The sequence below is a fragment of the Lissotriton helveticus genome, chromosome 3_1, assembly GCF_964261635.1.
Source record: "Lissotriton helveticus chromosome 3_1, aLisHel1.1, whole genome shotgun sequence".
Lineage (NCBI taxonomy): Eukaryota > Metazoa > Chordata > Amphibia > Caudata > Salamandridae > Lissotriton > Lissotriton helveticus.
The window spans coordinates 520963177-521251534 of NC_136061.1; positions in this window are offsets into that span (position 1 = coordinate 520963177).

Below are 288358 nucleotides of genomic sequence, written 5' to 3' on the forward strand. Positions count from 1 at the left end.
ACTTTAAGTCTGGGGATATATGCGAATGTTTTCTTGAGCCAGTAATGAGTCTCGCGGCAGCGTTCAAGGAGGCTCTTAGGGGTGCTGTTGTGGATAGCGGGAGTCCGCTGAGGGCCACAATTCCGTAGTCTATTCGAGGGATGACTAAAGCTTGTACAGCAGTTTGGAAGTCTTTGGCAGGGAGGAAGGGTTTAAGTTTCCTCAGTGTATTGATTTGGAAATTAGCTCCTTTTGTGGCTTTGCTGACGTGCTGCTGCATGTTGAGCTTGGCGTCGAGTGTGATGCCAAGGGATTTCGCCGAATCCACGATGGTAGGTTGGACATTGAGTGCTGTTAGGTTATTGAGCCAGGTTTGGGTGGTGGAAATTTTTGACGGGGGTGAGATGAGTAGGAACTCAGTTTTCAGAGCATTTAGTTTGAGGTGATTGTCGGCCAGCCAAGATTGAGTGTTAATAAGTGTGGAATTCAGATGTTTGATATCTTCCGGGGATTGTAGCTTTAGGTAAAGTTGTGTGTCATCGGCGTACATATGGAATTGAACATTGGATGCTTGGAGCAAGGTGGCGAGCGGTTCCATGACGAGGTTGAACAGTGTGGGGGAGAGGGAGGATCCTTGTGGAACACCTAGATCTGCAGGCACAGGTGTAGATAGCACATTGTCGATCTTGAACTTCTGAGACCGGTTATGAAGGAAGGACGAAAACCATTTGAGAACAGTTCCCGATAGACCCATTCTAGTGCTTAGCAGCTCCAGCAAGTTCTCATGTTTGAAGAGAGGTCAAGAAGGATGAGGAGGCAAGACTCATTGCGATCAAGGATTTGGAGGGCGTCATCAATTATGTGTGTCACAGCTGTTTCCGTGCTATGTTTCGCTCGGAAGCCTGATTGATGAGGGTTGAGGAGGTCAAATTGGTCAATGTGTTTTGTTAGTTGGAGTTGGACACATTTCTCCAGCAGTTTGGCCAGGGTGGGGATATTGGTGATGGGACGGTAATTGTTTAGGTCAGACGGATCAGCTGTAGGTTTCTTGAGTATAGGCGTGACTTGCCCCACCTTGAGGGAGTCTGGAATGAGACCTTGTTGAAGGGAGCTGTTTATGATTTTGGTCCAAAGAGGGAGGAGCAAGGGGATGAAGTCTTTTACAGCATTAGCAGGTAGGGGGTCTATGAGGTGATTAGAGGGCTTCAAGGTGCAGAGCAGTTTTTGTATTGCTTCTTCCGAGTAGGTATCGAAGTGCAGCCATGATGCCTTGTTTTTAGGTTGAGTGTTAGACATTCTGGTGTGGATGGGGAATTGGCTTACATCCATGATGAGGTCATTTCTTATGTTGTCAGTCTTTAGCTTAAAGAAAGCAGAGAAGGCTTCACAGTGTGGGGTGTCGCTTGTTGTGCTGTTTGATTGTAAGGGTTGTGTCTTTGTTCGAGTCTTTATTAGTTCGAACAGCTTTCTTGGCCTGTTTTTTGCTTGGTCCAACTGGCGGCTAAAGAAGTCCGACTTTGTGCGCTTTATTTTCCTGAAGTACGCATTTCTCTTGTTCTTAAGCCTTTTGAGATGCAGTGATGAAGGGTCAGATCTCCAGGTGCGCTCTGCCATTCGCATAGAACGCCTGTCATCATTGAGTCTATCGTCATACCAGGGGTTCGAAATTTTGGTGGAGACTCTCTTCAGTTGCAATGGGGCGACTTCATTGACTATTGTATTCATAGAGTCAAGGTAGTGGTCGCTCAGTGATTGAACATCCGAGGCACCTGAAGGGGGAAGGAGGAGATTGCCGATGTGGGGAGGCAGGGTAGAGGGGTTGAGATTCTTCATGTCCCTTTTCCATGTTTTGGATTTGGTTGGTTGAGCCGGGTTAGGTTTAACTGTTTCGTTGACAAAGAAGGTGATAATGTGGTGATCTGACCAGTCGCAGGGTTGGATCGCCTCCAGTTGGGTAGAGTTCTCTTTGGCGATGATGAGGTCGAGTATCGAGCCTTTGTCGTGTGTTGGTCTATCGCATATTTGGGTGAGGTCAAACGCATTAAGGAAAGTTTTGAGACTATTCACCACTGTGTCTTTCTGATCGTTCCAGTGGAGATTGAAGTCACCCAGATAGACTTGGGTGGTCTGCCGACCGGCATTGGATGTGATCATGTCCATGAGTTGTTGGGTGAATATGAGGTTGTCACCAGGCGGGTGATAGATGAGATGTAAAGCACAAACTTGTTTGCCCTCGCTGATGATGTCGAGGCAGAGGAGTTCACAGGAGGTAGGGGAGGGGGAGGTGGCTTTAGTAACGGAGAGGTTGCTCCTAAAAATGCATGCAATTCCCCCGCCTGTCTTGCCAGGCCTGTCCAGTCTAATGATGTGATAGTTGGGGGGGACTAGTATGTCCATAATCGGGGTAGAGGCTTCAGTAAGCCACGTTTCAGTCAGAATGGCTAGGTCCAGATCCATTGCTGAGACGAGATCAGCGATGTCGGAGGAGTGTCTCTGGGCCGATCTGCAATTGAGTAGGATGCATTTGAGTTTGGGAGTGAGAAGGGTGGTCGAGCCTTCTAGTGTGAGGGGGACTTTTCTGAGGTTGTTAGGGACGGAACCTCTGTTGTTAATGGTTGGGAGCCTCAGAGGATTTGTAAGAATTGTGGGTATGGGGATGTGTGTGTTGGATATGTGTTTTACCGGACCTGGGCCATAAGAGCGTAGGAGAGAGCATAGGTCGCGGTCCGACAGTGGATTGAGGATACGATGGGGGCAGTGGGAGTTATTGCGAACGGGATAGTCGGCCAGCGCGGGGGTCGTTGGAGGCGAGGGTATGTAGGGAGGGTGCGTCGTTTGTAGGGTAAGGGGATGGTGGGAGGTAGAGTGGGCTGTGAGAAGAGAAGGTCTTTCATTGCGTGGAGATCTTTTTTGACTTGTAGGAGATCCTCTTTGACTTGTTGGAGGGTGGATAAAGTCAGGTCATGAGGTGGATTGGAGATGGGGTTGGTGGTGAGAGCCATTGGTGAATGGTTGAGTAGTGAGCTGGAAAGCGGGCAGGGTATCGAGGGGGGGGATATGCTAGCGTTGTTGGAAGGTTCTGCGGTGGCAATGAGTGGGATGGCATTCAACGTGTGGGCGGGTTTGTGGGCGAGGGGTGTGGGTGAAGTAGGGGGAGGGTGGGAGGCATAGGTAGTGACGTTAGTGGGAGACGGTGCCGGTGAGTTGAAGAGTGAGTGAAGGCTGAAGACAGTGGGGGAGACAGGGAGGTAGTGGGGGCTGAGAATAGGAGGGGGAGAGAGGGGGATGCTAAGGTAGGGGAGGCGGTATGTTCTGTAGGACTGGTTGGGAGGGTGAGAGTGTCGTAGGTGAGAGTGGGGAGGGAGCTGGGGAGGGAGAGGGATCTGCCGTGAGGGGGATGGGGGGGGTGGATAAACTCCGAACGGTGGTGTGTTTAGATGGTGGCGTGTTGTGGGTGGGAGTTGTTATGTCAGGGGGGAGAGGGATGGGGGAGGTACGAGTGGGGGTCAAATGGGTAGTGTTAGAGGGGCGGCTAGTATATGAGGAGGAGAGATTCATGACTGCGCTTGGGGAGTGTGGGGCGTTAACAGCAGGTGGGTGATTGACTAGGGTGCTGGGGGTAGAGGTGAGGTGCGTGTGGATCCGACGCTGAGCTATGTTAGAAGTGTTGTGGGTGGGGGCTGCGACGTCAGGGGTGATAGTGCTGGTGGGGTTCTGGGTGGGGGTCCGCAGCTTGGAAAGGTGCTCTTTGAACTTGGGGAACAGGTTGTCTAGTAGTTCCAGGTTCTTGTCCGTGGATTGAATTAGGACAATCCCGTTATTGTAGATAGTAATGGTAGTCCTGCCAGGGAAGAGTTGGGAAGGTATGATAGAGAGAGTTAGGCCATGAGTTGTTTTCCTGGTGGTGGAGATGGTGAGTAGGGTTAGTAACGCTTTTCTCCATTGGGCTCTGCATGAGGTGTGGAAGATGATATCAATGTTCAGGGCTCCATTGCCCGGTGAGAAGTAGGTGTCGGCAAAGGGTGTTTCAGGGTGCGACCTCAAGAAGTTATGTTTAAAGCGTTTAGCGGCTTTTTTGGTGAGAGTGGAAGGGTAGTTGATTCTAAAAGTGTGCTTACCGATGAGCTCCATGTTAGGATGGCTGTAATGTTGGGTGTAGGAGAAGGACGACAATAAAAAACTGTCAGCCGTTGGTTACAGGGCAAAGGAGTGACACTAGTGAGTGAGCGGCCAAAAATAGCCACAAAAAAAATAAAAAAATATAAGAGGTAGGAGTCGGTGCAATCCAGGAACAAATAGTGTATAGGTGCAGCTTACAAAGTGTATACTATATGCGAGGTAGCAATCAGCTTACACCATGTACAAAATATGAGAGGTAGAACCGGTTAGGTTTAATCAAATTTACACATCATAAAGTAAGAGGTAGCAGCGGTGTAATCTAGGTGTAGAAAGTGGTTGGGTGCAGCTTACATGACTAAACGAAGTAAATGAGGTAGTATTAATCAGTGCAACATAGTGGTAGAGTGAGATGGAAGTAGCTTACATCAATGAACCAAATAAATGATGTAGCGAACAGTGAATGATAGGAATAAAGGTGAGGTAGGTGCAGCTTACAACATATATAGTATACAAATAGGGCTAAACTACTAATGAATTAGTGATGAACCAGCGTCCTTTGTAGTAGTCCTTTGTCTGTTGTTGAAGTCTTTTAGAGAGTGTTTTTTTTTTTTTGTTTTATAATGCTCCAGTATCATGTGGACTTTTTGCTGATGATTGCGCTGTTTGGCTAGGAATGGGGTACGCTGTCATAAATGCTGTGTCCCTGGTTGGATCTTCGAGGTTTGAGCTTAGCTTTGGACCAGTAATTCTTTTTGTGTCTCCTTCATGGGGGTTTGAGATGGATAGTTGCTTAGTTCCTGCTATTGTTAGTGCCTCTCGGTTTGCAGTATCACCAGGTGCTTGCCCTAGGGAGGCAGTCTCCTTGTTTGGGGGTGCTGGTTCTCTCGCCTGTCTTTGAGTATCATACTCTTGTCTGATTTTTATAGGCAGTTAGATTATCGTTGCCTCTTTTTTTGTGCACATTTTGTTTTATTTGGTTTCCTATTGGAGAATGTTGGGACCGTTTGCCATCCAGATCCGGCGAGTCACTGTTTAAGTTTTTGCTGTTGGTTTACGCTGTTTGCGATTTGGTTTGTCCAGTCTGTTGGGATTTGACAGCCTATGTAAATTTATATTAAAGCTGATTGTGCCTCATTCTTGAGTCCAACATGTATGTGGTGGTGGTGGAAGGCTGTTTTGTGTTAGAAGGCATACTGGTGTTGTCCTTTATCCTGGGGATGAGGGTGTGTGCACGATGCAGGTATAATTTTGCTGTAACACATTTGCAGGCCCATTTGCATGAGCATTGTGTAGATTTAGGACTTGTGACCCACTTCACATGACAGGCAGTAGGTCTTATGTGCAAATAAATGCATGATCAGGAACCAGATGCCGCTGTGAGGACAGACATGTTGCAAGTTGACTCACATTGAATATTGTACCCAGGCACTCACAAAATCTAGTCATTATTGTGTTTGGGTTTTAAATGTGTACATATGATGATTTGTTTACGTGGCACCTATGTGCTTGCACGAGATTTGTCTAACAAGGTAGTGCACACAAAGCAACTTTGGCAAATTTTGTCTTACAAGCTGCTACCTTATAAATGTGCCCAGTGTAAGTGATTGAGGTTGTATGTTGTTCTCCAGATACATGCCCACACAGTTCTTCTGGGCTCTTGCAACTACTTTGAACACAATTGTACAGAGTAATGTGTGTCATGCCATCAAGACCTCCATTGGCCCATGTATAATGGTAAAACTGCAACACCATTTATTCCTACCAGTCTTTCATCAGACCAGGTGCCAGCTGTTTTTGGAATCAGTCCAGGTTTATTGGGTGTAGTTCTTTGTGAGTGTCCTTTCGTGCAGGCACAAACGTGTTCTCTTCACAAGTGTGAAAATGTACACATTCCTAACATTTTGAATGTGTGAAGTACTGTGAGTCACAGGATGTACAATATTTTTCACCTTTTGGATCACCCAAATGTAGTTACAGTGCTCTGAGTGTGGTGTCACCTTGTGGAGCGAGGTGTTCTTTTGTGCCCTGACGGCCCCCCACAAAAGCTTTTATGATACAGAACTTTATGTGCCATCACTTCAGTGTATGGGTCTGCTATCAAGTTAAACAACAGATCCTTCTGAGCGTAACTCTGATAGGAGTTGGGGGCTGATGTGTTCATGGTATCCTTTGTCCAAATTGAATTGTGTCAATACCAACTGGTCAGTACTAGTCTCAAATATGTGCAGAGCTATTGGGCTGTTACTTATGATGCATGGCATCATTCGCTATGTGACCAACTGTTTTTGGACACATGTGTCATATGTGTACAGGTGACTGATGCATTTTTGTTTCTTCTCCTTGCTCACAGCATCATTAACCGAGACAGAAGGAGGATACATGAGCACAGACCAGGAGGGAGGACCCAGCTGCAGTGCCACCAGTGCTGAAGATTTGGAGGGTGCTAGCGGCATGGAGGGTGAGGGGAGTCGACTGTCCATACCTTTGGAAGGCGACACCTCATACCATGCGGACGGTTTGTCATCTGACTATCAGGAGGAGGGGGAATATGCGACGGCTTCGTCCATCTCTGTCTCTGTCCCTGCCTCCTCCAGACCCATCTCCACCCTCCCAGTTGCTAGTGTCCCTTCGGTCGGTGCTGCCCCCATGTCTCCTTCGTCCCCGACACCGCAGCCCCTGCCCCTGTGTCCCCTGCTGCCCTCGGTGCCGAAGCTGTGGACCTACTCCGGCAGATACTTGTTGGTCAGACATCCATGCTGACTGTCCTCCATGGCCAAACTGCACTCTTGACGCAGTTGTTGTCATTCATGGAGGGCATGTCAGCTACCATGTCTGACCAACGTCGGAGTATTTCGGCCATAGAGTCAGCACTGACGGCAGCAGTTGCCCTCCAGCAGCGGCCCATCCCCTCCACTCCTTCTGAACCATCCACATCCCCCTCATCCATACCTATCCAAAGCACACGCAAACACACATGGACACGCACACCAACAGGGACACCCAGCACACCACCACGGAAGTGTTGGCGCAGTACTCCAGGCACATACTCTCACAGGGATGTAGACATACCCACAGGGACTGGGGACATTCGGCAGACACGCAGCCAGAGACACGCTACGCATCACCCACCACCCTCTACCTCCACTCCCAATTTTTCCCCGGGGTCAGGTGGTAGCCTGTCTGAGCTGGCAGCAGTGTGCAGTGCAGAATATGTGGCAACCTTTGGAGATGCACCAACCTGTGGAGGTATCCTCCCCACCTGTACCCACTACACCTACCCTTCAGTCTCCTGTCCCTGCGGTGCCGGTCAGTGACAATGATGATGCCCCCCATGGGTCCACAGACCTGTGAGTCCATCCATGTACAGGCAAGTTTATGGGTGACAACCTCCACGTCACCACTGTGATGGACAGTTTATTGGACTGGCCAATGGCCTTTTTTGAGCCTGGACTCTTTTATTTCCTACATTTGAATTTTTAAGCTGAATAAAGCATTTTATTTTTCAATCAGAACTATTGCATTTCAAGTACTTGCTTTAGGTGCTGTGTGCCCAGGAGTTGGTGTCATGTTGATGTTTTCAGATTGTGAAAGGTGTCCACCTTTAGATGGTAATGATGTTCAACATGGTCTCTAAGCGCCATCCCAATGTTGCTGCACAGTATCTGGATTTGTGTGTGTGCAGTTTGTATACAGACATTGTCCGTAAGAGTGTCCCTTTCTCAGTGACCCATGAGATCTACACTACAGACAGGTGCACTTATGTTGTAGTGAAATTAGTACAGGCCTTCCATATTTGAGGACATTACCTTCTGCAATGACCATGCCTGCTCACTGATGAGTTGTGCTCATTGGTCTGTGCCATCCATGCTACTCACTATGTTTGTGTTCATAGTATGTATGTATGCCAGCATGGACAACATCAGCCTTCTTCACACTATACAGATATATGTGGTCACAGCCTTACCCTTATGTTCGGATTTATAATGCAAGCAATTGCAGCCCATTACTCAAATGTCTCGATTTTTATCTAAGGTGTTTCTAACCTGTTCCGTCCATGACACAGCACTTGTTTATCCACCTGTACATTCATATCAGGGCCATGAGATACATGACAGTGGGTTTACCCTTTATGCTCTATTTGTTTTGAGGCCTGTTACATGACTTCAGTCCACTGAGTGATGATGGTAGGGTATGTAGATTTACTGCAACCTCCATGGGTGGATCAGCATTTGTGATCTGAACTCACACCCACATGTGGTGTGTCACACAGTGGTTTACAGGTATGAGTCCTCCATGGAGTGGGACACTGCTGTGCGTGATGTTTTGCTATGGCATCACCAGGACTGTCAGAGGTTATGGCTGTACACAAACAGATGTAGGATTTATGTGATGCTGATGCCCCCAAACCTTCACTGAGCACTGCTGGCAGTCACATCCACCCACCCCTCCTATGTCTGGGCACTGCTGGGAGTCAGATCCACCCACCCCTCCTATGTCTGGGCACTGCTGGGAGTCAGATCCACCCACCCCTCCTATGTCTGGGCACTGCTGGGAGTCACATCCACCCACCCCTCCCATGTCTGGGCACTGCTGGGAGTCACATCCACCCACCTGTGTCATGTCTGGGCACTGCTGGGAGTTACATCCACCCACCCCTCCTATGTCTGGGCACCGCTGGGAGTCCCATCCACCCACCCGTGTCATGTCTGGGCACTGCTGGGAGTCACATCCACCCCCCCCCTATGTCTGGGCACTACTGGGAGTCACATCCACCCACCCGTGTCCTGTCTGGGAACTGCTGGGAGACACATCCACCCACCCCTCCTATGTCTGGGCACCGGTGGGAGTCACATCCACCCACCCGTGTCATGTTTGGGCACCGCTGGGAGTCACATCCACCCACCCATGTCATGTCTGGGCACCGCTGGGAGTCACATCCACCCACCCATGTCATGTCTGGGCCCTGCTGGGAGTCACATCCACCCACCCCTCCTATGTCTGGGCACTGGTGGGAGTCACATCCACCCACCCCTCCTATGTCTGGGTACTGCTGGGAGCCACATCCACAACCCACTCAAATGTGTGCACCATACCCCAACATAAATAGCGTGTGTGCGTCTCGAACCACTATAGCAATTGTGAAGTTGGCGAGCGTGGGACGCACCGTACCCCAACATTGATGGTGTGTGTGAGACTTGTATTGATATGGTGCTATAGGCAAACTTGTTACGCACCGTACCCCGACATTCATGGCATGTGTGCGGGTCGTGTCACCATTGCAATGGTGCCACACGTGATTGGCCCGTACCCCGACAGTGTGTTCGTGTGTGCGGGACGTTTCACCTTTGCAATGATGCCTTACGCAAACGGCCCGTACACCGACAGTGCGTTCGTGTGTCCAACTCCAAATCAAACGAAACTCAGGGAAAGTGCTGGAAAGTAAACCATAATAGTTTAGTATTCCAACTCCAAATCCAACTAAACTTAGGGAAAGAGCTGGATAATAAATTAAAATAATTCACCATTCCAACTCGAAATCCAAGTTAACCAACAGACAGTGCAGGATATTAAACCATAATAGTTTACTATTCCAACTCCAAAACCAAGTAAACTCAGATAGTGCTGGATAATAAATTAAAATAATTCACTATTCCAACTTAAAATACAAATGAAATCAAGGAAAGGACTGAATAACCCCACCCCACCCCACCCCCACTATTTTGGTCTTTAAAACTACCAAACATATATTCTTAACAAACAATTAGTTGTTACATTTTTTATTAGTTTAAAAAAATACAATATATTTATATATATATATATATATATATATATATATATATATATATATATATATATATATATATATATATATATATATATATATATATATATATATATATATTACCTACTGGCAGACGCCAGTAGGTAGTTATAGTTAGGACCAAGCTACCATAGGAAATCCGCAACATTCTATTGGGAATAACTTTGGTGACGGTGGAGGAATTTGCGTATAATTTTCCAATATTTTGGCCAGCTCCGCTGCGCTCCTTCCCTGAAAGTTTTGGGGGGATTTGTGAAGTGGGGGCTGAGAAAAAAGGGGGGTCCCAAAATGTGTTTTCCCCATGTTAATTTCCATAGGACGTTCTGACACGGCTACAGCCCGAACCGCTGAATGGATTTACGCCAAACTTTGCAAAATTGTAGGTACTGGTACGCAGATGTGCCTTTGCTATATTTGGTGAAAATTGCTCCAGTGGTTTTTTTGCAAATTAACTTCAAAAACACATATATATCTATAGGCACGCTCTGAATGCTTACCTGTACGCGTACCGGGGAGCGCACCTGGCGCGCTATGGGAGTGCGCGAGCGGAAAGCTGATTGGCGGTCGACATTCTAAACAGTCCGGAGAGTCCGCCATCTTGTGTCTCGGTAGAATCGAGACACAAGAGGTGACACAAAAAAGGGGGAAATGATTAAAAGGGGCAGGGTACAGACCCCCTAGGTTTTCTGAGGGGGGCCTAGAAGGACCCGGAAGGGCAAAAAAATGATTTATTTATTTTAAAAAATTTCACGGGGTGAGCGCTGGGTGCGTTCCCGTGTACGCTCTCCGGTATGCGCACCCTGAGTACGCGCACCCTGAGCACACCACAGGGAAAAACAGTGTAAAAAATGTGAGTAAAAAAATAATTTAGAGTGCTTAGAGGTAGAGTAGCTCTGAAAAGAGATGTTGTGTTATGTGGGTGTTTTTTGTACCTACAACTGTGTACCAATGCAGAGCCTCAAATTCAAGAGGAAGACTCTATTCCCCTCATCTGTAAAATGTACACCATCTCGCCTATAGATGCCTTGCATGTTGTAACGCAAGTTGTTGTGGTAAATGGAACCCATACCGTATTCTCTGAGGAAAGCAGAAACAGATTTATTCACGTTTCCTTTCTTTCTCAATCTGTGGACAAAATTGGTTGGGCCAGTTCCATTTTTGCCTTTGGCATATATTAGAAAATACCAAGGCAGTTTTTGGAAAAAGTGACATCAATTGCCCAAAGATGTCCTTTAAAAGCATTTCCAGACCTACCCCAGTCAAAGTGCCCAGGTCATTGCCACCACAGTGCACACTTATGAGGTCAGGATGTGGTAGATGCATGAAGTATTTTATCAATGGTATCAATTGGTGACTTCTCAATCCTCTCTGTCCAATCCACACAATGTCCACATTTGGTAAATCAAGGTTGTAAATACCTCTGTTACTTGCAAATGTTTCACTCCAGTAGACAAAGCTATGACCCACAAACCAGACTTTGGCATCTTGAAGGTAGATGTGCTTCTAGTCAGATGAGTTGTGGAAATGAAATGGCAGTTTGAATGTAGGAATTATGAAAAAAAGTGTTTGAGATTCAGTGCACTTGAAAACCAAAAAATGATTGGTGCTTTCTTAAAATTCACCACTGAAAATTAGGGTGTATGCTTTTTTTTTAAAGAAGTCATTTTAATGGTGAAGAAAAAGTCATTGAAAGAAACATTGCACATGATTAGCTAGTACATTGAGAGGTCAAACACCCTTGCTGGATTCTTTTGCAACATACTATGATGAACTTTTGAACTGTGTGCTGGGTTAGGTGGGAGTTACCATGGTAACAGGCTGAATGAGCACTGGGGGGATGGGTGAATATTATGTGAGTTTCAACGTGTTGAAATGTACAACCAATTAAAATGTGCAGTTTGGTTTTGAATTTGTGTGGGAAGAATTTTGATTGGTTATGTACAAGAATATGGGTCTGAAATGAGAGGGAATCTGCGCCATTATTGAAAGGCTCCAGTGACAGAAGCATTATTCAGAGATTCTGCTTAAGAAAATCTGGTGTGTGTGACTGACACTGTTCTACATCTTCCAAAGCATTTTTAAAGGTGAGTAATGATTCTTTTAATAAAGATAGACTGCTGTATGTACTATGGGGAAGATTAAGATGCATATTGTGCTTTTTAATTCTAGAATTGTGTGTCATGGTTTTTTTTGTAATGCTGTTTAAAAATTGAATGGTGTATATTGGAAATGTATTTTGGAAATGAGTTAGGTTTCTGCTTTGTTTTTGTAGTGGTCATTTAAATGAGCTGTGCTTTGTGTAAAAAACGATTTACTATTGAAAATGTTTTCTGGTAAAATGTCTGGCTTTCAAATTTTGGTCAAGGTTCACATTGAATGTCTGTTTGAAATAAGGGATTACATTTTCACATTTTTCAATAATGTCACCTGTGCCTTCTAACAGTTTGCCTCTCTTAGCTTAAAGGGTACTCTGTGTCTGTGTCTCATGTCACTTGCACATGCATAATCTCTCTTTTTCTGTGTGTCATTTCTCTCTTTGTGTGTGTGTCATGACATGTGTTTCATGTGCTTAAGATCACACTGTGAGTCTAGCTTGATTTTAAATGGATCTGGTTTAATAATACGCTTAGTTGATGTCTTTAAAAATATGGAAGTACATGTTTTTTTAAAGTCAGTTGGGCTTTAGTAAATGTTTTAGTGGGGAATCTTAGGCAGCGTGTGTGTTAGGCCTCTTACTTCAGAAATAGGTTCTAAAATGTGCAATCAAGATGCAGGGTGTGCCTTTGAAATGGGAGAGTAATGTTATGTGTTGCTTATATATATGTGGTCTGTTTTTTGCCAGTAGAGACAGTGAAATAGTATGAGCAGACACACATATATTGCATGCAGAGACAGACAAGGTAGATTACATGTAACATCCTGGTCATGTGCCTAAGATCACACTGTGAGTCAAGCTTGATTTTAAATGGATCTGGGTGAATAATATGCTTAGTGGATGTCTTTAAAAATATGGAAGTACATGTTTCTCCAAAGGCAGTTGGCCTTTAGTATATGAATCTTAGGCAGCGTGTGTGTTAGGCCTCTTACTTCAGAAATAGGCTCTAAGCTGTGCAATCAAGATTCAGGTTGTGCCTTTGAAATGAGAGAGGAATGTTTTGTGTTGCTTATATATATGTGGTCTGTTTTTTGCCAGTAGAGACAGTGAAATAGTATGAGCAGACACACACATATTGCATGCAGAGACAGACATGATAGATTACATGTAACATCCTGGTCATGTGCCTAAGATCACACTGTGAGTCAAGCTTGATTTTAAATGGATCTGGGTGAATAATATGCTTAGCTGATATTTTTAAAAATATGGAAGTACATGTTTTTTTTAAAGATAGTTGGGCTTTAGTATATGTTATCGTAGAGAATCTTAGGCAGCGTGTGTGTTAGGCCTCTTACTTCAGAAATCGGCTCTAAGCTGTGCAAACAAGATGCAGGGTATGCCTTTGAAATGAGAGAGGAATGTTATGTGTTGCTTATTTATATGTGGTCTGTTTTTTGCCAGTAGAGACAGTGAAATAGTATGAGCAGACACACACATATTGCATGCAGAGACAGACATGGTAGATTACATGTAACATCCTGATCATGTGCCTAAGATCACACTGTGAGTCAAGCTTGATTTTAAATGGATCTGGGTGAATTATATGCTTAGTTGATGTCTTTAAAAATATGGAAGTACATGTTTTTTAAAGTCAGTTGGGCTTTATTATATGTTATAGTAGAGAATCTTAGGCAGCGTGTGTGTTAGGCCTCTTACTTCAGAAATAGGCTCTAAGCTGTGCTATCAAGATGCAGGGAGTGCCTTTGAAATGAGAGAGGAATGTTATGTGTTGCTTATAAATATGTGGTCTGATTTTTGCCAGTAGAGACAGTGAAATAGTATGAGCAGACGCACACATATTGCATGCAGAGACAGACATGGTAGATTAAATGTAACATCCTGATCATGTGCCGAAGATCACACTGTGAGTCAAGCTTGATTTTAAATGGATCTGAGTGAATAATATGCTTAGTTGATGTCTTTAAAAATATGGAAGTACATGTTTTTTTAAAGTCAGTTGGGCTTTAGTATATGTTCTAGTAGGGAATCTTAGGAAGCGTGTGTGTTAGGCCTCTTACTTCAGAAATAGGCTCTAAGCTGTGCAATCAAGATCTAAGATATATAAGCAAGACATAACATGCCTTTTTCAATTCAAAGGCACACCCTGGATCTTGATTGCATAGCTTAGAGCCTATTTCTGAAGTAAGAGGCCTAACTCACACGCTGCCTAAGATTCCGTACTAGAACATGTACTAAAGCCCAACTGACTTTAAAAAAACATGTACTTCCATATTTTTAAAGACATCAACTAAGCATATTATTCACCCAGATCCATTTAAAATCAAGCTTGACTCACAGTGTGATCCTAGGCACATGAGACACATGTCATGACACACACACAAAGAGAGAAATGACACACATAAAAAGAGAGATTATGCACCTGCAAAGTGACATGAGACACAGACACAGAGTACCCTTTAAGCTAAGAGAGGCAAACTGTTAGAAGGCACAGGTGACATTAATGAAAAATGTGAAAAGGTAATTCCTTATTTCAAACAGACACTCAGTGTGAACCTTGTCTAAAATTTAAAAGCCAGACATTTTACCAGAAAACATTTTCCATAGTAAATCATTTTTGACACAAAGCACAGCGCATGTAATGTAAATCAGGCTTATGTTGTAAACTAGTGTTTATATTGTTTACTTATTGTAATTGCTATGTAATATGTTTGTAGTGGTCTATAATATGTAATTTTTTCTTTACCACAGATTATAATCATCTTTAGAAAAAAAAAGAATATGCCATCAAAAGAAAGACGTCAAAAAAATTGCAAAAAAGAATTAAGGTCCAAGAAAAAAGAAATACAAGACTCATCCAAAACAAATTCTTCAGTGAAAAAAAATAAGGCTCCTTGTAAGCAAACAAAGAATTTTCTCAGGAAGTTAGTGAAATGTCAAAAAAAAGACATGTTATTTCAAAGAAGAATAAAACACCTTTAATTATAAAGAAGAAATTGTGTCCCTCAAAAAATGATAGACCTGTAGAAGGAGATGATATTTTCTATAGGAATAAAAGGAGAAATCAATTTATTGAAATTCGTAGACAAATGTTTTGTAACAGAATAGTATACAATTTATTAAAAAATGTAAAGAGGTATCAAAAAAAGACCGCTTTTTACAAGAAAAAAAAGTCATAATTAAGATTGTGGATGAAGCATTTAAAGTGAAACATGAGTTATATGGATTAGTAATGAATAGAATTCGTACACTAGATAAAATAATCAATGTTTTCAAATCAAAATGTAAGTGGAGAAGAGTAATTAATCAGACTAATTTTTGTGATGTTTTTTCTGGAGGATGGAAGCATAGTTCAAGTTGTGAGCCATTTTTTAATTAAGAAAGTTACTTTCAGGATAATGATTTGGTGCATGCAGTTGATACCAGTGGTCGAGCATATGAGGTGAAGGACGGTTGTCTGGGTTGAAAAAGAAAAGATTGTGCCTAGAAATACAGAAGAGGTGTTAGCTGGTGAAGTTTTAGGACGATGTCCCAAGGCTCCAGTGTATATTTGGAATTGTAGTAGTATTTGTAGTGTGCGACAGGATTCAATTGATTTGTTTCGCAGTTTCTTACGGACATACACTAAGAAAAGTCTAAAACAAAAAATGAAAATTTTGCAAGAGGTGGATCTTTGTAGAGTGAGAGAAAAAAACAGGTTTGCAAGGGCATTCACTGGCTTGTCTTTCAAGAAAAGTATGTCAGAGTGTTTTTCACCATTTTAGGATGTTAGCAGTGCATCATAATAAAGTGAGGAAATTAGTGAGAAGGCTGTATTACGCAAAAAGTCCAGCACTTAAACTAAAACAGTTAAACAGTGCTCTTTTGCATGGAACTGAATTAGATGTGAAAAACATATGTGAATAAATTGAGTTTTGTTACTTTGGTGAAAAAGGGTACAGTGCAGAAATAGATACAGTAATAGAAGGTAATATAGAAGAGAATGTAGAGATTTCAAGTACAGAAAAATGTGAGCATGAAATTACCAAGTTTAAGGTCAATTCAAGTGAAAGGCCTAATTTTACTTGTGTGTGTTGTCGACGAACTCATTATAAGCATCAGAATAGATTAGTTAATTTATATGTAAAAAGCGAAAAGGTAAATATTAATGAGTGGAAGGATTTTGAACCTTATTTGTTGGTAGAAAATTGTTTTGATTTGGGTTCTGATCAACGTATTTGTAAATATTGTTATAAACTCCCATCTATCCCTCACGAATCAAAACCCACAACCCACTGCAATAATGTAGCGGAATTTTTTCACCAAAAAGTCAACAAAATATATTCATCCTTTCCTTCCATCATTACCACTCCCTTAGCGCGTACCAATATAGTCACGACCACCCCCCCTCTTCAGCCTCAACCGATTCTGGATCACTTCCCTCTCCTTGATCTTGCATCCCTGGAATCTATGGCTCGGAAAGTCAAATCCGGCTCCCCGATGACCCAGCCCCACCTGATATCTTATTATCAGCACCCCAGATCACACTGCCAACCATCAAGGATGTCCTGAACGCTTCCATTACCACCAGTACTGTCCCTCCTGTCTGGAAACGGGCCATGGTCCGAGCATTACTAAAAAAAAACAATCTGGACCCTTCAGATTTTAGTAACTACCGGCCCATCTCCCTGCTCCCGTGGGCAAGTAAAATTTTGGAAAGATATATTAATTTACAACTGGTAAACTTCCTAGAAAACCATCAACTGCTAGACCCCACCCAGACGGGTTTTAGACCCAAACACGGAACTAAATCCGCCCTCCTCATGGTTACTGAGGAATCCAGAAAAATCCTAGATCAGGGAGGATCAGTGGCAGTGATCCTCCTTGACCTCAGCGCGGCATTTGATACGGTCAGCCATGACACCCTGCTGCACCGTTTGGCAAGCGTCGGAATCAAGGACAAAGCCTGGCTCTGTCTTAAATCCTTCCTGAAGGACAGATCTTTCCCAGTTTTCGATGCTGAATCTGTGTCCACCAGTAGACCACTAAAGTGCGGAGTCCCTCAGGGCTCCTCTATTAGGCCTGCCCTTTTCAACGTCTATATGAGGCCACTGGCTGAGGTTGTCCGTCCGTTCGGGGTTAAGATCATTTCCTACGCGGACGACACCCAGCTGGTGGTCTCACTGGCACAGGAGGCCAATACGCCAATGAATGGCGGACTCAGAGAGTGCCTACAGGAAGTAAAGAGCTGGATGTCTTCTTCATCCCTTAAGTTAAATGGAGACAAAACGGAGCTGATGCTCCTGGGCCCCTCCGATCCCAGTCTCTTCAACTCTCTGTGGCCCCCTTGCCTAGGCCCCCTCCGGCACCGAAGGACAACATCAAGAGTCTAGGAGTGTGGCTGGACAGATCCTTCTCATTTAATACCCAGGCCACAAAACTCTCGGTTACCTGTTTTGGCCTCCTTAGGATGTTAAAGGAAATCCTCCCCCTTCTACCCACGGAAGCTAAGCAGGTAGCCATCCAGGGCTTAATACAGTCCCGCCTAGATTTTAACAACGTGCTCTACCTTGGCACCCCTGACTATACTTTACGCAGACTACAGACAGTGCAGAACTGTGCGGCCCGCACCCTGCTTGAGCTTCCTCGCAGGCAATCAGTAAGAGCTGGTCTGTTCAGCCTCCACTGGTTACCAGTGCGCCAGAGAATTCTCTTCATAGCCATGTGCTTTGCCCATCAGGCCTTCTGGGACACAGGTCCTATGATTACCCGGGACTTAGTCACCCACTACCAACCTAACAGAAACCTTCGCTCAGGCCAGACCTACTTGGCCACGGTTCCAAGAATAAAGAAGTCTAGATCTGGAGGCAGGACGTTTGCCTACAATGCCTCCAAGATTTGGAACACTCTCTCCCTTCAGCTTAGAACCAATCCTAACCTCTCCGTATTCCGCAAGCAGCTAAAGACACTTCTTTTTAATTCCCCCTCATTAATTCCCCGCTAGCCACTTTACGAGGTCTCCTCTGTTATTACCAGCGCTTGGACGCCCCTGGGCAGTAATTCGCGCTCTATAAATTCACATCCATTTCCATTTCCATTTCCATAATAAATTAAATGAAAACAGAATGCCTGCTCGAGCTGTTCATAATAATCTGGAGTTGGTAGACATTCCTTCTGAATTGATGGATTTAAATACCTAGGAGTCTATTCTGATTCAATGTGTGCATCCTTTTCAGACTATTGTGCGCATGGAGCCTAAGACAGGGAAATTGCCTCCTTCAGATTTACAGAGAGGATTAAAGGGAAGAGTTCTTTATTTGCCTCTAGATTTTAAGAAAAATATTGATACAATTGGTGTAGAAAAAGTAGAGGAGGAACCTCTGTTTTTTCTAGTTAATGGTGTTCCGACAAAAAGTAAGAAAATCTGGCAAGAATTAGTGGATGTTAGGAAAGTCAAAAAGGTAACGTTGTATCTGGTAAAAAATAAGCAGTACTATAAAAATGTGTATGTGGAAGAAGAGGAAACAACTGTAGAAGAGGACAGTGATTTCTCCGCTGGGCAAATAGAAAAAGTTGATGTCTCTAGAAGTGAAGAAATTTATGAACATTATAGTGTTCATCCATTGCATTCCAAAGAAGTAATGAGGAATGCTATTGACTTGTTTCAAATGAAAGAAGCACAAGGAAGTCCCATTAGTGTATGGGAAGAAATTTTGGAAGCTTGTTGATTTCCACAGTTATTTCCATCAGGTGAAGGTGGACGATATGACGACCGACCTGTTCAAATTCCTGCATCTGAATACCGGACTTCAAGATTATATGCAGAAGATCCAAGGTTTCGTCAATGCATTCCATATTTGTTCCATTTACTGTTTGAGAGTGACTTGTCTGGACTTTCTCATGCAGTGAACCATATACTGAAAAGTGGAGCACATCTACAAAATGTTTCGGCAAAGGACTTTATGGATAAAGTGAAACTGCAAGACAGTGTTTTGGAATCTCAGCTAATTAATCTCATGGCATGTCAGCGTGGTACTAACGAGTATTGGTACTGTCATCATGAGGAATTGAAATGTATGCTAAGAAACTTAGGAACTCCTACATGGTTCCTCACTCTTAGTTGTGCTGAGTATGCTTGGGAAGACTTACTTGAATTTCTACGAGAGGCAAATAAAAACATTGAAAATATTGAATACAAGACACCTGGATAACTGTGCTCTTTGGATCCAGTAAATGTATGCAGGTATTTTAATCATAGGTTTGAAGCTATGATGTCTTTTATTACAAACAAAAAAAATCCTCTGCTTGGAGAGGTGTTGGATTTCTTTTGGAGAAAGGAGTATCAAGCAAGAGGTGCTCCACACATACATATGCTGCTATGGATCAAAGATGCACCAAAATTTGGAACAGATTCAGATGAGAAAGTGATGAGTTTCATTGAGCAGTATTCTACATGTGCTGTTCCAAAAAGTACAGAAGAAAACAATTTAAGACATCAAGTTTTACGCTTTCAAACCCATCGTTGTGAAAAATACTGTTGTCGTCAATACAAATCCAAGGACAAGTTCTACACGAAATGTCGTTTTGCATTTCCACGTCCAGTAACATCGAAAGGAAGAGTGAACAATTTTATGTCTTCTCTGCGACATACTGTGAAAAGAAAATCACCTAAAAATCCATACAACCTGAGAAGAAATGAGGAGTCCAAATACATAAATGACTACAACCCAGTCATTTTGTCCATGTAGAATGCTAACATGGATATTCAATATGTGGCTGACAACTCTATTGCTGTGGCTTGATATGTGATGTCTTACATCACAAAATCTGAAAAGACGGAACTGAAGGAAATGTGGGAGGAAATTTCACATGAAAAGAGTCTAAGCAAGAAATTATACAGTTATAGTCTGAAGATGAACCATCATTTGTGTGAGTCTAGGTCTTGCTGCAACACGAAACCGAGTTTTGAAATCTGTACAAGAAATAGAGTATTTGGCGGAGAAAGAACAAGACAGTACAGATATTTTGAAGACAAACATGTTGGATACATACTATTCAAATAGAAGTACTCATCTTGAGAACGTTTGTCTCTATGAAGTTCTGCAAACCTATACTTTTAAAAAGAACGGCACAGAAGACATCAATAAAGGTGTATATTAAGGTGTATATGCTGTAATTGGATGTGAAGGCTGTCTGGTGAAACAAAGAAAAGGCCATTTGATTAATCATCGAAAATTGAGTTGTGAATCTCCAGACAAAAGGGAATTTTATTACTTAGCTCTTTTGCAACTCTTTAAGCCTTGGCGTACAGAAGAGGAACTACTTGGAGATTTTCTTACTTATGAAGATTCGTTCACTGCAACCAAGGATACCATAGAATGACCTGTTTTTTCAAATTATCTGCAAATGTTGAATGAGGAAATACAGCAAGAAGCTACAATTGCAGCAGAGATTGCTAGAGACAGTTCTCAAGATAGTCAGAGTTCTGCTTCATTGAGTCAGGATCCACTAGAAGGATCAATTATACAAAATGAAGCTGCCACTGCCATGGATGAAGTTGAAAGAACCATGGAACAAGCTCAGGAGGATGGAGTTAACTTAGAAGATTTGGAAAAAGAACTAAACGTTGAGCAGAGACAAATATATGACGAAGTCACGGAACACATTGAGCATGGTTTATCTCATGAGGAATAAGAGTACTCATGTACATCATTTATACCTGTCCGACTGTACGTGAGTGGAGAAGCAGGAACAGGAAAAAGTTTCCTGATTAAAGCAATTGCAAAATATCTGCAGAAATGAACGGAGTCATCGCTCTCTTGTGTTGTTACTGCTCCAACTGGGTTGGCAGCACACAACATTAAAGGGATTACTTTACATCGCTTATTGATGCTGCCAGTAGAGCATGATAATAAATTACAATACCACCAGCTATCTGGAGAAGCTTGTTGTGAAGTTTCAAGAGTCCTAAAGAAAATGAAACTTCTTATCATTGATGAAGTAAGCATGGTATCAAATGTAATGCGTGCTTTTGTGCATTTAAGAATGCAAGAAATTTTTAAAACAGACTATGATGTGTTATTTGGAGGCAAACACATAATTGTTTTTGGAGATCTACTGCAACTAACTCCAGTGAAAGGACAGCCAGTGTTTAAAATGCTTACGCATGAAGATACCAGGAAGTGCTTAGGAAGCATTGGAAATGTTAACATATGGTTAAATTTCAAATATGCAGAACTGCTTCAAAATATGCGACAGGCAAAGGATGAAGATTATAAAAATATTCAACAAGATGTAAGAATTGGAAAACTAACTGAGCATGGCAAAGAAGCTTTACATGGACGATTAATTTCAAATTTGTTTCCAAATGAAAATATTCTCCCAGAGAATATTTTTATGAAAATTCCTGAAAACAAATCTGTCATATGCTTGATGCCAACTCTGCAAGAATGTTCAATCTTCAACAACAAAATGTTAAAGTTGGAAAATCAAGAGATTGTGAAACTGGAAGCTATTGATAAAATAGAACATGAAGGAGCAACTATTATTTTGTCAAATAAATTGAAATAAAAATTGGATTCTTTAGAGAAGACAATATCTAAAACTGCTGGTTTGGAAAAGACTCTGTATGCATCTTTAAATTGTCGTATAATTTTACGATGTAATTTACATGTGGAAAGAGGTTTAGTAAATGGAGCAATGGGTCATGTTGTGGATTTTGTGAATTACCAAAATAGAGATGGAATTGAATTTATAAAAATTAAATTTGATGGTATTGAAGAAGTACAACAAATCAGTCATTGTTCTGCCCGATTTTTGTTTGTGAAAGATTTATATGTCCGCAGAAAACAGTTTCCTGTTTCTTTGGCATATGCAGTGACTATTCATAAATCTCAAGGTTTAAGTGTAGATAGTGCTTTGGTGAATATTGGAAGTTCTGTGTTCAAGGAGGGTATGGCATATGTTTCTTTATCTCGAGTTAGAACTTTATCTGGATTGTACTTGATTGATTTTGATGACACAAAGATTAGTGCAGATCTAAATTGTGTAAAAGAATATAATAGGTTAAGAAGAGAGTATTCTCCAAATTTACCTCAATATCCTCTATTTGAAAAGCGTGTAGTAGGCCGAAAAAGAAGAAATGAGAAAAATTGTAGTGAAGTTGTAGCAAAAAGAAAAAAAGCAGATGAACCAGTAATTGTAAGCAGAAAGGAAAAGTATTCAGTTAAAGATGTTGTTGGATTTCAGTTTGAAAACAGTTCTGGTGTCAACTGCTATGCTAATGTAGTGGTTAATGTTGTTTTTTTTCTCCAAAATGTACAGGAGCAGATTGCTGAAAATCGAGATTAAAGAATTTCGTTTTTTGTTGAATTCTGTGTTTGAGAAATATAGCAGTGATAGAACAAAAATACAAAGGGTTTCTGAAATTCGAAATGTTTTAGACATATGTTCTGGTCTAAATCAATTTTCACAGAATATTCAGCAAGATTGTCAGGAATTTCTAATGTATATGCTTATTGTATTGCAAGATGAAGGTGTAGATTTAGAAAATCTTTTTGGCCTTTCCTATAAATGGCAACATGACTGCGACAATTGCTCCTTTTCAAGTAGTACTACAATAGACACTGAAAGATTTATATATTTGACTTTACCAGACTGCAAATCAGTGTCTTTTAATAATCTAGTTAGAGAAGCAAATCAAAACATGGTCTGTACTCGATGTAAATCTGCAATGCTATCAACATTATTTATACAAAGTTATGGACAGTATGTAATTTTAATGTTCCAACGATGTAGACCTGATGGAACTAAATTGACAACTCTAATTAAAAATGTTGTGGCTTCTCAATTGTCAATTTCAGGAAGAACCTTTGCAACTGCAGCAATTATTGACCATGATGGTCCTTCTACAACACCAGGACATTACACATCTTATTTAAAATGTCAAAAAGGCTGGAGTAGCTGTGATGATACTCAATTGACTTTCAAACAACGTTTGCCTTCTGACTTACAAAATTCTTACCATGTTGTTCTTACAACCGAAATTTTAGGGAAGGTAATTGGCCTATGAAGATTGGAGCAGTTAATAAAATTTAGTTTGATGTTCAAAATTACTTTCCGAGTGAGAGTGCTGAAGATAATAAAAAACATGTAGTTGTCATAGAGGTAGTATAAGTGTATCTCATAGTGTGTGATGTGTGTATTGTAGGAAATATTAATGAAAAGTAAGCGAGGAGTTGGAAATAAAACTATTGTTTCATAATGTAAAAGATGTTGGAGCTTTTCTTTCAGAAACTCGGGTAAATGGGAGATTATGAACACTCTTGAGTAATTTCCAAAGAAAAGGACTTTCCGTATACTATTTGGCCACGTGGAAAAGTAGGTGGATCAAATGTGACTTAAGATAAGTTTTTCTAAATGTTACATTATTTATTGAAACGTTGTATCGGTTTTTTAAACACAATCATTTTGATTGTGTTTTTTTTTGCCCGCTGTCATATGATGAGTAGTATTGAAGTCACTGTTTTAAGTGAAATTCAATATATTCTGAGAACAGCAAAAATAAACCATATAACATGTTGTACAAATTATTTTGTATTTTGTATTATCAAATATATATTATGCTTTCCTTGTCTTATGCTCACTCACCTTTTTCCATTCTTTATCAGTCATCTTAACTCACCCTCACTAGCCTTCTCTCACTCTCCCTGACCTCCCTTTCCTTATTCCACTTCTCTCACTTATCCTCATTCTCCATTTCTTCACTGCCCTTTCCCTCTCTCCCATTCACCACTCTCCAGCTCCTAGGCCCAGATGTAGGTAAAACTTATTTACCGATTCTTAATTACCGAATTTTACCGATTCGGTAATTAAGAATCGGTAAATAAGAAGTGGGGGTATGTAGGAACATCCAGATGTTCCATTTACCGAATCGTTAAGAATCGGTATTTACCGAATCGGTAAATATCGACCGGTAATGCTCCATTCATTCCTATGGGCTTTGAAGCCCATAGGAATGAATGGGGCATTACCGGTCGGTATTTACCGAATCGGTAAATACCGATTTTGACAATTGTGCAGGGGGTGTCACTTTGACACCCTCTAGCACCCCCAAAAAAGGGTCGGGGGCCATATGGCAGGCAGACCTGCCCTAAGGGCAGGTCTGCCTGCCATATGGCACAGGTGTGCATGCACACATGTGCATGCACACCTGAATCGGTATTTCACCATCAAATTGAATTTGATGGTAAAATACCGATTTCTTAGGCCTTGTGGGACTCATAAGAGTCCCACCTACATATCAATTATACCGAATCTGTAAAAATACTGGTCGGTAAATTTACCGACCGGTATATTTACAGATTCAGTAAAATTACCGATCGGTAAATTTACCGAACGGTAAATTTACCGATTCTGCCCCCTACATCTCAAAATCCTTTTACCGGTCGGTAACGGCCGAATTCGGCCGTTACCGACCGGTAAAACCCTACCTACATCTGGCCCTATGTCACTCTACTTCACTCCCCCTCCCCTTCATTTCTTTCTTTGCTTCCTGAATAATTCCCGTTGTCTCACTAACCTTACTCCACTTCACTCACTCCTTCTTTCACTCCCTCTGTCCTCTCACATCCTCACTCCCTTTCTCTTAGCCTCACTCTCTCGGTCCCCTCACTCTCTCACTCCTCTTCCATGACGGTCACTCCCTATACCTCACCCACACTCCCTCACTTACCTTTCTTTGCTCCCTTACTCAGTTGTTTTCTCTCACTCTTTCCTTCACTACCTCTATGTCCTCACTCCCTCAGTCTCCTTGTCTTATAATCACTCGCCTTTATCCACTCTCTATCACTCCTCTTTCCTCAACATCACTACCCTTCTTTCAGTCTACATCACCTCCGTTCCCTTACTCCACTTCCCTCAGTTATTTTCATTCCTCATGTTTACTGCCCTTTCCCTAACTCCCCTCCCACGCTCAACTTGTTTCAGTCTCCCTTCTTCACTTCCCTTCCCCTCTCTTTCTTTCATTTGCTCCCTCACTCTTTCTTCTTCCTTTACTTACCTTACTCAAATTCTCTCACTCCTTACGTCACTCTCTCTGTCCTCTCACTTCCTCAGTCCCCTTCCCTCAGTCCCTCTCTTTTAATCTTACTTTCTCCGTCCCTTGAGTCTCTCACTTCTCTTTTGTCTCGCTCACTCCCTATACCTCACTCACACTCTCTCACTTACCTTTCTTTGCTCTCTCACTCAGTCTCTTTCTGTCTCTCTTTCTTTCACTACCTCTATGTCCTCACTCCTTCACTCCCCTTGTCTCATGCTCACTTGCCTTTATCCTCCCTCTACCTTCCCTCTTTCCTCAACCTCACTGCTCTTCACTCACCCTCCCTCACCCTTCTTCCCTTACTCCGGTTGCTTCAGTTATCCTCATTCATCATCCTTAACTCCACTTCCTCTTTCTCTCCTCAAGCACTCATCTTTTCCCAGTCCCTTTGCTTCACTTCTCTTGCCCTTCTTTCCTTCCTTTGCTCCCTCAGTCATTGCCCTTCCCTCACTCACCTAACTCCCCTTTATTCAATCTTTTTCTCACTCCCTCTATTCTCTCATATTCTCACTTGTCTTCCCTGACTCCCTCTCTGTTGCCCTCATTTTCATTGTCCCCTCACTGTCTTACGACCCTACATTCCCCCTCACTCATATTCCATCCCTCAATGTCATGAATCCACCATCAATCACTCCTGCTTCCATGTCACTCTCTCCCCTTTCTTTACTCTCCTTTCTTTCTTTAGTTTTCCTAATGCACATTCCTTTACAAACTTACACACTTTCACTTCATGTCTCTCTCTTTCTCTTGTTCTCTGTCACTGAATGTATCCATGACATTTTCCTCTTAGTAATTTGCTTTCCCTTTATTTCTTTTTCACTCTCTCTAACTTTCACCATTCCTTTGTTTTCCTTTCTGAGTCCTTCACTCCTACTTTATCTCTTACTACCCTTTTATGACTTTTAATCTCCTGCTTTCTCTCTTGTATTGTAAAATATATATTATAAATATTATAACTTACTTGTTTTTCTCTTCCACAGATATTAAATTTATTGAAAATATGTAAGTAAGTTTACATTACTTATAAGGTAAGTTTGACATAAAAAAATGTAGTTTCTCAACATTCTTTTCCTTAACCTCACTACTGTTCTCTGACCCACCCACACACCCGTTCCCTTACTGCGCTTCCCTCACTTATTCTCAATCCCCATGTTTACTCCCCTTTTCCTCACTCCCCTCCCACACTCACCTTCTTTCAGACCGTCTCCTTCATTTCTCTTCCTTTCTCTTCCTTTCCTTCGCTCCTTCACTCTTTTCCCTTCCCTTATTCTCCTTACTCCACTTCACTAACTCCTTCTCTTACTCCCTCTGTCCTTTTACTTCTACACTCGCCTTCCCTCATTCTCTCTCTGTTAGCGTCATTCTCTCCGTCCTCTTAGTTTCTCACTCCTCTTCTGTCACGCTCATTCCCTATAACTCAGCCACACTCCCACACTCACTTTCTTTCAGCTCTCCTGTTTTACTTCCCTTCCTCTCTCTTCCCTTCCTTTGCTCCTTCACTCTTTTCCCTTCCGTTACTCTCCTTACTCCACTTCACTAACTCCTTCTCTCACTCCCTCTGTCGTCTTACTTCCTCACTTCCCTTCCCTCGCTCCCTGTCTCTTACCCCCATTCTCTCTGTCCTCTTAGTCTCTCACTCCTCTTCTGTCACGCTCACTCCCTATAACTCAGCCACACTCCCTCACTTATCTTTCTTTGCTCCCTCACTCAGTCCTTCACTGTCACTGTTTCCTTCAGTACCCCTATCCCCTCACTTCCTCACTCCTTTTGTCTTACCCTCACTCACTGGACAGTAAACCATAATAATTTACTATTCCAACTCCTAATCCACATAAATTCAGGGGAAGTCCTGCATTGTAAACCATAATAATTTACTATTCCAACTCCAAATCCAAGTACACTCACAGATAGTGCTGGATAATAAATTAAACAATTCACTATTTGAACTCCAAATAAAATAAAATCAGGGAAAGGACTGAATAACCACACCCCCCTATTTTGGTCTTTCCAACTACCAAAAATATACTCTTAACAAAAATTGTGTTATTACATTTTTATTAGTTTTAAAAAATTCAATAACATTTTTGATAAAAAATATACTTTTTTAAATAACCAATTCTCAACAACAATTTTTCATTTATAAATATTTTAAAATATGTTTTAACTGTTTTACTACATTTTATAAAACAAATACTTACAAATACAAATTTATGACAATAATTTTTTTAATTTACTATTCCAACTCCAAATCCAACTAAACTCATCGAAAGTGATGGATAGTAAACCATAATATTGTACTAAACCAACTCCAAATCGTTGTTAACTCAAGGGGAGATCTATCTTCAAATTTACTATTGAAGTTTATCACCACACAGTCGCCTTTCATAGTGGACAGGCCCAGCCACCCTACCATTCTGGCCACAATCATTTGCTTAGACCTCTCCCTCTCCGCCAATATAAATTAAGTAATAAGACAGGCAGTGAAGGTATTTATCCATTAGTTGGTTTGTCATTTCTGATTGCTCCTCTCTCAAAATTGGTACATTTACCAAGACCAGTACTAGTGGGATGGGCAGGCCGGAGATGCAGGGACTGGTGCGTGTTAACAGACTTTCCCACCTTAGGTCTTTCTTGTTTACGAGGGTCAGCTGTCCCCAAGCCCCCCGGTAGGATTGCCCATGATCTATTTGCAATACTGTTTTGGATACTACTAGCATGTGGGTTAACGGAGTGCTTATTTAATTGTGAAAGGAGCGTTTGGGAGAGAAGGGGAGGGTAAATTCAGAATAAGGTGTTCATTATGATGTTTTGACATTTTCCTCCGCCGATCCGGCAGTGACGACCGCCACGACAATGTAACAAGTGAAACCCCCGCATATTACAAAGGTGGTGGGTTTTACAGCGGACACACAGTGCATCTGCCGCTTTTCCGCGGGTCGGCAATGGTTCCGATTGCTGGCCGGGCGGAATTGGCCCCTAATATGGTGGCGATGCCTATCAGGCACCGCCATCCATATTGTGATGGTGTGTTATGAGACCTTTCAGAAAGGCTAGTGGGATGTTCTTTGGGGGCTCTACGTGGGCCTCGGGAGGTGGGGGAGGGTGGGGGTGCACTTGGGGGGTACATATTGTACCCACTCCATTTGCATGCACTGTGCGTTGCCTGCCATGTTGCGCCTGCAAATGCACAACATGCCATTATGGCATTGCAACGCGTGCTGCTCTACGCAGCACCCACCACAACGTCAGATATATAGGATATGACCGCCAGGGTGGCAGTCACATCCTAATCAGGGCTGTGGACTGCCACATGTCTGGCATCTGATCTCGTTTCCACTGGGATGGCAGGCAAACTAAAGTCCGTCCACCACCCTAATCACTCCCTAAGTGAGTGATGTGACTGATGCCTCTCAGTTTCAGCTTCCATTTGCTGGGATCCCACCCACGAATGTAATACAGGACCAGGACCTGTTCCAGAGTATGGGCATTCAGGTTGGCTTATGTTATAAATGCCCAAACCCACAATAAATGATAGTCTTTCTTAAATCTGAGTTAATTTGGATAAAATGGAATTCAAAAGCAAGGTAACTAGTATATCTAGTTTCTTCCACATGTCCTCATCATTCTCCCGTAGGGGCAGTGTATTGGGGTCGATAGTGCCCAAGGTGATGCTCAGGCAAGATTTACTTTCTCTGTTTCCTCTCAATTTACCCACTCCAGAAACATTCAGAGGCTTTTGCTTCTGTAGTCCATCCACCCCTTCTTCTTTTCACTGGCAGCTCAATGTTATTGTCTAGCTGTGTTTTCAAACCTTGACCCCTGGTAACTATTTTAGGACTAGTTGTTAACCCAGGATTGGAAGGAGGGGGAGGATCATGCAAAATAGTCTATTGGTGCCATTTGAGGAGGCTGTGTGGGTATATTTTCTGCAGTTTGACCCCCCAAGGAAGAAAGCTTCTGGGAGATCAAAGATTCCAATGAGAGGCGCCGCTCAGTTAGTTAAATTTCGTGGGTGAGAACAGACTTAGCTCTCATTAAAAAAGCATCAAGAGTTCCCTCTACTCCTTTCCCCGGCTGCTCATTATGGCCCTTTTGTTTAACAATTTCTTTGGGGTATAAGTTAAGAGAAAATTATTTCATCATAGTACTTCAAGAACAGTTCTCCAGGTTCTCAGGTTCCAGATATTTGGGGTGGGCCCTGCCCAGCCTCTGACGAGCATGGAGTGGACGGGCCCACCCTTGGCCCGGGCTCTCCCTGGGCACGTCGCCACATGCATCCATGCCGCAGGGCTGCAAGCGCGTTTATTGTGCACAGCCACAATGTTTCCTGGTCTGTGGAAGATCATGGGAATGCGAGTCCCCCTTCAATGCAGGTGGTAAGTAGAGACAAGAAGCAGGCGAAGGGTGCAGTCATTGGCCCCTGGTCTCAGGTGCTTGGATGCGTACTCTGGAAGTTTTCTACTCATAGGCTCCAGTGCCATTACGTAGTGGTCTCTTACGGCTCCAGCAGGCTTCCTCTCACTGCAGCCCAACTCCCCGTGGGTATAATGCGGTGGGACACAGGATAACCAGCAAACATTTTATCTCTGTCCAGCAGAGAAGCACTAAAGTGCAGCTATCTTGCCACTGCTAGCCCTCCCCACTATTCAGTGACATTAAATACCACTTTTCAAGCGGGCTAAAGTTGAACACTGAACACATACTGATTTGGTTGTAAACCAGTGTTTGTACCCAAATCTGTTTTTAACCTGTTGTCTAAGGGGCTCATTACGATGACGGACGGAAGCCCATCCGTGTTGATGATGGAAAACGTTCAGTTTCCCGCTCCAGGTGCGGTGATTGTGACCACCAAATTACAATGGTCCAATAGAGGCCATTTTCCATCCGCTGCGGTCTTTAAGGATCTGCACGTTTTTTTGGTGCACGCAAGGGTGGCATACGGAGCCAATAGACTTGCGTACGGAAACATGTTTAGTCTGTCAACCAAAGTACGATGTTGCATTCAGCCCTTCCCACTGCCACGTAAAAACCACCAAGTCGCAGATGGCGGAAACACAACAGAGAGGAAAAGCCGATACAGAACCCATCTAAACTGCTGGAGCCGCCATGGATTCTGCACTACAGGCCTTCCCGCTGCTCTACCTGATGCACCTGCGGCAGAGAAGATGCTGCCACACTCAACAGCAGAGGTACATACCAATCATCTCCACGCATGCAACCCCTGAACAACTACAACTCCCAGCAAGCGTGGTGTGACCACAATGAATGTGGCAACCTGCCAAATGCAAAGTGGGAGGCCCACCCAATTCTCATCAGTGACCCTCGGTGCCCCTAAGGCAATTGGCGCCAATGCCGATCCCCGCAGTTGCAGAGCACGCACACCGCAATATCAAAAAATGTACGCCGCTGAAGTCTCACATTGTCTGATGGCCCATTTACATAGTGTGTGCCACACCGCAGCTACCAGGAAGCTGCGACCGCAATCCTGCAACATTCAATTGGGGCCAATGTGTTTCATTGCTGTGGATGCCAGCTAACATGCATGCAAACACATTCTGCATTAGCATTGTCGCCATGCGAAATGCATCACACATCACAACTCATTCACCTATGGTGATTGGTGCACCCCATGTGTAATGTTGTGGGGCACGAGTCCCGCAGGCATATAAAGTACCCACACAGACACTGTACTTGTATGGAAGAACCGTCCCAGGGCACATGCGTCCGGCCCCTTTTGTTGGCAGGGTCACATGTCCAGTGACAGCTATGCTGGGTGGTTGTGGGGTGGAAGTGGCTGGTATATCAGAACAACTAGAACAGTGACCAGCTGGTCACTACACTGTGAAGGTATGAGAGAGTGTGACATTTGAGTCAAGTCTTCACACACATGGTATGTCCAAGAGAGTGAAAATGCATAGATTTTCATGCCTTGTGGCCAGCATGAACTGAAATGTGGGAAGGATTAAAAAAGGACGAAGGTCTCTCGCACTGTACCAATGTTGTGTAATGATACCTCCAACCTGTGAACATCACTTGTATATACCTTGACATCTGACTGGCGTCTCTTCCTGAGGGTCATCTTGTGATGGGTCAGTGATGTAGGCAGACAATTAGAGGTGCCCATTATTTGGAAATCAGACATACTTGTAATCCCTAGCACTTCCAACACACGTATTGGTGTGGCGTGCAGTGTGCCTAGCTGCCATTGCTTGTAAAATTTCTCACACATGTCGTAGGAGTGCACATGTGGAATAAACAAACATAGCTCTGACCGACATCATCGGTCATTGGCAGCCATGTGGGCATGTATGCACAATCCATGTGCATTTGTGCCTCATTCAGGTGAACATTGCAATGTCTGTTATGCAAAATCTCCACACACTCACGCACCCCATAATGTCCACATGTGTCTGTCCTCCATGTTGTGTATCCATGTTGCGTTGTCCAGATGACACTCATTGCCCTCACTCTGTAATTTTGTTGTGAATAGGGGGACTAAAGCTTGCACAAGTGCTGTTCCATCTAACCACAGGGCAGCTCCTCCTTGATGTAGCAGTGTACTATATTCCATACACATCGACTTCTTTGGATGTTGTAGTGTCAGTATGTTGAGTGAGTGAAGAAAAATAACGTCTGAATGCAGGTCACTTGTGCATTTCACATGGCCATGAGTCCTGTCAATGTTGTGGTTGTGTGAGTCCTCTGTTAAGCTATCCACCACATCTCAACTATAACTGATCCCATGCTTATGTACCCTTACATACGTAGGAGGAGACCACCCATCTTTCGACCTGGCCCGACCAGGCAACGATGGAGGACATCAAAATCATCGGAAATTCTGTTTGGATCGCCGCACACTATGAAACCTATGTGTCCTATTGGAGCCCCATTTGAAGCCTAAAAGAATATATCCAGCTGCATTGTCTGCCACAGTTGGCTGCTCTGCATTTCTTCGCCACTGGGTCTTTCAAGTACACTGTGGCTAGCGCCACTGGGATGACACAGCCTATGTTCGGTATGGTGTTGCGTGACGTTGTCAGCATTGATGCTTTACAAGGACCCGCACGTCCACTTCCAGAGGAGGGATGAATTGGCAGCTGTGAAGGGTAGTTCTACGACCTGAGAGGTATTCCAAATGTCTTGGGAGCTATTGATGGTTATCCTCATTCATCATCCTTAACTCCACTTCCTCTTTCTCTCCTCAAGCACTCATCTTTTCCCAGTCCCTTTGCTTCACTTCTCTTGCCCTTCTTTCCTTCCTTTGCTCCCTCAGTCATTGCCCTTCCCTCACTCACCTAACTCCCCTTTATTCAATCTTTTTCTCACTCCCTCTATTCTCTCATATTCTCACTTGTCTTCCCTGACTCCCTCTCTGTTGCCCTCATTTTCATTGTCCCCTCACTGTCTTACGACCCTACATTCCCCCTCACTCATATTCCATCCCTTAATGTCATGAATCCACCATCAATCACTCCTGCTTCCATGTCACTCTCTCCCCTTTCTTTACTCTCCTTTCTTTCTTTAGTTTTCCTAATGCACATTCCTTTACAAACTTACACACTTTCACTTCATGTCTCTCTCTTTCTCTTGTTCTCTGTCACTGAATGTATCCATGACATTTTCCTCTTAGTAATTTGCTTTCCCTTTATTTCTTTTTCACTCTCTCTAACTTTCACCATTCCTTTGTTTTCCTTTCTGAGTCCTTCACTCCTACTTTATCTCTTACTACCCTTTTATGACTTTTAATCTCCTGCTTTCTCTCTTGTATTGTAAAATATATATTATAAATATTATAACTTACTTGTTTTTCTCTTCCACAGATATTAAATTTATTGAAAATATGTAAGTAAGTTTACATTACTTATAAGGTAAGTTTGACATAAAAAAATGTAGTTTCTCAACATTCTTTTCCTTAACCTCACTACTGTTCTCTCACCCACCCACACCTCCGTTCCCTTACTGCGCTTCCCTCACTTATTCTCAATCCCCATGTTTACTCCCCTTTTCCTCACTCCCCTCCCACACTCACCTTCTTTCAGACCGTCTCCTTCATTTCTCTTCCTTTCTCTTCCTTTCCTTCGCTCCTTCACTCTTTTCCCTTCCCTTATTCTCCTTACTCCACTTCACTAACTCCTTCTCTTACTCCCTCTGTCCTTTTACTTCTACACTCGCCTTCCCTCATTCTCTCTCTGTTAGCGTCATTCTCTCCGTCCTCTTAGTTTCTCACTCCTCTTCTGTCACGCTCATTCCCTATAACTCAGCCACACTCCCACACTCACTTTCTTTCAGCTCTCCTGTTTTACTTCCCTTCCTCTCTCTTCCCTTCCTTTGCTCCTTCACTCTTTTCCCTTCCGTTACTCTCCTTACTCCACTTCACTAACTCCTTCTCTCACTCCCTCTGTCGTCTTACTTCCTCACTTCCCTTCCCTCGCTCCCTGTCTCTTACCCCCATTCTCTCTGTCCTCTTAGTCTCTCACTCCTCTTCTGTCACGCTCACTCCCTATAACTCAGCCACACTCCCTCACTTATCTTTCTTTGCTCCCTCACTCAGTCCTTCACTGTCACTGTTTCCTTCAGTACCCCTATCCCCTCACTTCCTCACTCCTTTTGTCTTACCCTCACTCACTGGACAGTAAACCATAATAATTTACTATTCCAACTCCTAATCCACATAAATTCAGGGGAAGTCCTGCATTGTAAACCATAATAATTTACTATTCCAACTCCAAATCCAAGTACACTCACAGATAGTGCTGGATAATAAATTAAACAATTCACTATTTGAACTCCAAATAAAATAAAATCAGGGAAAGGACTGAATAACCACACCCCCCTATTTTGGTCTTTCCAACTACCAAAAATATACTCTTAACAAAAATTGTGTTATTACATTTTTATTAGTTTTAAAAAATTCAATAACATTTTTGATAAAAAATATACTTTTTTAAATAACCAATTCTCAACAACAATTTTTCATTTATAAATATTTTAAAATATGTTTTAACTGTTTTACTACATTTTATAAAACAAATACTTACAAATACAAATTTATGACAATAATTTTTTTAATTTACTATTCCAACTCCAAATCCAACTAAACTCATCGAAAGTGATGGATAGTAAACCATAATATTGTACTAAACCAACTCCAAATCGTTGTTAACTCAAGGGGAGATCTATCTTCAGATTTACTATTGAAGTTTATCACCACACAGTCGCCTTTCATAGTGGACAGGCCCAGCCACCCTACCATTCTGGCCACAATCATTTGCTTAGACCTCTCCCTCTCCGCCAATATAAATTAAGTAATAAGACAGGCAGTGAAGGTATTTATCCATTAGTTGGTTTGTCATTTCTGATTGCTCCTCTCTCAAAATTGGTACATTTACCAAGACCAGTACTAGTGGGATGGGCAGGCCGGAGATGCAGGGACTGGTGCGTGTTAACAGACTTTCCCACCTTAGGTCTTTCTTGTTTACGAGGGTCAGCTGTCCCCAAGCCCCCCGGTAGGATTGCCCATGATCTATTTGCAATACTGTTTTGGATACTACTAGCATGTGGGTTAACGGAGTGCTTATTTAATTGTGAAAGGAGCGTTTGGGAGAGAAGGGGAGGGTAAATTCAGAATAAGGTGTTCATTATGATGTTTTGCGTAATCAAGAGAGAGAGGTAGGACCAGAAAGCTAGTCCATGTCCCCGGTTAATATATGATTAAATCAAAAAGAGACTAGCTCAAGTTACTTTAGGGGAGGGGGAAGACTCTGGTATGTTTTGTCACGGAGTGTGAACACCCAGCAGGTGTGTTCAAAAAGCCCTCACCCACCAACCTAGTTGGTGGCATGCTTCATCATCGGGCCCACCCAGTGGCACCTAGCGTGCCCCGGGTGTGCTTCAACGCCTGACTACAGCGGAGCTGGTATATTACTGAGTGTGCGGTGAAGATAGTTAAGGGAGTGATGTTAAAACGGCTGGACGGTGGTCCCAGTACCCGAAGGTAAAATTAGACTTTAATACCTGGGCCTCCGTCAGCGGTTAAAAATAAGGCAAGGGGATGTAAGGGGCGAGTTACGACCTCTCACATCCAATGGGTCAACATGTTTCAGCCAGTGCCTTATGACTAGACTGGCTTTCTTCAGGACCTAAAATAAGTGAGTGCAAATTACCTAATGGGGGTGTAGGGGAGACTATGTGTCTACACGCCCTAAAGTGTATCTACGTGTGAGAGGGGGATTCCCTTCTCAAGACCACGCAAGTTTTTGCTCAGTCTGACCTCAAGGTTGGGAGGTGGCAAAGGCTTGACCAGTAATTCTGGGTTGAGCCTGCTCTGGACCTGTAGTGCCTCCTTCGCATACCGGTATTCCAGAGGAGGGATGAATTGGCAGCTGTGAAGGGTAGTTCTACGACCTGAGAGGTATTCCAAATGTCTTGGGAGCCATTGATGGTATCCACATTGCCCCCGAGCCACCACAGGCAAATGAACACATCTATAGGACTAGCAAACACTACCACTCCATCAACGTGCAAGTGGTATGCCAGGCAGATCAGATCATCTTGCACGTGTGTGCCAAGTATCCTGGGTCGGCACATGACTCCTACATCTTGGGGCACAGCACCATACCCCAATTGATGGCCAATCTGCACCCCGAGCTGGCCTGGCTTGTTGGTGAGTGGGCTGTGTCAATGAGTATGATGTATGTGTGCCATGCTGCTCTCCTCACATATTCAGATTACACTGTTTGCCTTTTTGGTTCACAACTAGGTGACTCTGGGTATCCCAATCGTCCGTGGTTGCTGATCCCACTGCGGAATCCAACAATGCCGGGGGACGTCCAATACAATGATGCACATGGTAGGACATGTCGTGTGGTGGAGCTCACATTTGGATTGCTGAAGTCAAGATTCAGGTGCCTGTACAAGACTGGTGGTGCACTTAAATACTCACCACAGAAGGTATGCCAGATGTTAGTCACCTGCTGCATGCTACACAACCTGGTCATGCGCAAAAGGATCACCTTGATTCTGGACGACGATGAACAGCAACATCCTCCCGCTCCCAACCCACACATTCCTAGTGACGATGACAGTGGTGATGAAGAAGGCCTTGACTAGCCTCAACAACTCATCGTCAACTACTTAGGTTGAGCGTAAGTTAACAGTAAATGACTATGACTGTGTCTGTGTGCCTTGCTATTGTCTCACAAACTTTGAAGAATTGTTGCAGAGATTTTGTACACATACAGGACTATACATGGATTAGCGAACTTGGGCATGCAGGGACTGAGCACCTTAAAGCACCCCGAAGCAGAGGACACAATTGCTATACTGCCTCACTAGCTTCCCTACTCACTCAGAGGTATTCAAGTGCCTGTACACAAGTAGATAAGTTGAAGTTGAAGATGAGAAACGGTTTGAAATGTGCAGTTTTTACTACAGTGTCAAACCATGCAACTTACGTGCCACAACAAGTTGAGAATGCATGAGTACCAAACCAGTTATGATAGTGACATATCCATTTAACATGAAGCAAGATGTCACTTCAATAAACCCTCTGGACAAAGACCCACAAGCATATCCTCTTACCCCTTGCAGGAAGGAGTTGTATGGGATGTCCCTGGTCTATGGGCTTTGTCAGCAGTCACCATTCCTCAGCCTATACATGGTGAAACATACATCACATGTGCTGTGTCGCTCTCATCACTGGATGTATCACTCTCCAAATGTGGGGCATCTAGCCCGCCTTCCCCTAAAATCTAAAAGGCATCTGTGTCTCCAGCAGCTGTGAGACTTTGTTGAGTAGGGGTGCTAGGGCCAGACCAGAACAGAATGACAAGGGGAAATGTTCTCCAACCACGAACAGAATGTTCAGACAGTACTCCTGGACCGCGCAGAGAACAAGCTCTGCGGACACTTCTCATGTGACAAACATATACTAAGGTACTTGCAAAACAACTACACCATGTAATTTTCGTGCGCTACTGCTGCATAATAGAAGCCGGGCTAATGTCAGTCGAAAATATCCACGACGGTCAAATGAGAGCCTCCCCTTGCTCCGGTCTGTAGTACTAAGCGAAACAGACAGCAGAGGTCAGCTTAGTCAAAACCAATGCAGACAGGGATAAAGTCAGAGAGCAGAATGACAATTCATGTCAGGAGGTGTGAAAAAAGCAACGGTATATTGATGTAGTCACCAGCAGTTACTGTTAATGTTAAGTAGTTACTAATCCAAGAAGGCAAAGGCAGCTTTGAAGGCAATCAGTTCCAAAAGACCATCCAAATCCTCTTCAGCAAAAAGGACTGCCATCCAATCCAGCAGTATGAAGGAACAGATGTGCTCCTTGCATCACGAGGTTGAAAGGAGCAACCCATTGCAACATGAGAGAGGTTCAATGTAGGCATGGCACAGGAGCCATTACGCAAATGTACAGGCGCAGCTGGCAGCCTGTCTGATACATTGAAAGGCATCCCATAAGCGCGTATCACCGAAGATGTCCTGGTCGTGGATGAACAAAGGACTCACCCACAGCTCATGATCCAGGGCAGCAAGGGATGTGTTGGAAAGGCAGACATCCATGGCCCAGTGAAAGGGGCATCAGCGACAGTAGCACACAGGTTGCACGCAAGTGAAATAGGCATAGCGGAAGTTTGGCCTATAACTGATGCATAGCACCGCTAATGGGACACAGCCAAAGAAAAGCAGCAGGCGGTCAGGCGGTCACGGTACAGTTGCAACTGACCGGGGTCGGCCTGGATCACAGGATGGTCACACATGGCGTGAGAGCATTCTCTGTACCAGCGCACAGCTGTACAGCCAAAGTAATGATCTGAAACTGATAAATGCTGTTTGAAAATGAAAAGAAATGAGTGATAGCTGGTAGTACTCCAGAAATAGCATGAAACGAAGGGACAAGGCCAGAGCCCACGAGTTTGAAAACAGCCTTCAGTATCAGACGCTATCAATAATTTGTGTGTCAGTTCCCCAAACAAAATGTGGGAGTGCCGCGTTCAGCAGTGACTGAAACAAGCAGGATGGTCAAGGAACCTGGAATTCGAAGGTCTACAAGCTAATGTGAGAGTGACTACTTGTATAAACAGAAGCCCATTGTGACTGCACACTTATTGAAGTATGCTTTCACTGTGGGAATGTGAGGCCACAAATGACTATCCACAATCACATATGGGGGAGTAAGGAGAAAATTGCTACAGCAAGGAACACGTTGTGCAACAATTCCTATATACGTGATGCCTGCCCTGTGACCGCAGCAGTTGTGCTAATTCAGGAGAAGTTAACTTCGGTTGTAAAATAGATTTAGCATGGCTATGTTATCAGGGATTGGTGTTCATGTGGGTAAATGTGCATAAATCGCACATGTCACATGAAAAGCCCTGTGTAACAGTACTTAAGTGTATGAATGTGACAATGTCAACATCGTCCACATGACAGGATGTGTTGTGATGCTGGCTCTTATGGGCACACTGCTAAGGATTTCATTGGTCTGCGCTTTGTGATCTGTGACAACTTCCGTCATGTCCATGTTGATGTGATAAGGGGGATGGGAGCACACTGCTTCACCTCCCAGCACAGTTCATCCTTTAGCATTCTGGTAAATGCATTTCAGTCATAATGCTTACTTGTCATGGGACTGAAGTGTTTTACCTGAGTTGGGCAGGGAGAGGTACAGAGACCCGAGTGCAGACACTGATCACAATGTATCTTACCTCTACTGATGTAGAATGATAACTCGACACACTTGTCTAGAGAATCACAGCACTGACCTGCACTAAGCTTGCTACACACGACAACGGTGACACAAGTAAGCATTTCAGCTGAACTGCATTTACCAGGATGCTAAGGAGTGAACTGTGTTTGGAAAGGTGTAGTCGTGTGCTCCAGTCTCCCTACTGTCCATGTTGATGGTGTTGGCCAGTGTTATCTGGAAGGCGTATTGTACAGTGTTGCCTGGTGGTGTGCTTTTGCGGTTATTCCATAATATGTCAACACATCTTATTTCCTTGTGTCTTTCAAAGTTCCTCCACTCTCTCAATGGATTTTCACTTTTACATATTCGAATGCATTGCAATGTGAGTCAACATGCTACTTACTGTAATAAATATGCTCTTGACACAAAGGCATACTGTTGTGAGATGTGTTTATTTAACGAGTGACAGATGAGAGGTGAATTTGATAGGGATGGTACACGGATAGTTAGGATAGTACACACAATAGTAGAGTTCCAAAGTCCAACAGAACACTCCCATCATTGTGTCAATGTGGGTTCAGATTTTTAACAAAGTCAATGCTCGGTGTTACTGTGGTGACATCAGCGGTTGCTCCGTGAACTGGTATGGCATGTTGCTGTGCCACGTGATCCTCCCTGGGACTTTTTGGGATGCTCCCTATGCCATTTGGCCTGGGCGGAACCTGCTGCAGGCTCAGAGGAGTCTCAGGATTCGCTGTGATGTGACTAACCCTGCCCTATGGCCGCTTCTGAGGTGGTGTGGCTATCATTCTGCTCGCTACGGGGGTGGCCAGCTATTTGTACTGCATGCATGTCCCTCAAGACACCCATAAGCTGGCCCATGTACTCAGCAATTTGTCCCAAACGGGTGTCCAAGGCCCTCTGCAGTAGGCGGAGTTCCTGCAGTTCATCAAGGACCTGGCCCATCTGTTCCTGGTTCTGCTGGTATGCCCTAAGGACAGTTTGTACAGTGGCCTGGGCCTCTGTCTCATTGTCCTCCTGTGACTGTCCCCAACTTGTCCTCCCACATGCCCTGCTGCCACTGCCGCTGCACACTGTCCCCATCACCCCTGCCTGGTGGTATTGATGACAACTGACACAGGGACAGTGTTTGAGGCAGAAATCGTGAAGGTGGAGGTGGCTGCCACACGGGTCAGCGCTGCAGGGGTCAGCATTGTTGTTGCAGCTGTTGTGGGAGTGGTGGTGGTGGTGGGGACAGTGAGGGCCGGAGACTGTGCTTGCCTGGGGAAGCAGGAGGGGCCAGGTCGGTACTCCTCATCTGTAAAAACCAAGGAGTCTGCATCTGAGGGTTCAGCTTCTTGGTTGGGAGACTGGCTGGGATCGTCCATGGAATGGATGCCTGCTGTTGCTGGCTAGTCACATTTTGAACAGAGGTTGGATTGTCAGCATGTTCAGTACATGGTACAACTTTGATGTTCATATTTGGCACATTTCGATTGAGATGACATGACTTCTCATCTTGGCATGACTTGTCATTCATGACAGTTTGTCAGTAGTGGGACAAGATGTGGAGGTAAATCCATTGCTCATCATTGATGTGACATGGCTGTACCAACAATTTCATATGTACAGATATTGTATTTCAAAGTACATCTGCTCTGGTACCAGCTTGTTGATCATCCACTTCTGTTCATGCTAGGATATTTGTGACTTTGCTGTGACTGTTTGTCTACTATACCGCAACTTCCTGATTTCTGTTGTGCTTTTTGTGCTGTCCCTGTGTGGTTTGAGATGTTTGACTGAGTCTACATGCATGTGTTGTGTTGATTTGAGCATTTATGCTTTGGGATAATGGTGCTTGCACATTGGGTTTTAGCCACTGCGTTCTTGGGTTTTTCTGTGAAGTGACTTCATCAATTAAACTGTGATTCATGTGAACTCTCAATGGTATTTTCTGTGTGTGCACTGGCTGCAACTTATGCAGATTTGCAGAGTAGGCTCCCAAGTGCAGGATGTGGTGGTCAGATAGCTCCCTTCTGTTTGGGAGGGAAGACAGAGGGCCTTGTGGGAGTTGTGGTCTTGCTGTCAGGTGCCGACAACCCCCTCCTGAGTAAGATGGCTACCTACCTGTTAAGTGAAGCAGAGGAAGGAAATGCTAGCCTTATGAGACATTCATGTTGACAGCGTGCATTGTACATGAGTTTGATTTTGTCTGGCAATTGAGGATCACTTGTTGTGCATAACAGTACATTACAGTGGGATGAGGTCATTTTGCTTTGTACCAGCCTCCAATCCCCCCTCAATTCATATGAGACTCTTGGGATGCAGTATGGCAAGTACCTTCTCTTCAAATTTAGTGAAGTTTAGTGGTGGTACAGGAGGGTTGCCACGAGTTTTTTGGACTGCCTCATGGTGCCTATGGACCCAATGCTTAACCCGGGCCTTGAGGTCGAACTACCGCATTTTGATGTCACGCAGTGTCCGTAGGGTGTTCCCTACAGCATTGAATGTGTTGTAGATCCTTGGGTTTTCCGCACCAGTGGGGTGTGTTAGACCAGGCTTCCATACAAATGTGATTCTACCCTCATTATCTTGTCTACCATCACTTTCAACTCAGTGTCGGTGAATTTGGGCTTTTTCCATTTGGCTATGGTGCAAAGGTGAGAAACGTGCAAGGTGTAGGGGGTGGTGGAGTTATGTGAACTGTGTCAGGTGTGTGGGTGGGAAGTGGTGTTTCTGGTGCACAAGGGATGCTGGTCCACGAAGGGGTTGGTTTTATGCTGTGGTATGTGGGTGTGTCCATATGTGTGATGTCCTCTTGGTGTTTCTTCCATGCTGGGCATGGCTTACATTGCCAATGAACATTTGGGGTGTATCATTGTGGCATGTGTGATGTGATTGAGGGCAGCGTCGGGTGTTCATTTTGTTACTACCGCCATTCATTTAGTCTATGCATGAGCAAGGGAATCGGAATGCAATGCTCCCTCCTCCAGCTCTGCGGTTTCACCGTAATTGGCTATACAGCCTTTTTAGTCCCTTGAACTGCTTTCCCCGTCCACCTCAGTCGGCTTGGCATCTTTTCTGAGCATGGCGGATGGTCGTTTGTGAGTTCAGTCCGCTGTGGCAGGATTTCCTGTGCATTGCATTATGATTTGACCGACTGAGATGCCGGGGGTCATGCGGGTGGATTTTTGTCGTGGGCACGCGGACAGAAGCCTTTTCCGTCCGGCATTGTAATGAGCCCCTAAGTACATAACTGAGGCTATTTCTTGCAAAATGCTGTGCAATTCACACTGGGAAATGTTTCATTTTTGTTTTTGTGTAACATAGAAGGGAAAACAATACATTTTACTCCTATTCTGATTCCAAAACCTAAAAAGTTGTGATAACTGCACAGACAGTTAATACTGCAGCCTGCCGTCTCACAAATTGATGGTGTGGCTACTTAGATTATTTTTTTAAATAGTATCCACTAATGCTGCATATCTTCGTAGAATGTTTATTATTAACTTCTGGAATGGCGCAGAGAATAGATTGTGTTAAGAAGAATGTAAGTGAAATACTATTGAAAATAGTTATTTAAGCACACACTAGCATTGAATTAGCCAGTCTCATAAGACGTGGATTATTGCATTTCAAAAATGGCTTTATTGATTTCTAAAGTCACCCATATAGTTAAAACTGATGAAATGCTGCTGATTATAAGACAGTAAAAACTTAGCGGCACACAAGTTGGATTAGAGCAAAGAGAAACTATTTTAAACAAATTTGCTTAAAACCAATAATCTCAAAATCCATGTTTGAATATATTGCATTATCTGCAATGCAGTTAAAAAATGCCCTCATAACTGTGTGAGAAAAGGCCCCTTTTGTCCAGTTATTCCAATGTTTTGCTGAATTCCATTGTTTGCTTTTAGACTGTGTACTCTGGAGTACTTTTGTCCTGTTTCTAGTAAATGTGTTTTGACTCCAAAAACACAGAAATTGGCTAACCCCAAATTGGCTTATTTAACTCTCTGATAAGGTCCTAGAATACAGTGTAGAAACTGCACCCACGGCATTGAAAGTAAAAAGTCACACAAGATCAGAAAAAAGGGAGGAGGAAGGCAACATGTTTGTGTGTTACCCTGTAGAAAGGGCAAGGTCCAACAGTTATGAATTCCTCATTTCTTTTTTCTGTATGTTTATTTTTCCAAGGGTTTCACGTGGACAATACTTTGTAGAAACAAGGATTCTGCAACACTGTAGCTCTAGGAGCTGCATGTTTATCTTATGTGCTTAGTTCAACAAGCCTCAAAATCTTTTCATGCATTATCTTTGTTCTAGATTCCTACCGGATGGTGGATTCTGTGTAGAAATATATATATATATATATATATATATATTCACTGAAAAAACCATAGGTTATACACCATATATAGTTAGGAATTAGCATTTAAAAAACCTTATTTTACTCACACAAAACCATTGAAATTCCTTATATAGTTAGTTGTACTAACTATATATCGCGCACCCGCAATCCACTGCTGATCATGTCACATATTACATCATTCATGACATGGTCAGTGACATCACTGATGACATCACTGATGACATCTCAAATGACATCACTGATGACATCACTAATGACATCTCAAATGACATCACTGATGACATCACTGATGACAACATCCAGTGACTGTATTTTTCTGTAAAGTTAAAATATGTCTTACATATTTAAGAATGAGTGGATGTATACGTGTCTGGTTGAAGGATTTAGTAGGTGCATGACTGACTGTATGAGTGAGTGATTAAATGTGTCTCACTGAGTGCATGGGTTAGTGACTAAACTGTCTTAATTTGTGCATCATTATGTCTGTTGTTCTGAAAACTGCTGCATGTGTTGTTCAGTAGCTATATGAGTAACTATATGGGTTATTGATTGGTTGCCCAAGTATTTGTATGGGAGACTGAGTGTCGGTGTGGGTGGCTGGGAGGTGTATGACTCTGTGCATAGATGTGTGAGCAGTTGATTCACTAGATGTATGGGTTCAAAAGTGCATGTGGAAACAGCTGTATGGGCGGTTGACTGTGTGCATCAGTGTATTGGTGAGTGAATGGATATCTCAGTGCCACATGTCAAAGTAAGTACATATGTAAAACACAGTACATGTGAGAGTTGACATATATAAATAACTGTGCAAAAGAGCCAGTGAATGTGTGAGTGGCTGTATGGATCATTGTGAACTTGTATCAGGGATTGTATAAGAGAGTAAATATGTGTGTGAGTAACTCCATGGATGAGTGACAGTCGTGAGTGTCTGTTTACACTGAGTGTATCTAAGGTTATATTAGAGTCTGAAGAGCTTCATCGTATTATCACATGAATGATGTCATCAGTGATGTGATCAGTAATGTCAAATGAGATGTCATCAGTGATGTCATCAGTGATGTCATTTGAGATGTCATCAGTGATGTCATCAGTGATGTCATTTGAGATGTCATCAGTGATGTCATCAGTGATGTCACTGACCATGTCATGAATGATGTAATATGTGACATGATCAGCAGTGGATTGCGGGTGCGCGATATATAGTTAGTACAACTAACTATATATGGAATTTCAATGGTTTTGTGTGAGTAAAATAAGGTTTTTTAAATGCTAATTCCTAACTATATATGGTGTATAACCTATGGTTTTTTCAGTGAATTTTCAAGGTTTTGTAAATGCTAATTCCTAACTATATATGGTCTATAACCTATGGTTTTTTCAGTGAATTTCATTGGCTTTTTAAAAGCTAATATCTATAGCTGTAAAATGTATTCTTCTTTAAATCCAAAAATATATTTTATATGTTTATTAATAATTTTTTTTTAAATATTTTTTTTGTTTTGCTCCCGGTCCGCGAACCGGAAAGCTTTCCGTTAGCTCAAATTGATGCCGCGACCCGGTCCGCGAACCGGTAAACATTCCGTTTGCGCAACTGCCGCTTTAGAAATCAACATCGTGACGCGTCGCGAAAGCGCGACGTATCGCGTTGCCGCGTAATGCGTCTTATGACGTACCGCGTTAGCGCACCCGGAAGTGCCCCTGGCGCGGACCGAGGCGCGAAACGCAGCTCCCCGGAAGCGATCCGCGGCGCGTCGCGAAAACACGACATATCGCGTTGCCGCGTAATGCGTCTTATGACGTACCGCGTTAGCGCACCCGGAAGTGCCCCGGGGCGCGGACCGAGGCGCGAAGCGCAGCGACCCGGAAGCTATCCGGGGCGCGGCGCGGAGCGCGTAACGTAAGCATAACAGGTCATGTGACTTGTTAATAACACTTTTCATTGGTTCATTTCACTTTTGGTTTCATAATCATGTAAGGCTAGGTCAGGTGACCTAAATATAACACTTTTCATTGGTTGAGAACTATTGTTTTTCCCAAATGATGAAAACCCCTCCTTCTTTCCTCACTCTGACTTTCATCATTGTGAGAGGAAGACCTTTATTAATACTTGAGAAATGGCTTCAGTAGTTGCTTCAGCTGGTGCACCCCCACCACCACCTCCACCTCCTCATGGAAAGAGAGGACCACCTCCCCAGGTCATGACCAACACAGAGGAGGAAGAAGAAGAAATAGAGGAAGAGGAGAGAGAAGAACCACAGTTCTTGGAAGAGGTGCCCCGGGTTTCCCATAGGAAAGCCAGTTTCATCTGGCAGTTTTATTCAATCCCTTCAGGGCAAAAGAAAGTGAATGCGAGGTATGTCACCTGCCTCATCTGCAAAGATAAATTATCAAGAGGGACTGATAAAAAGTATAGCTATGGGAACTATACCATGCATAGGCACATGACCAGGTGGCATCCACTGAATTACAGCCGGGCGGAAATACGGGATATGGAACAAAATCCAACATCAACTCCTGTGGCCAGGTCAAGATCGTCAATATCATTGACACCAGCAGAGGCACGGGAAACTGTGCCAAACATCCAAGAGAATTTTGGCCACATGAAACATACTTGTATGCACTGTGGTGCGTTGATAGCATGTGGTAACATGAGTATAAATGCCATCAACCTGGCTTATGACAATCATAATTGCCCTAACCGCCCCCAGTAATTTTTTTTTTGCTCCTGTTGAGCCCTTTTCAATGCCTGTTTTTTGTTGTTTCCCCCCTCCAAAAAAACCAAAAAAAATATAAAATCGTTCAAAAAATACAAAAAAAACAAAAAATGTTCAAAAAAAATATATATATATAAAACAACAAAAACATTAAAAAAAAGTTCTTTTCAGAACTACCTCCCCTTTCAAAAAAAATTGCTAGAATGTTTAGCACTCTGGCAAGCTCTATTTCTTTTGGTTCGCTTCCCGGTTAGCTTCCCGGTACGCGGACCGGGAGCTAACCAAAAAAAAAAAGAGTAAGTATAAGGAAAGTAAACAGAGAGTGATGTTAAAAGAAAGACAGCTATAGGGAGTAAAGAAGAGATACTGTTTAATAGATCTATTTACCGAAGAAAAGACGGAAGAGGGTATAATTGTGAAAAACAAAATAGATAAGGAAGTGAAAGAAAAAAAAAGAGAGTAGAACAATAACAAAGAAGAGTTTCTTGGAGAATGTGAGTGAATGTTCAAAATAAGATTAAAACATGGTGAATAACAGAGAGAAAAAATAGAAAACAGAAAACAAAAAATAACAGAAAAAGATTAATTGAAACAGCAAAGAAATGTAAGTAACATAGAGCCATATCATCAACATAGGCAATAAAAGTTTTGCAGCTTTTATCGGCAGAAATGTGTCGCTAAAGCCGCTTTTGCGGCAGAAAACTGCCGCTAAAACCACTTTTGCACCAGTTTTCTGCCAATAAAAACAGCAATAATTTTATTGGCTGTGTTCATAATATGCCCCTTAGTGTGCTTCAACTACACAGAGAAAGCATTATGAACAAGTAGTGATAGAGTGATCAGTCAAAGACACTAAGAGTAATAGAGACGGAGTGAGTGAACAAGAGTGAGGAACTATGAGAAGAGAGGGACTGAGAAAAAGAGTGGAAGGAGTTGAGTAAGTAGGTAATAGAGAAAGGAATGAGGGAAGTAGCAAAGGCAGGAAACTGAGGGTTAAAGAAATGAAGCAGTGGAACTAATAGAAGTTAAATGTGATAGAAATGTAACGAAAAGAGTACAAAACATTTACCTTATAATTGTCGTTAAATTACTCACTTTTTGTTTTTATACTTTCAATCTGTGAAAGAGAGAACAAACATTTGAAAAATATTAAAACAAGTATTTAAAAATTACAAAAGACAAGGGAAAAGATTGAAGGACAAACAGTTTTTCAACAACTTTGACACTTACAGAAGCTTCTGCTTCTCCAGGCCCCCTACACAGTCCTAAAGATATACATTTTAAACTAACAGTATCTTGATGCAGATGAAGTGAGGCCTATCTTAAAACATGGTGCATCTTTTGCATTGCTGTTGTCTCAGAAAAGTGTCGCAAGACACTAAAATTTTAAATGATTGCTTCAGGATGCCAATAAGATGTATCTTATCCAGAGGTTTGTTTGAGGTGAGGCCTACTCAGGGTTGCAGATGAAATTTAGAGTTGTTGAAGAGTACAGAGAAGATAATACATTTACAGGCCTACCAATGAAGTGAGTCATGTCCACTGCACTCTTGAACAAAGGCCAAACCTCCTCTGTTTCCCTGGACAGACCTAAACTTGATCTGCACAATGTGATTCGTAATGATAGGAAACACAGGTGATGTAATTGAAATACGTGCAATTTCTTTTGCTCATTTCACAATCACATCACTTGTGTTTCCTTTGCTTAGGTATCTCATTGTGCAGATGTAGTCCAGCATATGAAAGAGTACGCAGAAGTGCAGCACTGCATGCAACAACTTTGACACTTACAGAAGCCTCACCTTCTCCATGCCTCCTACACAGTTCTACATATACATCATAAATGCAAACAGTACAGAATTAATTATACATGTTAAATGGTTTATTTTTGCTGTTCTCAGAATGTATCAAAATTCACTAAAAACAGTGACTTGAAGGTATTCATCATATAACAGCGGGGAAAAAAAACACAATCAAAATGATTGTGTTTAAAAAACCCATACAACATAACAAATCAGAATTCAGAACTCCTTAAAGTTAACTTACTTTCCCTGACGTCAAAGGATGTCCTATGAACAGCTTACACTCTGTTGTGCTGTTATTACTTTCAGCCCGCCACTTTCTGAAAGAAAACCATCATCGTTTTTAAAAACATGTTACATACAATAAATGACTTCTTGCTCTCTACCACAAGTTTCCACAAGGCCAAATCTTGTCAGAGCCATTTATAACTCTTGGATTTCTTGTAAGCCAATCCCGTCATTTGGCATTTCTGCAACTTTCAGAATTAAAATGTTGAAGATCATTTTCACAATCCTGGAATAGTAATATCTTCCCCTTCTTGCTCAGTCATGTTCTACATTTCCTATGACACTGATACTGCTTACTATGAAGCAGACTTACACTACCTCTATGACTACTACAATTATTTAATTCTCTACATCACTTTTAATCACAAAGCAATGTAAAACAATAGACAGCATTGCAGACTTATATTCCCTCTACTCTATGTTTTGATTGGCTGCTTCAATTAGCTTATAAAAAGAAATAGTTTTTCTGAACTCATTAAAAGTGCACTTATTTCTCCATGACGTCCAGTCTTATGGTTAGAAGTTATGTCTCTGAACTACACTTATCCTCAAGGCCAAATCGTGTAGGAGCCATTAGAACTTCTTGAAATTCCACAGAGCACATGCCGAGATTCTTTCCCTAAAATATTGGTTTTAAAAACACCAGGTAAGAGTTTTTAAGGTCATACGGCAATTTTTTGTTGAAAATTAAAACAGAATCATTGCAAAATGACCAGCCATTTCTAGACTTTAAATAAGCTGTGTAATGTCCTGATGTTATTGAAGGACCATCATGATATATAATTGCTGCAGTTACAAAAGTCCTTCCTGATATTGACAACTGCGAAGCCACAACATTTTTAATTAAAGTTGTCAATTTTGTTCCATCAGGCCTACATCGTTGGAACATTAAAATGACATACTGGCCATATGTTCGTATAAATAATGTGGACATCATTTCAGATTTACATTGGCACTTCATGTTGTGATCAGCTGCTTTTACTAGCTTATTAAAGGAGACTGATTTACTGTCTGGCAAAGTTAAATATATAAATCTTTCTGAGTCTACACTAGTAGTACTTGATACCATACAGTTCTCGCAGTCATGCTGCCATTGATAAGAAAGCCCAAACAGCTGATCTACATCTACACCTTCAGCATGCAATACATCAAGCATATACATTAAAAACTCCTGACAATCTTGCTGAATATTTTGAGAGAATTGTGTTTGGCCTGAACATCTGTCTAACAGATTTCGAATTTCAGACACACTTTCTATGTTTGTTCTATCAGTGCTACATTTCTCTAACACAGAATTTAACAAACTGCAAAATCTTTGATCAGAATTGACCACAATCTCTTCTTTTACATTTTCTAGAGAAAACAAACATTAACCACTACATTAGCATAGCAGTTGACACCAGAACTGTTTTCAAATTGAAAACCAACAACATCTTCAACAGAATCCTTTTTGTTTCTGCTTATAATTTCAGGTTCATCGACTTTTCGTCTTTTTGCTACAACCTCCCCAGTATTGGTCACATTTCTTCGTTTCCGGCCTACCACACGTTTCTCAAACAAAGGATATTGAGGCAAATGTGGCGCATACTCTCTTCTTAACCTATTGTATTCCTTAACACAATCTAGATCCGCACAAATGCTTGTGACATCACACTCAATCAAGTACAATCCCGATAAAGTTCTAACTCGTGACAATGCCACATATGCCATACCCTCCTTGAACACAGAACTGCCAATATTCACCAATGCACTGTCTACACTTAAACCTTGCGATTTATGGATTGTCACCGCATATGCCAAGCAAACAGGAAACTGCTTACGGCGAACATATAAGTCTTTTACAAGCAAAAATCTAGCAGAACAACGACCAATTAGCTGTACTTCCTCAATGCCATCAAATTTAATTTTAAAAAATTCAATTCCATCTCTATTTCTGTATTTTACAAAATCAACAACATTACCCATTGATCCATTTACCAGACCTCTTTCAACATGTAAATTCCTTCTTAAAATTATACGGCAGTTCAAGCACACATTCAGAGTCTTTTCAAAACCTGCAGTTTTAGATATACTCTTCTCTAATGAATCCAATTTTGTTTTCAGATTCTCAGACAAAATAATTGTTGATCCCATATGCTCTACTCTGTCAATAGCTTCCAGTTTCACAATCTCTTGCTTTTCTAAATGCAACATTTTGTTGTTGAATTTGGCACATTCTGCAAGAGTTGGCATCAAACATATTCCAGATTTCTTCTCAGTAATTTTCTGAAAAATATTCTCAGGCACAACATCTTGTTCTGGATATAAATTTGACAGTAATCGTGCATGTAAAGCTTCTTTCCCATGCTCGGTCACTTTTCCAATTCTAACATCTTGTAGAATAGTCTTGTAAACTTCATCCTTCGCCTGACGCATATTTTCATGCAGTTCAGCATAATTGAAGTTTAACCATATATTGACGTTGCCAATGCTGCCTAGGCACTTCCTGGTATCTTCATGCGTGAGCATTTTGAACACAGGTTGGCCTTTCACTGGTGTCAGCTGCAGAAGATCTCCGAAAACAATGATGTGTTTGCCACCAAATAACACATCATACTCTGTTTTGAGAACTTCTTGCATTCTCAAATGCACAAAGGCAAGCATGACATTGGAAACCATGCTTACTTCGTCAATGATAAGAAGTTTCATTTTCCTCAAGATTCTTGAAACTTCAAAACAAGCATCTCCAGATAGCTTGTGATATTGTAATTTGTTGTCATGCTCCACTGGCAGCATCAGTAAACGATGTAAAGTAATCCCTTTAATGTTATGTGCTGCCAGTCCAGTTGGAGCGGTGACAACACAAGACAGCGATGACTCAGTCCTTTCCTGCAAATAGCATGAAATTGCTTTAATGAGGAAACTTTTTCCAGTTCCCGCTTCTCCACTCACGTACAGTCGGACAGGCTTCAACGACGTACATGAGCACTCTTTCTTGTCATGACTTAATCCATGATCAATTTGCATGGTAACTTCGTCATATATTTTCCTCTGCTCAACGTTGAGTTGTCTTTCCAACTCTTCTAAGTTAACCGCATCCTCCTGAGCATGTGCCATGGCTCTTTCCACTTCATTCATAGCAGTGGCAGCTTCATTTTCGATAACAGGTCCTCCTAGTGGATCCTGACTCAATGAAGCAGAACTCTGACTGTCCTGAGAACTGTCTCTGGCAATCTCGGCTGCAATCATTGCTTCCTGCTCAATTTCCGCATTCAACATTTGTACATATTTGGGAAAAGCAGGACATTCTATGGTCTCCTTGGCGGCATTGAAAGAGTCTTCGTAACAGAGAAAATCTCCAAGCAGTTCCTCTTCTGCACGCCAAGGCTTGAAAAGTTGCAAAAGTGCTAAATAGAAAAACTCCTTTTTTTCAGGAGATTCGCCACTCAATTTTCGATGGTTTACCAAGTGGCATTTTCTTTGCTTGACCAGACATCCCTCACTTCCTATTACAGCATACACTCCTTTCTCAGTATCTTCTTTGATGTTCCTCTTGAATATGTAATTTTGAAGAACCTCATACAGACAAACATTCTCGAGGTGAATGCTTCGATTTGGATAATATGTATCCAACATGTTGGTCTTCAAAATGTCGGTACTGTTTGGCTCCTTTTCCGCCAAATACTCAATTTCCCGCACAGGTTTGAGAACTCGATTACGCGTTGCAGCAAGACCAAGACTCGCCCAAATGATACTCCTGGACTTGGCATAGAGACTTGCTGAAGACAACCGATCAGAACATTCGTACGCTCCGATTTCTCGATGCGACAACATCTTCAGACTGAAACTGTACAACTTCTTGCTGAGGCTCTTTTCATGGGAAATGTCCTCCCACATATCCTTCAATTCTGTCTTCTCTTTTTTGGTGATGTAAGACGTCACATACCGAGCCACAGCCATACAGTTATCAGCCACAAACTGTATATCCATGTTAGCATTCCACATGGACAAAATCACCGGGTTGTAGTCGTTGATGTACTTGGACTCTTCGTTCCTCTTCAAATTGTATGTGTTTTTAGGTGATTTCTTCATCACATTATGTCGCAGCGAAGACATCAAACTGTTTACTCTTCCTTTAGAAATCACCGGTCGTGGAAAGCCGAAACGACATTTGGTGTAGAACTTGTCCTTGTTTCGGAATTTACGACGACAGTACTTTCCACATCGATGGCTTTGGAAACGCAGAACTTTTTCTCTTAGGCTTTTCTTCTCCTTTGCGTTTGGAACAGCACACGTAGAATACTGTTGTATAAAACTCATCACTGAGTCTTCTGGATCCGTTCCAAATTTAGGTGCATCCTTGATCCACAGCAACATATGTATATGAGGAGCACCTCTTGCTTGGTACTCCTTTCTCCAGAAGAAATCCAACACCTCTCCAAGAGGTGGATTCTTCTTATTCATGATGAAAGACATCATAGCTTCAAATCTATGATTGAAGTACCTACATATATTGACTGGATCCAAAGAGCACAGTTCTCCGGGTGTCTTGAATTCGATGTTTTCTACGTTAGCATTTGCCTCTCGTAGAAATTCAAGTAAGTCTTCCCAGCCATACTCGGCACAGCACAGAGTGAGGAACCATGTGGGAGTACCTAAGTTCCTCAGCATACATTTTAAATCACCATGACGACGGTACCAGTACTCATTAGTACCACGCTGACACGCCATGAGATTAATCAGGTGAGAATCCAAAATACTGTCTTGGACATTGACTTTATCCATAAAGTCACTTGCTGAGATGTTTTGCATGTGTATGCCACTTTTCAAGATGTGGTTCACTGAATATGACAGTCCAGACAGATCGCTTTCAAACAGGAGATGAAACAAATAAGGAATGCATTGTCGAAACCTAGCATCTCCTGCATACAATCGTAAAGTCCGGTATTCAGAAGCAGGAATTTGATGAGGTCGCTCATCATATCTTCCTCCCTGACCTGTTGGAAAAAGCTGTGGGAAACACCGAGCTTCCAAACTTTCCTCCCAAACACTAATGGGACTCCCTTTGGCTTGTTTCATTTGAAACAACTCAATAGCATTCCCCATGACTTCCTTGGAATGCAAAGGATGAACACTATAATGTTCATATATTTCTTCACTAGTAGAAGTTTCTACTTTCTCAATTTGACCAGCACACAAATCGCTATCCTCTTCCTCACTTACTTCCTCTTCTGCAACATATACATTCTTATAGTATTTATTATTTTTTTTCAAATACAATGTTGCCTTTTTAACTTTCCTAACATCTACTAAATCTTGCCATATTTTCTTATTCTTTGTCGGAACCCCATTAACTAAGATAACCAGAGGTTCCTCTTCCACTGTTTCTACTCCAATTGTGTTAATGTTTTTCTTCAAATCTAGAGGCAAATAAACAACTCTTCCCTTTAATCCTCTCTGTAAATCTGATGGAGGCAATTTCCCTGTCTTTGGCTCCATTCTTACAATAGCCTGAAAGGGATGGATACTTTGAATCAAAATAGATTCATAAGTATTTAAATCCTTCAATTCAGAAGGAATCTCAACCAATTCCAGATTATTATGAACTGCTCTAGCAGGCATCTGGTTTTGATTTAATTTGCAACAACAATAACTACACACACGTTGATCCAATCCCAAATCAAAACAATTTTCTACCATCAAGTATGTTGCGAAATCCTTCCATTCACTATTATTTTCCCTTTCACTTTTTGCATATAAATCCACTAAGTTAGTCTGATTCTTATAATAAGTGCGTCGACAACACACACAAGTGAAATTAGGCCTCTCACTTGATTTCACCTCAAACGTCGCAATTTCCCTCTGGAAATTATCTGTACTGGAAACCTGTACACTATCTTCCACATGACCCTCTTCTTCTTGCTCAATTTCAACATTCTCCTCTTTACTTCCAAAGTATATACACTCAATTTCTTCACATATATTCTTCACATCTATTTCAGAACCATGCAAAAGAGCAGCGCATAATTGTTTAAGCATAATTGCTGGACTCTTAGCATAATACAACATTCTAACTAATTTCCTCACTTTATTATGATGCACTGCTAGCATCCTGAAATGATGAAAAACACTCTGGCATACTCTCCTGGAAAGACAAGCCAGTGAATGACCATGCAAACCTGTCACTTCTCTTACTCTGCAAGGATCTAATTCTTGCAACAACCTTATTTTCTGCTTCAAACTTTTCTTATTAAATGACCGTACAAAATCACAAAGCAAATTGATGGAATCCTGTCGCACACTGCAAATACTACTACACTTCCAGGTGTACACAGGACCCTTAGCACGTCTTCCTAAAACCTCATTACCTAACACCTCTTCTGCCTCTGTTGTCACAAGTTTTTCTTTTTCAACTGGACAACCATCTTTCACTTCATAAGCACGACCACTGGTGTCAACTGCATGCACCAAATCATTATCCTGGAAATAACTCTCCTCATTAAAAAATGCCTCACAGCTTGAACTATGCATCCATTCTCCAGAAAAAACTTCACAAAAATTACTACGATTAAGTATTCTCTTCCATCTACTATTTCTTTTGAAATCATAAATTGCCTTGTTTAGATTCCTAATTCTATTGATTATCAAAATAAATAACTTACGTTTAATTTCAAATGCCTGATCAATAACTTTCTCAATTTTTTTTTTTCTCTTATAAAAAAACAGTTTCTGTTGACCTTTCTCAATATTTTTTAACAAATTGCCAATTATCCTGTTGCGGAACATTCGTTTACGAATCTCCCTAAACTGTTGTTTCCTTCTACTATCATGCACAGAGTTATCTCTTGCTCTAGCAGTAACATTTTTCATTGGCCTTTCCTTTCCATTTGAATTCCTTCTCGTTTTATGGACTGAAACATTTTCTGTAGTAATATTTTTTTTACTACACATATTTCTTATGAAATATTTTGTGGTCTTACCCGGTGCTTTCTTCGTGACTTGACAAATCTTTTTGTTAGAGGACTGCTGCTCATTTTTTTTCACCTGCTGTCTTTGACGTTTTGCAGCCTTTCTCTGTCTTTCTATTGTAGGCATGGTGAAATCTTGAAATGATCTGCAGTTGAATCTGTGGTAAAATATAATAAAAAATGTTATTAACCAGTATTACCAAACAGTAAAACAATAACAGTGATCAAAAACTTAACACACTACTTGACATTTTAAATAGAAGATTTTTTAGTCCTTGCAAATTTACAATACAGAAATACCAGAAAAGAAATGACATTTATATTTATGTTACCTATGCTATTTTATATGTTAATCTGATCTAATTTTATGAGTATATTTTAATATTTTATTGAAGACACTACACATAACCTGCTTTTGAAGGTGTCTTTATTTTTAAATTAAACGGTTTACCTTTTTACTTTTTATTAATTATAAATTTTAAAAATAAATGTTTATATTTCCATAGGCTCAAGCAGGTCAGCTTCCCATCCTATGTCATATAATTCAGACAAATCTGCATCCTCATCACGCTCTTCTTCATCCTCAGGATTTAAATCATCCAAGGGATCAACATCCACTGATGTTTCAATTACAAGTTCAATGATGAGGTCAAAATCAACTGATTGCAGATTGTCGCTCATGTTGAGGTTGTCTTTATCTTTAAAGAAAGATAACAACAATGAGATGTTGCAGAGTAAGAGACAAATCTCAGAGATTATAATAGTAAAATTGTTTAACAAGAGTAACATTTTGCAGCTATTATTTAGCCATATCCAGCGATGCTGAGCAGGTGAAGCCTATGTCTAATTTTTCACTGAACAGGACTCATCTCTTCTTAACCTTGGAAAAGCCTCACCGACTCTGTGTCCCCTGCACATACTTAAATGTAAAGGGGCAGATTTATGTTAAATGGCACATCCCCAGGCATGCACCAGTTAACGTGCACCGCTGCTCTGCCACCCATGGTGTGCCGCATTTACAATCAGATAGGAGAAACCTCCGTCAAAACCCTGCGCCTGCTTGAAGCAGGCATAGGTCTTGACGCAACATTGTGGAGATGGTGCACCCCTGAGCGTTGCTGGAGCTGCATCGCACTTGCGATACAACTCCAGCAATGCGCCACCTTAACGGCACAGATGCGTCACGTATCTGTGCTATTTTTGCCCCATGCTGCGCCGCATTGTAAATGCAGCACACCATGGGTGGCGGAACAGCGGCGCAGGATGACTGGCACATCCCTAGTGATGCGCCAGTCATCATAAATCTATCCCTAAGCTTCTTATCTTGTTAGAGATGAACTGCCATATGTATCATCAAAATATTTTGCATTTCCTAAATAGCGAATTTTAAGGAATAAATAGCGATTCTTTACCATTCCTAATTTGCGATGAGCAAATTGCTAATTGCAAGTTACCCATTCATTTCCATGGGCTAGGAGGCTCATAGGAATGAAGGTTTAATTTGCGATTAGCAATTTGCTCATCACATATTAGGAATTTTTCCAAGGGTGCAGGGGTGTCTCAAGAACACCCTGCTGCACCCCTGAAAAAGAAATTTGGGGGCATATGGCACACATACATGCCCTAAGGGCATGTGTTGGCGTCATATGGGACCTTTTGTTTTTTTAAAAAAAAGCTTTTTGAAAAGAATTCACAAATTACCACCAATTTACCACAATAGTTTCCAAATCCTTAATGTCATTTTTACATATTTTTTGTTTGATACATTGCATTTAAGTAGTCACAAAATTTGCAAATCCTTCAGTGCAATTGCAAAATAAGGAATAGCAAATTTTGCTACTCCTTATTTTGCATCAAACTTGTTTGATACATACCATTTGTCTAATTTACATTTGCAAAGGCCGAAATTCGTAGAATTTTGATCTTTGCGAATGCTAATTAGCTTGATACATATGGCCCCAAGTGAGGCCTGTCTTGCGACATGGTGCATCTTTTGCATCACTGCTGCATTGGTTTCATGTGGTACGTTTTTTTTACACCATGACACATCTGCCTAAATGCATCAATTTGTAATTTTGTCGCCTCATAGCAAATCTTTTGCACCGCCGCTGCATCATAAAAGTGACGCACAGTGGCACAAAAGAGGCATACATCTATCATAAATCTGTCCCTAGCATTTTAAATGATTAATCCAGGATGACGATAAGGTGTGGCCTATCCAGAGGTTTGTTTAAGGTGAGGCCTACTCAGGATTGCAGATTAAAGTTACGCTTGATGAAGAATACAGAGGAGATAATACATGTAAAGGCCTACCAATGAAGTAAGTAATGTCCACTTTATTGCGCCAGTCATCATAAATGTATCCCTAAGCTTCTTATCTTGTTACAGATGAACCACCATATGTACCATCAAACTATTTTGCATTTCCTAAATAGCTAATTTTAAGGAATAAATAGCAATTCTTTACCATTCCTAATTTGCAATGAGCAAATTGCTAATTGCAAATTACCCATTCATTTCCATGGCCTAGGAGGCTCATAGGAATGAAGGTTGCAATTTGCGATTAGCAATTAGCTCATCACAAAATAAGAATTTTTTCAAGCGTGCAGGGGTATCTCAAGAACACCCTACTGCACCCCTGAAAAAGAAATTTGGGGGCATATGGCACACATACATGCCCTAAGGGCATGTATGGGCGTCATATGTGACCTTTTGTTTTTTAGAAAAAAATGCTTTTTGAAAAGAATTCGCAAATTACCACAAACTAGAAGTTGGTGGTAGTTTCCAAATCCTTAATATCATTTTTTACATATTTTTTGTTTGATACATTGCATTTAAGGAATCACAAAATTTGCAAATCCTTCAGTGCAATTGCAAAATAAGGAATAGCAAATTTTGAATTAAGGACATTTTAAGTCATTTCCACATGTGCAGTGTTTTCAAATTATGATTTGAAAATCGTTTTTGGGGAAAAGTAATGGTTTGCAAATTTATGACAAGGACATAATGGTGTATGCTTCTCTATAAGGCATTTCAGTGTCTCTGATGTCATTTTTCCCATATTACATTATAAGACCTTTCCCCATGGAGTACATTCCTTGTAAATATGCTCCCACCTGTGCATGGCGAATTTAGATTTTGACTGTTTGAGTCACATAGCCATGTTAAAAGTGACCCAAAAAAATTGCAAACGTTTTAAAAAAACACATTCATGTGTCTTAAGGACATTTTAAGTCATTTCCCCATGGACAGTGTTTTCTAAGTGGCGCAAAAGAGGCATACACCTATCATAAATCTGTCCCTAGCATTTTAAATGATTAATTCAGGATGACAATAAGATGTGGCCTATCCAGAGGTTTGTTTAAGGTGAGGCCTACTCAGGATTGCAGATTAAAGTTACGCTTGATGAAGAATACAGAGGAGATAATACATGTAAAGCTCTACCAATGAAGTAAGTGATGTCCACTTCATTGCGCCAGTCATCATAAATGTATCCCTAAGCTTCTTATCTTGTTAGACATCAACCGCCATATGTATCATATAACTATTTTGCATTTCCAAAATAGCGAATTTTAAGGAATAAATAGCGATTCTTTACCATTCCAAATTTGCGATGAGCAAATTGCTAATTGCAAATTACCCATTCATTTCCATGGGCTAGGACGCTCATAGGAATGAAGGTTGCAATTTGCGATTAGCAATTAGCTCATCACAAAATAGGAATTTTTCCAAAGGTGCAGGGGTGTCTCAATAACACCCTGCTGCACCGCTGAAAAAGAAATTTGGGGGCATATGGCGCACATAAATTTTAACAACATTCCTTTACCTCAAAAACGATTTTCAAATCATAATTTCAAAACACTGCACATGGGAAAATTACTTAAAATGTCCTTAAGACACATAAAAGCGTTTTTTGATTGCCTTTGCAGCATGTTTGTATCACTTTTAACATGGCTATGTAACACAAACATTCAAAATCTAAATTTGCCATGCACAGATGGGAGCATATTTACAAGCAATTTGCGCCACAGAGAAAGGTCTTACATTAAAATGGGAATAATACCATCAGGGACAGTCAATTGCCTTATAAAGAAGCATACACCATTATGTCCTTCTCATAAATTTAAAAACAATTCATTTTCCCCAAAAACGATTTTCAAATCATAATTTCAAAACACTGCACATGGGAAAATGACTTAAAATGTCCTTAAGACACATGAAAGCGTTTTTTGATTACCTTTCCAGCATGGTTGGGTCACTTTTAACATGGCTATGTAACACAAACATTTAAAATCTAAATTTACCATGCACAGGTGGGAGCATATTTACAAGCAATTTGCGCCACAGAGAAAGGTCTTACATTAAAATGGGAAAAATAACATCAGGGACAGTCAATTGCCTTATAAAGAAGCATACACCATTATGTCCTTGTCATAAATTTAAAAACAATTCCTTTTCCCCAAAAACGATTTTCAAATCATAATTTCAAAACACTGCACATGGGAAAATGACTTAAAATGTCCTTAAGACACATGAAAGCGTTTTTTGATTGCCTTTGCAGCATGTTTGTATCACTTTTAACATGGCTATGTAACACAAACATTCAAAATCTAAATTTTCCATGCACAGGTGGGAGCATATTTACAAGCAATTTGCGCCACATAATTCATAATTTTCTCCTTAAAGCACACTATTCTCTATCTAAATTAAAGAAATATTTTCTCACCTTAGCAAATACTTTGAGTTTGAAAACAGTCTCAGAAACACACCAATTTGTCTTCAGCAGAGCAAAAGGTATGCACTCCAGAGTCTGCAGCTATCAAAAGCACAGAAATGCTGTAATTCTTCACACATATCTCTCATGTCACCCAATCAAAAGTCTTCCCTCACTTTTTTTCAAATGAAAACCCATCCCCCCTCTGCCATTTCTGCCTTATCTGCATGGCAACCACCTCTTGGAAGACCTCTGTTGTTTGCAAGTTCACACAACAATGTTGCAATTGAACTCTGAACTCTCAGTGCACCTGCATATCCAGTGCATTCTTTCATTTAATGATTTTTTATTGACCACTCAAAATACATCTTTCAAAGAACACATCTGTGCACCCTAACTTTCTGTTTTCAGCAATCAAAATCCACCAATCACTGTTACTGCTTCATGAACACAGAAACTCCACAGTTTTTTTTCATTTTACACTCTCATTTTTTCAACTGCCATTTCATTGCCACACTTCATCTGACTGCAGGAGAACCTTCTCTCACCATGTTTTCTGTCTGGATTGTTGGACATAGTTATATTCACTGGGCTCAAAGGTACGTTGAAAACAGGAATTTACCTAACCTCAATTTACAAGATGTGGAAATTAACCCCTTAATTGCTGCCGTCGGCCAACGGTCGTCACGGCCACTACCTCCCCAGTGCTGCGCACGACCGTTGGACATCCAGTTCAGCACTGGATAATGGACAGCGCAGCACTGGGGAGGTTTGTTTACAAGCTCTAAAGGGGTTAACCACTTGGATGCTAAGCCTATTTGTTTTTGTCCATGTAAATTCCATTGAAATCAATGGAAACTCCATGACGAGTTACCCTTGTCATTAGCACTGAAGGGGTTAAGTGGTTTGGCCACAGAGGATTAAAATGTCACCAATTGATACCATTGGTGAAAACCTTTATGCATTTGCCCAAACCTGACCTGTTAATTGTGCACTGTGGAGGTAATGACTTGGGCACTTTGACTGGTGTAGGTCTGGAAATGCTTTTAAAGGACACCTTTGAGCAATTAATGGCACTTTTTCCTCAGACTGCCTTGGTATATTCAAATATATGCCAAAGACAGAAATGGAGGTGGTCCAAGCAATTTTGTCCACAAATTGAGAAGTCGAGGAAGCATGTAAACAAATCTGTTTCAGCTTACATGAGAGACCATGGAATGGGCTCCCTGTACAACAATAACTTGCGTTACTACATGCAAGATATCTACAGAGGAGATGGAGTTCACTTCTCAGATGAGGGCAACAGAATTTTCACTCTGAATTTAAGAATGTGCATTGGTACCTACTTATAAGTACCTAAATGTACCATAAACCCAAAAGCTCTTCTCAGAGCTACCCTACATGTAATCACTCACAATTATTATTTTACTCTAACATTTTTCACTAATTTTCAACAAAGTACGCTCCCTGGGGCGCTACCCGGTACGCGAACCGGGAGCTAACCTCGCGAAATTTTTTAAAAAAATGTTTTTTTTCCGCACATATAAGCCTCCTCAGCCACCCTCACAAAACCTAGGGGGTCAAGATAACTCTACCGTGCCCCCTTCTACCAATTCTGAACATTATTTACCCTCCATCTTGTATCTTAATTCGACCAAAACACAAAATGGTGGACTCCCGGAACGCTTAAGGTCCGCGAACCGAGGCGCTCAACGGTTCGCGTACCGGGTCGCTCCCTGGGAAGCGCACCATCAAAAAAAGTGGGAAAGTAGTTCACAGAAAAGCCACTGGAGACAATTTCACCAAATATAGATTAGCTCATACTACATACCAATCCCTACCATTTTCACAAATTTGATTGGAATTCCATTTAGTCATTTAGCCTGTAGACCTCTCTAAATACCCTGAGGTAAATTACTTCACAAAACACATCTGAAGTGTTGGAATTGACAACCAATGAAAATGTTACTTTCATTTTCTACTTTTTTTACCTGACATTTCATTGGTTATGTACCTGAATATATATAAAGGAAGAGAGAGAAACACAGCCATTTTGACTACTACTTCCTGAACTACATTGCAAGATCATTTTCACTCACAACTTAAACTTGTTTTTAGAAGGTGAGATATTATTTTATAAATTTGAAAACATTTTCAGATAGTTATATACTATCCCTCTGTAAGAGTTAGACATTGAGAAAGGCTTCTTTATTTTAATTATGGATTGATTTAGGTTTCTGTGGTATAATTATGAATTTACTTAGGCTTCTTCACAGGCACTTTTTAATAGTACTACTTCACGCCTGAAACCATACAGTGCCCATAGATTACTTTTCTGTTATAAACTCACAAGTACCTGTCTGAACTTAAACCCAACAGTGCCCTATCTCTACTGATATATTTATTTTTTATGCAAATTACAGCAATAAAATGGAAGGTGAGCAGAATGTTTCCTTCGAAATTGTTCTGGAGAACAACACAGAAAAAGATATTGAGGACAATGATGACTCAGATTTCATGGATGAATCACGGGACCATGAATTAGTTCAATGTGTAGAATCTGTGGATCATTTACTTCATTATGATGACGGTCAAATGTGGGAACTTATGTTCACTCAACAAGAGGACATACCGGACAGTCAAATGCTAGACGTTCTATTAAATTTTGAAAAACAATCCGAAAAATAAAATTGTATGTAATATTAAAAAATTGTTTGAGTCTTTAATCATTTTTATATGTAATTCATAAACTAGTTAAATGTTATAAATGTTATTACATTTTCAAACACAATCACAATAATAAATAATTGCTTAAAAAATAAAAATAATAAAAAATAATCAACAAAACCAACAATCAATTAACATACTGCATTTGAAAAGTCTCTCATTCATTTTTCATTGCAGTACGCTGCCCAGAACGCTTCCTGGTTCGCGGACCGGGCGCTACCCACGAAAAAAAACAAAAAAAAAATATTTTTTTTTTTGCCCCGCGGTGCCCTTTTAAAGCCTCCATATTAAACCTAGGGGATCAGGGAGGATCTACTATGCCCCCTTATGGTTATTTCCACCTTTGTTTTGGCCTCCTCTTGTCTCTCAATCCTACCGAGAGACAAGATGGCGGCCGCTCCGGACTGTTTAGAATGTTGACAGACACCGGAGAGCCAATCAGCTTCGCTACGCGAAGTTCCGTTACGCGTAAAGTCCGCGAACCGGAGCGCTGCCCGGTCCGCTGTTACAGATATATATCTTTTTTTAAACGTTAATTTCTCAAAATCCACTGTAGCACATATATTGAGACCTACAAAAGGCACATCGGGCTACCAGTCCCTACAATTTTGCCAAGTTTCGTGCAAATCCATTCAGCCGTTCGGGCTAAAAGTGAGGCCAACCGCCCTATGGAAAACTCAATGTTAAAAGCACGTTTTGGGACCCCCCTTTTTTCTCGGCCCCCCCTTGACGAACCCCCCCCAAATTTTCAGGGCCTGCTCAGAAACAAAATGTGCCATTTTCCTGAAAATTTCAGCCAATTCCGTCCACAAACGCCAAAGTTATTAGACATAGAATTTTCAAAAATCCCATAGGGAAAAAATCCTAACTATATATACCTACTGGCGACCGCCAGTAGGTAATATATATATATATATATATATATATATATATATATATATATATATTCATAAAAAACCCATAGGTTTCACACGTTATAGTTAGCTGAACATTTCTCTCATACAAAACCTTTGAAATTCCTCCGTTATAGTTAGCTCATCTAACTATAACTGGCGCGCCCGCAATGCACTGCTGATGACGTCACATATTACATCACTCATGACATGGTCAGTGACATCACTCATGACATCACTGATGACATCTCAAATGACATCCCTGATGACATCACTGATGACATTATCCAGTGAATGTGTGTCTTTCTGAAAAATAAATATTTTTTATATATGTATATCTAAAGGTTGATGGTAGAATAAATGGGTAAATAAGGGTCTAAATGGATGATTTTTTTTGTAAAATTGATTGTATAACTGACTCATTAAGTATATTTAAGTGAATAGGGGCCATATGTATCATTCGCATTCGCAAAGGCCGAAATTCGCAGAATTTCAGCCTTTGCGAATGCGAATTCCCAGTATGGTATGTATTAAGCACAATTTGCGATTCCTTAAGTTGCGATTGCATTTAAGGAATTGCAAAATTTGCGATTCCTTAAATGCAATGTATGATACAAAAAAATATTGCTAATTGTCCCTAAGGAATCGCAAATTACCCCGAACTTCAAGTTGGTGGTAAGTTGCAACGTCCTTTAAAAAAGCATTTGTTTTAAAACAAAAGGTGCCATGTGACGCTCATACATGCCCTTAGGGCATGTATGTGCGCCATATGCGTACACATGTCATTTTCAGGGTTGCAGCAGGGTGTCCTTTGGACACCCCTGCACCCTTGAAAATATATTCTCATTTTGCGATTAGCTAATTGCTAATCGCACATTTCCCCTTCATTCCTATAGGCCCATAGAAATGAATGGGAAATTATTCCTTAATTGCGATTAGCAATTTGCTAATCGCAATTAAGGAATATTAAGAAATGGCTAAAAAGAAGCTGGTTTCTACATACATACCATTTTGCGATTTCTAAATAGCGATTTCTTAAAATCGCTATTTAGGAATCGCAAAACGGAATGTTGATACATATGTAAGTAAGTAAGTAATTAAAGAATTTGTATAGCGCATTACTCACCCGGAGGATCTCAAGGCGCTTGAGGGGGGGGTGGGGGTGGTTATTTATTAAATAGCCAGGTTTTTAGTTGTTTTCTGAAGGAGAGGTGGTTCTGTGTAAGGCGGAGGTGGGTGGGGAGAGAGTTCCAGGTTTTGGCCGCTAAGTAGGAGAAAGATCTTCCTCCCATGGTGGTTTTCGGGATGCGTGGAATCGTGGCGAGGGCTTGATTGGACGATCGTAGTTGGCGGGTGGGAGTGTAAAAGGTTAGGCTCGTGTTGAGGAATTTGGGTCCTAGGTCATAGAGGGCTCTGTGCGCGTGGGTGAGGAGACGGAACGTTATTCTCTTGTTGATGGGGAGCCAATGAATGGGCAAAGAAACTGCCGATAAAGCGGCGATAATATGCTTGATAATAGGCCCTTGTAACTTCCCATAGCAGTCCAGGTTCTGGTGTTAACCTGGGCTGCTATGGTTATTCACAAGGGCATATTATCAAGCCCATTATCACCGCTTTATCGGCAGTTTCCTGCTGATAAAAGCGACGCTAATGTATCGCCTTTTCTTGATAATATGGCCCATTGCTCTTTTTTTGACCAATAAACTTAGGTGCATATCATCAAGGACCGGTGTTAAAATTATCCCCATTTTATTGCCAGGAAACTGCCGATACAACGACGATAATGAGCTTGATAATACGGCCTTCTTACTTCCCATAGAAGCCCATGTTAACACCAGAACATAGCCTTCTATGGAAATTTACAAGGACGTATTATCAAGCCCACCCTCCAAACATTAACAAAAAAACATAGCCCTTGTAAATTCCCATAGCAGTCCAGATTCTGATCCTAACCTAGGCTGCTATGGCTATTCACAAGTACATATTATCAAGCCTATTATCTCCGCTTTATCGGCAGTTTCCTGCCAATAAAAGCGACAATAATGTATCGCCTTTTGTTGATAACATGGCCCATTGCTCTTTTTTTTTACCAGTAAACTTAGGTGCATATTATCAAGGACCGGTGTTAAAATTATCGCCGTTTTATTGGCAAGAAACTGCCGATAAAACTGCGATAATGAGCTTGATAATACAGCCTTGTTTTTTCCCATAGAACCCCATGTTAGCACCAGAACATAGGCATCTATGGGAATTTACAAGGACGTATTATCAAGCCCACCCTCCCAAAATTAATAAAAAACTCCAGACAATGCAGATATCCAGAGCTGGAAGGTAATTTTACATATCACTGCCCCAGAAAGGTGGCGTTCCCCGCGACGTGTACGGGGAGAGAGAGAGAGAGCTCAAAACATATTTTTTTAGGACTGTAACCCGCCCCCGCATACTTCAAAATAAAACCATTGGAGTGCTGTTCCCCAGTGCTAGGGGCACCTTACAAGCCCCCGGACCTACACCGGAGTCGTGCCTGAGTCCTGCCCGTCTGCACCAAGGAAGCGCCTGGGCCCAGGGAGGCTGAACCTCGTTTCCTACTCCCTCCCGACTGTCAGCCCTCCCCATTACCATGCCATCACACCAGATCTCCGGAAGATACTGTCTGTGGTTGTAATATACCTACTGGTATACGACAGTCCAGGAAACTGGGGCATCAGTAGTTAGGGTGCCAGACAGTTCGGTAATGGAGGCCGGATTACTCATTAATGCCAGGTCGCTGATTAAGAATAACGTAGCCCTAAAAGATTTTGTAGCACAGAGGAGTCCCCCCTGGGTCTTTATTATGAAGACTTGGGGATCAGAGGCCGCCGGCCCTGACTAGGTCGATGCTGTTCGCGAGGGCTATGTCCTGGTTAGAATGGACCGAATTGGGCGCAGAGGTGGGGGGCTAGGAATTCTGTGCAGAGACGGCTTTTCGTGTCGCACTGACCGCCTTTCTTCATCTCTGGATAAATTTGAGGCACTTTACTTCTCTATACAGCTCGCCCCCACCTGTTCCTTTTCGGGCATTCTCTGTTATAGACCTCCTGGCCCAGAGCCTCCTTTTCCCATGACTTACTCGAAATTCTGGAGCCTTTTATTAATAAGCCTAATTTAACCCTCCTTGGCGACTTTAACTTTCATCTGGAAGCGATAGATGATAGAGACACGATGGCGCTGGCTGATGGTCTGACTGCCTATGGATTTAGCCAATTGGTTGTAGGCCCTACACACCTAGCCGGGCATACGCTAGATGCCATCTTTTCCAACGACACCAGGTTGGTTTTGTTGCTCCACATTGTTGATGACGCTCTTCAAGCCCTCGACCAAGACAAAACCTGTCTCCTGATCCTCCTTGATCTATCATTGGCCTTCGACACGGTCAACCATGCGATGCTACTCGAACGCCTTAAACTCAGGATGGGATTAGAAGGCACAGTCCTCGACTGGTTCAGATCCTACCTCCAGAACCGAGAGATTTCTAGTCAATGGCGAACTGTTTGCTCCCTCCGCGGTCACGGTGGGAGTCCCCCAGGGATCAACACTGTCCCCTACCCTCTTCAATCTCTATCTGGAACCCCTTGCCGAAGTCCTGCGTAATGCAAATATCTCCTTTCATATGTACGCTGATGATACTCAGATCTACATAAAAATCTCATCTCTGGCAAAGATGCTCACCCTGAATGAAGCCCTAAAGCTGACCGCCAGTTGGCTCTCCGCCAATCAACTAAAACTTAATGCCAAGAAAACTGAGTTCCTTCTAATCTCCCCACCCAAGAACAACCCCGACATCCAGATATGGATTAAAGCCATCACAGCCTTAAACTGTTCCCCGACCGTTGTGAACTCAGCCAAATCTCTGGGAATCACCTTGGACTATAACCTAAATATGCGAGACCACATCAACACAATGGCAAAAGCAGCCAGATTCCACCTGAGCTACCTATGGAAACTGAAACCCTTTCTAGACGTTTCGGACCTCAAACTCGCTGTCCAGTCATTAGTCATCTCTCGACTGGAATACGGCTGCTCCACCCTCTCCGGCTTACCTAAGATCTCGCTGGCACCCTTAAAAGCCTGCCTCAACGCAGCCGCCAGACTACTTACAGGCTCAAAAAAATTTGATCACATCACTCCTCACTTGAAAGCGTTAAACTGGCTCCCCCTCGAGGCGAGGATTCACTTCAAGCGGTCATGCATCACGCACAAGGCCCTTCACTCCAACTCCTCTGCCTATCTTGCTCAGAAGCTTGTGTTATCTGGAGGAAACAGAAACTCCAGATCAACCAAGGCCCTCCTACTCCGACCTGCACGCTTCAGGAAAAGAACAACCAACAATCGGGCTTTCACTGGAGCTGCACCAAGAATATGGAACTCCCTCCCCCGCGACATTAGTAAAATCCCTTCCTTTGCTCACTTCAAAAAAGAGGCCAAGGCCTTTCTCATGGTTAAATTCCGTGGATAATCTCGTTCCCTTAGCGACCTGAGAGACTGTGGTTCTATCCTGCATCCTTGTACATCACCTTTCTTGCTCATTGTACTATATTTATCCTGCTGAGTAAGCTCTCCTATGTATTACCCTATTGTACCTGTAAAGCGCTCTGATACCCTCACGGGTCATGTTCGCGCTCTATAAAACTTTAAAATAAATAAAATAAATAAATAACAGGAACCCCGATTCCTCTATCCTGGTCAGACCATCGGGTAGTTCCTTTCCACTTAAACATCACCTCCCCAGCCCCTAACCAAGCTAATAGATACGTATGGGAAACTAGAAGAAACTATAGAGCGGTTTGTAAAAGCTCTCTAGCCCCATTTCTAGCGGAGGTCAATCTCCCCCTACCGTCAGAGCCTAATGCCGCTGCATGTAGTCTGTCCAAAGCTCTCGATAACACTATGGACATTCTTGCACCACCTAACCGCACCGTGGTATTCTGACCGTTTGAGACTCCTACGACTGAAGTGTAGACAAAAAGAGAGATTGTGGACTGCCAAACCCGACGCCTTCGGGAAAATCCAACACAAACAGGCAATAAAAGAATACAAAAAGGCGATAGCAGAGGAAAAGATGGGCTACTTCAGCAATATCACCGCCTCGCTTAAATCATCCAGAGAGCTTTTTAAAATTATTAACACCCTGTCAACTCCCAAAACGGCTAACTCTTATGTTGAGACACAAGCGCTATGTGACAATATTGCGATTTTTTCCATACTGAAATCGCTGACGTACACAGCTCCCTTGAATCTTTAAATCTGGAGTTGGACACCATTCAGGCATCCTTGCCCCAATCTTCAGCGCCTGCCCTGACTGAGGTTTCGAATTAGGCTCCAGCCCCTGCTTGGCAAGTTTCCCTCGGCTGTCATTAGAAGATATTAATCGTTTGTTTGACGCTACTAAGTCCTGTTTGCCCCTGGACCCCTGCCCGTTAAAAACGCTCAAGGCAAGTAGCGAGGTTGTTCTCCCCCCTCTGTTGAAGGTCATGAATATGGCCATCACAGAAGGGATTTTTCCCGGATCCTGGAAAACTGCAGGGGTGAAACCTCTTCTAAAAAAGTCCTCTCTGAACCCGGAAGTCTTAAAAAATGTCCAGCCTATCTCTTTGCTTCCATCCCCTGCTAAAATACTTGAGGCCCACCTAAATTGCCATCTGGCCGCTCATCTGGAGAGTGCGAATTTGCTGGACTGCTCCCAACATGTATTTCGTGCTGCTCACAGCACCGAGTCTGCCCTCACAGTCATGATCAATAATATCAGATCAGAGGTCGACAGAGGACAGACCACGTTGTTGGTGCTGTTGGATCTAACAGCAGCTTTCGACACCCTGTCCCCTTCAATCTTGGTTGACCGGCTAAAGGGGATAGGGGTGGGGGCAGTGCCTTAAATTTGCTTTCCTCCTTCCTCCATAAGAGAGGACAGAGAGTAAAATTGGGCACATTTTTGTCACCATCTCAGACTGTGCAATGTGGGGTCCCGCAGGGCTCTGCTTTGAGCCCGCTCGTTTATCAGCTACGTGACCCCACTTGCCGAAATTGTACGATCTTTTGGTTACCATGTTTTGTCGTATGCCGACGATACCCAGATCATCGTCTCCACCACCGGGTCACTAAAACACTCCGCCCTCAAATTTCAAACCTGCATGGAGGCAGTTGCGCAGTGGATGATTCGCAACTACCTCAAGTTGAACGGAGAAAAGACGGAAGTCTTGGTCTTTGGAGGGAGCCATGGCCTGTGGTCTGGGGACTGGTGGCCTGCTTCCTTAGGGGACTGCCCATAGCCGACCTTTTCAGCCAGGAATATGGGAGTACTTATAGACCCAGCCCTCTCATTTGACCTTCAGGTACACAGAACAGTGTCCACATGTTGTGCAATCATTAGGACGTTAAAAAAGATTGCCCCTTATCTGTCACCTGATGCCCGTAGACAATCAACTGTTGCCCTGGTCATCTCCAGGCTTGATTATTGTAACGCATTATACGCGGGCATAAACAAGAAATCACTTCAGCGCCTCCAGGTAGTTCAGAATGCTGCAGCCAGGATGGTCTTAAACCTCCCTAGGCGCTCATCGGCAACAAAGGCCAGGAAAGATCTCCACTGGCTGCCGATTCAGGCCAGGATTTCTTTTAAACTTCTCTGTCTGGCTCACAGGGCAGTCTTTGGATCTGGCTCTGAAGGGATTAGGTCCCTAATTAGCCTCTCTACCCCCAACAGAACACTTAGCTCATCCTCCCGAAATTTGCTTATTGTCCCTAGATTCAGAAGGGCGAGATGGGGAGGAAAAGCCTTCTCCACCCTGGCACCTAAATTATGGAACTCTCTCCCCCTTAACTTTCCAGCCAACCATCTCTTGCGATCTTCCGTAAACTTCTGAAGACCTAGCTCTTCTCCCAAGTTTACTAAATTCTGAGGTATAAGCTGCCTGTTAATATATGTCTGTATGTTGCCTGCGCCTTGATGCCCTTGGGTTAAGTCTGTGCATTACAAGTCATCCTTCATTCATTCATTCATTAATTATGCAGAAAAATTGCCCCCGTAATTTATCCCCCCGGGACCTAATGAATAAAACGGACTTCTACTTTTTTTTCACATTTTCCACCGCGTACAAGTACTGCAGGTTTACCCCGCCAGTTTTTTATTGTTTAAAAAATAAAAATTGAGCCTAAAGATCCATGTACCACCCCCTGATAAAGCCTATAGGCTCAGAATGTTTCTACCCTGCCCCCTTTCCTTATTTATCAACTTTGTTTTACTGTTTTCTTGTGACTCTGCTCTCCTGACAAACAACATGGCTGCCAACACTTCCTGGTTTGGAGTATTGACAGCCAATCAGCATGAAGCTCCTGCTCATAATTGTAGGTTTTTACATACGCGTACGCCGCAATTTTTCTTTAAAAAAAATAAAATAAAAAATAGAGCCTAAACATCCATGTAGGACCCCCTGAGCAAGCCTAGAGGGTCAGAATATCTCTACCCTACCCCCTTCCCTTATTTCTCAACTTTGTTTTACTGTTTTCTTGTGACTCGGTTCTAGTGAGGCACAAGATGGCCGCCAACACTTCTTGGTTTCGAGTGTTGACAGAGAGTTCACAGCCAATCAGCATGCATCTCGCGCTCGTAATTAAACCGTTTTCAGTACGCGTACTGAACTCCGACTCTAGATATCGCTATGATTTTACTTGCAATTTTCTCAGAAACTACTGATCGGATTTACACCATTTAACAAAAAGCATAATCTGCGAACAGAACTCTACCTCTCTGCCAAATTTCGTGTAATTCCGTGGCATCTGTGTGCATTCAAACTTCTACGTGACAGCCTTTATTAGGTAAGGACTTCAGGGGCTGCGCGCTATCTTGCACAAAAGAACATCGTGCTCTGGAAAGGAATACTGCCTTCCCCTACTAAAGGCTGTCACGTAGAAGTTTGAATGCACACAGATGCCTGGAACCTACAAAGAATGAATACTAGAACTTACCTGAATAACTGCAAGTACCAGCATGCAAAGGGAGACACTTACTATAAGCCACACCTACTATGGGCAGTCTCTTGTAATAAATTAAGAGCAAACCAAAAAGGCAAGTTTTCTGGGCATCTGTGAACTCATGATGAGGAGGCGTTGGCCTTAAAACGCGTTGAGTATCAGAATTAAATTTTGGACTGTGGGGAAGCGAGCTGCATCGAGGCTAATACTGGCCAAGTGGTCTGAGCATCGTTGAGTGCATATATATATATATATATATATATATATATATATATATATATATATATATATATATATATATATATATATATATATATATATATATATATTACCTACTGGCGGTCCCTAGTAGGTAGTTATAGTTAGGATCTAGTTACCATAAAAAAATTGCAACTTTCTATTCCCAATAACATTGGCGCCGATTGACGAATTTCCGCAACATTTTCAAAACTAATTCTTTGTGGATATCAGCTCCTATGTTGAAAGGTTTGGGGTGATTTGTCAAGGGGGGACCGCGAAAAAAGGGGGGTCCCAAAACGTGTTTTCTATATGTTAATTTCCATTGGAAAGTTTAGACAAGGCTACAGGTCGAACAGGGGAATGGAACTACCCTAAATCTTGCAGGGAGAAGGGTCTTGGTCTAGAAAGCACACTTTTATTTGGTGTAAATCCGTTCAGTAGTTTTTGAAAAATATCGATATTTACAGATATAGATATTTAGGAATTTTGCCGTCTGATTGGCTTAGGTGTTACGAGCAGGAACTTGCTGCTTATTGACTGCGAGCGGTTGCAACTAGGAAGTGTTGGCCACCATTTAGTGATATGTGTTGAAGCGAGTAAGGGGAAAAAGGGAAAGTATTAAAGGAGGGTAGGAGCACTCTAAGCTTTGTGGGGGATGAAACCGAGAGCCAAAACATGAGGTCATTGCTGTAAAGTGATGTGGTCTGGTGTTTGTAGCATACGTGTGCAAGTACTGTTAGTAGGCGTTTATACCATACAGAGAGTGGAAAGCAAACTACTGACCGCTAATGTGTGTTTATAGTATACCAGAAGCGGGAAGTGAAGTAATCACGTCTACCGGTGTGAAGACTTGGGAATGAAACCGAGGTGATTGCTGTAAAGGGATGAGCTATGGGCGCTGTAGTATATGCGTGCAAGTAGTGTTGGTAGGTGTGTATACCATACAGGGAGTGGGAAGCGCACTACTGACCGGTACCATGCGTTTATACTATACCGGGAGTGGGAAGCAAAGTACTCACGCCTAACGGTGGGAAGAGTCGGGGATAAAACCGAGCTGATTGGTGTAAATTTATGGGCTCTGGGCGCTGTAGGATACTAGCTGCTGTAGCATAAGTGAGTAAGTAGAGTTAGTATGTGTTTATAGCATGTAGGGAGTGGGAAGCAAACTTCTTACCCCTACCGGTCTCAAGACCCGTGGATGCAACTATGTGCTCTGTGTAGTATTCCAATGTAAGTCATAGTAGAATGATAGTATGTAATGCTACTAGAATCTAAGTATGTAATGTTAGAATGTCGGGCTGTCATGAGAGGAACCTTGCAGAGTTTGTACATGGTGCTACAGAAGATGGTTGCCTTGCTGTCTGCTCCTGTTGGTGGCTGTTTCAACACATCAGAACACACATCAAAGTTAATTTGCATACAGTCAGCTGGACACACACATTGCAACACATGCCACTCAATGCTACAAGCTTGCACACTCATTCCCAGTGACTCACAATTATGAGAAGAAGTTGCGTATGAGCTGAGTCCGGATATCATCCTCCTCCTCCTCATCACTTGCATCGTGACCAAGCCCTTCATCCTCAACGGGTGGATGTTCCTGCTCCTCAGGATCCAGGATGAGTGGCACTGCCTTCTCAACTGCCATGTTGTGCGGCATGCAGCACACGAAGATATTACAGACTTTGTCCGGGGCATATGAAAGGGATCCGCCGGTCTTATCGAGGCACCGGTATCGTCTCTTCAGGAGTCCAAGCGTCCTCTCAATAATTAGCCTGGTCTGCCCGTGTGCATTATTGTACCGCTGATCTGCAGCTGTTCTTGGGTTGCGGAGAGGTGTCATTAGCCATGGCATGTTGGGATATCCTGAGTCACCTAGAAATATACATCATGTAAATAAGTGGGTCAGGAGATACCGTCAGAGCAAAAGATACTGAAACACACCGGACAAACAGAGTTTACCCACCAAGATATGCCCGATTGTGGCGCAGCTGCAGCATCATTCATGGGACCCTGCTATGCCTCATGATGAATGCATTGTGTGCCGATCCTGGAAAACGTGCACAAATATGGGAAATCAGCATGTTAGCAAGACACACCACCAGGGAATTTATTGAATGATAATGTTTCCTGTTGCGGTAAGCCTGCTCCTGAGCCTGTGGTGGCACCAAAGCCACATGTGTCCCATCAATGGACCCAATGACATATGGCATCCCTCCCAGGGCATAGAATTCACCCTTGCCATCTCTCAACTCTTCAGGAGTTGGTAATTTGATGAATTCATCAATGTGCTCCAACATGGCTGCTAAAAATCATGCAGGACACGGCTGAACATCATTTGTGACATTCCATCGACATCAGCTATGGTTAATTGAATCGTACCAGTAGCAAATAAATGGAAGGCTGCCATCACCTTTAGCTTGGGGGTCAGCGCAGTAGGATACCTGTGTTGCAGTTGGAGATGTGGTTCCAGCCTGTTCGTCAAGTCCTGAATCAACTGTCGAGTGAATCTGTAACGTTGGATGCAGGCACGTTCCCTCATGGTAGCCAAGTCTGGAAATGGCCTTGGTAGAGGCGGTGCCCTGCAGGACATATTTGGGAAGATTGGAGAATTACTGTCAGCCAACATCGATGGCAATGTACGTATCACATGCAAAACTGCTACTACACATCAGGTCACTATGGAGTGTGGCGTGTGCAATACATCCAGGACACATATGGCAGCTTGCTGGCACTCCTACGAAAACCCATATACACCTGTTGATTGACAAATAAACATGACATGCCCTCAAATGAGCTGCTGGGCTGGTCTGAGTGAACAGCCTGAGATATCACTGGAGTGACACACATCACAAAACCTGAAGTTGAAGGTTGTCATCCCATCCAGACAGCTGACTGCAAGGCACATGCACAGGTCACATGGAATGTCTAATGTACCTATCAAACACATAGCGATTAAGGTGTGCATGTGACAACAAAACCACACAGCCATTGTCAAGATGCAGACATGTATGCCTGGGGAAAAATGATGTCTGATGCCATCAGACCCAAAATCCGTGGGAATGCACATGTGGCATGTTGTGCGTAGAAGTGAAACCATTCCCATCTCAACACAGACCCATGTTAGATGCACCAACAGCAGCTGCAGTTTACGGAACACAAACAGCAAGCTCAATGTTTAAGATGACACACACCGGACATAGTCATGTAGGGTCATGCTGAGGGTGAAATGTCAAGTGACAAAGTGCCCCGGTCCCTGGCATCATGAGACAGGTGCCCGTAGTGATGACTGTGCCATCCCAGTGTTGCTGTGCATGACAACATCTGCACAATGATACATATGGGACAAGTGTGAAGGTGATGTGTACCACATAGTGCCCCATCACACATGACATGTGTCAACAGGTCATCACACATCGATTGTGCAACAAGATCAGATGCCCTGTGCTATATCACTGCCTGCCACACCTAGGACCTGCACATGTAAGTATGCAATGACAAGAACTTGATAGACATCCTTGTTTGAACCGTACCCCTACATCCCTGCCATGTGTGCGCCTCGTATCATTATTGTAATGGGGCCATACGTGAGTGTGTGAAACGCACGGTCACCCTGCATTCACATCAGCGTGTGAAATGCACCATACACCTGCACTCACATCTGCATGTGAAACGCACCATATCCCTGCATTGGCATCAGCGTGCAAAACGCACCGTCCCCCTGCATTTGCATCAGCGTGTGAGACGCACCGTACCCTTGCATTCACATCTCCGTGTGAAATGCACCGTACCCCTGCATTGCCATCAGCGTGTGAAATGCACTGTACCCTTGCATTCACATCTGCTTGTGAAACACACCGTACCCCTGCATTGGCATCAGCATGTGAAATGCACCGTACCCCTGCATTCGCATCAGCGTGTGAAACGCACCGTACCCCTGCATTCACATCTGCGTGTGAAACACACCGTACCCCTGCATTGGCATCAGCGTGTGAAACACAACATACCCCTGCATTCACAACAGAGTGTGAAACGCAGCGTACTCCTGTATTGGCATCAGCGTGTGAAATGCACCACACCCATGCATTCGCATCAGCATATGAAACGCACCCTACCCCTGCATTCACAACAGCGTGTGAAATGCAGCATACCCCTGCATTGGCATCAGCGTGTGAAACGCACCATACCCCTGCATTTACATCTGCGTGTGAAACACACCGTGTGAAACGCACTGTACCCTGCATTCACAACAGTGTGTGAAATGCACCGTACCCCTGTATTCACATCTGCTTGTGAATCGCACCATGTGAAACGCAACGTACCCCTGCATTAACATCTGCATGTGAAACGCACCATGTGAAATGCACCATACCCCTGCATTCACAACAGAGTGTGAAACGCACCGTACCCCTGCATTCACATCTGCGTGTGAAACGCACCGTGTGAAACGCACTGTACCCCTGCATTCACAACAGCATGTGAAACGCAGCATACCCCTGCATTGGCGTCAGCATGTGAAACGCACCGTATCCCTACATTCTGGGCATGTGTGCGCATCGTCTCACTATTGTAATCGTGCCATACGCGAGCGCACCGTACCCCTACATTCCGGGCATGTGTGCGCATCGTCTCACTATTGTAATCATGCCATACTCGAGCACACTGTACCCCTACATTCCGGGCGTGTGTGCGCATCGTCTCACTATTATAATCATGCCATACACGAGCGCACCGTACCCCTACATTCCAAGCCTGTGTGTGCATTGTCTCACTATTGTAATCATGCAATACGCAAGTGCACCGTACCCCTACATTCCGGGCGTGCATGTGCATCGTCTCACTATTGTAATCGTGCCATACGCGAGCGCATGGTACCCCTACTTTCCAGGCGTGTGTGCGCATCGTATCACTATTGCAATGGTGCCATACGCGAGCGCGTGAAACGCACCGTGCACGAGTGCGTGAAACGCACCGTGCACATGTGTGGATCTAAAAAAATACTTAGGGGACACCTAGGGGACAAGTAGTAGGCCCTGAATGCATTCTGGTTGTCATGGATACTGAGATTTGAGTGTGTGCTACAGCTGCCCTGCAAAAGTCAGTTGGGCAAAATATACAATGTTGCAAAATGATTGTGGAGCTGAAGCTCAAATTTTGAATGATGCAAATGCTGTCTGAGCCGTATGTTTAAAGGGATTGGAGGAAACGTACAATGTGAACGAATCTGACCTATCACTCTGTACTCCTTGAACCGAAAGCCCCTCATCAGCACTGATTTAAGGCATCAAGAACCCCTGAGAGGGCACTTGCCTGCACAACATTGAAGTGGACCACACTGCTGCTGTCTCTGCATCCTCTGGCATTTCATGGCTTGTACTATGGAGAGGGCCCCAGCCTTCACTGAGGAGGAAAACCAGGCACTGCTGGATGGCCTCCTACCACAGTACAGCAAGCTGTATGGGAGACCAGAGGAGCAGGTGAGTTCTGACTGCACTACCTCTGACTGTGCACCTGTTGTGTGAGTGTCACAACAGGCATAGTGTATTGGTGGGACACACATGCAATGTGGTTGTGAGTGATTCCCGGGGGTGTACATGGTGGTGTCTCTCATGCAGAGCATGAAGTACTTCATGTGTGTTCATTCCTCACTTGCATTGTGCTTACTGTGACATTCACTGCATAGTGAAGGACACATTCAGCCATGCCGGACCTTGGTGGCTTTATTCCCAAATGTCCTGAGGTGGAACAGTGTTCCCCCCGGAGTGACAGGTGACTGTTCTCACAGATGTTTATGACTTGAGGGGACCTGTGGTGAGATTGTCCAAATTATGTGTTTAACCTCATGGACATTGAAGTGTGTGAATGTTCCTTGTCATCTGGGTGAGTGTGTATGTGATGTGTTGCACCACTGCTGCATGGCGTATGCAGCAGCTCCAGCCATCTGATGTGACAAGTAAGCAGTGCTGTGTGCCTGACTTGCAAAGCTAACACGACACCTGTGACACCCCATTGCCAAGTGGCACATGTGCAAAGTGAGGGTTGTATCCGCTGTTGTCAGTGACAGGCGAGTGATCTGTGCCAGGGTGTGTCTGTCTGGTCTGCTGAGGGCTCTTAAGTGGAGTGGGATATGTGACTGCTTGGCACGTGCTGTCCCAAACCCTGCCGTCGCATGTGTTGCCCAGTGTGTGCCATGATCACTGAGTGTGTTGAACCCGTTACGCCAACCGTTGCCTTTAAATGCCATGTAGTGCATTGGGGCTTGCCCACAGGCCTAACTCAAATGGACAATGATGCAAGTCCTGTTACCATCCTATGCCCTGTTCACATTATCAATGTTGTGCATGTGTGTGTCTCTGGGACATGGAGCAGGTGTAGTGATGTTGTTTCACTTTGACTTCCTGACAGGTAACTGCCTACGAGAAGGGGGACATCTGGATGGACATTGTCAGGGACGTCAGGTCTGCGGGGGGCCATCGCTGGCGGCTGCGCAACGTCCAGAAGAGGTGGCAAGACATCTGGTGCTGGACCCGGCTTATCGCCCGGGTTCAGCTGAAGATGGAGCCTCAATGCCGGCATGGCAGAAGCCGTCACCTCACCCCCCACATGCTCTGGGTCCTGGCAGTGGTGTTTCCAGACCTTGATAGGCAGTTGCGGGAGAGACAGCAGCAAGGAGGGGGTAGGTACATGGCTGTTTTTTGTGTTGTGTGTCACCTGCTTCTTGAGGTGCTCTGAAGCCTGGCTACACTTCCATAGTTGGGGTGTCTTGTCAGACAGGTTATATGTGCAGTGTCTTTTCGGTTCCCCATAGTCACCAGGTGCTCATTTTTCATCCCTTTCCCTCCTTCACATATGTCCCCTGGTCTGTGTGTAATCACATTTTCACATGTTAATCTAGGGTGCAAGAAAATTAGACTGCACATTGATTTGCGCATCATGTGGGAGGGTGGTCTGTGACATGTGTTGGGACCTTGCCTGTGCCATGACCTGTGCACTGTGTTTGGGCTTCATATTTGTACTGATGATGAGTCTCAACATAGGAGTGTGAGGTTTCAACCGCTCAGCCCTCCACAGGGCTTGGTCGCCCCACTCACTGCTGCCGCTCCTGACTGCCTTTGCCGCCTCCTGCCTGCAGATTCCTTCGCTCGCTGCCCGCTGCTCCTGGGAATTTCCCGCTGCTTCTGGGAATTTCCCGCTGTGCGCTGCTTCTTGGAATTTCCCGCTTCTGCCTCCCTGTGGCCCCGCCCCCTGTGATTCCATTCGCTGCCCCGCTCCCGCCACCCAGCTGCTCCTCCCTCCCGGCTCCTTACTTATGACGCCACCAGAGCGACCCCTGGCCCTTCCCGCCGATGCAAGGCGACCCGACTGACCTACGACGCCGCCACTCTCAACGCACTCAATGCCGACCGGACCCACGCCTGCTGCCGAGCCACCCCGAGACGCACGCACGGACCCTTCACCTGCTGCACCTGCAAGTTCACCTGCCTCCGAACCTGCCCCGCACCCGCCAAGACAAACACCAGCAGCAACCACCTCAAGTGCATCTTGATCAACACCCGCTCCGTCCACAGACACGCCGTGGAACTCTGGAACCTCCTCGACGCTACATCACCGGACGTCGCCTTCCTCACGGAAACCTGGATGAACGCCTCCTCTGCACCCGACATCGCCATCCCGGACGGGTACAAGATCATCAGGAGGGACCGCATCAACCAGACCGGAGGTGGCATCGCCATCGCCCACAGGAACACCATCCGCATCACGACCGACGCCAACGACTCCTACGCCGCAGCCGAACATCTCCACTTCCAGATTCACACCGACCCTAAGACAACCCTCAGAGGCACCCTCGTCTACAGACCCCCGGGACCATGCACACAATTCAGCGAAGACATCACAGACTTCATCAGCCCGCACGCCCTCCCCTCCACTGACTACATCCTCCTCGGGGACCTCAACTTCCACCTGGAGAACAACAAGGACCGCAACACCACCGCCCTGCTGAAAAACCTCGCCAACCTCGGACTCAAGCAACTGGTCAACACCCCCACCCACTACGCCGGCCACACGCTTGATCCCGTCTTCTCTTCCAGCAAGTACATCACCTTCAGCCACGCCACCGAACTCCACTGGACCGACCACAGCTGCGTTCACTTCAGCTTCAAAAGATCCATGACCCACCACCACCCGCAACAGGTACCTCACAGGAATTGGAGCAAGATCACCGCAGACCAGCTCACCACCTCCCTCAGCCAGAGCCCACCCGCCAACACAACGGAGCCCAACGAAGCAGCCCGCAACTTCACACAGTGGCTGACTGCCTGCGCCGACGACCTCGCGCCACTAAAGAACCCTCCCAGCAGACCCAGAAGCAAGAAGGCATCCTGGTTCACCGACGACCTCAAGGACTCCAAGAAGACCTGCCGCACCCTCCAGAAAGCCTGGCTCCTCGACCGGACCACCGACAACATGACCCCCCTCAAACACTCTACCCGCAAGCACCACCAGCTCATCCGCACCACCAAGAAGAAATCCCTGAAGGAACGACTGAACAACAACGCCCACGACAGCAAAGAGCTCTTCACTATCGTCAAGGAGTTCTCCAACCCCAGCACCGGCACCAACGACATCACTCCGTCACAAGAACTCTGCGACTCCCTCGCCTCGTTCTTCCACCGCAAGATCGCCGACATCCACAACAGCTTCGGCGCCCCCCCACGCACCCAACCGTCGAACCAATGCCCCCCACCGCCACCCTTCGCACCTGGAACACGGTGACCACCGAAGACACAGCCCGCACGAGGAACACCATCCACTCCCGATCACCGACCGACCCCTGCCCACACCACGTCTTCAACAAGGCCGACTCCACCATCGCACCCCAACTCCGGAACATCATCAACGCCTCCTTCAACACCGCCACCTTCCCGGAGAGCTGGAAGCATGCCGAGATCAGCGCCCTCCTGAAGAAACCTACAGCGGACCCCACCGATCTCAAAAACTTCCACCCCATCTCGCTCCTCCCTTTTCCTGCTAAAGTCATCGAGAAGATCGTCAACAGACAGCTGACCGCCTTCCTCGAGACGAACGGATCCCTCAACTCTCGCAGTCCGGCTTCAGAGCCAACCACAGCACCGAGATCTCCCTCATCGCAGCCACCGACGACATCCGGACCCTGCTCGACAAGGGGGAAACAGTGGCCCTCATCCTCCTGGACCTCTCCGCTGCGTTCGACACGGTCTGCCACCGCACCCTAGTCCAGCGCCTCAGCAACATCGGTATCCAAGAGAAGGCACTGGAGTGGATCATCTCGTTCCTCGCCTCCCCCCGTTTCGCTCCGAGGCCACCGAAGTCATCTGCGGCGTCCCGCAAGGATCTTCACTCAGCCCCACCCTCTTCAACATCTACATGAAACCTCTCGCAGCCATCGCACGCCAGCACAACCTCAACATCATTTCTTACGCCGACGACACCCAGCTGATCCTCTCCCTCACCAGAGACACCGACACCGCCAGAACCTGCCTACACAGAGGGATGAAAGACGTCGCCGAGTGGATGAAGGACAGCCGCCTGAAACTGAACTCGGACAAGACGGAAGTCCTCATCCTGGGATCTTCGCCCTCCGCCTGGGACGACTCCTGGTGGCCCCCAGCCCTGGGCACCGCACCCAAGCCAACCGACCACGCACGCAACCTGGGCTTCATCCTGGACCCCTCCCTCTCGATGACCAGACAAGTCAACGCCGTCTCCTCATCGTGCTTCAACACCCTGCGTATGCTTCGCAAGATCTTCCGCTGGATCCCGACCGAGACCAGGAAGACTGTCACCCAGGCACTCGTCACCAGCCGACTGGACTACGGAAACGCCCTCTACGCTGGAACCACAGCCAAGCTACAGAAAAGTATCCAGCGCATCCAGAACGCCTCCGCCCGACTCATCCTGGATGTCCCCCGATGCAGCCACATCTCCAGCCACCTGAGGAACCTGCACTGGCTCCCCGTCGACAAGAGGATCACGTTCCGGCTCCTCACCCACGCACACAAGTCTCTCCAAGACCTGGGCCACAAGTACCTCAACGACCGCCTGACCTTCTACATGCCCACCCGCCAGCTACAGTCCACCAGCCTTGCCCTCGCAGCCGTACCACGCATCCGAAGAGCCACCGCCGGAGGAAGATCCTTCTCTTACCTGGCTGCCAAGACTTGGAACTCCCTCCCCATCCACCTTCGGCTGAAACAGGACCATCTCGCCTTCAGGAAACAACTCAAGACCTGGCTGTTCGAGCAGTAGCATACCCCTCCCCCCAAGCGCCTTGAGACCCTCCCGGGTGAGTAGTGCGCTATACAAATGGCATGATTGATTGATTGAACTGCACACCCTTGCAGCATGCATGACCCATGTTGTGTTCTCAGACATGATGTACATCAGTTGGGAGATATGCATAGTGCCATGACGGAACCTCAAGGTACAGTCAGCTCATTCCAGACCCACGGATCAGTGTCCCCACTACAGTCCCCTGAGAAACCTGGCCTCCTAATCATGTGTGTCATCCAACACTGTGCCCATTCTATGTGGGTTCAGCATGTGTCTGCCTCTGTGGCATTGGTCCCTGGCATAGTTTGTATTTTTCCTGTGTCTGCTACATGTGTCCACTGGACATGGATACAAAATTTGGCTTGTGCATACTCACACTGGGCAGTGCCTGTGTGCCTATTCACAACGATCTGTTGTTGGTTGTTTGTGACTAATATGTATTGCCAGCCCCACAAGGTGAGCTTCGGTTACTTTTGGAGTTGTTGCTGCACAGTTTTTGTTACCCTGATTCTGAGGTCTCACTTCTTGAGCTGTATCAATCACATTGACTGAGGGATGGGGGTGTTGTGCAGGAGAGGTCTACATGGGCCTGCCTCATTTCGCCTTGTCAGGTCTGTCTTGCGGGTGAGAATTGGCTGATCAATATTTCACCATACACAGCCCCTGTGATGGTAGCTAGTCATTTCTGTTGGGGCTTGGCAACCTATGTCATTTGGTTCCAGACCTGATTCTGCCTCATACATTTTTGCCACATGTATGTAGTTCTGATGCAACGTTGTTTTGTCTTAGTGTGCACACTTCTGTGTTGACATTTTACCTGGGGATAACGGTGTGTCCACAATGCAGCAATGATTTTGTTCATCACAATTGCAGGCCCATTAGCTTAAGCATTGTCCAGAGTTGGGACATGTGTGCCACTTCACATGACAGCCAGTAGGTCTTATGTGTAAGAAACTGTGTCATCAGGAAATGGATGGCCAAGTGAGGTCTGACATATTTCAAGTTGTCTCACATTAATGATTGTACCTTGGCACTCACAACACTTGTTAAAAGTTCTTCATGGTTTGAATGTGTTAATATGACAAATTGTGTAAAGGACACTTATGTGCCTGCATGATAGTGGTCTCACAAGGTAGTGCACACAAAACAACATTTCCAATTTTTTGAAAGAAGCAGGCAGCTTTTCAAAGAGGCCAGTGTTAGTGATTAGTGGTGTGCCTTGATCTCTATATACATGTCCCCACAGAGGTCTCGAGGTCTTGAAACTCCTTTGTTGTCAATTGTACAAACTAATGAGTGTCAAGCCATCAAGACCTCCGTTGGACCATGTATATGGCAAATCTGCAATGCCATTTGTTTCTAACAGTGTTTTATCTTAAAGGGTGCCAGCTGTTTCAAAGAATGTGTAAATCTTTTTTTTCTGTGCATTTCATTGTGAGACATCTGTCATGCAGGCACATACGTGTTGTCTTCATGATGGCAAATTACCACATTCAATACATGTCGATTGTGTAAAGTGTGGTGAGTCCCAAAATGGCAACATTTATTTACATTGATTTTTTCCCCAATGTACTTACAGGGCTCTGAGTGCGGTGACACCTTGGGGAGTAATTCTCATTCAAGTTGTGGCCTGGTGTGTTCTTTGGGTCATTGTGTCCAAGTAGCATTGTGTCTATACCAACTGAGCAGTACAAGTCTCAAATATGTGCAGAGCTATCAGACTATTACTCATGATGCATGCCATGATTTGCAGTGTGACCTACTGATTTTAGGCTCTTGTGTCAGATGTGTACAGGTGACTGATGCATTTCTGTTTCTTCTCCTTGCCCACAGCATCATCAACAGAGACAGAAGGAGACAGCTGCACGGACCAAGAGGAGGGATCCAGCCACAGTGCTACCATGGCTGAGGAGTCGGAGGGAGCCAGTGGCACGGAGGGTGAGGGGAGTCAGGCTGCGTACCTCTTGGAAGGTGACACATCCTACCACGCAGATGGATCCGCTTCTGACTCCCAGGAGGAGGGGGAATTCGCCGCAACACCTGGCAGCATCACTGTGTCTGTCCCCGCCTCCTCCAGAACCATCTCCAACCTCCCAATTGCTCTGGTCCCTTCTGTCCATGCAGCCCCCATGTCTCCTTTGGCCCTGGCACCTCAGCCCCTGCCCTTGTCTCCCCTGCTGCCCTCATTGCAGAGTCTGTGGACCTACTCCGCCAGATTCAGGTTGGTAAGACATCGATGCTGAATGTCCTCCATGGCCACACTCGAATCCTAACACATTTGTTGTCGTTCATGGAGGGCATGTCTGCAACGATGTCTGCAACGATGTCTGACCAACGTCGGATTATGCAGTCGATGGACTCCTCACTGACAGCAGCAGTATCCCCCCTACAGCGGTCCATCCCCCCCTCCTTCAGACCCATCTCACTCCCCTCTCCCATACTTGCCCAAAGCACACGCAGGAAGGCACGATCATGCACACCAACGGACTCAAGCAGCACACCCCTAATTACTATTGCAAATCCAGGGGGTTGCATCTGTGGGGTATTTCCTGGATAGTGTATGAGTAACAATTACTATGAAAAAGAAAGCAGTTAAAGGAGAAGGAGACACACACTTTCACGGTGAACTTGAAAGAGGAGAAAGTGTCAAGAGATGATTTCCGACATGTTTAGGCTTGAGAGCCTGGTTAATCATTAAATGGGGTCTGGCAGATAAGTGCGTACTTATTCTGCAACAAGCCTTTCGGGGTCTTTCGAAACCAAGCCATCTTTATTAATTGCCTCTCGCGGCGTGTACTTGCAAGTTCATCTGATTTGCTTGTATGTTAAAAACAGAAACTTTCTACACCTCTTTTTCATTGGTTGTGAAGCATTGTAAGAAGACGTATTACCGACCAATCCCTTTCCTTGCGCGGATTCTGAAAAACATTTGATTGGCTGTTGAGTGATTAACTCTAACTTCCTGATCCTAATGTTGATTGGCTTGTTTTTTCTATGTGACATTACGATACCCTCACCATGTATGTAGCCCATTTTGAGACGCACCTAATTTTACAATGCATTTCAAACCCTTCTTGATAATATGCCCCCAGTTGTGGTAGGGTGTTTTTAATTTAAACTCTCTACTGTGCTTACGAGTCTGTTGACTGTGAAGGTATTTAAAAATATTATTCTATTTTCTATTCTATCGTAATTGTGCTGAATTTTCTCCTTTAGCGTGGAGTACTTTGTGCTTTCATTAAATGTATAATTCTTCAAACCATCCTTGAAAGAAAAATGCACAAGTTTTTTAAATATTTTTATTGAGTTTTTTTTTATTCATCACATGGGTGAAATGCAAAATCTTTTTTTCCTTCATTGGTATCACGCGTTGGACCACATTGATTTTATTTTAACATAAGCACTCATTCCTTATGTTTACATTATATAAGTGTTGCCCATCATTTTTATTTAAATGTTTGGACTTTTTTTACTTTCAGATACAGTAGAATAGAAGTGCTACGACAAACACTCCCTCACTACTTCATCTTTCTTTTTTATGCATATTTTATTTCAATATTACATTTAACAATCATTTTTAAAAATGGAAAAAATTATTAACATTTGAAGCCACAATTATATTATTGTTTTCCAAAAAAGTGCTTGTGAAGATAATACTCCTGTTCTTCACAAGTGAAAATTGGTTAAAGCACTACTCAATATAAATATTTTTAGCCCATTTTCACTCTAGAAGATCCAGAGTATTCTTTTTTATTCCAAAGTATTTTGTTTTTTCTTCGATAGTTCATTTATACTACATTTTTCAATCATTAAGAAATATTTGCATACAAAAAAAATATGATTTATTATGTTTTGAAACCCTCTGTTGAAAGTCATCCAACTCCAGTTGAAGAATCATAAAGTTATATATAATTAAAATATACATTAACATTATGATCCCTCTGTGGAAATGAAAGATAAATTCAAGATGATGGCATTGCTCCTAATTATTACTTTGCACGTAGTAATACCTTATTTAACTTATATTTCTTGTAATGGTTCTTTCGTCAACTTGTTATTATATTCCATTTTAATGTAATTATACCACATTCTATAATCATTTAAATTATTTTGCTTTCTTTTTTAAAAATATCAAACATATACCCATTCAGATAATTTACCTCTCTTCGATATTCTTTTCTTCCTCCGTCGAAATGTATCCAACTCCTCTGGAAGGAAGATAATGTTTAATGTATTTTTAAACATACATTACCAATAAGTTCCCTCTGAAGAAATGAAAGATATTCTCAAGATGCTTCCGCATCCCCGAATCATTACCTTGCTCGTAGTTTCTTTGCCTGTATTGATTCTCTGAAACAAAACTAATTATCCCACGGGTGTGGTTTATATACTTTTTGGTTACTAACACTCTATGGGATCAATTTATTGCTCCTCCCATTTTTCAGTCACGTATTTCAGTTGACAGGTGTTCTCATTTCCACTGTTTTAGTACGTCACGTGTTTATGTAAACGTGCCTCTTTCGATACTTTTTACTTTTGTATAATTTCTAAAATGCTTTATTTAAATTCTTTTTTCTTATTAAGGCATTTCTATAGATTACTTTTTTTAATACAAGTATTAACATTCATCCCCTTTTTTTCAACTTATTCTAGTACCTTCCCTTTTTAAAAAAAACGTTTTTTATTATTCTTCATTACCCTAAACGCCTATTTTCTCCGCATCCCTTGCCAGAAATACTCTCTATTAAACTTTGAACATTCTAATTTTTATCTGACTATTCATTTTTTTAATTACATTACTACGAGTTTTAATACATTTATTTATCCAATATTTTTAATCTTTGTTTATACACTGCAAGGGATACTGTTATTTGTCTAGAATCACACTATAAATCAGTGTTCATTTGGCTAAATTGAGAGAGAATGATTTGGTTGGTTGATGTGTTTGCTGTTACATAAGTACATATACTCTTGCAGTAAGTCAGGCTTTAGGGTATGCAGTGCTTCAAACTACTATGCTTTTTGCATGCAGTGGTGTTACCACTTTCACACTTGTGCTTCAGGCCTACAATTCCCCAGTCACTATCTTTGTACTCCAGCAAACACAGTGTGACTGCTGTTGCAATTTCAAAATGAGTCTTTCAGTACCATGTAGTAATTCATTCCCTAAAGTAAAAGTCAACCAATTAAGAATTCAACCAGTGTCTTTATTTATAATAATTTAATCATTCAGTCAGTAAGCATGTACTCATGCTCTGAGCCAGGTTTTAGGGAATGGAGTGATTCAAGGTGCTATGTATTATGCTTGTAGTGGTGTAATCACCTTCACATTTGTGCTTCAGGACTACAATTCCCCACCCACTATACATACCAGGGGTCTCCAACTAGTAGCTTGGGAGCTACTGGTAGCTCACAAGCACCCTGAAAGTTGCTCTCAGAGGTGAAGCCAAACCAAGCCAATCTCGAGATTCTGTGTATATTAAAGAAGGTAGTACTGCTAATTTCACTACCCTTAAGAATTACAGACAGCCAAACCAATGGCAGGGGCTGTTGATAACACTTAAACACACACTGTGGTGGCTCATCAAATAATCAATTAGGGATGTATAGACCGCAGTACTCGCCTGTGAGGGTTTCCAGGCGCTGGGGGAGTATGTGGGGGGATTTGTGGAGCTTTGGTGATTCGAAAAGCCAGGTCTTATGGCTGTTCCAGAGAGCTTTTAGTGTGGGGGTTCATCTGATGCTGAGGGGGAGTTCATTACTGGTCTTGGCCATGATGTAGGAGAAGGGTGTGCCTCCTGTCTGGTTCTGTGGCTAGAGAGGATCTCGGCCAAGGCCTGGTCAGCGGAGTGGAGGTTTCTTTTGGGGGTGTAGAAGCAGATTGAGGTATTGAAGTGTGGTATTGTGAGGGCTTTATAGGTGTGTGTGAGCAGCTTGAAGGTCACTCTTTTTTGACAGGGAGCAACTGGAGTACTCGTTTATGCTAGGTAATGTGGTCTTGTAGTTGGATGCTGAGGATGAATCTGGCTGGGTGTTCTGGACAGTCTGAAGTTTATGGAGTAGAGATTTGTTGATTCCGGCATTGAGGGCATTCCCGTAGTCCAGCATGCTGGTGATGAGTGCTTGAGTGATGGTCTTCCTTGATTTGGGGGGTGGGTCTATTTAAAGGTCTTGCTGAGTATGTGGCGGGTGTTGAAGTATGTGGAAGTTGCAGTGTTGGCCTATGGGTCTGTCACATGAAACAGGTTTATCCACTTTAAATCTAAGTAGGGGAGACATACTGCTGTGGTAATATCATTTGTGGCACACTGCATGTGATGATTTGAATTTTACTTGATTAGAAGCATTTAATATTGATAAACCTTTTCCTAGCATTCTGCTGATAACTTCACCTGAAATTTTTTGGTGGTTACTACTGATAATTGTGCTTAGTGTGGTCCTAGTGTAATGTTAATACATACCCCCAGTAGAACCCCTACACTTCACAAACACCACTGCACTACCCTAAACCCTAAAACACTACCCCCAGCATGAACTTATATACTACATAAACCCCAATGCACTATATTAAACGCTAAAGCACTACCTCCTACAGTAGACGAACACCACTGCACTATCCTTAACCTTACAACACTACCCTCAGCACGACCCCCTACACTACACAAACACCAGTGTACTACCCTAAATGCTAAATCTACCAACAACACGACCCCCTACTCTACACAAAGATCAATGCACTACCTAGGATAATTGTTTTCACTTCTGCTCATTTTTTCTCTTTCAATATATGCTACAATGCACAGCATAAATTGTAGGAAAAAAATGCCTTCACTGATTGTTTTTAGGCAGGAAGGTGTGTCCTCCTGCACAAAAACAAACTCCACACGACACAGATATTCTTACACCATGGTGCAAGGGTGCCTGTATCACCACATGCCTGAAACTGCAGGCACAGCAGTGCAGAGGGAAGGACAGACTTCCAACATATTTATGTACATATGTTGCATCTCTGTGCTTCTGAAGTAGCTCAGCACGCTGTAGCTAAAGATCTTACTGTCTCATGCTACAGCACTTCCTTATAGTTCTGCAGTTATACATTCACCATATATGAAAAATGCATTCTTTAGTCAATTATACAGTATGTATAATTTAGCTCATTCTTTAACCAGAGTAGTTAGTTCAGAAAGGAACTTTAATTGTTTTTTGTACTTTTATATTTTTTTTATTTTTAGAACGCTTTTTTTTTGTTTTTTTTAAAGTCAACAGAACGAACAAAACCATGAACTTTGAGGGAATAAAAAAAACTAGCATTGAAGGTTATCAATTGCTCTGCAAACTAGGTCTACTGATTGCTCCCCATAACAAATTAAACAATTGCACTTCACGCAGTGCATTCTAACTTTCCCAAACTGGGGACACATTTCTGGTGGCGATATTGAAGGTGGTTGCCCAGAGGTACTTGGTATTGCCGGTGGTGGAGGTACATTTTGGCGCAGTCTTCTACATTCTTCATGAGCATAGTTGACAGGATGCATGAATTGGAGGTGCTTGCACATACTAGCAGTGCCACAGGAGTATTTCTTGTTTTGATCTCCTCTGGACAGTACTGCCTGGCAAATGTTGCATGTTACTTTGGTGGCATTACATTTCTTTTACCCCTCTGGAAAATTCCATACGATGGATGTGTATCTTTTGGGAGGATGAGGTTCTGGTAGAAATTGTTCAGTAACAAAATCATCAAAATCAGATGATTGTTGCAGTGGTGTAGCCATTTTTGATTCCAAAAAAGAAGTTCAGGTTTCTAATAAACAAAAATTGACGTTCTTTTCAGGATAGGTCTTCTTGTAAGGAAGGTCTAAGAAGAGTAATTGAAATGGGTGCGGTTCTTCAATAGTTAGAACAGTAAGTCTTATAAACAAATGAAATCTCTTTTTTTTGGTCACATGGGATCCGCATTGGGTGCGTACACGCAGAATGCATCTAGCGCCACTTCCCAGAAGTGCATTTAAAAGTAATATAAGTTTATTAAAACCAAAAGAATATAATTTTTTTCCCTTAATATCTATCTTAAATACATTTATATATATATATCTTTTTTTATATCTAAAAAGTTTGTGGAAGTCATGGGCCCACCGCGTTGAACACATACATGACGTCATGCGGAAACGCGCGCGCGCGGGGTGTGGCGTGATACGCATATGTTGCGTATAAACTTAAAGTAACGTACGGGTCGCATAGCAATCACGCATGAAAATACGCACCCATCGCACACACTACGCACATCCTACAGAACAATTGTAAAATGGCACCTACGTTCTGCGCATCATTCATATTAAAAAAATATATACATATATTAAATTTAAAAAATATATATCAAAAATGTGTAATGTAATCTAAAAGATAAGATATCTCCAAATAAATATATTTAAATTAAATTTGTAAATCAGTATCAAAGAAAAAATATTACAATTAATAGATTAAAAAATTGTTATTACATAAATGTTTCAAAATCACTGAAAAAAACAAGGGTTTCAGGCAGGTTATACTTTGGAATGATCTTTTACAAAAAATTGAAATTCACTGCAAAAACCATAGATTTCAAGCAGGTTGTGGATAGGATTTATGATTTAAAAAATCCTTAGAAATTCACTGAAAAAGCCATAGGTTTTAGGGGTGTTATAGTTAGCTGGACATTTCACTCATTCAAAACCATTGAAATTCCTCCGTTATAGTTAGTTGTACTAACTGTGATCCTCGCGCCCGCAATCCACTGGTGATGATGTCACATATTACATCATTCATGACATGGTCAGTGACATCACTGATGACATCACTGATGACATCTCAAATGACATCACTGTTGACATCACTGATGACATCATCCATGTGACAATCAGATGCACGTATTTATGTGCTTCTAATGGAACATTAGTTGCATCCCCTTATGCACACCTATGTCTCCTTGGTGCGGTCTCAGAGATTCCTTTGAAAAAAGTAAATCACTCCTTTGTGTATTTTTAACTTTCCATTCTTTATTTGGTTCCTTTTTTCATCATTTAATATTCATGAAATTATTTCCATTTCATTATCAGTAAATGGTATCATTCGCTTCATTTCCTTTGCATTTTGGGCATGTAGCCCTTCATCAGGGAGCATCGCTATGAAATCAGATAAAAATATATATATCCTTAAACACTATATTACAAACATAATGTCATTGCTGTTCATGATAAGTTTGATCATGCATTGTGATTGTGACCCCAGTGAATGTATGTGAAAAAAACGAATGTGCCGTGTGCTTAGTGTTGCGAGCTTGAATCGCAGGTGCAACCAAAAAAGAAGAACTAATTCGTTCCACTTACATGCCAATGTGGAGAGTCCTCCAATCTCTTGGAAAAATTTGTGCGGAGCATATCCAGAGTTAATGAAAATACGGGCTGTTGCAAAAGAGAGAACAATATCTCAATCGTATACCTCTCACGAATACTTTTCGACTTGAAAATAAGCAGCTGGTCGAATCACTTACATGTCAGATGCGTGGCGTCTCTTCTACTTTCGTCTCTCTCACCTCTGGAGTAAGTGTGTAATGGCGTCTCTTCTACTTTTGTCTCTCTCACCACATAGTGTGTAGTGTGCTATCTAAATCTAGCGGTTCATAACTTCCGGGTATTGGCGTATGCAACGTTCCGATCGTGTGGAGCTAAAGGAAAGACTATGTTGTGTGTTTCTGTTGTTGCCACGAAAAAATACTGCAGTAAACAAATGGGTAAAAAAAGTCTGAAATGACAGAAATACCGAAAAATGTGTAGAACAGACAGTGGTGTTAAATGTACATGAACACTGAATAACATTGAATAACATAGTTATGTGAACAACATAAAAAAGCATCAAACATCGAAACAGGGCCAAGTCATTCATCATTGTCATGGATACGATATGAGATCATAATATGGCACATTATAAGTAACACGCAAATTGAATTCGATCATTCAGACCATATGCTCTGCTGGAGTTCAATATATAAATCCAACTGTTTTCTCTCTGGAGCAAATATTTGTTATTATCAACTCCTTCTTTTTTGCTGACAGTCTCCAAGATTAGGAATTGTAATTGGGAGACATTGTGATGTTCCTCTGAAAAATGTGACACCACTGACGGTTTTTGGTTGTGAGTCCTGATATTGGACTTTGTTCATTGATTCATAACTTAATTTTTCTCTCTGTCTTGCCGACATATACTTTGCGCATGGGCACTTTAACAAATATATAACATTAGGTGTGTCACATGTTGCATTGACTCGCAATTTGATATTGTATCCCTTCATGGGATGGGTGATTGTCGTACCTTTTATAATGTTATTACAATTTCCGCAATGTAGACATGGTCGGGTCCCTTTATTTGTCGTCAATGTCTCAGCTTCAATTTTCAAGAGTTCTCCTAGGTTCTTGCCCCTGGTGAACGAAAAGATCGGTGGATTATCAAAAATAGAATTGAAATCAGGTTCTGCTTGAGGATAGACCAATGTCTCTTGATGATTTTTTTGAAATTCAAACTAGATGTCGAGTATTTAGATACAATTGCTGTTCTGGCCTCATCTGTTTTTTTTATATTCCTAGAGTAGTTCTGTTCTTTTCATCTGGCTAACCCGTTTCTTAGCTGTGGTGATGGTTTCATTAGGGTATCCTCTTGCGATGAACATTTCTCCTATTTCTTCAATCCTTTGTGTGGCTTTCATGGGATCTGATGTGATACACTTAACTCTCATCATTTGAGAAGTGGGGTGGTGTTCTTTTAGGGCGGTCTGATGAAAGCTGCTGTAATGTAATGTGATTTTTTTGTCTGTACTTTTGCGATAAATATCGGTTTCCAAACCGTTAGTGGATAGAGTGACTTCTACATCTAAGAATGTGATTTTCTTCTCAGAGATCTCCCATTGAATCCTTTCATCAATCGTGTTTAGTTTTGTCAGTGCATTTTCCAGTGATTCTTTTGAGTTTTTCCAAATGATGAAGATATCATCAATATATCTCACAATCATTTTTAGGTTGGATGTCCAATTAGGGTCATTCAGAATCTTGTCTTCTTCGTATGTCTTCATAAAGATGTGCGCTTAAACAGGTGCTGCGCAATTCCCCATGGACGTGCCCGCGAGTTGCTGATACCAGTTGTTTTTATATTTGAAGTAACTTTGGTATAGAGTAAACACCATCAGTTCCATCAAGAAGGTTTGCATGGGTGGTTTATGGTTAGTCGCTAATATTGCTTGTTCTATTGCTTCTAGCCCCGATCCATGCGGGATTGAAGTGTATAGCGACTTCATGTCTGCTGGACATAATAGTAATTGCTCATCTTGATCAATTTCAATAGTTTAAAGTCTTAACAGAAAGTCTGTCGTGTCTTTGATATAGGTGGTCATCTGTTTAACTGTGGGTTGCATGTACTTATCTAAAAACTGTCCAATAGGTTCATGTAGGCTCCCTCTCGTGGACACTATGGGTCTTAACGGAGGATCTTCCAAGTTCTTATGAACCTTAGGCGTCATATAGAAGATTGGGCTCTTTGGATTCTGTTTAATCAGGAATTTATTTGTTCTCTCTTTGATTTCACTATTTTCTTTGGCCCGCACAATAAGCTCTTCCAGTATCTTCATGTATTCATTGGTAGGATTTCTTTCCAATTGTGAGTAAGTAGTTGAATCGGATATGTGTTCCTGTACTTTACTTTCGTACATGCTGGTGTTCATTATGACCAAACCTCCCCTTTATCTGCTTTCACACAGGTGATCAGTTTGTTGTTGGCCAATTTTTGGAGAGTTCATATGTCTTTATTCGCGATGTTTTTCTTGGATTTTTTGTTGCATTTCAATTTTGTTAGATCCTGTTTGACCACGTTTTCCAATAGGTCGAGTGTTTTGTGACTTCTGGGTGCTTGAAAAGTACTTTTAGATCTTAAGCCCACGAGCTGATCATGCTCTTGAACTTCTGGTTTTGGTGTTATGTTGTCAAAGAAATGTCGCAACCTCACTTTTCTCATCAGTTTAAATAGGCTGATTTCCAGTTCTAATGTATTGGTATGTGTAGTAGGGACAAAAGATGTCCCTTTCTGTAGTAGTGTGAGTTCATTATTGGATAGTTTGTAGTCTGAGATGTTAATAACTAGTTGTTTTTCACTGTTTTCTTTTTCTTTTTCTTCTCCTTCAATTTCCCTGCTACGCTCCTTGTGTTGGGTGGTTCTTTGTCTTTTTCCCCTCCTGGGTCGTCTGTTTGTTCGGGGCCTTGCTCTAAAAAAGGCACGTTGGTTGGTATAGTTTTAACAGAGGTTGTTGGTATCTCATCTCTCGGTGTTGTTGGTGGTCTTCTTTGTGATTGTTGACTTGCAGTTTGAGGCCTGTTAGAAGTGTCACTACCTGACAATGAGGTGTCGGTGTGTTGCAAGTAAGGGTGGTTTCTTCTTCTCTGGGCATACACGTCTGCCCACGTGTAAACCTCTCCTAATTTATAGTCGGAGGGTCTCGCTTAAATTTTCATATTTTTCTGTCATTTATTTCTTGTGTATGCTTTAGAATTTGGACGTTGATCTCTTCCAATGTCTTTGTCAGTTCCTCAACAGACATCATGCCAAATAATTCTTCAGAAATGTCCTCTATTTCTTTAGCAAGTTCACCTAAAATGCTTGAAAGTTCCTCTATTATGAGTAATATTAGATCTAATGAACACTTGTTCAAGATTGCGTACCACCGCCCTTGAAATTGTTTTGAATTTTTGCATAAGGAAGGTTTAAGGGCAATCCGTAGCCCCCTGGGGATGCGTTGCACTCTGTGGTATTTAATAAGTGTGCTAGCATGAAGTTTCTGATTCACTTGTCTCGTTGATAGATACAGTAGTTGTTTTATATTTTGCTCCTTGGTTCTGTTGGTCGATGTTTGTGCTATTTCCTCATGTATTAGAGAATATATTCTGGATGCTTAATCATCCCCAAATGCAAAGGTATCAGCTCTAGCTTCTGTGCTTTTTGAGATCTCATCATATTGCATTTTGTTGCCGTAAAGCTTAATCTGCGTTTCTGTAGGCGTGCTACTTGTTTTCCTGACAAGAAATATCAAACTGAAAGAAAAATTTGAAGACAGGTGCACATCCTGGATATCATTTAAACAAAATTGTACTGTTCGTCTTGTAAATTCTGGGTGCTGTAAGAGTAACGTCTCTTGCCTTGGACGTTAGTCAAACATGTGTTTATGTGCTTTTAATGGAAAATTAGTTGCATCCCCTTATGGACACCTATGTCTCCTTGTTGCGGTCCAAGGGATTCCTTTGAAAAAAGTAAATCACGCCTTTGTGTATTTTTAACTTTCCATTCTTTATTTGGTTCCTTTTTTCATCATTTAATATTCATGAAATTATTTCCATTTCATTATCAGTATATGGCATCATTGCTTCTTTTCCTATGCATTTCGGGCATGTAGCCCTTCAGCAGGGAGCATCGCTATGAAATCAGAAAAAAATATAGATCCTTAAACACTATATTATAAGCATAATGTCATTGCTGTTCACGATAAGTTTGATCATGCATTTGGATTGTGACCCCAGTGAACGTATGTGAAAAAAACAAATGTGCTGTGTGCTTAGTGTTGCGAGCTTGAATCGCAGGTGCAACCAAAAAAGAAGAAGAACTAATCTGTTCCACTTACATGCCAATGTGGAGAGTCCTCCACTCTATTGGAAAAATTTGTGCAGAGCGTATTCAGAGTTAATGAAAATACGGGCTGTTGGAAAAGAGAGAACAATATCTCAATCGTATTCCTCTCACGAATACTTTTCGACTTGAAAACAAGCCGCTGGTCGAATCACTTACATGTCAGACGCGTGGCGTCTCTTCTACTTTCGTCTCTCTCACCTCTGGAGTAAGTGTGTAATGTGCTATCTCAATCTAGCGGTTCATAACTTCCTGGTATTGGCTTATGCGACGTTCCGATTGGACGTCGTCGCCGATCACGTGAACGTGTGGAGATAAAGGAAAGACTATGTCGTGTGTTTCTGTTGTTGCCTCGAAAAAAATACTGAAGTAAACAAATGGGTAAAAAAAGTCTGAAATGACGGAAATACCGAAAAATGTGTAGAACAGACAGTGGTGTTAAATGTACATGAACACTGAATAACATTGAATAACATAGTTATGTGAACAACATAAAAAAGCATCAAACATCGAAACAGGGCCAAGTCATTCATCATTGTCATGGATACGATATGAGATCATAATATGGCACATTATAAGTAACACGCAAATTCAATTTGATCATTAAGACCATACGGTCTGCTGGAGTTCTATCTATAAATCCAACTGTTTTCTCTATGGAGCAAATATTTGTTATTATCAACTCCTTCTCTTTTGCTGACAGTCTCCATGATTAGAAATTGTAATTTGGAGACATTGTGATGTTCCTCTGAAAAATGTGACGCCACTGACGATTTTTGGTTGTGAGTCCTGATATTGGACTTGTGTTCATTGATTCGTATCTTCATTTTTCTCTCTGTCTTGCCAACATATACTTTGGCACTTCAACAAATATATAACATTAGGTGTGTCACATGTTGCATTGACTCACGATTTGATATTGTATCCCTTCAAGGGATGGGTGATTGTCGTACCTTTTATAATGCTATTACAATTTCCGCTATGTACACATGGTATGGTCCCTTTATATGTCGCCAATGTCATATATATATATATATGATTCCACAAATTGCCCTCAGCATTGAAGAAGCACTCAACAGTGCTCTGCCCTCTGGCTCTAACTTTCAGGCATGCATTCCCGCTTCACCTTTCAATTGTATGCCAACGCGTTTCAGGGTCATCAACCCCTTCTTCCTGAGCTGCACAAAAAACACTTGATATTCGCATTATTACTTCTGTCTCTTTTTATTTTGATTACAAATCCCCCGGTGGGTGTATGCTAAGTGCACAATCAAACCGGTGTATTCTGGGACTTGAGTTCCGTAATGTGGTAAAAAATGCTTCCTTATTGTAAGTTTAAATGTTCAATGTCCATAATGCTTGTCTTATTAATGTCTATAGTAGGCTGTGTTACGTTGGGCATGCTTAAATGATGATTAACACTGTACTGTTCCAGTCCCAAACTGTTTGGAACTTCAGCCTCGCTCAGCTGGTGATTTTCATCCTCATTCAGCAGGTGATGGTGCCTCTCCCACGGCCAGGCCGCCATGCGCAAGAAATGATTCCACAAATAGCCCTCAGCATTGAATAAGCACTCGACAGTGCTCTGCCCTCCTTCTCTAACTTTTCAGGCATGCCTTCCCGCTCCACCTTTCAATTGTATGCCGACACGTTTCAGGGTCATCAACCCCTTCTTCCTGGGCTGCACAAAAAACACTTGATATCCGCAATATTGTTTCCGGCTCTATTTATTTTGATTACAAGTCCCCCGATGGGCGTATGCTAAGTGTACAGTCACTCCGGTGTATGCTGGGACTTGAGCAGGGCCGGACAATCTACCAGGCGTTATGGAATTCTGCTGAGCTGGGGACTGATTTTGTTGATGGGGACCTGCGTGTACTGAATGAAATTAGTTTTGCTTTAATTATTTCAAAGTACACACAGGTCTCCATGAACTAAATCAGCCACCACCGCAGTGAACTCAGTCCCCAGCTCGGCAGAATTCCAAAAACACCCGGTAGTCAGCCCGGCCCTTGACTTGAGGTCCGTAATGCGGTAAAAAATGCTTCTTATAGTAAGTTCAAGTGTTCAATGTTCATAATTCTTGTCTTTTCAATGCCTGTAATAGGCTGTGTAACATTGGGCATGCTTAATTGATGAAGAACACTGTGCAGTTCCAGTCCCAAACTGTTTGGAACTTCAGCCTCGCTCCGCTGGTGATTTTCATCCTCATTCAGCATGCAATGGGGCCTCTCCCACGGACGGGCCACCGTGCGCAAAAAATTATTCCACAAATTGCCCACAGCATTGAAGAAGCACTCAACAGTGCTCTGCCCTCCGGCTCTAGCTTTCAGGAATGCCTTCCCACTTCACCTTTCAAGTGTATGCCGACGCGTTTCAGGGTCATCAACCCCTTCTTCCTGGGCTGCACAAAAAACACTTGACATCCGCATTATTGTTTCCGACTCTTTATCCAAAAGGTACCTTGTCCCAAATAATTCCATCAGGAACTGAAACAGCTTAAATGTTTACAGGGGAACAGTCTATTCTCACTTTGAGTGATTAAGAATGAGGTTTCAAAATCTTGTTTACCAGTTCAACAGCAGAAGGGTCTGAGAGATAGTGTTCATTCAGAAGCAAGAAAAAGACATCACAAAACCAATCCAAAGGAAGAGGAAAAGTAACAAAATTGAAATCCAAATGTATATCCATGGTGGGATAAAATATGTATTGATGAACCAAACAAAAGGTTAACGCAGTCCCCTCTGTGGGGGTGGGTCTGACGAATCCAAAGTCATCAATGTCAACAACATAGTTTGTATAAATGTGGGAGGCTCATGGAACTGTGCATAACTGTCTGATCACTTTAATGGTGGGATATTGTAAACACCATCATTGTCTGCTTGTGGAGTTTAACTCTGTGTGGTCATACATGACGATTGTATGGTATGTGTAGGTGTAACTGAAAGTAGTGACATTTCAGTGTTAGCAGTCCCCAGCTGGGGAGAATAAACTTCCTTGTTGGTTAAAGCGTGTAATGGGAATTCGCTATAAGGGAGTGAGAGGAGGAAGGTTACTATCCAGGAGTCCTAAAGGTCTACAATGTAGAACTAGCCAAATGATGTGGTTTGATGAGATCAATATACACAAATAGCTTGTGTTTGCTACCAGCAAGAGGCGGTAAAACAGAGGCAAGAGGCGGTTCCTTCAACAGTTATGAAAAACACAGGTACTCTGTAAGATGGTCCAAACTCCTTCTTGTCAAATAGTTTCTCCCAGACTAGATCCCAGATCTTTGGAATCCAACCAAGAGTTGCGGGTGCTTCGTTCACTTCAACAATAATGAAATTGAAGCCACTGGTGCAAGAGCAGATGCTAGACCATCATGTGCAGCTGGGATCAGTCCTAACCTGCAATCTGAATTGGATATTACTCTATCCACCACTCCAGAAATATGAGCAAATGGAATGGTTTGTGAACTTAACTGGTAGGAGTAACTTTGTGGAAAGCGCTTTGATGTCTCCATCTATTCTTGTACTAGAACGAGTTATTGTTGTGACCACAGCAGTTTGCTCTGCTGCTTTTGCAGCTTAGTCAGCCATCGATTCCCTGCAACATGTATTCCTAGAAGTTGGTGGCTCAGTGTATGTATGACATGAGCCCATGGAAAACTTACTTTAAGTTTAGCTACTTGTCCCCAAAACATCTTATGCGTGATCATTTACCCTTTTGAGTCTCTGAATCTATTCTGGCTCCAGCAGTGTAAATAACCATTGTAAGACTGCACACAATAATGTGAATCACACACTATAAATGTGGGTGTTAGACACTGGGTCTGTAGTTGGCAGTGATTTGCACCCTGTCCACGTAGGGACCCTCTCTCTAGTCAGGGTAAGGGGATCACACACTAAAATAACCTGCTCACCTCCTTGGTAGCTTGGCAAGAGCAGTCAATGAGGCAATGTGTAAATCATTTGTACATACACACACACACACAGTAATACAGCGAAAACACTACAAGCGGACAGCAAACCAGTTTAGAAAGCAAATAACCAATATTTATCTGAATGAAACAAGACCAAAACAACAAAAATCCAGCAAACACACCTCAAGATATCGCTTTTTAAAAAGGTTCAGAATAGTTCAGTTGGTAGAAAACTATGGGTGTGTCCCTTTTAAAACAAAGTAACTGGGATACATCAAAATCAAAGATGAAAACAGGCACAGGTGAAGTGAGGTGTCGATTCCTTAATATCAGGTGAGGTGATGTGTCGGTTCCTTACTGCAGCACATGGGAGGGGATGCACCCGTTCCTTACTGTCAGAAGTGGTGATGCGTTGGTTCCTTACTGTGAGGAGAGGTGATGCATTGATCTCCGGACACGCAGCCTGGATTCCTTACTGCTGGGCTATGTTGATGAAGAACTTGGCACCCAGGGACGATAGGTCAAAAATTCAGATGTGCTGTGTTGATGTGCGCTTAGATAACCCTGGGTGATAATGCGCTCTAGAAGTTCATAATAACATAACATAACATGTGGAGGTGGTGGTTGCAGGGCAGGTGCTGCTTCAATTTCACAACTGCGAAGCAGGTGATGCGTTAATTTCTTCAGCTGCATAGCAGGACCTGTGCAAGGGCATGTGCCACAGACATCAGTGATACAGTGCTAGAGACTCAGGTTGCTGTGATCTTTCAGCCAAACGGCCTGCAATGCATTAAATCGTCAGCTACACAGCAGCTATGTATTGATTTTACAACCCCACAGGTGGTGCTGCATTGTAAAAATGGGCACTGTGAGTCAATGCATGGATTTACTTCTCAGGTTTACCAGATTCCACTTTCAAGGGCAGAGGAACTGAATTTGGCACAACTTGGCAGAAGAGTTCTGGCCTCCTTAGAGAACCTTGGTAAGCAGGATGTAGAAATCAACAGAAGCAGCAAGCAGCATCCAGCACAACCAGTGTCAGTTCCTCCTACAGCATCCAGCTCTTCTTTCTGACAAAACTCCTTTAGTGTGACTGTCTATAGATAATGCAGAACCAGCACAACTGTCACCATCCCTCAAATGTGGATTCCACAGGCAGGCAGGAAGAATGGTAAAGCAAGAAAATGCCCACTTCCTAAAAGTGCCATTTTCAAACATGTAATTTAAAAACCAACTCCACTAAAAGATGTATTTTCAAATTGTGAGTTCAGGGACACCACACAAGGTTACAAGGCAGCTCCAATTGTAACCTATGGGAGAGATAGTCTTTGAATAGTGAAAAATAAGGTTAGCAGTATTTCATCCTCAGAATATGTCAAACACACCAGCACATGTCCTACCTTCTAAATACACTCCACCCTGCCGATTGGGATACCTTGGTCATACCTTTGGGGTACCTTACATGTAGTAAAAGTGTAGGTTTGGGCATGGCATGTAGGTGCGCTTGACAAGTCGATATGGCAGTTTTAAAACACACTCACAAACAGTGCAGTGGCAGGTCTGAGACATTGTTGCAGGGGTGGCACAATCAGTGGTGCAGGCCCTCTAGTAGTATTTGATTTACAGGCCCTTGGCACACACAGTACACTTTACTAGTGAATCACCAGTAAATCAAATATGCCGATCATGGATGACAAATTACAGATACTATTTGCACTGGAAGCACTTGCACTTTAGCACTGGTCAGCAGTGGTAAAGGGCCCAGAGCCCTAAAATCAGCAAAATTTAAATGCATAACACAGTAAAAAACAGGAGGTCGGAAGCAGGAAAAACAGGATAAAAGCACACCAAAGATGCCAGGTCTAACAGTGTGGAACTCAGGGTCTGTATTTTCAAGTGCCAGGATTAGAGTTTCCAGCTCAGCCAGCTGTGCAGTTCAATCACCAAGTCCCTGTGTGTATGTATTATGAGATTTGAATTTGTCACCCTTTTTCATTTTACCCTTTACCGCTGCACAAACAGAAGAGTATTTGGTGTTTTCTCCCTACTGCATGCTGGGCAGAACCAGCAGTGTAGATCATACTGCTCTAGAGGCATCATTTCATTGGGTGGGGATATTATTGTTCATATTGAAGGTATGCTTGTGTTTGTGGTGTTGAGTTATAGACATAACCTACATCTGTTGCTGTGAGTGAGATGGGCAATTGAGTTGGCCCATTGTTTCTCTCTTGGATGTAAAGTTTTCGTGGTGGGAACACTGGACTTTGTGACAGCCAATAAGGCTGGATTGGGAGTCACAACAAATACTCACTTTCACTTCTGCTGTTGGTACTTCAATCAGGTTCTTTTCTGTCGGTGCAAAGCACATTTCAGCATTTATATATAAATGCGATTATAAGTAATTGGTACAGTATCTCCTTCATTGAGTGCGATATATTTGTAAACTGTTGTTTCCGCAAATACGCGGATCATCAAATTTGTGTTGTTGAAATATGTGTGTAAGTGTTTTGAACATGTCAGCTTGTACTAAACGTAAAATCTGTGTGTTTCAAATGCCCAATGGGTACTTGAAAAGTCTTGATGTACTAATTCATAAAATGGTTTCGCCCGTTGTGCATTATCTGGTATGTAAATTCTGCTGAAATTTAGAAAACCCAGTAGTGATTGAAGTTTTCTCAATGTTTTTGGTGATTATAAAAGCGCACACTTCTCTAAGAAACGTGTTGTAAGACTTTTGACTTTTGACAACTTGTATCCAAAGAACAGGACACTGAGCTAGGCAATGTTTGATTTTTTTAAGGTAAATTTGTAGCCCATGTGAGCAAATCCTAAACATTTTGTGACCTACTCTGGCTACGTGTTGTTAAGTCATCATCCTTTACGTATATGTCATCGACATAGGACAACGATTGGTCATCAAATTGTTTTAACAGTTCTGTTACATGGGCAGCAAACAGCCTGGGGCTTTTCCTATACCCTTGGGGCAATAGATAGAATTGCTTTTGAGAGGCGACAGTGCTAAATGTGTTCAAGCACCTGCTTTCAGGTACTATGTTTTGGCAGAAAAACCCATTTGAAATGTTGAATGTGGTTTCACATTTCTTGTGCACTATATTCCTTATTAATGCTGTGCTACTCTCGTTTAGTACAGAACATGTGCATGTAGCAGTGTTCAAATGTCTGTAATCTGAGACTAAATGATATGAATGGTCCGGTTTCTTTACGGAAATCAAGGTATTATTCATTTGTGAGGTGCAAATTTCTGTTACACCTTGATATTCAAGTATTATGAGTATCTCTCAAACATGCTTTTTGGCCTCATGTTTAATAGGCTATTGCCTTTGTGGTTGTGGGCTGGAAATCACAGGTACTATGTGGTAAGGGGATCCTTCATCCCAACTCACGTGGTTAAGGTATAATGCCGGAGCATGTGCTAAGGCCCACTCCATGGCATGTGTGTGCTTTACTGATTCTAAAAGGAGGTAGGCAAAAGCTGGTAATACTACTATTTCTCATAGGGGGCAATCCCTTACAAACTCAGGTGCCAAATCTTTCTCAGCAAAGAGAGTGTCGTAGCCCAAAATAGAACACTGATATCCTCCTCCATCTGGAGTAGCACTTCCTATAATCGATTTGGGACACTCAGTTTCTGGTCCTGTGTTTCCACCTGGACGTAGTCACTCATTGGCACTGACGCCAGACACTCCTTGAGATTCTGGTGAACTATTGTGACTTCTGCCGTGATGTCCAGCATAGTCAGAGCCCATCCCCTGTTCAGAAGCAGAATCTATAACAATTGTGGCTTGTTTTGCTTTAATCTCAGCTAGTTTCTGCTTTTTAATTTGAGGCTTTGATCTTGTACGTTTGTATTCTTTTTTTATAATGAAGTCAGAAGAGCCTTGTGAGTTCCTCTTCAGTTTCACATACTTCTCTGATCTATACTCTGATTTCCCTCCTCTCTCCAAAAGTTTCTCGGATGATTCCTGAAAGGAACGAGAAGGATGTGTATAGTATCCTGACAACTATAAGGCTGTTTAATTGTATCACGGTTACCCAAGTTATTGCATTTTTCAGAGAACTTTTGTTGAGGAGACCTGCCCTGTGTCTTAACCTTCTCTTTTTTTTTCTGACTCTCCCACCATTTTTTAGAAGACGCATGTGCCTGCTTCTAATTATCCCTTTCAGAATTACCCTTAAGCTGTGGTTAATTAGGCCTGTTTCCCAAATTATCTCTACCTATGGATGTATAGGTTTCTTCAAACATTTTAGGTAGTTGGCCCTCCTGGTTTACCGGAGTAAGTCACTGGCATATAGCCAATGCTGTTGCTTCCCCTTTTATGCTACTTAGTATGATTGAGATTAATGCAGCGAAATTGCCCATTAATATCATTCCCAAATCCAGGACTGGGGCTGCCCCATACTTATTTTGAAGCTGTTAAAGCAAATCTGGCAAAACAGTTAATGACAGTGTACCATGCATTCTGGTATAAACTGCAGCAAAGACTGTGCTTCAAGTGGTGCAACCCTCCACCGGGGAAGCCATCCCAGTTGGCAGGCATATTGTGAGAATATTTATGTTTTTCTTGGGGTCCTCTACGGGGAACTCCTGCTACAAGCTGAGTCATTTTATGTGCAACCCATAATGGAATCGCATCCCATCTGCTGGGAATATATATTATATGCATTAATGGTTACTGGACTAATTCCAGTCATAGCCAATTGTGGTTGTGCAGCTAGAGCAGCCTTTTGTGAGATAGTCATTATGTTGCACATAAATTGAACTAGACATATATAGAGTGTAACTGAATCTGTGTATAGTTCTCCTAAATTATTCACATCTGTATTAATCTTTGTATATGAATATGGTGAATAACCAACTAAGACTGGCCATGTTTCTCCCTCATTATTGAGGGGACCCAGTTTGACATTTTCCAATGTATGTGGTTGGGTGCCTAGAAACCAAGTTCATGTGTTCCTGGTAAGTGACTGGGATTTGTGAATCCTCACTATCTCTGTATTGGTTGGGTACTACTATTTCAGTGAATGTGTGAACATTTCCTGAGTTGGCATTTACTGCCAGGAATGGCAACCATGAATACAACACCTATGTTTCGTATACTTCGTGGGCCTCTAACATGAAGGTAACATCCCCTATCTTTCATGGGAGCCCATGTTGTAGTAACATTTGTATTAGTGCGTGCCTGCAATTAAGTGGTAGAACCACCTCTCCTGGATTAGCCATTGAAGTATTTGGATTATGTGGAATTCAGAGTGGGTAACTTTATGGGGTAATCCTTTTAAAGGTTCAAGCTTGAACAACCTACAGCCAGAAATAGAGATTCCATACTTTACTAAGAATAATTTTTCCCAAGTACCCCAGACATCTCCAGTTAGTTGATGAGTAGGGACTTTGGGCACACAAAAGAAAAACTGCTTGGGAGACCCATTAAATAAGTACCTACACTATAACATTAGGCAACATGTCATACAGTTCATACTTTCTCAGTTAAACTGCTTTTTTGGACAACATAAACATCAAAACTGTGCAAGACCACGTTCATTATCAGGTTATGTTGGCCTTAGTCCTAGCTACCTCATGGTGCAACATCAGTACCACTAACCTAGCAAAGTAACAGGTGGTATGTGCAGCCTCAGAACATCACAACTGACTCCCCACGGAAATCATGGAAACACATCTGAAGCCCCTTGGTTTGATAACTCATGCATGCCCAAAGGGAAACACAAGAAAAACTTGCATTGGCATTTCAAACATTTATTTAAGAAATACAATTATTTTGTAAAATACGTGTGCTGCAATTATCAATAGAAGGAAATAAAAAAAATAAAAGTAATCTAGGGTAGGTGGATGTGCCAGAATCCCTGAGAGTGATCTAACTCCCCAATTACCTGTGGGCATATTTAATCTGGGAGCCTGGCTTGGTGAAGAGCTGGACACCATCCTTCTCAGGAGGTGGACAGGATTCAGCTTGGCTGGAATTCCGGAATGGGGCAACCTCAACAGTGTCAGCAAAATGCTCCTCTCCCTAAGCATGGGAGTGATGTTGTTTATATATTAAACTTCAACCATGTCGCCATACTGAATCCCCAGTCAGGCCACCATTATTGATTCTTTCTTTACAGAGCTGTCATCAAGCAAACAATTACAAAAAACAACATTTTGCGCAGTAAACTTAGCCCTCATGCAGAATGAATAACCATGTCAATACCCATGAATGCAATGTCAATGTACGCCCTAATATATGCCTGCCCAACAGTGTCGATACTGGCCTTAACAATATCAGTGTATGCCATAACCCATGCATGAATGACAATGTTGTTACCTGTAGAAACAGTGTTGATGTACGCTATGACCTAGTGAAGCATGACTGTGTCAATATCAGTAAAGACAATGCCAATGTACGCTATGACAACTGTACGCACAAGGCTGAGAATGTCAATGAAAATGATACCAGAGACTGCCATATTTTTTCCCAGAGTTCTAATGAACTTGTGTCATAGCTGTCGGATTTACCCAGGGTGAGCTCTGCATCAACATCAAATAAGTGGAATGTGGTCAGGCAGGCTGTTCGACCCACACCTATAGAGTGACAGGTCACAGGTGGGGGTCTCTCTTAACCCAAAGACAAATAGACACCCAGGGAAAACCCTGATCAATATCTCAGATAAATAGTTGCACCACAAACGTTTCGAGGAATTTAGCCCCAATAAAACACGTTTGGACTAAAGGCTTACGTTCCCCAAAAATAGCACCAAGCTAGATACCCCATGTGGATAGGAACACTCAGCCAATCGACATGTAGTAATCATACGCTCCTCCTGCCAAAAATCTTGACACATATGATGTTGAGTTGCTTCTGTGCCCTTTTCTGCGGCCTGAGCTTGTTAACATATGACTGAGATGCTTTTCAGGAATGCAGAAATTTCTTTATTGTACCTCATAAGATGTATATTATGTCAGGCAATACTTTGTACACCGAGAGACTTTCCTCAGATGCAGTCTGTCTAGACTCTCTCAGCCGCTGCGTTTAATTAAACTAATTTGTTTCCTGTTTTGCCAAATGCCTCTTTTTTTTCTTTATGATAAATTCATATGCACACAACATACCTATGAAGAAATCTAAATGTAAGCAGTCATTTCAGAGAAAGGTATCCCATACAGGCATGCAAGCAAAGCAATGTATCAATTGTCAAAGTTCAAGAAAAGATGTCAACTCAAAATGTGATCATCTAAAATTGAGATGTCCTTGCCCGGGCCTAATGTGCAATGAGATTCCCCTGGTACAGGTGTGGCCGTGCAAATGAGGGAATCTCTTTGGCTCTGTACCCTTGCCGTGATGTAGATGCATGCTCAAACATAAACAGGGCCTTAGGAGGTGCACTCTCAATGTCTTCTCTCAAGGTGCAGTCTTCTCAAGGTGTGAAAGGGGGTCCCATAGACCCCACAGACATCCCTTTGTGAGAGGATGCAGTCACTCATTGAACCTACCTTTAGACAGACTCATTAAACCCTTCCCTGCATCGCAAATTCCGCCGTGGCGCAGGGGGGCGTGGGCGCTCTGGTGCTTATGACGGCTTCACGCCATCATGAGTCACGGGCGATGTGTGCTCATGCCAGCGCGGAGCCGTCATGACCTCGCCCACTGATTAATTCGACCCGCACAGGTGAGGAATTAGTGCCGCGTGGGCAGAGCGGCATGACCTCTCCACGCCGTCATGAGAAGACACCGCCCATGACTCATGACGGCGTTGAGCCATCATGAGCACCCAAAGGGTTAACCCCTCTGTTAAGTGCAGGCATGTTGCCCCCTTCACGGACAAATATGGAGCAGCATTGATACAGCCACTCCATATTTCACTAAATATGCTGCCATAGTTCGAAGTGGCCCTTGTGGCAGCACATTCATTGCACTAGGACGCACTATCTCTGTTTGTGCCCAGTTAACATTTTCAAAGGTGTACCATGGTACAAAATAGGAAAAGTGCTCCATATGATATCTGCTATATGTTTTTTGTCCAAAATCTTAGTTACTTCCAGCGTGTGAAAATTAGTTTTTATGTGAACAAAAATACAGTTGAACAAATCTTGTTGCAGCGTGTGTTTTCATGAGGAATGCAGCTTCTAAAGTCGTATCTGTGTGGGAGGGACCTGAGGGTGTCACTGCGTACTTATCTTTTTCTTCGACGTTCAGCAATACACTCTGGAATAGCAATACAGTTTTCCTTTCCCTCTTGTAACAGTGAACATATTAAACAGAGCAAGACATACATGAGACAGGATGCCACACAGTCAGTGCTGGATAAGTTGTTTAAGTCCTCCTTAGGCATTCTGTAACTTACCTCATTATTAATATCCTGACAGGAAATCACTGACCTACTCATTCTGTGAAACTCAAACATAAGTCACTCTAAATTCTTTTGTGAGGTCACTTGACTGATCCCGTGATATTGGTCTCATTACACAGCTAGATGCTTTCCGGCTGAAGTATGTTCAAGACAACTAATCTTTTCATACAAAATGTGTAATTAATTGAGTATAAAATTTGTGGCTCATTGGCGAATTCATCTTTTCAGGCATTTGTTCACCCACTGCCATCAATCATTAATATTTTCTTACTGGTAGGTTTATATATTTTCACTTTTGATGCAATTGAGTTCCAACTGTGTTGCAAAATGAATACAAAGCACTCTCTGGTGGCCAACTGCGAGGAAAAAGCAGAAATGCTTTATCTGGTACAGTAAAATGTTGGATCATTAATCATCTTCCTCATCACTTGTCTTGCCATTTCTGGGAGAAATTCGATTTGTATTCGGAGCATGCAGGGATATTCTGGCAGCGCACAACTAAATGGGAACTGACATACTGGGACTTACATGTTAATTACTAGAATGCTAAAACGAGTGAAAAATGAGCTAAAGTCTGGCTCTATGAATCAGACGCCCTTTATGTGCATTGAAGGTAATAGCGAGGAAAGACACAAGTGTTATGGATTTTTTCATGCAAGGCAGCTGACAAAATGATGGTACATGTTTAATGAATACTCGTGTCCATCACTAAATGCCACCTCGCACTTAAACAAGCTTCTAAGAATTCAAGACACTGAGTGCAGGATTTAAGGAACATATACAAACTGAAATTCGCACGTGCCGCCTGAGACTCCCGAAAACTCTATGGTGCATATTATCAAGGAATGGCTTTAAAATTATCGGCGCTTTATCGCCAGGAAACTGCAGCTAAAACGGCGATAATGGGCTTGATAATATGGCAAAGAGAATTCCAATAGTAGCCCATGTTAACACCAGAACATGTGCTTCTATTGGAATTCTCTACGGCATATTATCAAGCCCATTCTCGCCGTTTTAGCGGCATTTCCCTGCCGCTAAAGGGGCGATAATTTTAAAGCCATTCCTTGATAATATGCCCCATACTGTCTCCTCCTCGAACCCCCCACCTTTAAGCACGAGTGATACTTGAGTCAATACTTTCTACCTCGGAGCCCTTACTTTCCCCTGACCAAATCATGTCACCTTCAAAAAACAACTTGAAGATCTTCTCTTTGAAGGACACCTGCCCTAACCTCCTACTACTCCCTAACCTGGTGTTCTCTACAACTTTATTGTTACATGTATATTGTTTGTCTGTTATTGTTACATTATACTTTATTTTAAAGCACTCTGATACCTGAGGGCCCTGTCCACGTTATTTAAAATCACAAATATAAATAAATAAATATTAAGGGATCTCTGCGAGGACAAATGTCTCATCAAATTAACCCATCAATACAATATCCCCCTCTTCCTAGGTTTGCTCACTTTATTGGAGGTATGTAAATTCCCACAGACAGGCATTCCTCTGCCCTTTTCTTCAGCCCCTCTTTCCTTCTGTGCCCATTGAGAACCCTCTCAGGCAGCTCCTATCTATAAAGATTGTAATACAGGAGGCCGAAAAGAGATTTCAATTAGTGTATTATTAACACTTCATATGTTGTGGTAATAAACCAAGAATTTCCGCTCACATATCTAGGTGCTAAAAATAGGTGCTAAAAATAAAGGGCCCATAAGATTAGAACTATAGGTAGGTATGTAGGAAATTGGGGGTGAAAATGCTTCTCATGCAACAACCACAATCCTTGTCACTAAATTAACTTGTACTTAACCTTCTTGTAGCTCGGCACAAAAGCGGTCAAGCTTAACTTAGAGGCACTGTGTTAAATATTTATGAAGCACACAAACTGTAATAAAGTGAAAGCACAACACAATAGAAAATCCAAACCAATTTAGAAGAATAGAATAGTCAACAAACAACAAACATATAATCAGAACAACTGCAGAAATGCAGTTTAAAATGCTTAAATAAAAATAGCACAAAGAAGGGGAAAACATTAACTGTGGGTATCTGGTCATGTTAGACCGGGACAAAGTAACAAGTTCAGGCCACCTGGGATGGGGTGCGTGCCGGATACATGGACCAGCATCCATTCCTGCTGAAAATGATAATTTCTCAAAATCAGTGTTCAAAACTTCAGGACTTCACAAGAAGAGCTCAACTGGTGTCAGCCAAGGGTCCAATACCTGGGGAGGCACCTCCTGGGAATCAGGAACTTACTTCAGCAGAGTCAAACAGGGCTCAGGCAAGTCCAGATGCACATCCTTGCAGTTCCAGTTGCAGATTCAGGCAGTGTCAGTCCCAGCAGGTCAGCTGGGCAGTTGCAAGGAGGCCTCTGGAGGGTGTTAAGGTCTCTGTAGCTCAGAATAGGAGGTCAGCCAACAGTCAAGGCAGGCTTCAAGCAGCAGGGCAGTCTAGTGATAGCAGAAGGGTAGTCCTCTGAAAAACAAGGCAGGCCTCACTAAGTAGGACATTCCTCTAGGGAATAAGGAAGGCCTAAAGCAGCAGGGCAGTCCACTAGGCAACAAGGCAATCCTTTAACTGCAATGTCCAAAGTTCCAGAAGTGTACAGTAGAGTTGGCTTGAGGCTCCAATATTTATACCCTGTGCAAGCCTTTGAAGTGAGAGAAACCTCTAGACTTCCCTCTACTGGTTCTTGAATGTTCCTTCCTCCCCTTCCCAGGCTCCAAGAGGTCTGGGGTGACAAAGGACTGGTGTTACGTTGAGTGTGAGTGTGCTGGAGTCAGCTATTTGAAAAACAATTGGGTCAGGGAACAGTTCTGCCTTATCCATCCTGGCAGGATGGCATCCTGCCAACAACTAGTCCCCCTTAGTCTCACTGTTCGGGAGGAATACACAAAGACCAACTGCTAACTATTAACAGTCATGTGACCCAGGACACAAGCTGCAGACACCAAAGGGTTAGGAAAAGAAAATACCAACTTTCTAGAAGTGGCATTTTCATAATTGTGATTTAAAATCTGACTTTACCAGAGGATTTTAAATTACAATTCTTAGATACCAAACGTTACTTTTCTACCTGTTCACAATCAAACGTTATCCCTTATGAAATGTAATAGGGTAACCTAGTGTTATCCTATAGGAAATGTAGGCCTTGCAGTAGTGGAAAATGAATATAAACGTTTTTCAATACCAGGACACATGCAAGTTAAAAGTAAATGGTCAACCTTTTAAATACACGGCACGCTGCCCTAGGGGCTGTCCAGGGCCTACCTGAGGGGGTGACTTATATGTATTAAAAGGGAAGGTGTAGGCTTAGCAAATAGTTTATTTTGCCAAGCCAAATTGGCAATTAACCTGCACCCAGGCTACGATGGCAGGCCCAGTAAATGCAGGCCCACTAGTAGCATTTCATTTACAAGTCATGGGGACATGTAGTACCTCTCTACTGGGGACTTATAAGTAAATTAAATGTGCCAATTGGGTTAAAGCCTATTTTTCCATGTTTAAAGGAGTCTTCACATGCACTGGATCACAGTGATAAAGTGCACAGAGTTCTAAGTTCACCAAAACGAAATTCAGCAAGCAGCTGTGAGAGCAGAATGCATTAAAAGATGCTTTAGAATGGTGAGTTCACAGTTACACCCAGGCGAATAAAGCATGTAATACTAAGCTCCCTGTGTGACGCAGTCATTGGCGGGTACCCAGACGTTATTAGGATGCTACAACTGGTGACAAGTTAGGGGATAAGTAACCCAAGGACTGAAAGTGCTCTCTCAGAGTGTTTGCTATGGTCCAAGTTAACTGCACTATGGCGTTTTCATAAGGTGAATTGCGGACTATCGCTATCTGTTCCAAGCCCCGTTGAAGAACTTATTACTAAAGACTAAGAGACAGCCGTTAGGTACATCCAGGCGATATTTTACCAACATGACTATCAACATATAAGTAATCTCACTTGAAAAACCGTTTTCTTCAGTTTCTTAATGTTAGTATCGATATGGACGTTCATCTGTGTGATCTTTGCCCAGATATATATTAATAGTGATGCCCTACGATATTCTACAATCTTATTTTAACGAAATTATTGCTACCTTCAACTGGCACAGTATCGCTTTATAGCTGGGGTCAGCTCGTTGAGCCCCCGACAGGACGCAATTTTTGAGAACTTTAAGAACTATTCACACCATTCTTTGTATTCATCATCTGGAAACCTGTTATGGCTTTTTGCGCTGAGCAAGTTGTCATATACTAAATTTCAGTGCAATAGACGGCCTCCTGATGAAGGTAGTAATGCTGAAACACTCGTAGCTTACATCTACCGCATTGCCTCCATCAACTTTACATCTACCGTACAGTCAATGTCATTTTTGTTCCAAGTCTGGAAATTGTGTTGCTAAATATAATGAATTATTCTATTTAAATTCTATTTTTGAACACTGATTTGTTAATGTTGCTATAAATTAATTGATATGAACGAAACCAAAAAAAGATAAAATGAGGTCTGTAAAATAAACAAAAATTTATATTTCTGTAATAATAACCGTGTATTATTGATTTGTTCATAGATTGTAATAAGTGGTTACATTTATGAATTATCCAGAATATTTTGTGTCATATGTCAATTTAACTTGCTATACTCCTTTTACCCAAGTTAACTGCTCATACATGCCACGTGTTTTACAATGGAAGTACAGAACCGACGCATAACGCATGTGGAGTCAAATCACAGCTCCAGCCATGGTAAAGAAGTCAAAAACATTAGCATTGCAAAGGGATCTACATGTTGTTAGCCAAGAACCTGCTGGCCAGACCGTACATGCAGGTACAGCGCTGTTAAGCAATTTAAGCCAGATGTAATATAGAGTGTTACCGCTGAAGGAAGATACAACCATGTTTTCAAAGAGTAGCTATTCATAATCACAAGTTGCACAATTACATTACAATTGGAAAGTGGTGAAGACAAAGAGCGCACAAAAAGCTGCCAAAGGATAAAACAGTTATTTAAATCACAGAACCTGAGTAAAGTGAGCAGATGCAACCTCAGCTCCAGGCACCAGTACCCAGACCAAGCACAGTGATTGTGTTTGACAAGTGCATGAGAATCAACACAGTCTCCGATGTCTTTAGAATAGTGAAGGGTGTTCATGGAGTCAAAGACTGAGGCTGTCTTTTCAAAATCATCAAGGATGATCCAGAGGCCAGAACTCCTCAAGTCCTTAGAAATGGTTCACATGAAAAGGTTCAAAATGAACAGCTAAGTGAGCCAGAGAGAGCTCTACCCTCAACATGGCCCCTATCCTAAAATCACCACCACCGTTCGATACCGCCGAAAAGCAAATTTTTGGCAATAGATGGACTGTTTGGAAAGATACAATTGATGATTTCAATGAAGTACTTGAAGAGACTGATAACAAAAAGGTTATCAAATGTCTCAAAAATCTTGCTGGTGTTTGTATAAAAGAAGGCATAAAGAAAATGCCGCAAACTATGACAATCATCAGATTAAAGAAGTGTTGAATCTCAAGTGTAATCAAATGTCAAATGTTGATTACGCATGGTACATCTTTAACCAAGAACGCTAGAAATGTATTGAAATAATTAATGAATTAATGTAAAGACTCAACCCACTGATCAGACATTGCAAGTCCAAATAATTCAGTGATGAAGAAGCTATGTGTCAGAGAGTTATTGATGGACGCTTGTTAGATTAATTCAGAAGATGAAGGCAGAGAGAAACTCTTAGCCTTGAACAAGTGTTAATATCCTGCTCCTGGATAGATATGTAAAGTCTGTGGGAAGAAGAACAATTTTGTGACAGTTTGCAAAGCAAAGGAAAAAGTATGCGAGTCACAGTGTGAAGAAAAATGGATGCCAGCACGTTCCAGAAGCAACGTTCAATGGACACCCACACTACCAAACAGCAACATCAGTTAAGACAAATTGACTCTGAACGAAGTCGATCATCCTCTAAATCATTGTCAAACAGTCTTTCTGTACCAGCATCAAGTGAAAGTGATGAAAATGATTGTGCTATGTTGATGTTTACAACAGAAAAGGGTGTGCATTTTGATTTGGCCGCTTGTGAAGAAAAATACAAGTTAAAGAAAGAACAACACGCCAAAGCACTAAAGTCATTCACACATTGTCCAAAGATTACATTGAAAGTACATGGTTGTTCAATACCTTTCATTATCAACAGTGGTGCATCGGTAATCATTATGACTAATGAGAAATACAATTAATTATCTCCATTGTTGCAACTTACGCTAGCTTGGACTAGGGCTAAGATTGGCTGTAAGGTCCTAGTCTCCTATTGGTTCCTAGATTTTAAGTGCTAGTGTTGGGATTGGATAGTGTTAGGGCTAGGATTCCCATTGGCTGAAGGGGTCACCTGATTACTAGGGCAATAAAAAAGGCCAGGCTTAGGGCATCTCAGCCCCGGCGTCGAGGCTAAGGGCAGAGAGGACAAGGGGAGTTTCCTGTTTGAGCCTGTTTGAGACTGGTCGGAACTAGGGCCAGAAATACAGCCCTTTTTCTCATTTGCAATACCCAGCCCACACCATCCGCATCCACAAACAGAGCAACACACTCACACCAAATGTACACCACGCACAACACTATGCACAGATTAATGTACCAACCTGCACTACATACCCAACAAAACCACATCTACACACCCTACTATCCCAACTACGACATATATCCACCATCACCTACAAACAGTACACAACTCTATCTTATACCACTAACCAATACATGCATCACTAACACAACACCAATCAACACCATACCTAACTACATCCAATTCAGACACACTCTCCCTGCTGTAATTACACCTAACAGACCACCTTTTATCACTAACAAACGTATAATCATCCTTCCATCAGTTGTCCAACAAACATCCTCCTCTCCCATCTACCATAACAACACTAACGCACAACACACACTCACTGCACACCACCACACTTAGTAACTCTTGCAACAAAAAAGTCTAAGATAAACACTCTTACCTCTACTTCATTCCCTCCTACACACAACATACAATCTACTCATAAACACATCACCACCCCCCTATACGTCACATCCTCCTCTCACAAACAATACTACACAACCAAATCCATTGCATGAAACATATACATCAGCACCCTTTTTCACTACTCCTCAAAAGCAAAACATATCACACCAGCACAACAAGATCTTCAAAGCTCAACACCTCATAATACTTACCATCACAAAATACAGACATATATCTACCTTTCAAACCACACAAAGAAACAAACTCCAATGCCAAGCTTTCACTCTTCCACCTCACCTAACACAGATACAAAAATACAGCACCTCTCTTCTAACCGCCTCTCATCCATTGACAATTTAGAACATTACTACATGACCCACAAGCTGCAGCACCTCCACTGACTCATACACCTTCCGCCTTAAACACACACAAAAAACATAAGCAACATGCCATACATTACAGCTTTTGCTTCCCCATGTCTATTTCACAACAATGTTACACCACAAAGCAACACAGCACTCCAACTCACTCTCAAACACCATCTCCAACGCATACACATGCAAACCCATCAAAATGCCTTCTTAACATGCTGAATGAGGAACACGATACAGGACAGCTACACGATTGCTATCCTAATACAGTTAATACCATCACTAAAAACACACCTGTTACAACCCACACAATACTGATCACTCTTCTACCAAATAAAGTCCCACTATCAACAAAGGCCACACACTAAACTGTCTACTAATAAATGCTCAATCCCTCTCTAAAAACAAGCATCACATCTACGACCTTCTCACCGATGCAAAACCAGACATACTATTCATAACCAAATCATGGTTGGAAGAAGATATGGCTCCAGTCCTGCATGAAGCCATTCCTCGAGGCTATCAAATAATCACCTAAAATCGTATAGCCAAAAAAGGAGGTGGTCTAGCTGTTGTATTCAGGTAAACAATACATATCACTAAAATTGACAACATCTCCATACAAAAGTGTGAGACTCTTCTAACAAGATACAATCCTACACCGTCTTCCTCCTGTAACTTCCTTCTCCTTTACAGACCTCCACCTAGCAAGGCAACTTTCCCATACGCACTTCTAGACACTGTTTCAAACCTGATAACAATACACTCCAACCTATGCGTTCTGGGTGACCTTAACATCTGGTTTGATAAACCCAATAGGACCATCCAAAAACTATAATCACCCGCCTAGATGCATTGAACCTGCATCAGATTGTCCACAATCCGACACACACCGCTGGACATATCCTAGATGTCATTTTTGCTAATACTGAACTGGTTACCTTTCACACTATAACTTCAGTCACATGGTCAGACCACCACTTGCTTGCCTTCCAACAAAAAACAATGCTAAGCGACTCACCTAAAACTACCTTACATCCATCCACCTATGGGCATGGAACAAACTCAATTTGGAATACTTGGAAAGACAACTAACATCCAGTACGAATCTGGAAAGGATAAATTCTGTTCAAAATCTATATGAGTGGCTACATGAAGCTTTTGGCATCCTGATACCACTCGAAACCACACAACAGAACAAAAGAAAAAAAGCACCATGGGGAAACATAGAAATAAAAGACTTAAAACAACAAATTAGAAAGCTGCAACATACCTAGCTCAAAACAAATGCCAAACAAGACAAACTTCACCTACAGAAAATTAACAGATTGTACAAGTCTGCTATCAAAAAAGCTAAGAAAAGGTACTATTTAGACAGAATTCAAAACGCTAAATGTGCAAACAAAAAAGTCTATAAAATACTCAATGAATTTCGCAAACCAAGTTGCCTAGAAGGAACTCATCCTGTTACTCAAGATTTCACAGACAAACTGGCAAATCATTACATGGACAAAGCAGACACATTGGAATCGTACTTTAGACAGAAACAAAGCACCAGCACTAACCGTTGTACAAAACAACAATCCAAGAATGCTCTAATCAAGCCTCTCTTTTCCTTTCCACATATCTCACACGATGAATTTATGGACCTGGTCAAAGCAAGCAGGCCTGCCGGCAGCCCTTCTGACCCCTGACCGCCACAAACTTTTAGACTTCCAAACAGGATTCCGTCCAGAAAGAGGCACTGAATCTGCCCTCCTTGCCATCTGGGATGACCTAAAGAATACAGTTGACTGAAACGGGGTTGCTGCGCTACTTCTCTTGGACCTCTCAGCAGCCTTTGACAGTTGACCATGACACTCTGAAACAAAGACTCTATGAAGCCGGCTTAGAGGGAACTGTTTTAGACTGGATAGCTTCCTACCTTCGAAACAGAACTAATCCATACCCCACCTTTCTCGTCCAAACTGTACTCCACAAAAGTAGGGGTCCCTCAAGGTTCTATCATCTCGCCCATGCTTTTCAACATCTACACAAAGTCATTACCAGTACTGATGAATAAATTTCACCTCACGTGCTATAACTATGCAGATTACAGGCAAATACTCCTTCAAGTGGAATGCCCCAAAGACATTGGAAAATCACAATTTTTCAGCTGTCTCAGAGCCGTGTATCAGTGGATGACCTGGAGTCATCTCAAATTGAATGCTTCAAAAACTGAAATACTCACGTGTGGCGACTGGAAACATTACAACCCGCTTGCCGCATGGCCTGATGAACTGGGATCACTGCCTAAAGTATCGAAGGAAGTAAGAAACCTCGGAATGACCATGGACTCCAAGCTGTCGATGAATGCCCAAGTGGATAAGCTAGCAAGATCAAGCTTTGCTACTATAAAAACGCTGCGACAAAGTTTCCCTCAAATGGGATTTCCACACAAGCTACCATCTCCCTTTTTCTGTCCAAACTCAATTACGCCAATAGCCTCTACCACGGATCACCTCTAATGACCATGAAAAGACTACAACGGATTCAGAACTCGGCTGCCAGACTACTTTTGCATATCAAACAGCAAGACCACATCTCCCCTGCCTTGAAAACCCTGCATTGGTTACTGGTCGCCAGAAGATCCACGTTCAAGCTGCTTTGTATCACCCACAAATCAATACATGGAATGGGACCGCTCTTCATCAGGAATAAAATCACCACACACATTATAAAGGAGCATCTCGCCTCAAATCCCACCATACAAGAAAAAAAACATGGGTAGCACATCCTTCTCTGTTCAAGCAGCCAAACTATGGAACTCTTTCTCCCCCCCAACATATGGTCCACCGACAACCACCTTATCTTTAGAAAACTACTCAACATTTGGATCCTCCCCATATAAGCACCATACCCAAATTTACAGCGCATCCCTCTGTATACAAGCATTTTTTTTCACTATAGATAGGTACCTATCTTTGTGTATTATTTTGTATAAACATGTAAAATAATTATGTTGTTGAGAGAAAAAAAAATAATAATAAATAAATAAAAATAATCTTTGGTCTACATGTACATACTTCCATTGTGCATCTATGTACCTTCCATGTACTTGGATCTGTGCGTCTGTTACTTTTCTCCTGAAAAAGCATATCCAATGCACCTCCCTATTTCTCATCCTGTGCCTCTATCAATATCTTTAACCTACATATACTTACCTCCTTTATGTATTTATATACTTTCAATGTAATTATGGATCTACATATTTATCACTTTCTTCTAATTTAGCATTTCCAATGCACTACCCTATTTCTCAGCCTATACTTAGCTCAATATATCTTCTAGCCGAACCTTCTGACTCATCTCAAACTTCCTCTACTACTCCTTCCAATGCACTACCCTATCTCTCATCCTATACATCTATCAATATGTCCTCTACATCCACTCTCTCATTTATCCCAAACTCCATACCACTACTATGATTGCCAAAATAACCCTTTCAATCAAGCATATTTTGTAGAGCGCGCTAGTCACCCGCTAGGGTCTCAAGGCGCTGGGAGGGGTGGGAGCCGCTACTGCTCGACCAGCCAGGTCTTGAGTTGTTTCCTGAAGGAGAGATGGTCCTGGGTCAGCCGTAGGTGGGTGGGGAGGGAGTTCCATGTCTTGGCCGCCAGGTAGGAGAAGGATGTTCCTCCAGTGGTGGCTCTGCGAATTCGTGGGACGGTGGCGAGGGCGAGGCTGGTGGAGCGGAGCAGGCGGGTGGGTGTGTAGAATGTGAGGCGGTTGTTGAGGGGCCCATGTCGTGGAGAGCCTTGTGTGCGTGGTTGAGGAGTCTGAACGTGATCCTCTTGCTGACGGGGAGCCAGTGCAGGTCACTCAGACGGGCAGAGATGTGGCCGTGACGGGGGATGTCCAGGATGAGTCATGCAGACGCGTTCTGTATGCGCTGGAGTCTTTTCTGTAGTTTGGCTGTGGTTCCAGCATAGAGGGTGTTTCCGTAGTCCAGTCGGCGGTGACGAGGGCCTGGGTGACCGTCTTTCTGGTTTTGTTGGGGATCCACCCGAAGATCTTTTGGAGCATGCGCAGGGTGTTGAAACAAGATGACGAGACGCGTTGACTTGTTTGGTCATCGTGAGGGAGGAGTCCAGGATGAAGCCCAGGTTGCGTGCATGGTCAGTGGGCTTGGGGGCGGTGCCCAGTGCAGGGGGCCACCGGGAGTCGTCCCAGGCAGAGGGGGATGGTCCCATGATGAGGACTTCCATTTTGTCTGAGTTCAGTTTCAGATGGCTGAGCTTCATCCATTCCGCGACGTCTTTCATTCCTTCCTGGAGGCTGGCTCTGGCGATGGTGGGGTCGTTGGTGAGTCTCTAGTCTCTCTCCTACTCTACCCCTCCTTGTATCATCTGACACCTCTTTTACTATACCGATCTCCTAAAACAAACCGTTCTAAACTCTTTGCTCTGAGTCCTCCCCTCTAAAACTCATTTTTACTCATCCAAAAGCCTCCTCCTATTGCTACATCGAAATTAACAGACTAACATGTTCACTTCTCAGATTCCATATTTAACTATACTCATATACTACCCAAATAACTGAATAACATATTCACTACTCAAATGACTTCCTATTTTTTTACTATACTAATTTTCAACAGTAATCCTTTATGGGTTCCAGAGTGGTGTGCTACTCGCCAGAAAAGCGATTCAACACCCATCAGGGGTAATAAGTGCTATATGAATGCAATTCTTTCTTCCCCTTTTATCCCTCTGTTATCCATCTCACTCCAAGTAACGGACTAATATCCACCACTGAAATTTCTTCAAATTTCACCATATTAATTCACCACTAATCCCTAGTAGGCTTCCTGAATAGCGTGCGTCAACAAACGCTATATGAATACAAACCTTTGTCCTCCTCTATCCTTCTGCTATCATTCCAAATCCAAATAACTGACTAACCTATCCATCACTTAAAATGTACTTGCATGTTTCACTATACTAATTCAACACTAATCCTCTATGGGTCCCGGAGTACACGTGCTACTAGCCGAAAAAGCGCTTCGACACCTCGTCAGGGGTAGTAAGCGCTATATAAATGCAATTACAATTACAATTACTCACTTTCAGCAGAGCTGCTGATATGGGACTGATTTCTGTGAATTACAACATGAATGCTCATCATGACATAGTAATTTAGTTCTCTTTATCATTTCATGGTTAGGGAAATCTTAAGATCATGAAAGTATGGTTGCATATTAATGAGGATGTTGATCCTGTTGCTCAAAAACATAGATACATTGCTTTTCATTTGCAAGAAGCTGTTGAAAAATAATTTGAATCATTACTTAAGTATGATATCATTAAGTGTTCTACTAATCCAACTCCATGGGTTTCTCCCATAGTAGTAGTGCCTAAAAAGGACAGTGATGGAGCTACATATGTTTTGACATTTGTCAGGGAAACAAGGCAATAGAATGAGAACGGCATCCAGATACACGCATTGCTGACATGATAACGCAATTAAATGGTGGGAAGGTCTTCTCTCGCCCTTGTTTTAAATAAAGGTGATCATCAGTTTAAACTCGAAGAACACTGCAGGTACATTACAACCTTTCCTACACATGTTGGTCTGTTTCGAAAAAAAAGACTATGTTTTGGTGTGCTACTAGCTGCAGAACTGTTTCAAAGATGTAATATGAAGCATTACAAAGCCTGTCATATATACTTTCATTTACAGCGAAGACATATTGGTTTTCGGAGCTACTCAAATGGAGTACAACAAAGCTCTTACACAAGTATGTAATTTACTTGCTGAAGCAGGTTTGACTTTGAATGCAGACAAGTGTGAGTTCCATAGTGCAAAGGTAAAATTATTGGGTCACATCCTATTTGATGGGGGTAGGACACTAGATCCTGCTAAAGTACAATTGTTTTCAAATGCCTATCCTGCACAAGATGTTTCTATGGTGCATTCATTTCATTGCATGGCCAGTTACGGTTCCAGATACATACAAGAATTTGCCACTGTAGGGGCACCATTGAGAGACTTGATGAAAAAGAATGTTTCAATTCATTGGTCACATGAATGTGAATTCGGTTTTAGGAAAATGCTACTAAAATGTCATATTTCAGTTCAAAGCTTCATACAGAGGTTGTTATTGACACTACCCCAGTCGGGTTAGGAGCTATATATCCTTGCACAGCACAACAGACACCTGAATGCTAGAAGGCATATTGTGTCATATGCAAGTAGAGGTTTGTCCCAATCAAAACGTTCATACTCACAGCCTGAAAAAGAAAGCTTAGCCATGGAATGGGCTTGTGAACATTTCCATGCATTCCTGTATGGAAAACCGTTTATGATAGCAACTGATCTTCAAGCATTACTGACTTTATTTGACAATCCAGAGGCCTAAATGCTTCCTGTCTTTGAAAGTTGGGTACTACGGTTACAAAAGTATAAATATACTATTGTGCATCATCCAGGGAAGGATCAGAACCCTGCAGACTACTTTACCAGAGTACCTCTACAAGATCATGTTTTTGATAGTACAATGAAGTTAATAAAGGCTTTAGCCATCTTCCAAGGTGTTTGGGGGGTATGGATGTATGGCAGAGGGGTGGGACTGTGGTCTGATTCGGGGTAATGGAGTAACTCATCATTTAGCAAGCATTAGCTGACATGGCAGACTCTTCTCCGGTTTATAATTTTTGGTTTTGGAATTTAAAGGGATTAGGAACACCTAGGCTGCGCCACCACATATGCTTTTATCTTAGGTGCAGACACATGCACGTGGCTTAACTCCAAGTTACAAACATGATAGCAGAGGATTTGCGGTGCTCGCAGCGCCAGTGGAGGGGTCAGTTAGTGGGCATTACTTAGTCAGCATATGACAGTGGTGCATTAATATGGGTAGGACCTGTTTTCCTCCTCCAAACTGTATGACAGAATGTGGACCCAGATGGGCGATGTGCGTTGATGGAAGTCAATCTGGATGGGGCCCCTATTACTTTGGCGGAGCTGTACATGCCCAATTTTGGTCAACCATGCTTCTTTGACTCTCTTCCCCCTATGCTACTACATGACCAGCAGACTTTGAGCCCTTGGGGGGGAATTCAATTGCGCCTTAACATCAACCCAGACCAACACATCCTGCTACTACAGGGAGTGTAGGTATGTAGGGATGCCCTCTCCCTAGTGGACTGGCTAGCCTAATGTGGCATATGATTTATATGGTGCTCAATACGCCCTCCTGAGTGTGAATATTTTTAATTCTCACCAATCCATCAGCTCCACATGAGAATTGACCACCTCCTGGGTAAGCCTAGGTTACTCCCCTATAAGTGGACGGTGGAATATCTGGACTGAACACTGTCAGATCATGGACCTCTTCTGGTCAACTTGAACTGGGGTAGGCATTGGACTCCCATTCCCACGTGGCCGTTTGCCTGCCCATGTACTACAGGATACAGTGTTTTGGAAGTCAGTCAGCACACAAGTGATAAAGTACTTTGAGCAGAATAAGGGGTTGGCTTCAAGCACGGAGGTGGAATGGGATGACTTTAACGTAGTCATGAGAGACCTTTGTATAATAGCTAAATATGGTGTCAGACTGTCATTAAGTCAGGAGCTGACAGTCCTGGAGGCAATAATCCACACAGCAGACTCGTTTGTGATGAGGGGGTGATCATTGAGAGGAACTTGCTGGTCTATGCATGGACTTTAGGGTTTTACAGTATAGATTGGGTCGGTTGGAGTATGCGGAGTACACACTTAAGAGGCACGCACAAGGCGATAAGATAGGTGGAGGTTGGCATGGTTGTTGTACTCCCAAAAAAAAGGCCAAGGTTGGTGGCTATTCGGTCACCGTTAGGTGAAGTACTCACATCGCAGCTGGCCATTAATGTGGCCTTCTTTGCTTCTTATAGGGCCCTCTATGGGGAAGTATATTTGGATGCCCTTCCAACCCCCGGCCTGGATCCTCCCTATCTTTAGACACTGAATGCTCCTCAGATGATTGGGAAGTCCAACCGACTCTAGACTACATGGTGTGTAACAAAACCCCGGGGACGGAAGACCTTCTTGTAAAGTTTTATTCGACATAGAGGGCCACGTTTGCGTTACGGTTGTTGACCTAATTTCAGGAGCCCAAGAGAGCAGCCACCCTTTCTCCATCAATGAGAGAGGTGGTAGTCCTACCGAAACCCAACAAAGAACTGTTACCAGTCCACTCCTACAGGCTATGCTGCCCACTTCCCCCTCTTATTCACTATAGCCCTGGAGCCTCTGGCTGGCCTTTTTAGGGAGAGGGGCCCACAGCCAATTTGAAGTGCTGGAAGGAAACAGGTTGCACTGCAGAAATGAGTTGCTCCCCTGGAGATAGGGGCCCTGGGTGCGTCTGACTATGAAGTAGTTGAGACTATAGACAGGAAACCATCCAATACTTTTATTATAAGTTTTATATAAATAATGCATATGTGATAATGCATTCATGTTTTACAAAGTCTTATCAATAAGTCAATGATTGTACTCATGACGTTTTAAGTATGAAATTAAAATGTACTTTATATGCTAAATTAGTTGTGTATTATTATTAATTTTGATCTGTTTGCCATCTAACATGTGCCAGTAGTCATAGTGTTTGCCTGGGTATTTTACTTTACACACATTGTTTACCCTGACCCAGGAACTTTATCCATATCAGGGGGTCCCTGTTTTTTCATATGTAGTTGAGACTATACTACATAGAACTAGGCCCATTAATGTATCTTCTACTGTATAAAACCACTTCCAACAAGTTATTTTTTTCAAACTGCAAATAAAATTGAGGACCCAGGATTCTTGGTATAATCTAATTTTGGAGGCCACCTTAAATCTTTTTATTCCATCCCGACCCACCACCACTTTGATAGCATGACAATGTTTGATGGAGTAGAGTGACTGATTGTAGAGCTCTCAAGGGACCTTAAGCTCAAGGGAGATGGATCACTTCATTTGTTGGGTCCTATGGCATTCGGATGATGACTTATGTCCACCGTCTTTGACAATTGTTCCACTCTCAAACAATATAGCTGTATCTCTAAAACCATCTAATGGCTCTACTGAACGATCCACACTCAATACTATAGGGATATTTTTCAGGAATGTGGTGGGTCTCTGTAAAAAAATCAATAACCCAGATATGTCAGATTTTATACCAGAATTCCAAAACTTTTGCCTACAGGGGACTTGGCTTGTGAATACTATGAATGTCAACTGCTATAAAACTATAGCTCTTGCAGACCAAAGTAGGGCTCTGTATTTACATCTCCAATTATCCTAAAATAACCATGGTGGTCCACAAACTGCATTATAATGTTATTGTCAGGAAAATTTCATCATCTATCTGATTACTTTTTATGACAATACTATGATGTCAGCTATAATAACTGTTCTCCTGAAGTTAGACAATGATCTGGAGTCTATATGCAAATGTAGTCAAAAGGAACAGATTACATTGTGGGGCAGAGACTTTAATATACATTTGTGTAACAAGCCCTCTAAAAGGATATGTGGCCTGACAAATCCTGATAATTCTGCCCAAGCTCATTTTCCACACAATTGTTACAGAGACAGACTGAAGGATATGTTGATTTGATGTTTAATAATGAAATATGTTTTCCATATTTTCCTTTTAAATGTACCTTCAATGGCAGTGGTGATTATAGTGTGATAGACTGCTTTATTTTATATTGCTTCTCCGCCAGGGCCTCTAACTTTATTACTCATAATATATGAGTAAAAGCCAGACTCCCCGTATCATCGACAATATTGAGATAGCAACCCTAAACGAATAGTCTCCGCGATTGACATATGTTGAGCCAGATAGCTTTCTAGAAATGTTAATTAGCTCACATAAACAGGCTTTTTAGACATGTTTAGATGACTCTGTTGATTCAAGCAAAGTTACTGAGGCTTTCATGGAGGTCACCAGAGGAATTAAGGGGGTCTAATTGTATCTAGGTGTACAACATGTGTGAAAAAGGAGTGGCTTGACTCTGCTTGTTCTACAGTTCATAAGAGATTAAAAGAAGCCATGCACAAATCTCCTAGATACAGGTAAGAGTTTCACAATTGTAGAATGAACTATACCATAGCCGTGAACTAGAGGAAGAAGGATCTGAGGGATGAAACATGGGTGTCCATTCGGTGCACAGACATAATATCGACTCCAAAATATCGTTTGGACAGAATATCGAGTTTTAAATATCGTTTGGAGAAAATATCGACAGGACAGAATATCGACAGCCAAAATATCGTTTTTAAGGTAAGTGAAGTAATATCGACTGTAAATAATATAGAAAGTGAAAATATCCAAGTATATAATCTAGATAGTAAAACATATCGTTTTTTTAATAATATTTAATTATTTATAGTGTTTTTATGTTATAATATGTGTGAAAAGTGTCATTTTGTTATAATTATTTTTAATTAATTTTTTTTTTTTAATTATTGTGTAATTTTATTCTGTAGCGGGTTGTGGGTTTATAGGGGAATAGGGTGGGAAGTAATTTAATTATAATTAATTAAATATGTAAATGTATTAATTGGTAGTAATATTTAATTAAGTGTTAATTAAAAAATATTTGTTAATTAATTAAAATGTAATTGGTAATTAATTTAATTTAATTGATTAATTGCTAATTATGTTAAATTAAAGGGGTATTTTTAGGGTTCAGGGTCAGTTTTTGGGTAAAGGGGTATTTTTAGGGTTCAGGGTCAGTTTTTAGTTTTTGGGTAAAGGGGTATTTTTAGGGTTCAGGGTCAGTTTTTAGTTTTGGGGTAAAGGGGTATTTTTATGGTTCAGGGTCAGTTTTTAGTTTTTGGGTAAAGGGGTATTTTTAGGGTTCAGGGTCAGTTTTGAGTTTTTGGGTAAAGGGGTATTTTTATGGTTCAGGGTCAGTTTTTAGTTTTTGGGTAAAGGGGTATTTTTAGGGTTCAGGGTCAGTTTTTAGTTTTTGGGTAAAGGGGTATTTTTAGGGTTCAGGGTCAGTTTTTAGTTTTTGGGTAAAGGGGTATTTTTAGGGTTCAGGGTCAGTTTTTAGTTTTTGGGTAAAGGGGTATTTTTAGGGTTCAGGGTCAGTTTTTAGTTTTTTTGTAAAGGGGTATTTTTAGGGTTCAGGGTCAGTTTTGGGTTTTTGGGTAAAGGGTTTTTTTAGGGTTCAGGGTCAGTTTTGGGTTTTTGGGGTACAGGGGTACAGTGTAAAAATAAAGTAAAATTAAATTTACATTAATTTAATTTAATGAAATGAAATTAAATTAAATTATATTAAAATAATTTTAAATAATTTAAATTAAAAAAATTATTATATACTTACCAATACTTACGTTGTAATGGTAGTGCGTTGTAAAAGTTACGTTGTAATGTCATATATCCACTGTTGCACTCTTTGCAGTGGGAATAGTAATTTTAACCCCTACGCTATCCAACGCTTTCCCTACTGTTGCACCCACTGGAGTGGGAATAGTAATTTTTACTCTTTTGTATTTGTACGTTAATAATATTGGCTATTATTTAATAAAATTTTGTTTATATATATATATATATGTTTTAAGAAATATGATTAAAAAAATATTATTTTTTTACTTTCATTAATTATTTAATTATTAAAAGTTATTTTAAGTATTGTTAATTATATTTTAGTAATTAATTTTTTATATTAATATAATTAAACATTGTTTTTATTAAAGTCGATATTTTTTACAACTATATTTTTGTAAACGATATTTTGTACTCGATATTTTTGTACTTACCTGTTTGTACATAGAAACTCGATATTTTGGCTGTAGATATTTTTTCCTCGATATTTTGGGTAGTCGATATTTTGGCAGTCGATATTATTTCAGTGATCCGTCTATTCATGAAGCGAGTCTCTCAATGATAGTACTGCCTTTTGACATGTAATCAACTCCCCGTTTTTTAGATCAAGAGGAGAACCCCAGGGTGGAGGTTGTGATCACGGAAGCAGAGTGGGTTGCTCACTTCTTTAATATCTACTCAAAACCAGCTGAAGGGTCTCACGTATTATGTAAATCTGCTGCTGACGCCCCAGTTGACTCTTCGTTTTTACCACACAACTAGCCTTTTATTTAGTTTGAAGGAGGTTACTAGGACTTTAAATGTGAATTAGGGGGAGAAAGCCCCAGTGGCGAACGGCATCCCTGTGAACCTTTTTAAAGCTAATGTTCCATCGTGGGGTTTTAAATTGACCCTGGTCTTAGGTGCATGCTCTAGTGTAGGCTTCCTGCAAACCTGGTCAGAGTCAATCGTTGTCCCCAATAATAAGAAAGGTGATTGCTTAACCCTGCAGCCTACCAACTGATCTCCCTATTAGATTAACTAGTAAAGGTGGTGGGATGTATTATCCTGAATCAATTACAGAACGGGGCAGAATCCAATGAAATCACTTCAGACCTACAATATGGTTTTGGATCTGGACTAGGGACAATTGAACAGGGATTAAATCTCAGTCTTCTGACTGGGAAATATACTAAGATCATTGGGATTCTAGCTTTTTTAGATTTAGCCTCTGCATTTGATTGTGTTAGCCATGACAAGCTGTGGTCCATAAAGTTAAAACTCGGGGTAGAGCCATTTTCAATTCAATTCAAATCATAATACTTTATTTGGTATAAAAAAATACCATAAAACTGCAGATAAAATACATCGTAATATAAAAACAAGACAATCAGCAGCTTAAAGTGATACGTGTTTGATCCATCCATGAATGGGAACCCCTTCTCACAAGAAATTCACATTTGGGACCAGTAAGAGGCTAACTGCGCTGGCCACAAAAGTAAAGGTAGAAAACATCAAAATTAAGAGAGAGATGTAATAGTTTGATAGCTTAAAATTGGTACATATTCACTCCCTTCGCAATTAAAATAATCCTCCCTTCATCAAATTCATTTTTTCAGGTGCCTTTTACAGACTGGCATTACAAACCGCATTTGTTCATCTAATACCTCTTGTGTTTGAGTCTGACGGCTGCCCTTAAAAACTTTACACTGCAGAACAGGTTAATGCGCCTGTTGACAATATAAAAAATAACAGGGCCACCTTTGCATGTTTAAATCTAGAAGTCTTAAAAATACTTTATTGAAAACAAACTCCTGGTTTGTGAATAAAAAGGGCATTAAAAAACAAAGTGAAGGGTGTCCTGTGGAGACAGATGGTCGCAGCCACACGGACCCTTCAACTCAATGGACGGAGTATATCTTATCGGGTCAGCTTGTATTTGGTGCAATAGATTGAGCCTAAAGCATGTCATTATAAACCTATTGTGGGCATTATGGAAGTAAGATAGAGAAGGTTCAATACCCAGACATGATTTAGTAAGGAGATGTTCTCTAACTGACTGTTTAACCAGTTCCCTATCTTCCCTGAGTGATTTAACATGCTTCTGGAACCGGACCTGCACCACAGTCTTGTCATGCACTGACATTTTTGTAGGGTTATTAAAGAGATCTGGTCATCCTATGGCTTCTAGAGTCTCCTTCACATACTTAAGCCATGGGATGTTCAGCCCCCGGTCACGGGCAAGGCAGTCTGTTATAAACTGCTTGCTAAATGAGCCTATATTTTGGCCCAGTCGGATAGGGGTTTGTCTTCCAGCCTATCTCTGATGTAATTGACGTCCAGTTCTTTATGAATGATGTGGGACGGTGTACTCTGGGGTACTTTCAGTAGGTGTCGGAGGTACTTGTTTTTATCAGTTTGCAGATGCTGTGTGTCAATAAAACCCCGTACCTCACTTCCATAAAGAATTTTGGCACAACATATAGAGCTGTATAATCTCAAGATTTGCTCCGGGGACCAATGGCCCAACCTTCATGCAAAGTTCATGATCGACACAGAGCAACTCACTAATGTGCGGCATTTCTCTTCTACAAGGGCCTTAAAATTAAGACGACTGTCAATTAATATCCCCAGGTAAGAAAAGGAATGCACCTTTCCCAGGTGATGGGAAACAATCGAGTAAACATCATTTTTACTCAGTTTTGTCCCCACCTCCATGATGTATGACTTGGTTAGATTGGGGGACAGGTCTAGGTTCTCCATAAAGGAAACAAAGGCGTCTATTAAACCCTGAAGCCCTTTGGGTGTCCGCACAAGGAGAACCGCGTCGTCCGCCTAAAGCAGGACGGAGATCTCTCTTGAGCCAATCCGCGGTGTATCAACCTTTAAGGTGCTAAGTGCCTGATCCAAGCCATTTATGTACAGGGTGAACAGAAATGGGGCCAGAATAAATCCCTATCTCCCCCCACTTAAACATGGGAAAGGGTAGGTGGTACTTCCCTCCTGGTTGTATCTAAAACTGGCGGTGGTATTCTGGTGCAATGCCCTTAGAATGATAATAAATCCGGGTCCACACCATGGCCTCCCATAAATACCCATAATTTCCTGTGATTGACTCGGTCAAAAGCCGCCGTCAAGTCCATGAAAGCCAAGCACACAGTTTTGTGGCTGGCAATGGTGTACTTGGCTACCAATAAATGAAGATTAAGACATTGATCTGTAGTTGACTTTCCTGGCCTAAAGCCATATTGGGTGTCAGTTATAATCTGTTTATCCTCCGCCCAGTCCATTAACCGGCTGAGGATAGCCCTTCCTAGAACTTTCCCTGACACATCGATTAGGGAAATGGACCGATAGCAAAGTGGGCTGTCCTTATTGCCCTTTTTAAAAATAGGAACGATTATGGCTGTGGACCAGGATAGTGGCATACCTGTGTCTACTGCTGCATTAATGACTCTGGTCAGGATTGGTGCCTATAGATCTACCTGGCTCACGACAAGATCTGGTGGGATCCCATCAGGACCCAGGGCCTTATTTCGAGTCTGTCTTTCAATTCCTGCCTTAATCTCCTCCAGGGTGAAACTTGTCTGGATGATAAACTTCTCCCCCCCCTTCAGCTACCATCTGGGCCTCAGTCGGGCAGTGAATATAAAGCTCATGGAAATGCTTGTACCATGATTCTGGCAAGATGTCATTGGCTACCCTTGATTTATTTGCCTCTTGGAAGCAATGGTCATTAAGGACTTTCCAGAAGGCAGTTGTGTTCTTTAGCTCTATCGCTTCCCTTAAGTCCTCCCAGGCCTGCTGCTGCAAACCGATTTTACAGCGTTTTACTGACAATTTATAAATGACCCTACATAGGGTCACCCTGCTCTTGTCTCTTGGAGAGGATTTTAATGCAATTTTCAGCTCTCTCAGGGCACAGGAGCACTTTTGGTCCAACCACCTTGGTTCATTCGTTCTTGCTTTTTGTGTTTTGGTCCTAAGCAGACCATCAATTAGTTGGGCAATACCCTCGAATGCTATGACCAATTCAGCACCCTCCACATTTGGGTTTAGGCAGTCCGCAATAAGCTGTTGGCCATTTTCCGCTAATGCTCTATAAAGAGCTTCGCCATTAATCTATGACCATCTAAGCCTCCTTCCTTGATCTGTAACACATACCACCCCCCCCCACACTATCCGGGGGTTCTTACAGAGCTAAACTTTTATGCCATTAATTCAGACAGAGGGTACTGCAATTTTTGACTTTTTTTGGAAATAGACACACGCTTGCAGACTGTAGGAGAAGGTAGCTTTGCATTGACTGAAAATTTCTTCTTCAGTTCACTCTGCAAACCGAATTGTCTGTAGAGTCATAGGAATATTTCATTCATTTAATTGAAAAGGTTTTTTAGAAAGCGGGAACAAGACCCATACGGGTATCCGAGCGCTGTACATGATTGGCGAAAACAAGGGTAGCAAACACAATAGAACAGTAGGTGAAGTTACAACAAAGAGGGAAACAGATCCATCATGAGTTGGGGTATCAGCGGTACCCTTGAACATGAGAACAATTTAACATAAGAGCATGCAATAAAACAGGCATCTACACAGATCCGTTCGTGAGTTGGGGTATCAGCGGTGCCCTCGAGCATGTAAACAATTTGACATAGAAGCAAACATTAAAATGAACCAGTGTAGTACAATAAGAAACAGAAGAGAATGAAAACAATTTGATGCTGTTAAAGTTCGTTCAAGACTGGCCGTTTGACAAGTTTCTTGAAAGATGTAGTAGAAGGACTGATTCTGATCTCAGGAGGCAGGGCGTTCCAGATTCTTGGAGCGAGACCGGTGAAAGCACAATTGTAAGATATTTTCTTTTTTAATCTTGGTGGTTTCAAAAGTAGGGTGGACGTACTTCTAAGGTTTCGGCTAGAGCCTGAAAGTTCAAGCTTATTTGCCAGGTAGATCGGGGTGTTGTAATGTATGGCTTTATGGGTAAGGCAGGATATCTTGAATCGAATTTTGGCTTTGATAGGTAGCCAGTTTAATTGCAAAAAGTCAGGGGAAATGTGGGCATGCTTTATATAGCTGTGATGAGTGTAGCCGATGTGTTCATGGTAGCTCTGAGTTTGGCCTAGCTAGCTTTGGGAAGTTCAGCAAAGGTCACCAGACCATATTCCAGTCTAGCTAAAACCAAGGATTGAACCGCCAGCCTGATGTCTTCAGTGGAGGAAAGGCTTGATTTTCTTAAGGGTGTTAATTTGAAAGTTGTCTCCCCTAATAGCTGCACCGATATGAGCTTGTAAGTTTAAGTCTTTATCCAAGGTGATGCCTAAAGATTTGGCAGAACCTACAACATGAGGGGTGCAGTTCAGAGCAGTGAGTTGTTTAAGCCAGTCCAGGATAGGAGCCAAGTGAAAAGAAATTCCGTCTTGAGAACGTTTAACAGCAGATTGTTCTGAGCTAACCATTGTTGGGTTTGTGCAAGTGCAACATTTAGCGTTTTTATGTCCTCTTGAGAGGAGATCTTCAGGTACAATTGCGTGTCATCAGCATACATGTGATACTGAATGTTAGCAAGGTTCAGAAAGTGGTTCCATAAAAAGGTTGAAGAGAGTGGGCGAGAGCGTGGATCCTTGAGGCACTCCAATCAGAACAGGGGTACTGGAAGCCAGGGAATGGTTAACTTTGATCCTTTGGGTACGGTTATGCAGGAAAGAGGCAAACCGATTTAGGACCAGGCCCGGGAGACCCATCCTGTGTTAAAGAAGATCAATCATGTTTTTATGTTTGATGGTATCAAAGGCTGAGGACAGGTCCAGAAGGATCAGGAGACAAGGGACACTTTAGTCAAGGGATCTCAAGGCGTCATCTACTATGTGAGTTAGTGCCGTTTCAGTACTGTGCCCAGTTCTGAAACCTGACTGATGGGGGTCAAGGAGTTGATATTTCTCTATGTGGTTGCATATGCGAGTGGGCATATTTTCCAAGCAATTTAGCTAGTGTCATAATGCTGGTGATAGGTCGGAAGTTGTTAAGATCTGACAGGTCCGCGTTGGGCTTCCTACGAATGGGAGTAACTTGTCCCACCTTGAGGCAGTCAGGTATCTTTCCCTGTAAGAGGGATTCATGAATGATCCTTGGCCAAAGAGGGAGAATAGCTGAATTGAGATCTTTAAAAAACTTAGCAGGCAAAGGATCACTGAAATGGTTGGAGGGTTTAAGGGACGCCATGTTATGTAGAAGCTCTGTGACATCAGCGAGGAGAAATTAATTCCAAGAGATGTTATTTTTGAGGGAGCAGCCAAAGAGTGAGGATATTGTCGAGGATTCAGCCAGCTCAGCTGATAATGCGGATAGTTTAAGAGGCCTCAGAGTTTGGGTGCCAGGTAGTAACTCCAGCTTCATTTTCCTTGTTTTTTCAGAGAAGTGAACTGTGAAATCATCCCCATTAGGAAGCAAGGATACCGGAGTGGAGATCAGGTTTGGAAGAATAGTGAGCTTGTTCCTTGATGATTTCAAAGAGTTGCTTGGGTCTATTTTTGGCTCCATCCAAATCTATTGTAGCCAAGCGGATGCGTTTGTTGTAAGTACTTCTCACTTTCCTAAGTTGAGTGAGACTTGTGGTGGAGGGCGTGTTTCCCTAGAACCTCTGTGAGAGTCTAAGATTACGCCACTCATCATTTAGGGTACCATTAAACCAAAGTTTTGATTGTTTGACTGGAATCCTTTTGAGTTGCTTCTGTGAAATAGTATCAAGAATGTTAGACACCTTGTTAATGTAGTGATCATTAAGATCGTCAAGATTGGTCATGTTGATCAGTCTATTTTTGGAGATTGAAGTTCGCAAATTGATGTTGAGGTCTCTCATATTGCGCGTCAGTTGTTTAGCTTTGAGGGGTTGGCCCTGTCTACCCTAGCCCTTTTCCAAGATGAGGATGGGAATTTGATGATGATCTGATCAGCCACAGGGAAGGATGTTGCCTATTTGAATGCTATTTTTAGCATTGATAAGGTCTAGAGTGGCGCCCTTATTGTCGGTAGGACCTTTACAGAACTGTGAGATTTTAAGGTCAGAGAGGAAAGCCTTAAGGGAACAGACAATAGCATCATTTGCGTCATTCCAAGGAAGGCTAAAGTCTCTGAGGAAGATGTGGCAGAGTCAGAGCTCGAGCTAATGACCTTCTCGATTTGCTCTATGAAGACCAGATTGTCACCCGATGGATGATTAATCAAGTGCAGCACACAAACCTTCTTGCCATTATTACAAATTTTGGTGACAGGTTGTTCACATGAGGATAATACAGAACATAGCGATTGTTTAACGTTGAGGTTGGAGCGATGAATGCATGCAGTGCCCCACCCCCGATTTTAACATGTTGGTTGCTTTTGATAATTGCGAAGTCAGGGGGGATTAGATGTAGAGAACATGGAAGGAGGTATCATTGAGCCAGGTTTCAATGACAATCGGTAGGTCAAATTTTGCGAAATGATGAGTTCTGAGATATCCACTGCATGTTTCACAGCTTATCTACCATTAAGTAGCATCGATTTGACATGCAGGATTTAGGTGACCACTTCATAATGAGAGGTGGTTATGTGAAGTAGGTTTTCTTTGTTCACCGATTTGTGCTTAACACGCGGTTCCCTGTCAGGGTCCTAGTTGATGGAGGGGATGTTGAGAGTAGGGTAGGAGGAGGAGACAGTCCTCAAGTCAGTGTAAGTGAATAGGAGGGAGAGAATGTCCTTCTCAGATAGCTGAGGGAGGAGTCTATGGGGCCTAGAGATATAATTAGGTAAAGGCCTAGAGCTCCAGCTGGAACTAAGAGGGGAGTAGACAGAGGAATTATGTTGTTGGCTGCATAGAACAGTCTGTGTGTTGTATTTACCGGTCCTCTGGGTGGGCAGAGTAATCCAGAGCTTCTCCATTTTCAAGGAGAACTGTAGTATGCTCTGCACAATCTCTTTGACTGCCAAGAGATCCTGCTTGAGTCAGCAGTCTTCTCCTCCAGGCAGGGACGGTGGTTAATGCCCTTTTCTGCAGAACCTGAGTGAGATGCTTGGACTGACCCAGCGGCAAGAGGGGTAATAGAGGGTTGAGTAGGACACTTAGCACAGTTACAGGGGGAGATAAAGTCATGCTTGAGACTGGAATCAGAGCCCAGAGTGGGAATAGAGGCAAGTAGAATGGATTTAGGAGAGGCAGGAGGTGTAGCATGGGAGACATAAGGGGGTGAGTGTAGGCTACAAGTCAAAGGACTGGAGACAACATCTAGATCCAGAGCCCTAGAATTGGAAGATCCTGAGTCTAAGGGTAGAATACCAGTGCGATCCATATGGTGAGTATTTACAGATTGGGACAGAGGATAGGGGGAGGAGGAGGTGTCTGTCACATAGGGAGTAGATATTGTGTGTAGACAGCTCTGATGGAGGATGGTCGGGTTAGAGTAAGTTAGTTTGTTCTTAATCCTCAGAAAGACAAAATCAAAGCGCTTAACGTTCAGCTCCGAGGCTTGAATAAGGATGTTCCCATTATTATATAAGGAGATGGCCAGCTCAGCCTTAAGGGCCGGGGATGGTAGTGTGGTTAAACAGAAATGGTGAGGAGTTTTATTCAGCTATTTGGAGCGCAGCTCAGAAGTTAGGGACTTTCTCCACTGCGCTCTTCAAAAGATGAAGTCTGTCACTACACTGCACTTGCTGGAAATATATCTGTCCGATATAAGCGTTTCAGGCCAACGCTTGAGGAGATTGTGTTTGATGGTCTTCTTTGCATTTTTTGACAGGTAGGGGGGTAGATAATCTGAAAAGAGTTCAAACCTGTTTGAGCTAGTAGGTCAGGGGAGTGATAAGTGTGTTGGGTCATGATGAGTGTAGCGAGCAGAAGGAGAGTTTAAGTGAAAAGACAGGTTCAGAGGAGAGCAATGAGAGAGAGGGGGAGGAAAGTTAGTCCATTAAGAACGGGCCCTAGGAAGTAAAGGGGAGAGGTAGTCAGGTGCGCACTTAAAATGCAACAGAGGGGATGGAACAGTAAGCGGAGGAGAGATAGACTGGGTTAGAGGAGCACACTAAGAAATAGGGGAGGAAAGGTAAGAAAGGTAGTCCCCATAGAGGGGCATTAGGAAATTGTGTAGTCAAATAACCGGTGATCCTGTCGAGACACAGAAGCAAACTGTGCCTGCAAAGGACAGAGCTGATGAGGGCAAATTCCTGGTTAGAGGTTACTGGAAGTAAAAGGAAGAGCGAGGTACTACTTCAGTGATTACAAGTAAATCAAGGCTCATGGGTTCATCTGGATCATTTTAAGTAGGGGCTCAAATGTACATAGTTCACGGATTGGTATAATACCAATGTGGCCATTTTAGGTAAATCAAGGTTCATGGGATTTTCATGGCCATTTTAAGTAGAGCCTTAGCGAATATAGTTCAAAGGTTGGGCTAACAGCATTGCAACCATGGTATGTAGGAGCCAGATACACAAACAAGTAATACAGGATCAAAGGATTCATCAAGCAACGCCATTTTGAGTAGGGCCCAAAAGCACATAGTTCAAGAATCGGAGCCATGGAGGCTATTTTGGGTAGGGGCAGAAAGGAAGAAAAACCAGTCATGAAATGGTGGGCACATTGATAGCTATGGCTGAAGAAATATGTGAAGACACCTTCTGAGGCTCAGAGCAACAGCAGCCGCAGCCTGCGAGAGACAGTGCCCCCAACTCGGAATGAGCTGCTATTGCTATGGAGAAGGGTTAGGCAATCACACTTACCCGATTCTGGGCAGATCGACGGGCGAGAACATTCCTCCTCCTCACCAGAAAGAAAGGCAACTAGAGAGAAGAAAGGCAGAGAATGTCACTTCTCCGCATCCGGAGTAGAGGCATCAGAGGCAAATAGTCACAAGCAAAACTAGCTAAGCCTTCTTCCCTCGGTAATGGTATCTGCATTGATGGTACCTGCATTGAAGTGCAGGCTGGAAGGTCATGCTCCCTGATTCAGGTAGAGCACCGTCTCTACGAGACAGTGTGTTAATTCAACAGCCCTTTAGTCAGCAGCCCACTCAGTGTGTTAGCGGGATGGATCTACGCGAGCTCAGCGGGCAGTTCAGATGAAGGATTCTGTCCCGTTACCATATTCACTACTCAAGGCTGTGGTACAGGCAGATGCCACCAAAGGAAGCGAAGAGGTCCGCTGCCTGGGCGACAGATGCCCAATCCAGGAGGGAGAACCGGGGCTTAGCCAGTGTTGCGAGCTGCGCCGAAACAGGGCGCAGAGCCCTAACCAGTAGACCTGTAGTCAGCATGTATCGACAGAATCTTCCCAGAGCTGGTCCGAGGACTGGCCAACTCTTTGCTGGGGCACCGTGGAGTCTAGAAGCTAACAAACCAGATGGTGGGCATAGGCGGATGCCTTTGAAGGCAGCACGGAGGACCGCGGCTAGGGTGACAGAAGCCCAATCCAGTCAAGAAAACCTGGGGTCAGTAAGTTTTATGGGCTGCAGCCTGGCGCAGAGCCCCAACCCACAGAGCTGGAGTGAGCACGAATTAGAAGGAACCTCCAACAGCCGGTCAGAGGCCAGGCCGATTCCTTTCTGGCGCGCCATGGAGTCTCAAAACGCTCATGCTTGACCGTTGACACCGAGGCGGATGAGGTGAGTTTCCCAGGAGATCCCAACTGCAGGATTGATGGAACCTCCAGCAGCCGGTCAAACAAAGGCCAGGCCGATTTCCCGCTGGGGCGCTGTGGAGTCTCTGAGTAATCGATCCTGACAGTGGGTGTCGAGGCAGATGAGGCGAGTCTTCCCAGAGATCCCTACTGCAGGTGAGCAACTTTAAAATTATAATAGGTCCGGAGTCGTAGTGAGCCTTAACATTGTGATTAAGGGTAGTGAGAGGTGAATGGTTGGGTTAACTGGGGGATAATTAACGATTTGTTGATCCCGAACCAGGGAGCTCCTACCTGGCGGCCATCTTGCCTCAAACTTGCCTTATGAACATTATAAATGAAAAATCACACAAAACTCACAATTCAACTCTTGACCAAAATATGTAACATCCTAAACATTAGTTCCCAATCATATGAACACCTGTCTTATACTTATAATATAACAAATCAAGAATCATGGCTGTCTCCAAAGCAACACAAATGACCTCCAATCCCTGTTATGGAAATATAAATTACCCAACACCCTTCTAAATGTTGCCATGAAAAAGCATTGATTACCAAACAAAGTATTCCTTCATGGTTATATTATTTACAACTAGCAATCATTTCTGTAAAGAAAATCAATAAAGGTTGTTTTTTTAAAGCTGGAATTTAAGTTTAAAGCAGATCATGCCTTAAATTGCAATGGCCTGGAAGAACCATCTCATGAACATGTAAGTCATCCAGTTCTTCCTGTGATTAAGCTAAACAAGGATAAAGAATTCAATATTTTACTGGATTTGAGATCTTGAGTTAGAAGTTAAGGTAAAAACCTTACTTTGTACTATCACCAGGAGGTTCAATTCATATGCCTCATAATCCAGCACCTGTTGAGGTAAATGAGGTGAACTATATTATGATATTTTGTACCAATACAATATGGATTTTATGTTCGCTAATGTAGGAAACTACTTTTTTTCATGATCACCCCCGTTTTTTGGGCTGATGCTGCTGTTTTATCTTAATTACTATGTTGTGCGCTGGCACTCTGCTAACCAGCCCCCAGTGCATGTACCCTGACCCCTAAAACATGTCAAAATTAGTTAAACTCCATATTGGCACATGAAATTTACCTGTTATTCCCTGGTATATAGTACAAAGTGTACACAGGGTCTGTAAGGTAATTGTCACTATTGGACTGCATATAACACTGTGCCACCAGTAGAGTGACATTGCAGAACATAAAACTAGGTTTTCCACAGGACTAAACACTCCTTTTAAATATTAGTTTGTCACCCCTGGGTAGCCCTTAAATGCCTACATGGCAGGGTGTGTGGTAATTAAAAGTAGGCCATGTAAACGATTAATGTACAACATGTTAATGTTAATGTTACAGCCTGCAGCCTTGGCCAACTGTGGAAATCCGACTTCCATTTTCCATTCTTAGGTTTTGTATTGTATCATATACATATAAATAGCAGCACTGCATTATATTGATTAAACAATTATATATCAGTCTGTACATAATATTTGTACTAACTGGTCTTTACAGATATTCTAATGTGATATAAGGATGTAGGCAGAGACATATATAAAGCTACAACATTTATTAGTAAACAAATAACATAATTGTATGCTTTTATTAGCATCCATCCACATATATCCACCTTCTTGAAATCCACAATATTGTGGTCCTATTTTACTATAGCAACATTGGCTAGCGGCTTCACAGACGTCTCTATTCCTACCCATGCATACTTGTGGCAGGATTTAAGTCTTTCCTCCAAAAACAGAAACCTAATCACTCTGTTCAAAATCATCTTCACCAACAACCACCTGTCTTGACTCAGCTATCTTCAGCTATTTTCTTCAGGGTGGCCTATCATCCAAATGAATTACTAGCTACTCTAAATGACTTCCAGAAAAGAGACTAAGTTCAAAGATAGAAAGCTTCAAGGGGCCAACGACGAGCAGCATCCGAATCAACATAGACGACTTCTGGGGCAAGAACTCCGGACATTTCCCCCTCAAGCTTTTCCAATTTTCATCAATGGCTTCAGTGCGATCTCATCCTTAGTCAACCTGTCATCAACAAGCCAGTCTTCAGATCCAGTCTGCAGCACTACATTTTCATGCAATGCAGGACAGCAAGAAATGCTGTTGTGCTAATTGTGTGAACAGGAGACAGCAGAAATGCACCATATCCTCTAAGACATTTAAGCTGTCTCCTACACTGTTGCACTGTGGGCTGCCTACTGTCAACTCAGACATCCATGTACTATGCTTCAGGGGTATCTGCATTACAGGAAGGATTATTTTTATGCAGGAAGGACACTTTCCTGCATCTTTAAGGACGTTTTCTCTTTCTATGTGTGCTGCAAAATACATGGGGCCTCATTTATGAGGCCTTGCGCCAATTTTGCGCTTCCGATGCGTCACTTTTTGTGACGCATCGGCGGCGTAAAACATGCCTCCTGTTGTGCTCTATTTACAAAGTGAGGCATCTAAGCAGATGCGTCACTTTGTAAACCCCTGCGCTACATTATACCTGCGTCAGGTATAATGTATGCAGGGGGGGGCGTTTCGCGCAAAAAGCTTCGTAGAAGTGACGCCGTGAAATCTATGAGATTTCACTGCGTCACTGCTAGGACACTGTTGCGTCAAAATCTTGCGCCTGCCTCACAGCAGGCGTAAGACTGACGCAAGCCCTTTCACATGGGGCTTGCCCCATGTGAAAGAAAGCATTGCTGGAGTTGCGTCACTTTTGTGACACACTGCAGCAATGCGTCACTTTTGCGCTTACAGATACGTCAGAAATACTGACGTATCTGTAACTCCTTGCGACATGATGCGTCATACATTAAATATGACGCATCAGGTATGTCGCAAGGAGTGCGCACTGAGAAGTGACGCATCGCTGCTTTCATGCAGCGATGCGTCATTTCTCATAAATGAGGCCCATGGAAGGAGGATATTATTAGGAGAAAATAAACATATTTCTCCGTGCTACACCTCACTGGGGAAGGGGTAGCGTTTGACTCATTCCCCGGTTTGCAGGGCCTTGTAAATCTGGGAATGTGCTAAAATCGGATGCATGGGAATGTCCAAGTTCCTCATATGGAATGTCTTCCCAGCGCAAACTCGCGCAAGGAAGCTCTGTGCGCTACCTTGCATTACTTTCTATTTACTAAACCACACAAAGTCACTCAAAGCGGCTTTGCATGGCTTAGTAAATAGCAAATATGATTTTGCGTGAGAGCTGCGCCACAAAGGTGATCCAGCCAGATGCAAAATCTTAGTAAATCTTCCACGTAGTGCAAAGCTAACTTTATGATCTGGACCAATCTGACCTGTCTATTTAACCCTCATTATGGTGGTCGGTCTTAAACCTTAACCTTGTCCCGGTCCAGTGTGACCAGTTGCCCATGGTTGGTTCTTGGTGCTTTTTGGAGCTATTTTTATTTAAAACTTTAAAAGTTTGTATCCAGTTCCTCTAATTGGATTTTTGTTGTTTTGTTGTCAATCTGTTCATTAAAATATTCTCACCCATATGTGATAACACCGTATGAAGAATGGAGTACCTTAACAGTTTATGTGCATTGAACATTCCTAAACAGACTATGTTCCACCAGTCGAAATCAGTAAAAAGATAGGCCTGTCTGGAGGCCCACAGAGAATACAGCACAGGAAAACCCCTGATGCACACGTTTAAAGGTTGTGCACGGTGGGAGATAGCTACCTGCGAACAATAGAGTGCAGAGGCTGGCCCAATGCAAAGACCAGAGGTCAAACCCGCTACTGACACCCTAAGGCTGTGCACAGCAAAGGTTGGCTACTTGTGAAGGGTTGGACACAGGACACCAAACCCCGACTGCAAATGAATGCCAGTGTATACTTGGTGGCAGTCTGTACTTGTGCCCAAACCCCTCTGTGCATGGCCTAAGCCCCGGCCATTGTCTGTGGGTGACCTCAAATCATGGGGCACAAAGGCTAGATAAAGGCCAGGGCTTACTGCCAAACCCATTCGGCCTTCTGGAAAATTCCCATTCAGCTTTTGCTGTAGGTGTTGGCCACCAGCAGACAGGTGCACGGGCTGGACGAAATGTAGGCCCTATGCCCAATCACACTGCACATGGCCAAAAGCCTGGTCATCAGCCACACAGCCACAAAGGCTCTGGGCAGTGGTGGGTGACTGCCTGTGGAGGGTTAGGCACAGAGACTGAAGGCCAGGCTCTCTGGCAAACCCTTGCCTTGCATTGCTGAAGTTGGTGCACTGCTGGGTTGACCAACCACTGCAGTTAGGCTGCAGGGCCCAGCTGGAGGACAGGCCCTATACTACATAAAACTAAAGACTGTGCATAGCATGAAATGGCTGCCAGTGCATAGCTGAATATAACAGTTAAAGTGTAGGTATGGTTAACATTGTTTATAACACCCCCATTTATATATTTTTTAAAACATGCTAAATGTGTCTAGTGAACATAGTTCAAGTGCAGTTATGGTTACAAATAAAGCAAAGAAATGGGCACATTATGGTTAGAAGTACAATCCATATCTGGCACAGCAGTTATGCAAATATTTAGCAGCGCACCAAATGTGATTCTTGTGGTCTCTCTATAATTAAAGCAATGAAGTACAACACCTAAAAGGGTTATTCTACTGTATTGTGGTAATAACTGGAATCTGAGTTACTACAGTAATAAATGAGTCAATCTGTGCTCATTAGTACAGTTGTTCTACATAGCATGTTAATGGGCCACATTAATGTTCACTATCATGGATCAACAAGGAGATACGTGTTCTCCTACTTAAATATAGTATACTTTCTGCTAGTTGGTTGCTTTCTTTGCTTATTACCGGACTACAAGTCGTAGATGAAATGTTTGACAAATTATGTGTACACAATAGGAGAACCACTTGGACATCTGTCACATATCAGGTGTCTACATACAATTCTCTGAGTGCACATCTTCCTACTGAGATTTACTGCTAACCCCATAAAATATCCAAATATGGATGAATATAAAGTCCCTGGAATTCAACGATCCTAAAACAGATGTGAACATTTTACGCCTCAAAAGTGAACCTAAGATCTTACTACATTTTTTCCTCTTTTTATTGAAATGTTAGATCAATACTATTCAGTACAGTGACAATACATTGAACTGCTATACAGAGCTTCACAAGATCAAACACAAGCCTGGTCCTGACGGGACACTGTATCATTACTCACCCGAAGTTTATTGTCTAATTCTCGTTCCAACCCTGCCTCCATCATCTCATTGAGGAGGTTTTGTTGCAGAAGCAGCAGACTTTGGCTCTCCTAAACAGTCTAGTGTATAATACATGTGCACTTCATAAAACAACATAGGCATAATTCCCAGATATCAATCGTCACCAAATTCATTATCATCTTTTTAACGTCATCTTCCCACCTCACGAACAGCTGCAATGCCTGTCTTTGCTAGACATGTATGTAGCGGGGACCAGATATCTTTCAGCTGCAAGGACCGGGACAAGAATGTTGCATATGTGCCTAGCATATCATTAAAAAAACACGGGGTTCGTAATGTCTTGTTTCTCGCAAACTATGGGTTCTCATCCACAAGAGATAGAGATCTGTCTCCTGGCCAATAACACTGATATCTCAGAGAAATGCCTTTGTCAGGACTGTCATATTTTTAACCTAACCTAATAAAGCCAGCAAGGGGAAATGGGCAATGCTTAACTCATCAGTCTTCAATAATAGCCCACTATTTTGTACTCCACTTCCCCGGCACACAGCCATACCAGGTCATAAAGGCTTTAGAGTGTAATATTAGTTTCCCTACAAAGCTGCAACACATCCTTCTATGAGGAGCCTCAAACCTTAAATCTCTCCTTGGCATAGATTATCATGTCTGTATACCATTGTGAACAAGTGGTAGAAAACTGGAATGCCCTTCCTTTAGCCCTAAAGCAAAGTGCCAACCTCTTGGCATTTTGAAAAAAACTGAAAACTTGGCTATTCTCGACTTAGATCAGAGGTTAGAAACTCAGGGAGTTACCACTTTAGCGCCAGGACACCGGTTGGTATTAGTGCGCTCTACAAATGGTATAAATAAATAAATAAAACTGCACTTGCTAGGTACCATTGGGATGGGAATTTGAGAATGCATATGCATTGCTCTTGCACCACACATTATAGTGCAAGCGTGACGCAAAGCTCACGCCGGATTGTTTTTGTTCTGGTAAGGCACTCTTTCTGCAAGTGCCTGTGTTTCTGCTCCGCTGCCAAAACGGCGGCAGCACAAGGGAAAGGACAGGAATGTTCTGTGTTGCCTTAAATATGCATATTCCTTCCTTTCCCTGTCACGCAGCGCAGCAAGTTGACTTGCTATGTTGCACTGTGTCACAATGTGATAAATGTGCCCCTAAATATCTACATAGATTGTATTGCTCCCTGATGAATTTGAAGTCATTTGGCCTGGGGTTGATAAAGAGTATTCCTGAAGTCATCAAGCATATGGTTTATATGAGACTTTTGCAACCCCAACATTTAGAGATCAATAATTGATAATGAAAGCTTCCAGGGACCTATATGGAGCAATCTTAAAGAGGGTGAACACATGGTAACTAGGTTACCGAAAATGTTACAGACACCATCCTACAAAAACAATGGAATAGTGAAAAGCTGCCAGTTGTCTGGGAAGAAGACCTCAATACCAAGTATAGTATTTTACTGTTGATGGTTTCCTAAAATTTTGAATGGATTCTGCAATGTGAAGAGCAACCCCTTTGTTCTCTAACCCTCTACTCTCAACTTGCAAGCTGAGAGTAGTAAAGAATTCACTGGATGATATGGAACGGAAGAGATCATTAGGAATCCTTCAGTACTATTAAACTGAAAACCTGTGTAGCAGAAGAAGCTATGACCTCATCAACTAGAAGGGCACTATCAAAATCATCATTAGGTTGCTTACATTCAATTATGCTAACACTTTTGGGATCAGGATTAAGAACGAAAGGCATAACTAACTCCTGAGGCCATTCCACTGTCATTTCAACCAATCACCATGCTCCTTTTCCTCATAACCTTGGGACCAGACATTGTCTGCATCCGCAGAAAGATTCGGAATTGGTTCCCCAAATCTTTGACATTCCTCACAAAAAACTCTTTATTTAAAGACAGAGATTAGAATTGTGGAACGATTCTGCTAAAAGAGCCTTCCAAACCGATTTCCTTTTCCCTCAAGTACGAGATTCTTAAGGATAACAGTTCATTCTCTGCCATAGTCCTATTTGTGCTGCCACTGCCAAAATTCTCAGAGATCATGCCTTGTCCGAGAGCACCATGACTTGAGGATTCATTATCTGCGGCGGGAAAAAAGTTACAGATCTGAATATATTCCCTCAATTCACGTCACTTGGAGGATTTCTAACTGTCCATGACTCAACACTGATTGTTTAATTGACAAATTGCCCCACAGATAGGTGCAGGAACACCACAATGGTCCAGGGAGCTTGGCCCCAATAGAGCACACATGGCTGGGGCGGTACGTGTGCTCCCAAAATACTATAAAGTAAGATGCCACATAAGGTTAGGAACATTTAACCAATCAGGACAGAGCACACACATTACTAACAGTGATCCCGCGCTCCCCATACCAGACATCTGGATACATTACCCACTGGCCGCAGTCTGTCCATGCAAGGACGAGGCCAACATGGATTCACCATTGAATAAACAAATTCACGACTCCAAAGGAAGCTGTTCACATTCCTTAAGAAAGAAGGATGGCCGGAACTGTTTATGGCATTAAGCGAATTGTATTTAAACCTATCTCAGACCGCAATGTTTCATTAAACAAACTGTTCCTGTTTTGCTAAATGCCTCTTGTCTCTTGTTTTTTCAAATTATTTCATGTTCAAACAACAGTGTCGTATGGCATTGCAATTAAACCAAAATGATCACAGTGCCTCTTTCTTTCTACACAGGTCAGATACCAAAGTCCTGCATCTTAATGCTCTTTCCTCTGAAGGAAACTCTTTCTGAAGCTCTGTCTTAAATTGGGCTCCTACAAAAGACTGGTCTTGTGAAGGAGTAAGCTGGCATTTCTTCTTTGTGCAGTAAAAACCCATGCTTTTTAAAACAAGACTCCATCAAACCCAACCCTTTATTACATCTTGGACTGATGGGGCTTTGAGAAAACAGCTTTCCAGATAAAGGTTTACTGTCAGGCATTGGAGATGTAGAGATGCTATCAGTGATTCCTCAATCTTTCTAAATACCCTTGGAGCTGCTTTCAATCCAGATGACTGAACTTCGAAATTGACAATGCTTGTCCTTGGCACAGAATATGGGAAACCTTTGAAGATGTTTCATTATTGGGAAAATAAAATACGCATCTTGAAGATCTATCATTCTCATTTCGTCTCTTGCTTGAATCAAATGAATTATTCTATGTAAGAACTCCATTTAAAAAAATATATATTTTTTATTAAGGTTAACATCTGTTCACAGCCGATTACAAACAAGTGCATCATAATGCCAGAAAGTTCAATTGCTATCTGTTCCTTTGCCACATAGAACGTTACAAATAAATAAACAATCTTTGTCATATTTATTAGCCCATTAAACAATAAAGAACAGTAAGTTGTCCCCCAGCGTCCTTCCATTGCCTTTTCAGTCGCTCAGATCTGAATGTGAGTCCTCCGGGGGAGGAGGGCACACATTCCCACGAAATTCATTACATCTGCCCCACACCCTCTTCCATTTTTGAGGACAGCCTCTGTTAACAAATACTGCTTTCTCTGTTATCATAGCGCTGTTCAGATCCTAACACCACTGTTGATAGGAGGGGACCGCCTGAGCACCCCACAGCCGAGCAATGTTCTGTTTGGCTAATGCCATTCCCATGGTCGCCCAGCTCTGCTCCGTGTGATTGAGGTCAATTGGTTCCCACACATTGAGTAGGCATTTCCTCGGCTCGCGGGAGATCTTGTGACCACTTACCTTGGTGAGTGTGTCCACTATTGCCCTCCAATAGGCAGTATAGCGGGGACAGTCCCACAACGTGTGGTAAAAGGAACCCTCAGCACCCCATCATCTAAGGCAAAGCGGTGACTCTGCCCTTCTTATCTTATAAATAGGGCTTCTGGTTTTATGGTATTTATTTTTTTGCCATTTCCATCTGTATTTATCCATATTTATTTTTTGCTAATGTTATCTGTATTTATCCATATTTATTTTTTGCTAATATTATCTGTATTTATCCATATTTATTTTGGGTTTTGTGGACAAATGAAGCTGAAATTAGTATATTTCCACATTTATTGAACCCAAAATTATGCACTCAAGCTTGAATGTCTGCCAGGTTTCAGTGCTGTGGACACCCTCAAAAGATAAATCAGTGCACTTATATGAAAATATGCAAATTTCAGTATCAACCTTGCATATCTACTGCTGTTAAAACGGCTTTACTAACATTCTTTTCTGTTTTAACCCCCTTATCTATCAATCCACACATATTTTGGCCTGGCAGTCATGACAGACAATATTTAGAATTACTCAAAAAGCAACCCAATTACTGTTTTTATCCATGTTAGATCTGGGGGTCTCTAGTTGGCAGAGGTAGGTACCACTGTCCAAATAGGGACCCTTGCTTCTAGTCAGGGTGAGGAGATAACCCTCTGAGATAACCCCTGCTCACCCTCTAGGTAGCTTGGCACGAGCAGTCTAGGCTAACCAGAGGCAATGCGTAAAGTATTTGTACCAACACTCACCGTAACACAGTGAAAACACCACAAACTGACTCCACAACAGTTTAGAAAAATAAAGGTATTTTAATCTAAACTACACAAGACCAAAACGACAAAAATCCAACATACACAGTTCAAGAATATGGTTTCAAAAAGAGTTCTTAAGGTTGCGTTAGAATTCTCTACGTTGCGATAGAATTCTCTACTGATGCGTGAAAAGTTCACAGTTGCGTCACGTTTACTCACAGTACCTTTTAGTTGCAACAAAGTTCCAAAAGCAGAAGCTGGTGCGGTGGAAAACAAGCGATGCGTTGCTCCTGAGACCCTGGGGAGGCGATGCGACAGCCCCGCTGCAGCAGCGGGCGTGTTGCGACGAATCCGGTCTGTATGGGGAGGAAGGCCACTTGTTTGGATTCCGATGCGTAGGTTCCGTAGGAAGTCTGTTCTCGCAAAGGCACGATGCGACGATCTCGTAGGGGTTGCGACAATCTCCGGGGCGACGATGCGCGGTCCAGCGGGGATCCTTTCTCTCGCAGCTCCTCGATGCATTGATTCTGTGACGATGCTCGCAGCGACGTGATGCGGTCCGCAAGCAAGCGGTGCGGCGATCTCACCCTGCGACGACAGGCTCTGCGACGATACTCGCAGCGATGTTCGATTCTCCCGCACCGGTCTGGTGTGTCCCGCAAATGAAGGATGCGATGTCTCTGGCAGCGGCGTCAGGCGCTGCGACGATCTCGACCTCCGTAGCGGCGGGAAACTTCTCGCACTGTCGGGGATGCGCTCCGCAAGCGAGCGATGCGACACTTTTCAGTTTCAAAAGTCACTCAAGCTTAGTTTCAAGCTTCCCAGCACAGGTACAACTTCCAGAGGCCCCACAACTGGATCAAGCACTCTAGGAAAGACAGAACTCTCTCAGCAGAGTTCAGGGAAGCTGGGGGTGAAGTCATTTTGTTCCTGTGACTTCAAAACAGGGAGCCAGCTCTTCTCAGGCCCTTGGAGATTCCTTTCAAGACAGGGGACACAGCTCAGCAGCAAAGTCCTTCCCCTCTCCTTGGCAGCAAAGCAGCAGGTCAGTCCAGCAGAGCAACAGCAGGACAATCTTCCTTCTTCAGTTTCAGCTTTCTCCTTGGCAGAGGTTCCTTCTTGATTTCCAGGATGATCTAATTTTCTGTTGTCAGGGGTCCTGTACTTATACCCCTAAAGTCTTTGTTCTCTTGGTGCATGTGGGCCCTGAGCCCGGTCTGAACCAGTTCTGGGTGTATCCTGAGCACTTTGTTTTGCTGGCCGCATCTTTCCTTTCAGAGTGAGGGGCAGGGTCCTCAGCTGCCCAGCAGGGGGGTGGAGCCAGCATTGTGGAAGGCAGGCACAGCCCTATTCAGCCCAGGTGCTAACTCCTCCCACCACTCCAGTTGCAACTGCAGTCATTCAGCCTAGTGCTGACTCATCCATCCTGCTGGGGAATTCCCCAGCCCCTGTCACTCACAAACCAGACAGTCAATACACAAACAGGCCCAGGCACACAGAAGGTTTAGACAAGAGAACAGCAACTTTCTAAAAGTGCTGTTCTCAAACCCAGGATTTAAAAACAACCTTTCCTAAAAGGTGTGTTATTAAATTCTGAGTTCAGGGATACTAGATACTTATGTCCTATCTTGTTCCTATGGGAAGAAATGCTGTTAACCACTGTAGCCAGCATCCCCCATGTTAACCTATGGAGCAAGATAGCCTTACAGCAGCGGGAGCGCCGTTTGCGCGCCGAAGCCAAGACCGCGACAGGCGCAGGACACTCTGCCCCCGGTCCCCTTACTATGTGTTACAATGCCAATTCGCTAAAAATGTTACGCAGCAATTCGCCTTGTACCTGTAAAGTCGACATCTACACCACCACGGGGCCTTTTAGCTGCAGGCATTGCAGATGGACCTCCTCCCCAGCCATGACCCCCGCCCCACTGATCAACCTCAGGGAAAAAATCCCACCCTTCATCGGAGGGCTGATCAACGCAAGATCCATGACTTGCCACAGCCAAGACATAACTGATCTCATTCAGGAATCAAACATCGACTGTCTTTTCATAACAGAGACCTGGCTTACGAACAACAGTAACCCTGATCTAGCCACTGCCCTCCCACAAGGATACTCCATATACAGGCAAGACAGACCAAAGGGGCGAGGAGGAGGTGTAGCCCTCCTACTACGAAACTCCTTCAAATGCCACACCTTCACCCTCGACTCACTAAAGGGCGCCGAATCCCTAGGATTCTCCATCAAACTCAACGAGTCCACCTCATTCTCAGGAGGACTTATATATCGTCCACCAGGTACCGCCACCAAATTTTTAGACTCCCTTAGTGACACCCTCGGACAACTTCTAATCAGATACCCGCATGTCACCATGCTGGGTGATTTTAACTTGCACCTCGACTCCACAGAGGACGCGAAAACACTTAACTTCCATCAAACACTGGAGATCTTCAACCTCCAACAAAAGGTCAAGGAACCCACCCACCGAGCGGGACACACCTTAGATGGGATTTGTACCAATCTCCCCTCTTTAGAAACTCACACTCCAGTACCACACATCTGGACTGACCACAATTTTATCCCATTTCTCATCAGAACCCCGCAGCATATAAACGCAACTAAACCTTGCCCTCTTCCAGAGAACCAGGTCAACTGGAAAAAGGTAGAAGAAGCCTTCAAACTTAACCCCATCTCTGAGTCCCAAACCCCCATTATGTTGGGAGATGTAGAACAAGACTCACAATCCTTCCACAACTGGATATCCCACGAAATTAAAATTCGTGCCCCGCCCAAGCGCACCAAGAAAAATGATACAAAATCTAAAACTAAAACTAATGCCCCTTGGTTCACACCAGAAGTAGCCAAGGCGCACTTGCTCTGCAAAAAAGGAGAACGCAAATGGCGGAAAACATATGACAACATTGACAGGAAATCCTATATCCTATTAAGGAAAAGTTATCACTCGACTATAAAAAACGCCAAAAAAGATTTTTTCACCAGAACCATCAATAACGCAAAACAAAAGCAAAAAACTCTGTTTGCAATAGTGAGATCCTTTACCCATCCTGCAGCTCTACAGTTTGAAATACCCCCCTCTCAAGATCTCTGCGACAAAATAGCAGATTTCTTTGAAGAGAAAATCCATCTGATTCAGAAGGATTTCCCCACATACCAACGATCCCAGCCCCCAGTTAGACAGGAACCAGAAGACTATACTCCGGTTCATCTAAGGTCCTTCTCACAGGTCACTCTTGCTCAATCTAAGGAAGTCATCCTAGCATGCAAATCAGGCTCTCCCTCCGATTCTTGTCCTCCTAGCATCCTACATCAACTGATCGACACTGTCAATCCCATCATTAATGAAATAGTCAATACTTCCATCAGGACTGGTATCGTCCCTAGTGCATGGAAACATGGCACTGTTAAACCTCTGACGAAGAAACCTAACAAACCCCCTTCTGATCTGACCAACCTACGCCCTATCTCTCTCCTCCCAGTTTTGGGTAAAATCACAGAACAAATAGTCTACAGGGAACTTAAAGCCCACCTGGAAGCTAACAATATCCTCCACCCCCAACAATCAGGATTCCGTCCTCAGCACTCAACAGAAACAGCCCTGATCGAGTTGACTGACTCCATAAAAACCCTCCAAGATCAAAGGAAAAACGCTGTACTGATTTTGTTGGACCTCACGGCAGCGTTCGACACTATCTCCCACCAAATACTCCTAGACCGACTTAAGGACATTGGCATCGCCGACCGGGCATTGGATTGGATAATATCCTTCCTTTCTGAAAGATCACAATCCGTGAAACTAGGACCCTTCAACTCCACAGAGAAAAAGATTCGATCAGGAGTCCCACAGGGCTCCGTTTTAAGCCCCCTGCTTTTTAATGTCTATCTCATACCCCTCATCTCCCTGATCGAATCATACGGTATCACTGTTACATCCTACGCCGACGATACCCAACTTATAGTCCCGCTAGAGGAGAACTCTACAAGTGCCGAACAAAATTTAACTAACTGCCTGAAAGAGGTCTTCCTGTGGTTGGAAACCAACCACCTCAAATGTAATACAGGGAAGACAGAAATCCTCCCCATAGGGAAAAACGTCAACTTCTGTCCCCACCTCTGGTGGCCAAAGGACTCCACAGCCCCCCCACAGACCGTCACCACTGCAAGAAACCTTGGCGTCACCTTCGACACTAACCTGTCCTTTGACCAGCATGTCAGGACTGTCGCAGGAAGCTGTTTCGGAATCATCAAATCCCTCAAAAATTTTTTTGATTTCCTTCCAATTGAAGCCAGAAAGACGGTTACCGTGGCACTAATCCTATCTCGCATAGATTACTGCAACGGCCTCCTGGCAGGTGTGAAGAAATCCACACTCAAAAAACTCCAGAGTGTCCAACACTCGGCGGCGAGGCTCGTGCTCAAACTCCCCAGAAGATCTTCAGCCGCGTCCGCCCTGAGAACCCTCCACTGGTTACCCCTGCACAAAAGGATCCTGTTCAAGATCCTAACCGTGGCTTTCCGGTCAATCAACCATATTGGTCCCAAGTACCTAGTCAAACGCTACCCCCACTATAATCCTCACAGGTCCCTGAGATCCTCCAACAACAACCTTCTAACACTAGTTAGGTTCAACCTAAAAACCAAAGGGGGTAAAACTCTTACCCACTTATCCTCCAAAGCATGGAACGCAATGCCCCAGCATCTGAGATCACTGACAAAGGAAAGCCAATTCAGGAAACAACTGAAAACATGGATCTTCAGCTTATCAGACGAGTATGTGCGGGACGCCATCTAATCCTGCCTTAAATTCTCCCCCCTCCGCTCACCTTCCAGTTAGCGCCAGGATGCTTCTTCCGAAGCGACAGTCGCGCTTTATAAATACCGATTCCAATTCCAATTCCAGTAGTGAAAAACAAAAATGGCTGCCATTCACTACCAGAGCATATCACCTGCACTAGTACATGCTCTACCTTTTACATACACTGCACCCTGCCCAGGGGGGTACCTTGGGCCTTCCATAGGGGTGACTGATGCGCACAAAAAGGGAAGGGTTAGGCCTGGTCAGTGGGGACACTGACCAGGAGGACATGGCAGTTCTAAACTGCCCATAGGCACTGCAGTGGCAGGCCTGAGACACCATTTTAGAGCTACTCCTGTGGGTGGCACAATCAGTGCTGCAGGCCCACTAGTAGCATTTGTCATCACCAGCCCTGGAACACCCAGTGCACTTTACTAGGGACTTCATGGTGATACAAATATGCCAAACATGTATATCCAATCAGAATAACAATTTAAACAGAGAGCATATGCACTTTAGCACTGATCAGCAGTGGTAAAGTGCGCAGAGTCCTATTGCCAACAGCCACGGGTCAGGAAAAATAAGGGAGGAAGAAGCAAAAAGTTTGAGGATGACCCTGCAAGAAGGGCCAGTTCCAACACAACCCCCTTCCAGCCTAAAGCCAGGGTAGACCAAACGATACCTCGATGGGATTCCCTGCTTAAGGCGATAGAACACGGAAACTGGCCCACACAGCAGGGCAGTCCTGTTCTACGCCATCCTAAACCCAGTTGGATCACTCTATCCATACTCTCAGGGTCCACCATGCAAATCCATGTGGAACCCTTCTCCTCACCTGTGAACACCACCTGTGCAGCACCTAACCTTAATTTACTCACAGGTGTGTCCCAACAGACAGACAGACAGCCACAGTGACCACCAACAGGGATCAAGGGTGAGACCCAGGCCTCATGCCTCTCAGGGCTCTCAAACCTCTGTGGCGTCAGAGGGTGGGGGGCAGTAGCCCCAGATGCTTGGCACCCTTTGTCCACTCCCTCTCTTGTCGGGTCAGGTCTAACATCCTGGCACTGACCCACCAGTCCCGGACCTGTATCCAGCGGCTGGACAGGAGATTGGGGTGGGCTTCCCCACACCCGGTCCTCCTCTTCCTTGGGGCTCTGTACCCTCCCACCTGGAGTGGTACCCCCTTCTAGAATGGCCAGGGCACCTGTGGCAGGTGTCCCGCTCCATTCATCCACCAGTTCAGGGGTGCTATCCTGCAACTGGTATTCCAGGTCAGGGGGGATACCCTGGGCCTGGCCCTCAAACCTAGGCTCCAAAGCCTCCAGGTCAGACAGCACCTGAACCTGGCTTCCCCACCCAGGGACTAACCCCTGCAGTGGAACACTTGCCTGGCGCACCAGGACTTCACTCACTGAGGTGCCTATACTGGTAGACAGTACCCACCTGGCCAACACAACGGTGTGGCCCAGTCCACCCCCAGGGTGAGACTCCTGCCCTCCTTCCAGGGGCAACCCTGTCCACCAAGACAACCGAGAACACAACTTTCCTACCAGTTCAGGACCTCCCTCCAGCAACTGATCTCCCAACCCAGGGTTTAACCCCTCAGGTTGTACCGGGGTCAGGGGCGAGGGCTCCCTCCCTCTGCACCCCCTTCCAGAGCGCTGCACCCTCCCTACTGGAGGGGTACCCCTGGGAACCATATTGGTCAGGACACTGGTTACAGATGTCCTTCCTTCCCATTCAGGCAAATCCTGAACCTGATCTCCCAACCCAGGGACCAAAACCTGCGGTTGTGCATTTGCCTGGCACACCAGGACTTCTGGGGACTCACATAGTACCCCCTTGAGGGTGACACACAACTCATGTGTCCTGTGACAGTCTGCCTGGCGCAGATCTCCCGACCCCTGTCCACCTGACAGCGCGGGAAGGTCCCCCAAGACAGAAGTGAGGTCACCATGGTCACTCACTGGGGACTCCGCCCTTCCGACTGGTCCCTGACCCACTGGTTCTCCCACTGTGGACTCCTTCCCCCTCTCATCCCTCAGTTTGGACTTCTGTACCCTCCCAAATGGAGCGGCACTGCCAGACACCAGAACTGATGGAGGCCTGGTTACAGACACTCCCCGTTCACCAGACACTAGGAGATCCCCCTCAAATGGCCTACAAATACAGTCTAGGTCCACAACCTGGTGTTCCCTTAGGGAACCCTCCAGGCCCTGAGACTGGGTTTCGGGCACCATGAGACACACCGTCCCACACTCACTCCTTCTCCACTGAGACCGGACATGAGCCCCTACACCCCTCCCACTACACTGGGACCTAACTGGGCTACACTGAACCTCTTCCACCTCACAGGTCTGGAAGATATCTAAGCCACTCCTTTTGGGATCACTCCCCAATGCCTCCTCAGATTCTCTGGTATCCACCAAGAGGTCTGCCTCCAACGCAAGCTCTCTGGGATCAGAGAACTCACACTCCACCGGGTGTTGGCATAGCTCTGGAAAACAGGGACTTAAAATATGCTCTCCAACAAATGAATCACACAGCCCCCCACAGTTGTTAACCAAGCTACCCTTTGCCTCACCCTCCAGTACCTCACACAAGTACCCCACACCACTCTCCTGAGACTGGCAAGAGAGTATCTGACTGTCTCTGTCATACAACCCACACTCTTCTGGCTGGTCTTCACACACACACACCAAGGTTTCTACCATGGGGGAACCCCTCTCCCTGTACCTCTCATCTAGAGTCAGTAGAGCGTCCCTCCCACCACTAGGAATATGGTCCCCTGTGCCAGTCCCTCAATCTACTTCAGGGACACTGCACTCCACTGGAACTGAATCATAAACCTGAACCCCCTGGTGTATGTCGACCCCCTCCCTCAAGTCAGGCGCCACATCTCTGGGTGTTTGTACCTTTCTCTCAGCACTAGATATCATAAACATGCTGCCACCATCTGAGCTGGACTCCACCTCCAACTCAGCAAAGCTCCTTCCTTGAGCGTCCCATTTTTCTTTCTGTGCTAAGGCCCACCGGATCATACCTTCCTTGTTTAGCCGGTCTAATTCTCTGCACCTTTGCTCAGCAGCAAGGAGCCACTCATCTTTCTCTTCCTCACTATCAGAGAGGTCCTCCTCCTCAGAATCATCTGCTAATGTTGCTTCCCAAATTCTGACCTCATGGGAATACAGGCATGCCTCAAGATCCCTCCTTGTGGAACCTTTCTCCACAGGCAGCCCCCTCTTCTTGCAAAAGGCTTTTATCTCCTCTTCTGTGTAAATGCACAGGTGAAAAAAGTTGACTTCCATTTTGGCAGGACTTCACAGGTGCAACACTAGCCACAGTCTCAATAGCCAAAAATACTTCCAGGAGGACACCGGAAAAACAAACAGTATGTGGTTGCGTAGTGGTCTGCACTCACTAGTGATGTACACCAATTACTGTGGGTCAAGTACAAATACAAGTTCAAATCCCACCGCTGCCACCAATGTTAGATCTGGTGGTCTCTAGTTGGCAGAGGTAGGTACCACTGTCCAAATAGGGACCCTTGCTTCTAGTCAGGGTGAGGAGATAACCCTCTGAGATAACCCCTGCTCACCCTCTAGGTAGCTTGGCACGAGCAGTCTAGGCTAACCAGAGGCAATGCGTAAAGTATTTGTACCAACACTCACAGTAACACAGTGAAAACACCACAAACTGACTCCACAACAGTTTAGAAAAATAAAGGTATTTTAATCTAAACTACACAAGACCAAAACGACAAAAATCCAACATACACAGTTCAAGAATATGGTTTCAAAAAGAGTTCTTAAGGTTGCGTTAGAATTCTCTACGTTGCGATAGAATTCTCTACTGATGCGTGAAAAGTTCACAGTTGCGTCACGTTTACTCACAGTACCTTTTAGTTGCAACAAAGTTCCAAAAGCAGAAGCTGGTGCGGTGGAAAACAAGCGATGCGTTGCTCCTGAGACCCTGGGGAGGCGATGCGACAGCCCCGCTACAGCAGCGGGCGTGTTGCGACGAATCCGGTCTGTATGGGGAGGAAGGCCACTTGTATGGATTCCGATGCGTAGGTTCCGTAGGAAGTCTGTTCTCGCAAAGGCACGATGCAACGATCTCGTAGGGGCTGCGACGATCTCCGGGGCGACGATGCGCGGTCCAGCGGGGATCCTTTCTCTCGCAGCTCCTCGATGCGTTGATTCTGCGACGATGCTCGCAGCGACGTGATGCGGTCCGCAAGCAAGCGGTGCGTCGATCTCACCCAGCGACGACAGGCTCTGCGACGATACTCGCAGCGATGTTCGATTCTCCCGCACCGGTCTGGTGCGTCCCGCAAACGAAGGATGCGACATCTCTGGCAGCGGCGTCAGGCGCTGCGACGATCTCGACCTCCGTAGCGGCGGGAAACTTCTCGCACTGTCGGGGATGCGCTCCGCAAGCGAGCGATGCGACACTTTTCAGTTTCAAAAGTCACGCAAGCTTAGTTTCAAGCTTCCCAGCACAGGTACAACTTCCAGAGGCCCCACAACTGGATCAAGTACTCTAGGAAGGACAGAACTCTCTCAGCAGAGTTCAGGGAAGCTGGGGGTTAAGTCCTTTTGTTCCTTGGACTTCAAAACAGGGAGCCAGCTCTTCTCAGGCCCTTGGAGATTCCTTTCAAGACAGGGGACACAGCTCAGCAGCAAAGTCCTTCCCCTCTCCTTGGCAGCAAAGCAGCAGGTCAGTCCAGCAGAGCAACAGCAGGACAATCTTCCTTCTTCAGTTTCAGCTTTCTCCTTGGCAGAGGTTCCTTCTTGATTTCCAGGATGATCTAATTTTCTGTTGTCAGGGGTCCTGTACTTATACCCCTAAAGTCTTTGTTCTCTTGGTGCATGTGGGCCCTGAGCCCGGTCTGAACCAGTTCTGGGTGTATCCTGAGCACTTTGTTTTGCTGGCCGCATCTTTCCTTTCAGAGTGAGGGGCAGGGTCCTCAGCTGCCCAGCAGGGGGGTGGAGCTAGCATTGTGGAAGGCAGGCACAGCCCTATTCAGCCCAGGTGCTAACTCCTCCCACCACTCCAGTTGCAACTGCAGTCATTCAGCCTAGTGCTGACTCATCCATCCTGCTGGGGAATTCCCCAGCCCCTGTCACTCACAAACCAGACAGTCAATACACAAACAGGCCCAGGCACACAGAAGGTTTAGACAAGAGAACAGCAACTTTCTAAAAGTGCTGTTCTCAAACCCAGGATTTAAAAACAACCTTTCCTAAAAGGTGTGTTATTAAATTCTGAGTTCAGGGATACTAGATACTTATGTCCTATCTTGTTCCTATGGGAAGAAATGCTGTTAACCACTGTAGCCAGCATCCCCCATGTTAACCTATGGAGCAAGATAGCCTTACAGTAGTGAAAAACAAAAATGGCTGCCATTCACTACCAGAGCATGTCACCTGCACTAGTACATGCTCTACCTTTTACATACACTGCACCCTGCCCAGGGGGGTACCTTGGGCCTTCCATAGGGGTGACTGACGCGCAAAAAAAGGGAAGGGTTAGGCCTGGTCAGTGGGGACACTGACCAGGAGGACATGGCAGTTCTAAACTGCCCATAGGCACTGCAGTGGCAGGCCTGAGACACCATTTTAGAGCTACTCCTGTGGGTGGCACAATCAGTGCTGCAGGCCCACTAGTAGCATTTGTCATCACCAGCCCTGGCACACCCAGTGCACTTTACTAGGGACTTCATGGTGATACAAATATCAAGTCATTATACTTTTATTCGACACATGTATCATAAAAAGTACAAACATACAATACAAACATAATTATAAAACAGTTCATTATTTACAGAAATACATCTAAGAGTTATGTGGAAAAATTGACTTGATGAGCATTTTTTAAAATCTTAGTCCTAATAATCCAGGCACATGATAAAAACTTTGCAACCCCACAAACAACAACCATGGAGGAGGTGTCAGAGCTAAGAATACGCAAAGCTAATTTATAATCTCTAATACCAAGATTCTTTAGCACTGGTTTCAACCATTTCTTCCTAGGTAGGATGTATGCCTTACAGGCAAAAAGAAAGTGGCCCAATGATTCCTTGGGATTTATACAACCTGGACACATTGTATCCTCTTCCCTCCTATTGTTCCATCTAGATGTAACAGTTTTGAGGGGCAATGTTCCATGTCTAAATTTAAGATATAAAGTCCTTTCTCGAGGGATCTGAATAAAATCCAAAAACAATTCCAATTTTTGGGTGCATTTATGGGACAAAAAAGTCTCAGTCAAATGTCCCCAATTTGGGTTCTGTAGCGCCTTGGCCTCTATCCAATCCCAATATAATTTTTTCACCACTTGTTTTGGTGGAGGTGATTGGGATACCCAAGCGTCGCTTAAACCCACGCTTATTACAAGATTTTTTAAAGCATTTAGCCACTTTATTTTGCCTGCAGTGTTTAATTTTAGCATTTCATCTAACACTAGGGCATAATTACCTAATTCGGGGGTCCTCCTCAAACGGACCCAATATAAAAGGGGACGGAGCTGAAGGAAGTCCCGAATAGACTTTCTGCCTAGGTCTAAGAATAAAGGTTTGAGTGGGGTAGAGGATGGAAGCGACACCAAGTCCCTCATAAACTTATTCTCAGATCGGACGTGGTCGATGGTATTCTCGTTGCCCCACAGTTCCGAGCCATAAACAGCTGCGGCAATTGCTTTTCCCTCATAAACTGATAAGGCAGGTGCAACTGGCCTACTTACAGAGAGACGTTGGTTTTTTAAAATAGTGCCGGAAACCCTTTTAAGATTTAAAACCATTTTACATATATGGGGTTCCCATTTCAAATGATTATTAATCCTAACACCCAGGTAATCAAACTCATCGACCACCTCTAAAGGAGATCCATTCAAGGACAAATGGATATTCCTGTATTTCTTCTTGGCGGTCATAACCATTAGTTTAGTTTTAGTTGTGTTTATTGTAAGTCCCCGTTCCTGACAAAAAACACTAAACTGATCAAGAAGGGTTTGAAGGCCTGTGGGGGTTTTAGATAAGAGAAGGGTGTCGTCGGCAAAGAGGAGGGATGGCGTTTTCTCCCCGGCCACAATGGGGGCGTCGGCCGCTGTCTCATTCAGATGTTTCACCACCCCATTTATAAAAAGGGAGAATAAAGTAGGGGCCATCACACATCCCTGCCGCACCCCTCTATTAACAGGTATACTCTTAGTGAGTTGTCCCTGTGCCCCCCATCGTATCTTCGCATAAGTACCCTCATGGAGTTTAATGATGAGATTTAGCAGGTAGGAAGGGAACCCCATATCCCGTAGAACACTCCAAAGTTTAGCACGGGGTATTACGTCAAAAGCAGTTTTAAGGTCAATAAAAGCCAGGTAAAGGCTCCCTCTGGCTATTGACACTGTTTTCCAAAAAACTGCACAAAATCTGAAAACTTGATCAATGGCCCCAACATTGCTTCTGAATCCAGCTTGGAAGTGGGACAAAATATTTTCTTCCATAAGCCAGCCCTCAATCCTATTTACAATTACCCTACCAACTACTTTTTGAATAACATCAATTAAACTAATTGGTCTGTAGTTGGCAGGGTCCTCTCTTTCACCCTTTTTAAAAACAGTAACAACTTCAGCACCCTTCCATGAATCAGGTACTTGCTGGCCTAACTGGATGAGGTTCAAAACATTTACAATAAAAACAGCCCAAACCAATGGATTAGACTTCAATAAATCACCCGGTATTCCATCCGGTCCAGGTGCCTTACCCGGTTTTATTTTAAGGATGGCCTCCTGTACCTCACGAGGCGAAAACAATACGTCTATAGAGTCCTCATACTGATGGGCCAAACAATTGGTACCTATTAAAGGGGATGCTGGCGCAGCTTCTAAGGAGCCTACGCCGTATAGATTCGAGAAGTGGGAATACCATTGGGACTCAGTTATATGGTTTGGAATAGGCTCAGCGCCTCGTCTATCGATGGCGTTGATCAGTTTCCAAAAAACCATGGCATTTTTCCCAAGAGCCGCTTCTTTTAAAGCCTGCCAATGTTCCTCTTCCCAATCTTTTTTAGCTTTCCTAATACTAATGCGATAGTCATTTCTAGCTAGTCTAGCGGCTGGGGCATCCTTGTTTTTAATAGCTAGCGAGATTTCTTTTCTTTTCCCTCTACAGGAGGCAGTATACCAGGGGTTCCCCTTTTTTCCATGCATTTTAACAAGTGGAATCCCTTGTTTTTTTTTAGAAAAAAACATACTGATCTCCCCTATTAGGTCTTTATACTTAGTTGCCAGCACTGACCCCTGATGCTGAGATGAAATTTGATTCATTGGCACCAGGGCGGATGAAGCAGCCGAAACTAGAACCCTGATATTCTCAAGTGTCTCCTCATTACACCTAACCACATCCCATTTAATCCTACGATTACAGTTAGAAGGGACTAGGTCTTTAGTAATCAACTCATTTTGGACCTCCTCACCAATATTATCTCCCCAGAACATACCCATGCAGAGGGGATTATGGTCGCTATCAATCCTCTGTCTGACCTCCATATCAACCAGATTGGCCCATGACCATACATCCAAAAGGATGTAGTCAATCCTAGACGGGCAGCCAATTCGATTGAAGGTCATGGCGCCCATGCGATCAGATGTAGTGCGGCCATTTAAGGCACATAGATCATATGCAGACACCAGGGCATTCAACTGAATGGCTCGAGCCGACCACTTCTTGATTGGGGCCAAAGATAAGGATGGAATTGACTGGTTTCCTAACTTGTTAAAAGAGCCCAAGAATTCATCCTCATCAAGAGGCTCAAATGTACAATTAAAATCACCTCCCACTAATACTGAGGATTTAGAGGGGAGGGCTGAAAGCCTGTTGTCTAACAGCTCCAATGTTGGAGACAGTTGTCCCCCTGGGAGCCCCCTGGCATAAATACAAAAAATTTCAAAAGCATTCCTGGCTGACTGCCTTTTAACAGTTATATGGAGAATATCCTTACAGGGGACATAATTAACAGTAGTCTTACAGTTCAAAGCTATCCTGATCCATATAATTAAACCCCCCGATGGGCGCCCCCTCCCAGACTGCGTAGCAGGGACAAAGAATGTAGAATAGCCCTGTTTATGTTCTGGCTCTAAACACCACGTTTCCTGAAACATACAGATATGGAAATCTTCTACAAAATTATTCCATTCCGGATCGGGCAAGTTTTTCTTTAAGCCAGCTATGTTCCAGGACAAAATTTTAACAGGTGAGGAGTACCGCATAGATGTATCCAGGGCGGCCTGAGTATCAACACCCCCTGACAAGGGATCTAGAATAATACTATCCTGGACAGGGACTTCCTCTCTTGTAGCAACAATAGAATCACACTCTACGGGAGAAGGTACCCCACAGCCCCTGTCATCTTCAATACACTGGGATGGTGGTCAATCCACTTCTTCCAGCCCACTAAATCGATTATAACATGGGAATAAGGGGTAATTGAGTTGTGGGCCCCACCCTTCTCCATTGAACTGTCTTTCCCCCTTCCACTGGTGCCCCCTCCTCCTGTCGACTAAGTTCCATCCTTCCTCTACAGGCATTCCCCATTGTTGCAGATTCTGGTGTGTTCCACCTCTACCCATTCCTTTCCTAGCAGGCCTCATCCAACTCCATCTAGCATCCTCATAGCCATCTTGCATATAAAAAAAGGACAGGGGCTTGGCTGACACCACAGACTTGCTATCACAGGGAGGAGTAGAACAAATAAATTCTACCAGTCGTGGGTCCTCAAACGTGATAGCGACACAATCACCCTTTATACTTTTCTTCTTCCCACCTACCCATGGTGCCCGTTCTACCATAAGTATGTTCTTGTTTAGGTTGGGTGGTGGAGGGTAATTTTTGTCGAGCCAGTGGCATATTTTATTTTTAATCGCCCAAAAAGGCTCAGAGGTGGACATTGGCAGCTCAGGAATCCCTGTCAGAACAACCACATACGGACAAGCATCTGGTGGTAGATTGATGTTACGTCGCAGAGTGGTTTTTCTGGGCTGTGACTGGGGAATAATGGGAGCTGGGTTTTTAGTGATCTTTTTGCTAACTACATTTCTATTCGCTGCACTCGAACATGTAGCAGTGGAGGGTTTAATATTATTCACTGTGTTAGTTGCCGGTAAAGAGGAAGCTGGAGGGATAATTGTGGGAGCCGGTATGCTTCCCATAGTTTGATTGGAAACAACAATCCCAGTATTAGTAACAGGCGGTGAGACCACCGGAATAGAAGGGCCAGGGGTAGTCAGCCTAGGATCTTGTAACGCAAGAATAGTAGCTAATTGATGTTCTATGTTAGAGAGCCTATTCTCCAGAGGCGAAAGCAGGGATTTTAATAAACTGGACATAGACTCCATTAAGGAGTCAAGCCCGTCTCCTGAATTAGTTGATGAATCATTGCTTCCGCTAGTATCCAGAATACTTGCCAGGCTGCTATCATGGGTTATATCGCCTGGAACCCCTAGGGATAATAAATGAGGGGTGGAATCTAAAGGGTCAGACTCAATATAATCAATGGGTGTCTGGAGAATCCCATCATTTACTGTCGCCGCACCTATATTGTCCCCCCCGGAATTAGAACCCATAGACCCTTGAAAAGTTATGGCGGAATTGTCTATAGGAAAATTTGTTGGGTTCACGACATTTGAAGTTGACATAATAGTGTCGGACCCAACCGTCATTGATGAGTCAATAACATCATGATTAACTGTCACGGGAGCATGGGGAATATTAGGGGGTAGTGTAGTCATAGCGGGGGCGTTAGTAAGAGATAGTGATTGGCAATTAGCGGGAATAGTATCATTATCGGGATTCCCAGCAGAGGTAACAACAAGATTAGTCATACTTTGCGGCGGTGAATGTATCATTGCAATGTTGCCCAGTGAAGATCTTTTTGCGTGTGCAAGATCCAATGATACCCTCCTTTCCATTAAAGAAATGCCCTGGTCTATCAAAGAGTTTGTTCGGGAAATAAAATTATCTAAGGTACCAATTACTTTTTTAGTTTTAACGTTTCCAGCTCTCTGGCTCCTAGTTTTACGTGTGGACATCTCTAGCAGGATATATAAATAGGAAAACAGAAAATACTAAAATAGCACAACAGATGTCCCAAGGATAACAGAGAACACAAGGCAAACAGATGGGCTACCCAGAGAAAAAATAACCCCAAATAACTTCAATCAGGAAATAACTGTAGCAATAAATACGAGGCTATAATACAAAGTACTAAATAGGGTGCGCCCAAACCAGGCACTGCAGGCCACGGAGGGCCCGCCCTTTGCCCGGGCTTAGCCCCGGGCGCTCCCGCGCAGCGAGGTGCTTCCAAATTTATAGTCCCAAACCTATAGGGCGGGGTGGGGCGGGGCGGTCAGGGAGAGCGGGGCCAGGTGACTCGGCCGGAGACCCAGGGACTCCTGGGAAAGCGAGTCCCGGGTCGCGCTCGCAGCCCTGCCGCCTCACCGCCTCTCAGAACCCCACAGGAGCAGCTAGATACAGGAACCACCGCAGAGTCAGGCAGGTAAGCAGCGAAGCGGGACCCGCGGAGCGGGTACCGCGAGGCGTGGGTGAAAGAGCCTGGGATAAAACAGAAACGCCGTCTTCAGGTCAGGGTTCAGCAAAGGAGTGTTCCACAGGCAAAATTCCCTTCTCTCCTTTTCACCTGGGCAGCTGGGGCGGGGCGGTCAGGGAGAGCGGGGCCAGGTGACTCGGCCGGAGACCCAGGGACTCCTGGGAAAGCGAGTCCCGGGTCGCGCTCGCAGCCCTGCCGCCTCACCGCCTCTCAGAACCCCACAGGAGCAGCTAGATACAGGAACCACCGCAGAGTCAGGCAGGTAAGCAGCGAAGCGGGACCCGCGGAGCGGGTACCGCGAGGCGTGGGTGAAAGAGCCTGGGATAAAACAGAAACGCCGTCTTCAGGTCAGGGTTCAGCAAAGGAGTGTTCCACAGGCAAAATTCCCTTCTCTCCTTTTCACCTGGGCAGCTGGGGCGGGGCGGTCAGGGAGAGCGGGGCCAGGTGACTCGGCCGGAGACCCAGGGACTCCTGGGAAAGCGAGTCCCGGGTCGCGCTCGCAGCCCTGCCGCCTCACCGCCTCTCAGAACCCCACAGGAGCAGCTAGATACAGGAACCACCGCAGAGTCAGGCAGGTAAGCAGCGAAGCGGGACCCGCGGAGCGGGTACCGCGAGGCGTGGGTGAAAGAGCCTGGGATAAAACAGAAACGCCGTCTTCAGGTCAGGGTTCAGCAAAGGAGTGTTCTAATCCTGCCTTAAATTCTCCCCCCTCCGCTCACCTTCCAGTTAGCGCCAGGATGCTTCTTCCGAAGCGACAGTCGCGCTTTATAAATACCGATTCCAATTCCAATTCCAGTAGTGAAAAACAAAAATGGCTGCCATTCACTACCAGAGCATATCACCTGCACTAGTACATGCTCTACCTTTTACATACACTGCACCCTGCCCAGGGGGGTACCTTGGGCCTTCCATAGGGGTGACTGATGCGCACAAAAAGGGAAGGGTTAGGCCTGGTCAGTGGGGACACTGACCAGGAGGACATGGCAGTTCTAAACTGCCCATAGGCACTGCAGTGGCAGGCCTGAGACACCATTTTAGAGCTACTCCTGTGGGTGGCACAATCAGTGCTGCAGGCCCACTAGTAGCATTTGTCATCACCAGCCCTGGAACACCCAGTGCACTTTACTAGGGACTTCATGGTGATACAAATATGCCAAACATGTATATCCAATCAGGATAACAATTTAAACAGAGAGCATATGCACTTTAGCACTGATCAGCAGTGGTAAAGTGCGCAGAGTCCTATTGCCAACAGCCACGGGTCAGGAAAAATAAGGGAGGAAGAAGCAAAAAGTTTGAGGATGACCCTGCTAGAAGGGCCAGTTCCAACAATCCACATTTAAAAATAAATATAGACAAGAAAATGAATGTTTTCTTTCTGTATTTTTTTGTAAAAATCAGTAAAAACGGAAAACAGGGGCCATTACTTATAAAGTGTGGTTCTGGTGTAGTATGTTCTGTTACCAATATGTGTTTCCTGAGTCCCAAGCTCCACATTCACATCAGCACTCAAAATAAAGTTCATTCAAATTCAAAATACTGGTGATTACATCTTGTTCATGTATATTGTTTTCATTTATTTTCCAACCATGAGTCGTTATTTAATCTTCATAACTTTCGTCATGTACTTAATTCATTTCACAATACATCTGCCGATGCATTTCGAGCCAAACAGCTCTTCATCAGGGGAATTTTTATCTGGGCGGTTCATATGTGTATTCGAGCCCAAAACGCTCTATTCGGTCTTTGCTTCAGCCTGTCAGGTCGTCGGGTGTTTAGATCCTGGAGATATGCTTCCTCCCGCGGGGAAGCAAGGGCTTCCTGCCAGTCCTGTTCGTCCATGTCGCCTATCTCAGCTTGCCATTTCTCCCTGAGATCTTGGGTGGGATCAGTTTGGTTATTGATCAATTTACGATATGTTTGGGAGGTCGCCTAAGATCTCCATTTTTAATTTCTTGTCCATAATGCATTGATTTAGAATTTTGAGGTCTATCTCAGTTTTGAAACCTCCTGAAAGCATTAATACTAGTACAATCATTAAGTAAGAACCATTACCCCTCTCTTTTTCAAGTGCCTGGAGTATGGCCTTCTTCTTCAGCATTGTCCGATTGGCCTCTGATCAGTGCTTCTTCGTTCTGGTAACATATCGGTTGTTTAGTTGGTCTGCTTCCTGAATCTTGAATGGGGCTCTTGAACGTAATCATATAACCCTGTTTCAACCGGGCACACTTCTTCAAATACCCTAATGAGAATTCCTTCAATATACGGTTTACCATGAAGAGCTCCAAGATTAGTGTTCACTTTCTTGATGTGGAAGTATATGCAGAACAGGTAAAATTACAGTCTTCTCTGTACAGGAAGGAAACTGCGGTCAATAGTACACTCCATTTTGATAGTGCTCACTCTATGAGTACAAAGAATGCAATTTCCTTGGGTGAGTTGATTCGTGTTCGCCACAACTGCAGGGGTGAGTTGATTTGTGTTCGCCGCAACTGCAGTGAAGACACGAATTTTAAAAGACATGCCATAGAATCGTTACACCGATTTAAGAAAATGAGCTATAAGGATCAAGTGCTTAATCATGCTTTTGATAAGGTCAGGAATGTGAGTCGAGGTGATACACTTAAATCAAACAAGCGACAGATATCTCAGCATAGTGATCATTTGACCTTCATCACGACTTTTTCACAGCTAAATCAGGAAATGTATAAAATCTTGCAGATACATTGGAAAGTATTGATGGGGACACCAGGAGTGGGATCACTTCTTGGTGTTAAGCCCTCCATCATTTACAAAAGATCTGGGACACTGAGGGAGGCACTCTGCCCTAGCTACATGGCTACCAGAACAACAAATCCTGGGACATGGCTTAAACGCCCTAAAGGGTTTTTTGTATGCGGTAACTGCAATGTCTGTCATTTGGGCCTGTACAAAATCTCACATTTCACATACAACAGTGGTTATTTACATGAAGTTAAATATTTTTTGAATTGTCAATCATTGTATGTGATATATGTGATTGTATGTACATGTACTAAGATCTATGTAGGGAGTACAGTATGACAGTTAAGAGTACGCATTCAGGAACATCGAAGGGCTTGCTCTAGAAATGACAACACTTATGCTTTTGGGGCCCATATGTGTGAATCTGAAATACCTAAGATCAATTTCAAATTCCATGCGATTGATCATGTTCCTCTTGACAGACAAGGTGGGAATAGAGAGCTCCGTCTACGTCAATTGGAAGTTATTTGGACCTGTAAATGAAGGGCCACTACATGTGGACTTAATTCTAACAATGAGATGCATTATTTCCTGTAATTTAGCCCGTTGGTAGCGAATATGTCTCTTCTGAAAAACAATGTGACTAACTGTCTTACCTTTTCATTTCCCACTCCCTTTCCCACCTGTTGTTTCTGTTATTTTCCCCTCAATTTCATGGGGTTAGATGTGAATCCTATACAAATGTTTGTAATATAAAACTGGAAGTCTTCGGATTATGATACGTGTTAGGATGGAGTGAATTCTCTTTCTCCGGTATACATGTCTCTCTGTTATTAGACATTTTTCCTGAAATTATTGAAGTCTTTTTCTCTCTCATGATGCTTTGAAATTGATATAAGAATTTGGTGTATCCAGATGTAATGACGTTTGTGAAAATAATTGATAAGTGTATGTGCAACACTCATTTCATAAATGAGGACAATGTATTAATCTTAGAAAGCAAAATGTATATGCTATATACTATATTGATAAATATTTGAATATGGGTCGATCTTCATCTAATTTTGAACTTGCTATGACTGTTCATTTAGACGTTTTATTATTACAACTTTATCTTTACATGGATGGTGTTCTTTGGGGCCCCACTTTTTTGTGTACTTGGTCTAACTTACTCCGCATATTAATAGACATGTTAATCTCTTAACCTATCTTTAACTTGATGCTTGACTAATTTGGCTGTCAATGAAATCATTGACATTTTTCCTTTTTCTGAAACATTTGTTGTCTTAGCTGCCATGTATCAAGGCATTGTTGTCCATAATACGTGACAACCTGCTATTAAATATTTTTAAGCCTAAGGTGGTGGCGTGAGACGTTATATCGGTTACTCCCATTCCACATGGGTAGGGAGTTCGAGAGATGCTATGAGATACTGACTTCCCTCAACATTATATTTTTTTATCTTCTTCTTTGATACGTATTGTGACCTATACCCGCTTTGTCTTCATAATTTTAAATTTGTATACTCGGCCAGTGAGCGCATTATAAAACAAGTACGTTTCGGCTGACAATGATAATGAGGTTTCTGAAACATCTAATTTTGAAATACATGTCTATTTAGGCATAATGCTGTGTGTTAGAGTAGCCTAGTAAATAAAGCACGCAGGATTCAAATGCGGCTGGTGATGGCTGGTTTTTAAAGAAAGACAAGTGGTGAGATTACGTTGAATCCAGCGTCTTTATTGGTTATGAGACACCATATGACCTACGTTTAACTCGTTGCGCGAACTTTAAACTGGACCGCCGGCAGGTCGAGAGACTCGGCGTCCCACGGGGACATTTCTAAATAACCTTCCTTGTAAGTACATTGATATACGTATTCGGATGGACCTTTATCTGTCAATTAGTTATTGGTTTAGATGCGCATGACAATTTATGGGAACGGACATTTTGGCATATATATACAGAAATAATGGATGCACAACTATGGCAGTTAACAACGCAAGTTCGATCGACTTGCACTCTTTATGCGTTGCGAGTGGATGTTTTGATATATTTATCACAACATGGTATGTGAATTATCAGGGTTACAAGTACCTGAATTTGGTATATAGGCATATCGTTGCTCATATATCTAGAGCATCTCGATGTTCCCATCTTAATGCCATATGCATTCTGTTACCAGTAGACTCTAGCTTAACGTGGTGTGCTATATCTAACATACCCATAAGATGATTTTACAGGTTTTGCTTTTACTCTTGCCATCTTAATTTTCATCTACTATTATATTTAATATTTGTTGCATTAATAGTAGACGATATAAATCAAATGTTTTGGCACTCTGTTAGATACGTTGGTGATGTTTTAAAGGTTTGTGGATTACTCGTCTTGGTGCTAACCCCTCCTTTCTCGTATTGACGCCTTATGGGATTTGTGTACACCACTGAATATATATCGAATATTCTAATCGTAATATAGAGGCCAGATACTTATTTCGATTTATGTGGTCATTATATACTTTGAATAATGACGTGGAAATAATGATTAGAAACGGGCATACCGTGATCTAATATTTTCTTAATTTATTTGAATTGATTACAGCTTCTTAGAGTGTTGCATATCATTGCGTACACTAGCAGCGGTAGCAGAACGTCGGCATTGGACTTACGTGGAGCAAAGCAAGGTAAATAGTTGGTCCCAACAAATAACTATTGTCAAAATGCCCAGATGTGTTTCTTTTATCATAGACACTATTTGAGTGTTGATTGATATTTCGTTACAGAAACCTTGCGTCGACTGTTGCAAACAGTGCTAACATTTACTCAACGTCCCTGTCTGCAGGACGAGATATCCTCACAAAAAGGTATATGTGGTCTTAAAATTAACTTTAAGTTTCTCTCTATGTTTGGTGACGCAGCAACAGGTTGGGTTAGCTAGTTCACTAATACAAGCATTATGGTTGTTTTTATAATTTTAGCCTATATCCTTGTTCTGGTGAAATAGAAAGCACCGTTACCCTGGTTGTTTCGAATATACGGTGAGATTTGGATCTATGTTGCCTATTTCTTTTGGGTGACTGGCCAGGTGACTCTGTCCTGGATAGCATGGGGTATTTGTCTATAAACTCAGCACATACTGTAGACATATTTCCTGTTTCTTTGACTGCGAAAAGTAACCTCTGTTATAGGAGTTTTCCTAAATGGAATAGACGTTTTTGCAAATATACTTGACATAGTTGTCAAGGTATTTGGAACACCTTTTGAATTATGTTTCCTTTTTTCTTTTTTTTTCCTTTTCCTTTTATTAATGATTCTTTATTGTATCATTATCTTTTACACTTGGTGCTCCCATCTCTTCTTTTGATTCTTTGTGTTTTCACCTAAATTAAAAAATCTTTTTCTTGGTTTTAAATTATTTTCAAGAACGTTCAGTGAGATGTCCTTGTGATTAGAGTATGCTTTAACATGGTACTGATGAGATGTGTTAATTTAATATTGATATACACTGTGTTCATCTGAATGTTTGTTTTGATTACATTCATGTTTTATTTGCAGCCCTGAGGAAGCTGTATCTGGGCGTAATGCGTTGGCTGTTGGCTTTTATATCTGATCATCTCATCTGAAGAACATTTTAAGGATGTATTAAAGAGTCCGTTTTTTCACATCACCGAAGGACATCCTTTCTTTCTAATGCATTGAAGAACTGTAAAAATAATTGTATTGTTGCCTCTCTATTTGCTTTTTTTTTTAAATATCTTTTTCTTTTTCCAAACTGTGCACATTGTACATTTAAACATTTCATATCGATCATAAGTTACAAAATAAAGAAGTAAATCATTATATTATATGTATACAGTACAACTTTTAACTCTGCATTACAATAAGAATCTTAGTGCGGACCCATACTATCTTTCCACCTAGATATAGGTTCCCAAATTCTCAATCCTCGCATCTTACCCCTCACACCTTTCCGAGCATATATAGGTTTCTCCAGATTATAAGCCGCTAATAAGTTAGCCAGCCAGTTTTGCATAGCAGGTGGGTTTCTATCGAGCCATGCCCTGGCTATGGTCAATCTATATACTGCAGCGGCCACAAAGATAAATTCTCTCTGCGTATTTCCCCCATCCGGGCCTATCCCCAACAACAACAATGAGGGGGTTAGAGTTATTTGAATATCCAATGATCCATCTAAAAAGCGTTCTATATATTTCTAATCAGGGTGTGCAAATGGGGGCAAGTAGCAAATACATGCACAATATCTGCCTCCAGGGAGTTACACCTCGGGCAGGTGATACCAATAGTACCTCCCCATTTGGCTATTCTCGCTGGGGTAAAATATAATAAGTACAGAGTTTTATAATGCTGGGATTGAAGGGGAGCAGAGCACAATACCGTACGGGCCAATTCAAGTGACTCCTGGAATATTTCATTCGGAATGCTCAATTTATCTACCCATTTGTTACAATACCTTTCCATATCATCTGCTTTCCATTTCAACAGACATGCATACAAAGATCTGATTGTGCAATCCGCAGATACCTGTATTTTCTCCATAATTTCATTTCTTTGATACCCTGCAGGCCCTCCTTGTTTATTACTCAAAAAGCTCCTGACCTGCAGGTATTTAAAAAACGACCTCCTATCAATACCATATTTCGCCGTAAGGTCTGCAAACTGTGCTATCCCTTCCGTATCCCTCAAATCACCGATCTGTACTATTCCCCTTTCAGCCCATCTAGCCATTGTACCATCAGCGAAAACTGCCGCCGGGAATGACCTATTCTTATATAGCCTGGTATATCTATTAAATCTTCCAAGACCTGTCTTTTTTAGAAAAGCATTCCAAATCCTAACTGCTGCATTAAGTGTTTTAAATCTGGTCCTCTTATAGTACCCATATTCCGTGCAGTTTAAGAAGCAGTTTTCTGCTTCCTCTCCTAAAACAGCCGCGTAGACTTCTGTAGACATAGTTGTCACTTTTTGCTCATTACCACCCCCCCTATTAACCCCTGCATATATTGTAGGGCAGCGGCAAAATAATACATTCTAAAATCAGGTACCCCCCACCCCCCTCTCTCTCTCTCGGTAAAGACATAAATCTGTAAGCCCTCCTGGTCTTACCCTGCGCCCAGATAAATCTATTCAAAATAATCTCTAATGAATTGAACCATTTAATTTAAAAAAAAGTGGGATAGATCTAAATAAATAAAGAAACTTGGGGGGGATTAACATTTTAATAATATTAGTAGTACCTACCAAGGAAAGGTGTAGGTTATTCAGTCTTTACAAATCAGACTTTACCCTTGATATTAGGGGGGAGATATTATTTTCAACAACTTTATCTAGATCTGATGAAATAGCCACCCCTAAATAGACTGCAATGGTAACCACCCGTGAGTCATTGCAGCTAGAGTGGGCATTTTCGACAATCTGCGTCTTTGATCTATTAAGACTATATCCGGAGACCTGTCGAAACAACTCAGCTTCGACTTCCACCTCTCTGATTGACAAAAGAGGAGCTGGGGTAAGTATTGCCACGTCATCGGCGTAGGCAAGTGTTTTAACCACACATCCATTCACCCTCATGGGAGAAATAAGTAGGTTGAGTTCGAGCCTACGCAGGAGTGGCTCTAGATACAGTGCAAACAACAATGGGGATGAGGGGCACCCTTGCCTCATCCCCCTCCCAATTTTAACAGCTGCCGAGTACCCTCTGTTAACTCTAATTTTAGCCATAGGTTCATTATATAACGCATGTATAGCCCTAATAAATCCTTCTCCAATACCGCACCACCTCATAGTCTGCCATAAGTAATCCCAGGAGACCCTATCGAATGCCTTTTCAGCATCTAAAAATAACGCTGCCATAGGGTCTCCCAGGACACGTGCCGCATCAAACATGGTAACAACCGTCCTAATATGCTGCGTTGTCCCTTTACCGGTAATAAATCCATGTTGTGCTGGACTTACCAAATTCTCAATAATCCCTGACAACCTTGTGGCTAATATTTTGGAATATACTTTAACATCAGCGTTCATCAATGTTATCGGCCTATAAGACCCTGTGGCTTTTGGATCCTTCCCCTTTTTCAAAAATACAATAATATCCGCCCCCCCATGATTGGGGGATCGACTCCCCTTTTTGTGCCATAACCATGATGTTAAACATATCAACCATCAGTGAGCCTTTAAATACTTTATAACACTCTAGAGGAATCTGATCTGGTCCTGCTGCCTTACCCGATTGTAAACTGCTCAATGCAACATTAAATTCATCCAAATGTAGTACGGCTTCTAAAACTTCACTTCCTTCCTCAGACAAATTAGGGGGAGCAATTTCTCTAAGATATCTTGCAATATCATCAATATTTCTTTCCTTCTCTGGAGTATACAGGGCGGTGTAGTAATTCCTAAATACTTCTCTAACTAAGTCAGCCTCTCCTACCACATTACCCTGCTGGTCCTTAATCTCTTTAATATCTGATGTAGCCAATCTCTGTCTAGTGCGCACAGCCAGAATGTGCCCTACCCTTTCACTCAATTCATATGCATTCTCTTTTTTAGTCAGGTAATTCTTTGCAGCTTTCTTGGCAATACCTTCTAAGGCTTCCGCTTTTAGAGCTATAATTCTAAATAAGTGTATTTCTAACGGGCGATTCTGTAATATAGCAGAGGCCAAATCTTCTTCCTCTTTTATCAACTTCAATCTTACTTCCTCCAGTCTTGCATTCTCTTTCTTCTGCCTTGCTAAAACAAAACTTGTAGTCTCCCCCCGTATCCCAGCCTTATAAGCATCCCACACAACACCTGGTGGTGCAGTTTCTCTAATAATCTCCCAATAGAATTTAATCCATTCCTCCATATATTCTCTATAGGCTGGGTCTTTTAATAAAGCTCTTTCAAAAGTCCACTGTGTTCTGATATTTTGTTCCTGCCCCATTTTCAAAGTTATTATCAACGGGCTATGATCTGACACTATCCGAGGCTGCTTCTCCATTTGCGAGCCCTGCATTAATGATCTAGAAATTAAAAAATAATCTAACCTGACCAGAGTTCTATGTGGGGCTGAAAAAAATGTACTGCCATCTAATTGTGGGTGCAGCTTAACCCATGGGTCCACCAAAGAGTTATGTAACACCAAATCTACCAAAGCCTTATACACTTTCTTTTTCCTCCCCCCATACTTTCCTCCTGTCTGCAAGAAAGAGCTATCTGGCACATGAATGTTTAAATCCCCGCAACATACAATAGGCTCTGGCCATTGAGCCAGTTCAATATCCAAGTATTGTAGGACATCTGGATCATCCTCAGTAGAGCCATAGATTGTTACCAATGTTAAAATCTCCCCTTTAAAACAAATTTCAAGAATCACCCACCTCCCCCATTGATCCTCTTTCTTTCTTCTTACTACTATGTCACTATTTCTGCCCAACACTGCAACTCCTCTTGTTTTTGTCCCTTGTTTAGTGTTTGCTAAAACTTTAAATCCAAGTTGTTCCAATAGATATGCTCTTGTTCCTTCTATGTGTGTCTCTTGTAGACATACCAAATCCAGCTTTAGAGATTTTAACAAGGCCGCCACTCTCAATCTCTTGCTAACACAGTTGAGTCCACAAATATTAATAGAAGCAATCTTACATGTCATCGTAATGCCACAAATTTCTTATGCGAAAACCTACTATTTTTGTGTACCATATACCTCTAAACCTACACCATGTAACAATGTGCTGAATCAAACAATGAATACCAGAGATTTGTGCCTTTTTCCCCCCCCACCCACCACCCCTCCACCCCTCACCTCCCTCCCCTCCCACTACCACCCTCCCCCCTTTACTGGCAAATAGGTAAAAAATGACCTATGTGTGGCCGCTTTTGAATTGCGTCAATCGCACCCCCCCTCAGCCTATATAATCACAAGCTGAAATACTCCCTGAATCAACCCTTTTCATCAAGCAATTCTATGCATTAGTTTCAATCCACCATGTGCAGTATTTTCAGCATTTTAGCCCCCTTTCCTGTTTTTCAATTCTTCAAGAAACTGCTGCGCTTTAATTTCTGAATTAAACATTCTTATTTTTCATTTTGTCACCACTTTCAACTTAGCAGGGAAGAGAAGATATGCTTCTGACCCTAATGCCTGTAATGGTGCAATCAGCTGTCTAAGCCTCCACCTTCTCTCTACCGTTACAAGGCAAAAATCAGGCCTAGCGAAGAATGAAGTACCTTCAAATGTTCTCTTACTATCAGGTCTAGCCTTAGCGATAATTTCCTCCCTTAGCAAGAAATTCCCCACATTTACTAGGATTGCTCTGGGAAAGGAGCCCTGCCCATCCTTTCTTACTCCCTGCTTCACTGTGAAGGGATATCTGTTTGCCCGTTGGATCTCTTTCTCCCATTGCCATTCTGACTCTGGGAAAGCCCCCTTCAGCATATTCACTACAAATCGCCTCGTGTCCTGCCCTTCAATCCCCTCTGCCACACCCAAGAGTCTAATGTTATTCCTTCGTTGACGATTCTCAAAATCTTCCAGTTTCCATTGGAAATCTTCGGCAAGTTTTTCCTGGTCCGTCTTAAAGGTCTTGAAATCCCCCATATCATCTTCCAACTTGCCTGTCCGTTCTTCCCCTTCCGTTACCCTTTCTGCCAGTTCATCATATAATTTATTCATTTTTATCATTGTATTCTGGATTTTTTGGGCATCCTGCCTTGCTCTCCGGCTTTCAGCCCTGGCCTCCGTTTGCATTTGTTTAAGAGTATTAAACAGGAGCTCTGCAGGAATCTGTTGCGTTGTACCGCCAGGTGGGATTTCTGGATTATTGCCATCCTCCTCCCGGTACGACTGTGAGGTTGCTGAGTAGTCCCAGACTAATCTTCTTTGGGCCCCCTCAAAACCCCCCGACAGCTGCCTGGATAACTTTAGCGATTTCTTTTTCTGAGTAGTATCTTTATCTGTGCTGGACTCAGAGCCAGAGCCAGAGGACTCCTCTGCGCTCCCAGCACTTGTTTGCTCTAGCTCCGATTCCTCAATAAGGGAATAAAAACAGTCTCCTTCAGCAGAGCCTCCCTCAGCCTTTTCCGCTCCCTCACCCACTCCATCTTTACTTGTGAGGCTAAGGGTACTTCCCCATGTTTTAGAAGACTTCCCCTCTCCCTTTGCTAGGTTCATTTCCTTTTCTACTAGCATCAGGGCCCCCAACATGTCAGCGTTACCAAATTTAAACTCACCCTGCCCCGAGCCCTCACCAGTTTTAGCTCAGCATTTCACAGTGGGAGCAGGGTTGATGTCTCTACCTTCTGGCCGTGGTGCCTGATTTGCTTGCTCTGTCGGGACTGTAGCGGGAATCTCCGTGATCGAATCATGCTCAGGCTCAGGCTCACTCACCGGATCAGGTCTGCGGCGTTGCCTAGCAACCTCAGCCTCTGCGTCCACGGCGTCCTCGAGGACGCACTCCCGAAGATCCTGCTTCTCGCCGCCTTTACCAGCTCCGCTGATGCCGCTGTGCCGTCTGCCTCTGCTGCCTGCAGTATCCTCTATGTTCTGCGAGGGTAATTTCGGCGAAAAGGCCTCTGTAACGGTAGGCTGTCGCATCGTCGACTCTTTGCCTTTCTGTTTTTCTCCGTTTCTCCCCGCTTTACTAGAAATCGCCGCTCGTTGTGCTGCGGTATTATCCTGCACCGTAGGAGCCGATTTGGATTTCTGTTCTGTTTTCTTTCCCCCCCCAGCTGGAATTCCTGTCTTTGGGATGGCACCAGGGTTGCGAGGGGGTCTGTTCAAATCCTCGGTGCCCACAGATACTCCTCCCGACATCGTTTTTTCTTTCTCCCTTTCTTGCTTTGGAGTCCTTGCGGGCATCCTAATCACTTGCGCCTGCGGTGCCTGCTGTTTCTTCTTGAGCCCGAACGCGCTCATCAGGCCCCTAGCACCTTTCTTGAGCCAGGTGATAACCAGAAAACACCTCTGGACGTATTTTATGGCAGGCCTCGTACCAGATATGCCAGGAAGCTCAGAGCCAGCATACAATGTCAATTCAGGCGCCATTCAGGGTATTCAGCATCTTGAAATCATGCGTCTGAAATCCTTAAGGCTGGAGAGGGGATGAGTGCGACTGCTCACAGCAATCCAGCGTCGGCCATCTTGCCGTCGCCTCTCTATTTGCTTGTGTGATTTTGAACCCTGTGTCACTGTTTGCTTGAATAAAAAGCTCCTACCGAACATTCTTCGTCTTTCATGTCATAGTGATGATCTTTGTTTTCCGGGAGATCCTTGTTTTTGCTTCTGAAAGCTCTTGACAAAGCAGGTCTTCCCTTTTGATTTTGCAGATGTTTAGACCGCAATAAAAGATTTCTTCCGAAATTATGATAACAGCTGTTGATACAAAGGAGGTGAATGCTTGCTTCCATAAAAAACATGCAGTTTACACAAAGTTCTTTGAAAAAAGGTCTACTATCCAAGAAAGGCATTTTGAAAGCTGTGGATTTCTAAGCAGATTCTCTATGCCACTATAGATTACTTCTCAAATGAAACATATTATATACATTCTGTTTGTTTCTCCATCATTTCAAGATGAGATACGCATAATGTTAGAACTGGGGGTCTCTAGTTGGCAGGGGTAGGTGCCACTGTCCAAATAGGGACCCTTGCTTCTAGTCAGGGTAAGGAGGAAACCCTCTGAGATAACCCCTGCTCACCCACTAGGTAGCTTGGCACGAGCAGTCTTGGCTAACCAGAGGCAATGTGTATAGTATTTGTACCAACACTCACAGTAACACAGTTAAAACACCACAAATTGACTCCACAACAGGTCAGAAAAATAAAGGTATTTAATCTAAACTACACAAGACCAAAACGACAAAAATCCAACATACACAGTTCAAGAATATGGTTTCAAAAGAGTTCTTAAGGTTTGCGTTAAAATTCTTTAGGTTGCGATAGAATAATCCACAGATGCGTGAAAAGTTCACAGTTGCGTCACGTTTACTCACAGAACCTTTTAGTTGCAACAAAGTTCCAAAAGCAGAAGCTGGTGCGGTGGAAAACAAGCGATGTGTTGCTCCTGAGACCCTGGGGAGGCGATGCGACAACCCCGCTGCAGTAGCGGGAGTGTTGCGACAAATCCGGTCTGTATGGGGAGGAAGGCCACTTGTATGGATTCCGGTGCGTAGGTTCCGTAGAAACTTTGTTCTCGCAAAGTCACGATGCGGCGATCTCGTAGGGGCTGCGACGATCTCCGGGGCAACGATGCACGGTCCAGCGGTGATCCTCTCTCTCGCAGCTCCTCGATGCAATGGTTCTGCAAAGATGCTCGCAGCGACATGATGCGGTCCGCAAGCAAGCGGTGCGGCGATCTCACCCAGCGACGACAGGCTCTGCGACGACACTCGACTTTCCTGCACCTCTCTGGGGCGTCCCGCAAACGAAGGATGCGACGGCTCTGGCAGCGGCATCAGGCGCTGCGACGATCTCGACCTTCGTAGTGGCGGGAAACTTCCACAAGCGAGCGATGCGACACTTTTCAATTGCAAAAGTCTCTCAAGCTTAGTTTCAAGCTTCCCAGCACAGGTACAACTTCCAGAGGCCCCACAACAGGATCAAGCACTCTAGGAAGGACAGAACTCTCTCAGCAGAGTTCAGGGAAGCTGGGGGTGTAGTCCTTTTGTTCCTGGCCCTTGGAAATTCCTTCAAGCAAGGGGACACAGCACAAAGCAAAGTCCTTCCCCTCTCCTTGGCAGCAAAGCAACAGGTCAGTCCAGCAGAGCAACAGCAGGACAGTCTTCCTTCTTCAGTTTCAGCTTTCTCCTTGGCAGAGGTTCCTTCTTGATTCCAGGATGATCTAATTTTCTGTTGTCAGGGGTCCTGTACTTATACCCCTAAAAGTCTTTGTTCTCTTTGTGCAAGTGGGCCCTGAGCCGGGTCTGAACCAGTTCTGGGTGTTTCCTGAGTACTTTGTTTTGCTGGCTTCTTCTTTCTTTTCAGAGTGAGGGGCAGGGTCGTCAGCCGCCCAGCAGGAGGTGGAGCAAGCATTGTGGAAGGCAGGCACTGCCCTATTCAGGCCCAGGTGCTAACTCCTCCCACCACTCCACTTGCAAATGCAGTCATTCAGCCTAGGGCTGACTCAGCCAGCCTCCTGGGGCATCCCCAGCCTCTGGTACTCTCAAACCAGACAGTCAATCCACAAACAGGCCAAGGCACACAAAAGAGTCAGACAAGAGAACAGCAACTTTCTAAAAGTGCTGGTATCAAACACAGGATTTAAAAACAACCTTTCCTAAAAAGATGTGTTATTGAATTCTGAGTTCAGGGATACTAGATACTTATGTCCTATCTTGTTCCTATGGGAAGAAATGCTGTTAACCACTGTAGCCAGCATCCCCCATGTTAATCTATGGCGCAAGATAGCCTTACAATAGAGAAAAACGAAAATGTCTGCCATTCACTATCAGAGCATGTCACCTGCAATAGTATATGCTCTACCTTTTACATACACTGCACCCTGTCCAGGGGGGTACCTTGGGCCTTCCATAGGGGTGACTGGTGTGCACAAAAAGGGAAGGGTTAGGCCTAGTCAGTGGGGACACTGACCAGGAGGACATGGCAGTTTCTAAACTGCACACAGGCACTGCAGTGGCAGGCCTTAGACACTATTTTAGAGCTACTCCTGTGGGTGGCACAATCAGTGCTGCAGGCCCACTAGTAACATTTGTCATCACCAGCCCTGGCACACCCAGTGCACTTTACTAGGGACTTCATGGTGACACAAATATGCCAAACATGTATATCCAATCAGAATAACAATTTACATAGGGAGCAGTGGCAGAGTGTCCAAAGCATCTAAACCAGCAAAAACGAAATCCAGCACAGCATCAAAAATACAGGAGGTAGAGGCAAAAAGATGGGGGAAACCACACCAAAGATGCCAGGTCTAACACGTGTCCCTTCCAGCTGAAAGTGGGGAGAAATGCCCACCCTCTTGGGAGTTCTCTTCACTAAGGCGGAAAAACCTGGACAGACCATCAGCATTGGCGTGTTCTGTGCCAGGGCGGTGTTCCACCGTGAAGTCCATTCCCTGTAGGGAGATGGATCACCTCAACAGTTTTGGGTTCTCACCCCTTCATTTGCATTAACCATCTGAGGGGCCTGTGGTCGGTCTGAACACAGAAGTGAGTCCCAAACAGGTGGGGCCTCAGCTTCTTCAGAGCCCAGACCACAGCAAATGCTTCTCTCTCAATCACACTCCACCTCTGTTCCCTGGGGAGTAGCCTCCTACTAATGAAAGCTACCGGCTGGTCTCCTCCCTCCTCAGTAATTTGTGAGAGTACTGCTCCCACACCATGCTCTGAAGCGTCTGTCTGTACTATGAACTCACTGGAAAAGTCAGGTGCCTTGAGCACCGGTGCTGTGCACATAGCAGTTTTCAGGGTTTCAAAAGCAGTCTGGCAGGCTTCAGTCCAGTCCACTCTTTTGGGCAATTTCTTGGAAGTGAGTTCTGTCAAGGGGGCGACAATGGTGCCATATCCCTTGACAAACCGTCTGTAATACCCGGTGAGACCTAAGAAGGCTCTCACCTCTGTCTGGGTCTTGGGGGGCTCCCAAGCCAGAATGGTATCAATCTTTGCCTGTAGGGGCGCCACCTGGCTGCTACCCACCTGGTGTCCCAAATACACCAGAGATCCCTGCCCTATCTGGCACTTGCTGGACTTGCTAGTGAGGTCTGCCCTTTGCAGAGCCTTCAACACTTCACAGAGGTGTTGCAAGTGTTCTCCCACATGGAGCTGAACACAGCAACGTCATCCAGGTATGCGCCGCTGAATTCCTCCAGCCCGGACAATACCTGGTTAACCAGTCTCTGGAAGGTGGCAGGGGCATTTTTCAACCCAGAGGGCATGACTCGGAACTGGAAGTGCCCCTCTGGCGTTGTAAATGCTGACCTCTCTTTGGCCTCATCAGTTAAGGCAATCTACCAGTACCCAGAAGTCAAATCAAAGGTACTGAGGTACTGGGCAGCTCCCAACCGATCCACGAGCTCATCAGCTCTGGGGATGGGGTGTGCGTCATTCTTCGTGACCGCATTGAGCCCACGGTAGTCCACGCAAAACCTAAGTTCTGGAGGGCCACCGGGAGTAGCAGCTTTCTTGGGCACCAGGACCACTTGGCTAGCCCAGGGGTAGCTGGAGGGCTCAATCACCCCTAGCGCCAACATCTTGGAAACCTCTTCCTTGATGCTGGCCCTGACCTTGTCAGCTACCCTGTAAAATTTGTGTTTCACAGGCAGACTGTCTCCAGTGTCCACATCATGGACGCACCAGTTGGTGACACCTGGGGTCAGGGAGAACAGGGAGGAGAACTGACCCAACACTTGGCGACAGTCCCTCTGCTGCTCTGGGGTCAGGGTAGGCGAGTAGACCACACCATCCACTGACCCATCTTGCTCCTTAACTGCCAGGAGGTCAGGGAGAGGATCACTATCCTCTTCCATTCCTGCATCTGTAGCCATGAGCATAGTCACTTCAGACCTCTCAAAGTGTGGTTTGAGGCGGTTCACATGTAAGACTCTCAGGGGCTGCCTGGGAGTCCTCAGGTTAACCAGGTAGGTTACCTCACTTTTCCTTTCCACCACCTCATATGGCCCAGTCCACTTGTCTTGGAGTGCACAAGGCTCCACTGGTGCTATAACCCACAATTTCTGCCCAGGTTGAAATTCGACCAGAGTGATATTCTGGTCGTACCATCTTTTCATTTCTTCCTGGCTTGCTTCCAGGTTCACCTGAGCGAGCTTCCTGAAGCGTTGTGTCTGGTTGCGGATGGCCAGCACATAGCTGAACACATCCTGGGGGGTTTTCCCACTGGACTTTTCCCAACCCTCCTTCACCAGTGAGAGAGGTCCTCTAACAGGGTGGCCATGCAGGCGTTCAAAGGGACTGAACCCTAAGGACTTCTGAGGCACCTCCCTGTAGGTAACAACAGGCATGGTAACAAGACGTCCCACTTCCGTCTCATGAGCTCCGCTAGGCCCATAATCATACCTTTGAGGGTCCGGTTGAACCTTTCAACCAACCCATTTCCTTGAGGGTGGTAAGGAGTGGTGAACTTATAAGTTACCCCACACTCCTCCCACAGAGACTTCATGTACTTAGAGATGAAGTTGGTACCCCAGTCGGAGACCACCTCTCTGGGGAACCCCACACGGGGAAAGATCCCCATCAATGCACGGCCCACCACGGGTGCTGTGATTGTCCTGAGAGGGACTGCTTCCGGGTACCGGGTGGCATGGTCCACCAAGACCAGGATGAACCTGTTGCCTAAGGCTGTCTTTGGGTCCAGGGGCCCTACTATGTCTATGCCCACCCGCTCGAAAGGGGTGCTCACTACTGGGAAGGGTTGAAGGGGTGCCGTCAACTTCATTCCAGTCTTGCCACTGGCTTGACAGGTTTGGCAAGATCTGCAAAAGGAACCAACGTGCTTTCTCATCTGCGGCCAGTGGAAGTGGGTGACAAGCCGGTTCTGGGTCTTGTCTTGCCCCAGATGTCCTGCAAGAGGCACGTCATGAGCCAGACCCATTAGGAAGCTCCTGAAGCGCTCGGGTACCACCAGCACACGGGCTGCACCGGGCTCAGCAAACTTAGGCTCGCTATATAGTAGGTCATCTTCCCAGTAGATAAAGTGATCTCTGGCTGCTCCACCTGCTGCCTGAACTACAGCCTGTTGCCGTAGACCATCGAGGGAAGGGCATTCCTTTTGCGCCTGGCCGAACTCCTCCCTGGAGGGACCACCTTCTTGCTGCCAATGGGTCAGCTCAGGTAGGTCTCCCAGTTCGGCCACCTATTCCCCTGTAGGTTCCAGGGCATCCCCCTCAGGTTCTGCTTCTTCCTGGACCGTGGGAACTGCTGGAGTGGGTTTCCCGCGCCCCTTGCCTCTTCCTCTCCTGGCAGGCCTCTGGGCCTCTGTTTCAGGCTCCAGTTCTGCTGAATCACCCTTACTGGCTGCCATAGCACGCGTGGTTATGCAGATCCACGCAGGCAGACCCAACATCTCCAAGTGAGTTCGGTGTTCTACATCCTTCCATGGAGAACTCTCCAGGTCGTTACCTAACAGACAGTCTACAGGCAAGGCATCACTGACAACTACTTCCAAAAGACCTGAGACTCCTCCCCATGCAAAGGGAACACGCGCCAGCTTGCAGAGGCGCACTGAGCTGTCAGCTGCCACTACAGGGAGGAGTACATCAGGGATGATTTGCCCTTCAGACACCCACTGACACCTCACGGATGTCACGCTGGCTCCTGTGTCTCTCAAAGCCTCAACCTCCCTCCCATTGATGGTCACCTTCTGCCCATATTTCTTAGTGTTAGAGGGCAGTAAGGTTTCCTGGACCATCTCTTGGTCTCCTAGAGAGACAAGGGTCATAACTGCTAGCTCCCCCCAGTCACTAGAAATCAAATCCCCTCCCAAAGCTACACTAGCTAACGCTGGGGCGGGAGCACCAGTGGGTGCTAGCTTCTTCTTGGGACAGCTTGGAGCAATGTGGCCCACCTCATTGCAATGATAGCAGGTAGGGGGACCTTGGTTATCTCTTCTGTCTCTATTGTCCCGCCTGCCCTTAGGGGGCCATGGCTGTCTAGGTTTGGGGGGTTGGGATTCCTTTCCCTTTGAACTATTTTGGGGCCCTTGTGAGAATTCCTTTTGGTTACCTTTGTCCCCCCACTCTTCTGCTGGGGACCCTGCCCACCTTTGGCTGTGATACCCACAATTCCTCTGTGGACCCTGGTACTGGTCCAGCGGTCCGCCTCCTTAGCAAGCTCAATGGGGTCTGTCAGCTTGCTGTCTAAAAGATGCTGGCGCAGCTCTGGAACACAAAGACTACTCAAGTGCTCCCAACTGATTAAATGCAACAACCCCTTAAAATCAGTTACTTTACTGCCCTTCATCCAACCTTCCAGTGCACGTGAGTACTGATTCACACATTCCATCCAAGTCTCAGACTCTCTCTTATTAGAGTTTCTAAACTGCAGTCTATACTGCTCTGGAGTAAGGCCACACCTGGGACATAAGGCCTCCTTCATATTGGGGTAGGTCATGGCACCTGCCATCTCTAAGGTCTATAGAGCACTCCTCCCAGAAGCCTCAAAATGTTTCCACAGGCCCGCCCCCCAATGCTATTCAGGCACACCATTCATTCTCAATGCAATCTCATACGAAGTGAACCAGGCATAAATATCCTCACTCCTATGGTAATTCTGCACCAGTTCCTTGGGAATATATACTTTACCCCCTTGCACTGGCTGCGCGCTGCCACCATTTGAACTGGCATCCACCTCCTTGGCTTTAAGATCCAGTTCTCTCATGCTCAACTCATGAGCCAAAAGCAATTTCTTCTCTTCCAGGGCACGGGCATGTGTACTCTCCTCTGCTGCCCTTTCTCTCTCAGCTCTCTGATTCTCTTTTTCCATTTCCAATTGCTTCATTTTCATTTTTAAGACCTCCAAGTCATATTCTTTCACTCTCTGATTCTCTTGTAACTCTTCTGGGGTGAGGCCCCTGCTGGAATGGTTGCTGCCAGCTCCTGAGCCTACCCTTCCCACTGGCAGATCTGTGCCTTGAAAACCATTTTCTGCACTAACATCATTTCCCTCTTGTGCCTCCCAATGGGCCTTCAAGATTTTCTGCAGCTCCTCCTTTCTGTAGGTGCTCTTAATGGGGCACCCAAACTCAAGGCAGAATTTCTTAAGATGTTTTGCTTAGTAGGAGTACAAATCCTCAATGGAAAACTGCAACTCTACTTCTGCCCCCTCACTGAGTGCCTTTCCTTTCGCAGACAAGATGCTTTGAAGAGTTACTCAAAAATAGAATTAAAAATCAAAAACCAGTAGTCTGTGGTGGCGTAGTGGTCTGCACTCACCAGTGATGTACACCAATTACTGTGGGTCTAGTACAAATACAAGTTCAATCCGCATCGCTGACCAACAATGTTAGAACTAGGGGTCTCTAGTTGTCAGGGGTAGGTACCACTGTCCAAATAGGGACCCTTGCTTCTAGTCAGGGTAAGGAGGAAACCATCTGAGATAACCCCTGCTCACCCTCTAGGTAGCTTGGCACGAGCAGTCTAGGCTAACCAAAGGCAATGTGTAAAGTATTTGTACCAACACTCACAGTAACACAGTTGAAACACCACAAATTGACTCCACAACAGTTTAGAAAAATAAAGGTTTTAATCTAAACTACAGAAGACCAAAACAACAAAAATCCAACATACACAGTTCAAGAATATGGTTTCAAAAGAGTTCTTAAGGTTTGCGTTAAAATTCTTTAGGTTGCGATAGAATAATCCACAGATGCGTGAAAAGTTCACAGTTGCGTCACGTTTACTCACAGTACCTTTTAGTTGCAACAAAGTTCCAAAAGAAGAAGCTGGTGCGGTGGAAAACAAGCGATGTGTTGCTCCTGAGACCCTGGGGAGGCGATGCGACAACCCCGCTGCAGCAGCGGGAGTGTTGCGACAAATCCGGTCTGTATAGGGAGGAAGGCCACTTGTATGGATTCCGGTGCGTAGGTTCCGTAGAAAGTTTGTTCTCGCAAAGGCACGATGCGACGATCTCGTAGGGGCTACGACGATCTCCGGGGCAACGATGCACGGTCCAGCGGTGATCCTCTCTCTCGCAGCTCCTTGATGCAATGGTTCTGCGACGATGCTCGCAGCGACGTGATGCGGTCCGCAAGCAAGCGGTGCGGCGATCTCACCCAGCGACGACAGGCTCTGCGATGACACTCACAGTGATGTTTGACTTTCCTGCACCTCTCTGGTGCGTCCCGCAAACAAAGGATGCGACGGCTCTGGCAGCGGCGTCAGGGGCTGCGACGATCTCGACCTTCGTAGCGGCGGGAAACTTCCACAAGCGAGCGATGCGACACTTTTCAATTGCAAACGTCTCTCAAGCTTAGTTTCAAGCTTCCCAGCACAGGTACAACTTCCAGAGGCCCCACAACAGGATCAAGCACTCTAGGAAGGACAGAACTCTCTCAGCAGAGTTCAGGGAAGCTGGGGGTGTAGTCCTTTTGTTCCTGGCCCTTGAAAATTCCTTCAAGCAAGGGGACACAGCACAAAGCAAAGTCCTTCCCCTCTCCTTGGCAGCAAAGCAACAGGTCAGTCCAGCAGAGCAACAGCATGACAGTCTTCCTTCTTCAGTTTCAGCTTTCTCCTTGGCAGAGGTTCCTTCTTGATTCCAGGATGATCTAATTTTCTGTTGTAAGGGGTCCTGTACTTATACCCCTAAAAGTCTTTGTTCTCTTTGTGCAAGTGGGCCCTGAGCCCGGTCTGAACCAGTTCTGGGTGTTTCCTGAGTACTTTGTTTTGCTGGCTTCTTCTTTCCTTTCAGAGTGAGGGGAAGGGTCGTCAGCCGCCCAGCAGGAGGTGGAGCCAGCATTGTGGAAGGCAGGCACAGCCTTATTCAGGCCCAGGTGCTAACTCCTCCCACCACTCCAGTTGCAAATGCAGTCATTCAGCCTAGGGCTGACTCAGCCAGCCTCCTGGGGCATCCCCAGCCTCTGTCACTCTCAAACAAGACAGTCAATCCACAAACAGGCCAAGGCACACAGAAGGGTCAGACAAGAGAACAGCAACTTTCTAAAAGTGCTGTTCTCAAACACAGGATTTAAAAACAACCTTTCCTAAAAGATGTGTTATTAAATTCTGAGTTCAGGGATACTGTTTTTCACTATTGCAAGGCTACCTTGCTCCATAGATTAACAATAGTGAAAAACGAAAATGGCTGCCATTCACTATCAGAGCATGTCACCTGCACTAGTACATGATATCTAATAGCTGAACAAAGTTCTCCTTGTAACTGATCAAAGTTCTCACTGGAATAACCTTTTGGTCTTTTAAATAATTCCTTATAGTCAAATTCGTCTTATCACTGAGACGATCTATTTTGAACTTCTGATTCTCTCCTTGGCAGGACCGAGCAGAACGCGCAGTTTGCTCTTGTGATCTCACAGCGTTCCAGGACTGAGCGCCGGCTATTTTAAACTTCTGATTCTATCCTTGGCAGGACCGAGCGGAACGCGCAGTCTGCTCTTGTAATTTCCAGCGTCCCAGGCAAGAGAACAGCAACTTTCTAAAAGTGCTGTTCTCAAACACAGGATTTAAAAACAACCTTTCCTAAAAGATGTGTTATTAAATTCTGAGTTCAGGGATACTAGATAATTATGTCCTATTTTGTTCCTATGGGAAGAAATGCTGTTAACCACTGTAGCCAGCATTCCCCATGTTAATCTATGGAGCAAGGTAGCCTTACAATAGTGAAAAACGAAAATGGCTGCCATTCACTATCAGAGCATGTCACCTGCCCTAGTACATGCTTTACCTTTTACATACACTGCACCCTGTCCAGGGGGGTACCTTGGGCCTTCCATAGGGGTGACTGATGTGCACAAAAAGGGAAGGGTTAGGTCTAGTCAGTGGGGACACTGACCAGGAGGACATGGCAGTTTCTAAACTGCACACAGGCACTGCAGTGGCAGGCCTTAGACACTATTTTAGAACTACTGCTGTGGGTGGCACAATCAGTGCTGCAGGCCCACTAGTAGCATTTGTCATCAGCAGCCCTGGCACACCCAGTGCACTTTACCAGGGACTTCATGGTGACACAAATATGCCAAACATGTATATCCAATCAGAACAACAATTTACATAGGGAGCACTTACACTTTGGCACTGATAAGCAGTGGCAGAGTGTCCAAAGCATCTAAACCAGCAAAAACCAAATCCAGCACAGCATAAAAAATACAGGAGGTAGAGGCAAAAAGATAGGGGAAACCACGCCAAAGATGCCAGGTCTAACACATGATGTTCTGCTTTCCACTGCTTTAAACAACTCATTAAGGCCTAAGATGAGTAACTTGCAGCATAGGTTCCCTATTTTCCAGACCTATTTCCCAAATGCATTTCTCCATATGCCTTCTTGAATGAGAAATCAAACTCCATTGGATCATTCTTCAGCTATTGAGGTATGCCACTCTGATCAAGTAACCATTAAATCCACAACGACGTCTATTACTACTTCATTCATTTTCTTTAACAATAAGTTTGTTATGAAGATAGGCACCAATCATTTTCAGGAGTCTTTTACCTCAAGGCACTACACCCAATATGTGATCATGAATAGATAACTCCAACTGAGTAATTTCTGGAATTTGCATAAACATGTGTTGTGTCCATAAGAAGTGCCGGTTTCTCTGGACGAGCAAAGCATACATTCATCCTGATATGAGACAGCATCTCTGGCAGCAAATATTTTCCTATATATTTTCTTCATTGATCCATAAGAGAAATCTTACCATCCACTCCATTACTACTGAAGGAGCCAGCATCCGAGTTTCTCTGTTGACCCTTTCTACTTTGGCTGCTTAAATTGGTCTCCAGACAAAAGGTAATGGGCCTCCATTGCAATCTTTCAGACTCTTCCTCCTCTAAATGGAGCCATGTATTGGCTTCTTCGTTATGGTGGAGGACAAAATATGCATGTGATGTCTCCTGGATCTGTGTTATCCCATGTCTCAAGTTGAAAACATTATCCCATGTCTCAAGTTAAAAACAAACATAATGTGCCCAAATGTAAAATGCTATAAGTCTGCGTAATACCCACAATGCATTGTAAGAGCTTCCTACATTTAACTGCATGCCTCATGATCCTTTATAAAACCACAGATTTTGATACCAGGTATTGAGACTTAAATGAAAACTCATGCATGCCCGGTCCTCTCAAATTGCACTCCGCTTATTTGAGGTTGAGCAAATCACTTCTGCATTTGTGCTGAACAAATGTATTTTCTTCAATACTTCGTTCTCCTGAGAGAAAACAAGTAAGCAATTTCGAAATACTGTTTATTTCAAGCATTTGCAAATCCTACTCCCAGCATGGGAACTACAAAAAATACCCTAGAATAGTTCAAGCCTGTCAAAAAAACACATCAATGTAATGGGTTATTTACTGTGCATGTTCAGTCAGAATCTTCTGTCCGCCATTACTTTAACACAAGGATACTGCAGTACAGAGATTCACATATTTATACTGACTCCTCGAGTACAGTTGGTTCGGATCAATGAGTCCACATATATATTCAGGTCCAGCCTATAACATATTTTCCATACTTCTCTTCTCCTCATATCAGTCTCTCATTCAAATGTGTATGAGACCTCTTCTTTAATTACATCGCTATATTATTTCACATACCTTATATTAACATTTACTTAAAAAATAAATATCGATGATACATTTTTATTAAAGAAAAACTGAAAAATATGTGTAAAACATTCCGTATAATATGTACATTTCAAAACATAGAACATTTATTAATTTTTTGCGATGATTTCTTAGGCACCATGACAGCTTCAGAGTGCCAGAAATGAAGGTGGTGGAATAGTGGGGCGGAATGTGAGGCTAAGATGTATGAGATGAGTTTTGCAAGCAAAGCAATAGGCAGGCACGTCACCGCTCCTACGTGGTCACATTTTAGCTCCCGTGGACCGGAATAGGGAAGTTTCTTTGACATCCGTAGGAGGTGAATAGAGTATTCTTTTCAGTATTTGCCAGCATTTGTTAGTGAAATACGGCCAGCAAAATAAAACTGTATTTTCTCTATCAATTATTCTTTCACTTATCCGCATAGTATGTGATTCAAGCTCTCAAAAGCCTGTTGGGAAAGGGTAGGATTTAGCTCCTTTTGTAACTTTTACAGGACTTTCTGCTATTTTAGAGTGGGGTCAGTTTACCACAAGAATTGGACCTTCGCGAGTCCTGTGTTTTAATTCTGTCACTCTTGTTTTAAGGTGCTGCTCCTAGTCTCTGAACATTCAACTTGTGTTTTGACTCGCAATGACAGATTTGCTTGTTCAAGTAATTTGGGCCCTCAGTGAACTCAATGCCGGACTCGTGTATAAGAACAAGCAACAGCTTGGCTCAGAAAGGCACACACCAAGTTAGACGTATACCCCACACGCACTTAATGCTATTGGGTGCATTTAAAAGTGTCTGAGGAACTGTTTTGGAACTCTCTAAAGGGTTATGACATTTTATTAGATGTGCCAGGGTTTTTCTTTTTTTTAAGCGGTTGTTCAATCTCCCTCTCCATTCCACACCCCTTGCCTCTGGCAACACCGTCCCCCAAACCAACAGAAAAGCAGGTACAATGAAAGGTACAGATAACAATCTAGACAGGCTCTCCGATTCATATCTCAAGTGTAGTTTTATTTTCTTGGCATTCAAGCTCTGGTTCAGCCCTGCAGCTCGGCTTATGAAACTGCGAATCTTATCTCACAGGCATTAAAATGCTGCTTTCACTGATAAAATATCTCTACAGAGAGAGTACATTCTGGCTTACACCGGAAGCCTTTCAGCTTGATTGCTTACCAACGTTAGAGAGTGCGCTCCAGCACTTTAGAGTACTGTATATGTAGCACAGAAAGGCGCACACCTGTCAAAATAAAACTAGCACAGATACGGAATGCGGAGTGAGAGTAATAGAATGTTTTGTTTTAAAGAGCATAAATCTTATGTCAAGGATAGCTAACATATCTATGAAATAACATGCCCGTTGAACTTTTAAAGTAAAAGCATATCCTGTGTTATATCTGGCTCCTTGTGTAACATTGATTAGTCTGCTGCAAGGCAACAAAAAATAATTTCAGTGCAAAACCTGTCAACACACAATGCTATGCAAGAAAAACTGACGGATGGAATGCTTGAATTAATCTCAGTCAACATCCCAGTCCATCGTCGTTTTGCACACATGCCACTTCAGTTTCAACCCAGCCATATGCAAGTCGCTCTTGACCTAGCCCTAATAGGAAAAGTTTAGTCTGATGTGCCACAGCACGCAGTACAGGAGTCAAATGGGGTAGAAAGGAAGTACGAAAAATGTATGTTCTTTTTGCTCAGCAAAAGATTAGCTTGGACATGGTCAGTGGGGGCTCTAGTTCAGTGTCACCAGTGCAGCCGCAACTGGCGCTGATGTTAGGGGGCGCCCTGTTTAGAAATAACACAGGTTTCTGCAGGGGGTGTTGTTTTGGCGCCGTTCCAAGATGGCGTGACTGCACGGAGCTCCGGTGGACCGAGGAACCTTCTTGCGACTCGAAACCGCATCCAGCGCCCGCCGAGGGACGAGATTTGAGCCCTCTCTCACTCATGGTGTGGTGAGTCTCTGGAGCTGTTTTTATTTTTATGCTGCAGCATTTCCAGCGTTATAATGACACCAAGGGATTTCCCGTTATCTTGAGGCGGCAGGCTGCCATTTTGAATGCAGAGAGCACTTTTCCACTAAGATGAAACAGCCCTTCCTCCTATAATTATTGGCACCAAAAATGTTTTGAAACCTTTTTCCAGTGCTTTAATTCTCTCCCTACTTGTATGCAGTTGGCACATTTATTTTTAGGAAGAAAAAACATGTTCACTCTATTTTATGTGTCCTTATTCCTCAGTGTATTACATTTTTGTGGAGAAATTTCTTCATTATAAATTGGAGAGCTTAAATCCCCTCATTATGCAAACATTATTCTCTATTGTCTACACCTATAGTGACTTTATTGGTTGAGGAGTTTGACCCTGCTATTTCCTGAAAAGTTCCGGTGTGCTATGCTCTTCTAGAGTTGAAGCCTTCTTCTTCTTACAGTGTGCCTTACTTTGCTGTACTGCTTTTGAAGGCTCAAACTAGGCACTATTTACTAAACTCCCTTTTTCTTTTTTATGGGGAGACTAAGGAAACTTAAACTTTCTACTTCCTCCAAACATACTGTGCACTAGGACTCAGACTCTTCTCACAACAAAATGGAGGATATTTCTCCTCAGAAACTTGACCATACACGGGCACTTTTCCAAAAACTCATCTTTCAAGCAAAATATCTGTGATTTCCACCAAGCGTCCGAAAAGAGAACCTCCGTCTCCAGTGTACTCTTCTTCAGCCTCCATTGATGTAATTATTGAGAAAATGTGTGCTTTGAAACCCTTCATTGAGGAAACCAATAAAACTCTGCAACATCTGGATGACAAGTGGTCTTCATTAGAATCACATCTACTCGTTGAGGAACAAAGAACAGATTCTCTTTAGTCCTCATGCTCACGCATTTCTTCTCTAGATTCTGAAATATCTCTCCTCAAAAAACACACTGAAGATTTAGAAAACCAAAATCGCTGGAATAAACTCCAAATTGATGGTCTCCAATCTAACCATCTTTTTCAGACTTTTTTGCCTAAGCACCTGGAGATATCTGCTACTTCTCCACTCAATCTTTAAAGGGCTCATAGACTTGGCCCCAAGATATCTGCAAAACCACATAGAGTCATCAAGATTTTCCTGCAAGATACTGACCTCCTACAAGTCCTGTCTGTTGTTAAGTACAAGAAACAAATTTTTTCGGAAGCTCATCAACTATCTCTCAGGATTTGGCTAAAGTTACTGCAGATCGTCAGTAAAAAATGATTAATCTTAGTCCTCAGTTGTGATCTATTAATGCCAGATTTGGACTTATCCATCCCTGACTTTTCAAGGTCCCTATAAGGAAAAGACTACCACTTTTGAGGAACCAGCTGCTTTGCAGGAATTTCTTCGTCAGCATGGAGCTGATGTCATGGATACTTCAAAATTCACTCGATTTAATGTTTTGCTTCGCCCTGTTTGAATGGTTTCTTGTTGATGTAACTCCCTGAATGTTGTTTCGCTTGTATTTTTGTATTGCTCAATCATTAAGTTATTTTATCTACTTTCTTTTTTATCCCTCTCTTCTAGGGTAACATCTTATTCATAATGTTTTCTTTCCTCCTTACACAAGTATATTTTCTCCCAGTATCCATTTCCCATACAGTCTCCCATATATGTTGACATCCTTTCCTGTGGTTCCCCTGAGGTTTGGTGGAGTTTCATTGCTGTCATCGTCGTCTTCTGGTGTAGCCACCCCCACTTCATCTTGTGTTTGTAGGTATGTCCTTCAGCTGTCATTTGTATGACTTGTACTGTCTTTTTGTTCTCTGTCTTACCTTTTTTATTGGTGTTCCTTTCTATAGTTTCTTCTTATCATTTTCTTTTGTATTCTTTCTACTTTACTCCCTCCTCTCTTATGCTTTCTTTCATAAAGCAAACGCTTAATTTCTTTCTCTTTTCTTCATTATATTTATCTTATTCTAACTTTATCCTCGCTCTTGTAAGCATATTGCTTGTTTATACTTTCATCATTAAGTTATATTTCAGGTTACTACCTTGAATATTAAAGAACTAAGCAACTCTATTAAAAGGCAACGGATGCTATCTCATCTTGCAAAATTAAAAAGTGATATGGCTTTACTTCAAGAATCTCATATTTATGAAGATGGAGCTTCCAAGCTGAAGAGATGTTGGGTGAGTCATGTGTTTAATTCTCCAGCGCTGGTAAGAAAAATGGGGTTTTGATCTTAGGTCATAAAAATGTACATGTCTCTCTTGTTCAACAGGAATCTGATATGGAAGGTTGTTGGATTTTTGTTTAAGCTCTCAGTTAGACCTTGCATCATTTGCGTGAGTCTTCCTTCCATTCTGATGGATTGCCTCCTCTGTTTTGATATGTTTTGCTAGTTATATGCTTTGGGCACTGTGCCACGGCTATATAGTGCCTCAGTACAAGTGCTCCCTATGTTAAATTGATGTACTAATTGGTTATTCCTTGATTGGGTTATTTGATTTACCTGTCAGCAACTAGTACAGTGCACCATGTGTGCCCAGGGCTTGTAAATCAAATGCTGCTGGTGGGCTTGCAGCACTGGTTGTGCCACCCACAGAAGCTGCTTGTAAAGTGTGTCTCGGGCCTGCCATTGCAGGCCTGTGTGCAGTCTAGTACTGTCATGTCAACTTGGCAAGTGTACCTACTTGCCAGTCCCTAAACCTTCCCTTTGCTTCATATTGGACACCCCTACGGTAGGCCCAAGGGCAGGGTGCATTGTAAGTATAAGGTAGGACATGCTATGGTGTGTGAAGCATGTCCTAATAGTGAATTACAGTCATTTTTGATTTTCACTATTGCAAGGCTACCTGTTCTCTATAGTCCTAACTGACTCAGGGAACATGATAGAAATTCGAATTTAGTACGCCTGAACTCAGAATAATAAAATACACCTTTTAGTAAAGTTGGTTTTATCATTCTGTGTTTGAAAATACCACATTTAGAAAGTAGGTATTTTCTTACCTAACTGTCCAGACCTGCCTCTGCTAGGTTGTGTATTCCTTGTCTGGGTTTGAGAGTGACCGGGCTGGGAGATTCCAGGAGACAGGCTGGTGCAGACCAGTGGTGAATAGAGAGATCTGCATCTAGATGGGAGGGAGAAGTTGCACCTGGGACCTGAAAAGGTCTGGGCCTTCCCTCTACAATGCTGGCTCCACCTCCTGTGGCTTGTCTGATGTCTCTGTGAAAGGAGAGAAGGAATTTTGTCAACAAAGTGCTCCAGAGCTGTGCCTTCCCTCCCCTGTGCTGGCTCCACCTCCTGTGGGGCGGCTGATGTCTCTGCCCTGCACAGTGAAAGGAAGGAGAGAGTCATGTAAACAAAGTGCTCAGGAACTGGTTTGAACTAGGCAGAGGCGTCTCTGCCTTCAGAGAACAAAGAATTTCGGGGTATAATATTGGGACCCAGTCACAAGAACTTTAGATCACTTCTGAAACAAGAAACCTTTTGCCAAAGAGAAGAACCAAGGAAGCTGCAGGAGTCTGACTGCCCCTCTGCCAGTGTGCTATTTGCTTGGTTGGCCTGCAGTGGTTGCTTCAGTGCCAAGGAAAGGAGAATGAACGTTTTCAGGACTTTCATCATCTACAGAATATTCTCCAAGGCTTGAACTGTGATTGCCTGCTGCTGAAGTCTCAGGGACAAAAGACTTCATCTCCAGCTCCCCTCTGAATTTCCTTGCTGGGAATTCTATCTACAGACATTTGTGTGTCGCTGGGAGTTGGAAGTGCGACTCATCGAGAGGAAGCGTATCGCGGGCGCAGCTGAAATCGTCGAAGCTGCTTGCTGTCGCATCACTGGAGAAGCGTGATGCAGGGCCTGCCGCGGCTCCAAAGTACAGAGTTGTTGCAAGGCTGCAAAGGAGCCTACGCATCATCATCGCATCTTCACATCAAAGAAGCCATCTTCTCGCATCGCAACCAGATCATCGCATCGCATCAAGGGGCCATCTTGCGCACAGCAACGGGCCCGCAGGCTGATAATCTACACATCAATCCTGCACCGGTAAGGATCAAGAGGCATCCCCTGCTCTGCGCAAGCATTGAGGCTCGACGCATCATTTCACCCGGATCAAGGAATCGACGCATCTCCCCAAACCTTTTGGTTACTTTGCGTTTCGCATCCAGGTACTTTTATGAGAACTTTGTCGCATTTACCATCAACTTGAACTAAGTAACTTTTATCATCTTTACAGCAATCTTAAGTGTAGTATTGTGGATTTTTTGTCATTTGTGGTCTTGTGTTAAGCCTATATAAAAATACTTATTTTTATAAAACCTGTGTTGTGTCCATCTGTAGTGTTTTCACTGTAGTATTGTGTATAATCACAAATGCTTAACACACTGCCTCTGAGATAAGCCTGTCTGCTCTTGCCAAGCTACCAAAGGGGTGAGCAGGGGTTATTACGGAGTGTAATCCTCTTATCCTGACTTAGAAGTAAGAGTCCCTATTTGGACAAAGGTGAATACCATTGCCAACTAGAGACCCCCAGATCTAGCATTGGTGGTCAGTAGTGAGGATTTGGATTTTGCATTTGTGTTTCATATACAGTGATTGGTTTACACTACCAGTAAGTGCAGACCAAACGCACCCACATACTTTTTTTAAGAATCTTTTTCCTTGGACTGTTAGTTTTTCCTGAAAACTCCCAATTCCTACTACCATGAGTAAACCAGCATCTGTTGCATCTATGGATCTTGAATTTGAGGAAGAAAGTTTGGAAACGTACCCTTGAAACATCTCAAGAATCTCTGCAAGAAATTAAAAGTTGCTAAACCAGGCATTCCTAAAAATGATGACTACCAGAAGGCGCTGAGGGCCTGGGCAGTAGCCAGAAATGCCCCTGATCTTGTGGTGGAGCCAGTTGGGGATGCAAATGGGCCCATTGAGAGGCCAGTGTTTTCAGCTAGGGGAGGGGGACTCTCTCCACCTGGCAGCAGTATCTCTTCCAAAGACCTGTCCCCCAGAGAGTTGAAAGACAGGGAGAGAATTAGGGCACTCAAGCTGGAGTTGGCTAACCTTAAGATGGAGAGTCAGAGGGAAACCGAGAATAACAGGTTGTCTTTGGAAAGAGAGAGAATGAGAATGGAACATGAGAGGATGTTGAGGGAGTTAGAAATCAAGGCCAAGGGCTTAGAAATCAATCCCTCTGGTGGCAGCGCACCATCTGTGCCTTCGGAATGCAGGGTACATATTCCCAAGGATGTCTTCAAAGATTTCCACAAAGTGAAGATATTGGGCAGTGGTGTGCAACCTATGAGATAGCAATGTTGGCCCACCGGGTCCCTGAGAAGGACTAGGGAGTGGGGTTGTGGGGCCGCTTTTTACCTGAAGGTAGGGATACATTGTTAGACCTGCCCAGTGAGAATAGGATGTCTTATGCCCACATGAAAGAAGCACTGATGACAAGGTATGGTTTAACTCCAGAACTCTGTAGACAGAGATTCAGGAATTGTAAGAAGTTGTAGGGAACCACTTGGGTAGAATATGTGTCTTTCTTTTACAGAGCTATGGATGGTTGGGTGTGTGGATAATTTTCAAACTAATTTTAGGGGAGAGGAGTTGGCCTAACGGCTAGGGCGCTCGACCTCGGACCTGGGGATCTGGGTTCGAGTCTCGGTAACGACGCCAAAACCTCCTGTGATTATGGGCAAATCACTTAATCTCCCCGTGCCTAAAATTAATGTGTGTCTGTCCCGTAACTGGTGCTATGTAAAGCACTCTGATACCTGATTGGGTTCGGGTCTAGTTAGCGCTATATAAAAAACTCTGCAAGCGCTCTATGATTTGATTGCTAGGGACCACTTGTCTTCTAATTGTTTTCTAGAGCTATGCCAGCACCTTATTGATAGCAAGTTGACTAACCCTAGGCAGCTTGCTGAAGATGCCAACTGCTGGGTCAGTACCAGGGTCCACAAGGTTCCTGTGGGAGACTCTGTCTAAGGTGGGCAGGGTCCCCAGCAGAAGAGTGGGGGGTAGAAGGGTAAACAGAGGGAATTTCAGAAAGGGCCCCAAAGTAATTCCCAGGGGGAACCAAGATAAGGGTTCCCAGCCACCCCCTGAGAAGAAGCCAGGACCCCGACAGGTAAACCTGTTCATAGGGGGCCTGTTACCTTCTTTCAGTATAAGCAGGTGGGACACCGTTGGTATGATCCCAGTGTCCCCAAAAGGGTCAGTATGTGCCACCCCATGCATCCCACGTCAGATGGCCGGTGTAGCCCTGGGTGGGGATGAGATGGGTGCCCAAGGTGGGTGGGGTCCCGCAGAAATGTGCCTTGTCTCATTAGGAGATTTTGAGATGGTCCCTAGAACTCAGCTGCCTGATAACACTAAAAAATACAGGCAGTGGGTGACCATCAGTGGCCATAGAGTGGAGGCTCTGGGAGACACCGGAGCCAGTGTGACAGCTGTCAAGTGTCACTTGGTGTCTGAAGAGCAGGTGTTCCCCAATGCATTCTTCCCAGTTGTTGTTGCTGACAACACAGAGAGCCATTGCAAAGTGGCTCCAGTTTCCTTTGAGTTGGGGGGGGGTCTCTGGTACTCTTCAAGTAGCTGTGAGGCCAGCCATGCCTGTTGATTGTATGTTAGGCAATGATTTGGAAAGCTCCCCTTGGGTTAAGGTGGAGAAGAAGGCTCATTTAGAGATGTTTGGTCTGCCTGAGTGGGCGTGTGTGACCAATCGGTCTATGGTAGCTAAGGGTGTTCAAAAGACCCTGGAGCCTGAAAGTATGGCCTAGGGACCTGCATTAAAGAGAAGAGGTAGGGGCATGGGAACCCAGCCCTCATTGTTCCCACAGTCCAGGAGGAGGCAGACTTTGAGGGGGGATGCCCTGGAACCTATGGGGAGCAAGTTTCTGAACTTGAGAACCTACCTGAGCTGACCCATTGGCAGCAATAAGGGGGTCCCTCCAGGGAGGAATTTTGTGAAGAGCAGTAGAAGTGCCCTTTTTTTGTAGGTGTGAGGCAACAGCCACAAACCAGACAGCAGGTGATCATTCTGCATCACATTGAATCTACTGGGAGAACGGTCTCCTGTATAGCAAGCCTAAGGGTGCTGAGCCTGGGTCAGAGCATGTGCTTCTGGTACCCCAGCGCTTCAGAGCCTTCCTACTGGGTTTGGCTCATGACGTTCCTTTAGCTGGACATCTGGGACAGAACAAGAGCTTTGAAAGGCTTGTCTCCTACTTTTATTGGCCCCAGAGCTATTTCCGTTTTTCACTATTGCAAGGCTACCTGTTCTCCATAGGCTAGAATGGGCAGTTAGATTATTACATTCTTATAATCCTAAATGACTCAGGGAACATGGTAGAAATTCGAATTTATTTTATTTATTTATTTTTATTTATTATAGGTTTTGTATAGCGCTAGCTGGACCCAAGGGTATCAGAGCGCTTCACAGCAGGTAAAACAATGTGCCTTAACGGCGATGGAAGATTGATAACTGGACAAGTCAAGGGCATTGCAAATCACATAATCATACAGATCATAATGTCTACAAGGGTGAGGGGTACTAAGAGCATCCCCATACAGTTCAGGTGGCCTCAAGTAAGAGGGCTTTGAGTAAAGTCTTGAATTTCGGGATATGGGAGGTCATTCTGATGTGGGGAGGGATGGCGTTCCAAATCCTGGGTGCATTGCCTGCAAAGTATTTACTTAAAGCTTTGTGTTTTCGCGCTTTCAAAGGGATGAGAAGAAGCGTGTTGGAGCTTCTGAGGTTCCTGGACTGGCCAGCCCTTTTGAGTTTCGCGGCCAGGTATTCTGGTTTTCCTGTGTGAAGGGCTTAGTGCGTAAGACATGCTGTTCGAAAGTTGGCTCGTTGTTCAATAGGGAGCCATTTCAGATCCTTGAGCACGGGGGAAATGTGGTTGAATTTCTTGGTTCCTGTGACCATTCTAGCCGCGGCATTGAGGGTGATTTTCAAGGGGCCTACGTGTGATTTGGCTGAGCCGGTCAGGGCTGCGATTCCATAGTCAATTCTGGAGAGCACCAGTGCTTGAGTGGCCTGTTGAAGGTCCTTTGGAGGCAGGAAGGGTTTTAATTTGTAGAGAAGTTTCGGATTGAGGAAAGCGCTTTTGGCGGAGTTCGTGATGTGTTTTTTCATGTTTAGTTTGGGGTCAAGGTGATACCTAGGCACTTGACCGAATCTTTCGGCTTGAGGGTGCCATTGAGGGCGTCAATGGCTTTGAGCCATTCTTCAATTTGCGGGTTTTCGTCTCTGTTGGAGATGAGTAGAACTTAATTTTTTTCTTGATTAAGCTTTAAGTGGTTTTGTGAGAGCCATTGTTGAACGTCTTTGAGCGTGTCATTGAGTTTGAGAATGTCGTCCATAGAGGTGGTTTCCAGAAAGAGCTGCGTGTCATCAGCGTAGAGGTGGAAGGGGATGTTGGAATTCCTGAGTATTGTGGTGAGGGGTTCCATGTAGATATTGAAGAGTACTGACCCTTGTGGGACTCCTCTACTGACGGGTAGGGGGTTGGATTCAAAGTTTTTGATTTTTACTCTTTGTGAGCGATTGTGGAGAAAGGAGGAGAACCAGTTCAGTACCATCAATTCCAAGCCTGCTCTTTATTGAAGGACTTTTAGGAGCAGTGTGTGATCGACAGTATCAAATGTGTCCCAAAGATCAAGGAGAATGAGACGGCAGCATTGGTCTGAGTCAAGTGATTTGTGTAGATCGTCTATGACGTTTAGGATGGCAGTTTCAGTGCTGCATCCTTTTCTGAAACCCGATTGGTGGGGGTCAAGGAGCTTGATGTTCTCTAAGTGTTGGGTTAGCTGCGGGAGAACACATTTTTCCAGTGTTTTGGATAAGAGAGGAAGGTTTGAGACGGGTCTAAAGTTGTTCATATCTTCCGTGTCCAACTCTGATTTTTTTAGTAGTGGCGTGACTTGGCCGACCTTGAGGCAGTCTGGGATAATTCCCGAGCTCAACGAGCTGTTGATGATTTTGCCCCAAATTGGGGCTAGGGTGTGTTTCAGGACTTTGGCCAGGTATATAGGAAGCTGATCCTGGGAGTGGGATGATGGTTTGGCGTTAGCGATCAGGGTGATGATTTCTGCTTCCTGAATCGGCATGAAGACGGACCATTGAGTGGGCGGGGTCAATAAGGTGTGGTCAGTCAGTGATGGAGTCTTGGTCTCCCTGAGAAAAAGGGGTTTGTGCTGAGAGAGAGGTCAATCAAGATGATTTTTTCATTAAAAAAGTTGGCGAAGTTGTCGCATTGTTTTTTGGAGGACACTGAAACGGATGTGATAGGTTTGGAAGTTTGGCTTCTGATGATGCTGAAGAGCTCTTTGGGACGTTTTTTTGTGTTCTCTAGAGCGGAGCAGAAGAAGGAAGATTTTTTTTCCTTGATGAGTTTGTAGTAGTTTCTGCGTGCCGTCTTGAGTTGTTCGTGGTGTAGGGAGGATGGATTGCTGCTCCAGATTCTTTCAAGGGATCTGAGAAGTCTTCTTTCGTCATTGATGTCCGTGGTGAACCACGATCTCGATGGAATGTTTCCGTTTTTTTTTTGTTTCAAGGGCGCAAGGCGGTCAAGGGTGGTCGTCATGTTGGAGTGGTAGAGAGAGGTGAGGTCAGTAGTTGAGAGGTGCTCCGTTGAGTTCGGAAGGAGAGTGCTTAGTTCTTCTTCCAGGATGATCTGTGGGACTTGGGCAATATTCCTAATCCATTTGGGGGGAGCTTGTTTTATGTGTCGAGTTGGCGATGGTTGGTTGATGTGGAAAAGAATTAAGTGGTGGTCTGACCAGTCTACTAGAATGATATAGTTGATGGTGATTGTGTAATTGTCCGCAATGATTGCGTTGAGTATCGCTCCTCTGTAATGTGTTTCTTCAGAGCAGTGTTGTGTCAGATCGTTTTCTAGCAGAAGGTTGTTGAGGGATTAGATGAGCGGGTTATTTGTTTCGTTCCCTCAAATGTTGAGATCGCCCAGGATTATGTTATTGGCGTTGTTGAGCGCGCATTGGGTGATTAGGTCAGATAGTTGCATTCCGAATTCCTTTGAATTGCCTGGTGGGTGATAGAGGAGATGGCAAACTATTGAGCTCTTTGCACAGGGCTTGATGTTGATAGAGAGGCATTCGAAGGAGCTGTACAGGTATGGTGCGCTTTCCGTAATGGCGAGGTTAGTCTTATGAATGATAGCTACACCTCCACCTCTCTGCTTATGGCAGTCTTTGTGAGTGATTGAAAATCCTGGTGGTACCAGCATGTCCATGATGGGGGCTGACAGGGAGTTGAGCCAGGTTTCTGTGATAAAGGCTTCATCAATATCATGTGAGAGGATAGCTTCTGCCAGTTTTGTTGCGTGTTTGGAGGCTGATCTGCTGTTGATGAGCATGCATCTGATGCGGGGTTCTTCCTCGGGCAGCGCCTTGCTGGGTTGGGCTCTGGTTAGAGAGGTTAGGTGTGTCGGGGGTCTGGGGAGTCTGAAGGGGGGATGTTCCCTGCCCACTCCTGTAATTACTTGAATAGAGGACTTGGGTGAGGAGATCAGCCTGGGAACCAGTGTGAGGGTAGGAGGGGTCCCTCTCTGTGAATGTTGAGAGGTGCTCAGGTCGGGGGTCGCAGGGTGGGTAGTATGCCTGAACTCAGAATAATAAAATACATATTTCAGTAAGGTTGGACCTAATATTCTGTGTTTGAAAATACCACTTTTAAAAAGTAAGTATTTTCTTGCCTAACTGTCCAGGCCTGCCTCTGCTAGTTTGTGTATCCCTTGTCTGGGTTTGTGAGTGACAGGGCTGGGGGATTCCAGGAGACAGGCTGGGGCAGCCCAGTGGTGAATAGAGGCATCTGCATCTAGATGGGAGGGAGGAGTTGCACCTGGGACATGAATAGGGCTGGGCCTTCCCTCTACAATGCTGGCTCCACCTCCTGTGGCTTGTCTGATGTCTCTGCCCTGCACTGTGTAAGGAGAGAAGGAATAATGTCAACAAAGTGCTCTAGAGCTGTGCCTTTCCTCCCCTGTGCTGGCTCCACCTCCTGTGGGGCAGCAGAGGTCTCTGCCCTGCACAGTGAAAGGAAGGAGAGAGTCATGTAAACAAAGTGCTCAGGAACTGGTTTGGACTAGGAAGAGGCGTCTCTGCCTTCAGAGAACAAAGGATTTTGGGGTATAAATATTGGGACCCAGTCCCAAGAACTTTAGATCACTTCTGGAACAGGAAACCTTTTGCCAAGGAGAAGAACCAAGGAAGCTGCAGGAGTCTGACTGCCCCTCTGCCAGTGTGCTGTTTGCTGGGTTGGCCTGCAGTGGTTGATTCATTGCCAAGGAAAGGAGAAGGAACTTTTTAAATACTTTCATCATCTGTAGAATATTCTCCAAGGGCTTGAACTGTGCTTGCCTCCTGCTGAAGTGTCAGGGACAAAAGACTTCATCTCCAGCTCCCCACTAAATATCCTTGCTGGGAATTCTATCTACAGACATTTGCGTGTCTCTGGGAGCTGGAAGCGCGTCGCATCGAGAGGAAGCGTATCGCCGCTGCAGAAATTGTCGCATCACCGGAGAAGCGAGCCTTCGCTGCTCTCACTGAAAGCGTGTTTTCATAGAAGCTGCCCGCTGGCGCATCACCGGAGAAGCGTGACACCATCGAGAGAGTCGCCATCTCAACACTGGAGAAGCGTGTCGCAGGGCATGTCTTGACTCCAAAGTACAGAGTCATCGCAAGGCTGCCAGGGCGCCCACGCATCATCATCGCAGCGTCATCGCATCAAGGGTGCCATCTTCTCGCATCGCAACCGGATCATCGCATCGCATTAAGGTGCCTTTTTGCGCACCGCAAAGGGCCCGTAGGCCAAGAATCTATGCATCAACCCCGCACCGGTAAGGTTCACGATGCATCCCCTACTCTGTGCAAGCATTGTGGCACGACGCATCATTTCCCCCGGATCAAGGAATCGACGCATCTCCCCTTTTGCTAGCCTTTTGTTTACTTTGCGTTACGCATCCACGTACTTTGTTGAGAACTTTGTCGCATTTACCATCAACTTGAACTAAGTAACTTTTATCATCTTTAAAGCAATCTTAAGTGTAGCATTGTGGATTTTTTGTGGTCTTGTGTTAAGCCTATATACAGAACACTTATTTTTATAAAACCTGTGTTGTGTCCATCTGTAGTGTTTTCACTGTATTACTGTGTATATTCACAAATGCTTAACACACTGCCTCTAAAATAAGCATATAAGCCTGTCTGCTCGTGCCAAGCTACCAAGGGGGTGAGAAGGGGTTATTAAGGAGTGTAATCCCCTTATCCTGACTTAGAAGTAAGGGTCCCTATTTGGACAGAGGTGAATGCCATTCCCAACTAGAGACTCCCAGATCTAACACTTTCCCAGATAAGATTCCTATGGGTATTTTAAATGTATATGGTCCGACTTCGCTCGATAAAGTTTTCTGGGCTAATGTTTCCGACAAATTGCTTTTATATGATGATGATTAGATTAAATTTGGTGGTGACTGTTACCAAATCCACAAACTCACCTTAGACAACATTCAAGAGTTAAGTTTGTTCCCTCTAAAATGCACTCGCAATTTACATCCACAATACGTCGCATAATCGTTGGCTGAAATTTGGCGACTTTTAAATCTTGATCTTCAAGAGTATAGTTTTTCTTCAGCCTCACATCACTGATAATCCTGTATTGAATACCTTTCCCTAAGTAAGTAGTTGGCCCAACATGCCATTCAATCTGAAATTGGATCAATTTTAATCTCTGATCACGCTCGTGTGCATGTAGATATAGACTTTATCCCTTTTTCTCCTCACCCAGGAAGATGGCGCTTTAATAATTCCCTATTTCTACATCCTAATTTTTGTCAATATTTTAATTCCTTTGACTCCAGTTTTTTTGCTATTAATTCAACCCCAGAATCTTCCTTTGTTATGATATGGGATTCCTTTAATTCAGCCACGAGGGGGTTTATTATACATTTTGTATCACAAAAGAAAAAGTCCCTAGAGGCCCAATCCACTCAATTACTTAATAAAATTAAACAGTTACAATATATTTATTATCATTCTAACAATGCGTCTGCCTTGAAAAATCTTATTGACGCTAAACTTACTTTTAACTGATTATCTACATACGCTGCCTCCATTTTCTTATTGAAAAGTAGTATCCGCTATTATGGAGATCAAAACAAAAAGGGCAAATTGCTGGCAAACTACTTAAAAGTAAGAAAGGAAAGAACTAGAATAGAATCTTTACAGGGTCTACTGGTATTCCTATTTTTAAAGATAACGATATTTTAAATTAATTTGTTTCATTTTATTGGAATTTATATACGCCTGAAACCCTACCAGAACAGTCTGATATTTCTACCTATTTTGAATTCACTGCTCCTCCTTCATCTCAACATATTGATTTTGATTCCTTGGGAATAAATATTTGTTTAGCGGAAATATCCCATGCAGTCTTGGTGTTACGACGCAGGAAAGAATCTGGACCAGATGGCTTCACCATTGAGTTTTATGACCATTTTGTAAAACTCCTTTACCTAATATTTTACTTTTATTTGAATTTTTCTCTGATAGTGGTTCATCTCAGGGCATGTTTTAGGAAGCCTTGAACTGCTTAATCCCTAAGGAAGTTAAAGATTACTCCTTTTGTAAGAATTATTGGCCTATTTCCCTAGTTAATACCGACTGCAAGATCTTTGCAAAGGTTTTGGCACTTCCTATTGATCCTGTTTTACCTGATCTAAATGGCCCTGAACAATCCAGTTTCGTTAAGGGAAGACTAGCCTCTGTCAATTCTCAGGTCTTCTTCGATGTCCTTGGAAAAGCCTCATCCTTAGATTACCCTATTGCCACTATCAGTTTGGATGCAGAAAAGACCATGATAGGATTGGTAGGGATTTTATGTGCCATGCATTAAAATGGGCTGGCTTTCCTCATAAGTTGATTGCTTTAATTTCTTTGTTATACTCAGGCCCCAGAGCTTTAATATTTATCAATGGTAAAACTTCTGATTACCTCCCACTTACCTACTTAGAGGAGTGCTACAAGTGTGCCGCTTATCACCTTTATTATTTGTCATAGCGTTAAAACCCTTTTTAGGTAAGATCATGCAAGATGATCATGTTTCATGATTTCAATTTGGTCCGCATCAGGTCAAAATGTTAGTAGACGCCGATGACATTTTTTTATATTGTTCTAACCCTGCACCCTCTCTTCCCCTTTCCTTTCAACAAGTTGCCTCCTTTTCTCAGCTCTCAGGCTACCGTCGTAACACTGACAAATGTGAAATCTTACCTTCAAATGTTTTATACCAAAAACATCCCTTTGCCCATTCCGGTTTTTTATGACAACAATCTAAAATAAAATATTTAGGCTTGTGGTTTCCCCTGTTAATTCATGAAACACTAAAATTAAACTGTGATTATGTCACCAAAATTGCTATTAACCGTTAGCACCCCCTTTTTCTCTCTTGATGGGGTCGATTGGATTCGATTAAAATGACGCTCTCTCCTCTTATATTATACTTTATCTCCAGGATACCAATACACATTTCTGGATATTACTTTACGAAAATTGATTCTACCTTAACAAAATTTCAATGGAAAGGTAAACCCCCTCGTATAGCTTTGTCTTTTTATAAAAAGGATAGCCCTAATAGAGGTCTTAGGTTTCCTGATTTTAAAACATATCATTCTGCTTTCTCCCTCAAAGAAGCTGCTGGTTGGCTCTCTATGGAACTCCCTATATATCCTCCATTGTGGATAAAAATAGAGAAATTTCTTATTAGCCCTTCTGATTTTCAGGAAGTCCTCGCTTTTACTACTAATATTAAATCTTTATGTTCTCCCGTTGTTTCCCACCCCCGTAAACTCTTGGTTCCTCTCTTATCATCATTATATCCCACAACTAACTCCTTTTAACACAACCCATTTGGCATAATAAATCATGACGAATCCATAATCGCTCTATTTACTGGAAAACTTGGCATTCTAAAGGCTTATATTGGGTTTCTCAGCTTTTACTTGACGATGAACCCCTTTCTTTTTCTGATCTCCAAACATAATTTTTAATAATTACCAGCATCCTCTACATTGCAATATAGTCTTCTATGTTCCTCTCTTAATCAATATCTCTTTACTTCACTAAGAACTTCTAACATTCCTGCAAATTGAAAAAATATATCTTCAATATTTGACGCTTCCCGCTGCCCTCAGACAGACCCAAATCTAAGAATGAATTGGCTTGGGAAAAGGATTTATCACAAACTTGGCCAATCACTACATGGGACAAATTATGGTCTAAGCTTCACAAAACATCGCGAGCTGCGAATACCACACAAACCCTTTACTTCATTTATCAGCGAGTACCCAGTGATTCCAGCTTCTTTTTCATCAAATGTGTCCACTACTTGTTGGTCCTGCCCTTACCCGTCTGCCGACTTAAATCACAGGTTCTTTAAGTGTGCCCCTATCCACCAGTTTTTGCAGTTGGTCTGGTCCCGAATGAAGTGCAGGTCCCTTTCTCCTTAATAAATATATTCCTAAACTCTCATTCGACCCAACGGCCACATTCACCACTGAGTTTTAAACTTTTAGATGTATTGTTAGCTATTGATTTTCATTTAATAACCTCAAAATGGAAACAGGCAGATAAATGCACTGTCAGATCCTGGTGGAACGCTGTCTGTTTTCATAATTGACTAGACACTAATTATGTTTCCCCTATATCTCTAGCAATTAAAAGAGATCTTTTATGGCTTCCATTAGCAACATATTTATCTTTATCTGCCTCTTCTAATGTTAAAATTATGAATGTATCAGATGATGCACGAAAACCACCTTCATTTCTCCCTTTTTCTCTCACCTCCTAAATGATTAGAAGGTTTTTACACCCCTATGTTTATATTACATTATTCAATCTTAATTATTGTTATGCTTACAATGTTTTTACTCTTAATTATTGTATATTAATTACATATTACTCCCCTTCCCTTACCCTTTGCCCTTATTGTTTATATTGTGCATATTTATTTTTGTATACAGCATGATAGTTCTATCCTTATATACTCTTGCTTTCCTTACAAAATGTTTATGTTAAATAGGATTTGTTCTATTCATTTTATTGCTGTTCTTTTTCTTGTTATTCTTTAATAAACTCAAACTTAAAAAAAACACCTTCTACATAGTTCCTTATGCTTCTATCAGTTTTCAGGCAACAATATCAATTTAAAGATTGCTATGGTGATTAATGTTACTGCTGGAGAGCTTTGTTTAATGGTAGTTTTCACTCATCATAAAATAGTACTTAGGGTTATTATGCCTGCCGCAAAGCAAAATTCCCACGCAAATTGCAGAACTGTAGGGTATGTGCATAGCCCAGTGGGTTACTGCTTATGTCACAGAAATCCTTTTGTTACTTGCAGTTGATAAGTTACATAATATAGCAAAGGGAGCTATCAACTGTTATCAAAGAGCCTCGTGTATACTGCACAGGATAGGTTAGGACATTATGCTTTTTCCTGTCTTTCATTTTCTTAATGTTGCTTAAAATTATTAAGTTGCATAGAAATACATTCTCATCAGATACAAACGACCACTGGGGTCCGTTTTAAGTGCTGAGTTTGTGCTTCTTCAGACCAAACACTATTAAAAAATACTGCCTATTAGCATCGGGGCATGTGACTTTCACCCCTTGTAATCTGCATTGTCTTATGTAACATTAGCAATCAACAGATTTACACATATGTTATTCATTTGCTCTATATAATCTGTGTGTGCTGCAACAGCCCAGCTGATGTTTCCTGCTGCATTGAAAGTTATGTACAACAACAAGATGTTTAATGTTAGGTCAGTTCAAGCTGCAGACGAGCTTTTGTTAGAGCTGGGCAATAAGGCTTCCTTTGAATAGGCTGAGCAATATAGGGGTCCCCCGGGTAGATTTGGTTTGTTTGTGTGTCCCTACTTAGCAGGGAGAAATTAGGATAAGTAAAACTAAGAAAGAGGAAAAAAAATGGTTTGCAATATATAGAAGTAAAAAAAAAACAATAATAAAAAGCTAAAGAAAAAAAACTTTGTTAGGAAATTGAGGGAAGTGAGGAATTCAGTTGACATTGCACTATGTGTAAGGATATTTATGAATTCTAGCTCACCCTCTTCATTTAGGTCACAATTAATTAGGGCTTTATTATTATTATTTTTTTGGGTGGTCTAGTGGAAGCTTGGGGGTGCTATCTACTGCACTTGTTCCGGTTAGATACATCAAGGGTTCTCAAGGGAGGGGGGGAAAGGGTAGGGGGGTGCACTGGGGGAAGGGGGTGAGGGTTGAGGGCAAAACTTAAAAAGTTCCTCATTTGCCTATCTTGGGATTTTACATGTGGTGGCGATCAATTGGTGTTCTATGATGGATTGGTGTGCCTGTTATGTATGAGGCAGGATAACAATTTTCTCTGTTTTTTGGGTAGGTTAGGTGTAGTCCGTGTTGGAGAGTATGGATGGCTTAAAGTTTATCTCCTGGAATATAAATGGCCTCCGTACTAAACCTAGGGCTAAAATTCTTTTGAATTATCTTCGAGATACGGATGCGCTGGTCATTATACTCCAGGAGACTCATCTGACTCAGACCGAAATGCATGCCCTTGTAAAGAAAAACAGGTGGATTGACTTTGCGGTCTCTACCTCACCAACTACTAATACTAGGGGGTGTCCCTTATCTTTAAAAAGCAGTTAAAAGCCAAGTTAATATCTCAGGTGGTGGACCCAGGTGGCAGATGGGTTATCGCCTCACTCATTATGTTGGGTGCTCAATTTACAGTCCTAGGTTATTATGGTCCCAACCAGGATGACCCTGTAGCCTTGGAATCAAATTTTTCACATCTCTTGTCCTTCCCGAGCCAATTATTTTTGCAGGGGATTTTAATATAGTATTGGATCCAACATTGGATAAGTCGAGAAATAGTCGTCCCCTAACCCTTTCTAAATCTGGGACTTTCCTGCTCAATTCAATGAAACAGTTTGGGTATGTGGATATTTGGAGGGTAAGGTCAGGGATGCAGCAAGGGGTTTCCTTCCGGAATTATAAATATCATCACAAGTCTCGTATTGACATTATATTAATTAGTCAAAGACTGGTTAATGCCGTGAACGGTATCCATTACCTTCCTTCACACTTATCTGACCACTCAGCAGTATCCATGGAGCTTGCAATGCCTCTCAAAGTTCCGCCTAGGAGCTGGTCTTTTGATCGCTCCCTATTATCTTAGCCAGAAGACATTTTGTTTCCTAAAGCTGAGGTACAGCATTATTTGAGGGTAAATGTTGGCTCTACATCTTTGGGAGTGGTATGGGACTCGTTAAAGGCTTTTCTGAGGGGTCTTATCACAAATAAGACCTCATACCAAAAGAAAGAGTATAAGAAGGCAGTAGTTTCCATCGAGGCGGACATAGCCAAAACCCAGCTAGATATTGACACCAATTTGGCTTCCCCGGAGCCCATTCTAACGTTACTCCACAGTAAATTACTCTCTTTGAAGGGCCAATTGGGCTCAGTGTTAAATCAGAGAATTCAGGAGAGATGGGAAGCTAGCAAGATAGCCCACTTTCTGTATGGTGAGGGGGCAGGGAAGTTATTAGCATGGAAAGCCAAATCGGACCGGGTGCGTAACAACATTGACTAGATCATCGTAAATAACATCACACTTACCTCTGATGATGACATTGGACAAGCTTTTAGAGGCTTTTTTGAATCTATTTATCAGGAGGATAAGAAGATCGATATTGAGCATATTAAGGGATGGCTGAGTCGAATTGTCCACCCGGCTCTTTCCATGGAACAGCGACTATTCCTCGACAGCAAAATCACTGAGGAAGAAGTCAGGAAAGCCATCCAAAAGAGTAAGAAGGGGAAAGCGGCGGGGCCCAATGGGCTCCCAGCGGAAATTTATAGAATGTTGGAGCAAGAACTAGTGTCCTTTCTTGCAGTTTTATTTAACCAAATCTTGCAGGAAGGTCAGTGTCCCCCAGTATCTTGGAACAGCGCTTCAATCACTTTAATTTTAAAGCCAGGAAAGCCAGCGTCATCCTGTGGGTCGTAATGGCCAATTTCTATCTTAATGTAGATTATGAAATCTTTACTACTGTTCTCGCTAAGAGACTGGCACAGGTGGCTCCTGATGTGTTGCACCCTGATCAGAAGGGCTTTGTGAAGGGGCGGCAATTATATGAGCTGACGTTTGATCTGATTGGGGCCATTGATCTGGTATTGGTTGAGACTCTCCCCCTGGCTGTTCTTATGTTGGACGTAACCAAGGCCTTCGACAGGGTAAATTGGTTATACCTATCAGAGGCCTTGGCCAGGTTCAACGTTGGTGAGGGCTTCCGTCGGGTGGTCGATCTTTTGTATCAGAGCCCGACTGCTCGGGTTTTGGTCAATGGCATTTTAACGGATCCATTCAACATCTCAAGAGGAACGCGGCAGGGCTGCCCTCTCTCCCCTCTCCTTTCAGATTTGTATATCGAGCCTTTCGCTCAGAGTTTAAGGGATGACATTAACATCAAGCCATTTGTTTACGGGAGTTGGGAGAGAAAGGTGGCCCTGTACGCGGACGACATCCTTGTTTTTTCATCAGAGGTCCATACAGCGCTTCCTGCAATCCTTAAGGTTGCTTCGGATTTTGGGGAAGTATCTGGGTATGAGATCAATGCCTCTAAGACCAAGATGATTGTTTGAAATGATGTTCAATATGATGCCACCACTCAAGCTGGGTCTAGTTTGCGTTATTTGGGCCTTAACATCACTAAGGACATCAATCAGATTGCCACAATAAATTTTACAGCAGTTGCAAAGGATTGTCGTAAATTAATGAAATCCTGGGCACAACTTCCATTATCTTTACTAGGAAGGGTTAATGTAATTAAAATGACTATCCTTCCTAAAATTGCTTTTTTGTTCAATACTATTCCGTTATATTTTGACCCACTTTTAATGATGAAATTACAGGCGGAAATTGCTAAATTTATTTGGAACGCCAAAGATGATGAAAGAGTCTTACTTATGGCGTCCAAACTGTAGACAAGCAAGGGCATTCAAAAAACATGTGGGCATCCGAAGCTGCCGCCAGGCCGCACCTTGGACAAACTACTGAGTTCCCCTGGTTGAATTTCGTGAGTCTGAGAGGTGAATAATAGGCTCTATGTATCGTAAAAAGATGGTTCCTCCGAAGCCAAGCAGGTTTCACAACGTCCCATAGCAGCTTACACGAAGCACTCCAGAGATCTTGCACATTGCATCCACTCGAGAGTGGACCCCACAGTTCATCTGGTAGCAGAAATTCCCCATCCGTTTCTTCCAAAATCAGGTTGTACCATATAGAAATTTCCTTCTTGGCAGGAGGTTTGTCAACCAGCAACAATACTAGGTAACTATGCCCACCTAGAGGAAGTTTACTCACTCGAGTGGGCCGGGAGATATGAGCATGTGCCCAACTGGCAATTTGCATATATTTAAACCTTGATAAGTTCGGGACGATTTTATTTGTCAAAGATTCCCAAGGGAGCAAATCACTAACCCTGGGCGTAGTGTGCGGAGTGGGGCTCCGCGGAGCTACGCGAAGTGGGCACACAACTACGCCCACCCACGCACTCCGCGTAGCCCCACTCCGCGCCGCCCGCCTCCCTCCCGCCCTCCCTCTCGCCGTCCCACGATTCGCGCCGCCACCGACCCGGATACTAATGCACATGCTTTTGGGAATAAGATTTGACACATTGCAAACTCCAGTTGGAACACACTGCTTACTGCTGTGTAACATTGTTTTCTAGATGGCATTTGCTCCCGACGAAGGGTCCGGTGTGACCCGAAATGCATAGAGCATCTACAAGAATTCACAGATGAAATGTAAACTTGACAACTTCACATGTGTATACGTAATTCAGAATTGTATATGTTTGATAATTATGTTTCATGATTTGCTTCATATTCAGTCATTTGAAAAAAACATTTATGGTGTCGGAAATAAATGTTCAAAATTTTGATTTAAACAGTGTTCTTTAATATAGTTGTAGTTACACATACTTTGGTGGTAAATCCCCATTGAGATTGTGCGTAGGGGTCGGGACCCAAGGTCTCGAGGTAGGGAGGTTTAGCTAGAGACACGGTTAAGGACAAACGTGTCACTCCTGCAGCACGCAAGATAAAGCAGATTAATCCAGAGGAAATTCAGTTAAAAGAGATTGGGTACTTGGAAAAGGGAGTGCATCTCTATACTTCATAAAAAAAAAAAAAAAACACGCCTTGGGAAGTGCCATTGCCCGGGTATCAGTCCGGTCTATATAGGGTATATAGGCTGTAATTTCCACCTGGTTGATTTATTATTCTTTAGGGTTCCCTGGAGGTTGTCATTGTGGAATGCGTTAGTGTTGTAGGATGGTGGAAGTTCAAGGCGTTGTATCCCTGCCAGTTTTTCATAAACTGAGACAACATATCGCTTTTCTACCTTTGCCTTCTCCAGAAACCTAGGTGGCAAATGAGGACAGAAAAAATAATAATCTTTGTGTGATATAATGCACCCTACACTGGTATGAGTACTGCTATAAAACAAAATAATTGTATGTGAGAGAGGGGCTATGGAGAGATGAGTGGCAGTGGTGGAGCGTGATAGTAAGGATATTTATGGAGGAGGAGGTTTCAGGTGGGGGTACTGAAATGGGCCCTGGATATGATAGTGCCCTGGGTAAAATTAATCTTTATTCAATTATGAAACCTTTGATACAATCTCGGGCTGCCTTTCAGTTTCTGCAGTATGCAAAAGTCACCTTAGCTAATATATCTAGAGCTGGTTAGGAGAGTATGAGTACAAACAAATTATTTGAAATTAACCTGGAGTATTAATTAAACATTGGATATTGTATTTAATCCAATGCAATTTGTCTCTAGCTTTTCCTGAAAACTGTGGTTCTGATTAGAATCCCATAAAAACTAAGCATGGGCATAAAATAAGTTTTGTTCGCGGGATTTGCGGATCTTTGGCAATTTCGCGGTCTGCAAATCCCGCGAATTTGCCAAAAAATCCGCAAATTCGCAAGCTGGCGGATTTTTTTGCTTGGTCGCGCTCGAAAAATACAATATCGTGTGCGCTGCGTTGACTTACTGTGATTCTGTGTTAGCCGAGTTGTTTTTCTCCCGGTTTGCATGTGCTGCGCCATTATGGAACTTGCTTCGTGATCGCGCGTGAGTTTTTCGACCATGATTACATTATCGCGGCCCGCCATCTTGCACAGCGAGAGTTTGACAACGCGAGTACATCATAAGGGCCCGCGGTCACGTATCGCGGGAGTAAACAATTGCGAACACGTAGATGCGACGGGCAGCGGACTTCCGGCGGGAGATTTGAACAGCTCGCTTTCCCGAACTTGCAAAAATTGCAATTCTGCACAAGAAATCCAGCATAAACCTTCTGAAAATGATGATTTTGATCAGAATAACTCCTCAATTTGACATTTGGCTGCACTATTTTGTGCAAGGAGTCCATTTTTGGGGGGGTGGGAGAAAGGAAGTGCCCCAGAGTCTCCAACTTCCTGTTCCTGTCCAGCAGGCTCCTCCCAGTGCTTTGTCCATGTCCTGGTCACTTTTGATTTGGATCTGGAGCTGGAAGGATTACTTTTTGTGGCTGCTGCTGGATATTTGTATTTGAGGACTTTTGGGACTATGGAGTTTGGGTCACTTTTGGATTTGAGATTTTACAAGTAAGTTGGTGTTGTTTGTTTGTGGCATTGCAGTTGCTGCAACTACAATTTTAAAACTTTTTGACAGCTTTAAAAAAAAATATTTTGTGGGTAGCCACGGTATCCAGTAGACCCAGGATTAGTCATGGGTGCATGATACAACTGTTTCTGTGAGTTTTTGAACTTAAATCTCATTTATGTCGTGGAATTTTAGCTCACTGTTATATGTGGATTTTTTTTATTTTGGGGTGCGTGTAAAGCCTCACTAGCCAGTAGGCCTAGGGGAAGTCAGTGGTGCATGGACCAAGTCTTTCTGTGGGGTGTCTTGAATTTAAACATCATTGAGGGCATGGATGGCAGTAGATTGTGGTGATTTTTGTGTGTTTTTTTACTTTTGGGGTGGTGTTGGGGCCTGGCCATGTGGGTGGGGGCCATTTTGAGGCCTGGTCCAGGCAGGGCCTGGCCATGTAGCTGGGGGTCAAGGGCCCATTTTGAAGCCAGTCAGTGTGCTCAGCCATGCACCCAGTTTGCCATGCTTTCTTCCATTAGGCCCAGGGGTAGTGAGTGGCGCATGGACCAAGTCTTTCTTTCAGGTGTCTTGAATTTAAACATCATTGAGGGCATGGGTGGCATTGGATTGTGGTGATTGTTGTGTGTTTTTTGACTTTTTGGGGTGGTGCTGGGGCCTGGCCATGTGGCTGGGGGCCATTTTGAGGCCTGGTGCAGGCAGGGCCTGGCCATGTGGTGGGGGTCAAGGCAGGGGCCATTTTGAAGCCAGGCAGTGTGCTCAGGCCTGCACCCAGTTTGCCTTGCTGTCTTCCCTTAGGCCCAGGGGTACTCAGTGGTGCATGGACCAAGTCTTTCTGTGGGGTGTCTTGAATTTAAACATCATTGAGGGCATAGATGTCATTGGATTGTGGTTATTTGTGTGTGGTTTTCGACTTTCTGGGGTGGTGTTGGGGCCTGGCTATGTGGGTGGGGGCCATTTTGAGGCCTGGTCCAGGCAGGGCCTGGCCATGTTGGGGGGTCAAGGCAGGGGCCATTTTGAAGCCAGGCAGTGTGCTCAGGCCTGCACCCAGTTTGCCTTGCTTTTATCCATTAGGCCCAGGGGTACTCAGTGGTCCATGGACCAAGTCTTTCTGTGTGGTGTCCTGAATTTAAACATCATTGAGGGCATGGATGGCATTGGATTATGGTGATTTATGTGTGTTTTTCGACTTTTTGGGGTATTTAACTGATGTTCTGACATCTGAAGAAGATGGGCCCAAAGAAAGGTGGCCGTAGCGCCTCAGCGAAAAAAGTTGCCAGTGCCACTTGCAATAAGAAGGAGCAGAAGAAGCAAGTGGCACCACCTACCAAGGAGACTGGTGGGCCCAACAACACCTTTTTTGGGATAAAAAAACTACGCCTACAGCAGCAGCAGTGTCCGCCGGGGACCAAGCTGGAAGCAGCACCTCTGCTTCATTGGGCTCAATGCCACCACGCCAAGTTAGGTCCAAGACCATGAGTGCTGCTGAGGCAGCCACTTTAGTTTCTCAATCGCCATCGACCAGTGATGTTGGCTCATCACAAGAAAGTACCATCCAATCAACGCCGGGTGTAACTCAGCTGACGAGTGTTTAACAACCACAGCTGCAACGACAACCACAGGTGCAACTAGTACAAGCGCAAGTACATGGGCAAGGAGAGGTGCAAATACATGCGCAAGGAGAGGCGCAAGTAGAGGCAAAGGAGAGGCGCAAGTAGAGGTGCAAGTAGAGGTGCAAGGAGAGGCGCAAGTAGAGGCGCATGGAGAGGTGCAACTAGAGGTTCATGGAGCGGCACAACTGCCTACAACGCTTGTTCCTCCAGAAGTTGGGGCACATCAGGAAATTGATATTCAAGCGGAGGTATCATCCGAGGAAAACACTCCTCCTGATGATGATCCATTGTCTTCCAGATCCCCAGCAAGAAAAAGGTCAAGGAGTGCTACTAATACTACTACAAGTTCTTCTTTAATCACCCTTCATTCTGATGACCTTGATCTTGATTGGAACCCACCAATGCAGTCTGAGAGTGAGGCACGCCATGAGCCGACAAAGGTAGCTAAACCTAAAAGGAAGGTTCCTGCAGGCTTCCACTTATGGGTGATGACAACGAACAAGAAGTGGTGTCTTCTGCTGCTGATGAACAGTCTGACGACGACCCAGTCATCACAGTCGTCACTCCAGCCCCAGCGGGCATGCAGCAGACAGACATTTTCACTATATCCCCAATGGCTGCTGAGCGGGATGTGGGTGGCGTGGCACTGGTACCACCACCAACGCAGTTAACTACAACACCAACACGACCTACAGCTTCCATATTTTTTAGTCACAAGGGCCGGCAGGGACCTCCATCCAGCTCGACCTCCATTACCTCAAGTAGTGGTGCTGTAAGTGAACAACAGAGTCGAATTCATCCACGCCCATCCTCCACTTCATCTGGCATTGAAACTGAAAGTAGCACCTCCACCACCAGCAGACATCTCCAGTCCCCAGTTTGGGACTTCTTTAGTGTTAGCAAAAATGCGGAAAACATGGTTGTTTGTTCGAGTTGTAAAATATTAGTTAGTAGGGGCAAGCTTGGTACCAACTTTGGTACTGGAGGCCAGAGAGGTCATCTCCAAAAACACCACACTATCCAGTGGGAGGCGCACCTAAGGAAGATCTGGGAAGCCAAAAGTAGAACTGATCCAAATGTATCCATTCACATTGTGTCTGATGCTGACGAGGGGCTGATTGTGTAGGGGGGAAGTCAAGAACCGACCGACATTTTTTCTGGTACACTAAGTACCCCTGGAAGCAGCACTGCAGTGGTAGTGCCCACACCCTCTACCCCTGCAACATGTATGATGCACACTAAGAGTCTGGGAGAGACACCAATGCGAAAAAGTACATCAATGAGCCTTACTGGTTTGAAGAAGTCTGCATCATAATCATCACGTAAAATGGTCCAGACCATCATTAGCAGAATGTTTTGGTCGGATGCGCCATTTGAACGCAACCACCCAACGGCATGTCTGTATAACGCAAAGCAGGCTAAAATGCTAGCGCTGGACCGTCTCCCTTTTTCTTTCATGGAAGGGGTGGGTTTTCTAGAATTTGTGGCAACAGCCTGCCTTAAATGGAAGGTTCCTAGCCGGTCCTATTTTGCCAGGGTTGCAGTTCCAGCACTACATCAAGATGTGCTGGAGGTGATTGGCGCAGCTATTATGAAGAGTGCTGTTCACACTATCCACCTGACAACAGACATGTGGACCAGTTGCCAAGCCCTTGATTACATGTGCATCACTGCACACTGGGCCTCTTTTGCAGGGGTTAAAGATCAGTGAAAAGCAGGTGTTGACACAGACACAGTTATTCACGCTACTCGGAAACATGCAACAGTAGCCATGTTTGCCATGGAGAAAACTCAGACTGCACCTAACGTTTTGGAGGAGTGTGATAGGAAGGTCTATGAATGGCTGCATCCCAGAAATCGCATAGTTGGTTATGTTTCCATGGATAATGGCAGTCATATAGTTAGGGCCATGGCTGATGGTGAATATTTCGGAGTGCCGTGTTTGGCGCACAGTATTAACATCGTGGTGTAAGATTTCTTGAAAAAAGAAAACACAGTCAGCAAGTTACTGACCACCTGCCGAAGAATCTGCACACATTTCATCCATTCTTCTAAGGCCCGGAAGCAGCCGAGGAGCATTCAACATGAACGTAGACTGCCAGTCAAAGGACTCATCCAGGAGGTTGCAACACGTTGGAACTCAACCTTTTACATGCTTGAGTGTCTGTCTGAGCACTGGGGGGTAATAAATGATCATGTCTATAAACTGGGTTCTACTATGAAAGACATGAGGCTAGAGTTGGAGGAATGGAAGCTAGTTGCAAGCCTGACAGACATGCTTTGTCCTTTTGAGGTCTTCACCCGTGAAGCCAGCAGGGAGGACTGTTCTTTGGGCAAAGCTATCCCATTGTTGGTCATGCTAGAGCACCAACTGAAGGCGGTGTCTTCAACGTTCCGAGATGATGCTGAAAAGTAAGACGCATATCAGTTGGCGAAAACGTTATTAAGCCGCCTAGTTGACAATGAAAGGCTTAAAAACATACATACAGAATAACATTACATTTGTGCCACTATTCTGGATCCATGGTACAAAAATACAGTGGCCAGCAAAGCATTCATTCCTTTTGATGAAGTAGATGTTTCAAAGTACAAACATTGGCTAGCTGTGTCAGCCACTCAGTTCGAAAAAGAGCGGCAGAACATTCAAGGAGCCGGCAGAAGTACAACTGAATCAACAGGCCATCCGGAGTCAAGTTCCACTTCTGAATCTGTGGCCGAAGGGAGTCACTTTCCCTCACAGCCATTAATGACACCAGCAACCGTATCATCATCCTCGCCTGCACCAGGCCCAGCCATAATATTGTCGGAAGCGGATTGGCTAACTCATCAAGGGTTTGCTCGTTCCAGTGATGCAAAGGCCACATATGGTACGCAAAGTGGAGCAACCCTGGAGAACCTTGCGTCAATGATGCAGGCCTATCTGGATGACCCAACAGAGGTCTTTGTTAATCAGAACCCATTGCTGTTTTGGTATAGGAGAAGGCCTCTCTGACGACTGATCACCAACCTGTCTCTAAATTATTTGTCTTGCCTACTCGCAAGCGTGTCTTCTGAACGTGTTTTCAGTGCTGCTGGTGCCATTGTAACTTCAAAAAGGACTCGCCTCTCGCCCAAAAATGTGGAGAGGTTAACACTGATCAAGATGAATCAGCATTTCATACCACCAGATTACAAAATACGTGAATGCACGCAGGAAGAAGAGGACACCGACTTAGGTGACGGAAGTTCTGCTCTGTTAACTGACATACTCCCGTCTCAATTCATAGAGTTTGAGGACGAGCTCTACTTCCCTGACAACGAGGCCTGAAAATGACTTCCTTTTTTTCCGTCCTTATTCACATGTATTCCTGTGTGTCTTTCTTTGTTTTGCAACTTTTACCACAACAAAACTCTAATCGCCTAATCACAACAAGTCCATCAGCAGCACTGTCTTCATCTTATTTTCCTTATTGATTTTTGCTGAAATCTGCTTTCCTGAGGTTCACAAGTTCACAACTCAATCATGCTTCTCTATCCTCCTCCTCCAGACTCCCCCTATCAATTTCCCTCAAGGCAGATGGATGGATTACGCAGAATAAAGAAACTTTGTCTTCATAGACGAGTCCCCTCAAGTGGGACTGAAATTACTGACTGACTAGATGCTTGCTGATCGCTGACAGAGTTACTTCTGAAATTGACAGGAGAGCTGCCCTGTGGGCCCTCACTTTCCAAAGAAGATGCAGACAAAAAGTAGAACAGGTAATGAATAATGAGAAGATGGCATGCAGTGGACAGCAATGGCTGTCTGGCTCTGATGAAACCAATTGCTGTTTGTTTTTTGTGCATGAAATGAATCATATGTCTTGTCTTAGTTAGTATTTAATCTGTTACACAGTAATTGGAACTCATGTCTACTACTCTGTTTTTTTACCTTGTTTATTTCAAATTGTACTTCAACTTCAGGGGCCACTATGTTGCATTTTCCAATATGCAAAATGTCCTTGGAGTGGACTCACTTGCCAATATACCATGATGATTGATTAAATAATATATCTTTTTTCTTTACAATCACTCACTGGGATGGATGGATCATCAGCGTCATTTTACGGAAGAACTATGGCCAATTCGTGAGTGGCAAACAGGTAAACCAGTCTACAACAACTACTATAGCAGAACTACATGTCTGTCTATTCGTGGTATGTAGTGGTCGAGGGCGAGGCAGTGTACTGTTGTTGTTATGCCAGGCAGAGTCCACTCCACTCCAGACAGCAGTTCATGTAATATTGGGGCTATGTGGCTTGCTGCGCTTTGTCTGTCTGACAAAGAGCCTAGGTATGCTACATCAGGTTGCTTCACTCAGTGGTGCCTGCCTTGACCGTCTACATGGCCCTGCCTCAAGCTTGGGCCAAACATCCGTTATGTTTGCGAAATTTGCTGTTTTTTGCGAATCTCGCGAAATTACCGAAAATTTGCAAATTCTTGAGCGGAACGGATTTTTGGCCCATGCTTGCGGCAGGGCCATGCAGATGGTCAAGGCAGGCACCACTGAGTGAAGCATCCTGATGTAGCATACCTAGGCTCTTTGACACAGACATACAAAGCATATCTAGGGTTTAGGATTCAGTGCGATTTACTAGGGTTTTTGGGTTTAAGTTGGTAGGGTTCCCGCGGAGTCTAGGGCTCAGGGCCCGATGCAGGCTCGTTCATAATGATGTTGGCAAGGCTTTAGGGGGGTTTGGCGTTCTTTGGTCCAGAATTGGCAGAATTTTGGCCTTTTTGGGTGTTTTGCGGGCACGTGTGTTTGGGTGAAAAGTGAAAACTAGTCGTAGACCTTCTTCTTCTTCTTCTTCTTGAAAGAGCGCAGTGATTCGATTTTGTTCTGCCTTGCTGAGATTCTTGGGAATAGCTGGAACAAGTGTCCAGGTAAGTTTCAAGAGGATCGAAGAAGTGGAAGTGCTGAAAACAGCAATTTTTTGTGAACAGCGCAATTTGCCATGTTTTGGATATACCTGTATTGCATGTTTTTCGGGGGCTGTTTGGGTGTATTCTAGATTTGTGGGGGTGGGTTTATGGGTCTGGGAGCAGTGCTGGGAAGGTATAATTTTGATTGCAAGTGGTTTGAAGAAAATCCATGGTGGAATAGGGGGGTTTGGGCCTAGTTGCAGACAGCGTTTTGGCAAAATTTAAAATGAGGCCTAGCAGTATTGCATGTTTTTGGGGGGCTGTTTGGGGAGGTTCTATATTTTTGGGGCTCGGTCGAGGGGTCTGGGAGCACTGCTGGGAAGGTCTAATTTTGATTGCAAGTGGTTTGAAGAAAATCCATGGTGGAAAAGGGGGGTTAGGGCATAGCTGCAGAGCGCGTTTGGAGCGATTTTCAGGTCGGCCTCTAGATTTTCAAAGTGTGGCATTTTCCATTTTTGCTTTTGGCCTGTTTGGTGGTGTTCTACTTTTTTAGGGGTGGGTTGAGTGGTCTTGGGGCACTGCTGGGAAGGTCTAATATTGGATGCAAGTGGTTTGGAGAAAATCCATGGTGAAAAAGTTTTTATTTTTTAGCTCACTTGCGTGTTTTTGGGGGGCTGTTTGGGGGGTTCTAGGTTTTTGGGTGTCGGTTGGGGGGTCTGGGAGCACTGCTTGGAAGGTCTCATTTTGATTGCAAGTGGTTTCAAGAAAATCCATGGTGAGAAAAGTGGGGGTAGGGCCTAGCTGCATACAATTAGATATGCTTTGTCTGTCTGACAAAGAGCCTAGGTATGCTACATCAGGTTGCTTCACTCAGTGGTGCCTGCCTTGACCGTCTACATGGCCCTGCCTCAAGCTTGGGCCAAACATCCGTTATGTTTGCGAAATTTGCTGTTTTTCGCAAATCTCTCGAAATTACCGAAAATTTGCAAATTCTTGACCGGAACGGATTTTTGGCCCATGCTTGCGGCAGGGCCATGCAGATGGTCAAGGCAGGCACCACTGAGTGAAGCATCCTGATGTAGCATACCTAGGCTCTTTGACACAGACATACAAAGCATATCTAGGGTTTAGGATTCAGTGCGATTTACTAGGGTTTTTGGGTTTAAGTTGGTAGGGTTCCCGTGGAGTCTAGGGCTCAGGGCCCAATGCAGGCTCATTCATAATGATGTTGGCAAGGCTTTAGGGGGGTTTGGCGTTCTTTGGTCCAGAATTGGCAGAATTTTGGCCTTTTTGGGTGTTTTGCGGGCGCGTGTGTTTGGGTGAAAAGTGAAAACTAGTCGTAGACCTTCATCTTCTTCTTCTTCTTCTTCTTCTTCAAAGAGCGCAGTGATTCTATTTTGTTCTGCCTTGCTGAGATTCTTGGGAATAGCTGGAACAAGTGTCCAGGTAAGTTTCAAGAGGATCGAAGAAGTGGAAGTGCTGAAAACAGCACTTTTTTGTGAACAGCGCAATTTGCCATGTTTTGGATATACCTGTATTGCATGTTTTTGGGGGGCTGTTTGGGTGTGTTCTAGATTTGAGGGGGTGGGTTTATGGGTCTGGGAGCAGTGCTGGGAAGGTATAATTTTGATTGCAAGTGGTTTGAAGAAAATCCATAGTGGAAAAGGGGGGTTTGGGCCTAGTTGCACACAGCGTTTTGGCACAATTTAAACTGAGGCCTAGGAGTATTGCATGTTTTTGGGGGGCTGTTTGGGGGTTTAACATTTTTGGGGCTGGGTCGAGGGGTCTGGGAGCACAGCTGGGAAGGTCTATCTTTGATTGCAAGTGGTTTGAAGAAAATCCATGGTGGAAAAGGGGGGTTAGGGCCTAGCTGCAGAGCGCGTTTGGAGCGATTTTCATGTCGGCCTCTGTAGATTTTCAAAGTGTGCCATATTTCATTTTTGCTTTTGGCCTGTTTGGGGGTGTTCTACTTTTTTTGGAGTGGGTTGAGGGGTCTGGGGGCACTGCTGGGAAGGTCTAATATTGGATGCAAGTGGTTTCAAAAAAATCTATGGTGAGAAAAGTGGGGTTAGGGCCTAGCTGCAGAGCGCGTTTGGAGCGATTTTCAGGTAGGCCTCTGTAGATTTTCTAAGTGTGGCATTTTCCATTATTGCTTTGGCCTGTTTGGGGGTGTTCTACTTTTTTGGGGGTGGGTTGAGGGGTCTGGGGGCACTGCAGGGAAGGTCTAATATTGGATGCAAGTGGTTTGGAGAAAATCCATGGTGAAAAAGTTTTTCTTTTTTAGCTCACTTGCGTGTTTTTGGGGGGCTGTTTGGGGGGTTCTACATTTTTGGGGCTGGGTCGGGGGGACTGGGAGCACTGCTGGGAAGGTCTAATTTTGAATGCAAGTGGTTTGGAGAAAATCCATGGTGAAAAAGCTTTTCTTTTTTAGCTCACTTGTGTGTTTTTGGGGGGCTGTTTGGGGGGGTTCTAGGTTTTTGGGGGTGGGTTGGGGGGTCTAGGAGCACTGCTGGGAAGGTATAATTTTGATTGCAAGTGGTTTGAAGAAAATCCAGGGTAGAAAAGGGGGGTTTGGGCCTAGTTGCAGACAGCGATTTGGCACAATTTAAACTGAGGCCTAGCAGTATTGCATGTTTTTGGGGGCTGTTTGGGGGGATTTTACGTGTTTGGGGCTGGGTCGAGGGGTCTGGGAGCACAGCTGGGAAGGTCTAATTTTGATTGCAAGTGGTTTGAAGAAAATCCATGGGGGAAAAGGGGGGTTAGGGCCTAGCTGCAGAGCGCATTTGGAGCGATTTTCCTGTCGGCCTCTGTAGATTTTCAAAGTGTGCCATTTTCCATTTTTGCATTTGGCCTGTTTGGGGGTGTTCTACTTTTTTGGGAGTGGGTTGAGGTGTCTGGGGGCACTGCTGGGAAGGTCTAATATTGGATGCAAGTGGTTTGGAGAAAATCCATGGTGAAAAAGTTTTTCTTTTTTAGCTCACTTGAGTGTTTTTGGGGGCTGTCTGGGGGGTTCCAGGTTTTTGGGGGTGGGTTGGGGGGTCTAGGAGCACTGCTGGGAAGGTCTAATTTTGATTGAAAGTGGTTTCAAGAAAATCCATGTTGAGAAAAGTGGGGTTAGGGCCTAGTTGCAAAGCGCGTTTGGAGCGATTTTCAGGTAGGCCTCTGTAGATTTTCTAAGTGTGGAAATTTTCCATTATTGTTTTTGGCCTCTTTGTGGGTGTTCTACTTTTTTGGGGGTGGGGGCACTGCTGGGAAGGTCTAATATTGGATGCAAGTGGTTTGGAGAAAATCCATGATGAAAAGGTTTTTCTTTTTTAGCTCACTTGAGTGTTTTTGGGGGCTGTCTGGGGGGTTCCAGGTTTTTGGGGGTGGGTTGGGGGGTCTAGGAGCACTGCTGGGAAGGTCTAATTTTGATTGAAAGTGGTTTCAAGAAAATCAATGATGAGAAAAGTGGGGTTAGAGCCTAGCTGCAGAGCGCGTTTGGAGCGATTTTCAGGTAGGCCTCTGTAGATTTTCTAAGTGTGGCATTTTCCATTTTTGCTTTTGGCCTGTTTGGGGGTGTTCTACTTTTTTGGGGGTGGGTTGAGGGGTCTCGGGACACTGCTGGGAAGGTCTAATATTGGATGCAAGTGGTTTGGAGAAAAACACACGCGAACTCGTAATAGCGTACCACACACAACGCGAGCTTGCCAATAGCGCCCGGAAATGGAAATTCACAACGCGCACAAGATGGCCGCGTCCATGTACGACCGCATGGGTAACTTAGCGGTCGCTGCACTGCATGCGGCCCGCAAATACGCAAAAAACCCGCTAAACATGCAAAAAAAAACGCAAATTCACACGAATTTGCGGATTATGCGGAACGCAAATTCGCTTTCGCATGAATTTGCGTACCGCAAATTTGCAAATTTCGCCCATACTTAATATAAACATGCCATAACATTTTTATGGTGTAGGTCCTGCAGACTGGTTGAAAAAGGGGCCAGCAGATCCACCCTGTATCACTCATTGTCATTCAAGGCTTCTCATGTAGACTACGCTGCAGCCCTATGACTGTGCTCGGCGCAGTCCTGCAGTCTTGGACAGAAATGCAACATGCGATAATGGTTGAGGATGCAGGCAATAGACACTGCCGCTGGTCTCCAAAAAGACAATACAAGTGGAGCTAGTGCATGAAAGCAAAAAGCAGAGTGAGCCCCAGAATCAGAAACCCAACACCAACACCAACATGAGAGATAGCAGTCCTTGCAGAACCGAGACGGGGCCCCCCACACAGTAGCCCCACAAACACACATACCCCTCTAGCCCCTCTTCCCCCACTGCATTAGAACAAGCGACTAAACTTCTCTCGGAACATGGAGACCTTAAGAACCTCATAGTTGTCCTCTTTCCAGGCCAGGCCCTGATTCAAACTAAGGAGTCATTAGTATGGCGGGTCGACTTTGTCTGCCCGTCATACCCCAGGGAAGTTGGTCTGCCCGCAATGCTTGCGGCGGTCCCGCACCTACAATTAGGATGCGCCCGTCACACTGGTGGGCGCATCCCGCATTTGTAACATTACGGTGGGCGGTGCTGAAAGCACCACCGGCAGCAATGCCACAAAAGCAAGTTCTGCCTTTTAATGCACAACGTGACAGGCACCACGCGGTGCCTGCCACGTTGTACATTGAAATGCAGGGGGGTACCATACTGCATACTAATTTGAATGGCGGTGTCTACCAGACACCGCCACCACATAACAGCTTTTCCGCTCGGTAGGCAAACGGGCGGATTGCCTACCGGCGGATAACCGGCGGATGGTCTTTCCATCATCCGGGGTCCACCCGCCATAGTAATATGGCAAGGGAATTGGCATGCGGGCAGGCACAATTGTCTGGCGAATCGCCCGACATACTAATGGCCCCCTAAATGTTAACATGTCTTTCAATTTCATAGACTTTAACTGTTTCCTCAGGTTGGCTGATGTTATCCGTGTTTGCTTCTTTGAAGAGATCAGGGTGACAGCTGAGATTCTAGTTTAATACATAGCTGACATTCAAAGAGGTTTTTATGGTGAATCCAGTGTGGGATAGTGATGTTTAACATTTCCTCATCCCTTATATTTTTTATGTTTCGCCAGCAGCATATGCTGCAGTCTTTTTCAAAGCATGTCTCTAATTTTATAGGATTAGAAACGTTGGCGTCCTAAGAACAAACAGTTTCCACCTTTGCCTTTCAAAAACTCTCATACCCTCATAGGATTTATGGTAAGTGGACATAATATTGAATTTTTAATATCGAATGTCAGTAATATCGAAGTAAAAATATCGATATTACCTTAATATCGAATCATAGAATATCGCTATCTTAAATATCGTTTTTATTGTAAAGTTATAAATATCGAAGTATACAATATCGATTTGGTAATATCGCTTGTATATAATATCGATTTTTTTAGTGTTGTTAAAATTATTTGTAAAAAATATATAGAATGTTTAAAATATCGATTTTGTATATATGTAATTAGTCATTTTTGCTTAATAATTTATAATTATATAAAATGTATTAATATATTTAATAATTTTCCCTAAAAAAGTATTTTAAGATATTTTTTTAGGAGCGGGATGTTGGGTTATAAGGGATAAGGGAGGGGAGTGTTTTAAAAATATTTTTTTTTATTTGAATTACATTTTTAATTTTAGTTTCTAATTTCTAATTTCTTTCAAATTTATAAATTATTTTTCTAATTTCGAATTTTTATATTTATTAATTTTATTTTAATTTTGGAATTGATAGTTATTTTGTAGGAGCGGGATGTTGGGTTATTAGGAGATAATGGTGGGGAGTGTTTTAAAAATATTAGTATTTTCTGTTGCATTACATGTAAAAAGTAAAACTTCTAATTATTTACAATTTAGAAATTATTTTTCTAATTTTGAAATTATAGATTGTGGAATTTTTGTTTACTTTTTGAATTTGTATGTATGTTTTATGAGTGTGATGTTGTGTTAGTTGGGGATAAGGTTTGGGATTGTTTGAAAAATATTTATATCAATTTGTGCATTCAATTTTGAATTACTGACAAGATAGCTGACACTGGGCCCTGGTGTAGGCAGCACAAGGCCCCCTGGGACCAGTGCAAACACAAACACCAGGACAACAAGGTCAGATATCTTGGACAGGAACTCACAACCACTGTCATGGCAGCATGCTCCATGGGGGGCAGCCACACCACGAGGGAGGCCCAGTTACAAATAAGACTGCAACTACCAGCACGGTCGGTCACACACCGCTTACACAAACATACCCTCCTGGGACAGGCAATGGAGTGGCCCACTATCACAATGGTCATGTAACACAACAAAACCAATACAGATCTGATAAATCACCCAAGCAAAAAATTCAAGGTGCAGAATCACAAAGATTAACAATGAGGGACAAGGTTCGCCCCTTGCGCTTCTTTCACGCCGGGCGGCGCTTCTTTGTGACGCAGCCACCGCACAAAAGTGGCACCGTGGTGCTGTGTATTTACAAGGTGACGCATCTGGGAAATGCCTCATGTTCTAAAGCCCTGTGCCAGAAGTAGGTGTTCTGGCAGGGGGGGGGTGGGGAGGCAACACCTCACAAAAATGGCTGAGTGAAATCTACAAGATTTCACTCAGTCACTTTTAAGCACATGCTGCGTCAAAACCCAGTACATGCTTGAAGTAGGTGTAACGATTGATGCAGCATTGTGCATATAGAGCTCCACAGAGCATTAATGGAGCTGCGTTGGGCCGGTGATGCAACTCCAGCAATGCGCCACTTCTACGGCACAGACGCGTGACACAGCTGTGCTGTTTTTCCCCCATGGTGCTCCGCATTGTAAATGTGTTGCATCCATGCTGGCATAGCTGTGGTGCACAATGACTGGCCAATCCCTGCAGATATGCAGGGCTGTGCCAGTTATTGTAAATATGCCCCCACATGTCAATGACTCCTGAGCACATATCAATCTGACCTCACAACGTACCCATCCACAAGTGAACATTGAGGACAATCCATAGCATAGACAACTAACAGGTGGAACAGTGCCAACTACAATGAGTATGAAAAATGGATGTTGCATTAAATTACAATCACATTGTCTGTTTCTCACACCCACAGGGCAACGTGTGGAACCTACCCCCAACAATGGGGGAGATGAATCATAGTCCCAGGCTATGCAGGACCCTCATCCCACCAACAGCGACGCCTCTCACCACTCCACGGATTACCCCGACCAACCTGGCACCTCTGGTGCCCAAACCTGTGCAGCAGCTGGATCAAGAACATCTGCGCCAACCACCAGCACCATTCCTGCCACATCCGTGCAGACATCTCGGAGCCCTGCCCATAGTCAACAACTGAGCCAGTCTGACAATGAGGGACAAGATTCGCCGGACACCCAGGAGATGGCAGACAACGCCATCACTGCCATCCCTCAGGGGTCCCGTTGACCTAATGTGCCCACACCAGCAGGCCAGGCTCATGTGGGCCGGGGTGGTGGGAGTGGCAGCAGGCGGATGCAAGAACCTGACCAGCCAGCCCGGTATGTCTGAACTACGCAACATTCTGGAGGCATACCGACGGGACACCAGGGAGACCAGCCAGGTAGGGGGGACCCTCACAGAGATCAAAAACCTGCAGGCCGAGCAACACGCCAGTCAACGAGAGCACCAAGGACGGATGGAGGCAAGACTGGCTGAGCTCCTGGTGGTGCAAAGGGACATAAGCCATTCACTCCGTCGGATCACAGACAACATGGAGCACCCTCCCTGTGTCACCACCAACACCATTCCTGCCACATCCCAGCAGACATCTCTGAGCCCTGCCCACAGTCAACAACTGAGCTAGTCTGACAATGAGGGACAAGGTTCGCCGGGCACCCAGGAGGTGGCAGACAACACCACCACTGCCATCCCTCAGTGGTCCAGTTGACCCAATGTGCCCACACCAGCAGGCCAGGCTCATGCGGGCCGGGGTGGTGGGAGTGGCAGCAGGCGGGGGCGAGAACCTGACCAGCCAGCTGTAGGGCCCACTATGTCTGAACTACGCAACATCCTGGAGGCATACCGACGGGACATCAGGGAGACCAGCCAGGTAGTGGGGACCCTCACAGAGATAAAAACCTGCAGGCAGAGTAACACGCCAGTCAACGAGAACACCAAGGACGGATGGAGGCAAGACTGTCTGAGTTCCCGGCGGTGCTAAGGGACATAAGCCATTCACTCCGTCGGATCGCAGATAACATGGAGCACCCCCTCTGTGTCACCACCAGCACCATTCCTGCCACATCCCAGCAGACATCTCAGATCCCTGCCCACAATCAACAACTGAGCCAGTCTGACAATGAGGGACAAGGTTCGCCGGGCACCCAGGAGGTGGCAGACAACACCAATACTGCCATCCCTCAGGGGTCCCGTTGACCCAATGTGCCCACACCAACCAGACTCGTGTGGGCAGGGGTGGTGGAAGTGGCAGCAGGCGGAGGCGAGAACCTGACCTGCCAGCTGTAGGGCCCGGTATGTCTGAACTACGCAACATCCTGGAGGCATACAGACTGGACACCAGGGAGACCAGCCAGGTAGTGGGGACCCTCACAGAGATCAAAAACCTGCAGGCCGAGCAACACGCCAGTCAACAAGAACACCAACGACGGATGGAGGCAAGACTGGCTGAGCTCCTGGCGGTACAAAGGGACATAAGCCATTCACTCCGTCGGATCACAGACAACATGGAGCACCCTCCTTGTGTCACCACAAACACCATTCATGCCACATCCCAGCAGACATCTCGGAGCCCTGCCCACAGTCAACAACTGAGCCAGTCTGACAATGAGGGACAAGGTTCGCCGGGCTCCCAGGAGGTGTCAGACAACACCACCACTGCCATCCATGAGGGGTCCCGTCGACCCAATGAGCCCACACCAACCAGACTCGTGTGGGCAGGAGTGGTGGGAGTGGCAGCAGGCGGAGGCGAGAACCTGACCAGCCAGCAGTAGGGCCTGGTATGTCTGCACTACGCAACATCCTGGAGGCATACCGACAGAACACCAGGGAGACCAGCCAGGTAGTGGGGGCCCTCACAGAGATCAAAAACCAGCAGGCCGAGCAACACGCCAGTCAACGAGAACACCAACAACGGATGGAGGCAAGAATGGCTGAGCTCCTGGCGGTGCAAAGGGACATAAGCCATTCACTCTGTCGTATCGCAGACAACATGGAGCACCCTCTCTGTGTCACCAGGCAAGAAACATCTATGCGAAGACCGCCACCAGGCACAGGGAGGGAGGTAGAGGAGGAATCGTCCAACGGAGCGTCCCATGCATCGTCAAGGCCAGCATATGAGGGTCCCCCAAGGAAGGTGGGTCGTCCACGGAAAAGACGGTGAGAGGCAGCGGGCCATACACATCTCCCAGCTCACCTGGTCTGGCACATTGACCTTGCGTGCAACATCATTACCTCATTGACTGTCCTACTCTCCCACATGGACTTGCTGGTTGCAGCCTGAACAATGATGCCAAGCACTGTGGTCTGGACTCTGTTGATTCAAACTGCAAGGCATCACATCTCCCTCTGTGAACTTTGGATTCCCGGCATTTTTGTACAGCACCTATCACTTACTCATGTTCCACGCACAACACAGACAAATAAACAACAACATAATCACAACTAAAATTGGTGTTGCAGTCATTTAGCATGAGTCAACAACATACGTGTGGGGATAGGTCAAAGTATGCCAGAGTGTGGAACAAACTCAAGCCATCCCTTTGAGTCTGGTCGAGGACACACATAGGTCACAATGTATCTTCAAATACATACATGGAGTGCAATACTCACCTGTGATGGTTTCAAGCTGCTGAGGGGGGTGGGCTTGCCATACTGCTCGGACAGACAATTTTGGAAGAAGTTCATGAAGGCGTAGAGGTCATGGGTCATGTGGAGGTGCCCAGGGAGGGAGTACTAGGTCTGATTGGTGAGGTGGGAGAACTATCTCCCGCATGCAGTTGCACTGTGGATGTGATGAATGGTCCCCAGGGCAAGGTTGGGGCAATGGGGTGTTGGATGGGAGACATCCATGTTCGTCTTTGGGGCTGGGGTTGTGGAGTGCTGCCTGAGTGTGGCAGAGGAGTCTGAAGGTGATCCTGCAGTTGGCAGTGAGCCTATTGTAGTTATCTCAGGTGGACGGTCATGTGGATGTGGCAGGGGATGTTGAGGATTGAGGTGTGCGGATGCACCCTGGATGTGCACAAGTCCTCCTGCCATCTGGCTGTTGTTCCTGCATAGAGGGCGTTGCCGTAGTTGAGTCGGCTGGTGTTGTGGATCTGGGTGAATGTCTGTCTTGCCTAGGAGTGGATATATCTGAAGATAATTTGCAGCATGCTGAGGGAGGTACAGCCTGAGGTACAGGTTGTGTTGAGTTGCATGGTTATTGTGAGCGAGGAGTGTACGATGAACACCTGCTTGCCTGCGTGGGCACTGTGTGCTGGTTCGTTGCCCAAGCTGGTGTGACACAAGGAGTTGTCCTAGCTGTAAGGAGACAATCCTCAGATGATGACCTCAGTCTTGTCCAATTCCAGCCCCAGGTGGCTGATGTTCATCTATTCGTCAACGCACCTCATGCCCTCTTGAAGGTTGGATCTGGGAGTGACTGGGTCTCTGGTGAGGAGCAGCTGGGTGTAAATGGCATAGGACATGATGATGAGGTTGTATGCGCATGTGCTGGTGGAGAGGGGGGTTATGGAGACATTGAAGATTGTGACGCTGAGAGATGATCCCTGGGGCATCGGCCCGATGACCCCAGTGTACTATGTGCTGAAGGGGGGAGGTGGACTCCCTGGGCCTTGCTGGTGAGGTACTTGGTGATTTCATCCTGGGCCCGCCCCTGGTTCCCAGTGTTGGAGATGTGTGATCTGACAGTGTGATAGCACATGGTGTAGAATGCCGTTGAGAGGTCCAGGGGGTGAGGGTGGTGGTCTCTCCATTGTTGAGCAGGGTCCAAGATGTCGTTGGTGGTGGCAATAAGGGCTGTTGTAGTGGGGTGATGACTGTGGAAGATGGACTGGGGCGGGTTGCCAGGAGGTGTTTGCTTGGAGGGAGATGGTCAGTTGCTCGTTGACTGTCTTCTTGATGACATTTGTCCGGTAGGGAAGCAGGGTGATGTTCCTGGCGATCCTGCGGTACTACCGTCCATTGTTAAAGAAGGGCCTGGGTCTCTGCATGCCTCCAGCTCCCATGGAATGTGGCGTACTCAATGAAGACATTCATGATGTGCCGGAGGTGGGCTCCAAGGATGGGGTATGCTGTGATTGAGATGTTGTGTGGGAAGTGTCCTCAAGGAGAGCCGGAGTGAATTGTACATATGAGCCGGGTGGTGTCTTTGCTGCTGACGGGAGTCCAGGAACTGAGGGGGGTATGTCATGTGGATATTAACGCTTTCTGCTTCTGTGTGGCGAGGCTGTCGTGTACGTCCATGAGCTTGCAGTGGTAGAATGTTTCGAGGGATCCCCTTGGCCTTGCAAGGGTGGGATGTCTTTTGGATGGAGAGCTGGGTTTAAATAGTTTAAACACGATGCCAATGAGCTCCTTGACGTTGAGTGTGTTGGTGCCTATGCCCTACCTGAAGGATGTCCTCTTGTCCGTGCTGATGATATAGAGATGTCTGTGTGTGGCGGGTTTCAGGGCTGAAAGGTAACTGATGGTAGTTTGTTTCGCAAGGTTTGCACGAGAGTCCGGCTAGACCTGTATGAGTCCAGTAGGTCTGCCTTGTCCCAGGTAGCTTAACTGTTGTTGTACTTCAGAGGAAATCCGCCAATGTGGCAAGAGTGTTGGATCATTCCATGATCCAGTGTGTGAGGTTGCAAGGTGTGGTGGTGGCGTTGGTTGGAGTGTCCTGGGCGAGGTTGCCACACATCTCGTCTGTGGTGACTTACGTCAAGCATCTCTGGGGCATCTGTAACGGAGTGTGGGGCAGTGTGTTGCTTGTTGGAGAACTGGATGCAAATGTTGATGTACCAATGAAGGATGGTGGTGAGGTTGTCCTCCAGCCAGAAGTTGCTGTCCCCTTGCCACATGTGGTCTGTGTAGGTGAGGGCCTTCGTGCTGATGTATTTGTTGATGGATTAGCAGAATTGTGGGTGTAGGCCTGGAGATCTGTAGATTAGTGTTAGACTGAGGGTGGTCAGGGGGTTGGTGTGAAACCTGAAGTGCAGGTGCTTCATAATGCTGAGTGTGTCCCTGTTGTTGTATGTGACTCTGAGGGTGTACTACAGAATGAATTGCAATTCATCCTCCTGGATTGTTGGTGCGGTTCCTGTGGGTGATCTTGTATCAGTCTGTGATGGCAATGTTAATGTTGTGTGCTGAGGATGCATTCAACCAGGTTACTGTAATGAAGGTGATGTGTGGGGCTATTGTGTTGAGGACGTAACAGAGTCCAATGGCGTGCTGGTGGATGGAGTGGGTGTGCAGTAGGAGGCACATGACCTGATTGTACGGGCATGGTCTGTGAGGCGGGACAGCACTGTGTATGCAGTAGGAGTTGCACACACAGCATGGGAAGCTATTGTGTGTGCGCTTAGGGGTTGCCTGATAGCAGGTGGTTGATTGTCTGGTGTTCATTGTTTGGAGGGTGGCTGGAGCATAAGTCTGTTGTGTTACATGGGTCATGCAAGGACCAGAGGGTCTTGCACTGTGCACGTTGCAGGTGCTGACGGGCGCTGACTGGCACTGACGGTCCTGCCTTTGGCACGGAGGTGGTGCAACAGTGGCACAGACAAGCTGCTGCCTGCATTAAGAATGGGTGGAGGGAGGAGCATCAGGGAAGCGTGTGGGTTGCAGAATCAGGGCACTCGGTGTTGCGGTGCTGCAGGGGAGGCAGCAGCAGGAATGAATAAACACCTAACGGCTGAAGGGGTGAGACACCAGGCAAAATGTACCAAACAAAGACAATGAATGAATACGCATTTATATTGCGCATGGCTACCTTAGGGCATCCCAGCGCATTTAGGACAGCTAGAGCTTCACCGCTATTCATGGGAAAAGGAAGGTCTTCAGCAATTTCCTGAAGTGGAGATAATTGGGTTCAAGACGGACGGATTCAGGGAGTCGGTTCCACAGTTTTGCCGCATGGAGCGTGAATCTTCGACCACCCATATGTGCCGACAAATCCTAGGGACTGACCGAAACTTTTTATTGTTGGCTCTGAGTGTCTGAGAGACCTGATGAAGTTGAATCATCGGCAGGATCACCGAGGGACCGTTGCCGTTGATGGATTTGTGTACAGTGCACATGGCTTTAAACCAGATTCTTTGTTGCACTGGGAGCCAGTGCAACTGACAGAGTGTTGACTTAGCTGAGGTGCGCCTCGGAACATTCATTAAAAGTCGTGCAGCACAATTCTGGACAACTTGTAGGCTCTTGATAGTCCCCTGTGGAGCGCCCAGATAGATTGCATTAGAGTAATCAAGTCGCAATAGAATATGGGCTTGCAGACATCTGGCGTCAAAGGGAAGAAGTGGCAAGATCTTCCTCAACAGTCTAATCAGGCCAAAGCAAGTGGCAGCCACTTTGCGCGATTGTACTGAGAAACTAAGATTTGATTCCAGCCAAACACCCAGACTCTTAATTTGTTTCTTTGGTAGAGGGGGGGCCAAGACAGCTTGGCCACCAAAGATCTAGGTTGGGGGGAGCAGCATGTCCTAATATCATGACTTCGGTCTTAGAACCATTAAGTTTGAGGAAGGAAGAATCCATCCACTCAACTACGTTAACCAGACAGGATTTCAGATTCTTATCATTCATATCATGCTGGCTGAGGGACACCACCAACTGGGTATTGTCAGCATAAGTGACCAGCTGGACCCCCCAGGGAAGCACAATGTCTGCAAGGGGCTGCATGTAGATGTTGAACATGGTGGGGCTTAAGGAAGATCCCTGGGGGACACCATACTGTAAAGGGGTCCGTCTTGAAAGAGCCTCATCTTCAAAGACCATGAATGATCTATCGGAGAGGAAGGACTGCAGCCACTTAAGGGCAGTCCCCGCTACCCCCACCTCCCTCAGTCTTTGAATCAGAATGCGGTGATTTACCGTATCGAAGGCTGTGCTGAGATCTAGCAAAATGATGGCAGCGCAGCCTCCGGTATCTTCACTTTTCCTTGCTTCTTCCACCACAGCAAGAAGGGCCATCTCCGTGCCCTGCTTACTTCTGAATCTAGTCTGAGTGGGGTGTAATGCATTATTGTTCACCACATAGGCTGCCAAAATAGAGTTAACATGTTTTTCGGCCAATTTGCTAATGCCAGGGAGTAAAGAGATTGGGCGGTAGCTAGCCCAGTCCCAAGGGTCTAAGTTTTTTTTTTGAGAAGTGCTTTAATTCTTGCTTGCTTCCATAGCGGAGGAACTCGTCCAGCCACCAAGGAGGCATTAATTACATTCTGAATTACTGGGGATACAATCTCTGACACTAATTTAAGAATGGAGTGGGGCGTTACATCAGCTGGGGATCCCGACTTAAGGTTCTCCAGGAGACGCTGTGAGTCAGATAGAGTAAGGGGCCAAAAACTTCCAGCCTGTCATATGGGAGAGGTTAGAAAGGCACAGTGTAACAGGTGTATGGAAAGGAAGGTGTGTCTGGTTACTCATGGGTCACTCAAAGAAAATGGATGCAAAATCACCAAAAATGACTGGCACAGGATCAGCCACCAAAAGGCCAAGCTGCGCCCAGGACACACAGCGTCTGCAGGTATTCCATAGATGACGCATGCAAAGTGGCAAGAGATCTGCAGTGACTGTGATGAGGCACATTGTACTGTGTTAAATACATTAACTACACAAACGGATCAAGTACGTGTTGAGGCCATGCTGCATGAGCCAATGTCCATGGCCAGTGCCATTGCTCTGAATAAATTAACAGTCATGTAATGAGTTTACCTGTACTGCTGGTGAACCAATGTGCACTGGACTGCCTGTGACTGTCAGGGCCTTGAATCCTCTGAAATGTGTGATGCTTAAAGTGGTCCATCTCCCGATAGCCCCTTGGTATGAGTAGAAATGGCAGACTCAAAAGGGTGATCAGGCGAGGGAAGGAAAGGAAGGGAAAAGCAGGGAGGGAGATCTGAAACAAAGGTAAACAAGCAAAAGGATTCAACACTTCTTGTCACTGAATCACAGAATACCTCAGGACCTATACTGTAATAGTTACACCTGTAAATGAAAACAACAGCCACTGTATCCTAGTTGGGATCACGGTAATGAAAGTGCTACTAGATCTAAGGATCGGACCAGGACATTACTACACACTTACAAAAAAGGCTGTTCCATACGTTTACATGTATTTATCCAGCAGTTATCAACATACCCAAATAAATCTTAACAGCCAAGTAACTGGAAAATTTGAGCTTACTTCTGGACGAGCTCTACAAGCCCCTGCTGTGAAAACAGGGATGAACAATGCACATGAATTCACAGCCCATGGAAAGGTGATGAAACACCATAACACACCAAAGATCATGTTGTACGAGTTGCAAAAGAAATGGTCAATATTATGATCCTTTTCCAACGATTTTGCAAGTTGCACAGGGATCACAAAAGACACATAAAAGGTAGCAGAGTATTGCAGCAATATGAAAGGGGTATGTCGCTCTGCAGGCTGCTTCAAGGCAAGTTAAGCTATGCGGTAATCTTGAAAATCACAGTATATGAATAATGTCCAATAAACAGAAATTCAAAAGCGCTGCAGCATGTCTCACACAAAGCCAATGATCCGTACTTACCCCAGGGAATCAGTGCGGGTCAAGAATGGAAATTACGCATCCCCCGCAAGAGCCTTAAGAAGCACGTCGAACGAGGGAGGGAATTAGGTAAATACAAGGAAGCCCCGCAAGAGCCAGTCATCGGCTCGTCCAACTGGGCTTTCAAATGCCTAACAGAACAAGCTGCTGGACCGGAACTCAACAGAGAGAGTAATGAGGAGCAATGGCACAAAAGCACCCCTACTGTCACCAGGATATGCAGCACACCACAGGAGAATCCTGGAAATTATGACACCCGACTGGTGCCACGGAAGCGTTTACATTTGCTACAGCGCAACGTTGTGATGTCATCAGCACAACGTTCTTAGCTTCGTGGGAATAGAAATTTCTTAGCAACTTACCGAGAAGGCTTGCAAATCAGTGTTCTCCACCGGCCCTGAGGAAGTGACGTGACAGTGACATGACATACTGGCACAAAGGGCAATGCATTCATACGAACAGACTCACAGGACAGTCAACAGATCATGTGGTACATACGATGGCCAACACCTTCACAACATGTTTGTTGGAAATCAAAATGTACTGGCACACAAGATTAAGTGGGTGAGCCAAACAAATCCTGCTGCACACAGCGAGGCTGCAATTCCCCATAGGGCCTGTTGTTGTGATGTCCCACACAATGTCAACATGTGGTATCCGCAATGTGTCAGGGGCAAGGTTTACACACATTGATGCCTTCACCAGAGTCCACACTCCACTACAGATGACTGTCAAGAAGGGTGACTGTCATGTCATGGAAGTGGTGCAACATGTAGTTTGATCCATGGTGATGAGAAATGTATGCATGGTACTACAACATGCACAGAAACAGTTCCCACACATTCCCAAACCATACCAACACAAAAAAGCCTGTTTGGATCTCTTACCCAAACTGACATTTACACATGTCCGTGCATGGAACGCTGATTCAGCCCACACTGCAATCATCATGAGGAATAGCAGGAGGACAAAGATGACACGAACAGACAAATGGCACAGCAAACTGGGAATGACAGACACACAAGAGTTCACCAGTAAAAATTGTTGAAAAAGACATGGGCAGTTACGAAAAAGGAACTATGTAGGACACATGCAAATTTCAAGGAAAGTCATTGCGCATTACTGTGTGGCATGACATCAGCACTTATGTTACACATCAGAACAGACATCAAAGTCACTTTGAATACAGTCAGCTGGACACACACATAGCAACACATGCCACTCAATGCTACAAGCTTGCTCACTCCTTCACAGTAACTCACAATTATGAGAAGATGTTGCATATGAGCTGACTCCAGATATCATCCTCCTCCTCCTCATCACTTGCATCGTGACCAAGCCCTTGATCCTCAACAAGTGGATGTTCCTGCTCCTCAGGATCCAGGATGAGTGGCACTGCCTTCTCAACTGCCATGTTGTGCAGCATGCAGCACACGATGAAGATCTTACAGACCTTTTCTGGTGCATATGGGAGGGATCCGCCGGTCTTATCGAGGCACCGAAATCGGCTCTTCAGGAGGCCAAACGTCCTCTCAATCACCTGATCTGCCTGTGTGCATTATTGTACCGCTGATCTGCAACTGTTCTTGGGTTGCGGAGAGGTGTCATTAGCCATGGCGTGTTGGGATATCCCGAGTCCCTTACATAGATACATCATGTAAATAAGTGGGTCAGGAGATGCAGTGAGAGCAAAAGATACTGAAACACACAGGACAAACAGAGTTTACCCACCAACAAGACATGCCCGCTTGTTGCGCAGCTGCAGCATCATTTGTGGCACCCTGCTACGCCTCATGATGAATGTATCGTGGGCCGATCCTGGAAAACGTGCACAAATGTGGGAAATCAGCATATTAGCAAGACACACCACAAGGGCATTTATTGAATGATAATGTTTACGGTTGCGGTAAGCCTGCTCCTGTGCCTGTGGTGGCACCAAAGCCACATGTGTCCCATCAATGGAACCAATGACATGTGGCATCCCTCCAAGGGCATAGAAATCACCCTTGACATTTCTCAACTCTTCAGGAGTAGGAAATTTGATGAATTCATCAATGTGCTCCAACATGGCTGCCAAAACATTACGCAGGACACGGCTGAACATTGTCTGTGACATTCCACCAACATCAGTTAAGGTTAATTGAAATGCACCTGTAGCAAAAAAATGGAGTGCTGCCATCACCTTTATCATGGGGGTCAGTGCAGTAGGATACCTGTGTTGCGGTTGGAGATGTGGTGCCAGCTTGTCTGTCAACTCCTGAATCAACTGTTGAGTGTATCTGTAACATCGGATGCAGGCACGTTCCCTCATGTTAGCCAAATCTGGGAATGGCCTTGGTAGAGGCGGTGCCCTGCAGGACATATTTAGGAAGAATGGAGATTAACAGTCAGCCAACATCAATGGCAATGTACATAGCACATGCAAAACTGCTACTATACATCAGGTCACTGTGGAGCCTGGCGTGTGCAAAACATCCAGGACACATATGCCAGCTTGCTGGCACTCCTACAAAAGAGGCAGATACACCTTTTGATTGACAAATAAACATGACATGCCCTGAAATGAGCTGCTGGGCCGGTCTGAGTGAACAGCCTGAGATATCACTGGAGTGACACATGTCACCATACCTGCAGTGGAAGGTTGTCATCCCATCCAAACAGATGACTGCAAGGCACATCATGCACAGGTCACATGGAATGTCAAATGTACATATCAAACACATTGCTATTAAGGTGTACACGTGACAACATAACAACACAGCCATTGCCATGACACAGACATGTATGCCTGGGCAAAAATGATGTCTGATGCCATCAGACCCAACAGCCGTGGGAATGCACATGTGGCATGGTGTGCGTAGATGTGAAACCATTCCCATCTCAACACAGACCCATGTTAGATGCACCAACAGCAGATGCAGTTTACGGAACACAAACAGCAAGCTCAATATAACACATGACACATACCTGACATAGTCACATAGGGTCATGCTGAGCGTGACATGTCAGTTGACAAAGTGCCCCAGTCCCTGGCATCAGGAGACAGGTGCCAGTAGTGATGACTGTGACATCCCAGGGTTGCTGTGCATGACAAAATCTGCCTAATGATACACATGGGACAAGTGTCAAGGTGATGTGTGCCACATAGTGCCCCGTCACACATTACATGTGTCTAGAGGTCATCACACATCGATTGTGCAACAAGATAAGATGCCCTGTGCTATATCACTGGTTGCCACACCTAGAGCCTGCACATGAAAGTATACAATGAAAACCTTGTGCGAACTGTACCCCTACATACCTGCCGTGTGTGCACCTCGTATCACTATTGTAATGGTGCCATAAGTGAGTGTGTGAACCGCACCGTACTCCTGCATTCGCATCACCATGTGAAACTCACCGTACCCCTTTATTGGCATCACCATGTGAAACGCACCATACCCCTGCATTGGCATCAATGTGTTAAAGGCACCGTACCCCTACATTCGCATCACCACGTGAAATGCACCGTTCCCCTGCGTGTGAATCATACCATATGAAACACACCATACCCCTGCACTGGCATCGGCGTTTTAAACGCACCGTAGTCCTGCATTCGCATCACCATGTGAAAAGCACCCTACCCCTGCGTGTGAAACGCACCATGTGAAACGCACCGTACCCCTGCGTGTGAAAAGCAATGTGTGGAAGGCACATTACCCCTGCATTCATGGCCTGTGTGCGGCTCGTATCACTATTGCAATGGTGCCCTATGCGAGTGCGTGAAACGCACCGTACCCCAACATTCATGGCGTGTGTGCAGCTCGTATCACTATTTCAATGGTGCCCTATGCGAGTGCTTGAAACGCACTGTACCCCAACATTCATAGCGTGTGTGCGGATCGTATCACTATTGGATTGGTGCCATACAAGAGCGCGTGAAACGCACCATACCCCAACATTCTTGGCGTGTGTGCAGCTCGTATCCCTATTGCAAAGGTGCCATACGCGAGCATGTGAAACGCACCGTATCCCAACATACATGGCATGTGTGCGGCTCGTATCACTATTGCAATGGTGCCATACGCAAGCGCGGGAAACGCACCGTACCCCAACATTCATGGTGTGTGTGCAGCTCGTATCACTATTGCAATGGTGCCCTACGCGAGCGCGTGAAACGCACCATAGATATGTGTCCTGCAAAAATCAGTTGACCAAAAAAATACAATGTTGAAAATTGATTGTGGAGCTGAAGCTCAAATTTTAAACGATGCAAATGCGTGTCAGAGCGGTATTTTTAAAGGGATTGGAGGAAACGTATGATGCGAACAAATCTGACCTATCACTCTGTACTCCCCGAACTGAAAGCCCCAGAGCAGCACTGATTTAAGGCAGCATGAACCCCTGAGAGGGCACTTGCCTGCACAACATTGGAGTGGACCACACTGCTGCTGTCTCTGCATCCTTAGTCTCCTGCAATGGCTCGTACTATGGAGAGTGACCCTGCTTTCACTGAGGAGGACAACCAGGCCCTCCTGGACAGCCTCCTACCACAGTACAGCAAGATGTATGGGAGACCAAAGGAACAGGTGAGTGCTGACTACACTACCTTTGACTGTGCACCTGTTGTGTGATTGTCACAACAGGCATTGTGTATTGGTGGGACAGACATGCAATGTGGTTTGGAGTGAGTCCCAGGGGGTGTACATGGTGGTGTCTCTCATGATGAGCATGATGTAGTTTATGTGTGTTCACTCTTCACTTGCATTGTGCTTACTGTGACATTCACTGCATAGTGAATGACATATTCAACCATACCAGACCTTGTTTGCTTTATTTCAAAATGTCCAGTGGTGGAACAGTGGTCCCCCCTGAGGGTCAGGTGACTGTACTCACAGACGTTCATGACTTGAGGGGACCCGTGGTGATATTGTCCAAATGATGTGTACAACCTCATGGACATTGATGTGTGTGTATGTGCCTTGTCATGTAGGTGAGTGTGTATCTGATGTGCTGCGCCACTGCTGCATGGCGTATGCAGCAGCTCTAACCATCTGATGTGACAAGTGAGCAGTGCTGTATGCCTGACTTGCAAGGCTAGCACAACACCTGTGACATCCCACTGGCAAGCGGCACATGTGCAAAGTGAGGGTTGTATCCACTGTTGTCAGTGACAGGCGAGTGATCTGTGCCAGGGTGTGTCTGTCTGGTCTGCTGAGGGTTATTCAGTGGAGTGGGATATGTGACTACTTGGCATGTGCTGTCCCACACCCTGCAGTTGCAGGTGTTGCCCAGTGTGTGCCATGATCAGTAATTGTGCTGCACCCGTTACGCCATCTATTGGCTTTCAATGCCATGTAGTGGATTGGGGCTTGCACACCGGCCAAATTCACATGGACAATTATGCAAGTTCTGTCTGCATCCTATGCCCTGTTCACATTATCAAAGGTGTGCAAGTGTGTGTCTCTGGGACATGGAGCAGGTGTAGTGATGTTGTTTCACTGTGTCTTCCTTACAGGTAACTGTATCGAGAAGGGTGAAATCTGGTGGGACCTCGTAAGGGCCGTGAGGTCTGCGGGGGGCCCACACAAGTGGCTGCGCAATGTGCAGAAGAGTTGGCAGGACATCCGGTGCTGGACTCAGCGTATCACCCTTGTATGAGAGTAGGGTCTGCTTCCTATGGTCACCCCCACTTTTTGTTGTGATTTACTGTTTTTTTTACTTTAGTGTGGCTGTGGGCCTGCTAATCAGACCCACAGCCCAGCTATTATCTCTCTAAATTGATACCATGTACTTTAGGTACATACCTGATTGGGTAATGGGTCACCTTTGTGAGCCCCTTTATAGTGTGATAGTGTGCCATAGGTACCCAGGGCATAGGTACATCCAAGGCCTACCTGGAGCTGCAGCATGTGTTATGCCACCCCAGGTTGGCCATCCAAACTGACACCACAGGCTGATCACTCAGCTTGGATACAATGGCGTAATCACCCCTTACTTAGATATAGTATATCTATATCTACCTTATATATAGACACATAGTAACCTATAAGTCACTCCTATGGCAGGCCTTAACCATCCTGGAGGCAGAGTGCTAGGTTTTATGTGGAGGGTGCCCTAGCATGAGCTGAGCCCCTCTGCAGCTTTCAGAACCATGTCCTTATAGCTGTTATATGATATAGCCATACCATATACTCTTAAGCGCATTATAATCCTCGCGGTTAATGCTAACTTAGGTTTGGCTTTATCAAAACATGTCGTGTAAGGTGCCAAACACTTTGGAATACTAGCCCCCCACCAATTCCGGTGGCAGGGGTAGCATTTCACCCTTCTAGAGGGAAAAGACATGTATGTTACTGCTTTACCCGGTTAAAGTGAAACAGAGCCTCAGCTTCACAAAATGGATGCTGCTGACACAGACACGAGTATGACCTCCTGCAGCTGGTGAAACTCCGGCAAGGGAGGCCTGAACAATAGGTTTCCTGTTGAGGGAGGTGCTAGCACCTCTCCAGACAGCCTGTAGTGTATCGGGGCAGGGTTAGTTGAATAGAAAGATGATTTTCCAGACACAGCCTGGGGCGCACAAGGTGCTCCATGCATAGCCCTGTTCAAACCAGTTGCTGGGGCACTCCAGCCCCGCTCTGGCACGAAACTGGACAAAGGGAAAGGGATGTAACCACCCCATTTTCAGGGTCCACCCATAGGAAGGACCTAGCAGGATCATATTTGTTTGCACTGATGCTAAGTCTCAACATTAAGAGTGTGAGGTTTCAACTGCACACCCTTGCAGCATGCATGACCTATGCTGTGTTCTCTGACATGATGTGCATCAGTGGTAGATATGCATAGTGCCATGACGGTTACTCATGGTACAGTCAGCTCATTCCAGACCCACGGATCAGTGTGCCCACTACAGTCCCCTGAGACACCCTAGCTTCCTAATCATGTGTGACATCCAACACTGTGGCCATTGTATGTGGGTTCAGCATGGGTCTGCCTCTGTGGCATTGGTCCCTGGCATAGTTTGTATTTTTCCTGTGTCTGCTACATGTGTCCACTGGACAGGGATACAACATTTGGCTTGTGCGTAATCACACTGGGCAGTGCCTGTGTGCCTATTCACAACAATCTGTTGATGGTTGTTTGTCACAAAAATGTATTGCCAGCCCCACGGGGTGAGCTTGGGTTACTTTTGGAATTGTTGCTGCACAGTTTTTGTTACCCCGATTCAGAGGTCTCACCCCTTGAGCTTTATCAATCACATTGACTGAGGGATGGGGGTATTGTGCAGGAGAGGTCTACATGGGCCTGCCTGATTTAGCCTTGCCAGGTCTGACTTGTGGGTGAGAATTGGCTGAACAATGATTAACCATGCACTGCCCCTGTGATGGTGGCCAGTGATTGCAGTTGGGGCTTGGCAGCCTATGTCATTTTGTTGCTGACATGATTCAGGCTTATACATTTTTGCCACATGTATGTAGTTCAGATGCAGCGCTGTTTTGTCTTAGGTTGCACACTTCTGTGTTGACATTTTGCCTGGGGATGACGGTGTGTCCACAGTGCAGCAATGATTTTGTTCATCACAATTGCTGGCCCAATAGCTTGGGACATATGTGCCACTCCACATGACAGCCAGTAGGTTTTATGTGCAAGCAACTGTGTCATCAGGGAATGGATGCCCATATGAGGAGTGACATATTTGAAGTTGTGTCACATAAATGATTGTACTTTGGCACTCACACCACTTGTTAAAAGTTGTTCATGTTTAGAATGTGTTAATATGTCGAATCGTGTAAATGACACTTATGTGCCTGCATGATAGATGTCTCACAAGGTAGTGCACACAAAGCACCATTTCTACTTTCTTGAAAGAAGCTGGCACCTATTCAAAGAGGCCAGTGTAAGTGATTAATGGTTTGCCTTGATCTCCATATACATGTCCCCACAGTGGTCTTGAGGTCTTGAAAGTCCTTTGTTGACAATTATACAAACTAATGAGTGTCAAGACATCAAGACCTCCGTTGGACCATGTATATGGACAATCTGCAACGCCATTTGTTTCTAACAGTGTTTTCTCTTAAAGGGTGCTATTTTTTTCAATGAATGTGTAAATGTTTTTTATTGTGCATTTCATTGTGAGCCATCTTTCATGCAGGCACATACGAGTTCTCTTCACCAGATGGCGAATTACCACATTCAATACATGTCGATTGTGTAAAGTATGGTGAGTCCCAAGATACAACTTTTTTTATCCTTTAGTTTTTTGCCCAATGTACTTACAGGGCTCTGAGTGTGGTGTCACCTTGGGGAGTGAGGTGGGTTAGTTGGTCCTGAGGGGCATCACTACTGTTTCTTTCTTTGTGAACTGCAGGTGGCATCACTTCATTGTATTGATCTGCTCTCCTGTAAACAAACACTATCTTCTCTGTGGTGCGTTTCTCATTCAAGTTGTGACCTGGTGTCTCCTTTTTATTTTATTACTGTATGTATATTTATTCATGATGTGTTGATGAATTGTGTTCGGTACTTTTATGAATTTTAAGGAATTCGAATAAAGGTCTTTTGAACTTGTGTCTCCTTTGGATCATTGTGTCCAAGTAGCATTGTGTCTATACCAACTGGGCAGTACAAGGCTCAAATATGTGCAGAGTTATCTGGCTGTTAATCATGATGCATTTCATGATTTGCAGTGTGACCTACTAATTTTGTGCTCATGTGTCAGATGTGTACAGGTGACTGATGCATTTCTGTTCTTCTCCTTGCCCATAGCATCATCACCGGAAACTGGAGGAGACTGCTGCATGGACCAAGAGGAGGGACCCAGCGACGGTGGCACCAGCGTGGAGGAATCAGAGGGAACCAGTGGCACGGAGGGTGAGGGGAGTCAGTCTGCGGACCAGTTGGAAGGCGAAACATCATACCAGGCCGACAGATCCGATTCTGGCTCCCTGGAGGAGGGAGAATAAGCACCAATACCGGGCAGCTTCAGAGAGTCTTTGCCTGCCCCCTCCAGCACTATCTTCACCCTCCCAGTTGCTCCCATCCCTTCTGTCCGTGCAGCCCCCATGTCTCCTTCAGCCCTGGCACTGCAGCCCCTACCACTGTCACCCCTGCTGCCCTCAGTGCGGAGTCTGTGGACTTACTCCGCCAGTTGCTTGTTGGTCAGACATCGATACTGAGTGTCCTCCATGGCCACACTCAAATCCTGATCCAGTTTTTCTCTTTCATGGAGGGCATGTCAGCAACGATGTCTGACCAACGTCTGATCATGCAGTCAATGGACTCCTCACTGACGGCAGCAGTTTCCCTCCTGCAGCGGTCCGTCACCCCCCTCCTTCGGACCCATCCACACTCCCCTCTCCCATACCGGTCCAACACACACGCAGGAAGACACCATCATGTACCCCAACAGACCCAGGCAGCACACCCCCACAGGTGGTGAAGCGCACATCTCCTGGCACGCACACTGAGGGGGCTGCAGGCACACCCACAGGGACTGGGCTCAGACCACATACACGCAGTCAGAGTCACGGTGCGCAACCCTCACAGCGCTCTCCCTCCTCTCCAATTGTGTCCTCGGGTGTAGGGGTTGGGCTGACTGAACTGGCTGCAGTGTGCAGTGCTGAGTATGAGTCCACCTTTGGTGCTGCACACTGCACTGAGGAGGATAAGTCCACCCCTGCACCCACCACACCTACCCTTACCACTCCTGTCCCTGCGGTGCCTAGTCCATCCCCCGATGATGCCCCCCAAGGGTCCACATCACATTGAGTACTCCATGTGCAGGCAAGTTGGGGTAGACGACCTACCCAGCGCCCCATTACAAGGACTAATTTCTGGACTGGCCATTGGCCTTATTTGAGCAGAGACTCATTTTTCAACATCTTTTTTATTTGCGCTAAATAAAGCCTTTTATTTTACGTTCACCACTATTGCATTTCAGGTACTTGATGTTGGTGATGAGGGACCGGGAGTTGGTGTCATGGTAATGTTTTGGGGTTCTGAAAGATGTTTTTTGTTGATGATCATGAGGTGGACCATGTTATCTGTGTGCCATCACAATGTCTCTGCAATTAATCATTGGTTGTGTGTCTTCAGTTTGGCTAGAGACATTGTCCCAAGGAGTGTTCCTTCCTCTGTGGCACCTATTATCTTCACTACAGACAGAGGCACAATTGTTGTGCTGACATGTTTGCATATTACCTTTTTTGGTGACGGTTCCCTTTAACAATGGCCATGCCTGCTCACAGATGTCTACTGCTCATTTGTATATGCCATCCTTAAAAATCACTGTACTTGTGTTTTGAGTATGTACAAATGCATTCATGGACACATTCAACCTTTTCACCACTATGCATGTGTATAATTACAGCCTACCGCTAAGTTGGGGGATGTTATGCAGGGTATTTGGGCACATGACTCACAATTTTGTGCATTGTATCTAATGGGTTTCAAGCCTATTCCTTCCATGATAGACTACATATTGGTGGTCTGACCACCACCTGGATATTCATATCAGTCCTGGGATGTGCCTGACAGTGTGGGATCCCTTTCGCTCTCTTTGTTTGGTAGACTGTTACATCACTTTACACTATTGTGTCAAGATGGTAGGGTGTGTATTTCACCAGCAATCTCCATGGGTGGGTATGCATGTGGAATTTGTCAACACACCCACATGTGGTGTGTTACGCAGTGTGTGAAAGTAATCCATCCTCCAGGGAGTGGGACACTGCTAGAAGTGATGTGTTGCTATGGTACTATCATTATAGTCACACGTTAGGGGTATGCACATACCCCCATGTAGTTGTGGTATGCTGATGATGATGTACCCCTCATATGTCTGGCCTCTGCTGGGAGTCCTCTGCACACACCCCTCATATGTATGGGCACTGCTGGAAGTCATACCCACCCACCCCTCATGTGTCTGGGCACTGCTGGGAGTCATACCCACCCACCCCTCATGTGTCTGGGCACTGCTGGAAGTCATATCCACCCAACCCTCATATGTCTGGGCACTGCTGGGAGTCTTCTGCACCCACCCCTCATATGTCTGGGCACTGCTGGGAGTCCTCTGCACCCAACCCTCATGTGTCTGGGCACTGCTGGGAGTCATATCCACCCACCCCTCATATGTCTGTGCACTGCTGGGAGTCCTCTGCACCCACCCCTTGTTAGACCTGGCACCTTGGCGTGAGTCTCTCTTCCACTTTTTGCTGATGTGCCTCATGTGTTTTGCTGGTGTTAGCTGCTCAGAGCACTGTGCCACTGCCAATCAGTGCCACAGTGCAAGTGCTCTCTATGAAAAGTGTATACCTTGATTGGTTTCCATGATTGGCTTATTTGGTTTACTGTCAGTCCCCAGTAAAGTGCACCAGGAGTGCCAGGGCCTGTAAATACAAATGCTGCTGGTGGGCCTGCAGCACTGGTTGTGCCACCCAGAGAAGTGGCCTGGTAAAATGTGTCTAGGTCTGCCATTGCGGAACCTGCGTGCAGTCTGGTACTGTCATGCTGACTGCGCAAGTAAGCCTACTTGCCAGTCCCTAAACCTTGCCTTAACTTCATATTAGTCACCCCTACGGTAGGCCCAAGGGCAGGGTGCATTGTAAGCATAAGGTAGGACAAGCCCTGATGTGAGTGGCATGGCCTAATAGTGAATTACAGCCATTTTTGTTTTTCACTATTGTAAGGCTACCTGTTCTCATAGGCCAGAATGGGCTGTTGGAATTATTAAACTCTATAATCCCAGCAGGATCAGGGAACAAGGTGGAAAGTCAAGTTTAGTATGCCTGAACTCAAATTAATAAAATACTTCTTTTAGAAAGCATATTTTAATATCCTGTGTTTGCAAATGCTACTTTTAGAAAGTTAGCATTTGCTTGCCTGACTATTTCAGCCTGCCTCTGCTAGGATGTGTATCTGCTGTCTGGTTTGTGTGAGTGACAGGGCTGGGGAATTCCAGGAGACAGTCTGGACTGCCAGGTGGTGAATAGAGGGATTACCCCCAGAATAGGTGGGAGGAGTACCCCTTGACTCTGAATAGGGCTGTGCCTTGCCACCACAATGCTGTCTCCACCTCCTGCGGAGCGTCTGATGTCTCAGCCCTGCACCCTGAAAGAAGAAGGCAGCTTCATGTCGACAAAGTGCTCCAAAACTTGGTTGAACCAGGCTCAGGCCCCCTGGCCTGCAAAGCAAAAGAAACTGTGTATAAAAGTAGGAGCCCTGCTCCTAAACATCAGATCCTGTTTACGCCAGGAAGAAAATCTGCTGATGAGAAGGACCTGGGAAAGCTGCATGGAGGAATACTGTCTCTAGCCTGACAGACTGGCCTGTGGTGGGTGCCTTGCTGCAAGAAGGAGAGAAGACAAAGCATGAGAAAGACTTTAATTATTTCAACTTGTGTATTCCTGTGAACAATATCCAAGGGCTTGTGTGTGAACCTGCCCCCTGAAATGAGCCCCAGGACCATTGGGCTCTAATTCCCCCTGAAGAGGTAGCTGCTGAGTGTACTGCCTTTCCCCCCGCAGCACTGACCAAGAGGAAAGCTGAGTGCGCTGTGAAGACTCATCACGCACTCTTGAGAGCCCAAGCACCTTCACCCCGCTGAACAACGTGACTTCTGCCCGCCGAGCCCAGCTTGCAAAGTATGGACCAACCCCGTCTGGCCCGAGCACCGTGACTGCTGTGACATCGAGCCGTAGCACGCAACGTAAGGAGGGACCCGTCCGGTCCAAGCGCCGCTGCTATTTGCTCCCGAGTAGTAGCCGCACAGTAAAGACAGACATCGCCTGGAGTTCACTTTCCCCTACGCCACGTCCTTATTTTAGAGCGCACCATTGCTGTATGTGAACAGCTGCGGCGCATACTGCAGCCGGGTACGTCTCATGCCCTTTGATCGTACTGCCACCCGCATCACCCTCGAACGCCTCCCCTCTTCAGGTTCCGCGCGTACCGACCGCTGAGCCTTCTCCAAGGCGAGGTCGCCCCCACTCCGCTGCTCCTGCCTGCCGCCTGCCTTAGCCTTGCTGCTGACTGCCGCCTGCCTGAGCCTTGCTCCGCCGCCTCGCTGCTGCCTTTAGCATTTTCCCCCCTCCTGCTGCCCCGCTGCTGCCTACTTCTTTCTTCCCCTCTGCTGCCACTTCGTTTTCCTTTCTCCCTTCCTGCTTGCCCTGTGTACCCCTTACCCCCCTCTGCTGTCCTCCCCCTTCCTTGGGTCTCCTCCGCCGGCCGACCCAGCCGCCGCAGAGCCGCCCTGTGAGCCCCTTCCTGCCACAGATCTCCGCCGACCCCGCCCCCCTTGCCCATTGGCCGCCCCGCTCCCGCCACCCAGCTGACCCGCCCTCCCGGCTCCTCTCTTATGACGCCCCCAGAGCGACCGCGCGCAGCGGGAGCAACGAATGAGCGCCGAAGGTGCGCCAAAGGTAAGCCCGTCTGCGCCCGTCCGCGCCTGGACCGCGCCCAGTGCCAGGACCCCTGGCTCCCGCCGACACCAGCCCACCCGCCGGACCTACGACGCCACCGAACTCTACGCACTCAACGCCGGCCGAATCCCGGGCTGCTATCGAGCCACCCCGAGACGCACCCACGGACCTTTCTGCTGCCACTCCTGCAAATTCACCTGCATCCGGACCTGCACTACACCAGCACCGACCAAGTCGAACACCAGCAGCAACCACCTCAAGTGCATCCTGCTCAACACCCGCTCCATCCACAGACACGCCGTCGAGCTCTGGAACCTGCTCGACACCACAGCCCCAGACGTCGCCTTCCTCACGGAAACCTGGATGAACGCCTCATCAGCGCCCGACATCGCCATCGCCATCCCGGACGGATACAAGATCATCCGGAGGGACCGCGTCAACCAGAAAGGAGGAGGCATCGCCATCATCCACAGGAACACCATCCGCATCACGACCAATACCGACGACACCCTCGCACCCGCCGAACACCTGCACTTCCAGATCCACATCAACCCCAAGACCACCCTGAGAGGCACCCTCATCTACAGACCCCCAGGACCACGCACACAATTCAGCGAAGACATCACCGACTTCATCAGCCCGCACGCCCTCCTCTCCGCTGACTACATCCTCCTCGGGGTCCTCAACTTCCACCTGGAGAACAACAATGACCGCAACACCACCACCCTGCTGGACAACCTCGCCAACCTCGGTCTCCAGCAGCTGGTGACCACCCCCACCCACTATGCCGGACACACACTCGACCCTGTGTTCTCATCCAGCAAGGACATCACCTTCAGCCACGCCACCGGACTCCACTGGACGGACCACAGCTGCGTCCACTTCAGCTTCAAAAGGACCACGATCCACCACCACCAGCAACAGGCTGCACGCAGAAGCTGGAACAAGATCACAGCCGACCAGCTCGCGACCTCCCTGAGCATGAACCCTCCCACCAGCGCAACTAACCCAAGCCAGGCGTCCACCAACCTCACGAAGTGGATCAGCAACTGTGCAGACAACCTCGCCCCTCTGAAGACCCCGCCTAGCAGACCCGGCAGCAAGAAAGCCCCATGGTTCACCGACGAACTCAAGAGCTCCAAGACGAACTGCCGAGCACTCGAGAAAGCCTGGCGCAGAGACCCAACACCGAACAACATGAATGCCCTCAAGCTCGCCACCCGTAAACACCACCAACTGATCCGCGCCACCAAGAAAACTGCATTCAAGGAACGACTGGACAACAACGCACACAACAGCAAAGAACTCTTCAACATCGTTAAAGAGCTCTCCAACCCCAACGCCGGAATCAACTACATCACCCCCTCGCAAGACCTCTGCAACTCCCTCGCCTCCTACTTCCACAACAAGATCGCGGACATACACAACAGCTTCAGCACTCAACCGACGCATGCCACGACTGAACCACCACCACCCTCCGCGCCTGGACCCCGATCAGCACCGAAGACACCATCCGCACGATGAACTCCATCCACTCCGGATCTCCGACCGACCCCTGCCCTCACCACGTCTTCAACAAGGCCGACGCTGTCATCGCACCCCACCTGCGGGACATCATCAACATCTCGTTCGACACCGCTACCTTCCCGGAGAGCTGGAAGCACGCCGAACTCAGCGCTCTACTAAAGAAGCCATCAGCCGACCCCACCGACCTCAAGAACTACCGCCCCATCTCGCTGCTCCCATTTCCTGCAAAAGTCATCGAGAAGACCGTCAACAAACAGCTGGCCGCCTTCCTCGAGACGAACGGATCCCTCGACCTCTCGCAGTCTGGCTTCCGGGCCAACCACAGCACCGAGACCGCCATGATCCCCGCCACCGATGACATCCGAGCCCTGCTCGACAACGGAGAAACAGCGGCCCTCATCCTCATGGACCTCTCCGCGGCCTTCGACAGTGTCTGCCACCGTACCCTAGTGCGGCGCCTCAGCAACGTCGGAATCCAGGAAAAGGCACTGGAATGGATCATCTAGTTCCTCGCCGGAAGGACACAGAGAGTCCACCTCCCCCCGTTCAGATCAGAAGCCACCGAAGTCATCTGCGGCGTTCCTCAAGGCTCCTCGCTCAGCCCAACCCTCTTCAACGTCTACATGAGCCCCCTCGCGGCCATCGCACGCCAACACAACCTCAACATCATCTCCTACGCCGACGACACCCAGCTGATCCTCTCCCTCACCAACGACCCCGCCACCGCCAGAGCCAACCTACACGAAGGGATGACAGACGTAGCCAAGTGGATGATGAACAGCCGCCTGAAACTGAATTCGGACAAGACGGAAGTCCTCATCCTGGGATCTTCACCCTCCGCCTGGGACGACTCCTGGTGGCCCCCCGCCCTGGGCAGCGCACCCAAACCAACAGACCACGCACGCAACCTGGGCTTCATCCTGGACTCCTCCCTCTCCATGACCAGACAAGTCAACGCCGTCTCCTCGTCGTGCTTCAACATCCTGCGCATGCTACGTAAGATCTTCCGGTGGATCCCCACCGAGACCAGGAAGACGGTCACCCAGGCCCTCGTCACCAGTCGTCTGGACTACGGCAACTCCCTCTATGCCGGAACCACCGCCAAACTCCAGAAGAGACTCCAGCGGATCCAGAACGCCTCAGCACTACTCATCCTGGACATCCCCCGACGCAGCCACATCTCCGGACACCTGAGAGATCTGCACTGGCTACCGGTCAACAAGAGAATCACCTTCCGTCTCCTCACCCATGCACACAAGGCCCTACACAACCAAGGCCCAGGATACCTCAACAGCCGCCTCAACTTCTACGCTCCCACACGCCAGCTACGATCGACCGGCCACGCCCTCGCCTCCGGCCCCCGCATCCGAAGAGCCACCACAGGAGGAAGGTCCTTCTCCTACCTGGCTGCCAAGACATGGAACTCCCTCCCGACCCACCTCCGCCTGACCCAGGACCACCTTGCCTTCAGGAAGCAGCTCAAGACCTGGCTGTTCGAGCAGTAGCGGACCCCTCCTCCCCTAGCGCTTTGAGACCCTCCGGGTGAGTAGTGCGCTATATAAATGCTTTGATTGATTGATTGATTGATTGACCGCCAAGGGCGCCCCGCACCTACAAAGCAACGTCCCCTTAAAAGTAAAGTGACTGCGGCAACTCAAGCCATAGCTCGCACCACTACGAGGAGGACACCGCCGCGTAGGAAGTCTGGCCCTCTGCACCGTCCGCAATGATCTCCCAAACCAAGGTACTGTGAACTGTATGCCTCGCATTTTTAAGCGGCTCCTTGTACGCCGCGTACTGGACAGTGGCTCTGGTACGCCTCACTTGTGCAAGCGACCCCGTGTAATCCTCGTACTGAGTAGAGGCTGCAGGTACGCCTCGCATTGTGGAAACACGCCTGAAATCAAAGCGTCCCCGAGGCGCGTGGGAGTCTGTAACGCCTCTCTTTTTACTGCCGAACGAGTCGCACAGGAGTGCTACGACTCACATAACCTTGCCAACAAGCATTGCTAAAGAGCCATACATTGAATTAAGTATTGTGGAACCTTTTTAAAAGACTAGGAGAATCATTTAAACGTTATTGGAAAATATACTTAAGCCTACTGAAAGCCTGCATATAAATTACCTATATTTTTACATAAAATCAGCCTTGTGTCTCCCTGTGGTGGGTTGATAAGTTACTTTGTATGTCACTACAAATGCTTAACCATATATGCTCTGGGGATTAGCCTTGTCTGCTAGTGCCACGCCGCGTAGAGGGTGAGCAGGGGTTATTTCTAGGAGTAAGCCTTTGCCCTGACTAGAGGAGAGGGTCCCTGCTTGACACAAGTGCATACCTGAGCCAACCAGAGCCCCCCAATTCTAACAGCCCTCATATGTCTGGGTACTGTTGAGAGTCCTCTGCATACACCCCTGTACTGTTGGCCTCTGCTGGGAGTCATACCCACCCACCCCACATGTGTTTGGCCACTGCTGGGAGTCATATCCACCCACCCCCATACTGTTGGCCTCTGCTGGGAGTCATACCCACCAACCACTCATGTGTCTGGGCACTGCTGGGAGTCATATTCACCCACCCCTCATATGTCTGGGCACTGCTGGGAGTCCTCTACACCCACCCCATACTGTTGGCCTCTGCTGGGAGTCATACTAACCAACCCCTCATGTGTTTGGGCACTCCTGGGAGTCATATCCACCCACCCCCATACTGTTGGGCTCTGCTGGGATTCATACCCACCCACCTCTCTTGTGTCTGGGCAATGCTGGGAGTCATCTCCACCCACCCCTCATATGTCTGGGCACTGCTGGGAGTCCTTTGCACCCACCACTCAGATGTCTGGGGACTACTGGGAGTCCTCTGCAGCCACCCCAATACTGTTGGCCTCTGCTGGGATTCATACCCACCCACCCACCCCTCATGTGTCTGGCCACTTCTGGGAGTCATATCCACCCACCCCCTACTGTTGGCCTCTGCTGGGAGTCATACCCACCCACCACTCATGTGGCTGGGCACTGCTGGGAGTCATATCCACAACCCCTCATATGTCTAGGCAGTGCTGGGAGTCCTCTGCACCCACCCCATACCATTGGCCTCTGCTGGGAGTCATATCCACACACCCCTCATGTGTCTTGCCACACTGGGAGTCATATCCACCCAACCCCATACAGTTGGCCTCTGCTGGGAGTCATACCCACCCAACCCTCATGTGTCTGGCCACTGCTGGGAGTCCTCTGCACCCACCCCTCATATGTCTGGGCACTGATGGAAGTCCTCTGCACCCACCCATCATATGTCTGGGCACTGCAGGGAGTCCTCTGCACCCACCCCTCATATGTCTGGGCATTGCTGGGAGTCCTCTGCACCCACCCCAATACTGTTGGCCTCTGCTGGGAGTCATACCCACCCACTCCTCATGTGTCTGGCCTCTGGTGGGAGTCATATCCACCCACCCCCATACTGTTGGCATCTGCTGGGAGTCATACTCACCCACCCCTCTTGTGTCTGGGCACTGCTGAGAGTCATATCCACGCACTTCTCATATGTCTGGGCACTGTTGGGAGTCCTATGTACCCACCCCATACTGCTGGCCTCTGCTGGGAGTCATTCCCACCCACCCTTCATTTGTCTGCCCACTGCTGGGAGTTATATCCGCCCACCCCCATACTGTTGGTCTCTGCTGGGAGTCATACCCACCCAACCCTCAAGTGTTTGGGCACTGCTGGGAGTCATATCCACCCACCCCTCATATGTCTGAGCACTGCTGGACATACTCTCCACCCACCCCTCATATGTTTGGGCACTGCTGGGAGTGCTCTGCATCCACCCCTCATATGTCTGCGCACTGCTGGGAGTCCTCTGCACCCAACCCTCATATGTCTGGGCTCTGCTGGGAGTCCTCTGCACCCACCACCATACTGTTGGCCTCTGCTGGGAGTCAAACCCAACCACTCATCATGTGTCTGGCCACTGCTGGGAGTCATATCCACCCATCCCCATACTGTTGGTCTCTGCTGGGAGTCATACCCACCCAACCCTCAAGTGTTTGGGCACTGCTGGGAGTCATATCCACCCACCCCTCATATGTCTGAGCACTGCTGGACATACTCTCCACCCACCCCTCATATGTTTGGGCACTGCTGGGAGTGCTCTGCATCCACCCCTCATATGTCTGCGCACTGCTGGGAGTCCTCTGCACCCAACCCTCATATGTCTGGGCTCTGCTGGGAGTCCTCTGCACCCACCACCATACTGTTGGCCTCTGCTGGGAGTCAAACCCAACCACTCATCATGTGTCTGGCCACTGCTGGGAGTCTTACCCACCCACCCCCCTCATGTGTATGGGCACTGCTGGGAGTCATATCCACCCACCCCTCATATATCTGGGCAGTGCTGGGAGTCCTCTGCACCCACCCCCATACAGTTGGCCTCTGCTGGGAGTCATACCCACCCATCCCTCATGTGTCTGGGCACTACTGGGAGTCATATACACCCACCCCTCATGTCTGGGCACTGCTGGGAGTCCTCTGCACCCACCCCCATACTTTTGGCATCTGCAGGGAGTCATACCCAAACACCCCTCATGTGTATGGGCACTGCTGGGAGTCCTATGCACCCACCCCCATAACGTTGGCCTCTGCTGGGAGTCATACCCACCCACACCTCATGTGTCTGGGCACTGCTGGGAGTCCTCTGCACCCACCCCCATACTGTTGGCCTCTGCCGGGAGACATACCCACACACCCCTCATGTGTCTGGCCACTGCTGGCAGTCATATCCACCCACCCCCATACTGTTGGCCTCTGCTGGGAGTCATACCCAACCACTCCTCATGTGTCTGGCCACAGCTGGGAGTCCTCTGCACCCACCCCTCATATGTCTGGGCACTGCTGGGAGTCCTCTGCACCCAACCCTCATTTGTCTGAGAACTGCTGGGAGTTCTCTGCACCCACCCCTCATATGTCTGGGCACTGTTGGGAGTCCTCTGCACCCACCCCCATACTGTTGGCCTCTGCTGGGAGTCATACCCATCCACCCGTCATGTGTCTGGCACTACTGGGAGTCATATCCCCCCACCCCTCATATGTCTGGGCACTGCTGGCAGTCCTCTGCACCCACCCCTCTTGTGTCTGGGCACTACTGTGAGTCATCTGCACCCACCCCTCATGTGTCTGGGCACTGCTAGGAGTCATATCCACCCAACCCCATACTGTTGGCCTCTGCTGGGAGTCATACCCAGCCACCCCTCATGTGTCTGGCCACTGATGGGAGTCACATCCACCCAGCCCCATACAATTGGCCTCTGCTGGGAGTTATACCCACCCATCCCTCATGTGTCTGGCCACTGCTGGGAGTCATATTCACCCACCCCCATACTGTTGGCCTCTGCTGGGAGTCATACCCACCCAACCCTCATGTGTCTGGCCACTGCTGGGAGTACTCTGCACCCACCTCTCTTATGTCCAGGCACTGCTGGGAGTCCTCTGCACCTACCCCTCTTGTGTCTGTGCACTGCTGGGAGTCCTCTGCACCCACCCTTCATATGCCTGGGCACTGCTGGGAGTCCTCTGCACCCACCCCAATACTGTTGGCCTCTGCTGGGAGTCATAGCCACCTACCCCTCATGTGTCTGGCCACTGCTGGGAGTCCAACCCACCCCCATACTATTGGCTTCTGCTGGGAGTCATACCCACCCACCCCTCATGTGTCTGGCCGCTGCTGGGAGTCATAGCCACCCACCCCTCATATGTCTGGGCACTGCTGGGAGTCCTCTGCACCCACCCCAATACTGTTGGCCTCTGCTGGGAGTCATGCCCACCCACCACTCATGTGTCTGGCAACTGCTGGGAGTCATATCCACCCACCCCCATGTCCTCTGCACCCACCCTTCATATGCCTGGGCACTGCTGTGAGTCCTCTGCACCCACCCCCATACTCTTGGCTTCTGCTGGGAGTCATACCCACCCACCCCTCATTTGTCTGGGCACTGCTGGGAGTCATATCCACCCACCCCCATACTGTTGGCCTCTGCTGGGAGTCATACCCACCCAACCCTCAAGTGTTTGGGCACTGCTGGGAGTCATATCCACCCACCCCTCATATGTCTGAGCACTGCTGGAAGTCCTCTGTACCCACCCCTCATATGTCTGGGCACTGCTGGGAGTCATCTGCACCCACCCCTCATATGTCTGCGCACTGCTGGGAGTCATCTGCACCCACCCCTCATATGTCTGGGCTCTGCTGGGAGTCCTCTGCACCCATCCCCATACTGTTGGCCTCTGCTGGGAGTCAAACCCAACCACTTATCATGTGTCTAGCCACTGCTGGGAGTCATATCTACCAATCCCCATACTGTTGGCCTCTGCTGGGAGTCATAATCACCCACGACCCTCATGTGTATGGGCACTGCTGGGAGTCATATCCACCCACCCCTCATATGTCTGGGCACTGCTCTTTGTGTAATACGGCCACAGGTGTGTATTTCAAGACCATTGCAATAGAGTTGAAAGAGATATGCCCTCTCTGGTAATAGAAGTAGAAGAAAAATCCCCAGAGTCAATGACAACCGGAAACTTTATTAACTCTGTTTACATCTTGCACAGACCAATGTTGCTTATGGAAAACTGTATCTTCCATAAACGAGGCTTTTTGATCACTGGTTTCCAGCCTGTGGTTCAAGTACCCCTTGGGGTCCGCAGAGCCTCCTCAGCGGCTCCGTTACTACTTAGATAACTAAATAATATTAAAAGATTAATAACATGTGAGTAAAAAAAGAACTTAAATGTACAATTGGAGAATAAAAATTAAATTAGTATCCTCAGATTGATCCAGGGGAGCAGTGCAAGATAATCAAACAGAATATAGTATGAATAATGAGTGGCCTCAATTGAATTTATAAACTCTACATCTTTCATATTATTATTAATGTTTTATTTTTTTATTTACATGTCTTTGCAAATAAAATTTAACGTGTCATTATTTGTTTATTTGCATTTTTCTCTGTGTTTTTTTGTGTATTGTTTTGCGGTTCAAATCATAAATCAATGCTGAGCCTGGGGCCCTCGGCTAGCCGCCATAACTCAGTGGGGAGTCCCTGGATTCCAATACTGATTTGGCGGGAGGGTCCCTGTGTGCCAGTAATGATTAATTAGGGGTCCCCATAACTCAAAAGGTTAAGAGCCACTGCTCTAGTTATATATAAGAATGGTGTTGATCATATTTGTAGATAGAACACATGCAAAGTAAGACAAAAAGTAAAATGTAAAAAAAAAAACATGAGAAGTAGGGAGAAGAGGAGTCTGCATGTAAAAGGGCATTGGTGGGAAAGAAAAAGAGGGAAGAAGTTCCTGTGATGAGGAAAGACGGCATCTGAAGAGTAAACATAAGCCATTTTTTGCAAAAAAGCAAATGGTACAGTCACACCTGCCAAGTAGGGATGCATAAAAAAACCAAAAGCAAGCTCTAATTTAGTTATTTTGGCAAAAAGAAATAACGCAGGAGAAAACAAGTAGTGAAAGGAATTTATGGATCCCGAGGATGTCCTCAAGAAAGGAAAAAAGAGACAAACAATGAGTTCATTAAATAGAGAAAGAAATTTTCAGAACTTTCAAAAATGCAGTTCCCTCTGTTTAATTACACCAGAAGGTTTAAGCTGGGTGGGCCTTGCAATAAATACGAATGGTAGAGCGGTAACAAGGGTCCCAAGATAGCTGCTGAATAGGAGCCCTTCCAAAGAGCTCCTGGGTTGTGGATTACCAAATCGGTAATTATCCCCTGATTTACCCAACCTTCCAACCCCCATCCGACCCCTATGCAACTTCACGATACTCTTAACAATGAATTACATTCTTACCATCTTTCCACGATCTCCGAAGGCTCCTGAAGCACGCCCTGGGTCCACTGCAATGCCCCACACCTGGATCAAATCTGGCCATCTGAGCCCTCCGCTGCTCTCACTGGCAGAGTCCTGAGACGTTCTCTTCCCGTGGGGACTCTCCGTTGCCTTGGGAGGAGAGAGACAGCCGATTTGGACCGGGAGCATATCTCCGTGGATGGCTGAACCCTGACTGGGTCGGACCGCCTGGAAGCCTGGATCTTCCCCTTGACCAATTGGGGGAGATTGTTCTTCTTGACCTGGCCTCTAGAGCTTGGAGGCCCTCGGCCGTAGTCGCAGTTGGTGCTGGACTCTGGCCCTGCGTGACGGTTCTGTGGAGTCCTGGCTGGGCCGTGGCGTCCCTCTGCCCCACTCCTAATCGTGCCCAGTGGCCCGAAGACCCGTCTATCAGATGCAATGCAATTCACTGCCATCAATGCTTTGACGACCCGGCGTTAGTGCCGGCCAGGTCTCGGTGTTGCTGCTCCACTGCTCACTGGGCCTTTCCGAGAAGAGGCACCACTCTGGGCCGAGAGGGCCAAAAATCACAAAGAAATAAAATGGCAACTGCCACAGACTATGAACCCTAGAGTCTCAGCCTCGCACTGATGCCCAGCCTCTCCAGGTTGCTCACCATAAGGTGAGACCCATAGCCTCTACCACAGTTACTGGATTGTCACCCTCGCGACCCCGCAGTCCATGTCTCAGTTGGACCTTGTTGGAGATCTGGGCTGAGGTGCCTCCGCTCACCGTCCTCGGAAACCCAGCTCTATCACCGACTTCTCTGCTGCCCCTCTGAGACGCAGTGTCTCATCGCCCCATCCTTGTTGATGTCCCGTCTCCGCCAGACTCTGAACCCTAAAGGTTCCTCACCATCAGGTGAGACCCATAGCCGCTACCATGGTGACCGGATTGTCACCATTGCTATCCCACAGTCCAGGCACGGGTGGCCCTTGTTGGAGATTTGGATTCCGGCACCGCCGCTCACCGTCCTCAGAAACCCAGCTCTCTCACTGACTTTCCTGCTGCGCTTTTGAGACAGACGCAGGGTCTCTATGCCCGATCCTTGTTGATGCCCTGGCTCCTGACACCTACTCATGTCCTCCATTACCCCTACTCGAGACCCTGATCTCTCACTGACTCCCCTACACCCCTCCTGAGATGCCAGATCACCGTCAGCTACTCATGTTCTGCTATCGGCGCCTCCCTCCCCGAAGCGCACAGTCCAGGTGCTGTTTCTGTCTTTTCTTTGTTGTGACCTTCACCTCATATTCTCCTCATAGTCTTTGTCCTCTCTGATTGATTCCTCAAGATTTACTGACCCACCACCGTACGTTTGATAACCCTGACTGCTGAAATCCCAGTACTCCTCATGCCTGGAGCCCATCCCATACTATATTCTATCTTTGTCCAGGGATGACCCTGTCTACTAAAACTCCTGTGCTGAAACTCACTCCTGGTACCGAGGCCATATACCTAAACCTGTGCCTCGATCCCTCAAGATGCATCTCGCCCTACAGAATGGCGAATGGTCTCCTACTAAATGCTAAGTAAACCGCCCTGCACTGGCATCTCAAAGCCTTCCCAGCTCCCAAGACTGAGGCCTCTCCTCCCGCTTTCGAGCCTAAACCTACTGATAGCTGTCTGTCCTATAAACCTCTCTCATCAGTTATTCTGTCTTGTGGCCGATTTGGAACGTCAACACTACCTTGCTACCAAGACTACCAGCCTATACTACTATTTTTACAAAGTACACTATAATTTTTTGTGCCAATTGACTATCTATTTCTCTATAGCGGAACAACTGCTTTTCTGATCAACGGTTTTAACCCACTGTGGTCTTTTGTATTATTTTCAAGTGTGGTTTATCTTTATTGGCTGTGATTGTAACTTTTTTGTCCTACATATTGCTCACTAAGTATTGCCTGCACCACCCTTAGTTTTGCTCAATATCCCCAATGTCCCCCCTTATTAAGTTCGCCTGACCCAAGCCTGCTCTCGGCTAATTCAAAACTTGTAAACTCCTACTTTGATTGTTACTCTATCTGACCCTCTCTGTTTATATCGTTTCTCTTGCCCCCTAATGTGGCCCTTCCCCGCCCACTCTCTCTTATCACTCCTGCTCCTACTCTGAACCTCCCACCTCTCTTCAAGCTATATCAAGTATTCCGCTCCTGCCTCCCTTCCCCTCACCTAGCCTCCTTAATTTAAATCACCATACCCCCTCACACACCCTGCCATACAATTGACTACAGACTCAATCCTCTGGACCCACCTATCCCTAGTCATGGCCCTAACTCATGGCCCATACTCTACCCCCTTGTCTCTCCGAAAGCGCCAAGAAATATTATAAACACAAACTACTTATTGGCCACTTGAAACTCTTTTTGTCGATAACTACCTTAGCCTCTCCACCATTATAAAAAACAACTACATTTTTCACTCCAAATATCCCTCCAAATGGAAAAGCATCTTCCTCCACCACCTCCTCATCACTAGATCATGTCAAATCCAGTATGGTTTTAAATTGTCCACCTCCCCTTCGCCTGCTTTCCCCCATGAAATAGAGATCTCCATTTTCAAATCCAGTATCATTCTCATCCAAGCTTCTGAAAATCACCTCTTCATCTTTGAACAACATTTCAGCATGTTTCCTACCTTCTATCCATCCCACCTCCTAACACTTCACCCTTCCAACAGACTGACAACCCTAATCCTCCCCCTCCTCGTCTACCACCTACCACCCTACGGACACTTCTACTAAATACGAAGTCTCTCAAACCCAATCCCCCAATAACCACCCTTTGATAGCACCCCCCTCATCTGAACACCTCCCCTGCTTGCTCAGCCTCCCAAACCTTCTCTCCCCCACTGGCAGGCTCACCCCTCTCACCCCTCAGAACACCGATTACGACTCTCTGCACCCCCTCTCTGACCACATGGTTCTCTCTTCGTCCACCAACCTGAAAACGCCCCTCCGCCTCCTCCCAGCCCCCAATCCATACACCCCAAAGACCACTCTCCCCGGATAAATCTAATCCTACTCTTCTCCCCAACACCTTCCCTTCCCCAGTCCCTATCACTCCTTTAACTCAGACTCTATCTGACATTGAAATGTATCTCTTTTCCTTGTCTTCCAAACTCTCCCAGCTCAGGAGTGATCTGAACTTGTCATCTGAACTTTCTCAACTTAGGAAAGATCTTAATTCTATCTCCTGTGAAATCCGCTTAAACCACTCGATCTCCCCAAGTCTTGACTCACCAAACCCCCCCGCCCCCAAATCCAACTTTGGAAAATAGTCCCCTGCTCCAACTGTTCCCATAGGTCCCACAGTGCCTGGAACCATCTCTCCCCCTCAGACCTCCTCGACCTCTGTAACTCTTACTTCCCTAATTGCCCAATTGACCCCCCAACTCCCAACCTATTCCCGTGATCCTAGGGATGAGCGGAATCCCTACTTCACCTATCTAGCCTAGACCTCCAAAACAACGTTCTGCTATTCAATCATGCCCTCCCCTCTCTACCATTCCTGTGATCCTGGGGACGAGCAGAATCCCTTTCTCCCCATCTCCCCAAGACCCCCAACACAACGTTCTGCCATCCAATCATGCCCTTCCCCCACAAACAACCTGAAACCCCTCACATGCATGCAAGTTAACTGCCGCTCAGCTGTCCGTCATGCGATGGAAGTAGCTGAAACCATCCTCAGTGATGATATTGACATTGCCTTCCTTACGGAAACTTACGGAAACTTGGTACAACGCCACTCTACATCTATCCTTGACCTCCCCCCTCCCCGGTTAATCCATAGTCAGAAAAGATAGACTAGACAGAATTGGAGGTGGTCTAGCCATCGTCTTCAAAAACAAAGTTTAACTCTCTCCTGTTAAGAACACTGACCCCATCTCCTTCGAATACCTCGGAGCAGATGTTAAAATTTAGGGCCTACATAATATCTATCATCCTCCTGGAGAATCCCTTTCCTATGCTGAGGAACTCTCTGACCTCCTCACCCAATCCTCACATTCCAACTATAAATACCTCTTCCTTGGAGACTGCAACCTCCACTGGAATGACATCAAAGATCCTACAGTTAATCTCCTCTTGAATCTTCTGGAGATCAATGACCTTAAACAAATCTGTCCCTCTCCAACTAACTCCAAAGGGGCCACTCTTGATGCCATCATCACTAATGAGGATTTAGCCTCTCTTTCCAGCACCGTCCCCATCGACTGGTCTCACCATCACCTCATCCTTTTCAAGGTTAATACTACTGCCCCCCCCCCCCTTCCACGCCAAAAGCATCAAACACAAGAAACTGACCAGAAACCTCCATCTTATTCCACCCGGTGAACTAGAAAAGAAAATCAAAGCCTAACTCCTGCTAGCTCCCCTCTCTCAAAATGCCATCACCCTCACCGGACTCTATAATAGATGAGTTTCCGAGGCCCTAGACCAAGTGCCCCCCCAAACTTAAAACATAAAGAATCATACCTTACAAATCCTGGTTCAACTCTGATTTCAACAACGAAAGATGCTCCCTTAGACAATCTGAAAGAACAGAGAGGCAACATCCTTCACCCTCCCATCTAGCCCTCCCCCGATCTGCTAGGTCCAACTACAAAACGCACATTCTCAATGAAATCCTTTTTCCGCACACAGCTTGATAGGGCCGAAAATAGACCTAGAAAACTTTTCAGCATCGTTAAAAATCAAACACCCTCTGCCCCCCTTCGGTTGATGGCTTCCACTGAGAAATGCGAAGAAATTGCAAAGTTTTTCTCTGATAAAATCACCAAAATAGACCAATCCTTCATCTTAAATCCGCTCTCTCCCAACTTATTACTTCCTTATATCATGTCTCCCGAATCGCCTTCCCCTTCTAATCCTCCCACTGTCCTTTCCCACCTGACCCCAACCCTTCTCTCCCCAGCAACAAAAAGACAATGCCTCCTGGCATAACTTTCACCGTGTGACAGAACACGAAGTCTATAACATCATCGGCAAACTAAAACCATCCTCCCACACCGAAGACCCTCTGCCCCTAACCTTGTCCAAGACCTAATACACATCATTGTCCCTTTCTGGACCACCATTATTATCTCCTCCCTGGCCACAGGGTGTGTTCCCACCTCCCTCCAAATGGGTCAAATCACACCCATCCCCAAGAACCCTAACGCAGATCCCAACAACCCAAATAACCTCCGACCCATCTCTAACCTCCCTCTTCTCTCCAAAGCCCTGGATAAATGTGCTTTGCTCCAACTAGATAATCACATAAACCCTTTTGAGCTCTTTGACTCGCTACAATCTGGCTTCAGAAAAGGATGCAGCACAAAATCGGCCATGCCCAATATAGTGGACGACATACATCATTCTCTCGACAAAGGTGAATCATGCCTTCTCATTCTCCTTGACCTATCCGCTGCATTTGATACTGTTACCCACACTGCCTTACTAAGCACTCTTAAAGTCCGCTTTGGCCTCAAAGACCATGTCCTCAACTGGTTAATCTCCTTTCTCCAACACAGAACCCAACAAATCAAAATTGAGTCGTGCCTCTCCAGCCCCACTTCGATCTCTCTTGGTGTCCCCCAAAGATCCATTCTCTCTCCTGCTCTCTTCAACCTCTTCATGGAACCACTCTGCCTCATCCTCAAACAAGCAGGAATTAATTACCACCTTTATGCCTACGACACACAACTTTACTATAAGATTAAATCCCACTCCGATATCCTTTACCTAAATGACACCCTGACCAAGATCCAATCATGGTTCCACCATAATCATCTCAAACTCAACCCTAAAAAAACTGAAATCATTCTCTTCGTGCCTAAAAACAACCCACTCCCCATGCTAGACTGGATCTCTGACGTCTCTCATCTCGTCTAATTCAGTTAATTTTCAAGGCATCACCATTGATAATAGCCTTTCCGTCACTTCCCACATAAAATCATCAGCCAAAGGAGCACTCTTCACTCTCCGTCATCTCAAGAAAATTAACCTCCTCATCCCAGCTGATGACTTTAAAAGTATTGTCCAATTGCTGGTTCTATCGAGAATCGACTATGCAAAACTATCCTCGTGGGAACACCTAAACTCCACCTCGCTCCACTCAAATGGGTGCTCAACCTAGCTGCTAGACTTATTTCCTACTACAAACATTTTGACTACATCTCCCCTGCCCTGAAAACCCTCAAATGGCTACCCATTGAAGGCATATCCACCTATAGGAGTGCATGTATCACGCACAAAGCCCTTCACCAAAACTCCTCACTTTACCTCTCAGATAAACTCCACAAAGCAGGCTGCACCCGACTGATGAGGAACACTAACGCCCTCCTTCTTATCCCCCCATTAAAGAAGAAATGCACCTAAGCTCACTCCTTCTCCAGTTACGCTCCCTCCGCCTGGAACTCCCTACCTAAAGACCTACGCTGTAACCCCTTCTATTTCAACTTCCAAAAAGAACTCAAATTGATCCTCCTCAACAAATACTGGGGTCCTTAATACCTACCTCTGACACTGTTCTCATGCTCTGCGACCTCGTCAGGCCCCCCCTTTTGCCCTCCAATTCTATCCCCTCCACTCTTTCCCACCAAACTTCCCTCCCTCATGCTACTCTTTCCCCCAAACCTTCTGCCCTGTTCTTTACATCCACATATGACATCTAGCCCAACGCATGACCTCCCACTGCTTTACTACTACTACTACTCCCCTAACTCCGCCTTATCTCTTCTATTTCACCCACACCCTCCCACCCTAACCTAAACTCTCACTACTCATGTTAGCTTAATTAAGTTGTTTTGTATATAGCTTTCTTATTTATGTGTTTTCTTTGTTATATTGGCTCTTGTTTTGCTCAAATGTTTTTGAATAATATACCTCCTTGCATTCATGTAAAGCACTCTGATACCCCTGGGTCTAGCCAGCGTTATAGAAAAGCTTTTATTAATGAATGAATGAATTAATAAATAAAGAAATAAATAAATAAGGGTAAAAAGCAAAGATGGGCGCGACACTGCTGGCCTCTCCACCGGGTCGCCCCTCAGCATTCTGGAATTAGTAGTGCGAGTAGCACAGGAAACCGGAGAGTTCAAAGTGTATCACCTTGGTTGGTGCAAATCGGCTCTAGAAAGTTCGGTAATCTCTAGACCCGAGACATGGCCCGGGTTTCAGGATTTATATCCCTCATCAGTAGAGATAAAGTTCATGGGTGGTGAAGAAAGCTGCCGTAGATCCGTCAAGGGCTTCGTTGCCTGCTCGGCACGCAGGTGCGTTTTCCCAAAAAGCCCGTCGGCTTTGGAGGCTCGCAAAAGCCCTTAAGTAAAAAGCAAAGATGGGTGCAACACTGCTGGCCTCTCCACCGGGTCGCCCCTCAGCATTCTGGAATTAGTAGTGCGAGTAGCACAGGAAACCGGAGAGTTCAAAGTGTATCACCTTGGTTGGTGCAAATCGGCTCTGGAAAGTTCGGTAATCTCTAGACCCGAGACATGGCCCGGGTTTCGGGATTTATATCCCTCATCAGTAGATATAAAGTTCAGGGGTGGTGAAGAAAGCTGCCGTAGATCCGTCAAGGGCTTCGTTGCCTGCTCGGCACGCAGGTGCGTTTCCCAAAAAGCCCGTCGGCTTTGGAGGCTCGCAAAAGCCCTTAAGTAAAAAGCAAAGATGGGCGCGACACTGCTGGCCTCTCCACCGGGTCGCCCCTCAGCATTCTGGAATTAGTAGTGCGAGTAGCACAGGAAACCAAAGAGTTCAAAGTGTATCACCTTGGTTGGTGCAATTCGGCTCTAGAAAGTTCGGTAATCTCTAGACCCGAGACATGGCCCGGGTTTGGGGATTTATATCCCTCATCAGTAGAGATAAAGTTCAAGGGTGGTGAAGAAAGCTGCCGTAGATCCGTCAAGGGCTTCGTTGCCGGCTCGGCACGCAGGTGCGTTTCCCCAAAAGCCCGTCGGCTTTGGAGGCTCGCAAAAGCCCTTAAGTAAAAAGCAAAGATGAGCGCAACACTGCTGGCCTCTCCACCGGGTCGCTTCTCAGCATTCTGGAATTAGTAGTGCGATTAGCACAGGAAACCGGAGAGTTCAAAGTGTATCACCTTGGTTGGTGCAAATCGGCTCTAGAAAGTTCGGTAATCTCTAGACCCGAGACATGGCCCGGGTTTCGGGATTTATATCCCTCATCAGTAGAGATAAAGTTCAGGGGTGGTGAAGAAAGCTGCCGTAGATCCGTCAAGGGCTTCGTTGCCTGCTCGGCACGCAGGTGCGTTTCCCAAAAAGCCCGTCGGCTTTAGAGGCTCGCAAAAGCCCTTAAGTAAAAAGCAAAGATGGGCGCGACACTGCTGGCCTCTCCACCGGGTCGCCCCTCAGCATTCTGGAATTAGTAGTGCGAGTAGCACAGGAAACCGGAGAGTTCAAAGTGTATCACCTTGGTTGGTGCAATTCGGCTCTAGAAAGTTCGGTAATCTCTACACCCGAGACATGGCCCAGGTTTGGGGATTTATATCCCTCATCAGTAGAGATAAAGTTCAAGGGTGGTGAAGAAAGTTGCCGTAAATCCGTCAAGGGCTTCGTTGCCTGCTCGGCACGCAGGTGCGTTTCCCCAAAAGCCCGTCGGCTTTGGAGGCTGGCAAAAGCCCTTAAGTAAAAAGCAAAGATGGGCGCAACACTGCTGGCCTCTCCACCGGGTCGCTTCTCAGCATTCTGGAATTAGTAGTGCGAGTAGCACAGGAAACCGGAGAGTTCAAAGTGTATCACCTTGGTTGGTGCAAATCGGCTCTAGAAAGTTCGGTAATCTCTAGACCCGAGACATGGCCCGGGTTTTGGGATTTATATCCCTCATCAGTAGAGAGAAAGTTCATGGGTGGTGAAGAAAGCTGCCGTAGATCCGTAAAGAGTTTCGTTGCCTGCTCTGCACGCAGGTGCGTTTCCCAAAAAGCCCGTCGGCTTTGGAGGCTCGCAAAAGCCCTTAAGTAAAAAGCAAAGATGGGCGCAACACTGCTGGCCTCTCCACTGGGTCGCCCCTCAGCATTCTGGAATTAGTAGTGCGAGTAGCACAGGAACCTGGAGAGTTCAAAGTGTATCACCTTGGTTGGTGCAAATCGGCTCTAGAAAGTTTGTTAATCTCTAGACCCGAGACATGGCCCGGGTTTCGGGATTTATATCCCTCATCAGTAGAGATAAAGTTCAGGGGTGGTGAAGAAAGCTGCCGTAAATCCATCAAGGGCTACGTTGCCAGCTCGGCACGCAGGTGCGTTTCCCCAAAAGCCCGTCGGCTTTGGAGGCTCACAAAAGCCCTTAAGTAAAAAGCAAAGATGGGCGCGACACTGCTGGCCTCTCCACCGGGTCGCCCCTCAGCATTCTGGAATTAGTCATGCGAGTAGCACAGGAAACCGGAGAGTTCAAAGTGATCACCTTGGTTGGTGCAAATTGACTCCAGAAAGTTCGGTAATCTCTAGACCCGAGACATGGCCCGGGTTTCGGGATTTATATCCCTCATCAGTAGAGATAAAGTTCAGGGGTGGTGAAGAAAGCTGCCGTAGATCCGTCAAGGGCTTCATTGCCTGCTCGGCACGCAGGTGCGTTTCCCAAAAAGCCCGCCGGCTTTGGAGGCTCGCAAAAGCCCTTAAGTAAAAAGCAAAGATGGGCGCGACACTGCTGGCCTCTCCACCGGGTGGCCCCTCAGCCTTCTGGAATTAGTAGTGCGAGTAGCACAGGAAACCGGAGAGTTCAAAGTGCATCACCTTGGTTGGTGCAAATCGGCTCTAGAAAGTTCGATAATCTCTAGACACGAGATATGGCCCGGATTTTGGGATTTATATCCCTCATCAGTAGAGATAAAGTTCAGGGGTGGTGAAGAAAGCTGCCGTAGATCAGTTAAGGTCTTCGTTGCCTGCTCGGCACGCAGGTGCGTTTCCCAAAAAGCCCGTCGGCTTTGGAGGCTCGCAAAAGCCCTTAAGTAAAAAGCAAAGATGGGCGCGACACTGCTGGCCTTTCCACCGGGTCGCCCCTCAGCATTCTGGAATTAGTAGTGCGAGTAGCACAGGAAACCGGAGAGTTCAAAGTGTATCACCTTGGTTCATGCAAATCGGCTCTAGAAAGTTTGGTGATCTCTAGACCCGAGACATGGCCCGGGTTTCGGGATTTATATCCCTCATCAGTAGAGATAAAGTTCAGGGGTGGTGAAGAAAGCTGCCGTAGATCAGTCAAGGGCTTTGTTGCCTGCTCGGCACGCAGGTGCGTTTCCCAAAAAGCCCGTCGGCTTTGGAGGCTCGCAAAAGCCCTTAAGTAAAAAGCAAAGATGGGCGCGACACTGCTGGCCTCTCCACCGGGTCGCCCCTCAGCATTCTGGAATTAGTCATGCGAGTAGCACAGGAAACCGGAGAGTTCAAAGTGTATCACCTTGGTTGGTGCAAATTGACTCCAGAAAGTTCGGTAATCTCTAGACCCGAGACATGGCCCGGGTTTCGGGATTTATATCCCTCATCAGTAGAGATAAAGTTCAGGGGTGGTGAAGAAAGCTGCCGTAGATCCGTCAAGGGCTTCATTGCCTGCTCGGCACGCAGGTGCGTTTCCCAAAAAGCCCGCCGGCTTTGGAGGCTCGCAAAAGCCCTTAAGTAAAAAGCAAAGATGGGCGCGACACTGCTGGCCTCTCACCGGGTGGCCCCTCAGCCTTCTGGAATTAGTAGTGCGAGTAGCACAGGAAACCGGAGATTTCAAAGTGTATCACCTTGGTTGGTGCAAATCGGCTCTAGAAAGTTCGATAATCTCTAGACACGAGATATGGCCCAGATTTTGGGATTTATATCCCTCATCAGTAGAGATAAAGTTCAGGGGTGGTGAAGAAAGCTGCCGTAGATCAGTCAAGGTCTTCGTTGCCTGCTCGGCACGCAGGTGCGCTTCCCAAAAAGCCCGTCGGCTTTGGAGGCTCGCAAAAGCCCTTAAGTAAAAAGCAAAGATGGGCGCGACACTGCTGGCCTCTCCACCGGGTCGCCCCTCAGCATTCTGGAATTAGTAGTGCGAGTAGCACAGGAAACCGGAGAGTTCAAAGTGTATCACCTTGGTTCGTGCAAATCGGCTCTAGAAAATTTGGTGATCTCTAGACCCGAGACATGGCCCTGGTTTCGGGATTTATATCCCTCATCAGTAGAGATAAAGTTCAGGGGTGGTGAAGAAAGCTGCCGTAGATCAGTCAAGGGCTTCGTTGCCTGCTCGGCACGCAGGTGCGTTTCCCAAAAAGCCCGTCGGCTTTGGAGGCTCGCAAAAGCCCTTAAGTAAAAAGCAAAGATGGGCGCGACACTGCTGGCCTCTCCACCGGGTCGCCCCTCAGCATTCTGGAATTAGTAGTGCGAGTAGCACAGGAAACCGGAGAGTTCAAAGTGTATCACCTTGGTTCGTGCAAATCGGCTCTAGAAAGTTCGGTGATCTCTAGACCCGAGACATGGCCCGGGATTCGGGATTTATATCCCTCATCAGTAGAGATAAAGTTCAGGGGTGGTGAAGAAAGCTGCCGTAGATCCATCAAGGGCTTCGTTGCCTGCTCGGCACGCAGGTGCGTTTCCCAAAAAGCCCGTCGGCTTTGGAGGCTCGCAAAAGCCCTTAAGTAAAAAGCAAAGATGGGTGCGACACTGCTGGCCTCTCCACCGGGTCGCCCCTCAGCATTCTGGAATTAGTAGTGCGAGTAGCACAGGAAACCGGAGAGTTCAAAGTGTATCACCTTGGTTGGTGCAAATCGGCTCTAGAAAGTTCGGTAATCTCTAGACCCGAGACATGGCCCGGGTTTCGGGATTTATATCCCTCATCAGTAGAGATAAAGTTCAGGGGTGGTGAAGAAAGCTGCCGCAGATCCGTCAAGGGCTTCGTTGCCTGCTCGGCACGCAGGTGCGTTTCCCAAAAAGCCCGTCGGCTTTGGAGGCTCGCAAAAGCCCTTAAGTAAAAAGCAAAGATGGCCGCGACACTGCTGGCCTCTCCACCGGGTCGCCCCTCAGCATTCTGGAATTAGTAGTGGGAGTAGCACAGGAAACCGGAGAGTTCAAAATGTATCACCTTGGTTGGTGCAAATCGGCTCTAGAAAGTTCGGTAATCTCTAGACCCGAGACATGGCCCGGGTTTCGGGATTTATATCCCTCATCAGTAGAGATAAAGTTCAGGGGTGGGGAAGAAAGCTGCTGCAGATACATCAAGGGCTTCGTTGCCTGCTCGGCATGCGGGTGCATTTCCCAAAAAGCCCGTCGGCTTTGGAGGCTCGCAAAAGCCCTTAAGTAAAAAGCAAAGATGGGCGCGACACTGCTGGCCTCTCCACCGGGTCGCCCCTCAGCATTCTGGAATTAGTAGTGCGAGTAGCACAGGAAACCGGAGAGTTCAATGTGTATCACCTTGGTTGGTGCAAATCGGCTCTAGAAAGTTCGGTAATCTCTAGACCCGAGACATGGCCCGGGGTTCGGGATTTATATCCCTCATCAGTAGAGATGAAGTTCAGGGGTGGTGAAGAAAGCTGCCGTAGATCCGTCAAGGGCTTCGTTGCCTGCTCGGCACGCAGGTGCGTTTCCCAAAAAGCCCGCCGGCTTTGGAGACTCTTAAAAGCCCTTAAGTAAAAAGCAAAGATGGGCGCGACACTGCTGGCCTCTCCACAGGGTCGCCCCTCAGCATTCTGGAATTAGTAGTGCGAGTAGCACAGGAAACCGGAGAGTTCAAAGTGTATCACCTTGGTTGGTGCAAATCGGCTCTAGAAAGTTCGGTAATCTCTAGACCCGAGACATGGCCCGGGTTTCGAGATTTATATCCCTCATCAGTAGAGATAAAGTTCAGGGGTGGTGAAGAAAGCTGCCGTAGATCCGTCAAGGGCTTCGTTGCCTGCTAGGCACGCAGGTGCGTTTCCCAAAAAGCCCGCCGGCTTTGGAGACTCGCAAAAGCCCTTAAGTAAAAAGCAAAGATGGGCGCGACACTGCTGGCCTCTCCACCGGGTCGCCCCTCAGCATCCTGGAATTAGTAGTGCGAGTAGCACAGGAAACCGGAGAGTTCAAAGTGTATCACCTTGGTTGGTGCAAATCGGCTCTAGAAAGTTCGGTAATCTCTAGACCCGAGACATGGCCCGGGTTTCGGGATTTATATCCCTCATCAGTAGAGATAAAGTTCAGGGGTGGTGAAGAAAGCTGCCGTAGATCCGTCAAGGGCTTCGTTGCCTGCTCGGCATGCAGGTGCATTTCCCAAAAAGCCCGTCGGCTTTGGAGGCTCGCAAAAGCCCTTAAGTAAAAAGCAAAGATTGGCGCGACACTGCTGGCCTCTCCAAGGGCTTCGTTGCCTCTCTCCAAAGCCGACGGGCTTTTTGGGAAACGCACCTGCGTGCCGAGCAGGCAACGAAGCCCTTGACGGATCTACGGCAGCTTTCTTCACCACCCCTGAACTTTATCTCTACCGATGAGGGATATAAATCCCGAAACCCGGGCCATGTCTCGGGTCTAGAGATTACCGAACTTTCTAGAGCCGATTTGCACCAACCAAGGGGATACACTTTGAACTCTCCGCTTTCCTGTGCTACTCGCACTACTAATTCCAGAATGCTGAGGGGCGACCCGGTGGAGAGGCCAGCAGTGTCGCGCCCATCTTTGCTTTTTACTTAACACCTTGACTGCTACAGCAATTCCCGCTGGGTGCTGACAAGTCAGATTTACCATTGTTCATGACAAGGTCAGCTCGTCATCAGCACAGGAGCAGTGTACTGCATGACGAGCTGAGCTCGTCATGAGCATGGAAGGTGTTAAGGGCTTTTGCGAACCTCCAAAGCCAACGGGCTTTTTGGGAAACGCACCTGCGTGCCGAGCAGGCAACGAAGCCCTTGACGGATCTACGGCAGCTTTCTTCACCACCCCTGAACTTTATCTCTACTGATGAGGGATATAAATCCCGAACTCCGGGCCATGTTTCGGGTCTAGAGATTACCAAACTTTCTAGAGCCAATTTGCACCAACCAAGGTGATACACTTTGAACTCTCCGGTTTCCTGTGCTACTCGCACTACTAATTCCAGAATGCTGAGGGGCGACCCAGTGGAGAGGCCAGCAGTGTCGCGCCCATCTTTGCATTTTACTTAAGGGCTTTTGCGAGCCTCCAAAGCCGACGGGCTTTTTGGGAAACGCACCTGCGTGCCGAGCAGGCAACAAAGCCCTTGACGGATCTATGGCAGCTTTCTTCACCATCCCTGAACTTTATCTCTACTGATGAGGGATATAAATCCCGAAACCCGGGCCATGTCCGGGGTCTAGAGATTACCGAACTTTCTAGAGCCGATTTGCACCAACCAAGGTGATACACTTTGAACTCTCCGGTTTCCTGTGCTACTCGCACTACTAATTCCAGAATGCTGAGGGGCGACCCGTTGGAGAGGCCAGCAGTGTCGCGCCCATCTTTGCTTTTTACTTAAGGGCTTTTGCGAGCCTCCAAAGCCGACGGGCTTTTTGGGAAACGCACCTGCGTGCCGAGCAGGCAACGAAGCCCTTGACGGATCATCGGCAGCTTTCTTCACCACCCCTGAACTTTATCTCTACTGATGAGGGATATAAATCCCGAAACCAGGGCCATGTCTCGGGTCTAGAGATTACCGAACTTTCTAGAGCCAATTTGCACCAACCAAGGTGATACAATTTGAACTCTCCGGTTTCCTGTGCTACTCGCACTACTAATTCCAGAATGCTGAGGGGCGACCTGGTGGAGAGGCCAGCAGTGTCGCGCCCATCTTTGCTTTTTACTTAAGGGCTTTTGCGAGCCTCCAAAGCCAACGGGCTTTTTGGGAAACGCACCTGCGTGCCGAGCAGGCAAAGAAGCCCTTGACGGATCTACGGCAGCTTTCTTCACCACCCCTGAACTTTATCTCTACTGATGAGGGATATAAATCCCGAAACCTGCGCCATGTCTCGGGTCTAGAGATTACCGAACTTTCTAGAGCCGATTTGCACCAACCAAGGTGATACACTTTGAACTCTCCGGTTTCCTGTGCTACTCGCACTACTAATTCCAGAATGCTGAGGGGCGACCCGGTGGAGAGGCCAGCAGTGTCGCGCCCATCTTTGCTTTTTAAATAAATAAGGGTCTTACCACATTTCTTGGTAATAAAGGAATTGATAATTAGAGCGGGCAAAGAGTTAAATTCAGAGAGAACACAATTGTTCTTAATTAGTGAAATAGAACACCAACAATAAAACCCATTTTTGAAGTGCCAAGCAGACTTAACAGAAGATCAAAACAGTAATATATGTTAACAGGCCGATTTATAAATGTTGATAATGAAGGACTGCAAATAAATGTGCAACATTGAAACATTGAAGGCAGAGGTAAGGAAATACAAACAAGTACCTTTTATGAAATTCTAAGTGAAACTGAGTACTAGGAAAATGACTTAAGTTATCTAGACCTGGATAATATCTCCCTGCACTCTTTGAGGCTACTTAGCTAGAACTACCATCATTTAAAGAGATTAGAAAACTAGGGATGGATACAATTATAGCATCGTATGCAGTGATAAATCATCAAGTAACATGGGCGTGCGGAAAATCACCAATGTTTGATGGGGTTGTCCATGTAGAGTCTAGTGCAAAAGCAAACTTTCTGGGTCATCCCACAGGTGGCTTATTAACTTTAATTTCTCTAAGAATAGCTTGTAATCTCCCTCAATTAGTTGCACAATGTGATTGGATTCATGTACTCAAGATTCTATTATCGGAAAACATAAATGTTTATGTGAAGTCAAAGGTTTATTTGGTCATTGTAGGACCAAAAAAGCACAGAATAAAACTTTTTCATCTTCAGAAATATAAATAACACTTTAAAATCATAATAAAACAAATAGTCATTAAAGTGTGTAGGTTCTTCTAAATACGATAGCAGCAATGATATAGCTAAGAACAGCAGTCCAAACATCAACTGATTCTAAGCTTTGCAGATAGATCAGGCCCTCTTTTTAGAAATGAAGGTGCTTATACAATAGGGCTGAGAGCTAAAAGCGAATATGCGTCAGTTCAACGACTGTGTTGTTACTATGCATACCATTACAACGCAAGTAATTACAACAACTTGCTGTAGGGGGCGCTGGAGTTTGGAATAGTATAATTTACTATTCCAACTCCAGTCTGTACAACAGTAGGGAAGGTGTTGGATTGAAAATCCAACACCTAAAGACCCCCACAGCAAGTCGTTGTAATGACTTGCGTTATAATGGCATGCGTGCTAACAACGCGGTTGTTGAACTGACCGCGCTGTAAAAGTACTGCGTTGTACCAACAGTGTTGTAAACGCTGGTTCCAGTTAAAAGCACGCTCTAAAAGAGTCATGTAAAGTACAAAAGAACATAAAATTTACGTTGGATTGGGTAGTAACACAGTCACTGGGGCAACATGGGTGTGAGGGAAACCAGGAATCCTCTAGTGTGAAAGCCACAAGAATATCAATCAATCAATCACGGATTTGTAAAGCATGACTACTCATCTGTAAAGGGTCTCAAGGGGTTGGGGGGGTGCTTGCTCCGGGATGTTACAGTTCTTCCTTGAAGAGCCAGGTCTTTAGTTCCTTCAAGAACCTGCCAAGTGAAGGTGTCTTTCAGAGGTGGAGAGGGAGGGCGTTCCATGCCTTAGTCGCAAGGAAGGAAAAGAAACATCCTCCTGTTCTGGTCTTCTTGGTGCGGGGTTCCATTGCAAGAGAGAGCAGGGCTGAGTGGAGGGATCTTTGGGGTGTATGGAACGAGAGGCAGTGGTTTATGTAGGCTGGTCCGGTGTTATGGAGGGCTTTGTGGGCGTAGCAGAATAGCTTGAAGGTGATTCTCTTCTTGATAGGGAGCCAGTGTAGCGTCCGTAGGAGTTGGCTGATGTGGCAGTGGTGCAGTAGGTTGAAGATTAGTCTGGAAGCGGCCTTTTGGATGTTCTGGAGTTTTTGGGTGAGGTTCTTGTTAATACCGGCGTAGAGTTCATTGCCGTAGTCCAGTCTGCTGTTGATGAGGGCATGGGTGACTGTTTTCCTGTGTTCAAGGTTAATCCATTTCAAGGTCTTTCGGAGGAGGCAGAGCGAGTGGTCGCAGCAAGAGGTAACAGAGTTGATCTGGTGGTCCATTTTGAGTTTGGAGTCCAGGATGATTCTAAGGGTGTGCGCGTGGTCTGTGGGGGAGGGTGGGTTCCCGAGGGAGGAGTGCCACCTGGTGTCATTCCAGGCATCAAAATATGGGCCCACGATGAGTACTTTGGTTTTGTCTGTGTTTAGTTGTAGGCAGCTGTTCTTCATCCACTTGCTGACTGCTTCCATTTCTTCTTGAAAGTTTTGTGTGGAGGTGTAGGGTTTGTTGCATAGGGAGAGGAGAAGTTTTGTATCAGTGGCATACAATACGATGCTGAGTCAGAGTGTTCCGAAGATGGATGTGAATGGGGCCATGTGGACGTTGAACAGGGTAGGGATGATGGAAGATCCTTGTGATGGAAGAAAGTGCTGAGTGTGTTGCAGAGGTCCTGGGAGGGTGGGATTTTGGTAGTCTCACTGTTGGGTTGGGTGAACTCTTTGATGATGCTGAAGACTTCATTGCTGTTGTGTGCGTGGGTGGAGATTCTGTCCTAGAGTGCTTTCTTCCTTGAGTGTCTGATGACTTTGTAGTGGGCGGCGCTGGCTGCTTTGAAGCTGTCAAAGTCAGCTGTGGTTTTGGAGTTCCTCCATAGCTTTTTGTGGTGTCTACAGGTTCGTCTAGATTCTCTGAGTTCTTGGAGAACCAGCTTGCTTTCTTGGTGTGGGGGTTGGATGTTTTCTTGAGGGGGGAGTTGGTGTTGGTGCAGTCAGTGATCCAGCTGTGTAGCTTATGGGCGGCGGTGGTTGGGTCCTCATCTGTAGCGGTAGGAGCAGAGCTACTGAGAGAGGTGTGAGCTGGTCATTGGATATCTTGTTCTAATTCCTGCACTGGAGCTGGTGAGGACATTTGTGGGTGATGTTAGTTTTGAAGGTGAAGTGGATGCAATGATGGTCTGTCCATGGGAGTTCGGAGGTGTGGCTGAAGGTGATGAAGTTTCCTGCTGTGATGATGGGGTCAAGGGTGTGTCCTGCTGAGCGTATTGGCTCTGGTACGATCTGTTTGAGTCCGATGTTGTCGAGGTTTTCCAGGAGGGGGGCGGAGTTGGGGTCTTGGAAGTTGTCGAGGTGGAAGTTGAGGTCTCCCAGCAGGGTGTAGTCGGTAGAGGTGATGGCTTATGGGGTGATGATGTCATTGATGGAGTCAGAGAAAGGTGCACTGAGACCGTGGGCTCCGTAGATGAGGGGGCCTTGGAGGGTGGTGGATGGGTTGGTCTGTATCTTGAAATGGAGGTGTTCCATCAGGTCTGTGGGCCAGTCAGTGTAGGTGCTCACATGCAGGTTAGACTTGTGGGCAATGGTAATGCCTCATCCGGAGCGGTTGGGGTGGTCCGTCCTTGTGATCTTGTAGCCTTTGGAGATGGTGTTCATGGTGTCAGGCCCCGGTGGCAAAATCGACACAGGGAGGGTGTCATTTGTTCTCTCTCTCCCAAACATGTACGTTTTTTTTTTAAACTGCGCCCTGGGTGATGGTGTCAATGGTGCGGAAATTGGCCCAGGGAGGGGTGTCTTTGTGCTTTGTGTGCCCCCACCCCTATTACTATTAATCCAGGCCCTGGGGGATGGGGTCGCTGAGGCCAAAATCAGCCCAGGAAGGAAGGCAACGAGATACCCTCCCCTAAATATTAAAAGTTATAAAAAGGCTGGGCTGTGAGGGATGGGGTTCAGGCTGCACAGGCCCCCTCCCTTATTCCGAAATGTCCTGATCCCAGGAGATGTTGTCCCTGGGGCCAAAATAAGGCAAACTGTGGCACCAGAACGTGTCTTCCCAATGAGGCTGTGCCAGATCCATTGCCTCTTGGCCTGGACACAGAGCAGGAGTGATGATTCTTTCAGGCATATTGTGTAATGTGGGGTTTTGCCAACAGGATTGTGTGGCTTTCCTTGTTTTACATTTTCCTAAGAGCAGGTTTGAGCTAGGCCTTGGAATATTCACTCCTTGAGTTTAATTGACCTAATCTAGGTTGTTCATGGAAGCCTTATTTGCTCTCTAATCTGTAAAGAAGAATGCTGCATAACCTGTTTTTTTGCCTTTTGTTAACATCACTAATTTGCCATAATACTTGTCAATGTTCTCAGTTGCACCTCAATCAAATCCTTGGGCGACATTATCTGAATTTGTTAAATTTTGCTTGTTGGCCTCTTAATCTGCCAGGCTTTTAGATGCATAGTGGTCTTTAACACCATGCCTGCGTTGAACGTTCAGCTTCAGTGCTGAACGTTCGAAGAACGGGTAGGGCACCGTCGGCCAACGAACGTTCGCAGCACTACCAAGGTAGTGCACGTGTCGACCGTTGGCCGACGTTAGCAGCCAAGCGGTTAAGGTAAACAGCACGCTAATTACAGGTATTCTCCAGCAATATTGTCATAGAGAATGCTACAGGGTTTCTACTAAAGCTTTCACCTGTTTTCTAAAGGCAGTAGGAACATTCATTATTTCTCCTTCAAGGAACCACTTTTGATTCAATCTGCAATGTTGGAGTGTGTAAACTCAGTCTTAAGGCTAATGAAGCTGTTATTGAGCACACTTTGTTGTAGAATTTATGTGTGCATGAAGATTCAAATTCTTGTTAAGCATTATCCATAGAGATCTGGATTATCCAATGATTATGGGATTGTGGTTTAGGCCATTTTAACAAAGAACCACTCCTAGACCAGGGCTGTACCTTTATAGGGGAGGCTAGGGAGAATTATTTTTTAGTGGACTCAGCTTTACGTGGCTGAGAGACAGCAACAACTGAATATCAGTAATGCTTTGATTTGGCAATAGGATACCTTTTTGAGAAGAAACATTTCAGATACAGTTGTTTGTCACCTGAGAAGTGATGGTAGGAGATGTGTGACTATCTTTGGATAGAGGTCCACGTAGAGGTTGAAAAGCATAACACATACAGTAAAGCATTATGGTGGTCATTGGGCAACAGTGGTTGGTTCTGCCAAAAACGTGTTCAGTTTGATTTATTAGGATCGGTTGTTCAAGTATGAGGAGAAATAGCTAAGCACTATTCCATTTATCCCCTGGAGATAGATCAAGAGTGTCGGCCATGATCTGAACAATGGCTGTTTCCATGCCGTAACTAGTCTGAAGCCTGAGTGAAAATTGTCTAGCAGGTTGTACCCCTCGATATATTGATTTACTTGAGAAACAACTTTCAAGAAACTTAGCCAGGAATGGAAGGTTTGTAATTGAGCAGATATTGTTCAGGTCCTGTAAGTCAGCGTCCATTTTTCAAGATGACTTGTTCTGTTTTTAGACAAGAGCTTCATCTTGAAACAATGTGAGGCTGATCAGTTGTATTGACTCAGGGTAGATTCCCCAGCTGCACTCTTTGATAAGAGTCAAAGGAATCAGGACTTCTAGATTAGTGATTAGTGATTAGGGGTACTCTTCATAATCTTTGTTTCATTGACTTCTCTGAACTCATTTTATTCTGGGTTGATCTTCAAATTTAGAGCAATGATTGAATAAGTAGTTAGTATTGATGACAACAATAGTTCTGTCTTTAAACTTTTCGCCAAAGAAATTTGATGCGCCTTTCATCTTTCTTTGCAGGATATGTCAGTGGACATTTTGTTGCAGTTAGTCTGTTGCTTGATGATGTTGAATACATTTAGGACAGTTTCTTGTTTTGTTAGCCTAAAATATGGCTTTGTGTATTCTTTTTCAGAGTGGAGTTATGGAAGATTCATGGTTGACCGATATTGTATCCGCCTTTGTTGACTCCATTTAAATTGTGTTCTCCCTTCATTTACGTTTTTATTATAGCATTGGAAAAAGATTTTGATTTTTGTCCATTCAGATACATTAGGACCATTATATCAATTATATATTGTATATGGCTACAGTGTAATGTTGGTCCACTGATTAACAGTGGCTAGCAGATGAGATATAACTCTTGAGGATACCTCATGAAAGTTGATTTGTCTTGTGTCTCTGATCTGCATCCTTTGTCCAAGGAATTGCCCTCTGGCAATAGATCTTTCAGATTTGAGGTGGAAAAGAGTAAGGTTGTGGTCAGATCAATCTGCCAGTAATCAAAATTGTCTATCCATTAGAAATCAGTAGATCAAGAAGAGAACCCTTACGTGGTTTGGGCTCGAGCAGAGTTGGTTTATAGAGTTATTCTTTTGGAAGGAGTTCAGTCGGAGGTTAAAATATTCTATCAAGATATTGTTGGAGGATGAAAGGAATTATTCGATGATAAGGTCCATATTTTGAAGACGTGGCTGTCTCCTGGAGGATGGTAGATAATGTGTATCTTAGAGAGGTTTCAATGTGTAATGTGGAGAGTTACTCCCAGACATTTAAATGTAGATTGTCTCTCTACTCCAAAGCAATTTAGAATAATTGAGTTTTTATAGCTGACCATTTACACTTCACTAAGATGGTCCTACAATTCATTCCCATTACCTCAAAGGCGGGTACAAAAATATGTCAGTCAGAAGGGCAGAGGAGTCATTGAGCCATTTTTCTGTAAGAAATGGAATGTCTATAACATATACATGTATATTTTGTATATCTCAGTGCAGTAGTTTGCAGCAGACCTGCAACCAGTATGGTTAAATTAGAAAATTACAAAAGCATCCACAAATTGACAAAGATTAGAGTAATCATCATTCTCTCCATGATCACAGGTTCCCTGACAATATTTTATTTTAGCTAATGTAAAACTCTTTTTCAAAATAGCAAGTTGTTTACAAGGTACTAAACCTCTGTAATCACAGCAGTCGTTAAAAAATAGAAGCTGTCATTTAGATTACCTACCATTAGAAATGCTGTAGTGTTTTCTTTTTATAACCTACATTTTCATTTTACTTCATTATATGAGTAATGTAAAATAAAACCTTAACCGTTTTATGCTGATTTGTGTATGAAAAGGCTGCTTAGAAATTATTTTCAGTCATTAAACTAAGGCTGTCGTAAGGTATTTAAGTTGCGTTGCAACTAATTGAAAACAGAATCTTGTTAAAGAAAGATACTGGCAAATGTCTTTCTACGATGTGGATCGGAGGTCCTTTGTGTAGGACTGTTGGAAAGTTGTACCAAGGGTTCCTTTACAGTGGACTATGAATTTATAGTAATTTCAAAATATGGTTAACGTGCATCAATATACATTTTTGTAAGTAGAAGACTATAAGAAGTTTGTGAACCATTGTAGGTGGCTCCTGCTTTTGGAAGAGTACTTACTGGGAATAAATGTCAAACTGAAGTCATACACTTAAATTATTAAGGAAACACTTGAATGCATCTCTTAGCATTTACATTTCTAATTTTTTTATTTTAGTGTATGTGGGTATAATTTAAGAAGATTGAACTTTTGCATGAAAGGTTTAGCCTATGGTGATTGTTATGTTGTGTAGTTCTCATTAATCTGTTGGAACTGCACATTTGAGGACAACCTAAACTTTGGGTTTGGTGCCTAGAATGATTCCATGCACCCCCACAGTATATGTTGGCCTAGAGACCAACTAGCTCACAGGGCTATGATCGGCCTCCTAAAACAAACAGGGACTGCATAGGTTCTAGCAACCACTGAACATGACAACCCTGACCCCTCAGGGATCATGGTAAAAGATCTAGAACCCTTTTGCCCAGTCACTTGTGATCTCCTGTACGCAGATAAGTATACAGAGAATACACAATGAGATGTTCTTAAATCTATTTATTGAACCCAACGTTAGTCTTGAATAGAATAGATGTGCTGCAACAATCAGTACACAGAAGCCTATGAAAGTGATTACAAGCCCAAAAGAGTAAAAAGCAGATATTGTCCCACCATAGTGCTAAAACAGTATATATATGCTGGCATATAGAACAAGGTAGTAATCAGGGCTACCCCTACTATGCAATCCCACCTCTATGTGAGTCTAGTGTGGGTATGTTAGTGCATAGCCAAGAATCCCCCCACTAGATGATCCAACCCCATTACCTGGTGGACAGAAAGTAGGACCCTATCTTGGTCACAGGCAGGACACTCCTCACGGAGATGTTAGGCAGCGATTTGGCAAAGCATCAGCATGCGAGGAGTTCTTGGTGTCAGCAGAAGTGTCTCCTCTGGCTCACCCCCGGAAATGTTTATTTATTTATAATAAAATGCATCCTTGCAATGTATATAAAGATTAGCATTGTTATGGGATAGCAGATATCCCTGTCACCCAGTGGATAAAAATATAATGACATTTTACAGTGTATGCAAAGGCATCATGATAATGTTGCGTGAAGCGAAATGTATAAGCAAAGCAGTTTTAGAGAAACTAATCCAACATTACCACAGCGAATTTGTGCAAAAGGTTATTGTGAAATGTTATGTTGCAGAAAGAGTACAATGTAAGAAAATGGGCAGCATTGCTACATGGACCTAACTCAGGCACATAAAAGTTATGCCCAAATAAATATAAAGTATATTAGCTTAAACTTTCATTTTGGTTGAAAACTACTGTAGATTATTCAGTATTGTAATCTCAGCTACAGTGTATAATATGCAATCATATATTTATACAATTCTATCAATAGTTCCCATTATTTTTTCAGTTCTTTTACAATTGTAACTTTTCAAAAGGAGCAATGCTACACCGTATTTGCTTTTTAAAACCTATATTTGAAATGTAAAACAATTCTGTAGAATCCACTACCTGATGGAATGGTAAGATATACCTGTCACAATAGTGTGCCAAAGAAAGGGGTATGTTTCTAAATAACTTTGTCAGCAGTAGCTGGAATGCAAATTTGAAAAATGTTTATGCAATAAATAATTATAAAAAACGTATTTATTTTGCTAATGTTGCAGAAAAAGTGCATACGGCAATAAAGAACAAAATTGAAAACATTCCATTGTGTTTGCGCACCTCTGTGCCAGAGCATTTTAAAAAAAACTAAAAATCTGCATTACTAGTACTCAAAATTATGATCATAAAATTGCTACTAGTAGATTTCCACTATGTATCACAGAGTTCCTCGGCTGGAGCAAAGAACTACAAATGCAAAAAAAAAAGGAACCACAATACCCCAACAAAATTTCACATATCTGACACACATTAACCCTACCAAACCTTAACTATATCCCACACCCTAGGTCTCCATATCTTCCGTGTGGTCTGCCTCACTAACAGGATGCCTCAGACCAGATACAGACTCGAAGACGCATTCTGCCTCACTTTAGAGGAAGAGAACGTTATTGAAGAGAAAGCTTAGGTATCGTTGTACTTGATTATTAGAGTGAATTAAACATTTGTCCACATTCACCTTCAGTACATCATAGAAAGTGTCAATGTGACTGGAGTTGTCATACTCTGTCAATGCATTGGGGTGGATGTAAGGAATGTGGGTCCTTAAGAAAAAGGGGAAGGACAAGTGTAGGCAGGTGAATGAGAAGCTCTTAAGAATATATGTGTTGAAGGATCTACCTGGAAGTGGATTTTCTCCCTGCTCCGTCAATGCACCCTGACCTGCATATGTGCTGTCTCGTTGTTGGAATCACAGCATAAGGCCAGGTAAAGAACAAACATTTATGACATTTTATTGCTAAATTTTACACGCACATATCTCCAACTTTCACACAACCCTGCATAGGTAGGCATGTAGACACACATCTCCCCATCCTCCAATTATAGTTTAAGATATTATTAGCTAATAAATCTATGAGCATTTTAATCATTTGAACAGTCACCATTTCAATTGCATTTGTAATGTCTGCTGAAGCAGTACCAATATCTTCAGTGACAGGGCAACAAACAGGGAAGTTATCCAATCACATCTCCGCCTACCTGACACGCGGGTAGGAAAAACATATTTCTATGGTACTTCCACAAAGTGCCTTGCTTCTTTTGATTTCTTTTATCGTGAACACTGATGTGACTGTAACTTTATTACTCATGTTTAGATTACAGGTACTCAATATACACTTACATTAATATTCCATAATGTGATCATCTTCATGTCATATACATTTTTGAAGGTCCTGTCCTATGTGGCCTTTCCATCAGACAACTACCACCATTGATAAGTGTAAGAAATCGGATTATTATTTGGGTCAGGTGAATGCCCACCTCAAGGATAAATCACAACTCTTGTCAGGGTGAACTTTCACAGTCACTAAACCTGCACTTAACCCCTGGTAGATAAATGGCACAGAATGAACAGACTTAACTTAGGGCACTGTATAAAGTGATTTTGCAGTACCAAAAATAGTAATAACAGCCAAACAAAAAGCAACACAATATCCAAATCAAAACAACAAAAATACAATAAGGGAATGAAAGATATGAATTTTAGGAAGTCAAAATATGCCAGAAAGCAAAAAGCAACAATGACTGTATATGGGTCCAGTAGAATGGGATCAGTGATGGAGTCCTGGTTGAATACAAGAAATAGATTCATACCTGTTACTAAGTCTGGAAATTAAATAGTTTCAAACAGTTTCCAATCTTTCTCCTAGTGCCCCACCCAACTCAGAAATACTCTTCTAAGGCCCCAAAGGACTTCAGCAGAAGGCGGTTAGAGGCTCACGGGGTGTCAAGCAGTGGCCATCAGCAAAGTTATGTCCAAGTTCAGTTGCTACTGATTAATTTAGCAATCAAGAGAAAATGCCTCTGTAAGCTTGTCGTGTGCTTGTAGCCACACAAGAATTTAGCCAACTGGAAGTTGGAGTCAACGAGTTTGTTCTTGATTCAAGAAGAAGCAGGTCCAGGCTTCCTCTCAGTTCACAGACAGCAGGTACAGTCCTCTTCTGTTCTTCCACAGGGCCAGAAAGTGTTCTGAGGATTATATCTTGGGGTGCCACATTTATGGTGGGGATCAGCTACTGGGTGGAGATGACTTGTTCATAATTCTTGACAAATTGGGAAATGTTCCTGTGGCAGTACAAGCTACTATGTCAGTAGATCCTATTTGCTTTACTGAAAACAGGCCCAAATGCCAAGTGCCAGGGCATTTTCAAGATAGCTAAAGTCTTCGGCCACACTAAACTTGGGCTCCGAGGGCTGAAGATGTATCAGATCCAGAATAAACTTTATTTGGTTATAAAAAGCATAAAAGAATGCTCAATATAAAAATATAATTACAATTCATCACACTATCGGCTTCCGTTAAAATAACATGTTCCTACAGTATCTCAATAATAAAAGAGATATCGTCTGCACGATCACAGTATAAAAATGTCTACCTCAATAAAAACAAAAGATTCATGCAGATTTCAGATACACTAGACTTGAACATATCAGATTACAAAAGTGGAATGTGCAAAGTCTGCTAAGACTGCTTATATTCATAACAATCTCCCGCAAGTCTTCCATCTATTTAAATATGTTTTCACAAATACTTTTACAGATATGAACCTATAGCATAACAATTGTATAGGATCATCAAACTTGTCACAATAAAGTGCTGTTTCCCCACTAGACTCCTAATTCTTACAGCTACAGAGATGAATTTATAAATCATCAAACAAGTTTGGTTTGTAAGAGCTGTAAGTAGAGTTTGGCAGGCCTGCACCTCCTAATGTTTCAAGAACTTAACAGCCGGATTAAGATTTATTTCCTGGCTGCATCATATCTTTTACAGAGAAATAAAAAGTGCAGCATAGACTGCACTGAACACGAGTCACAGAGGCACGGTTCAAAGGCAGAGGAAGTGAAAATATTGCTCGGGAATTAAACTGAAAGTTGGCTATATTGAACCTGAACCTCACAAGATAAAATCTTTGTGAGTGTTGGAGTGGAAATGAAAGATAGGGATCCATTGAATCTATTGTCACTAATGGAAATATTCCATACGCCTTCTTCTTTCCCATCAAAAAATCTTCTCTTTGCCTCTTACATGGGGCTAGATAATCCTGTTTCAGCTGATGCGTGGAAACAGTTGATATAGTCTGTGGGTAAACAAAACAGTCAGCTCTCCCTAGTATGGCGAGTGGTTCCTTTATGTATCTCAGCAATGGGATTCTATGAGCGTGATCAAGTGATACATAATAATTTATTATATTTGATTAAAGTAGGGTCTCTTGCATGCTCCAAATTAAGTACCATAGTAAGAGAGGGGTTAGGTAAATACGGTCTTCCAGGGTCCATAAACCTAGCTCCGATTGCCAGAGAAATATCGCCAGGCTGTTGGGCATGGATACGTTTCTATTCCCCATGGATACATTCTTGTTAACCTGAAGTTTTGAAATGTCACAGTATCCACAAATCCCAGCTCCATATGTGAGAATAGAGTGATAACATGCTTCATAGAAATTAATCATCACACACATCTGTTTGTAGCCCAGTACCTCATAAAAACTAACAAGCATTTGCAATGCAAACCGGTCTTGCATTTGTGAGAGTTAGAGGTATTAGCACTATAAATGATAATGTGTTTTAGCCATGTGTTTTGGATTGGAGTGGATGTATGTGGTGTGGAGTGGAATTGTGTGGTTTGGAATTGTTAGTTGTGGAATTGAGGGTGGTTAAATTGTGAGGCGTGGATTTGTATGGGGGAATTATGTGGCATGGTGTGTAAAGGAAATATATGGAGAGTAATTATGTGGTATTGAGTGTATTGGAGTTATGTGTAGTAGGAGTGTGTGTCAGAGTGTTATTATGTGGAATGGCATTCTGTGTGGTGGGGTGGTATGTTGTGGAGTCTCATTATATGGTATGCTGTTGAATTATGTGGCATAATGTGAAATTCTGTCATGTGAATTGGATGTATGTGGTGTGTTGTGTAATTGTGTTGTGAGTTGAAATATGTGGTTTGTTGTCAAATTATGTGGTGTGGAATGGAAATGTGTAGAGTTGAACTGTGTGGCGTGAAAGAGTGTGGCCCTGAGTGAAATTATGCTGATTGGAAATATGTTGCATGGTGTGGAGTGTATTTGTGTGAAATGTGTTAACACGTTTGTAATTATGTTTATTCATTTTTAAAGAAAGACAGCCTTTGATTGAGCACACATTTACAAAACCTTATAATATGTAAAGATGTGTCCAAATATCAAAACAAAAACATTCAGAGTCAACTCCCAGAGACAGTTATGTTAATGAACTCAATGGGGGGCTTGAACAAAGCACATTTATAGTGGACATTGTTCCAGCAGAGGGAAACTTGTTGGTCTTAGCCCCAAACCAAAAAGGGGAGAGTTTGAAGTCCTCAGCCAGCAGACAAGCACAGTACCAGATGGTGCTAATGTACAGGTTTTTTTGAATGGGGGAGGCGGGAGTAATGAACAAAAACAGATGTGGGGAGGAAATGGCTAATTAGAAAGGTCCTTACCGCTTTAGTTCTAGTACTATCCTACTGGGATAAAAAGGGGAAGTGGAGAAAAATGCATAACACAGTTGTGCTGGAGACTTGCAGACAAACATTGTCGAACAGAGTAGCTCCCTGCCTTTTAAGTACTGTTACTCTCTGAATGTAGCTAGTGTGGTGGGAATGTTTTGGTAGCATGTGAAGCTCTTGGTTTTTAAATCATGCAGTTGCGATTTAGACTCAGTCAGTGCTGATGGTGCCAACTGTGGGTTGTTGGTGCTCAAGAAAGAAGCTACTGACTCACAAGTGTGCAGAACACTAGCTTAGGCTCCAGTACTGGGTTTGGACTATTAGAGGAATTCAGTGCCTGACGCTTTGGTCAGTAGACACACTGCACTGGAAAAGCTGGGCTTGCTAGCCAGTTTATAACCAGCGAACTCTGGGAGCGAAGTGAGGAGCTTGGCAGAACAGCGAAGGCAGCAGGAGGCATTGACGAGATCATTTAAGGAAGGCTCACAATCCCAAACCACTTTGCAGCAAAAGCATAACATATTTCCTATTTACCTTGCCTTCTGTTAAAAACTATAGCAAGATGTCCCAAGTGACAGTACTGGCATTTTGAGAAAACATTATTTATAGTGAATCATGGGAGGATGTGGCTCACCTGGTTAAACTTAAAAATGATACAAAATACAATTTCAAACCTTTAACAAATCCATGCATTGGAACTGTTCAACACTCATTTTGCAGTCGCATTATCCAGTGATCACTTCTAATCTAATTGTCAGTGAGTGCAGTCGTGGCCAGAGCGTCCCAAACCAAAACACACAGTAATGCAAGCAACTTCAGTGACACCTAGTCTCATCAATGGAGACTCCAAGCAGCTCTTCAACATAATCCCTTGATCAGTGTGAGCATATGATGAGACAGTCACAAGAGAGACACAAAAAACAAATAATCAGCAGGGAGAGCCCAGTGGCAGTGTTTAAGGAACAGCTGGACCCCAGACGGCAGACCAGGTTTTTAGTGGCAATGGTAGAGCGGGGAGAGCTCTGGAGTGGACGGAGGAGGCTGAGCAGAGCAGCGAAGGCAGCAGAAGGAGGAGGGAGGAAGTGTCTGCTGAAGTGAGGGTCATCCGAGCATATGTCAGGCTGCAACCTGCCGCTGCTACTGGGCCCCAGCCCCCTCCTCCACGGGGACAACTGTATATGGCATCAATAACACAGCTTACTGCAAATGCCATGAGCACTGCTGGGCTGGTGGTGACACCAACACGGTGAGAAAGTGCTTGGCATGCTGGGACATGTAGTGCCTGCAACTTGTGCATTTGGTGCTCTTAGAGCATAAAGAACTACATGACCCTAAATTCAATGGCACCATATTATTTGATTTCTGAGACCAGGTGACAATACGAGGAGCCGCAGGAAGTTGAGGAAAATAGCAAAATTAATATTAATTTTGAGTAAACACTGGTAGATGTGGAGGGCATGCAGGAGGTGGGAGAGTTGTGGGAGGAATGAGGGACAGGAAAGCAGGAAATAAAGAAATAAAGTAGTCAAGTAGTCATCCAAATGGCCGTAACCATACAGTAGTTTTAAAGGACACTGAAACAGACATGTGAAAGCAGTAGGCAGCTGTAAGCCTGCATAAATTTATATATATATATATATCTATATATATATATATATATAGATATATATATATATATATTCACTGAAAAAACCATAGGTTATAGACCATATATAGTTAGGAATTAGCATTTAAAAAAGCCTTATTTTACTCACACAAAACCATTGAAATTCCATATATAGTTAGTTGTACTAACTATATATCGCGCACCCGCAATCCACTGCTGATGATGTCACATATTACATCATTCATGACATGGTCAGTGACATCACTGATGACATCACTGATGACATCTCAAATGACATCACTGATGACAACATCCAGTGACTGTATGTTTCTGTAAAGTTAAAATATGTCTTATATATTGAAGAAT